This window comes from Chenopodium album, chromosome 3 (assembly GCF_948465745.1).
Source record: "Chenopodium album chromosome 3, dcCheAlbu1.1, whole genome shotgun sequence".
NCBI classification, from domain to species: Eukaryota; Viridiplantae; Streptophyta; class Magnoliopsida; order Caryophyllales; family Amaranthaceae; genus Chenopodium; species Chenopodium album.
In genome coordinates, this window is record NC_137836.1 from 77,733,749 (window position 1) to 77,979,469 (window position 245,721).

Sequence of the window (245,721 nt, forward strand, 5' to 3'; positions counted from 1 at the left end):
TTGTCGTTTATGAAAACGTGAAAACCATTTTTTTCAAAAACATCAGTCTTGTTAAAGTGGGCCCAACATGGTGTTCGAATAACCGGTGACCCCAACATTAGGCCCACAACTCTAACCATGTAGGCCGGTGCAATGTTACTAATTTAAATACGGTTGATATGTAAAAGTTTATGATTAACTGATATTATTAGTATATATTTTTTTAGATTATTAATTAGTCTAGAAAGAGTCCAACAAAAGCCCTTCAAACCCTCACTAATAGCCGACTATAACAAAACTTTACTTCAGCTGGATGGTCACCTTCAAGTAAAAGTTAAGGACAGAAGTGGGGGTCGCATACCTTCCAACTCCACATACACCGTTTCACCTTGTTGGACCCCCTCACCCCGCATCATCTCGGGCACTCCTTTCTTAATGTTGCAGGACACTATTGATTTTTTTTTTGTCGAACCTCATGCGCATTGTTGCATTCCACTTGTGTTTCACCCAAAGTACTATGGGGGTTTCTTTCCCGAGTCCTTTGAAATGTGCTTTAGCAAACGGTAAAGGAACATTCTACAAAAACAATCACCAACAATACCATGGTGTGAATATGGAAACTATGCAATGGCTTAACGAACAATGGTGCAGGTGTACGAACAATGTCTTAAACAATCACCAACTATGCAATGGCTTAACGAACAATGTTGAAAATTGTATACAATAATGATGCTATGTTCCAAATTGACATAAAAAAGTATGCTTTACTAACATGTCCATTGGTTGTTTCACAAATATATAAATGTAGTATAAATCAATAAAACAATCTGTGAGGTAGGCAACTTACAATTCCAGGTTTCCCCATGTACCCTTTGCTGAATGTAAACCTGAAGGAGGGTATTCCAAGTACTTCTGTTGGGACGAACTCCGATGTGTCAGCATCACTGACTGAGCCGTCATGCTCTATGAATATGTGAGGGTCAAAAACCGTGATCTCTTCACCGTCACGCCAAATCCTAACCTCATACATCATTTCGTCGCTAAACTCTAACATAAACTTAATACGGTCTTGAAGTTGCAATTTGTTTGAAGTAACAAACTCACTCCATCCTTCACCTAAGAAAGGCTCAACCACACCCCTATTATCAACACCCTCTCCTACTTTTACTTCGTACACCTTTGTTTCAGTGCCTCTGTGTAGGCGAATCACACCCTCTTCACTCTTGTTAGCTTCCCATATTTCTTTCAACTCCTTACCCATACGCTTTGGAAGAGCCTATGAACATTCAAACCCATTTGTTATAAAAGCTAGCCATCAGTGATGCTTAAAAATCGAGTGAATCATAATTTAGTAGCAAAATGTAAAAGATTAATATACTTGTGTAGTTTTGATGGCTTTAATAATTTTAATGCGCTATGACTAAGCCATAGTCCCTTAATTCTAACAACATTCTTGCATTAAGCTTTTTATTTTTTTAGTATTTTTGATAATTATCATATATTTGACTTTCCTTCCATGGACTAATTATGACTATTTATAATGGATTAATGAAGAGACAAACAACAGATTTAACTCGACGATATTCTAATATACTCAGATATGTGTCAACTGATAATTGCTTATAAACAATTACGTATAGACCAAAAGATTTAAATGAAAAAAACTGGAGATGTGGTGGCCCAAATGGCTTCCTACAATGGCTTCCTACTATGGGCCTTAGTAAAAATTAACACGATAACAAATGTGGCCCACTGAAACACCAGAAGTCCACTACCAAGATACACCACTCATTCATTGTTCCTATGATTCAATGTAGAGATAGCTACCTAGCAACCCTGACTTACATAATTCTTTTTAAGATGTTTGTTAGTATTCCCATGTACATACCATTATAAACTTAGTGATGTTAGTAATGCATCATATCAAACATGATAAAGTTGAATCAAATTAAGTTTAATGTAGGCAATTATTTACATAACCGAGTAGTCGACAATATACAATGAACACAATTACACTAATTGAGTCTATCAATTGCTTATTGTAATAATATTTGAAATTAGTTATGTAAAAAAGCGCAAACCCACTCATCTACTTATAACTTCCGTACTTTCACATAAATAGAAATAATCATAGGATATGTACACAGAGATGAACTCACCACTTTTTTTAACCATTGATTTGATCGTAGTGTGAAGTCGTATCTAGAAGCAGACATTTTGTCCCTACATCACATAGCAATCTATTTAGATTTAGCCAAATAATTCTACCAAATAAACCAACACCAAGGTGTATTCCCTGATTAATATGGTGTTGTGCACAAATAGCACAATTTCAATACATAACAAATTGCCTCTTCCTCAACAGAAAACATGAACAAGCTCCACATTACCACATATAGAAAACCAACATTCATATTGCTTTCAATATGATGCATTCAACTTAAAATTATTCAAATCCCATGACAATTAACGCAATTAGATAGTCATTATTTCTTTAACTGTACAACCATTTCAAATCTTCAACAAATAAGGGCCTATAATTGTTTTCGAAGAGGGTTCATTTCAAGAACTTTACAAGATTTTAAACAACATTTGTTTGGGCTAATTACCCCTCACATTCCAAACTTAAACTTTAGATAGTTATTAACAATTGATTTTATTAAATCGGTTAAATATGCACAAAACTACACAATAAAGGGTGATAATATCATCTTCTTTACTTTCATAAAAACGAAAATTCAACAACACAATGATAATATACATGTAAAACTAATTAATTAACATTCTTGTCATTTGAGTATTTTGTACATAGATATAGCTAAATCAATGCATTCAACAACATAGCTAGAAGTATGTATTGTACCTTTTACATGTGAGATGAAGGTCGTGGCTGCCGTGCGCTGGTGGGTGTGGGTGGTGGCTTGGTGAAGGTCGTTAATAACAATGAAGGTCGAGAATGGAGTTAATTTTGGGGAATTCGAGGTGTGAGTTGTAGAGAGGTAAAGTGGGATGTTACTAGTTAGAACTAATGTTAAAAGAGTACTATAGAGAAGTAGTTACTAGTTAGTCCGTATTTATGACAATTAAAAAAAAAAAAGTAGAAATATAAACATACACAAAAGTCAAAAGAAACTGAATCACATTACATACACAAGGTAGGAGACACACGTAAAATTGCGTGTGCAATATAAGAATTTTATATGGCTCGATTCTTTTTTTTTCCGAAATATTATCTACCTAATTCTAATTAAAAAAATATATATTAGTGACTTTGTAAATTGATGAAATTATGGAATGACTTCCCTAAAAAAATAAAAAGAATAGTTAGCTTTTAACTTTTTAATAAAGAATAATGGTAGTTTTTTTTTTTTTTAATTGATGGTAGTTATTTTCAAAAAAAATAAAGGTAGTTTTTTTTTGTAAAGAAAATAAAAGATGAGAGTGGTATTTTGGGAAAGAAAAATTTATCACCCAAAACCCCCTTTCACTTTATATATTACTATAGATGTATAAGTAACTAGGGCCCACATAACACATTTGTAAATTCTTGTACACAACCGATTTTATTCTAAGAATAGGTTAAGTCTCGTGCCATGCACAATTATAATTAACATGACAAAAAATATTATACCTAATGATTTTTTTAATATTTTTTTTTTTGGGCATTACATTTGGTTGTTACTTTAACAATAACTTATTAAAATAACATAAAAAAAAAAATGTGTATACATAATAACTTGACTTTTAATTTATACCTAATGCGTAAAGATTATTAATTTGAAATAAGTTATAATAAAAAAAAATTATAATATAAATTTACAAGCGGTAAGGTTGATTATAAGAAAATGAAATTAAAAGCTGAAGTTAGTACCCGTATATGTCTTAAAATGAAGGTGAATACCATAAAATCCCTATATATGATACGAAACACATAGTATTCTCAAATCATTGACTTTTTTTATAATTTTATTCCATAACTAGCTACATTATTGATACGAAGAACATAGTATTCGCAAATCATTGGCTATTTTTATAATTTTATTCCATAACTAGCTACATTATTGATTCCTAAATATAATACATTAACCAAAACAAAAGAAATATACACTTGTATTTTACTTAATACTAACAAAATTCAATTACTCTTCATTTTTATTATCCTTATATTATATTATTGTATCTCTTAAAAAAAATATTCCTAATATTAATAAATAAGATAGCCAATATCAGATTTTTATTATTCCAAATCATCCATAAATCTTTAGGTTTATATAGTCTGAAGCTTTGACCCCTTTTATAGAGTTCTTATTTTGGTAATGGATGTTATTACGACAGATTTGTATGATAGACAATATCAATTGGTGATAATAATGTCTAATTTCCTTTTATATGATCGGGTTTAGTATATCGAACGGTTGATCACCTCGGACCTCTTAAACTTCCTTATCAAAATAGTTCAAAATAAAAGTTGCGGTGTTTATGGATCTGTTCATCTATTTTAATTGCTGTTTGGAGTTAAATTTATAGTTGAAAACTATTGGAATGAATGACAAACAATTGTATAAATGAAAAACCTCTTGCATTGATACTTGTTCTAATGTAAAGATCGACACAATAGCTTCATTAGTAAAAAGTATCGTCAATCTATATATATTATACTAAAAGACAAGCGCCTCAATGTGAGGATGACAAATGTCACTCTCTCATTGGCTTATCTTAAGTATTAAATATATCTATATAATTATTGTTTACATATTCAATCATAGTTATTTTTGTTAAACTTCAAACAATAAAAGCAAGTTTCTATACATGCATAAGATTTTCATGATTTCCTAACATAAATATTGATTTAATTTTTTTATAATAAATATATGCTTTCCAATACTACAAATAATCCATAAAGTCTTTCCCATCTTTATTTATAGTCAAGTTAAAGAATAATAACTAATTTGAAGCAATATGATTAAAGTGGCATAATTAAGGAAACAAATATTTCGTATTTTGAAAGGCTAATATTATTTTTTTTTTATGAAAATTAAATAAAATCGATAGAATTTAGTTTGACGTCAATTATGAAATCAATACAAACATTTTTAAAAAAAATCAGATGTTCAATAAAATATTGTGCACCTTTTATAAAAGCTACCCTCTAATTAATGAATGAAAGTTATTTATGCTTTATTGATAAAAGTTACCCAAAATAGTCTATAAGTTATCCTAAATTCAATTCAAGTAATCGGATGAATACAAAAGTTTATGATAAAGATACAAAATAGTGTAAAAATTACTTTTATCGTTTGTTGTACTCCTTGACAAATATTGAATGCTAAGCCGAAATGTTGTCTTGGAAAAAAATACATAATCTTGAACATAAATTTAATTTTAATCAGCCTTTCATTTTCTATACAATGTCTTTTACAATAACCTTTTGTTTTTCTTGCATATTAAAAAAAAAAAAAAAAAAAAAAAAAAAAAAACCCCTGAACCAATAACCAATCAAAACAAGAATAATAAAAGTTAAATTGAATTAGACATTTGACTGAAAAGGGATAGATATACAACAATCATGTGCAATAATTTATGTTGTTTTATACATAATAATACTTTTAACTATAATAGTATGTGTATATAATATAATATTTTTTTAAAATATAAAAAATTATATGTATATAATATAATATTTTATAACATGTGTCCTCCATACCAAGTGTTTGGTTGTTGGTGTAGTGGTAATTGAAACTACACTTGGTAGGGAGGACCTGTGTTCGCTCCTCTGCTACAACAATCGGAAGGGGAGTGGAACCTAATAGCCTAGAACAGATCCTCAAATTTGGATTAACCCAAAGGGTGAACCGGATAGAACTCCCAAAACTCAATACATATATGACGGGAATTAACTTATCCTTTATCTATCTTATACAAAACTCCAAAGTCTAAATTTTTTTTCAAAATATAATTAATAATAACATTTATAAATTTTTGTTAATATGAAAGATATAAACCTATCAATATGTATATATAGTTAAATTGTTTAATAACTTATATCGAATGCGTAGTTTTATTAAAATTATTTGCATGTAATCATTAAATGTGTTGGATGTTGTGTAGCTATGCAATGTCCAAAACTTTAGTTGAGCGACTTTGATTTAGTGATTGTACGGTAAAAAGATATCTTTTTTAAATTTTTTAGTAGTTATTTTTTATGATAAACAAATATATACAAGGTATAAGGTAATATACGAAATTTATTAACTATTACTAAAATAGAAGATGCTGACGTCACCACGGCCCACGCGTTGCTTTTTTAATAAACAATTTTTTTTTTTTTTAATTTTTAAAATTTTTTTTGTAGAGCCATCATATTTAACATATAAGAAATTTAAATATTAGAAGTTTCCACCTTACAACTAAAACCTATCAATGTATCGTAGGAAATTAAAACAATTTTAAATAGCACACTAATAAATGACCTCCTATATTGAAAACTAGGACTTAAGCGGCGTTGAACAGATGCTATATCTAAACTTTGAGCAAAAAAAAAAAATTTTGATTACAAAATGTACATAATTCTTTATATTCATCATGTATGTATATTGTATGATAGCGATTTAATTTTAAAGAGGGCAAATTAAAAATAGGTTTTATATAAACCGTGCATCGCACGGGTTCTAACCTAGTGAATTAATATAACATCTAGGCTTATGGAAAATTAAACTACGTACCTAGCCAATGAGTATGATGTTACTATAAATCATTTCTTCAAAGCAACATATCAATTAACCTATACTTAAAGCGACCCAAAAGTGACACGTTTCATTTAGTCATTTAAAAATTTCCCACGATGTTTTTTTTATCCTTAATTTTTTTATTTTAAATTTCCCACAAGTGACTAGCAATTTTTAGCCTTAATTTTTTTATTTTAAATTATTGTCTAATTATTTGTTACAATAATTTTTTTAATACTTTATTTTAAAATTAACATCGTTCTTTATAAATGTTGTTTTATAATTTAATTATTTCCGTTCATGGCAAGGGACTGAAACTAGTAACAAACTAAGAAATAATTTTTTATACATGTAGTTGGTCTCTAACTACTTAATTTTATATTGTATTTTTTTGCATGGTCTTTTCCTACTTAATTTAGACATGATAGATGAACAAAATTGGTCCATTTTTACCAACAGACACGATTTCTTGAGCCTTGTCCTCAGGCAAATCAATAAACACAAGTACTCTTCTACCATACAATACATTCATGCTTGGTGTTGAAAAATTGGAATCATCCTTTGCAATTGGCGATTCTCTGAACAAAAAATGTTGTATGTGGGTCAGCTTTGGTACAACATAAATTAAATTCAATATTGTTGGTCTAAGTAAAATACTTTATCAAGCATGGAATTGATCAAATTCAGTTTAACAATAAAAAATGCATGCACAAAAACATCAAACAATCCTTCAGTAATATAAAATCCATTGTGAAATTTACTACTTTGTTTGCTTGTTCTTTGCATTTTACTTATTCATATAAGGCATAGGTTTATTCTTAAATACTCATAATATATATAATAATGGGTTACATTTAGCCCCCTAGTTTAAACATATCCACTTCTAATACAAATAAACACCTCGACCGTTACATATTTTTTTACTAAAAATTCGGATGAGGGCATAACAAATACTATCCGTCACTAAAAATACATAGACTTAGATCCCTTAAGTTCCATAGTAGCGGGAATAATACATATACTACTCATTCATAATTTAACGGACATAAGTTCATAATTATATATATCGGTTACATATCAAGCTTTGATCATGAAACGATTAGCACCACACTTCTCATGGGTTCCTCCAATTGTTTGGCAACACATACAGGATCCAATTGTTCTTGATTCCAATCTCTCGGATTGTGTCGAGTTCGGTGACAACAACATTCTCATACACCCCGAACAAGTTACGAGGATGAACGTTGTTACGCTGTCCCCAATTCTTGTACACGGTGTACAAAGTGTCCTCCGGCATAGCAGTGACTCTAAGCATACGAGGAAAAGACACCAAATCCTGCATCCGAAAAACCTTGACACGGGTGTCCACATTGTGATCCGGATCCTGAAATATTTGTATACATATAAACAATTATTTATCACTTACATTGTTAAAAAAGGACATTAATTTTTTTTAAAATAACATATTCTAGCGTGTATTCAACATAATTTATACTATGCTATACCTATCTTGACACATAAAAATCATTACACCTTCTCGCATAAAAGAGTAAAACTATAATAGCATGGAATAAAGTAGGTAAAATAGAATTTTCCGTTGAATCGCATGCATGCAACTATACTTGGAAAAAATTTATCTTACACAATTTACCAATGAATAACATATATATAGGGGGCCACTTCATGCCTTATCTTAGGAAGTCCACATAGGCACATACTGACATCATGTTGAAAGTAATTGTTTAATATTACATAACTTACATAATGTAATTCTAATTCCTTTGCTCCTGTCAGACAATTATATTCCATATTATCTTTTTGTTTAATTTTTTTTTTCCTTCCTTTTTCTAATATTGAAATTTACACTTGTCTAGGATTTAAAACATATTAATTTGGAATGTACAGCTCGACTATGGTATTATAAGGAATACATTTATTATATATGCATAACTTAACATCAAATAATTAATTATGGAAATAAATACACATTTCCTCCTCCTTAAACATATTTATCCTCATTTGTTCTTGATTGCAATATTAAAACCATATGGAGCAAATCAAACTATAACATTTGCTTAAAATTAACTACTATCACTTCTAATGTCATACGAATAAAAGATTTATGTATAATTTTTTTTATATTTATTACCATTTTACTATATGTATTTATTAGCATTCATTATTATCGGTTATTTTCTTGTGTACTAGAAACGTAAAAATAGACATTTCTTTCTAATTAGGAAATAATAATCGAATTACTTAGAACTTAATATAACGAAAATTAAAATTTGAAATTAATTTTGCAAATAATAAAGTAATTAGAAATAGTTACCAAGCCTCAACAGTAAGTACATCTCCTTGCTGAATCCCCGCATCAAAAGCGGTTTGAGATTTCGAGAGCACACCTCTGTTCCTCCGAATCACGATTTCATCAACATCACGATCAACCCTATTAGCATAATTCAGGTACAAACGGTGGAGTGTCTCAATGCCAGCTACGGTGTAAGGTACGCCTAAATCAGTGGGGTTGGTGCTACGGATCCTAACATTGTAAAGAGGTACCCCCCCACCATAGTTATAAGGCAAGCAATAACCTGGATGTTCAACATGGTGAAACATAAGAGGCACGCCATGAGGGGGTGTAGGCGTGTTTTGGACATGAAAGGGAGCTCGAGTTGAAGGAGATCCTAACGATAATGGTGGAGGTTTGTCCACCACTTCTTCTGGGAGCCGGTTCAGGTCTGGATGGAGTGGTTGGACACGACCACCGTTGGTGGTATCATTAGGGCTAGGGTGAGAGGGAAGGCCATCAATATTTATGGAGGCTGCTTGGGCAAGCATAGCAAGAGCCCGCATATTCTGACGGGGATTAGGGCCGCCCTGACCCCTAAGACTCCGACGCCTCCTCCCACAAGGCCGTGGGAAAACAATAGGTTGAAGAAGGGTGTTTATCTGATTTTTTCTAGGCATTTTCCTATTTAGAGTTTTCAAGCTGGTTAAGGGGAGGAGTGGGGAAAAGGTGTAGGAGGCATCTTTATTTATAGCACTTTCCTTCCTAATAATGTTGTTGACTTAACATATCTTGTGTGTGCATAAGTTTTTTTTTTTTAAAAACAAACACATAACTTAATAAAAAACAATGAGAGGTTAAGATAGTACATACATTTATGAGCTTTTTATTACTCTTCTCCTACTTAGTTTGGTGGTTATAATTAAAGGCAATTGATTTTTATATAAATTCATGGTTAGATATTTTCGAAAACTTTAATTTTTTTATTTTATCTTTAAAAATATTATTATTTATTTAGTTGAAGTATAATTATTCCATCTTTCATAAATTATAATTAGATTTGAACCTTAATTCCATGTAATTATTGAACCATTTCAATGTTTATGTGAATTGGTCGTGCAAATTTATCTTGATTCATATTCGACCGTGCTACTTATCCCAATTATTTAACTAGCCAAAAAATAATAAGGACATAATTAAAAGCCCCAAAGCCCCCAATCAACCTTTCTTATCATGAACTTCAATACAGGGGTAATTGGTGTGGATTATTCCATAAGTGGAAGATTTCGTATGTTACCAAATGATTAGGAGTTCCCACAATTTACCATTGGATATTATACTCTTCACATAATTACGTAAAGTTAGGTGTAATGTAAATTGTTTGCTTGTTGAGGAACCATATTTAAAATGTGTCTATTATATGGGGTGTAATGTAAATCATATTATCCATTATGAATAAATAAAATAAAGAGACTACCATTTTATTAAATAATTGTACGCAAATAATGCATGCGTTAAGAAAGCTATGTATTATTTCCGTTTACGTGGCCATTTGAACAGATTGGTAAATATTCAATATCCGTACTGACTTTTAAGATAAAACACTACCTATGCGACAATTAGGAAATATTAACAAAGTATATGCGACAATTTGGTAAAAATTATTAACTTCGGGAACAAATAGACCGCCCTTTCAAATATTAACTTGCATTTCATGTTTAGAATTATTATTTCCCTTTTAAGATTTAGAATTAGTAAGACTTCGCCCTTTCAATTACATAAATCCCGCTTACCAATGTGGTTTTACCCCCTTTGTAAAAGAATTTCGTTTAGAAGGATACTTCCACAATTCCATAGGTATAGCGATATGTGTTTTTTTAATTTTCTTTAAGCATTGATATGATAAAATAATGGATTTCAATCCATAGTAGTAAATGTTTAGTCACGATTAAAATTGGATAGTCGACTATATTCGTAATCATAATCAATTAACCTATACTAAAAGCGAATCTAAGATGACATTGTCACGATGTCATTAATAATTTTCCCTCCTTTTTGCACTTTCCTTTTTTTTTTTTTACCAAATTTAAATGACTTCTATTTTATAAGCTACAATAAGAGTTTTCAAGCTGGTTAAGGGGAGGAGTGAGGAAAAGGTGTAGGAGGCATCTTTATTTATAGCACTTTCCTTCCTAATAATGTTGTTGACTTAACATATCTTGTGTGTGCATAAGTTTTTTTTTTAAAAAAAACAAACACATAACTTAATAAAAAACAATGAGAGGTTAAGATAGTACATACATTTATGAGCTTTTTATTACTCTTCTCCTACTTAGTTTGGTGGACTCAATTAAAGGCAATTGATTTTTATATAAATTCATGGTTAGATATTTCCGAAAACTTTAATTTTTTTATTTTATCTTTAAAAATATTATTATTTATTTAGTTGTAGTATAATTATTCCATCTTTCATAAATTATCTGAACGACCCTTAAGTAATTCCTAGTTATTATGTTAAGAACGAAAATTTATCAACTACAAATATTTGTCAAATGTTTTTATCCTAAGTAATTCCTTTGTATTAGATTAGGAGAATATTTTAATACCTATAAATTTTTGTGGTAAACATATGTCTATTCAAATACATTTAAATTTAAAAATTTGGATGATATTTATTTCCTAATTACACAGTTATACAGAAAAAATTAATTAAATTTATAGGTATTAAAACACAATTGACACCTCATGAGATGACATTTATCATTGGTTGTCTTTTATTATGTAGTTAATTACGCTAAGTACCGAACATCTTTATTTACTAGTCTTTCATACCTTTTATGATTATATATAGATGGAGCCAACTTTTTTAGCCGTTGATTTGTAATACCTCCAAATGGAAAACTACATCATAAATTGTATCCTTTTGTGGGTACAAAATTCGGGTCAGTAGGACCACATTTAAGGATCCAAATTATCCAAGTAATTTGTCGTAAATTATACGGAGTAGTGTTTTTATAGATCTTATTACTGACATTGAAAGCTGTTGACCTTTCCATTTCGGGTTTGGGGGAACCATTTTCCAAGCCGGGTTTTCCATATTCGTGGCCTACACAAATGATGTACAAGGAATTTTGAACCACTTAACAATCAATTGAGTAAGATATGAAAAGATTTTGGCTCACTTCATTTAAGGGGCAAATATGGATAGTTAGACACAATTTATATATAGGATAGTACTCTGACAATAGAGTAGAACATTAAATAAACTACTTGATGGAAGTCACTTGTCATTCGCCGCCTCTATTTGAAGTGTGACATGAATAGGGGTACTACTCCTTTTAATAATGCAACTACAGTTATCAAAGTTGTTGAAGCTAAAATGTCCTTGCTAATATGAATGTATAACAATTTCAGTAAGAATAGCTTGTAAAAGTTAATTTCAACCACTTCACATTTTTTTTTTTACTGAAGGTAAATGCTTATTTATATAATCGTAATTAGTGGACCACATTTCAGTTACTTATCAATATTTATATCGAGGATGGGCAAGAGGGACACATGTGTAATGAAAGATTTATATTAGCATGACGCATGATTAATCTTATCAAAAATAATATTTACGGTTTTAATGTGGTGAAATCAAGAAAATAAAATATATCCCACTTGTCACACATGTTGTCGGAAATGTGGTTAATAATCGATAGTTTATAACTTGAGCCGGTTAGACTTATTTCGACTTGCACTTAAGATGTTTACTAACTCGACTTGGTAACCGCGTAAGTAGTTCCTAGAATTTATGTTTCGCATTGCTTATCCAAACAAAGACACTTTCTTGGAACAAAAATTATATATTTGAAATCAGTATGTAAACGGAGTTTTTTTAAATTACGGTCATTTTGCTAAATATGAAAATTTAAATTTGAAACCAATATATAAACGAATATTATTTAAATTAAGGTTAATTTAAACATGTAGTTATTTAAATTAAGGTTAATTTAACCATAATAAATTTTAACAAATCTTTTAATTAAAAAATATCCTTGAAATTGTAGTTGTCACCTAACTTCTACAAGGTTCATTGCAAAACATTTAATTGTGTCTGAACTAAATAGAACAATATATTTGAAAAGATTTTGTAATTGTAAATGTAATTCGTTTTCTTTTAAAAAAATAATAACAATTAACCAAAAAACAATTTAGTGCATTTACTCAATATTGTACTCTTTGTATAAAACAACTATGCATGGATTAAATATGATATGATGTATAACAAGTGCATTGATGATGAACTCAACCAACTTGAAAATACCATCACTTGCTATGCTCTTCTTAGTGCATACGTTCTATTACTTCTATAGAAGTTATGAGATCACATTACATTTAAGTTAAAAGATGATTCCTCAAACTTATTGTTACTCATTTTAACCAAGTTTAACATAAAGTAGTAGTTACTCCTTAATTTTGCTCGAAAGGTTGTCAACTATAACTTAAGCTAATTGTAAGTTGTTTATTTTTTAACAAAGAACTTAAATGTTTTTTGTCAAAAACTCTTTAATTAATTTAAGTTTATATTTAAATAAAACTAATTGCTATGATTATTCGAAAAGATAATTTTTAATTCTTTGAAATGTGATGCGTTGGGTTTAACATTTACGAGTGTGAACTATATAAACGAGGGAATAATTATCATTTATATCCTAAATTTTTAACCCTAAACATGTAATAAAAAGAATAAACTTTGTTATTAAATTAGATATTTACACATGTAGTTATAATGACATTTCTATATCCTTAACAAATTAACAATGGTGTTCTAGAACAGATGATAAATTGTTTTTTTAGAGCTGCATACTTCGTTTTTGGTCTTGTCTTGAAAACATTGTCCTTATAAGTTTATGATTGTTATTAAATGTAAGTATTATTTTTTATATATTGTGTTTTTTTTATTTGTACAACTAATTCAATGCATCCAAAACTTGTGATGAAAGAATGGATGTAATGGGTTTTTTGTAGAAGAGTTGTTTTTAATTTTTTAAGGATAATTAAACCTTTTAATATAGAGGTATAGGGTGAGTACAATTTTGGTCAACTAAAGCTGAAATTGGTTGAGGGTATTCATTGCACATTATAATACTTTTACAGCTCATAGTGTTACGTGTGGTATATGTAATGCTCTTAGTTATTGGAACCTAAAAATTAATTTGTATTAGATAATTTTAAAAATAAATAAAGTAGAATTAGTTACCATGAATTTGATGGATGGGTAAGATAAATTTATTTTTCGTGACATATAATATCATTATGAATTTAAAGTATGCAATTATGTCGAATAAATCCCCAATTTTAACAATATAATCTTTTTAATACTATTTCCAAATATAATATAAATTTCGTTTATATATGTGAAGCTGTAAGATCTTTTATAAAGTCATAGAAAATTTTAAACATTAACCGATAATTTACACATCAATTAACCTATACTAAAAGCGAACCTAAAGTGACACTTGTCACGATGTTATAAAAAATTTTCCCGCCTTTTTATCTTTTCTTTTTTTTTTTTTTTTTTTTTTTTGCCAAATTTTAATGACTTCCATTTTATAACCTACCATAATACTTATGTCCATTTTGACAACACATTTAATCCAATCATACTCAATTTTTTTTTTTTTATTATTTTTCAACATATATTTTATATAATATAAATCTTTTAATTACAAATATACTAACATAGTTTAAAATTAAGGTATTGACATATATCATCATCCAAGATTATCATTATATTATTATAATCTCTTTCAAAAAAATATAAAAAAAAATATTATTATAATTTTTTTTCCTCCGACTTAAAATTTATTTTAATTAAAAATAGGAATAATAATTTTGGTAGGGTACTTTGTATAAATCTTACAAATATACATAACGTTTCTACGAACAACTGAACAAAATCATTTTATTATATTATGCTCCTCCGTTTTTTATAAGTTATGGTTGAATTTGCACATTTGTTGAGGCACAACTTTGACCATCAATATCTTTAATTAGAGACTATTATTTTGTTACAAATATTTTTTTTGGATAAATTTGTTGAATTAATATCATTCTTTATAAATTTTGTTGTACGAGTAAAGTTTAATTATGACCGTGCATGACACGGGATTTAACCTAGTTCTTGTTATATGCCATCAAGACGACTTGAAAATTTTACTTCATCTATATTCATATGGATATGATAGATGGATAGTAGGGTGTGTTTATTGGGAGTTTTGTGGAGAGTCTTGCGGAGAGTCTAGAGTGGAGCCTTGAGTAAGTCTTACCAATAATATTGCTTCAAATTTGGAGGATTTTTTATTTGAGTCTTTAGTGAGTATTGGGATAATGTGTGAAAATGGAGACAGTATTGTGTAAGTTTGAATAATTAAAAAGTTATTGAAAACTAGTAAAGCTAATGTGACAGAGTTTGGAGTTTTAATCAGAGTCTGGGGATAAAATTACCCTTAATAAGATGGGATTAGTTTATTATATCAATTCGTAGTTATTGGGAGATAACTGAATTATAGCATTGTGGATTGAATATGATATATTTTACACTTTGCTTCTTCTCCAAGTTTTGTAGTCTAAAGTGTATTTTCTTTTATGACTTGTGACAAAAATATTGTTTCCAAAATTTCTACTATTTTCTTAGACTTTAAGGTCAATGCTAAGATAATCTTTACTCACATTCATTCTATTGTTTTATCAAGTTTGTGATTCTAATGTTGTTGAAAAAATGTACACCCATATGGAAATTATATGCCTGTAGTAAATCCTTTATTGATAAAAACTTTATATAAAAATTTGCATCCCCTTATACAATTTTTAAAATAAACCTTAACATTATCCACCAATTCCCCCTTAATTTATAAAAATAACAATAGACTACATGTTATATATTTACTGTTAATCGTAAAACCATCAACATTGGATTTTAAAATGACCGCGTGCTAGTTCTTATTTTCTAAATTCCTCGATAGGACTCTTCTACATTGTTGATCACTTCATCCTTATACAAACAAATATATTTCATGTAGTATCTTGTTAGAATCGTGTACATACGTACTCTAAGAGTTTATATTTTAGATACTTTTTAGGTAAGTACTATAATAGTTAGTGTTAGGAAATGAAATAGATTTTTTACAAATAAAAAGGTAAACCGTCCCATAAATATTACTATGTGTAACGTTGATTGGTTGGTTGCAATATTTTAGAAAAAAAAATTTATTTATTTTAATATTTTGTTTTAAATTGCGTATACCTTTCATAGTTGTTATGTAGTGTAAATGAACTAGGTATAACTCTCACATTACTGTTGGGTGGGTACCAGATGTACTTTGCATAAAGGTAAAGATCATTGAAAACTATAAATAATTAAAAACATTATTTTTGAACTAAATAGCTACTCGTATTGTAAGTGGGAGAACATGTTCTTGATACATATACATCAATAAGCATTTTTATTTAAATAAAACCCAATTTATCATGCTTAATCATAAGGCCTACTTATAAACATAAATAAACATTATATTTATAAAAGCACATTACCATATAATTCAAACTCATAAATCGTTTCTAAACAAAGATCTGTCACATAATACATTAACCGTTACTTGAGTAAACCTGGGAAAATAAGACGTACATAGCCTTAATTATAACTAGTAACACACACATCATTGCAACATATCACATGAACTAAACGAGATACATTTCGAATTATTTTATTTCTAATTGAGCACCATTTGCCACCACCTTCAGAAAAGAATTCGCCTTGCCTTTGGATGTCCCTAAAAACAATCGCAAAACAATACAAGAATGGAAATGATGTTAGAAAGTTTCATATAAAGTGCAACAACTAAAAAGTAGCCCTTACCTTAACAAAGATATCTATTTTCGTTTTGCTTGTATACACTCCCATGGCCTTAATCCCAACAACGTCGCCCTTCCACAAATAAGCTACTCCACCACACAGTCCTTCATTGGGGGATGATAGTCCGAAGCCATAATCTCCTGGTAGTTGCTTAACTAATTTTTTGATAGTTTGATGTCCATGCCTAGTCTCAAGGAGTATAACAACTAGAGGCATATGTATCTTGTACATGGTTGTGAAGTTTTCGATAAATGAAGGCCTCCCAATCCCCCTTACATTCCAAATGCACACAAGTGATTTTAAAGGAAGTGCACCAAAATGGCCACTTATAGCGTCCTCGGCCTTTCTACTATCATATGGTGTTAAATCCACCATATGATATCCCGGAACATTGTTAGGAAGTTTGGAATAAAGTACCCTAATATGTAGCACATGGGGAAAATGAGGAACCCTACAAATTTGGAAGGTGTCAGTGAAAGCCCCAATACACATTGTTATACATGTATCATCTAATTCATAAATTGGACATGAAAAGTTGATATTAGGTTTAGGATCTAGCAAGTGCATTGCGGGTTTCATTAGCTCGGGGTTGAACGTGGATGGAGGTAAGGAGCCTAGGCACCATAGCAAAAAAACTTCAAATTCTTTTTTAATAGGATGGGTGTCATAAAGATTAGGAAAATGGGCTGGTTTTGGGGATGCATCAGACCCAATCGGACGCATGAACAATGAGTTGAATAGGTCGTTATCAGTGTAAGTAGGGTGGAGTATAAGAGCTGCTATTGTTTCAAGATTGAGCTCGGCCAAAATGTCGCCATCTTCATCTACAAACAAATAGTCGTATTGGGTGAAGTCTAACTCAGGAATAGAATTTTTTGGTGGTTCAAAGAACAAGAGTGAAGGAGTTTGGCATTTGGTAATTGCACGACGAGGCATCGTGTTGTAACAAAAGTTTTTAAAAAAAGAACTAAGCGTATGGAATTTAGTAAAGATGTTGGATATCATTATCTAGCAGCTGGACTTATATAGTAACACAAGCTTGAAAAAACTCTGAGTGCCATTTAATAGGTTGTTGAAATGAAATGCAGGTGGCCGATTGGTAACATGTTTGGTAGTTATCACAATAATCGAGGTTGTTACAATATGAAGGCCAAAATTAGGGTGAAAATGCCTCCACTATGAGACAAACAAAGTAAAATAATTTCCGTTTAGTCGATATGGATAATAAATATCTTGTTAAACATTTACAATATGTATACTTAGAATTTTACCATACTATTAAAATTTATCAAGTTGGATTAAATATAATCTTATTGACATAATAAAAAAAATAATATTTCTTTGGTTTTAATCCTCAAAAATTAATAGTACTTTTACATTGTCAGAACACAATCCTTAGCTAATGGAGATTGTAAAACTATTTTTTAGAATGACAAATACACATACCTTCCACACGGGAGAGTCTACAATACATGACATACACTGTTATGTATTATAAATGATACGTATTGTTATGTACTACTAAATTAGATATATAGATTTAAAATTAAAACTTTAATTTTTTTTTTTTTAAAGAAAAAAAAAAGTTAATTCCTCCTGCCAAAAAAATTTAAAAGTCGATTCTTTCTCCTCCCAATTTTGCTTTCCACTTTAATTATTTCATGTAGCTTGAAGCAAATTACAATGGGAAGGAATAAAATCACTCAATATCATTGATTCAATGAAGATTCAATTGAGGTAACTAATTTGATTGTTTGTCAATTTGAATCAATCGATTATTGACATTTACCTTCATTTAATTATTTTTGTATCAACGAATATTAAAGAATAAATAATAGCATTGATATAAACATAAAAATATTAATTGAAATCTGATGTGGGCTTCATTTCGTTGTAGGGGCTGCACTTAGGAACATCAGATAGATCAGTGTGGAAGTGCCCACACTAATCTCATGTTAAAGAATAAATCTCATGTTCAAAGAGCTTGTACCACATTAGCTCACCTAATGGCACTGTGGGATACAAGTGTGAATTCCGAGTATATATGTTTGGGATTGATTATGTACTTGTCTTATACGGATTAGAAACTCTTTAGGTCAAAATCTGAAAAAATTGTTGTCATCTATAATAATAGATCACTTCATCATCAAGTGTTATATGAATATCATAGCTAGGTAATTAATAATTATTCAAAAGCTCTAGGGTTTGAACGTAATTGTTGTGTTGCCAAATCAAGTGTTTGCTCAATTGCTGTTATGTACGAGTAAGTGACGTGGTTTGTAATAGCTTAATAATTTCATATCGTGTGGACATTTAGTTTTGTACTCTTAAAATTGCGTTGTATTTTCTATTGAATAGCTTAATTATTTTGAATTTGAAAGCTTATATATTGACTCAAATGATAGAGCAATGTACCTTTGTACATAGATGTAGGTTCAAATCCTACATAAGCTATAATTATAACACTACATATAAATTAGATGCGGCAAAAGAAATATTATGGTGCTTTACGCATCCTTTCTAGTACTTAATGGCTCAAACTAATAGATCTCATGTTTTGCTTATCATGTCGTCATAAAAAGAATAAATAAATTGTATATATATTCTCTCCGTCCCATTATTAAATGCTCATTTATCATATTTTGTGAAAATTTAATCCCTCTTTGTAACGTATATGGAAAAATTAAGTCAATAATTAAGGCAATTAAAACGAAAATAATGTTTAATCATATTTTGGACAGTAAGAGATGGCAAAAAAGAATCTCAAAAAAAAAAGGCTAAGTGTTTAATCATATGTAAAAAAAAAATATTTTGTAATAAAGAATAAGCACTATAATTGATCATAGAAAATTTAAAATTACTTTGGAAAAAGAATCAATCCTGGTACTTTCAAGTGAAACTAGGAAACACTTGACCATCTTAGCTATATTTAAAATTTGTTTAATAATACATTACTTTAGTGGTACATTGTGGTACATGTCATTTACTATAGAATTTTCGCCTTCGAAATTATGTAGAATGCCAATAGATCATTACTCATTTTATGCATGTGAATTTAGGGCAAAATATAATAATTTATATACTATCTTTAATGGTAGAATGAATTAACTAAGAAGGATATGTGGTTGATTTGATGACATAATAGAGGGGCATTTTTTAATCATTAGATATAGGTGATTAATGTTACCCAAAAATTCTACTAATGAGCAGTATAACTTATACTAATAATAGTATTGTTCAATAAAGATTTTACTCAAGAGTCGACTCAAGGGTTTGTGCAATTAAAAGATCTCCTATAACAAGTTTGTGACCACATGCCACATGACTCACAAAGACACATCTGATCCACCCTCTAGTAATAATAAACTTCGTTTTGTTAAGCTATTTCCAATAAAAAATAACCAATAGAATAATTAATCCAAAAATACCTCCTTTGTTTTTATTTATTTTTCACAAGTAATAATTTTTGACAATTTCTATTTTCTTATCTTTGTTAAAGTCTTATTTTTGAAGGGTACTTTAGTTATGTCTAAGAATGGTTTTTTTGAAGGGTACATTTGTTGAATCAAAGATTCTTTAAATTTTTTTAAGAGAAGATTGCATATTTATACATATCATCGTAATATATATGTTTGGAGTCATTAGGACAAGCATGGTATAATTATGTAGTTAGGTGCTTGGTGATTAATGTTGTTTCCTTAATCTTAGGAGATAATTAATTGATGGTTGGAATATTTATATGTACGTATCTTTCACATTATTTTGGGTTTGTCCATAGACCGTAAGATTGAATTTTTTTTATTGTAAAACATATAAAATATTTGGAATATTTGTATCTTTAAATATATATTTATTTGTGTTAAAAAAAAAATTACTTAAGTGAGACATGGAGTTGACACGTGTCATGCTTAATTTCAAAATATTCCCTTTTAAAATTGATAAACTATAAATGTTATACTTAAACCTGTCAATCATACACATTATTCATTGGAAACTAAACACTACAATCGGATATGATCAAAGCCACACATATAGTCCTAATACATCACAAGAAACCATAAAGATCACACATCAAAGTTGATCATTAATTTTACACATCATAGTCAAATCTACTACTAAAATTCTAAAATACTTCTACTGCAATACTACTACTACAAGAAGTCAGAAACTCTAATACTAATAACACATACTAAGTTCAGGATGATACACCAAAACACTACTACTTAATAGCCGAAATATTGTTTGATAACCCACAAAATGTGGTAACATACACCAAGGAGATGCATAAGGATGGTCAGTCAAGTAAATCGTAAACTTAAAACAGGTGGATCCATTTGAACCAACTCAACCAAAACCTTCTCACCGAGTTTAACACCTTCGGCTACCATGAATTCCTTGACTCCTCTCTTGATGCTGCAAGCTACAATTCTGCCGTTGCGATCATAATAAATATGCATTGTTGCATCATAGGTCGAAGACAAGACCAACTTCACTTCACATGGGTCTTCGAGGTCTCCAAAATGTGCTCGAGCAAAGGGAGTCGGAACGTTCTAAGTCATACAATTTACAATGTTATTAAAATAATATACACCATAAGTAAAACATTAAACTGAATTGCAGCAACAAGTACATGAAACTAGAATGACTTACAGTTGTCGGTTTGTCAATGTAGCCTTTAGTGAAATGGAACATGAAGGAGGGGGTTTGGTTCACTTCAACCCCAGCTTGAATGTTCGGTTCTTCAGCAGTTAGCTCAAATTCATCACGCCAGATCCTCACTTTATACACCAATTCCTCCAAATCCTCTACAGAGAGCAGAATAGTGTCTCCCAATTTCAAGTTTTTGGAGCTTACAAAGTCCCCCCATCCGTCACTTAAATAAGTTTCCACCATACCATCACCCTAGGTAATATCTTTCAAATGCACAGTGTATGTGTTTGGCTCACTTCCAACTCCAAGGTGGAATTTTGCTTCGCGTTGATCATTCGAACTGGAACAAATTCCTTTAACCCGACGACTCATACGCATTGGAAGAGGCTGGATAGGAAAAAAAAATACCTTTAATATCAATGTTGAGCATGGTTGTTTATTATAAACTACACGTATTCAAGATTATTTCATTATAGACTCACCACATTTCGTAAGCGTCGACGAGTGTCAAGTGTGAACTCAAATCTCCTAATTGACATACTTCTTCAACCTACTCAACGTAGATCCCAAAAACTACAAATTAGTTTATTATCAAATGTAGGGCATACTTAGTAGACTGACAAAGAATCTAATTGAATAGATTATATAACAAATAAAGACAAATGTGTATGTCCAATTAAAGATCTGCATTTGGTAGATATGATAAAACAACTCATCCACATTTCAAGGACCACCTAGAAATACTCAAATAAAGTTTCACAACACAATATGAGTGTTTGACTTCACAATAATAGAATACCAACCATATATCCTCTCAGTGGACTTAACTTTTAATCATAATCTACGAGAATGCTATAAATCAACCAAAAATTGAATTATCCAACACATTTTTTTCATAATGTTAAAGCACAAAAGGGAAAATTGGGAACAATAACTCGACTAGAACAAAAAAATGTAATCATTTTGCATACGCTTTATAAACGAATACTAATAAACACAAAATCCAACAAAACTCACTAAAATTACCCCAAATTGTACAAAAGTCGAACAATCTTTGGAGTATAGTATCATGTTATCAAATTCAAGCCCAATTTCAAACATCTCCAAACCGTATTCCATATTTTGCGCAGTATACATGTCAAATTCGTCAAAAATAAATTTATACTTACATAATTTAACCAATTTACCTCATTCATACATGGTTTTATGTACTTACTTGAGCAAATTCACTACAACTCAGATCGTATAATTCGAATTTTGCATGTACTATAAAAAGCAAATACAAGATAGCTATGGAAATGAGGAAATCAATGACATGAAACAAAGAATCAAGAGGGAGATAGTGTACCTGAACAACGGATGAAGGAGGGAGCAGGTTTTAGCTTGGGGATTCTTACCTCTTGCCGCCGAATAAGGAAGGAGAGAGAGTGAGAATGAGATAAAGAATGGAAATGGGTTGGGGTTTCAAGGGATATGGAGCTTATGGGGAAAACAAAAAAATAAAAAAAAAAATTTATTATAATAAAAATTGTTACAAATTTGTAGTGAATGTAAGGGCTAGGATTCGAACCCTACACCTTGCTACAAATGTTGAATAGGGAAGTGGCGAATGTTGACATTTGATGAATTAAAGTAGTTACCAAATTATTAGCTTACATCATGGGGATTATCTTTCACTAGTAAAATTTATATTTATATTTGTAAAAAATTAAAGAACATAAACTATAATCAAAATCGTGTCAACAATAATTGTTATAGATCCACTTTATAGGTTGACTAGATACAACAAATGATACCCTTAAGGTAAATAAACGTTACCTTAATGTGCATTAAACTAATTCAATGAAAATATATATTATTATTAATGAGTGACAATGAAATTGACTAATAATCAAGTATTAAAATGTCATTAAAATACTTTTCTTACTGTCTAATTATATAAAAAATATATAACTTTAAGGTGGTAAAAGGTTTTGAGTACTTCTTTCAACTCCAACGATTGTAAGTTTGTAACTAGGTTGTTGACTTGAGGGAAATGTGGGAAAACAAGGTCAATTACGAGGTTTTAAGTGATTATTACATATCTTTATATTAAACAACTCGACAAGTTTTGTACTGTGTTTGTAGATACTTAATTAATCAATATTCTGATTCCATAACTATAAATTAACAGACACAAAATCAATGATACTACTCATATGCTAGTGTGTTCCGAACAATATACTCTAATATTGTTATTAGTGATTTATTTATCACTTTTTTTATACTCTATATATATATATATGAAAACAACAACAAAAATAAAATTAAACATAAAATGTAGAATTTAGATGTTATAATAAGAAATGATTATTATTCTTTTTCATTGATAACCAATACTTAATAAACAATGTGTTTTGGACACATTTCCAAACAATAAATACAGATGCAATGACATTTGATTATTAGTTGTTTATATTAAAAAGATATAATAACAAATAAGATGTTATTGGACTTTTTATTACAGTAGTACTATTTGTGGTTGATTAGTTTTGAACGAAATAATAGGGTCAGTTCATCTTCAAATCAATAGTACAAAGGTTTAACATATTCACTTTTAACGGACTAATGGGTCTATTCTTCTGAGGTTATGTGAATTGACTTTTATGATTATTATTATTATTATTAATGTTATTCCCTGCATGTTTGGGCAGAGTTGAGCAAGGCATAGCAAATAGAATCGGACCAGAACATTTAGAAACTCACGATAGCAGATCACCTTTAAATAACCGGTCTAATCGATGTTTTTAAAAATTAATAAAATTTTTAAAACTGATTTTTAAGTACAACCCTTTTTTTAAAAAAATAATTATTATTTTAACACTTATGGCAAGGAACCAAATCTAATTTTATAAAGAGTAGTCTAAAAGTGTACTTTTCCGATCTTTGGATAAATCTATGTGAACTGACAAATACTAATGACATAAAGATGAATGTCTTGGAGCATTTATGATAATAAGACAAGTGTCCCCTTTGTCCTTTAGCGAGGCTACCAAACTTTTGTCTTTTTATTTTTCTTTTTTTTTTTTATTAAAAAACCATTTTTTTTCCCTTTAAAACAAACGACTTGTATTGTTATTGTCTTTTTAATAAAGATGAATATTAATCTAATTATTATTATTATTTTTAATATTATTATTATAAATTTTATTATAATTATTATTATTATTATTATTAATTTTTTTATTGCATATTTAAATTCTTATTACAACAAGTATTTTTTTTTCCTCAATACCATACAAAGTTATACAACTTATATATAGAAAAATAGTGGGGATCCGGAAGATACAAACTAGGCCCCCACTCCTCTAGTCAAGATATGGGCTGCATCACGCGCTTTCGTATTATTAGTTTTAGAGAAATTCTGGATTCGCTTAAACAATGCAACGACCCCCTTTGCTAACTCCCCAACAAAAGACAAAGAAAAAGGAAGGAACCCTCATGCGATTTCTAAACAACTGGATACGTACTTGATCCTATTCCATTATCATGAGTCTTCGAGAACTTCTGGATTCGCTTAAATAATGCAACAACCTCTTTTTTTAACTCCACAACAGAAGAGAAACAGAAATAAAGGAAGGAAGTAACTCCCTGTCTAGGAACAAAGCCAGAAAGCCGCATATTGTGTCGCGTTCCCAAAGAGTTACTCGTTTTTCCCATAAATGTTCAATGTTTTACAGAATTCAAATTAAGGATATTTATTACCGGAGTACGTTGTGTTATGGATAATAACGCACTATGTATTTCATATTTTGTGTCCTTCCATGTTTGGTCATTATGGGAATCAAAGTGTGGAAAAGTATTGAATATCTTTAAAACAAGCCTTGCTAAATTCTAATCTATCTCCCTTAACTATTAAATTTTCATTCTTTTTAATTTGATTTCTTGAAAACCATTTCTTTTATTCCTTCCTCTTGTACCACCCACCATTCTATTCTTATATTTTTTCCTTATCCCACCCCCTTACATACCACTATACTAACAACTAAAGAATTTTTAGTAATTGACATACCCTAATTTTTCAGTTAATGATTCTACTCTAAAAGATCTTGAATCCGAATCTCATCAAACACATTATTTATTATTTAAAAATCATATATTGTTATGACATCTCCGGAAAAGGATTGAATAATTCAAAGTTACATTTCCAAGACATATATGTACTCGCTCCATGCCCTTTTGATAGTTCCTTATGTATAAATTTTATTCCCAAATTGTACAACCCATTTTGTTTGCGTCCAAAATTTTTTTATTTGAATATCTAATTTTCAACACATGAACTCCATAAATATGTCGAATGACCCTTCAATCATACAAGGTGATTTGGGAATCAAGTGTAAATAGACACGTTTATTTTATACATTTATTTACCAAATCCTATACCTCTAGTAGTGTCAACATCCTTGCAAAACTTGCACCCATAAGGTATGGATCATCCCTACTATATGTGGATCCAAAAATGGCTGGGCCAACTACACCAAGTAAACTATTAGGCCCATTCTCATCTTGTTTGGTTTAATGGTACATTTCTTGGGAGGTATAAACATCCAACTTATTGTTTATTTATGACCCATTTATGATATTGGGTCCACCCAATTTCACATTTTGACCTAAGTCAAAATTAAAGTTAGTTTACCACAACCTACTATCCAAAACAACTTTGTAAAGTATATTCCTATCAATAATAATCATTGGAGATTTATCAACACGTGAATTACAACTTTTTATTAATTATACATATACATTACAGCAAATATACTAAAGTATTATCACCTTAACATTTATTACTTAATAAACAAATACCATAAAAAAAAATGACAATCACCGATAAATAGCTATTTCAATTAGAAATTATACTGTGACACTACTTTCATCGCTCACAACTTCATAGGGTGGATAGATAATAGTATTATTTGTTATGAGACTTATGAGTAATAAATTAAAATTAAATTATTGGTTCATTATCTAAGACTAAAAGTCTAGCACAACAAAATAATTGAAGAGTTCTAACAATTCAATGCATTGGAATTTTGGACAAATATAATGCTTAAATAGAATAACAAAACGAGATTAATAAAAAGGGAAATATTGTATTTTTGTGTAATGCAAAAGGCTACAGCAGGAGTAATGTTTGATTATTTTGCTGTTGAATTTGTGCTTTTAATGGACATTGAATATAGAAACAAATTTGGGCCAAATATTGAGGGGGGACCAAGACCTTGCCCGCCCCTTCAAAGGTCCGCCCCTGAAATGCTTATTAGAACTATGTACAGTTTACCAAGTCCAGAACTTAGTTGATTACTTGGGCCCAAGATACATGTTGTATTTGAATACATGCTCTTGTATAAATACCTGTTTAGTTATTTGGTTAGGAACAATTGTGATGGATATTTCCATTATCTGATTACAAAATCTATCGGAAAACAACATTTTTCAATAACTCAAAATCATTGTCGAGCGTTTGTATGGCGTACAAATACCGTCACCTTTTGTAAAATACAATTAATTATTATTACAGTTACACCACTCACAGGTTCACTCAAGCATAGCGATACCCAATATGTTTCTTTGTTACATTATTAGCATGTTCAACCTTGGCTCCTCCTTGACGACCAGACCGCCTTTGCCTTTCAGTTTTAGACCCCATCACCTCGGAGACATCCTACCACACAACGATACAACCCAATGATGTATTAATGAAACATATGTGGCCAAATACAATTTCGCTTTCAGTACAAAGTGTAAATAAATAACTCCTCTTAGCACAACATTCTCAACTGGTGCTTCAAAGTCCCTAGCAATCCTGTAATGACTCTCTCCATAGGCAACATCAACAACCTGCACAAAAATCAAGTAACTCTAAGCAATACTATTAACATTTCCGTTTCCCTTGCAAATATTCAACTACCCTCAAACATGTTTAGATGAATAATACGAAGTACAGTTGTTGATTAGAAACTAACCCCTAACCTCCCGTAGTCCCCATATCTTGTCCGGTCCGCCTCCGATGCCATTGAGATTGCATTCTTGGTCCACACCTTTATCCTAGGGAACACATCCCATTGTAAAGGAGGCCTATTTAGCCTGTCGAGGTAAAAAATCTGTAATAAAAACATCATCAATTCATAATCACATAATCCTTCACTAATGTCAATCAACAAAAATTGATATTTGTTTGCATCGTACTCACAACAGCAAATATCGCACATCCTCCACATCCACCAGCATATCCAGTTGCATAGAAACGCCGAGCAAAACTGGACACACTATCCATCAATTTCTTCAACACCAAATCACTCCAATCATACTCCTTACAGTCCTTGACACAGCTAACAGCAGGTATTAAATCTGTGGCTAGCCGAGGTGATTGAGTTGGACACAATACCATATGCAGCAAAAGGATAAGAAATAGTGTCTTGAATTCCTCTTCCTCATCTTCCCCAAAGTTTCCCTCCAATCTATCCATCATTTTACTAGTGACCGGAATACTGACAGATGTATAAACACTTCCACATCCTCTATTAGATTTTGTTTTCCATGAACTCCCATATTGGAGTATCACCTTATGAACCTTCTCACGAACTTCATTGTTCATCATTTTAGAACTTGGCACGGACTTGTTACCACTTGGTGTACCTAATATCCATCTAACTTGATTCTTTGACAGCGGAAACTCATGTCCATCTGGAGCAATCAAGATCCTATTTAGTGGATCAATTCTAGTCATAATCCAATACGATAATTGTCTTGGTAGATGCATGTCTGACACAAGATGAAGAATGCCTCCAAACCCCATCTCATTCACCCACCTAGTCCTTCTTTCATCAAATTTCTTACAAATACGCCCAAATGACTGAATACGGCAATTGATACTCGGTGGCTGAAAACATAAATCAAAACCCCCAACTCATCATTATGACCAACACACACAAACTATTGTTTAAGAAATTAAAACAGCAGTTTGTTCCTAAATAGAACAAGTCAACAACTCCTTATTAAAAACTTGGGACTTGCATATAGTGTTGGACAAAGTGGATCAGAATAGTTGAACAAGAAACCTGGATTTCAACTACAATACATAGTTTTAGATATTGATGTTACTGAAATTTATGTACCATCATATACCACAATTTAAAGTAAAATCAAATGCAAATTCAATACTAGCGCACTTACTCTACAAATTGATCTGGAATGCTCCCTCAATACTTGTCCCTTTTCCTTAACGACACCTCCCTTGCTCATGCTATTGTCCTACTTAATGCATTGCAAGAGATTAAATTAGCATTTTGAAATTGCCTAGGTTAATATTATTCAATACGGGTGAAACCAACCTTAAAGAGTGCAGGGTGTAGTTCTATTGTCTTTCCACAGCAACGCTCATTCCTAATCTGCACAAAAAGGAAATTCTTTGTGGATAAAATACTAAACTCTTACAACATTTGAGGGCATATAATAGATTCAGAGTCATTATACCATACATCATTGTTTTCCATTTCAACGACTTCCCTCAATCGCTTCCCCATAAATTCAGTCTTGGAACTGCATATAGTGCACATAGAGTTATAGAAGCCACAAAATGTTATCTTGAAGATCGGATTTGTGAAGGTTCATGTCTTAGTCAAATCAAATTACTATATGTTATTAGCTTTAATTTCACAAATTCATACAACTAGCGAATCAACCATTTCTAAGGAAACCCTAATCAACCCACATCATATCCCAGATAGCCCCCCCCACCCACCACCACACACACACACACGATTCTATTACCAATTCATTACAACCATTGAATAAGAGACCACTACACCTTCTCTTTTATTTCAACCCATAATCACAACCTTTTAATTAAAATTTTAAACTCTAATTTTACCAAACTACACTAACGCTTGTTTTGTATAATTAAACAACACAATTCAAAGTTTTTTCCATATTTCCGATTGAACCCAGTAAGCAAGCAACAACCTTTAATCAATTTTCCAGCTTTTGAATTCCATTTCAACACCAACACAATTAATTTTTTGTTTCCGCAACAATTTAACAAGGTAACACCAAAAATAATTAAACCCAAACATTGCGACTTACATCGGATATTTGATACTTTCAGGCCGGTGCTTCGAACTCCGGTGTCGGTCGGTGAGCCCTATATCGGTGTAGCAGATCCAACTATATCTCCCTCGCACAAATCGCCCCTTGATGCATTTATTCTATTTTCGATTTTGTATAGTGAGGATACGGCGTTATGTTAACACTGGTGACTGTGCGCGATGACGTGTTCATTGGCTACACGTGAGCTCACACATAGCTGCACCCGTGTATTCCACGTGTTATGTAAATTACCTGTATACCCTTTTGATGAACAAGATTCGTTCATCATAAAGATGAATATGAATTTTGCGATAAAGAATTAACCCCATTTTAAAACAGGTTTACCTATAATTGGATGATTGTATAAGAATCAGCCCCATTTTTTATTTCTTGAATAACTGTGACGGGTGATAGGGATCCATAGAATTGCTCTCTCTCAAATTATCCATTGAAGCGCACTCAACGTTCTCCATTGAAGCGCAGTTAGCGCTCTCCGTTGAGTCTAGTTCTTGTATCCCCCATTGAAGCAACTTCTGAGGTAAGTTGTTTGTATTTGTTATCATCATATAAAATATCCCTATAATTATGAATCAAATTTGGTTGCTAATGTATTGCAGAACACTTTAATGTTGATTGTTGAACTGTATGTATGTTATGTATAATTCCTAAGGTTATAAACCGTTCACAACGACGAATATAGGTGCCATTTCAAACGCCCGTAGTAGCCAATAGAGGTGTCTTGAAGTTTTACTTAACTACGAAACTATATAATCAAAGAATTTGTAGTCTTGATCCTCAAACACTAAAATGGCGATGGAGGTGAAGTCAAATAGCAGTGTACCGGAAACCCAACTCCTAGAAAAGATATCCGCCGCTATCTCCGCCATTACCACCGCCAAATACGTCGACGACGTCATTTTAACACTTCATTCCGTCGCAATCCTCATTTTTCCCGTCGATACTTCGTCCCTTTCAGGTGGGTGCTAAAACAACTCCGTATTTCTTGTTAATTTCTTCAATTTTTTGCATTTTTCTATTGGATTTTCATTTTTTTAAGCACCAATTACTCATAAATGTTACAAGAAATAGTAATTTGAAGCATATGAACTTGAAAAACTCGAGAATTTATCTATTTGTTGTGTATAAATAATGAATTTTGAGGTGTTTGTTTAATTTTGAGAATTAAATTAAGCATTGATTGAAAGGGGAAAACATGGAATTTGCTAAAAGCCTTTTATTTGTGTGCTCATTGAATTGGCAGGGGTGATTTCAGAGAGACATAAGGATCAGGTAAATTTTATCATTATTCTCTGACTTTTTAATAAGTTTTCCCACTCTTTTTTCGCCGTGAAAACCCTTATTCGAACTTATTAGCCGTTATTAGAAGGTATTGTACCGAAATAGCTGATATCTTGTTCATGCATACATGAAACAATGTATTTTAATGTTTTAAGGCTTGCTAGAAGTTTAATATTTCTCGTTGTGAATCTTGCACAAATGCCAAATGAGTGCCTCTTTTTTGCCGCATCTTGAGTTTTGACTACTCACCCACCCTTACCTTTAAGAAAGTTGCATTTGTAGATTACAATTCCAACTCTCGGTACTTTGGTGGGGGGTGACTGTCTTTATGGGATTACAGTTGTAGAATTTTTGCTATTGTTGGTGTGGGTTGTTGATGTATGATGATGCTATTGACATTAATATTCCAGCTCAATCAATTAGAAGTACCCTATGCAAGTGAGGGGAGGAACCACGTGTGGGAAGTCTTCTATAAAGGAGTTTCATTTCCTACATTAGCTCGATTTTTGATTCATGGTATGTTTTCTGATTTTCGTGTTTAACACTTTTCAATGATATGGTATGTTAGATACATTGATGTTACATCAGTATGACGAAAAGAAGTTCAGTAGCAATATCATGACAACCTGGGTCATTTTGTTTAGCGAATGGATGCAAGAGGAGAAGTCTTTCAATTAGGAAAATTGTACTTGTGAATCTTGTCAGTTGTCACTTTGTAATAGTTTCTTGCTTCCACTGTTTGAAAAGATAGAACTTACCTACATCCACTATTCCATGCTAATAATCAAGATGCTTAGCATCCTCTTTTCAAATTTTATACCCATTTTGATTTACTAAACCTCTCAATCTATTACCTTAGAATGTTAGAAGAGGAGGAAAATGGTTTGAACATGAGTTCTACAGTTGTTAATTGATAGTTCTGGAGGGTGAAGTCTAATATACCCTTGAGAGAAAAGTTTCTGTGGAAGCTAGTGGAGTAGTGGTCATGATGGCCAAAGAAATAATATGTCATATATGAATTTGCCTGTGGCTTTGCTCAAACTTGAGTTGGATTTGTAGTCTGTTTGGGGTGGTTTTCGAATTCTGTGAATTACGGCCTAGACGCTTTCTAATTGTGAATGTGCAAAAAATCAATAATTGGGGGAATGACATATTAGTCTTAGTCTATTAGTAGGGACTTGGGGAATAAGTTATAGGTTTGTTATGAGAGTTTTCTATAAATAGGCCTCATTAGGAGGAATAAGGAATGTTAAAAAATTGTGAGGTTTAGTTATTGGGAGAGAGTGAGCCTCTCGAAAGCTCATAATAGGAGAGCATCCACCTCTCGAAAGTGGAATTATCATCCAAGTTAGTGTAATTCTCATCTAATCAATATAATCAGCCTTTTTCTTCTGTTTTTCTGCCATTACTAGTGCTGGAAACCATGCTAATTTCTAGCAGAATGCTAGTTGTATATTTTTTTTTTCCTTTCAAAGTTAAGCTACTTGAGTGACTTGGAGAGGCTTGACTTGGTTGAGGTTATTATCTGCTAGCTCAATATATTCACTTCATGGTTACAATGCTTTCTTCTTTTGATGATTTTGCAGATGTTGCTTCCAATTGGTTATCTTGCTTCCCTTTGACTGCAAGGAAGCTGGTTTATGATGTATTTTTCGTTAAAGGTCTCATTTTTGAGGTTGTTCAAGCATTGATTCCTTCTCTAAATCATAGTACCAGTGTTGTAAGATCAAATACTGAAAGGTGATTGTGATGCTGATAATGCACTTGTCGAGTTTCAGATTTGTCCTTGCTAGACACGATTTCTTGTCGAATTTTCTCATGTTCTTACTGGAAGTTTGGTTGCAATTTGTCTACCAGATGCAATTGTAAATTTGTATAATGTCGCTCACGATTTCACTCTCCAAATATTCACAGATTAGTTGCACTCTGCTTGTTAGAAAATGAAGGAGCTCTTCAGCTGGCTAAGGAACTGGATGTTTACCATGAATCTAATGATAACTCTGCTTCTTTAGTCAAGCTGACAGTATCTAGAGTGGCACAGCTTGTTGCATCTGTCCCAGACAAAACACGGCCTGGAGCTCTTAAATCTCTTTCATCTCAGTATCCTTTCTTATTCTACTGAATATGTATGCTTAATTCAGCTTCTTAAAGTGAACTCCGAAATGGACATTTTGCACATTTCCTGATATTTATGAAGGATTGTTGAATCTTTGTGTTACTGGAAAGATATCTACTGAGTATATGTATTAAGCTGGGCAGCTCTGGTTGTTTATTCTTGACAAAGGCTCTTAGTTTATTTTTTAAGAGCATCACTATCCAGCTTCTGGATGGAGCAGAAGAAAAAAGCAGGAAGTTATATGGCAAAGAAGTTTACACTGATGTGGATGGTTCCTTCCTATTTGTTGCAGAAATGTTTGCTCGCATTTGTCGACGTGGATCAGCTGGTAAAACATTAATGCTGCAATTTCCATTGGCTACTGTTGAGCTTGCAATTTTTGGCTTTTAGCACTGAATTTTCCTGGTTAATTGTGGTAACAATTACTGAAATTTCTGAGCATTAAAATTGGGTATTAGATTTCTACTATTTGCTCCATTATCATTATCAAATGTTAGGTATATATATTATATATATAATGTATTTATACATTTAGCAATCTAACTTTCTTAGAGTAAAATTTTTGGCCCATATAATATGTAAACATGTTACATGTCTCAGAAAATGGTAAAAGATGTTGAGACAAGATTATTGATTTTTTCGGGGCAATGGCAATGAAAGTATGAAACAAATAGTATATCTGTAGCTTCTACTTTATGCACTGCTTGTTTCCAACCTTTATTTGTTTTAATTTTTTTGAAACTTATCAAGTTATCTCGGTCCATTTATGACTGTCCAGATATGATAGGACGAACTCATTTCCTGTAGGTGCAGGGCAGGCTGTAGGGGGCTCAGATGCTTCATGTGGGGTTTGAACTATCCAACTGTCTGGGGCGCTAGGGTGGGTGGGGTGCATTGTAAGAGTGCTTGCGAACACATAATCCCTGGCAGGGAATGCCTTATACGTTAATACGTTTCCAATCAAGGATTTAATTTTGGAAAGAGTTAGATTTTGTGAGGAGTAGACTATTTAGTTGAAACCAGCTTGGCCAGTTCTTCAATAGTACACAGCAAGTGCTACCTGTAAATCGAGTGATATATCTGTTTGTCATATTCCGTATGTTTATATATGAATCATAAGTTTGGTAATTTATGTGCTGTAAAATTTATGGAATGCTTATGATTCCACCAACCATAGTGAATCATGAAGTGTCTTTTGCATGTATCATAATAACACTCTGGTCTTTGAGAAGATGGTAGTTGAATGGTAAATTTGGGGATACATGAGATCTGTTCGATAGTAGGGAATAGGAATTTTTTGTTTGGGAAAAAGAGGAATTAAATGTGATTAAGGAGGTTTCCATGCTTTTGTTTGCTATGAGGGGAGGATGGTTGGGTAAGTAGAACCTAATTAGCTATATCACTGGCGATGTTGATGGTATTTCCATTTAAGCCTCTTTTTTTACTGTACAACATCTGGAACTTTTCTAATCCAGTGCTTCTTCCCTGTATGATAGTACAACAACAACAACAAAGCCTTAGTCCCAAAATGATTTGGGGTCCTCTATGATAATAAATTACGTACTCCCGTTCCTTTTTGTTTTCTACCCTTTCTTCATATGTTTGTTCCTTTTCGTTCTTTACACTTCTACTTTATTCCATTTTTGGCAATGTGTTTTTTTTGCACACTTTTATACGTTACCCCACACAGAAGGGCATACTTTTCCCCACATGATTAATTTTGCCACTTAAACCCCACTATTTCAATCTCTTTATCCCTTTTTTAAATCTTATGCAAATAGTAAGCATCAAGAACATTAAGGAGGAGCAAAGGTAGTACATCTGATGAGAACTGAAAAAAGAAAATAATTACACACAACTTTCTTTGTTACTCCTTCACTTGAGGTACTCTTTCCTCCCTAAATTAGATTTGACACTTATCATAACACATACTTTTAGGTGATAAGTTGTTTGCTAGCTTTAGTAGTTATTTTTATTGAAATGGTAAATGTAGTTTAATACAGTGATTTTTTTAAAACGAAAAAGTAGGTGTGAAAGGAGATAATGAGGTATTGTTTTATTTAGTGCAATAGAGCGTGGGACACTATCTTTTTAGTAGTGGAGATGAGATTTCGAAAGATGGAACGTAAAGATTTATGTGAGAGAGTGAGACAGATGATATAGGAATGTGTAAAACGAATCTGCTACAAAGTGAGTAATGTATTAAACTTTTTAGATGTCATTGACCATTTGTTTGGATTTTGAAAGTTTCAAACTTACATTAGCGACCATGTGGAAATTGTCCCCCATCCCCCCTACACTTATATATGTGAAGCAAAATAGACAATTAGATAATTGTCTATTAAAGGGAGCAGTCTTTAATGCTGACTTGAAATGCTGACTGCAGATTTGCTGGTAAGTGAGGTGATCCCCCGAATTCATAGACGTGTACGAAACCTTTTATCGTCCCATGGCAAGGATATTATCACTGAGAAAAGTTTCAAATCAGACCCCAGTTTCCAGTTCTGGTTATTGATGATAGGAACCATTAAAGATGCATATGTTTTGGAAAAAATGACTGAGCAAATCTTGCATCAGCTGGTATATGAAAGTGCAAACGACACCGAAGCATATTGGATACTATGGATATTATTTCATCAGTCATTTCAACATCAGACAACAGTCAGGTGAGAGCAATTTTTTTACAGTTATCAAGTATAGGTTTAGTTTGATGATGTAAAAGTTGGTTAATTAATTGCCGTTTTATTTTTCTTATTTCTTTGTTTGATTTGTTCTTTAATTGGACAATGATTGATACTTATCTTGGTGGTGGTTTGCACTGCACTAAATAACTATATAGAATTTGGACTAACTTAATGTCAGATTTTATGTTTCTAGGACTCTACATTTCCCTTGAAGAACACATGCCAGATTCTTGACATCCCTATTACTCAATAGTCCTACACAAGTATGGGCAGTTGATACATCATTTTGCACCAAAAATATTACTAACCATAAAATTGCCAGTGACTCTTTAACACACACCTGTGTCTAATACCTCATTTTATTAACATTGGTCAAATATGGAAGTTTGGAAACATCCATTTCCAAAAATGGATTGTTATATAATTATGTATTCTGTCTTGAATAGGGGTTTTATTTTTTATTTATGAATGAAAAACGCATAAGCAGACTTACATTGTTATCTACTTTCTACCTAGGGTCATATTTGTTGATAAATTTCTCCTCTTGAAAGTACTTCCATTCTGCTGCTTGAGATGGATACTCCAGTTTGCTGTTTTTGGTTGCCCTTTTGATGATGGCAAGTTGAAGAAAAGTGAAAACAATCATGTTCTGTTGGAAGCTGTCAGCCGTGTTGTACAAGTATGGTCTACTCGGGAATTTGTACAATCGGCTCCTTTAGAGCAGCAATTCTGTATCCTTTTCGGAAGATATATCTGTGTGATTATTTGCTATTTCTTCTTATATCTCCGTGTAATTCCACTATATATTTGGTAATATCTAAACACCGAATGCCACTAATATTTATAGTTACTTGTGTTTTGGAATGCATTTCACCTTAACCTGATCTGCAGATGTAACAGCAGTGGCAGGTCTTTTGTTGGAGAATATGTCTAGGGAAGAGCTAGACTCGACCAAGGATGTTATGCGCTTAATTCTCGAAGGAGTTAGCTGTACAATCTTGAACCCTCTCAAATTTGTGTGTGTGTGTGTGTGTTTTTTTTTTTTTTTTGCAAGTTATTTCAAAGCTTACCAGTGTGCTCTCTTTTCTTGATAGGTAGACTGGAGAACCCTGATGAATTAATCAGAAAAATGGCAAGCAATGTGGCACTTGTATTTTCTAAGGTAGTTGATCCAAAAAATCCTCTTTACCTTGATGATAGCTGTAGAGAAGAAAATGTAGATTGGGAATTTGGATTACCCTCCTCAAAGGGTGCTTTGTCTAGTAAAAATAGAACCTCCAACAACGTGGTGAATGCAGAATCAAATGATAAAGGTGTGCATATGGAAAGCCAAAACCATGGAGATACACATGAAAGAGAAAGCAAGTTGAATCCTGACAAAAAGAAACCTTTTGAGCTTATGTTGGTTGATCCGGATGAGATTGTTGATCCAGCATCATTGAACGATGAGTTTCTCACTGGTGAAGAGGTGGATGATAACGCAAGTGAAGATTCTGAATTCTCAAGTGACTCATCATTGCAGCCTTATGACTTGACAGATGATGACAGTGATCTTAAGAAGAGGATCTCTCAGTTGGTGGATGTTGTTGGGGCCCTTCGAAAATCTGATGACCCTGATGGAGTAAGCCTTGTTATTTTCTAGTTATATTTCTTTCAAATAATAAATTATTGTAGATCCAAAATTTGACACTTTCAAATAATATAATCACATTCTGGATGATATAATCACTTTTTTAGATGATATAGTTATCTTTTTGTGAGTCATATTTTGATCTCATATTAAACCATTTAATGAGATTATATAATTATCTTTAGGATGATAAAATTTAAAAATCATCTTTTGAATGATGTAATTTACTATTTGATACTTTTTATAATGATAAATTCACTTTTTGAGTGATACATTTACATAATAGTTTCAAGATGACATAATCACTTTTGTAATAATATAATCACATCTCGTATGATATAATCACATTTGTATGGTACACTAGAAGGTTGGGTCTACAATAAGTTATTGTAGACCGGGTCTATTCTAGTCTTAATATATTTCTTTTCTTAAATGTTTGGGGATAAGGTGCTGTGCATCTAGATTGTAAATTGCAGGAGCTGTGCTATGGCTATGGTGGTGTTGGTGATATTTAAATTGATATTGCAAAATACCGGTCTTAAATTGCACATACATTATAAAATAATTCAGAAAAGGGCCAAGGTGAGGGGGATATTGCAGGTGACTTGGGGTCTAGAAAACTAGGAAAATTTTATTACCCTGGACTTTAAGTACAATTGTCCTGGATACCCTAATCTTTAAATCTAAGTTAGCAGCAAAGCAAGCATGCACACTTGTGCTGGGGGATACTAATGGCTGCCAAATGTAGTTGTAGTGTTCAACTCAAACCTAAAGGTGCATATATAAGACAAGATGACCTGTGATAGTATGTTCCTCATATGGTATTCATCCCAACCCTGTCTTCGTTTCTCCTGTTTTCGTTCCCCCTGACCTTTCGCTCATTAAGCTCAGAGTCTTTAATTGATTTTAGCTCTACAAGAACACATTTCTGCTTGTGCTGTAACCAAGCATATTTTGACATAGTCCTTGAAATGTCTGTCTTGTAGTAAATCTTGTTGTGAATGAAGGGATTATTATGCTCAAGTTAAAAAAGGGACTGTTTTATTTACCTTTCTCCTAGTTATCACTTATTTGAACCTATCTGAACTTTTAGGCATTATCTTAGCTGAAATAAGGTGAAACAAGATGAACAGAACAGGGCCTAGTTCTTGTCATGTTGAGGGCTCTGCTCTATTACTCTATCGAGTTAGATAAGTTTTCAGCAAATAAGAAGTCAAGGGGTTGGTTTTGTTTTGTTTCGTTTCTTAATTTTTGCAGATGCATTGTTGGGGGGATCTTTGTGAAGTTACAATTCATAAAAAAATTATAACTGAATTTAATTAGCGTTAATTTTCAAATCAAATATCGAGTACTCTATAATAACACGAATTTTAAAATGTTGCCGCCTAATCTCTGACAACACTCTAAATTTAAAGAAAAGCCAGCTGAGGGGGCCCTCTTTTCTTTTCCTTTGTGTAATTTGATGTACCTGTAGCTCGATCAAATAATTTCAATTTATACTGCTCCTGTTTGTGGATGTTCTTGCTTTTTGGAATTTCCATTTTTGCATTCTTTTTTACATTATTCATTATAGTGGAAAGGAGGATGATTTGACACCATATAGAAATATGTTTAGATAATTATGCTCACTTTTTATGCAGGTTGAAAGAGCTCTTGATGTTGCAGAAAAGCTTGTGCGAGCATCACCTGATGAACTTCGGCATGTAGCCAGTGATCTAGTAAGAACCCTTGTACAAGTCCGTTGCACTGATTCAGTGGTAGAAGAAGAGGAAGATTCGGCTGAAGAAAAAAGGCAGAAGGCACTGGTTGCATTGCTTGTGACGTGCCCTTTTGAATCTGTAAATACTGTGAATAAACTTTTATATTCTCCCCATTTGGATGTGAGCCAGCGCATCCTGATACTTGATGTCATGACAGATGCTGCTGAGGAACTTGCTAATGCTAAAACCATTGTTAGGAAAACCCACCCAAAATCTCTGATATCATCCGCATCTGAACCTCAACCCTGGTTCTTGCCTAGTAGCAAAGGGCCATCTGGAGCTGGATCCTGGAAAGAAATCCCAGATACACTTCCTTTCTCTTCATTGAATTTGACCAACCGGTTTGAGAGAGAGCTTCCTTCAAAGTCTGTTGAAATCAAAGGAAAAACTCGCCGATGGGGTCATAAACCAGCAAACTTGCAGGGTAGTGTGAATGACTGGTCTCAGAACAAGTTTCCTCTTTATGCGGCAGCATTTATGCTTCCTGCTATGCAAGGGTTTGATAAGAAAAGCCATGGAGTTGACTTGCTCGGAAGGGATTTCCTTGTTTTAGGGAAACTTATTTATATGCTTGGAGTTTGTGTCAGATGCATAGCTCTGCATCCAGAAGCATCCACTTTGGCTCCTGCTCTTCTGGACATGCTAAGGTCAAGGTATTGAATAATGATTATTGAATAATTAGCCTAATACTTTCCTCATCACATAATTTCTCCCCTTTTCTCAATAATGCTTAATATGAAGTGAACAAAAGGGAAGATAACTCATCTAAGCACACTTCCAAGCATAATTACGGAAATTTATGTGGGATCTAGTAGGGATTTGTTTTGATTTTGAAAGGAATTTCTGCCATTATAATGACCCACTGAATTAAAGGCTTTTCTGTATGCTTAATAATTTTTTCCTGCGTTTATTAATGCTGAACAAATGGATTTACTTGGATGCAGGGAGGTATGCCAACACAAGGAAGCATTTGTTCGGAGATCAGTCCTCTTTGCTATATCATGCTGTTTGAATGCACTTCACCCCTCATTTATAGCATCTTCCTTGATGGAAGGGAATGAAGAAATTTCTAAAGGACTTGAGTGGGTTCGGACATGGGCACTTCAGATAGCCGAATCAGACACTGATAGAGAATGTTGTACGGTGAGTTAGATTTGGTTAAAGATATTTCACTTCAAATTTTATAAACATGCTCTAATGGTTTTAATGGTTTTTGGTGCATATAGATGGCCATGGCATGCCTTCAGCTTCATGCACAGATGTCTCTCCAAGCTTCTCGAGCTTTCAACTCCGCTGAAAGTAATCAGCAAAAGCAAAGCATCGGGCTTCCGTCTAATCTGGCAAAGGGGGTTATCAGAATTCCTGGATCCAACAGTTTTCTTGGCTGATTGGGTTTTGATATTAGTAGGCTGTACTGTACAGTTAGGCATTGTTGCAATCCACTGTAAATATTACTTGTATCTTATAGGTAGCTACTAAAGTTTTGATGTTTTGCTATTTTAGTAGTATCTGTTATTTATTTATTCATTGTTTTTGACATTCACACTGTATTGGGTTTTCAAGTGTTTATTACAGCCTACTTTATTAACCTTCTTAAGTTTTGATGATACTAATAAGATAACAATAAGATGAAAATGGACCCAATTATACATCATCTTAATGTTAGAATTTCTAATAATGGTCACAAATTCTTCACTTTCATTGCACCGAAAAAAACATATTCTTCACTTTCAGTTTTCACCCTTCTTACCATAATTGTAACAATGAACTAAAGCTTATTTCTCCTACGCATCAATATGACTAGATCATCATTTGCCTTAATCGATATCAAAAGAACATCCCATACCTGCAAATTATTAATTTATTATATAACATTAATAATTTCCGTCTCACAAAATGTATTTTGTGTTTGATTTCTTAACAACATCCAATGCACAACTTTAACCATTAATATCTTTACTTACATATCTGTATGAATTTATTTTGTTGTAATTTAAAGAACAATTTTATTCTTCAGGTGAGACGTCGGGATGACTCTGCATTACATTTCACAATTGCTTATTGACACCACGCCTTAAAGAAAGAAGAAAAAAAGAAAAAAAAAAAAAGAAGTTCTTGGAACATTCTTGGTTCTTTTGTACCATTTGAAGTAGACCTCTCTAGTACCTTAAACCCCAGCAAAACCCCACAAAATCACGAAAAAAGTACCAACAAACTCTGCAAAAACAGAATTTGAAGAAATCCGCCATGGCAGCAACTTCAAGTTTCTCAAAACTCATCTCATTCTTCCCCCAAACTCTGAACACCAAAACCCAAATCCCTTTTTCCCAAAAAAACCCACCTTTCATATCCTCTAAATTGCCCTTCAATCTCTCTCCAAAACCCAGAAAACCCTAGAAATCGAAATGGGTTGTTCATAACATCAATGGGTACTTATAATGTGCAGGTTGTGGTTGATGAAAACGAGCATGAAGAAAAGCTGTTGAGCAGGTTTAGGAGAGAAGTATTTAGAGCTGGTGTTATTCAAGAGTGTAAGAGACGAAGATGGTTTGAGAATCCTCATGATAAGAAGAAACGCAAGTCTCGTGAAGCTGCTAAGAAGAATAGCAAAAGGTTTGGTTTTTATTTGTAGATTTTTTTTAATTTGTTTTGGTCATTGTTCATTTTTTTTCTTATTTTTTATTATTTGTGTGTGTATATGGAAAATCAAGAAATTGATAATTATGCAGACGAGATTTGATTTCAGGTCCTCGGTTTTGCTGCCAAAAGCTTAATTCTTTGGTTTGAGTTGATGGGTTTTACTTTGTATATGTAGTTCTTGGTTTTTGTTGGTTGTTTTGGAGTTTTATTGTGTTTGGTTTGGTTAAGGTAGAAAATTGAATGATGCTCAATACTCACCTTTTGGTAAAAATGTGAAAACTTCATCATCAAAGCATCAAAGTCATCAAACAAACCTTAAGAGAAGAATTTACTTGGGGTGGTGTTTGGTTGTGATGAGGTATTTTTGGTGATAATATAAGATGTTTCATGATGAAAAACAGTAATGCTGAAAATTGAAGCAAAATTAGAAGTGGTTTGTGAGTTACAATGATTGGAGTTTCATGTTTGAATTAATAATGGGATTTAGGTGGGGGAATGTGTTGGGCCTTGTGATGAGCATTGAGGTATTGCCAATTGGGTTTTGTTGTTGATCGATTGAGCTCGGTTGAGCTTTACATGGTGTTTCAATTGCTGAGCAGCTACAGATATCTGTCCCAAACTTGTTACCATGATTCTTATGTGAGCCAGGGATATTTGATGAAGATATCTTGAAGGTTTAGCTGCAGACTTTCCTTATCTTTATGTCTTCTTGTCATTTTTAAGGAATTTTTGTGGCTTTGTAAAGTGCGGATTTATAGACTATTGGACTGAGCTTTAGCTAATATGAGTAACTACGAAAATTGTATATGTTTGGGATTTTAACTCCAAATTTTGGTTTTGTTTATAGAACTTTGTTTTGCTTGAGGAAGAAAAGCAGGTGGAAGAAATGAAGTTGGAATTGTGATTGCTTACTATAAAATTTGAACTTGTGGAATGAGTATGTGAAAATGATAGTGAAGGATTTGAGTTTGAGGCTATTAGTGAATGAAGGTTTTGGTTTGATGGTTTCTATAAATAATATAATTGACTTATAGGTTATAGAAATTTAGAAGAAGTCATATGAGGCGCCATGAAAACAAAAGTTATTACTTGGGTTAGACATGATGCTTATACATCTGCATTCCTTTGGAGGTTCTGGTATATGAGTCTAGACTCACAAGAAGAATCTTGACCGAGTTTTAGCATGTTTGGTATATGAGGACCTAATGTTTTCCGGAGCTGAACAATTTTATTGTTAATATTGCTGCAGCTGTGGTCATATTATAAGACCTATAAGGAATCCTGTAGTGGCTTTCTTGTATGGTGCAAACATCATTTTGTAAACTAGGCGCTGCAAAGTCTGATGGGCAAAGCTAACGCTGTTTAGATAGTACCCTACTGAACAAATCTGAGGTTCATTTATAACATTGTTGTTTCCCTCGTTCTGTTATACAAAATTCATGTCCTGAGATTCCAGTTCTGATATGCTTTTCTGCAGGAGGAGTATTAGAGCTATTCACCCTGCTTGATGTAATACTAGATTTCAAAAGATTAATGGAGTATCGGAAGTCTTGTCTCTTATGTTATGCAAATTCACAACCAATAAGACAGATCTTTTACAAAATGTGAGATTGTTTACATTGAAATCTTTGGAACAAATTAGCATCCAATATCCTTGTAAGAGTTGAGAAGCTGCAACCTAATTTTATGCTTGCTATTTCTTACTTATGCAACCGAGCTATACTATTTACTCCTTTTGCCTCTAAATAAGCCACATTTCTCCTGTGCATGCGGTTTAAGGAGAGGAATGTAGCGGGGTTTTGTTGATTAAAGTTGAATAGAAAAAGAAGGTAGAGGTAAACTGGTAATAATTTATTTGTTTTAGGGGAAGTGAGAGAATATATAGTGTGGGTTAAGGAGATTTTGTTGGTTAGTAGTGATAGAGAAACAAAGTAAATGGATTATTGACCCTACCCAAATGAGAAACGGGGCTTTTATTTATGGGCAGAAGGATTATCATTTTGCCTATGATGTGATGTGAATTTTGTAGTTTGTGCTGTATGTTATTACAGTTTCCTCTACTGGCATTCCGTGTTAATCTCTCTGTACTTAAAATCTGGTTGACATATTATGCGACCATTGCGACGTTGACAGATGAGGAAATTCCTCAGTATACTACTTATAGAATCTTAAATACTCCATATTATCTTGCAGCTGCTACTTCGTGCTTTTCTGATATGCTTTGTACCTTTTGCTTGTGTTTGAGACTTGAAAGAGCTTGATCTTCTGCTGCTTTCTTATTGGAATTGTCATTTTAATATTATTTCTGGCCTGTTGTAGAATTCATTTTAATACATGTTAACTACTTGTTAATACAGGCGTTTTCAGCCAAAAGTTACAAAACAGAATAATACTGATACTCCAAAGAAGGAAGATGATGATTTTGATAATGATAATTGGGAGCTTCCTGAAGGCGACCTTCCCTATTGACCAAGCTGATGCAGTTGCTAGCAGGTGACATGCTGACAATGACAGATACTAAGATACAAAGCTAAATTTTCAATGCATATTGACCTGAGTTTTGGATTATGAGTTTATGACACTGTAAAGAGCAGTCTAGTATGAATATTAGAAGTAAATGTTATCTCTGTATGTTTGAATTAGTTAGTATTATTGGTGTTGCTAATATCGCGTTTCAAATTCAAAGAGGCGACTCTTATGTATCTTGATCATCAGAACAAGCTGAAAAATTGTATGAAGAGGGATTGTGGTTGATCATGGCCACTTGATTAATGTGCTTTGATTAGACTACAATATGCTTTCCATTCAGGATCACAAATCACAAAATAGCTAATGAAATGTGTACCAATTTTGTATGTCTGGTTTAGTTTAAAAAGCTCCAATATTTTAGCAAACTTGTTCAAATACCGCTAATTGGGCTAATTGGCTAATGCATATAACTCTAAACCCAGCTAGGGCAACAGTTCAGTGCAAATGGTACAATAATTTTTTCGCTCCATCATTAAAGTTATTAGTATTAATTTGCCAAATTCAACACTTCAAGAATATACAAGTTATCTTTTTGGTTTCGTCTATAATTAAGTTACAAGATCTCTCTAATTCAAGTCAAGAAAACACTTTCAACTTCTACAATGTACATTATTGAAAAATGTCGGGGTTCTTTCAAACAAAAACCGATTAGTATGCTACTATACTCAATTTGCCGTATATGCTTCACATACTAGGACTTGTATCAATGTATGAGCAAGTAGATGTATCAATTTGGTTACTTGGGTTGAGTTCGGTGAGGTCAGATTGAGTTAAGTCAATTTTAAAGGTAAGTTGTGTAAAATTATTGTGTTCTTAAATCGAGATTTTTATCGAATCGAGTCAGTTTTTGACACCTCTATTAAAACAAGCCCGTTTTAACAGACGACTGTCCGGCCCAAAACTCATTCTTAGAGAAAAAAGAGAAATACTCAGGAAATACAAACATACTCTCATTTCTATAGTCTCTACAATTACAGTTTCTCCTTCTCCAAGCAAACAACACAAAAACACAAACCTCTTTACTCAGAGAGGAGAGAGAAACTCGAAGAAAGAAGCCATGGAAGCTAAAGAAGATTCACAAAATGAGCACCTTAAACTCGCTAACAAGATCTTCCACCTCACTCATCCCGATGTTGAGGACATCGAGAAAGTTCGTCTCAAAGATGAGGTCTTATCTTCCATCAAATCTGACTGTAAGTTGTTTTTTTTCGATTCAAACCCTAATTCTTCATTTCAATCGTTTTTTTTACAATCAAATTGTGTTTAATTTTGTGTTTAATTGATTTTGCAGTTATGGTGTCGCTTTATGAAACCCTAGCTGCAAATGGAGTGTTGGAGTTGGATCAATCGCTGCTTGATTCGATGCGGCAGAGTATTGATGATGAGCTTAAGAAGCTCGATGAGAAGTGAGTTTTCTGTGAATTTTGATTTAGGGTTTGTTGGATTGTTAAATTGTAGCTTTAATAACTTCGTATTTATTTTTGTAAAATGCAAGTTAATTTGATTTTTTAGGGTTTTTTCTATGCTTTATTCTTAAGAATTTTTCTATCAAAGTTAATTTGATTCACTATCTTTTAGCTGAAACACTATAAGTTGAAGGAGGTGGGGGTGCATTGAGTTGGGAATGCTACAAATCTGTGAAATGAAACCATTAGCCTTGACGTAAATATGATTCTTTGTGTTGCCATTACTGATGTACGGGCTATCAATTTGGGTAGTTCTATGTTACTTTGACCTGGGCAATCAAGTAGGCCGTATTAAAATTTCTAAAAATTGAAGCAAAATGGAATATCGAAGTGTCTATACCTATGTTAGAGTGTCTAGGATCCGACAAGGGTACTTGAGGTGAAATGAGAGTAGCGTTGTGTGGTGCTATACATTAGAGGGGCTTATCACTGTCTAAATAGATCTTCCTGCTCCATCATGCTTGTCTATTATTGTACTAATTAGTAGATCAGTACTTTCCTTCAATATTGGTTGTTAACTCTGTATATGGAAATGCTGTTTTGTAATCTCCCATTGCTCTCTCTCATAGAGGTGCTAAGCGCATCTAATAGCATTGAGAACTTATATTTTCTACATTTTTGCTGTGATGTATAACTGGAATTATACGACAACTAAGTCATAATTTCTTTTATTTCAATCCCCAATTGTGAATTTGTTATAGAAATTAGCTTTAAAGGTGAAACATTTCCACATATTTTGGATGAATTGTAATGATCCAGTGATGTATGATGCCGTTGATATCGTTCCAATTCCCGAAAATGGGGCTTTATCATATTTGGTAAAGCTCTAGAGGTGGAAATGAAGAGACATCTGAGGATCTATGACTTCTAGATTTTTCTAGTTACACCGTCGTTTAAATACTTGGATAGTTGGATGTAACAGATTCTTCGTATTCCTTTGAGTTCAATAGAAGCACATACATCCTAGTGCAGAATATTTGTTCTTTGTTCACTTACAAAGGTTGTGTCAGTGAGGCAAAGTGTTGTCCTCTGTAACTAGCTTGTAATCGTTATCAGTCATGAGTAAAAGTGTAAACATTTCAGGAGTTTTACCTAAAGGTTTTCTGAAATTTACCTAAAATTAGTTTATGTATTGGATTGTATTGGAAAGACTCCTTAATTTCTGATCAATATTGTTTTACCTCTTGTAACTTTTTTGGTTAGTTTGATAAAGAAATAAGGTAATTTTGATATTGTGACTGTTACTGATGCTGGCCATGGATCATATTATGTTCATTTTACATGCTAGACTAGTCAATGTTTGATTTGCTGTTTTCTTTTTATTTAGAGGGTAGGTAGTGGTTTTAGTTTGTTTAATCTCTTTGCCTGTTGCATGGTTATGCTTCTTGTAAACTATGAAGCTCATTGAAAAAATAGCTTTACATCTTTATGACCTTTGTTTTTATCTGTTCTTTTTTGGTGTAGGATAGCTGATGCTGAAGAAAACTTGGGCGAAAGTGAAGTTCGAGAAGCTCATTTGGCAAAGTCTTTATTCTACATAAGAACTGGTGATAAAGTAAGGACCTCTTCAGCAGATCATTTCTATTGAATTTTTCAGGGGTTTAGGACTGTCCTAAGTTGTAACATTACTTCTAACCATTCCTTAATCTGATTTATATTTAGGAGAAAGCATTGGAGCAGCTCAAGGTAACTGAGACCAAAACTGTTGCAGTTGGTCAGAAAATGGATCTGGTGTTCTTTACTCTTCAAGTTGGATTGTTTGACATGGACTTTGATCTGATTTCCAAAAGCATAGATAAAGCCAAAAAGTAAGTAGCAAGGAATCATCATAACTCTGCAATATATTGGACTTTAGATTCTTGAATGTCTTGATCAATTTGTTCTTTTTTTATTTATTTATGGTGTCTATTTCTTAATTTCAGCCTGTTTGAGGAAGGAGGTGATTGGGAAAGAAAAAATCGATTGAAGGTGTATGAGGGGCTCTATTGCATGTCTACTCGAAATTTCAAGAAAGCAGCTAGCTTATTTTTGGACTCCATCTCAACTTTCACAACATATGAGCTTTTCCCTTATGATACCTTTATATTCTACACTGTCCTTACCAGTATCATATCCCTTGATAGAGTTTCCTTGAAACAAAAGGTAATCTAATAGTAATTTTATTTCTGTATCCTCCTGAATTTGTTATTCCATTGACATAGTGGTATGTATTAATGTTCATGGACATGTGACAGGTTGTGGATGCACCTGAGATTTTAACTGTGATCGGAAAGATTCCTCATTTGTCCGAGTTCCTGAACTCACTCTATGATTGTCAATACAAGTCATTTTTCTCTGCATTTGGTGAGTAAGATTAGTTTCTTTTTTTTGCCTACTGTGATCACTTCGTGTGTTGTTTATTGCATATTTCACTTGTGTTTTAGTACCTGCCATCTTTTTGGCTAGTTTCTCTGTTCCGACTCTTATCAGTCTACTTTGGTAATCAGGCTTTGGTGTGGGGATGCAAAGTGGGGGCCGGGGTGGGGGGGTTGGAAAATAACTCAATATAATAGTGGGCATGCTCATCTTCCCTCTGTCCTCTTCCTGGAAATTTAATTTTTCAGTTTAGATGCTGTGGCAAATTAATGGGTAATAACGATCATCACTGTTATCTTTGTGATGTGCAGCTGGTCTGACAGAACAAATAAAGTTTGACCGCTATTTGCATCGACACTTCCGCTATTACATGAGGGAGGTCAGGACTGTCGTTTACTCTCAGTTTCTGGAATCATACAAGAGTGTAACCATTGAAGCAATGGCAAAGGCTTTTGGCGTGACAGTGGAGTTTATTGACCTGTGAGTATTCTTAATTTTACTTTGTGGTGGAAAAGTATCTAATTTCAAGCTGCTGCTGGAAAAATAAAGTGTTTTCTTACGGCATTTGAAATTCTAAACCAGTCCCTTAAAAGCCTAAAAGTATTCAGTTTTTGAAAAAAATTTAGGAAATTTTCACTTTTGCTACCACTCATACACCCCTATTTCACTTTTGCTACCATCTATTTATTTTATTTTGCTACCACCTAAAATCACATAATTTAAATTTCACTACCACTTAACGGAATCCGTTATGTTTCCGCGAAGTTTATTAAAAAAAAAATAAAAAAATTAAAAAAAAAAAACCCAGCCACCCTCAACTGCCCAGCCCCTCCCGTCAGCTACTTTCCCCCCTCCCCCCTGCCGGTAGCCGGCGCCCAAAGCTTCGGAATGCCCTGCCCCTCCCGTCAGCTGTATAAATGTCATCTTAGATGGGTAGCAAAAGTGAAATAGGGGTGTTTGAGTGGTAGCAAAAGTGAAAATTATAATGGAGAAGCAAGATCAAAATTATAGTGGATTGAGGCCTTTTGTTTATTTACCCTTCACCCCTTTTTAAATTGCTGAAGCAAAGGAAAGTTGAAATTAGTCAAATTACTCCCTTCATCTGTTTAGGTTCTCAAGATGAGCCATATTTGTTAATTTTTGCAATTCTGAGAACTAAAATTTGGCTTTCCAGGGAGTTGTCTCGCTTTATAGCAGCTGGAAAGCTGCACTGCAAAATTGACAAGGTAGCTGGTGTTCTTGAGACCAATCGGCCTGATGCGAAAAATGCTCTCTATCAAGCAACTATCAAGCAAGGAGATTTCTTACTAAACAGAATCCAGAAGCTGTCTCGTGTGATTGATCTGTAAATTTAGTAAGAAATTTGAAGCTTGCAGTTTGATCTTTTAGCTAGAGAATTCTCCTTTCATGAGTCAGGAAATTAAGTTTTCAATTTAATGTTTCTGCGTAATTGTGGAGAAGATTAGCCATTGCAAATTATAATCAATTTTATTGTATACGCTTACTTTTGTAAACATTTTTACCTGAGTTGAAGATCAAGCGTCAATATGTGTTCTGGCTATCCTAACTAGCTATGTATGACTAGTATGAGCATAACCTTACTGGCCTTGCTTCTTGTGTTTGATCAATCTAAGTTGTTGTTTACAGTTGACATGTTCATCTTTTGAACCTTTTGCCCTTTTTGGCTAAATATGCTGGTAATTATTTTTAAAAAATGATCGAGGTCATATAAAGTACATTAATGAAGCAATTGAAAAGACAAATGCTCCATGCTGTATTGACATACTTCAAATTTGCGACAAGTTTCCACCTGTAGGAAATTTTTGATCTATAGTTTCTAAGATTATTGTTTTAACTTTTGGGTTGATTTTTAAATAAAATTTTAAAATGTGACATTTATTCTGATAATTGTAATTTTTCAATATTTAAATGACTATATAGAATATAGTCATCAGTCCAATTAATCAGTGAAGGGCATGTTGTGATGGATGGGAGAAGCATTAACAAGAAACATGTACAAAGATGTTTGTGGTTCACTATGTGTTAGCTACGTTCATAGGTAGATGAAACCCCTATGCTGAGACATTCTCATTCGGGGGGCAAACTAATTCAATACATGTAACACGGTCCAATCGATTTCTTCTTCGTAATAAAGTATATCACTGATTAATAAAAATCAATAGAAAGTATAAATTTGTTTCCATTAGCCCATAATCTTTGGCATCATTTCATTAAGATAGAGAATACATGTAAAAAGTACATTTATGCATGCTTTCAAATATTCAATCAGTCTAATGCACAATCAGTTTATATTTTGGAATATTAAGCTTTGCAGACTGCACAGTGCTATTGATTTACATACAGATCAGAGTATGTACAAACATCAAAATATTTTGATTTACGAATGAATGATACATTAGCTACCACCCTTAATCTTAGTTCTTTCAGAGAAACTCTGATACCAGTTGGCACTGCAGAAGGCCATCATCTGTAACTTCATGATGATCATGTAATGCAGCATAACTCTGAAGCTTGATTGTTAGAGAAGAATTTCCATTTGATTGAGGATCATCTCTAGTTCTAACTCGGGAAAAAAAAAATCAAATTTGGCTGCTATGTGATAAAGACACATCCGTATTGTATGTAAATCGATTACATCCCAAGAGGCCCGACACCTAAATGAAAAAATGTAGTATGAGTAAGTTTCATCAAATCAGCTGTAATTTAGTGTCTGCTAAACTGCTGCAGGAGAATTGATCACTTAATTGCACAAGTTAAAATTACCTGACATGGGCATTGGTGGCATTGGAGGTCTCCTCGGAAATGGTGGTAAATTACCTGACATGGGCATTGGTGGCATTGGAGGTCTCCTCGGAAATGGTTGTTTTTCCTTAATGTCAACAGCTACAGCATCTGACGTAAGAAATGTTTTTGCAACAGATGCTGCATTCTCCAAACAGCACCTGACTACCTGCTCCCATTTGTGAGGGAAATGCCAAAAATTATCGTCACTGAGCACGTATAAACTTATTAACAAGATGAAGAATCTAACAGAAACGAGAGTAAAAAGAGTGCATTTTTTCTACAAAAGATTTGACACTTTAAGAGCATGACTTGGTTCTTTGCCCATTCTGCAAGCAAGCAGGATAAATTGTTTTTTGGGGGTTAGATGCACTTCAAATCTTCTAATGCTTCAATTTGGTAATTTAATCTTTACCATGAATCCATGATATTTGGCATGAAGACCTCTATAGTTTTTTTTTTTTACATTGCTGTTAATAAAGTAGTAAAAATCATCATGGAGCTAGAATGCTATACTTTGAACATACTACATGATCCAAGCAACCCGAAAAAACACATTACTATAATTACTTTCTCTAAGTAACAGGAAAAATTACATTTGAATCTAGTATACCTTTGTAGGATCTATAATCCCAGCTTCCATTAGATCCTGATAACAATCACGTGCAGCATTGTACCCATATCTCAAGTTATCATTAGCAAGAACCTGCAACAATAGTTTCATAGAGTTAATTATGAGCAAAATGCTTACATTGAGCAGAACAGAATTCAGTAAAACAATGCAGGACCTTTTGTACAACCACACTGCCATTAACGCCTGCATTTTCTGCTATCTTTTTTATTGGGTAGGCCAAAGCCTGTCTGAAGATCTCTGCTCCAACCTGTAGATATTTACTTAAATTCAGTCACATTTGTCAAGGAATGCTCATAAAAATCTGACATGAATATCTCTGAACATACATTTTTTGTTATGACAAATGTTCTGAAGTTTAAACACAAGTTAGGAATTCATTTTATATAACGGTATATTTATTGAGCTGTATCATATCACATCCAAAACTTTTAAGCAGCTCAGAAATATCATAAGTTAGGCAACTCAAAGAAGGGAAGATCATAGCCATTGGCTATAGACATCATGAGTTCGTTTACATAGAACTAAGCAGTTTTCTAAGTTTTATAACCAAAAAAAAAAAAAAAAAAAAAAAAAAAAAAAAAACAAAAAAAACTGAAAGGAAGTGCTGCATTACCTTTTGCTCCTCATTATCTAGCTGCTCTTTGATTTCATCAACCTTCAATGAAAGCCGTAAAAGACAACATCCTCCACCAACCACAACACCTTCTTCAATAGCTGCCTACAAAATGTCATTTTGGAGATTAGAAACAAGAGTTCATGTTACGAAGGTTGTTAGCAAGTGCATTAAAGATTCAAGAACAGAAATAAGTAGATAACAGATCTTTAGGATTCAGTTCTTGTTATTAAGCCACGTAAACTTGTTAGCTATTGAGTAGAATTAGAAGAGCAATAAGAAACCAAAAATAAAGAGAGGGAGTGCAAAATTTCAATTTTTCTAATGGTCAAACAAAATCTTTCCTTGATATTGCTCCTAAAAAAGATCATAGGAACCTTTCTTTGATTTCTTCATGACTTGTCATATGCTTAGACACAATTTTGTAGGCTCATAAGCTTCCTCCATCCTAAAATAATAGGTCATATTTCGATTTAGTTTGTCCCAAAATTATACTCCGTAGGTCACTTGCTGGAATTTTCCCATAATATCCTCAATGATGTTCTAAATCAATATTTTTACAGAAAAGCTACATTGGTATGATGAAGTAAACTTTGGAAGTAAAAGATAGTTTGGTATTTTGGCTGATATCCTTATAAAGACCATGAATCAAATGTGGCCTATTATTTAGGGACAAGGGGAGTAACTGTTATTACGATCTCATCAAAGTTAAAATATATAAACCGAATAAATCAAGAACAGTACCTTAGTTGCATTCAAAGCATCTTCAATCCTTAGATGTTTATCCTTCAGCTCAATCTGTGTTTGAGCTCCCACCTGCAAAAGGCTGCAATATAGTCATTTCATTTTAACAAAATGTCCACAACACAGGGTACCTGTTCCTGTAAATAAATTATGAAATTACCTCTATGATAGCAATACCCCCAGATAACCTTGCTATTCTCTCATGCAGAATTTTCCGTTGAAAATTTTCTTCGACATTCTGGAGATTGACCAATAGCATTTAACAACTAAGTATCATGCAAGGAAACCATACAAAAACTGTCATCAAATATCCTCTGCACATATCTGGCCAGATATTATCTTACTAGCTCAAACCTTCAAAATCTAACAGAACATTACACTGCTTACAAAAAAATGTATTTCCTAAAATCATACACTTGTTCATATAAATTCGATATATTATACTCCACAGGACTGATGCCATTGATATTTTAATCAGTATGTAGATCAATACTGACCTATCAAAGTTCTATAGTTTAAATGATAGGCCAAATCTGTGAAGAACTTGATGCCTTACCTCAGCATATGCTTTGATTTCAGAAACTCTCTTCTCAACAGCTTGCCTTGTACTTCCATCAGTAACAATTAATGTAGATTTGTTGGTTATGATCACTTTAGTAGCAGTTCCTAATACATCTATTCCCGCCTTTTCTAGGTTGAGGCCTATATCATCTCTGATCACAGTTCCTACACAGTGCATGAGAACATAAAGAGCACACTTTTAAAAAGATACAAAGTGTACACCCATTTTGGTATTTGAGGACCTGACAAAGGTACGTGAGGAGATATGAAGAGTCTGAGCAACATAAGCTATAACAATGTGGTCAAGCTTAAATTGGATCATGGCTGCTTTAGGGAAGCATAAATGCAACTGTTATGACCAGTAAAGGAACTACCTCTTGTCAATATAGCAATGTCATCCAAGCAATGACTTTTACGTTCTCCAAAGGCAGGAGCCTTGATAGCAACAGCTTTCAGAGCACCTTTTAGTTTGTTCCTGATTATTGGAGCCATAGCTTCCTGCTCTATGCCCTCTGCAATAATCAAAATTGGAAAATCTCCCTGAACCGCATTTTCTAACATTTTGAACACCTCCTTCGGATGAGTGATCTTTTTGTCCACCAAAAGAATCTGCTAGTTGAGCAATTAATCCTTTGATCACTCCTCAGAAGAAGATAATAGAAAACAGATTATTGATGTATGAAACCTACCTTGCAATTGTCATACTCTACTGTCATTTTTCGTCGATCTGTGACAAAATAAGGAGACAAGTACCCGCGATCAAACTGCATTCCTTCTACAATCTGCAGTTTGTTTTCTGTGTATGTTCCTTTCTCAACTCTCACAACTCCTTTCCTTCCTACTTTTGCAACAGCTTCAGCAATCATATTGCCTACTTCATAATCATTTCCTGCACTAACAGCAGCCACATCTGCAATTTCATGATCTTCAATCTGCATTATTTTTGCAAACTTAATTTAAGTACTATGAATATAAACTCTTAAATTTCTTCCTTTCTCCGAGGTTTTCATGAGGCTAAAGCATTAAGAAACAATAGAAGAACAGTAACATTCACCTCCCTAGACATTAGTTTAAGCTGAGAAACAAGGGCCTTTGCTGTTTTCTCGATCCCACGTGAAATCTGGATAGGATTCCTGCCTGCTGCAATGACCTTAAGAGTTGCACCATTAGTACAAGGAATTAAGAAGCTAGACAACAACACCAAAAACAAGGCATTTAGTTTAATGGTGTCCCTATTCCTTAACTAAGGAATATGTTAAATGCAATTGTGAAAATAAAGCAAATTGTCCTAGCAGTGACCCTTTCGGATAGGGATATGATTACCTTCACACCCTCATCAATGAGACCACGAGCAAGAACAATCGACGTTGTTGAACCATCACCAGCAAGATCATTAGTTTTAGCACCGGCTTGTCTCACCAACTTTACTCCAACATTCTCTAGAGGATCCTCCAACTCAATCTAAAGTATGATCAGTTAATTACATAAGAAAAGTTCACACAAAGTTATATGGTAGCTCCTTTACATTATATAAATATATAATGCTAATCTAGTCTGTTAGAAATTGCACTGTTTCACAAAATGCATACATTTCTGAAATCTGCTAAATATGAACTTATGTATGAAATTCCAATATTAATCGAAATAAGCTACATTGATTCACAATCATTTTTAAGGAAGTTGAGTTAAGAAATCATAGTTTAAGTACCCACCTTACAAATATTGTGTACATGATCACACAATTAATAGCTTAATTCTTTAGTCTTTTTATTAAGGGTATTATGAAAAGTTCACATTTCAACATACCAAGTACTACGAAATGACCGATTGATACAGGGACAGCCCGAAACATAAATGTGGCCGATTATTTAGGGTCAGAGACGTATAATTTATATATCATACCCACATACTGATTAAATAACAGAATTGATGAAATAAATGCTACAAAGTATAAGCAAAGTAGATAACCTCTTTAAGAACAGTCTCACCATCATTGACAATCTTGGGAGGTCCATATTTATTTGGCAAAATCACATTTCTTCCTTTTGGACCCAATGTCACTCCTAACAAATCTCCCACCAAATTCACCCCTGCCTACAATTCCCACAAAAAAATTAAAAATTTGATAAATGCATAACTTAAAAAACAAAAAATCAACAATTATAAATTCAAAAATAAAGGTGTAATGGTCCAAAAAATAGTAAACCTGAAGTTTTTTAGTGACAGAACCATCATGGTTAAAGTGGAGCTCTTTAGCCATGGCTTTAATGGTGGTGTTAATTGAAGTGGGTTTAGTATAACAAGTTCTATGTAATGTTTTTTGATAAATTAAAGAAACTGGGTTTGGTATGGAAGCCATTAATTTGAAGCTCAGTGATTAAATTTTGTAGGAAAATTGGGTTAGTTTTGAGTTGTAGAGCTGTTTTAGTGTTTTCGTGGGAGATTGTTTTATTTGGATGAATGGAGATAGATGTGGATAATGAAGAGAGATGGTTAGATGGAGGCCCAACGGTCGATATATTTTTGTGTTTATTTTCTGTGGAAAATTTCCCTCTATTTTAAAATCTTTATTTATACTCTATTTAGTTGTAACATCCCCTAGTCAATATGAGTCAACTATTTGATATTGCATTACTCGGTAGTAGGGGTGTTCAAAAAAACCCGATCCGAAATATCCGATCCGATAATCCGGTGATCCGATCCGAAATTTCGGATATTCGATCCGGTTTTAAACTTTCGGATATTTCGGATCGGATATCTGAAAAAAATTTCGAATTTTCAGATCGGATACGAATCGGACCTTTTCCGAAAATTTTAACTCTCCGATCCGAAAATTCGATCCGAAACCCGGATATCCGAAAATTTCGGATCGGATTCGGATCGCGGATTCTCCGATCCGAAATTTTCGGATATCTGGATTTTCGGATCGGATCGGATCCGATATCCGGATTTGAACACCCCTACTCGATAGGCATCAGTGGCGAAGCCAAAATTTGAAATTCGAGGGAATAAATTTCAAATGTTTAATAAATCGACAAAAAATTTAAGAAAAAATAATGATTAGATCACATAAATTGTTTAATATATATTTTAAATCAATGAAATATAATAATTTTTTGTTGGTGAATCTCAATTTTAAGTTATGTAATCCCAATAATCGATAAATGATTTATTCTTCAAAAAAAAAAAATGTAAATTTTGCATAGACTAACCAATAACCATACCATAATTCCTCTTATCTTGTACGGAGTAATAAATTTCTATCATTGTCATTAAAAAAAAAAAAGTAATTTATTTCTATCACCCAATGTAAAAATGAACATAAAACCAATGCATTATTTACACGATCAGCTTTCAAAAAAAAAAAAAAAAAAAAAATTACATGGTCAACAAAATTAGTTGAATCCTATAAATTGCCCAATTTGTCATAAAGCCTTAAACGTACACTACTATTTCCCCCTCGCGGCCTCTAACACACCTCACCCCAAAAAAATAAAAATGTCTAACTCTAGTCTTGAAAACATAGAAACTATGAAAAATTCAGAGGAAGTAGAAATGGAGAAGAAGCTCTATGTTGCCGCTGCAAAAGGTAATGTAGAGTATCTTCTAGAAATTCAGCACAACGACAAATTTTTACTGAACAAAACTTATTTAAAAAACAATGTCATTCACATCACGGTTCAACACGAATTCGTAGAAACATGTCTTAGGCAACTTCCAAATGATTGTAATGAGTTAATATGTGAGAAGAATTCCAAAGAAGACACCCCTCTTCATGTCGCGGCCGAGGTCGGAAACTTTAGTATAGTCAAGTTACTCAATGATCATTTTGGTGATAAGAAGCAAATGGTATGGAGGGTGGAAAACTCAAAGGGTAACACTCCACTTCATGTTGCACTTGTTCATGATAATGTTAAGATTGCTAAGTTTTTGTTGGAGAAAGATCCTTCCTTGGCTTGTATTGTGAATAAGTCAAAAGAAGCACCACTTCATCTTGCAATCAAACACCATGTTAATTATTGTAAGTTTGTCAATTCTCAACCTCATCTTATTTGTTTGTAAGCCTAAGACTGTGGTTTGGTAACTGTTAGCTTATTTGAGCAAAATTAGCTTATTAACTTATTCATTATTAAATAAGGTAATTGAGGTGTTTGGTGGAAAATTTACTTCAAGTTTTTTGTTATTAAAGTTTTTTGTTTTGTTTTGTTGTTTTTAATTAAAAGCCTATTTAAAGAGCTTATATATTTTTTTCAAAAAAAAAAAAAAAAAAAAAAAAAGAGCTTATATATTCCACTAAAAGAGCTATTTTTCAAAAAGTAATTAGCTTGCTTGTTTGGTTCATAGATACAATGTCTGTTTTGAGTCTATTATATCTATGTATAGATCGAGCATGACTTGTGGGTTAGTCTAGCACAATTTAGGCTTGAAGCTCATTCTTGGCACGACATAACCTGAGTGGCCAATGATCTACCAACAAGTTGTGCATTTTGCAAAAATAGGAGACACCCTTAATTTTTTTTTTTAGTTTTAATTTAACTCATTTGCTTAGGTTTTTTTTTATTTATAAATTTATAACCCGTATTCAATTTATATCTTTAATTATTAAGTAATTGGCATGTACGAAGGAAAAATCTAATTAAGTGGATTCGGCTTTAGTATTGTATTATATAACTAACTTAGGCTCCGTGCCATGTACGGTAAATCTTATCATTGTAAAATTAATTATATCTTTCAAATAAATTTGATAAAACATACACATCAAATATATAGAAAATTAAAAATTAAAAATTATATTGTCATATAATCTATGTTAAAAGACAAAGTAATATATAATCTCAAGTTTTAAACACATAGTAGTAATATATTATCTCAAGTTTTAAATACATAATAGTAAAACCCCATAAACAAAATTGTAATTAATTTGTATAATTAATATTTAAATGGAAACAAAATATAGGAGGTATTTGAAAATATTTGAGTGATATTTTTAAGTTATTTGTATAATATGGAGTATCAATTATATGAATCAATTTTATTATTACTTTTTTTTGGCAATAAAAATTTTATAATACTCCGTAAAAAAGACGATTAAAAATAAGGACACCAGTTAAACAGGAACACATTTATTATAAAAATAATATAAAAGATATAGAATTATATTATTACAGTGGTATTAATATACAAATATTAAAAAAAAAATGACTAAAAGGGAGAGGGAGTTTTGGAGGCAATAAATAGCACCAGGATGTGACACACGTCACTTTCGGTGTCTGCTTTAGTATTAAGTTATTGATTGATTGATTATTGATGATTAATCTGTTGAACGTCTTAAAACGATAGATGTGAAAAGTTCGGTTTGGGGTGTGGTTTATATCCCAAATTAAAACCAAACTATATTAAATCGGTTTGGAACATATTATTATTTGGTCCAAACCAAATCACACCGTTTTAAAATTTGTTTTCAAAACAAAAATCAAAACCAAACCGAATCGCACTTTTTTGGGTCAGTGTCCTGAGCTTTGATCTGTGACTTTTTTTTGGACCGATTCAACATAACTTGTTTTTTTTCTTATACAATAGAGCTAAAATCAGATTTAGCTATAATTTAGATACGGGTTTATATTTTGGTTTGATGTTTGATTTTTCAGTTTTTCAAATCCTAAAACTGAAACCACACCGCAAATCACATTTTTTTTTTATTTCTCATATTGCTCCGAATTATATTAGAAAAAAAACTAAATTTAATTTCGGTTTAGTTTACGGCTCGGTTCGGTTCGGTTTTGTTTTTAAACCATATTAATTTTACCCCTACGTAAAAGTCTAGTGTGGGTCTTTCTTAAAAAAAAAAAAAAAAAAAAAAAAAAAAAAAAAAGTCTAGTGTGGGTTATGAGCATTTATCTCAATTCTCAAGCTCTCAACCACACACCAAAAACATAATGCTTCACCATGACATCACGCGGTGGGACACCATGTGTGTACGATATTAGCCTAGCCAACCAAGTGACCAACATATGCACTAATGCACTTGCATATTTTCAGCTGTTTGTTGATTTATTTATTTAATTTGTCTCTTTCATTAAATATAAATGCGCTGAATTTTCAACGCTTTATTTACTCCTCTACAAACAATTAAAATGATGTTTTGCTTTATTAGTTTCTGCCTTTCTGGCCACATTTTTCATCTTTTACCATCTGATGACTACATATCATGTAAACTCTTTTTTTCATTTGATATACTAAGTGATAGTAACCATTCTTTATTGAAAAAAAAAAAGAAGTGATAGTAACCTACTAACCTTAGCTTGAAAGGTCTATACGTAGTACGAGTATAATTTTATGTATACCCAAAAAAAAAAAAAAAAAAAAAAAAACTTTTAAAAAAAACGTTAGCTTGAAAGCGTGATACTCATATTATATTATTTATTCTTTCAGTCTTATAATACAAAGCCAATATATATTAATTTATTTGAACTAATTATATTAAATCATTAGTTTTAAGGAATCCTATTTGAGCATGCTTGGAGTAGAATTAGACTTTAAATCATTAGGTCTAGCTGGTTTCATGCAATAGAATTAGACTTGTTAAATATAGTTGTAACGTTACCATTTATTTAAAAGTATTAAAACAGAGTAAAATCACCATTTATTTGAAGAACATTTAACTTCTGTTTATGTATTTGTGCTATACATATGTAACGTTACCATTTAAAAGTATTAATAACATTGTGCAAATCAGGCCTTTTGTTACTATTACTAGAATTATGCAATCAGAGTATCCTTAGATCTCAAGAACAGACACCTTGGTTGGTACAGAATGCAGAGGGCAATACACCGCTTCACGAAGCACTCGTAGCAAATAACACAACTTTGGTAAAAAGATTGTTAATGCACGATCCAAGATCGGCTGGTGTAGCTAACAAGTGTAAAGAGTTGCCTCTTCATTTGCTCGCCGAATGCCCCATGAGTAAATATTTTAACTTCAACAAGTATTATTTTTTTTCCTTCTTTTTTTTATTCATCATTTTAAATTGTTTGGTTGTGTTTTGCATAAGACATGGATGGTCTCACCCCCTTAATGAGAGCTATTAAAGCTGATAACCTCGTAATGGCTAGAGAACTATGCAATCTATCACCAAAAGCATCACAAACTTGTGACGATGACGGGTTGACATTTTGGCACCACCTAATAGATCATCCATCAGGCTATTTTTTGCACCACCTTCTACAAATTAAATCTGTAAGAGATCTGCTGAAATTCAAGGACAATCATGGAAACACACCGTTGCACCTTGCAATTGAAGGTAATCGTTACGATCTTGTAGATGTTTTCCTTCATGTTTGGGGGGAAGAACGTAAATCATCAAAGGACAATGAACAATGGCTACTAGATCTTTTAACAATACAGAACAAAGCCTGTAAAACCCCTGCCGATCTGTACGTTACAACTTTCTCTGTGGAACCCTGGATTGCTATTGTCACTTTGGTTATATGCTCTTTGTTGACGTTGCTAGTCCACAAATTTTTTGTCATAAATTTGCTAATCCCATTCGTAAAAGCTACGCTCATCTTTGTTACGTGTTTTTGGCGGTCTGTTGCTGACTTATGCACAAATATCACCAAATGTTGCAAGACAAACCTAATAAACAAGCTTACAGCAACAACAGCTAGTCAAGGTCACATTCAGCGTCATCAACATCAGCTTCATAATGTTTAGACAATATTTTTGTAATTATTGTATGCACTTTAAAAATTGGAAGATTTATGTCAACAAGGACCCTTTTTTTTTAATTTTTTTTTTTTTTTTTTTTTTTTTTTGTGAGAAATGATCTTTTATAAACAAAATTTGGCAAAAAAAAGCCTTTTAAGCAGTTTTGAGAAGGGACAATATAGTCAGAATCCACCAGTTGACCACCAAAGTTTGGCGTTGACCAGTAAAATTCTTGCTTCATTTTTTTAATTTGGCCGTTTTTAAATACTTAATCTATTTTCTTATTTGAAATATTTTACAATATTTAATTTATTTCTCTCACTAAGTAGTCCCAACATAAACCATATTTTATAAAATTCATATTCTATCTCCACCAATTCTTTCAACTACCTTTTTTTTTTATTATTTTTTTTATTTTGACGGGAAGCAAAACATTTTATTCAATCAAGTAATAAGGCTCTGGTCAGCCACAATAAAATCAGATACATCACTAGTATAGTCTTCCATCCACACTCTAAGCTCATTAAAAGAAATACACAACTTAGCAAGGTTGTGAGCAACACAATTGCCACTTCTCCTCACAAAAGAGAAAGAGAACGAATGGCAGGAAAGAGTGAGCTGGAAGATATCATTCACAATCGTCCCAAAGGCAGTACAAGGAGCGATTCTCTTCACTAAGTGGTTATGCAGCTTCAAACAATCAGTCTCGAGACAAACATTGCGAAAATCGGACTCCAGAAACACAACGTAATAAGCGAAACACTTTATGTTTCATAATAATTGTAACATTTTTGTTATTTTAAAAATCACAATATTATAATTTCTCTCCAACTCATCCCACTTTCACAAATATTTTATTTTTTTTCAATTTAATAAAAAAACTCCCTAAATGTGGATAAACCCTAAATACATATTAACACATTATAATGGATACATGGCAATGACTTGATTATGAATTACGTTGAAACTACTAGCAATTCTTTTACCTAACCCATTCTGATGTATGTTAAAAGAAAATTAAAAAATCAATTTAACATGAGAATAAAAGGAAAATAGGCACAATGACATCATGTAGGAGAACTTGAACAATGCAATAATATGTGGTTATCCTAAAATAAATTATAAATACTTAGTAAATCAGTTCTCCCAAAAACATCCTGAAGAGGCCCTTAATTGGTTTTCCAAAGAAAATCTCCCTTGCAACATGCATGGTCAAAATAATTACATGATAAGCACTATTTATTTACAAATAATTTTGTCATTGTACTGTCCAAGATTAGTAAATAATCACATCAGCATTCCAATAAAAGGCATCTAGCATAATCAGCAAAAGAGCAGCATCAAAATTAATCTGTCTTTCCCTTGAAAACATCTAAGATAAATACTGAAGAGTGAAGAGGCCCTTGATTAGTTTTCCAAAAAAAAAAAAAAAAAATTAAAAAATTAAAAAAAAAAAAAATCTCCCTTGTAAATAGGATGCCTACTCTTAATAATGTCTTTGCCTTGAAACCATATAAGATAATATTAATCAGATCACACTGCCCCCACCAAAAAGTACCATCACGGTTACATCTATCCCTTTTCCTTGGCACCTGTGATAGGCATTAGAAACAATAGAGATGTTAAACCAAGCACCTCAATGAATACAAATATAAGATATTATGCGTGGATCGATTGTTACATACACCCGAGTACAAAGAGTTTTGACGGATTATTATTGCTCATTTAATCATCTAATAATGATGAGCAAAAACTAACCTTGCATTGAATTGGTTGGGTATAGCTTGTACTCGGGTGTACATAAAAATTTTCATATTAGGTTCGCCAAACAAGAAAACAAGTAGCAAACTAGCCATTGATAAAAATATATACACCCATGAGGATATCCTCAATCCAGAATGCATGTGTAATAGGTAGTAGTAACAAAACCATAAGAACCTCTTGATGGGTACGCCAAAATTTGTCATAAGTATGATAGATTTGATAGTGCTCATACCATATTATTAAAAAGTTAATAAATTCATCTTTACATCCTCTTTTCACCCTCTCCATTCTCATGCCAACTATAATCTATGTTAAAGTAATGAATGAAAAATGAATTAAAAATTGTTTTGCAAGGAAACTAACATACTGATGTTCCTAAGAAATCCTCTAAAGGCCAAACATGTATTGCTTTACAACTTCAAGTGGTAAACTATGAATTTGGAGATAAAAGGGAGTAATTTAAATTACTAACCAGAATTAAACTGGGATAGCATTAGCAAAAAAGAGACAGGAATCGTCATCATTTTCATTAGCAATAGCATGAGCATAAGCATACTGGATACAACCCACAACATAGGCTGTCAAAGAACCAGGTTCGGGATCATCCAAAATGACCCTCAAAAAAGTAACGTGGTACCCTGATACGAGATTCCAAGGAAAGCAGAATAGGTCACCGGATACATGAAAAAACGCAAACTTTGCAGCGCAGTCACTGACCATAGTACGCAGAAATTGGAGGTCTAACCCAACAATATTTCCTTGATAAACCCATAGTTTCCCAATTAAAAGCGAAAAACCTGACTTAACCGATTGAACTAATACATGATAGGGGTGTCAGTATCCTCCTTAATGGCGGCTTTAATTTCTTCCCAACAAGGAAAAGATCCGAAGGACAAGCATAATCATCGAACTTAGGAGTACTGAAACGACTTCTCCATTCACCAGTGTCGACATTATAAATGTAAATCCGAGTGGAATCATCATCACAGCCGTAGAGCAGGATTTCACCCCTGGCCTCCCCAAGTGACTCTCTAAAGATTATAGAGACTTTGGTGGAATCGACGACTCCACGAGGCTCAATAAGGGCAGTCCATGAGTTGGTGAAGGGATCGTAAACCTCACCAAATGGCTTAGATCCGGACCCAAAATAGTAAAGACGGCCTCGAAGAGAAATTAGCTTAGAACTCATCTGCTTTTCAATACCAAAGTGGTCGGAGGGACGAGGGCGAGAAGACGGTATCGCGATTTCCTTAAATTCTTGAGAATAATAATCAAGGTCGAGGGTGAGAAGCTTACCAAAATACAAAGTGTAGACAGTGGAGCCAACGATGGCGGAGTTGCTAAGGGGAACACTATCGGGAGCTTCCCTTATACATGAAAGGAATTGAGGCTCTAATTTCCGAGTACGGAATCTTCTATCGCCGACATTGTGACTGTGGGAAAGACAGTAGGATTTGCCGCACTCGGCCATACTGAACCATTCGATGTCATCTATTGGTATATTCAGCAAATACGATTTGTTACCACCGGATTCCAACGACATGAAATATAGTCTGATTGATTTAAGACTACTGCTACTCTTCATTTTTTTGTGATAACAATTTTTTTTTTTCAAAAGATTACACCTTATGTCCTTATCAGTCTATTATCACGGGCTGAAGAAAGGAGAAGAGAGAAAAAAATTAGGGTTTTGTTATTTTGATTTGGGCTTTTTTATTTTTAGAAAAAAAAAAAACAATTATTAACACATTATGGAGTAAAAAAAATTGCGTCATGATGAATAGGTCATCGCCACTCATCGGTTTAAATGTCAACAGTTCTTGGTAAAAATATTAAGGGCCAAGTATAATAGCTTCATGTTAGAATTCATAATTTATTTAAGTTTAAAAAATCTCATATGAAGGGATTTATCCTACCTTATAAAAAGTAGAAAGTTGCTCTTATGAATAGTGCACGGACTTTTATACCCTTTAAAATGTTATTTTACCTTTGTACCCATATTTACCCTTCAAAATGTGTTTTACCTTTGTAACCCTATTTGTAATTTTGTACTCCAACAATCCAACTTCAAATTGTTCTTACCCGTTTATATTTCCTTACACATTTGAGATTTCTCTCCTCCTCTCCATAACTCCATCTGTTAAAAGCTTTTAACTTTCTCTCTCCACACTATATATATATATATATATATATATATATATATATATATATATATATATATATATATATATATATATATATATATATATATATATATATATGGATGGCTGCTTTAATAAATGGTTGTTTCGGTTTCATCTAGAAGGATTGTACTTTTAAATTAAAAATGAACTCATTGATTAATATCGTTAGCCTATGTGATGGATGAAATGAACTCATTGATTAATATTGTTAGCCTCTGTGGTGGATTAGGAACTGGTCGTTTTAGTTTTATCATTGAAGATTCTTTCTCTATTTCGTATTGTACCACCACAATTAAGTAATGCTAATATCAACACTGCAAAAATAAACAAATTAAACAACAATTCTAACATTTGTTCCTTTTCTGCATTATAAGTGAAAAACCTAAGCATTATATTCTACTGTAACTCTACGTAGTATTCCAATTAAAAGAATCACCATATACAAATAAAAAAATTAAAGATTTTTTTTTTCAATATACGAGATATTTCACACGTAACATTCAACTTAGGACAACTACAAAAAAACAATGCCTAAGCAATAGAAATATATTCTTTTTACCGGTCTTTTATTCCTCCATGTGAAGTGCAAATACAAGACAAGTAAAATTAAGTTGCAAAGGCTAGCCATTCCGCGCGCAACGCGCGCGTTGGCTGCCCTAGTATAGAGAAATATTTTAGTTTGATTGACATATTTCTCTATATAATGCCCTTCGTATGAACTACACTAACCTTTAGGTTGGTCAAGTGAAAAGGATTACACCTTCTAACCTCGAGGTGGAAAATATGAGGATCCCTTGCCCATTTCCCCTCACTCTTAAAGTGTCTAATATGCAAATAACGGACCAAAAAAACCATGAAGGCCGGCTAAGGTTCGTTCGGGATCCTTCACTCCTTATTGTAAAAATAAATAAATTAATAAACTACACTAACCCTTAGTCCATACTTCATAGAGTTCATACTTATTACAGATGGAGTAGTATAATAACCTCATACTGTATATAATATTTCATATTAAATTACTCATGTTTTTTTTAGTAGTTTGGTCAATGCAGACCATGTGTTAATTTATGGAGAAACTGAATATGTATCGGGGGAGGTGATGGTTTAATTACTTATTCATCATGGGGGAGGGTGTGAACCATCAAGTTGTGTATGTATCACATGGATTTACATCATGCTTACCCTTTTGGCTTTCATCATGTTGTTGCTATAATAATGTCAACCTAATACTTGTATTAATGCAAATTACAATTGACTTGATTTTGAAATGAAAGATCTATCCTATATATTTTTTTGTAAGATAAGATGAAAGACTCTACGGAATCATCAACTCCTTTTATAGGTTAAGCAAATCTCGCTTGGAGAGGTAAGGGAATCCCCCTAATCTTAAGTAATTGTTATTGGTGGAGCTCAAACTTCTAACTTCAAAGTCACATACAACCATACAAGGTGAGTTATTCACCAACTATGCCAAGCCAATTTGGTTACAATAATGACTCGCAATTGATTTGAATTGAATTTTTTTCAGTTTCAAATATATGTGTGTATTAAAAAGTAAAAATATTAAAATGATATTTAGATAAATATATTCTACAATATTAAGATGATATTTAGATATATATATTCTACATTCTATATATTAATATAAATCTTACAATATAAGATTTACATGACTATGTTTTTCATGTAATGTATAAATTGAGGAATGCAAATAGCCAAAACTAAAAGTGAATATACAAAAGTCAAACCTTCTCGTTAGAAAACAAATACATATATATTTTATCAGATCTATCTATCGATTTTATTTACTCCGTATTTAACCTAAAATTAACACTTCTAGAGAGTGTACTTAAGGTCTGTTCACATTTACTGAGCTGAATTGAACTGGACTAAACTGAACTAATTGGAGCTGAAGTGAACTGAACTGAGCTAAACTGAATATTTTACGAGAGAGAGAAATTAGGAGCTGAACTGAATTGACCTGAACTGAAATTAAGTAAATGTGAGAAGACCCTCAATATATATTACCTTGCTAGACACAACTCACACAAGTAAAAGACAAGTAACAACTTTGAAGATGACAAGTTACACTCCATTAACACTTCCCTAAGCAACAACTTTTTGGAAGGTAGTAAATTAATTGGACTCTCTATCTCACACCTCATTACATGGAATATTCTTTCTATCTTTCCCTATTTCTCTCCTCTCTTAAAATACCATACATATTTCGGGAGATAAGCTAAAAAACGGTCCCTAAATTTTTCAAATGAGGCAAATTGGTCCCTCTACCACCCTTGCCACACCATTTATGGTGGAGGAACTTATGAGTCAACAAAGTTTGGGGATGTGTGGTGCCAACTAAGCAAAAGTTAAGGGACTTATCCTAGTTAGCATTTGTTTAGGGATTATAAATCATTATTGTTATTATTTTTTCGTCAGCTACTAATATTTATTATTTACTATGTACAAACTTTGATTAAAATGAAAGAAAACATACCCAATTTTTTTTTTTTTAAATATTAATGACTTTTTTTTTAAAAAAAAAAATATGACTTAAGAATTAAAGAAGAAAATTAAATATGACTTAAAAAAAAATTAAATACTTCGAATTAAAGAAATAGAAAAAGGAAAAATAAAGAAAGAAGGGAATATATATATATATATAAGGGTCAGCCCTCTCATACTCTCTTTCGATTTGGCTATTCTAATAGGGGAAACAATTCCCTACTTTGCACCTCATTAACGATTATCAGCAATCACCATCTTTTAATTCTAGCCTTTGATTTATTTTGTGATTTAATCTTGGCCTCCTGATTTTATTAATTATATACAAGCTCATGTGCAATATAGTTCGGCCGAACCGGAAGTTTGGGTTGCGTGGTTGATTAATTACGGTGGTGAGGCTGCAGACTGGTGGAGATGGGGTTGTGTGTGTGAGGCAGGTTGTTGGTGATGTGAAGGTGAGAAAAGGTGGAAAACTTGTAGGGTTTTTTTTCTTTTCGGAAATTCAATAGTTTTATTAATGCAACTCATAACCAAAATATTAATGTTGATGAAAAAAATTAATGTCAGTTAAAAGATTCCTTTTAAATAAAAATTGACAAAAAAATAATAAAAAAAAATTAATGAATAATGGTCCCTAAACTTTTGCTTACTAGGATAGGTCCCTAAACTTTTTTTAAAATATTATTTTATTTTTTGCCACATGGACACTTTGGTCCTTAAACTTTGGTGACTCGTCTTTTTTCCACCGGAAAAGTAAGTTATGGGTGGTTGAGGGACCAATTTGCTTCGTTTGAAATATGAGGGACCAAAATGGTACAAATACTAAAGTTAAGGGACCGTATTTTAGCTTAACTCCATATTTCGGTATTTCCCCTACACGTTCCAATTAAACGAAAAAAATGTGATGTAAAAAAACAAATGGCAAATTATACAGTAAAGTAAAAACAAACAAACAAACAAACAAAGCATTTGCCATTTGCTGCTACTAATTAGATACCTAAGGTGGTAAGAGGCTAAGAGCTTCCCTCTCGGTTTAGGGGACTAATTCTCATCACCTGTCCTAGCTAGTTGCTCTCTAAACAAAAAATAAAAATAAAAAATCATTTAACGCTACTCTCTATGTCCGGAACTTTGCGGCCTCTGATAGATGATACATTAGATTTAACACGTTCAACGAATGCTTTTGTAGCTGGGTATAAAACCATCCTATCAAATATAAGTATTGCTTTGCTAATTGGAATGAACAGCTTGAGGACGATGCATCTTTGTACGAGCACCAAGAGCAAAGAGCATATTATCAAAGTCGCGATAGCAATCCAACGTTTGACGTTGTATGTTGTCGCATAAACTCCCGTCATGAAAGCCAAAAGTGTTGCAAAGAATGCTACGATGAGTAACGATACACTGAAGTCTTGTATCATAACTGAATTGCGCTTATTGTTAGTAGCCATGATCCAAAGGAGACAGAATAAGACCATCATTGATAGGCACATTGCTAGTACATCCGCGATCATAAACACTTGAAATGCTATGTCTCCTATCATCTGTGGAGTCCCTTTATCTTGGATTAGTCCACCCGGAACTTGGAATGCTGCTGTGAATGTTATTGTTGTCAAAAGAGCAGCTATGACGTTCATCGAGTTCATGTAGCTATTCAACTGCTTCTTTGGAATGCCCCACGCGCTACGTATACCCATCATTCTAGTATCATCCATAATGAATTTTTCGATCTGAAGAATAAAGGTAAGAAAAATAAAACATTAGTTAGAGTTGATGACTTCTGAATATGACATACTTCCTCACTCTCGTTCCTTTTTAGCTGTATTGTTGTAACGGTTTGATTAAAACTATGAGCTTTTTTATCAAACTATTACAACTAAAAATAAACGGAGGAAGTATATATAATTCAATTAATTCAATTATAAGGTAATGACTTCTGAATATGACACACTTGATCCATTCACTTTTAGTTCGTTGCAACAGTTTACATTAAGAATTTTTTTAATTAAAATATTGTAACTAAAAGTGAACGGAGGAAATGTGTTATATTAGTCAATTACTCCCTTTGTTTTTAAATACTTGCTCTATTTCTCCATGCATGGAGTTTTAGGAAAAAATAGATAAAATAATAAAATATGAAGGCATTGGGGTAAGTGGAACAATAAAAATATGTAAAAAAAAAAAAAAAAAAAAAAAAAGTAGTGGAGAGAATTGGATGAGAAAGAATATGAAATTAATAAAATATGATTTATGTTGGATCCACTAAGTGAGAAATGAATTAAATATTATAAAAATATTCCATATAAAAAAAATGGAGCAAGTATTTAAAAAGACAAAAAAAGAAAATGAAAAGTATTTAGAAACGGAGGGAGTATAAAGTAAAAGTAGTACTTACATCGTTGGGAAGATTTGGTAGTTCTCCAATTAGGTCGCCGGGGGTTACACCAGCTACGTTTGATATTTCTAACAGATTCAATAGCCATTGATTTTCATCCTTTGATGACTTACGTTCATCTTTCCAAAAGTTAAGGAAAACTCTTACAAGGTCAAAACGCTCTTCTATGATTACCAGATGCAACGGTGTGTTTCCGTTTTTGTCCTTCAATTCTAACAGACCTCTTAAGTCCTTATCTTGAAATAAGCGGGAGAAGTATCTTTCTGGTTGATCTTTTACAAGCAAGTGCCCGTAAGTCTGGTCATTATTCGAGTCGCCGATTTCTGCTGCTTTTGGAGATGCATAGCATAGCATTGCGGCTACTTTGTAGTTACCAGCTTTAAATGCTCTTAGTAAGGGGGTGAGACCATCTTCATCTTTTGATTTGGCTGCTTCATAATTTGTACCCACCATTTCATCTAAGTCTTCTTGTGTAATTTGCTCTATGATTTAAAAATAACAAACATATTAATTGTTGAAATTATAATTTAGGTCAATTGGAGAGGGGAACTAACATTGGAAAAATTATCAAATAGGACCTTTTATGTGGTCTCCTTTGTGAAAAAATTCCTAATTGGGGTTAGAGAGAATGAAAGGGAAGGGTTTTGATTGGGGTTCAATTGGACTTAATGGAGGAAATCGTGCGAAAAAATTTAAGGGGAGGTCATTTTAAGTGAGTCACCATCACGGATTTCGGCGTTGACTTGCTTGACAATTGAACCTGGTCCCACCTCACAACCTCAAATCACTTAAAAGGTCTCTATTATTATGTCACCTTTTTCTCAAAAGAGAGTATATAGAATGTCTTATTTGACAAATTTTCTAAGAGTATTATGAACTTGATTGTATTCAATCCATTTATTACTAAGTACAATAAAATCTTATATAGGCAAAACAAAAATAGCTAAAATTAAAATCTTTATAACTCATCCTTCATCTTTTATTTTTTATTTAAAACAATTTCTGTAAAAATTTTACAAGTAGAAATTAAATTCTAATATAGAATACTTTAATTATTAAGACGGATCAAGATGAGATCATATATTACTACAGTGTATATGTTATGTATGTAATAAAAAAAGGATTAAAAAAAAAAAAAAACAAATGTGCTCAAGAGAACTTACCAATGGGATCGCTAGCAAACAGATGAAGAGGTGTCTCTTTGTTATAGTTGATTGCACTAAGTGAATTACTATTGTACTTCAACAATAGTTTCACCAATTCAATGCTATTTTTTGATTTGATTGCTTCATGAAGAGCAGTATTACCTTCCATATTCCGCAACAACCATGGCGACTCAATACTTCCCTTGACACTAGCCTCGTATTCAAATTTAAGGATACGCCGATGGCATTTCTCTAGCAACGACGGCATAAGGCCTGATTTCCAAAGTGAGGAGACTTCATAATTTTTAGTGTTACTGGGGTTACCATCACTACTATTATTATATTGCGCGTTATCTTCTACTCTTGGAGGAACTTTAATCGCGGTATCAGAATGATTTTGCACAAGGACATGAATCGGAGTGTCACCTTTACCGTCTGTTTGAGTAATTATTGATGGAAATTTTCCAAGAGCTTCTTCTATGAAATTCACAAATAAATCTGGCTTTATAGGACTATTCTTCTTGAACACCATCATTCTATGAATGATATTTCTTCCCTTTGGACCTTGTGAAAGTAAGAAATCTATTCCTAAGTTTTCCATTTTTTCCCTTAGAAAGGGTATGTTAGCTTTGTCTGCTGCATTCATTTCATCCACTGTCAATTTTCTTCTCCATAGAAGCTGCATCAATTATAACGTAGATGTAAATTTTATTGCCGTAGATTAATATACAAATACAAGGAATATTCAACATGGTTCCTCTGTTTTTTTGTTTTAAAAGTGCAACAATTAGACTTTTGTGATTTTTAATTAAGGGAAAGTATATTCTTAGTTAAGTATTAGACTGTTAGTTACAATTTTGAAATATTTTATATCTCACAAAAAATACCCCTAAATATTACTTTTACTAATAGTGCGTTTTCTATGTGGCTGATCAATCACATCATGTAACCATGGGCCATGGTTACTTAATTCAAGGGTTATCCGGTCGGTCATGGTTTACCTATTTAGGGATTACTCAATCAGGGGATTTTTTTTATTAAGGGGTTATTAATTGGTTGGGTCACTTGGCAAGGGTTACTTATTCCGGGGTAATCAGCCAGGCCGTAAGGGTTACTTGGCTAGGTTACTCGGTTGATCAAGGACTACTCGGTCGGTTAGATTACTCGGTCAGTTAGGGATTATTAAGTCGATTAAGGGTTACAAGATCAGGGTCGAGGTTACTCAGTCGGTTAGGGGTTACGGTCATGGGTTAGCCCTGAATAAGTAACCTTGGCCAGATTGTATGGTCTGCCACATATGGAATTTTATTTTGTGTTTTACTTGTGTGCATAGGCAAGCATAGAAGTCCATAAGTGTTGTGTACTTGAGTCTAGTAAAAGAAAAATTAAAAAAAAAAAAAAACAGAGGAGATACATATGATTAGCTACATACCTGAAGCATATCTTCTTGTTGAATGAGGGAAGCTGCAGAGACACCTTCAGTATTATAGATGTACAACTTCGTCGAGGATTCAAGCAACACTCGCATTACATTTTTATCCATATTCTTTGCAGCAATATGTAATGGAGTATTTCCTTGGTTATCCTGGTAATTCCTCAAGGCATATATTTCTTCATGACTAAACAAGTTCTTAGCTTCTTGGTAGTTTGGAATTTTATTTATCAAAAGATGTAAGATGGACTTGCCAGTATTATCACAGATCTCCGCCGAATGCGGACAATGTTCAAGTATGAATTTTGTTAACTGTATGTTATGAGGCGCAGCAAGTGATGCTACTCTATGAAGAGGAGTTAAGCCTTCTGCATCAAGCCAACATGTAACATAGCTTGCTTCCTCAACAAGACTTTTTATCATTTCGGACATATCTTTTTCCGGTGCAGATTTAATTGTTAAAGCTCCTCCTCCCCCTTCATTGATTGACTGTCTTATGCTAGCCATTATTGATTTACTCTCAGCTAGTATGACAGCAATTACACAACTGAAGTTAGAAAGGCTTCACTAAAAAAATGGTGTACTTAATTAATTATGAACTACTCATAGTTAGGGGTGAGCAAAAATTCAGGGTACCCTGACTTGAAACCGAAACCAGCTCAGAACCGCAGGTTCCAAAACCGGAACCTGTAGATCAGGTTCTGGTTCTGGGTAATAAAAATGGGAACCTGTTGCAACAGGTTCCGAATCCAATTCAAAGTAGTTACTGTAGTTGATCTTATAATTATTATTATTTTTACTGCTGGTTACAATTAATCTTATAATAGGAAGTATTAAAGTAATTGGACTGGATCAGACTTTAACAAGTTCTAACTAAACTAGATCTAGAACACATTATTTTAAGCAAAGGGAATGAACATAATTCTCACTCATTTCTATTAATAATTTCGGGATGACTTTTTAAGTAATATGTATGTTTTTAGTTTTGTGAGTAATGGTTAGCTCCGAAGATAGAAAATTAAGTATATATTAGTTTCAAAAAATATATAATTAATTTCTAAAAAAATGAATTTTCAAAGAAGGAAAATTAGTTTTAATATGTTTGACCAACAAAAAAAAACCAAAGCGTTCTAAACAACTTATACATGTCACATGATGCTCCTCTCTACATAATTTCCATTGCATGTTAAATATCATAAATATATATTACGCATAAGATTCGAACATGCAACCTCTAATTGTAAAACAAAGTGTTTTACCATCAACCTATGTCATACCTTATGATACATTTAAAATGCAAAAAATTAATATGTAGCGAATGACAAGATAAATAGCAAAATTAACTAAAAAAAATAGTCACAATTAAATTATGTTTTTTTTAATGTCTCTTTATATAATGACCCAAGACATTGTCCGAATCCAAATACTGGAGTAGTCATTAATTAAAAGAGTACGTACAAACATAAAATAAAGTCAACACAACTAGGCCATGCTTATCCAATTCAAAGAGACAAAAAAAAAAAAGATAGAGAGAGAATAAGCAACGTAACTTACAATAATAAACTTGTTGCTTGATTGCAAGATGAAGGGGTGCTTCCTTAGAATTATTAACAATTCGAGCCAAATAAGGATCCTTCTCCAACAAAAACATTGCAATATTAACATTATCATGGAGAAGGGCAACATGAAGAGGAGTGTTGCCTCTTAAGTTTTTGACTCTCCATGATTTCTCACCTCCATACCCTTGGCCTTTAATCCTCTCCTCTAAGTAATTATATATCAAGTCTACTACTCCAAAATTTCCGACCTCGGCGGCGACATGAAGAGGGGTGTTTCCTTTGTTGTTTTTCTCACAAATTAACTCAATTTCATTGGAAAATTTCCTAAGACATGCTTCTACAAATTCAATTTTTTCGTGTCGAATCGCTACATGAAAGATGTTATTTTTATCATGTGTTTTTCTCCTTAGATACTCGTCGTCGCACTTTACTTGTTGAAGAAACTCTACATTACCCTTCTTCGCGGCAATATAGAGCTCCTTCTCCATTTCTACTACTACAATTTCTGTATTTTCCATAGCTTGATTGATCTAATTTCTCTAAAATTTGACTTTTTGTTTATGGGATTTTTTAGTACTATAGTTATTACGTTGCAATAGATTATTTATACGCAAGATCCATTCTTGTAGGAGTGAATTGAACCGTCGAGTCTAAATGTTACACTAATTAAAATTAATTATAAAAGACTTTTTTAAGTCCGAATTGTTTATTACTTGGATCATTAGTTATATAACGAGTAATAAGATACGAAGTAATAGTTAAGAAATTCTTGTAATAGTTAATTATGTAGTCTAGTTGAAGAGCTAATGAGTCATTCATCCCCCCAACCACAAAGGTTTTATCTATTTGTGCCAAGCCAGCTGTACTGTTTAATTTGCTGATTAAGTTTGTCATTTTATATACTCCCTATGAATTTTATTACTTTCTTCATTAATTCGAGCACACATGCTAATGCAAATATTCGATTTAAATATATTTCATTTTCAATTAGTATAAATTATAATTATTATAAATTAATTATCTATATATTGAGATGATTCTAATAAGTAGCCACAAAACTATATATTTTTTTTATGTATAAATTACAAATATATATTAGTCTGTCAATTAAATAATACAAAAGGTGTAAATAGAGCAAATAAAAAATACAAAAGAGTACTTGTTTGAAAAAAAAAATACGGAGTACAAATACTTTCTTTATTTTTATAACAACTTTAACTTTTTAATTTTCAAACTTCCACTACATAACTGTTCATACACATAAATACACATTGCCTCTTGATGTTCCTAATGTTTATTTTTCTTACCCAATAAAAAGTTGGGATATTTTGAGAGAAATATAATTTAGGTGAGGAGAACACTAAATTTAGTGAAATGCATGTACTTGTTTATTTATTGTGCATCATAAGTAGAGCTGTCAATTCGGGTAAACCGGTCAGATTTGGGTCGGGTAAGAGTGGGTCGGGTCAACTCAGGTCGGGTCAATTGGATTAATTCCATAACCTATGCGGGTTGGGTTTGGGTTGGGTCATGCTTGAGTCGGGTCACGTCGGGTCATACTTCTTATCGGGTTTGGGTCGGTTTAGGTCAGGTTAATAACAGGTCGCATTACATTCGGGTCGGGTGAAAAATAGGTCAGGTTTAATTCGGGTTTTCACGGGTTAAAACGGGTTAGGGTAATTCTTGGGTTTGAGTCGGGTTCGGTTCAAATCAATAATTTGCGGGTTAGAATCAGGTCGGGTCATTCTCGGGTTTGAGTCGGGTTCGGTTCAAGTCAATAATTTGCGGATTATAATCAAGTCGGGTCATTCTCAGGTTCAAGTCGGGTTCGGTTCAAGTCAATAATTTGCGGGTTATAATCAGGTTGAGTCATTTTCTAGTCGGGTCATTCTCGGATTCAAGTCAATAATAGCAGGTTACAATCAGGTCAGGTCATTTCCAAGTCTGGTCATATTCGGGTTCAACTAACTATAAATAGATAATTATAATTTTAATCAAGCTAATTATTTCCATGGACTATAATATATATGACAATATACTAGGGAATTATAGTCTATAATTTAGGAAGATAATTATCTCATTTGACCATACAACAAATATATACTATATACGTAGTAACTCTTAAATTTAAGGATAATGCTCCTTTATTTTGCTGGCCTGGACCGACTTGGTCTCCCTAGACAAAATGCTTTGATCAACAATAATAAGGTGGTCTAAATTGCATTTAAGGTGATTTGAAATCGGGTCAGGAACAATTTGTTAAACTTAGGTCGGGTCAATAACAAGTCGTACCGTGTTAATTTCGAGTCAGGTTTGTAACAAATCGGGTTGATTTTTTGGGTCGGGTAAGTAATAGGTCTGGTAAAATTCGATTCGGGTCAATAACAAGTCGGGTTGAATCTGGATCAGGTCAATAACAAGTTAGGTTGATTTCGGGTCGGGTTTGTAACAGGTTGGGTTAAATTCGGGTCGGGTTAGGAACGGATAGGGCTGAATTCAGGTCAGGTTAGTAACAAGTAGGGTTAAATTCGGGTTTTGACTGGTTAAAACGGATTAGAGTCAATTTGGGTTCAAGTCGGGTTTGGTAAAAGTTAATTAAATTGGCTATTGTAAACCGGTAAATTGGCCATTTAACAGCAAATTGGATGGTTCCACACACCCAATTGAACTCCCGTAAAGTTTTAAGGACCATAGTAAACATTTCGGCAATTTTTATTTCCGGGCAAAAAAAGTCAAAAAAATTCCAAAATTGAAGGCAAATATCCACGCATATTGAGAAATTTTGGAGGTTTCGTGGCCCGATGTCGAAAAGTCTTGAAATTCTATGAGATACATCTTGGGGTCATATAATGCTGTTTGGAACTATATATGATCATTAGTTGTTGTCATAAATGTTCGTGGTAGGCTTGAATTAATGAAATCGATGCAAGTTGTAAACCGGTAAATTGGCCGTTTAACAGCAAATTAGATGGTTCCACACACCCAATTGGATTCCCGATATCTATTAGGGACCATGGTAAATATTTCAGCAATTTTTATTTCCGGGCTAAAAAAAGTCAAAAAATTCCAAAATTGAAGGCTAATATCCACGTTTTTTTAAAACTTTTGGAGGTTTTGGTGCCCAGTGTAAAAAAGTTTTGATATTTTAAGGTATACATCTTGGGGTCATATAATGCCGTTTTGAACCATATATAATCATTATATGTTGTCATAAATGTTCGAAGTACACTTGAGTTAATTAAAGTCGTGCAAGTTGTAAACCGGTAAATTGGCCGTTTAAAGGAAAATTAGATGGTTCCACCAACCTAATTGGACTCCCGATGGATATTAGGGACCATGGTAAATGTTTCGGCAAGTTTTATTTCCGGACGAAAAAAAAGTCAAAAAATTCCAAAATTTAAGACTAATATCCACGCTTTTTGAGAAAATTTGAAAGTTTCGGAGCTCGGTGTCGAAAAGTCTTGAAATTTTAGAAGATACATCTTGGGGTCGTCATATAATGTCGTTTGAAATCATATATGATCACTATTTGTTGTCATAAATGTTTGTGGTAGGCTTGAGTTAATGAAATCGATGCAAGTTGTAAACCGGTAAATTAGTCGTTTAAAGGAAAATAGGATGGTTCTACCCACCCAACCACCCAATGGGACTCCCGGACGGTATTAGAGATCAAGGTAAACATTTCAGCAATTTTTATTTTCGGGCGAAAAAAAAGTCAAAAATTACAAAATTGAAGGCTAATATCCACACTTTTTGAGAAATTTTGAAGGATTCAGGGCCCGGTGTCGAAAAGTCTTGAAATCATAGGGGATACATCTCGGGTTCATATAATGTCGTTTGGAGCCATTTATGATCATTATATGTTGTCATAAATGTTCTTGGTAGGCTTGGGTTAATGAAATCCGTGCAAGTTGTAAACAGTAAATTGGTCGTTTAAAGGAAAATTGGATGGTTCCACCCACCCAATTGGACTCCCGGTGGGTATTAGGGACCTTAGTAATTATTTCTGCAATTTTTATTTTATAAAAGTCAAAAAAAATTTAAAATTGAAGGCTACTACTATCCACGATTTTTGGCAAATTTTTTAAGTTTCGAGGCCCGGTGTTGAAATGCCTTGAGATTTTAAGGAATACATTTCGAGGTCATATAATGCCGTTTGAAACCATATATGATCATTATATGTTGTCATAAATGTTCGTGGTGGACTGTAATTAATGAAATCGGTACAAGTTGTAATTCGGTAAATTGGTCGTTTAAAGGCAAATTGGATAGTTCCAGCCACCCTATTGGATTCACAGAGGGTATAAGGGACCATGGTAAACATTTCGACAATTTTTTATTTCCGGACCGAAAAAAGTCAAAAAATCCAAAATTAAAGGCTAATATCCACACTATTTTAGAAATTTAGAGGTTTCGGGGCCCTGTGTCGAAAGGTATTGAAATTCTAGGGGATATATCTCGAGGTCATATAATTTCGTTTGGAACCATATATGGTCAATATTTGTTGTCATAAATGTTCGTGGTAGGCTTGAGTTAATGAAATTGATTCAAGTTTTAAACCGGTAAATTAGTCGTTTAAAGGCAAATTGGATGGTTCCACCCACCCAATTGGACTCCCATAAGGTATAAGGGACCATGGTAAACATTTCGGCAACTTTTATTTTCGGGCGAAAAAAAAGTCAAAAAATTCCAAAATTAAAGGCTAATATCCACACTATTTTAGAAATTTGGAGGTTTCGGGGCCCTGTGTCGAAAAGTATTGAAATTCTAGGCTATACATCTCGGGGTCATATAATGCCGTTTGGAATCATATAGGGTCAATATTTGTTGTCATAAAGTTCGTGGTAGGCTTGAGTTAATGAAATCGATGCAAGTGTTAAACCGGTAAATTGGTCGTTTAAAGGCAAATTAGATGGTTCCACCCACCCAATTGGACTCCCATAGGGTATAAGGGACCATGGTAAACATTTCGGAAAAATTTATTTTCGGGCGAAAAAAAAATCAAAAAAATTCCAAAATTGAAGTCTAATATCCACGTTTTTTGAGAAGTTTTGGAGGTTTCGGGACCGGTTGACGAAAAGACTCGAGATTTTAGGGGATACATCTCGGGGTCATATAATGCCGTTTGGAACCATATATAATCATTATATGTTGTCATAAATGTTTGTGGTAGGCTTGAATTAATGAATCGGTGCAAGTTGTAATTCGGTAAATTGGTCGTTTAAAGGCAAATTTGATGGTTCCACCCACCCAATTGGACTCCCAGAGAGTATAAGAGACCATGGTAAACATTTCGGCAATTTTTTATTTTCAGGCGGAAAAAAGTCAAAAAATCCCAAAATTAAAGGTTTATATCCACACTATTTTAGAAATTTGGAGGTTTCGTGGCTCTGTGTCGAAAAGTATTGAAACTCTAAGGGATATATCTCGCGGTCATATAATGTCGTTTGGAACCATATATGGTCAATATTTGTTGTCATAAATGTTCGTGGTAGGCTTGAATTAATGAAATTGATGCAAGTTTTAAACCGGTAAATTGGTCATTTAAAGGCAAATTGGATGGTTCTACCCACCCAATTGGACTCTCATAGGGTATAAGGGACCATGGTAAACATTTCGGCAACTTTGATTTCCAGGGGAAAAAAAGTCAAAAAATTCCAAAATTGAAGGCTAATATCCATAGTTTTTTTAAAAAAATTTCGAAGGTTTCGAGTCTCGATGTCGAAAAGAAATAAGATTTTAGAGATACATCTCGGTGTCATATAATTCCCTTTGGAACCATTAATGATCATTATATGTTGTCATAAATGTTCGTGGTATGCTTAAGTGTATGAAATCGGTGCAAGTTGTAAACCGTTAAATTGGCTGTTTAAAGGAAAATTGGATGATTCCACCACCCAATTGGATTTCCGGAGGGTACTGGGGACCGTGGTAAACATTTCGGTAATTTTTATTTTCGAGCGAAAAAAAAGTCAAAAATTCCAAAATTGAAGGCTAATATCCACGCTTTTTGACAAATTTTTTAAGTTTCGAGGCCCGGTGTTGAAAAGCCTTGTTATATTAGGAAATACATCTCGGGTTCATATAATGTCGTTTGGAATCATATATAATCATTATATGTTGTCATAAATGTTCGTAGTAGGCTTGAATTAATGAAATCGGTACAAGTTGTAATTTGGTAAATTGGTCGTTTAAAGACAAATTAGATGGTTTCACCCACCCAATTGGACTCCCAGAGGGTATAAGGGACCATGATAAACATTTCTGCAATTTTTATTTACGGGTTACATTTGGGTCAGGTTATCTCCAGGTTAATTCATGTTCCGGTTCGGGTCAACTAGGGTCGAGGGTTGGTTTCAGGTCGGGTTTTAGTCACCATTTTTTCGGGTTCAGATGGGTCGGTTAATAATCAGGTTTGAGCCGGTATTTCGGGTCGGGTCAACTTTTGATACCTCTAATCATAAGTCGTATTTAAACTGTATTATAATAATTTAATAAAAGTTTGCCTTAATTTAGAATTTTTACTCCCTCTATCCCATAATATAGTTCCTGTTTTTCTATTTTAGAGATCCAAAATGTTGTCATGTTTCTATTTTTGGATAGTATTTAAAGACAATTTTATTCTCATTTTTTTAATTTTATTCATTAAACTTTCTAATTTACCCTTAAATTTTCTACTTGCATTTTTTTTTTACTTTCTCTCTCACACTTTTGTCTATTGTACTTTTCACTTCCCCCCCCCCCCCCCCCTTAAATTATCCACTTGTTTTTTTTAAAAAAACTTTTGTCCAGTTTTTTTTTTTTTTCTCTTTTTAATGAATTTTTTCCACATCTCCTCCCATTTCTTAAATATTGTGAAAAAACACAATAAAAACTATATTATGAGATGAATGGAGTATTACTTTAATACTTAGAAATATATTATTATGATGTTGTATACTATAGTCAATTTCCTTAACCTTATCACGCGGCTCCATTTATATTACTACTTCCGCATGTCCATGGCATGATCTAATATCTCTGACTTTTACCATAATAAAAAGGACTTACCTAGACTTTATCTAGGGCTCACGAAGTCTGATCCGCATTGGCTCAAATCTCTATGATTAAATATCAATACTCCCGCAATAATTTTTGTTAAGAAGATGAAGTTGACTAAGTGATTACTAAATTACCAATTTTTATGAAGTGAGATTAATTTGGATCATGTATGAATAATGTATGCAACTATTGAGGGAGGTGTTGGTTTAATCTACTTTACTTGTATGTGAAGGTGTGTATCACATCATGCTGACCCTTTTGCCTTTCGTCATGTCATTTTGATTTAATGAATTCTTTTTAAATACTAGTGGGGTTTGAATGTCATGATTGTCAATATATGTACTCAACCTATAACTTTTTCTATAGTAAATAATTACATTTATCCTTAACCATTATAAAAGTGCAAAATTTGCTACTATTCCTTATGAATAGTATTTTTTGGTGTTATGACATAGCTGCCCTTAATTTTAAGGAATTGCCGACTTTGCCCTTGCTTAAGCACTTGGATTTTGCCATCTGAATTGGAAAGGCCAGCTGTTCTTAGTGGCTTTTGTTGCAGTGACAGCTGGGGTATTACTGTTCTTGCAAGAATTGCTTTTGACTTTTGGGGATTCGGGTGCTTCTCGTGAATTTGGTTTGGCCTTGGCTTTGTGTTGCTGTGGTTTTGGCACGCTCTGGGTTGGATGATGAGGTGTGGAAGAAAGATGCTTTCGTTTGGGTGCTTGCCTAAGAATGGGTGGTATGTTTATTTGACTTTTTAAGCTTTTTCTGGTTTCCAGTTTGAAGTTTGGTTTGTTATATTACATTGCGTGTTAGCTTCGATGCATCCATTTCTGAATTAGGATGTTTAGGATTGCGATTAGCTTTGGATGTGTTTGGATTGGAGTAGCTTACTTGGGCGCTACTGCAGTGCTCTTTTTTAGGAATATAACAAAGACTTGGGGATGACTTAGGTGTACTTTGTTTGTCGCATATTTGTAGGGTTATTATGAATGGGTGCCCTTTTTTACCATACCCTATATATAGAGTAATGGGGGTTCGTTCTGGGGTATAGCAGCTTCAGTGGTGAATTCTCTCTGGTTGTGAGTGATCTGAGTTAGCTCTGCAGAGGTATTCGTTTGAGAGCTGGTGCTTTCCTTTAAATGGCATTAGATTGTCTATTGTACAATCTTGCATGTGTATTTTGGACTACATATTTCGGATTGCCTGACAAATTGAACTTAAAATTAATAACTTGCTATTAAATCAAGCTTGTTTAAGAGTAATTTAAATTCATCTGTTCTATGGGAAAATATTTTGTTTTATGTTTGGATCTACATTGAATTTGGTAAATTTAAGGGTGTTTTTGGGTGAATGGGTTCTGCTCTTATTGGTTGCTACATAAATGTATTTATTTATCTAGCTATGTCTAAGGTTCAGATAATTGAGTAATTTATTTGCATGATTCGTTAGTTCGTTCTTGTGTTTGTATATATGCTTTATATCCATTTGGACCTGTTCTTTTGTACAGCATTCGAAAGTATATTTTACCTGCACAGTTTTGACAGCTATTCTAAAAATAGCCTTTGAAATTTTAATCAGTTCAAATCCATTCTGTGTGGTAATTGTAGTGTAAATAATGAATGCTATTGTCGATTTGATTTAATTAGTTTGTCAACTGCCTTTGCACATAATTTTCCTTGGTCAATTGGCTCTGAAAAATGTCTGCTTATTTCTTACAATGGTGAGTACAGCAGGTAGATAGATGGATTTATGTATGTGAACTTATTTCTTCTTGGGGTTACAGTTTTGCTGGTAGCATTGTTCGTGCCGGTGCTGTTGGAGTTTTCCCTGTTGTGGTGTTGTTAGAAAATCTGTTAAGGTAATTTCTATGATTCCTTTTGTGTAGTAGGTGTTGTGTAGTAATTAGCATGCTTTTCACATGTTCATTCCTTGGTTTTAAAAGTTTATAATACCTTGTTATATGGAAGTGTCTTGCTTTAGTGTGCATCTGAAATTGTTAGTAGTAGTGTGTATGAGTTCAGTGTTCTTTCAATGTGTATCTACCTTTCATGTGCTTTATGGATTGCTACTAAGTTGTGCTTTGTAGTAATTAGCATGCTTCTCACATGTTCATTCCATTCTTTTCAAAGTTTATGATGCCTTATATGGAAATGTCTTGCTTTAGCGTGCATCTGAAATTGTTAGTAGTAGTGTGTATGGGTTTGATCTTTGGTTGATATGTATTTACTTTCCATGTGCTATATGAGCTGCTGCTATGCTTTGCTTTGTGATTACGTGCTTTGTTTAGATTTCGAATTACTGTGGATTTTGTTACTTGGTACAGCTAGACTTTAGTGGTGTTCCTTGGGAGGTGAAACCCTATGTTCTGAATACTCTGTCCTGAACATCGATTTTGCCATTACAGGTTATGGCTAGACGTTCAAACAAAGTCTTTGTCCCTTTTCAGCCTCTTTTGGAAAAGGTTGTTGCTTGGCTGCATTTTCCATCTCCGGTGTATGGATTCATAGATGCCGATAAGAACAATGTCATTGTACGGGTTAATAGGCCAAACTCCCGTGCACGGTTCATCTTCTATGGTGGAGATGCCATTTCAGTTGAAGAATCTCGTGAGAGAGCGGCTCATAAGGCTGTGAAGAGATTGATATGTCGGTTTAGTGTTCGGGTGTCTGATTTCACATATGAGCGCATTAAGATGTATCGTTTGTGTGTCAAGTTGTATAAGAATCGATGCGCTGAATTAGTGCAGGACAGAGAAGACTTGACTCGCATTCGGTCAGAGTGCAGCACAAGAGAGGGTGTGGCATTTAATGATGTTCATGTCTCGGTTGATTTTGCAGCGTTTTTGGGGGTTTTAGTGAGAAAGACCGGTGTTACTGTGACTGCCATTGAGACTACTAAGTTAGAAGGTCATGGTTATATGTCTTGGCTAATGGTTACCTGCCCTCATAATAGTATTGCCATGGAGTGCATTTTTAGTGACCCTTGCCCTGAAACAACCATTGCTGAGCAAAGAGTTGCAAAGAAAGCATGCTTCTTCATAGCTTCTGTGTTTAACCTAGAGATAGTAGATGCTAACTATGGTGCAGCTGTGAAGATCAGTGAAGAGTGTTCCTTAGTAAGGGAGACGTATTTGCTTTTGAAAGGTCATATTGAGTGCTTGGAAAGAAGTCCTAGCCAACCTGAACCTGCTAATTGTTTGGTGAACGCTGAATGTGTCACACCAACTGCTGAAGCAAACCAGATTCCAGCTCTAGCTCTTCCACCGACTCTTTCAAATAAGCACAAGACTGCTTTGAATGAGTTGTCTAAGAGTGGTGTGGAGGTGCAGACTTCTGAACGCCTTGTTACTGATGTGGAAGCTTTAGAGACCATCTACAAATGTGCTAGGATTGATTAGGTGGTTGATTAGTTATGTTTTGTTAGGCTAGCTGCCTTTTGGATTTAGGTGTTTAAGGGCATTTATATAGCTTTTATGGTTGTGTTTATGTTGTACTAGCTCCATTAGCGAGCTTTTGTTTATTAGTTATTAGGGTATCATGGACATGGTGTCCTTTTTGTTGTAATGAAACCGTTGTTATGAATGTATTGCCTAATATGGCTTCTTTTGATGAATGGAATTATTAATGGTTTGATGTTTAGTGTTTCATACACCTTTTAATGTTTTGTTTTTCCTTTTTCTCACTAAAGAGGATGCTTTGTTTATTGGTTTCCCTTTTTTTTTGGGGGGGGGGGGGTTTCTGGTTTTACAGCTTTGGCAGATTGCATCGACAGTTGCTATTTGAAGAGTTTACTACAGTCCAACTTTTAGAGATTGATCTAAGACTGTGAGAATGGGTATTCCCTTAATTTAAAACATTTACATTTACATATGTTCTATGCAGCTGGTTTTTGCAGATTTTGCGATGTCGAATGATTGTTATTTGTTGTATAATAGATTCTCGAAATGGCATAGCTCGCTTATCTCGGAAATCCTGTAGCAGAATAAATAAGGTCACACAGAGGGTGTCACAATCATCATGTGCTAGGTATATATATTTAGCAGAGTTGCATTGCTTAGGATAAGCATCATTGTGTTTAGGGGGTGGAGGAAAAAAAATTGACTATGGCTTTGCACGCAGCCCGTCTTTACTGGACAATCAGTGTGTTGCTATGCAGCCTCGACAAAGTCGAACATCAAAACGGCAGAAATGTATGCAACAGCTGCCTACATCGCAGCCAATTAGGTATACGATATTGCTTGTTTAAGTGCATTTATATTGCCTTGCTAGAATGCACGTGTATGTGCTTTATTTTGGCCAGTGGTCTGGTTGGTCACATGTTGTGTTGGACGTGCCTGTAAAAAACGAGCTTAGAATTTGGCAGTGTTTGCTTACTTTAGTTAAAAGATATGAAGGCTGTGGGAAGTAAAACACACAGTACACTTTTCCTTAAACCACTTTTACTGGTTTTCTCTTATAAATCAACTTTAACTTTATAAAGTTTGCCTTTGAATTAATTTTTCAACGGAAATAGTTTCGTATTTAAATTTAGGGAAATTATGGAACACAGCAACCCTACTACTTGACTGAAACTACTTGACTGAAACCCCCTAAGGTTTTAACTTTGTATACATAACTTTGTATGTTCTTGATATATGGATAGCTAATTCAATGGCTCTTACTTAGAAACTTGCTACTAAGGTATCTTTTCAGTCCTATGGTTTTCTATTCCTTTTGTGCATACTGTGATTGCTTAAGATAACCATCATTGTGTTTAGGGGAAGGGGAAAAAATAACGATTGCTCTGCATGCAGCCCGTATTTATTGGACAATCAGTGTGTTGCTATGCAGTCTTTATTGGACTGCATTTATATTTCCTTTTGCTAGAATGCACGTGCATTTGTTTTGTTGTGGGCAGTGGCATGATTGGTTTTACAGTTGTGATTCCTGATGTGTACACTGTGCTGCACATAGAGTATCTTTTGCTTACGAATAGCTACAATGTTTGGCACTATTGTTCGGCTGGTTTGTTTAGATGGCAAAATAACATAGCCTATGTTTTGCGCAGTGAAGTGCGCAAAACAGCACGTGCTCTTTCCAAAAATGCTTCTAAGCACTATCCTACAGAAGGTAAAAAGATAGAGTAATAATAAATATTGTATGCTTGCCTATCATTGTTATTAGTAATATTCTTATATGTTTGTTTGGTTATATCTGTGTTCGATTTAGATGTTCTTGTTGCTGCTATAGGCCGACAATTACCGACAGAGCCTTTCATACTTTCAGAGCCTTTCTACTGTGATAAATGTGGTGCGAAAAAGTTTATGTTTGAATCCTTGCATTTTTGTTGTGGAAATGGGGACATAGAAATAGCTGCACCTGAGTATCCTTCTGACTTGTTTACTTGTTCACTTCAAAGGAGGAAGTCGTTGTGCATTTCAGGAAATATGCTAGACTGTACAATAATTTATTCGCATACAGTTCTCTTGGGGGTCACTATTATGCAAGTACTTACAAAGGGATTTATGTGTTCAAATTGCATGGCCAAATGTATCATTTTGTGCCACACTTATTGGCTAATGATAATAGTCAGAAATATCTACAGTTGTACTTCTACGATGGGCAGCGTGAAGCGCAAAATAGGTTGGATTGTTTCCCTGTAATAAGAGAGGATGTGGTTAGTATCCTTATGCATGTATCCCAGCAAAATCCTTATGCTATGTTCTTCCGATCTTTAAGGGACAGAGTTATTCATGCGGATACAACAATTGTTCTTAGTAAAAACCCAGTACTTGATCAGCGTGTTTATAATGCTCCATCTGTTGATGATGTCGTTGTAATTTGGCCAGAAAATGCTTCATCTAGCCAAACCTTGGGCCCTAATATATTAGTAACTGGACAATCTGATGAGTCTCATAGAATCTATCATAATTATGGTTGCTATGATCCTCTTCAATATCCTTTGTTGTTTCCTCGAGGAGAATGTGGCTGGACTCAGGGTCTTAAAAAGAATTCTCATCCGAATAGGAGAGCGGCAGACTCGCTTCCTGATCCTATAATGTCTTGCGCCGTTCATACTGCTGCAGAATTAATAGCTGAGGAAGAAACACGTAACTATCTTTGCCTTTATATGTTTGCTTATGCTTTTAAATTCTAAGCTTCGATATTGCTTTCGTTAATTACTTATTGTGTGGTCTTTTTTATACAGGTGCAAAGAGGCATAACACTAGAGCAGACAAGTTTATTTCTGCCAGAGAATACTATGCGTATAAGTTACAGATTAGGCCAAATAACATGCTTTTACGAGCAGGGCGATGCTTTCAGCAATATATAGTCGATATGTATGTCAAGATTGAAAATACAAGGCTTGATTACTTTCGCAACAACCAGGAATCAATAAGGGTTGATCTGTATAAAGGTATTTTGGATTCACTTGATTCCGGTGAAACTCTTGGTTATAATGTTGGTCGTAGAGTTATCTTACCTCCGACTTATATTGGTGGGCCTCGGGATATGAAGAAACGGTACCTAAATGCTATGGCTTTAGTGCACCGCTTTGGTAAACCCGATCTTTTTGTTACTATTACCTGTAACGCTAATTGGCCTGAAATAAAAAATGAGCTTGCTACTGGTGAGACAGCACAAGACAGACCGGATTTAGTTGCTAGAATTTTCAGAGCCAAAGTGCTTGCACTGAAGAAAGAAATCATGGAGAAAAAAGTATTTGGAGAAGTTGCTGCAATGGTTTATGTAATCGAGTTTCAAAAAAGAGGTTTGCCTCACGCTCACTTCTTAATTATTCTCAAGCCTAAATACAAGTTGAAGTCTCCAGATGACTATGATCGTTTTGTTTGTGCTGAAATACCTCATTCGACTAATCTTACCTTGAGAAGAATTGTGCTTGCACATATGATGCATGGTCCTTGCGGTATATTGAATCCAGAGTGTCCATGTATGCGCAAGGATGGCCTTAAGCTAAGCTGTAAGAATAAGTACCCTAAACAGTTTTGCAGTGAAACAACTAATAATAAAGATGGTTATCCTGTCTATCGGAGAAGAGAAACTGGAGAAAGGGTAACCATAAGAAGTGCACAGCTAGACAACCAATGGGTTATTCCTTACAATCCCTATCTTTCTTTGTTGTTTGATTGCCATTTGAACGTTGAAGTATGTTCGACAATCAAGGCAGTTAAGTACTTATACAAGTATATATATAAAGGGCATGATAGAATTTCATACAATGTTGTGCCTTCTACTGCTGAGTCTGTAGATGAAATTGACCAATATCAATCAGGGAGATGGGTATCTCCTTGTGAAGCTGCATGGAGAATATTCAGTTTTGATCTGTTCGAAATGTATCCTGCGGTTCTACCCTTGCAATTTCATTTACCTAATATGCAAACTGTTCACATTCACCCTCATGAAAGGCTGCGTTCTGTTGTTTCAGACTCTAAGCGGTCAAGAACTCAGCTAACTGAATTCTTTGCAATGAATGCTGCTTCTGAACATGGACTAGGATATTTGTATGGTGAATTTTGTGAGCATTACACATGGAATAAAGGTGAAAAAAAATGGAAACAAAGGGTCCAAAACAGAATTTCAGTGGGGAGATTAGCATTTGTGTTCCCTGCAGAAGGAGAACGATTCTTTCTTAGATTGCTGTTGTTAAATGTGAAAAGTCCTAAGTCCTTTGAAGCTTTGCGTACTGTCAATGGTTGTCTTTACCCGACTTTTCAGGAAGCTGCTCTAAAGCTTGGCCTTGTAGAAGATGATGACGCAGCTAATTCAACAATGGCAGAGGCCTGTGAGACTCATATGCCTGCTGCCTTACGCCGTCTCTTTGCAACGGTGTTGTTGTTTTGTTAGCCAAGTGATCCTGTGGCTTTATGGAATACGTATTATTCTTTTCTTGCGGAAGACTTTTCTCACAAGTTTCCAAATCAGCCATTGAAAATACAACAACTTACTGTCAGAGCAGTAGAACAACACCTTGAGGCCATGGGAAAATCTCTTGCGTCCTTTGGTTTGGAGGAATTAAATTCCCAGTTTAGTGATGAGTTCAGACATACAAAAGACATTTTAGATGCTCTTGATGCGCCAATACCAGAAGAATGCTTAAGCTACCGTTCAAAATTGAACCTTGCGCAGAATGCTGCTTTTGAAAGCATAATGGAACATGTTATGCAGCAAAAGAGTGGAGCTTTCTTTATTGATGGTCCTGGAGGTACAGGGAAAACTTTTCTGTACAATGCGTTGTATGCACAGATACGACAAATGAACAAGATTGTTTTACCTACAGCTACATTGGGAATTGCCGCAGCAAATATTCCTTCGGGCAGAACTGCTCACTCACGATTCAAGATCCCAATTAATGATGAAGGTTCTTTAGCATGCGATGTTCCAAAACAAGGTAGTTTAGCAGCATTGTTAAAGGAGACTACCCTGATAATATGGGATGAGGCTTCAATGGCTAAAAAGCAAAATCTAGAGTCTTTAGACCTTCTACTGCAAGATATCTGTGGGAATAAGCTGTTGTTTGGAGGAAAAGTTGTTGTTTTTGGAGGTGATTTTAGACAAGTTTTGCCAGTAGTTCCTCGGAAAACTATGAACGAAGCAGTTGAAGCAAGCATTGTGACTTCGTATCTGTGGCCTAAGTTCATCAAATTTAGATTGACGGAAAACATTAGGGCAAGAGAAGATCCATTATATTCTGCTTTTCTACTTGCTTTAGGTAATGGTGAACTGCAACAATCAGAAAATGCCTTTATCGAGCTACCAGAACAGACTGTACAGTGCGATAACAATTCCACAGAAATAGTAGGAGCTGTTACAGAAGCAACATTTCCAGAAGTTGTTAATGGGAAGTTTGATCGTGAAGTTTTTGCTCATAAGGCAATTTTAACGCCTATGAATGACGATGTGGATTCAATAAACACCTTCATGATTGAGCAATTCCCTGGACAGGCTGTAACGTATAAAAGCTTTGATGCAATTCTAAATGATACATGTAGTATATATCCTACTGAATTCATTAACAAGCTATGCCCCGGTGGAATGAGTCCTCACGAGCTTGTTTTAAAGGAAAACTGCCCTGTTATACTGTTAAGAAATTTGCTGCCATCTTCAGGTTTATGCAATGGTACCAGGCTAATCTGCAAGAAGTTTTTCCCAAATGTAATTCACTGTGTTATAGCTGTTGGCCACTACAAAGGGGAAGAGGTGTTCATACACAGAATCAACTTAAGGCCTTCTAGCTCTGTTAATTACCCGTTTATGTTTGAAAGGAAACAGTTCCCTATTAAACTAAGCTTCGCTATGACAATTAACAAGTCTCAAGGGCAAACTCTAAACCAAGTATCCATTTATCTTCCACAGCCGTGCTTTTCCCATGGGCAACTTTATGTCGCATTATCGCGGGCCAAGAAATCCAAAGATGTTCGTGTTTTCACAAAAAATGCTGGAAACCAGTGTTCTGCAAATGTTGTTAAGAATGTCGTTTCTTATGCCCTTTTACGTCTAGCAGGTATTATAGAAGATGATGCAGGGCAGTATGCATAATATGTTGCCTTACTCAAGGCAAATGCAAATGGATTAGAGCTTCTGTGAAACTTCTATGAGTGGACCTTTATAGGTACGCTACAGTTATATTGTTTTGATTTTGAAAAGTATGACCCACATTGGATTTATTACATTCTTTTTGACAATTAGCTTTCTAAATTTCCGCATCAAAGACTTATTAATAGCTTTAACCTTCTGAGTTATGCATTCTAAGTACTTTGAATTATATCTATCCTTCAATGTTGAATGTAAGACTAACTGATTTTCACTATGTGTACAGCACCATGAGTCTCAAATTGATAATACCTATAGGTGCAAAGCAACCTCTGAATTCATGAGAAATGCCATTTCCTGAAATAATCAAGGATAGTAAGTGGATTCTTGACTCGTAATTTAAGTCTAATACATGCACATTTAATTTATTTTTTTCTATTACAATACTTTATTGCAGGTACTCAGCTTTCATATGTAGACGACGGCATGGTAGTTCCTCGGGTTGATATAACCCAAAAAGATTTAATCTAGGGATCATGAGAATTTAGGTGATCTAAGCATGGGCTTTGCAGAATATATGCCTGAATTATCTGATGAATCAAGAAAAAGATAAAGGGAAAAAAAAAAGCACACACACAAAAGAATTGTATTATTTTGTTTGCTGGTTCTGTTAGTTGCTTAGTAGCGTATTCACTGCTCGTCTTTTACACTATTGATGCTGTTTGGTTATGATTTATGCCTTAGCTTACTGTAGGCACGAAATATTTATATAAGTGCCACATCGGATATTATATGGGTCAAAAGTCAATTTGTTGACTTGATGGTTTGACTATTTATTTAAAATTAATTATTTTGGGTGAAATATATTAAAATAGCCCATTTTATTTAATTAAATTATAAAACCCAATATATAAGCTAGACCATCATAAATGGGTTATTGTCAAGCCCAATTTTTAATATATGTCAAACCCTAATCCTGAGAGTCCCTTACTCTATAAATAGAACTCTCTTTAGTTCATTTGGGGAAAAAAAAAACCAAACAAGGGGAGGAGGAAAAATTCAGAGGAAACCTAGAGAGGAAAATAAGTAGATACAAAATATAGAGAAAGCCTCTCTCAAATATTCAAAACCTCCATTTTAGAGAAAACATCTCAAAGCCTAGAAGAAGAACAACAAGCATTCGACGTGCCGTTCTACTCTAGAAGATCACCCGTGGAAGAGATCAAGCCTCGACGGCCCTCAACACGAAGGAAAGAACGAATTCAAATCATCAAGGACACCAGTTCAACCTCTACATCAAATATTCATTGATCGAGATCAAGCCTCGTCGGCCCTCAATCAAGAACTCAAGTCAAAAGTCTACATCAACAACAAGTCAAAGGTCTACATCAACATAAGTCAAAGTTTTGCATCAAATCTTTGATCGAGAACAAGCCTTGACGGTCCTCGTTCAAGAATCAAGTCAATCTTTGTATTACGTCAAAGTCAAAGTGGAGATCGAATCAGAGGAGCAAATTAGAGATTGTACCCAATATTATCATATTAATAAAATTAACACTTTGTTTCATTTATTTTGAATCTATATTTCGCAGTTTTAAAATTTGTGTTTACACTTACTGTTTTGTGTACGACCAGAATGCTATTTACTGCACCTTAGAATGTGCTTTCTGAATCAAATATGTAATTGGTTGTGTTATTGCTCTTATTGATTCATCACACTAACCATATTGTGGATTCTTTGCATTATAATTAATTTGGTTTTAAGCCTATTTGGATTATCTTTCTACCTTTGCATTTGCCTGCTCATGTGCTCAATGACAGGAATAGTTACTCAAAGTTATACAGAACAGTGTGCCTAATATGTTGCCTTGTTGAAGACAGATGATAAATGGATGCACTCTGCTGTTAGTAGAGCTTTACAGGTACAGTAAAGTAAAATTTTTATATCTCAATGGATAAATACAGACATTGACTCTATCTTAAGTGCTTATCCTTTCAACCACCTCATTAATCTGTGCATCATATTGCAATGAATGTTTTCCAGAACCTGCATTATTGCCTGAAATAATCTTCAGCTTTGGGTGAGTGTACACTGCATAGCCCAATGAAGTTCGTTGGATTTTTCTTTTCCCTTATCATTCACCTTATTACTTTCTATTTTATGTTGAAGCCGCACATTCTTTGATTGGTACTTTTGGGATGTGTAATCTGCAACTAATATGAAATGGAGGAGCTGATTTGGTTTTAGTGTTTTCGGATGCTTAATTATAGGCTATATGATCTGAGTAATTTGTTTTTGCTTTAATAATTGATTGATTGGTACTTTTGTTAAGCAGAAATGGGTGAGGAGGCTACTAAAGTTGCTGTACCGAAGTTGGTTTTCAAAAAGCAGAAGAGGGAGGAAGAATGGGCTTGGCCAGGAAATGTTCAGAAGAAGAAGAGAGTTGAAATCAGGAAGCTGATCACTAACTACAGCAGTAAATTTGATCACATTAAATAATTACACAGAATTCAGCAAGTAAGTGCATCAGGAATAATAATTTAATTAAGATGATTTATTTGCCGAAAGTATGTTGAATTGTTGATCCCACTAGCAACAAGCATACATTCTTTCATGATTCAAACCTTATATTCATAACTTCTTTGTATTAAAAGGAGCAATTAAATCATAAAAATGTCTTAAAAGAATAATATTTTGTCTTAAAAAATTACTGTATTAATAAACTTGATAAAAGTCAGCTCTCTGATTTGATTCTTCTTTTCCCCTAATACAATCATAATTAATTATGCTATGTCAAATTGTCTAGAAATTACATGTCTTTTAAATGTTTAACAATACTTATCTTTCTAATAAATTAATCATATACTACCTCCGTTAACTATTAATCATATACTACCTCCGTTAATCATATGGTGATTTCGTTCTTGTATTGATTGTATGTTCTGTCTACACTTCTTAGTTCTTATAGAAGCAGGAAATTGACAATTTATTAATCATGTCATCATGATTACTAAATTATAGGGATATTAGATGGTCATACAATTAAATAAGTTATAAGCAATACTTTTACTGCATCTGATCAAGCTTTAATTTTCTCAATCGCTCTTCCTCCAAGTAAGCAGAAAGATGGTATGTACTGGTGGCCTGATAAGAGTGGTGTCTAAAGTTTCAAGTCAAGCTATTGGTTGGGTTAAAATAGCCCTATGCCTCTGCTTTCCCAGGGTGATTCGGAGGTTTGGAAGAAGATTTGAAAGCTGTCGGGACCTCCCAAACTCAGGCACTTTATTTGGCGTGCGTGTAAGAATTTCCTTGCTGTTAAAGAAAGGCTTATGTTCCGTCATATCCTCCCTGATAGCTCCTGCTCAATTTGTAATCAGGGGTGTGAAACTACCATTCATGCCATTTTTGAATGTGGTATTGCTAGGGAGATTTGGGTAGCTAGCAATTTTGTGAGTTTGTTATCTCAAGCCCCTGCCACTTCTTTTGCTAATAGATGGATGTGGGTAGCATCACAGGTTTCTAAGACTGAACTAATGGAGTTCTCTTTTTTGGCGTGGGCTGCGTAGCGTGGGAGAAATCTGAAAAACTTTGAAAATTCACATGTGAGCTCGGTTTTCCTTGCCTTTGGGTTTATGAAGATGGTGCGTGATTATGAGGAGTATGCTGTGAGGATCGCAAAACCAATCCAATGTCAATCTTTTGCTTCAATAAAATCTTGGAGTTGCCCGCAAGAAGATGTGATTAAAATTAATTGCGATGCCCACATTGGTAATGTAACGGGATTTGGTGTGGTTTCCAGGGACCATTTGGGTAATATTTTGGTGGCAGCGGTATGTGCTGAAGCTGCGGGGTGGACTGCTGTTGTGGCGGAAACGACTGCTTGCTGGTTTGGTGTACAAATCGCACTGAGGATGGGCTACTCAAAGGTTCATATGGAATGCGATGCTACCAATGTGGTTCAAGGTGTGAAGACAAATGTCGTGGGACTATCCCCTTTTCACCAGTTTATTGATGCAATTAGCATAGCCTCAAAAGGTAATTTACTTTCTTGCACGACAATGGTTTTAAATCCGTTTTCTTGAATACTTATTTGTGCTTATAAAATTGCACAATATAGTAGTATCTCAAGATCAAAATTAATGTTTTTCATATTATGGTCATCAGTGTTGATCTTCTCCTTTTATTTATTCCTGTAGTAACAAGTGCATTTTGTTTCACTTGGGTGATAGAGGCTTCGGATGTAGCGTGTTCTGTGCAGCAGGTCAATGTAAGACTTTCTTACTTGTGTATGTCATACCACTTCAGTAGCTCGATAAGTAAAGAATATAGACTAGAATAGAGTATGATCGACTTTCCAGAACTAATACATAAAGTTTTGCATATCAGTCGATCATATATTATTAGGTATATAATTATGCTTCCATATACATTATACGTTAGGTGCACTTGTAGTGTATTTTGCGCCCGCCTAACATGTAATGCGTGCAGTTACAAATAATATGCAACAGATACTATAGTATATTTTAGCACCTAACAATAATAGCTGTATTCTTTGGCGCTTAATTTGGGCTGTGTTTGTCATTAAAATAAAATATGAATGGCTTTGTTGAGCCCAGCCCAAACTAACAACAGCAATGTTAAAACTCTTGCATGAAAATATACAGCTACTAAGGTTTAAATTGGAGTACAACTCACTTCATAGAAAAGAGAAACAAAGTACAAGTCAATGCTACTATTCATGGTAAACTTATTAATTAAATATGTGAATTGTACTTTGCTTCTATTTAAGCCACAAAAAAAACTGATATTTTGCATTAACCAAGAATTGAGTTTTATATTAACCATAAAAACTTACTTTTTGCTTATTACATAAGGAAAGAATTGCTCAGTTACAATTTAGTGCTTTCTAGCTGTAACCAAATAGGGAAAGCAACAGTAATTTACTTTTTGAACAGTGAATATCTGAAAACAGGAAGGTAACCTTGCTCCCAAACGTTGGCTATAAATACCAAATTAGCTTCTACTTTTTAGAGCAACAAAAAATTTCCTGCGTTTTCATTCCTTAGCATGGTATATTCTCCTTCTTTTTCTGAAATTCTTTTTGTTATCTTAGCATCAAGAGTGGTTACTATCCATGGAATTCTTACCTGATTTTCTATGAAAAAAAAAAAATCTTCTTAACAAACCTTTGACTTATATAATTCTTGTTTCTTTGTTATGATATAACTTATATTTGCAATTACATTATTTTATATATTCTGACTCATATTTAGGTTTTTGGCTTCTCATTCTAAGCTCACATTCTCACACTAGATTCTGGAATATCTCATCTTAGTGCATTTATTTTACTGCTTTTTTCCCTTTTAGTATATTCTGCATGCATTAGGTTAATGATCAAATGTTTCCCACGCAAAAAAAAAAATGTAAGGCAAAAGGAATTTCTAGAATATCCATGTAAAATACATCACTGTCTGCTTTTGCTCTGCACTTTCTTTTTACAAGAGTTTATATACAATTTTGCAGCTACTTTTTCTACTCTAACACAATTTTACATGCTAGATCTACACTTACACTGTATACTATGTCTTGCTTCAATACAGTAGCTTACTATTTTGCATGGTGTGTATTACAGACTATGAATACACCTCCGAAGATGAAGCTGGAACCTGTTTACTTAGACGAACTTACTACTCAGAGTAAGGACTACAAAGTGAAGGTTACTGTGACTGAAAAAGGAAGAGCTCAACCTTCGCCTAAGAAGCCTGGTGTGATATTTCAGACGATAATCTTAGAGGATGAAAAGGTAAATGTATTTATTGTACCTTTCTCTAAAAAAAACAAATAAAATATGCTGCTACATTATAGTAAATGGATTCTGCTGTTAGATAAACATCCTGTTATGGCTATCTTTTGTTGTTGTTAAATATAGATAATCTTTTTTAAAAAAATTAGGTATAATAGATTATTCCTATGCTGTTAAAATTTTTAGAAAAAAAAAGCTATAATAGATTATTGTCAAGCTATTAAAATATATTGACTTACCTATATTGATAACTTAAATCCTGTTATGTTGTGTTTTGTTATTGTTAAGATTTCAATATAGATATTTAAGCACATAGATAATCTTAAAAAAAAAAAAAAAAAAGAAGAAGAAGAAGAAGAAGAAGGTATGATATACTACTATCAAGTCTGTAATATAGATTGAGCTAAACGTATGCTCTCCTTCTCCATGAAAAAACAATACTGACCACTGTGTTTACAACATAACAAAAAAAAAGTGAATTAACCTCATTGTAACATGGATGAGTAAGAATTTATGTTTTTTTATAATCAGCAAAAAATAAACCTTAGGAATAATGATGATTTACTTAGAGTCAATGGCACAAATATATCCTACTAATCATACAAATCATTCTAATCTTACTGCCTACCATTAAGCTTGTCACATAAACTTGATTTGACATTCTTATACAGAATCAGTTTATTTAATAGTTCTATAAACTTTGTCACAAATTAATAGCTAAATATATACAAAGCTGCATATTCATACACTTTTATCCTGCTATTACTTAGTACCCTTAATCTGTACCCAGAAAAACAAGATGCGATGTGCTCTTTTTGGAGATCAGATTGAAGCATATGAAGAAGTTCTTAAGCCATCTGGTCAGTATGAAATATCAAAGGCTCCTATAACTGCTGTCGATGATTAGTACAAAGCCAACTTCAACTTGGAAGAACTTCCTTACCAAATGACCGTTGGACAGCAGACTATTATCCAACGTCTGAATCCCGAAAGTGGTCCAATCGAGCCCAAATATCAACCTTTGTCAACTATTCCAAGATCGCCTGATCCAAATGGCAGATTTGGTAATGATTATTTTACATCTCTAAAATGAAATCTAGAGTTTTTACACTAACCAGAAAGATTATACTATTTCCCACGTTATCTAAATTCGACTCTATAAATGAAACAGATATAGTTGGTGTGGTCCTGTTTGTTGAAGAAACACCAAGGATGATACCTAACATTCGTGGACGCGATAGTCCAGTACGAGAGATATCTGTTACTGACACAAGGTAACAAAATACTTTGACATACCAATTTGATATTATACTTTTTACTCGGCCAAATGCATGCCTTAGATAGCTTACACTATAAAATGTATGATGAATCAGCCAAGACCATGCTATGACAATCTCTGCTTGGAACGATCTTATTGGAGCACCTTGTAATGCATTGAGTAACTGGCCTGAGAAATTCAATGTCATTGGATTCACTGCACTGAAAACCCGTCATACAAGAGGTCAACTTAATGCTTTTGGTTTAGATATTACAATTATCATCAGTTACTAAATATCTAACCTATCTCCTTTTTGTTTATAGGATTTACTTTGAACACTACTATGTCTACTAGGATTATTATGAATCCTAAAGGCGAAAGAGCAGACATGCTTCGAGAATGGTAATTAGTATATTAGATTTATTATGATTGTACAGTTAAATGTTGTTAGATTAAACACCTTATTAAGGCTTACTTCCTGTTTCAGGGTTAAGCTTTATCAGCATGTGCTCCTAGACAGATAGGAAAGGATTCTTAATGTGAGATACCCAGACACTGAAAAAAAAATTGTGACAATAGCTGAACTGAGAAGCAAAAAGGTTTTCTCTTTTTACACTTACCCTAAATCAACAAAAATTCTGCACAGCAAATAACATTTTCAGAATATATAGTTGTCACAGAACATCTGATATACAGTCACCGACATTTATGCAGGAATCTAATGCAACTCTAGATGAAACAACTTGGATCAAAGTGACTATACCAGAGGCTGATTTGCAGAGAGTAAATGCATACATTGGATGTCTTGGCTGCGGGAAACGAACATATCTTGCTTTGGGAACTCGTTTTCCTTGCATTTCATGCAAAAAAGGAGATACTGTGGCAACTCACAAGTATAATTCTAAAACAATACATATGTTATGCTTGATATTATAAATGTATTATAAAACTCCATTTCATTATAATGTGTGTTCTTGCAGAGTTACTTTCAAGTTTGAGGCTGTCGATGACAGTGGAATGATGTCATTTACAACCTTTAGTGATGATACAGAAAAGCTTTTCCGTATGACAGCATCTGAAATCTGGAACATGAAAACCACTGTAAGTATCAATACCACTGATATCCTCTTCCACTCTTTGCAAGTTTATTTGAACTCTGTCTATTCTTATCTGAACTACTATAATGCAGTCGAGTCTAAATGGTTTGCCAAACACTATAACTGTTGTAATAATAAAACTTTGCTAATAGTAGTGATGCAAGTCAGTTTTTTTTTTTTTACCTTATTCCTATCCTTGAACTGTGCTGCTCTCAATAACTATTGATCCACTTTCAAGAAATTATTTATGATATATCTGCCCAAAATTAACTGATACAACAGTCTTAAATAAGTTGTGATTAGTCATGATGTTTACTGCATGGTCCTTGGTAAACGCTACAGCTCAAATTGTATACAACTTAGCTGATTTACCTATCTCCTTTTACATTCAACCAACACAAAAACCACTTTAAAAAGTAGCATTTACTTTTACACAATCTATATGGCAGTATACATATTCATTATGCTGTGCTTGCTTCTTATGTGACAACTTCACAATTGTAGGGGAATTTGGAAACATTCAAGGTTGTACAAGAAACACTATCGACAAAGCCTTTCTTCATTCAGGTAACTCCGACTCTGGAGTTAGCGAGGAATAGTGTTCTGTTATGGACTTTGAAAGCCATTGAGGTAGAAGATACACAGCCAGAGACTCAAGTCCTAGGTTCATCATCTGCTAATCTTAACAAGGATCAGACTCCCTTTACACCTGATAAGGCACACAGGACAGACGAGGCATTCATGAGTGAGGCTGCGGCTTATAGCAAGAAAGACTTCAACATCTCACCAAGCACAACTAAGGCTCATGGAAAAGCAATTGCTGCTTCTAGCCCAGATAGCAATGCTAATTATAGTCAGGACAATACAGAAACAAGCGATGAGGTTCTTGCTGAAATAGCCCAGCTTCATGAATTCAGGCTAGCTTCTGAAGCATTTGACACAGATTGCTTTGATATTCCAATTCAGCAACCAAATAAAGGACTTACAATTTCAGAGCCACCAACTTCAGTCACTGAACTTCCTACATGGAACAAGCTTACTTGCACACGAAGCAGTGTCAAGAATAAGGAGCCAATGTCTGCTGATGAGATGCAGGATTCAGATGATGAAGATCCTGTTCCTAGGAAGAAGCTCCGAACAGCACTGTTTAAGGAAGCTGCTGAGAAAGAAATTTCTGAAAACAAAGAGTAATCTGAAAGCATCCTCAAAAATTTATGAATGAAACCAGCTAAAAATATATAGATACTAAGCAGCGTTTGCTAAAAGAATATTAGTACTAATGAATCTCTATTATAAGGTAGTTTGCTAAGTTTGAAAAGCTTTTGGATGTTTTGAAGGAACATTTTGGGCATCGTATGTTCCCTAAAAACATCAGATATGTATATAGAGTACTGAAACTATGTAATAAGGACTGGCCTGTAGTAACGATAGTGTCTTAGACACCCTATTAAGTAGAACTTGGATCTTCTAATATGTACAAAGTAATGCTGGCAATTAAAAGCCTAGAATATTGTAAGCTAATTATGTTGTACCTCCTTGTATCCTTAAATTAGGATGCTTGTCTATAATATAAACCAAGTTATGGTAAACAATTGACCTTCTTCTCATATCAATCTCCTCTTTATTCCAGAACCTAACTGAACCCTCAAAAATGGTGCTTTTTTGATAATGGTACATAGTTTATTAAGTACAACTTAGATAAACTTAACCTACCATATCATAATTCTCTATATATGACCCTTGATACAGCACAAATAAAATAATGAATGCAATTTTACATAATATCTAAACAACAAACAGTCTTTGGAATTCTATGTAACTCTGTATATAATTAGATATTGTTTTGGAATTATCCCATAAAAAGTATAAAACCATGTCTAAGCACCAAACAACCATACCAAAATAGATATTCTACCACAAAATGTTTCAAAAACAGAGGCGGTTCCAAACATACAGCATATAATTTTATGTAACTCTGTATATAATTAGGCCACATATCTACTTGACAATCAATGTTTTAGCTAATAGACATTTGCCAAGTCAATTAGCAGTCTTTGGAAACTAAAGTACAAAGCACATGATTATATAATCACTATTTTTCCTCTTTTAAGCATCTTACTTCTGCCATTTGAATTCTAAACAATGCCAACATATATTATTGCATTCCCTCTATAACTACGCCACCTAAACAAAATCACGAATATCACAAAAAAAAAGTCATTTCACACGTCATACTTATCTTGCCGTCGTGAGAGCACGCGCATCGCGCGTGCTCCAACGACTAGTCAAATGAAAAAAAGAGTTTACATGATATGTAGTCATCAGATGGTAAAAGATGAAAAATGTGGCCAGAAAGGCAGAAACTAATAAAGCAAAACATCATTTTAATTGTTTGTAGAGGAGTAAATAAAGCGTTGAAAATTCAGCGCATTAATATTTAATGAAAGAGACAAATTAAATAAATAAATCAACAAACAGCTGAAAATATGCAAGTGCATTAGTGCATATGTTGGTCACTTGGTTGGCTAGGCTAATATCGTACACACATGGTGTCCCACCGCGTGATGTCATGGTGAAGCATTATGTTTTTGGTGTGTGGTTGAGAGCTTGAGAATTGAGATAAATGCTCATAACCCACACTAGACTTTTTTCTTTCTTTTTTTTTTTTTTTTTTTTTTTTTTTTAAGAAAGACCCACACTAGACTTTTACGTAGGGGTAAAATTAATACTCCCTCCGTGTTTTTTGGCAAAACAATACATTAAAATATTATATCTCTCTCCTCTCATGGCCCCCACCCAAACCCACTACTACTTTTTTATTATATCTTTCCTCTCACATTCATTACTTTTCAATAAACTATTAACCTCACTATCTTTCTTTAACAATTTTTTAATACTCCACTACCCCACTTACCTCTTATTTTATTTAAGTCAATTAAATTGCCTAAAACTATGTGCCGGTCAATATGTATCACTTAAAAAACACGGAGGGAGTATGGTTTAAAAACAAAACCGAACCGAGCCGTAAACTAAACCGAAATTAGATTTAGTTTTTTTTGCTAATATAATTTGGAGCAATATGAGAAATAAAAAAAAAAAAAAAAAAAAAAAAAATTGTGATTTGCGGTGTGGTTTCAGTTTTAGGATTTGAAAAAACTGAAAAATCAAACATCAAACCAAAATATAAACCCGTATCTAAATTATAGCCAAATCTGATTTTAGCTCTATTGTATAAGAAAAAAACAAGTTATGTTGAATCGGTCCAAAAAAAAGTCACAGATCAAAGCTCAGGACACTGACCCAAAAAAGTGCGATTCAGTTTGGTTTTGATTTTTGTTTTGAAAACAAATTTTAAAACGGTGTGATTTGGTTTGGACCAAATAATAATATGTTCCAAACCGATTTAATATAGTTTGGTTTTAATTTGGGATATAAACCACACCCCAAACCGAACTTTTCACCTCTATTGTTTTAAGACGTTCAACAGATTAATCATCAATAATCAATCATTCAATAACTTAATACTAAAGCAGACACCAAAAGTGACGTGTGTCACATCCTGGTGCTATTTTTTGCCTCCAAAACTCCCTCTCCCTTTTAGTCATTTTTTTTTTAATATTTGTATATTAATACCACTATAATAATATAATTCTATATCTTTTATATTATTTTTATAATAAATGTGTTCCTGTTTAACTGGTGTCCTTATTTTTAATCGTCTTTTTTACGGAGTATTATAAAATTTTTATTGCCGGGTTTAAGTCACCATTTTTTCCGGTTCAGATGGGTCAGTTAATAATCGGGTTTGAGTCGGTGTTTCGGGTCGGGTCAACTTTTGATACCTCTAATCATAAGTCGTATTTAAACTGTACGTATTATAATAATTTAATAAAAGTTTGCCTTAATTTAGAATTTTTACTCCCTCTATCCCATAATATAGTTCCTATTTTTCTATTTTAGAGATCCAAAATGTTGTCATGTTTCTATTTTTGGATAGTATTTAAAGACAATTTTATTCTCATTTTTTAATTTTATTCATTAAACTTTCTAATTTACCCTAAATTTCCTACTTACATTTTTTATTTTATTTCTTTACTTTCTCTATCACACTTGTGTCTATTGTACTTTTCACTTCCCCCCCCCCCCCCCTAAATTATCCACTTGTTTTTTTTTTAACTTTTGTCCAGTTTTTTTTTTCTCTTTTTAATGAATTTTTTCCACATCTCCTCCCATATCTTAAATATTGTAGAAAAACACAATAAGAATTATATTATGAGACGGAGGGAATACTTTAATACTTAGAAATATATTATTATGATGTTGTATACTATAGTCAATTTCCTTAACCTTATCACGCGGCTCCATTTATATTACTACTTCCGCATGTCCATGGCATGATCTAATATCTCTGACTTTTACCATAATAAAAAGGACTTACCTAGACTTTATCTAGGGCTCACGAAGTCTGATCCGCATTGGCTCAAATCTCTATGATTAAATATCAATACTCCCGCAATAATTTTTGTTAAGAAGATGAAGTTGACTAAGTGATTACTAAATTACCAATTTTTATGAAGTGAGATTAATTTGGATCATGTATGAATAATGTATGCAACTATTGAGGGAGGTGTTGGTTTAATCTACTTTACTTGTATGTGAAGGTGTGTATCACATCATGCTGACCCTTTTGCCTTTCGTCATGTCATTTTGATTTAATGAATTCTTTTTAAATACTAGTGAGGTTTGAATGTCATGATTGTCAATATATGTACTCAACCTATAACTTTTTCTATAGTAAATACAGTAATTATATTTATTAGAAAAAAGTTTTTTTAAAATATATAAATTTAATCTAAGCTAACAAGTTTTCGCATGATTGTAGTATTTTTCTGAGTAATATATAGAAGTTAAAGAGTCTCGTACGTACAAATAGGAATTACTACTTTTCTCGTTTCTTAAACTTATATTCATATGGTTTGACTGCTTTTGAGAAATTTATTGTGTTGAATCTTGAATGAGATGAAACTTTTAGAGTTGAAGAGAGTATTCTGCAGATGATCGAGTATTTACATTTTTTAATTATTATTATATATTGACAAAGGCAAAAGGTAACGAACGTCCCGCGCCGACGTGATTTTGTTATGCTTATCCAAATTAATACCATTTTACGTAATATTTTTAAATGCTTATCCAACGCCCCGGGGGCGTTCGTTAGCAAAATCCATTGACAAAAGTTGTTAAGTTAAATATTATAGAGTATATAATAGCTTTCTAGACACAACTCACACATGTAAAATACAACTTACAAGTAGTAACTTTGGGGGCTGACAAGTTACACTCCATTATTTTAGCAATAACCACTGCTTTTAATTTTGAATAATCAACAAACTACTTGGTATTAAAATACTCTATTTAATTTTAACTTGTCAATTAATCATTTAATTAACAATACTATACTACTATTGCTAGACTGCAACTATTAGTAACATGATTTAGCTTGGCTTGCTTGTAGTCTAATTAATCGGTTGTTGTAAATCAATAACATGTAAGTAAATTTTGAGTCTTTAATTAATTTTATTTATTACACTAATTCACTTACTCCTACAAGATTGGAGTCTATAAATTGCCATCATCAGTAAACCAATAGAGCAACCTAAAAGAACACCCCAAATTACTACTAGTTTGAAAAATAATAAGAAACCATGACAACTTCAGAGGCCGTAGAAATGGGGAAGGAGCTCTACTTGGCAGCCGCGAATGGTGATGTAGAGTTCCTTGGAGAAGGAAAGAGTAAAGAGTATTTACTTAGGAAAACCTACGAAAAAAATAACATCATTCACATAGCAATTAGACATGAACAACATGATTTCATAGAAGCATGTCTAGAAAAATTTACAATTAGTGAGATAATTAGTGGGAATTCCAAAGAAAACAACCCTCTTCATATTGCTGCTGAGGTAGGTAATTTATTGATAATGAGCTTAATTTATGATTATATTGAAGAGAGGATTGAAGGGTATGTAGGTGAGACACCTTGGAAAGTCCAAAACTTTAGAGGTAATACTCCTCTTCATGTTGCTATTATCCATGAAAATGTCAATATTGGTAAATTTTTGTTGGAGAAAGATCCTTCTTTAGCTTCTATTGTCAACAAGTCAAAGGAAGCACCACTTCATCTTGCAATCAAACAACATGTTAATTATAGTAAGTTACTTGTATATTCTCCCTTTGTTTATTTGTGATTGATTGAATAGGCGTTTTGTGTAATAAGCATGACAAGTTTCATTGATTTATGATAAAGTATAAAACATTTAAGCCCAACAGGCTCCTGAGTGAAGGGGCGTGATAAAGTATAAAATATATTCCTATGACTCAACAATCAGTTTAAGCTTTTGGTTGAGATAATCCACTAACAATTTAAACACAGAGGAAGTAAACAAAATATCTAAAAATTATCAAGAAGCTCTTATACTTTGGCACTTTTTTGAAGCTAATTTGTGTTGTGTATATTTGCGTTTATCTAGCTGTGAGTGAATCAATAATGGCTAGAGTGCAACAACCACTACACGAAGGAGGAGCAGCTCTAACAATCCGATCAGCACCGCAAGAAGATATGTCAGTCATGATAAAACTTCTAGTTGAGAAAGCGAGTAACGTTACATGTTTTCCTGATGCAAAAGGATTGACTCCTCTTCATAGAGTAGCAACACTCATCACACCTTATAATCTAAAGTTCACGAAGTTAATACTTGATAATTGTCCGCAATCTGCGGAGGTGTGTGATAATACTGGCAAGTCCATCTTACACCTTTTGATCAATAAAATCCCAAACTACCATGAAACATTGAATTTGCTTAATCGTAAAGAGATGTATGCCTTGAGAAATCATCAGGATCACCATGGAAATACACCGTTACATGTTGCTGCGAAGAATATGGACATAAATATGGTGCGATTTTTACTTGAATCCTCGGCCAAACTCAACATCAATAATATGGAGGGTATCTCAGCGGCTTCTGCTATACAACAACAAGATGTACTTCAGGTATGAAACATTCATTATTGTTACTCTCTCTGTCCCAAAATAAAGGTGTCTGTTTAATTGGCACGTTATTTGTTTATGCTATATTTTATACATTATTTAAGTAAAAAATTAGTGTTAGGCCCGGGCGATGCCCCGAGTTACTGCATTATTTCCATGACAAAAATCTTTATTAATATTTTATTTTTATTGAATGACATGTAATATGGTAATAATTTAGTGGCTAATTAAAACGGGAATCCCTGTTTCTCATGGTGAGAAACGAAATTTGTTTCTCATGGGGCATTTTTGTGAATAAATCAACAACTTTTTCATTATTGTGGGTTCTACAGTTGAATAAAGTTGAATAAATTTGTTGATTTATTTACGAAAATATTAAAACGTTGAAATTTAAACCTGAAGATGTGAGTTCAAATCTTCTAAGAACCATATTTTTAGACATTGAGTGAAAATCGGATTAAATGAGAAGAGCGTCACGTGGCACCTAAAATTCATTAGGAACGCCTTGAGGAGAGCGCCACGTGGCATCTTAACTTCTTTAGGAACGCCTTTAAATATATACTATAGATTATGGTCAAAGTATATATGTGAATAATATAAAAAAGTCAACTGATTTATTTATTTTGGAACAAATGGAGTAAATATTGTTGCAGTGTCGGTGGAATGGTGGATAGTAGCTACTAGCACTCTCTAATAATAGAGTATTATACTCAGAATAATATTTGAACATATTTGTTCTAATTATGACATTTATATTTCAAACGAGCACTATGAAATATTCCGTATATAATATATATGTAGAAGAATATAATAAGGCCTTGTTCACTTAACCTTATTTTTGTTGTTCTGAACTGAAATTATTTTTACTTAATATTATTTCTTTAAGGTGAAGTGAACAAGACATTACTCCTTAATGATTAATGATGCAGATGCTGAGAAAACGAATATTGACGAGGGAGGAAATTGAAGCAACAGACAAAGCAAACATAATCATTCTAAGGGAAAGAATGAGCAAATTAGGAATGGATTTCTTACTCTCACAAGATTCAAAGGGAAAGAACATACTTCATAGAATAATGTTGATTAAGAAGGAAAGCCGTGTAATGCTAGACGACTTTGTGAATTTCGTTGAAGAAGCACTCCAAAGCTTTCCATCCCTTATTCGTCAAACAGACAGTAAAGGAGACACTCCGATTCATATCCTTGTGCGAAATCATCCTGATACCACAGTCTATGTTGCTTCAGGAGATCAAGATAATGCGCGACACAATGATAATGATGGTAACACCGATTATGTTTTCTCAACATTGTGGCGATCAAATCTTTTGCCATTGTTGCTAGAGAAGTGCAATCAGTGTATCGTTAAACTTGAAAACAAGGCTAGCGTTAAGGGAGCTCGTTTCGACTCACCGTGGTTGGTGCAAAATGAGGATGGTAATACAGCTCTCCATGAGGCCCTCAAATCAAATAATAACATTAATTTGGTGAAACGATTGTTAACATATGATCAGAAATCGGTTAGTGTGGTTAATAAAAATAAAGAGACGCCTCTTCATCTATTCGCTTGCCGTCCAATAGGTAAGTGCATACAATACTTGGTTCATTTCATAATGTTCGTTTCATTATTCATTAGCTTGGTTCTAATATTTTCACGATATAATAGTTACTTAATTTCAATGTTAGAAAAAAAAAAATTGATATCTTACACCGACATATTTACACATTTTTATGATGTCTTTTAAGTAAATTAAATGAGTCAAACAAGAAAGCTAGGAGTAGTATGTTATTCTTTTACATTCAAATTTGCCTAGCTTCTTACTGTAAGCTTAGTTATTTCAAACTTTTGTAAGTATCTCTAATTATCAATATGTAAAAATTATTAAAAGTTAATATTTTGAAAATATACATTAAGATGAATCGATCTAACAAGATCTATCTAGCATGACATGACAACATATTTTCTTATCCATAAAGTCAAAATATGTCATCTAATTTGAAACTGAATAAGTTTGATATCAAAAAAAAAAAAAAAAAAAAAAAAAAAAAAAAAAAAAATTGTTTTTGAAACCTCGTAATGGGTTGATATCAAAATATCTTAACTTAATGAATAAATATGATTATCGATAGAGTATGAAACATATTTCTAGGCCTCAACCATCAGCTTAAACTTTTGATTGAGTAGACTTTTGGTTAAGTTGGTTCTCTAACAATTATTTTACTCAAGGCATAGAGCAATTCAAGCGAGAAGACATTAAGGCAATGGTGGATGCAAATGTCCAAGCGGCCTATTCGCTCGACAAGAATGGTCTCACACCCTTACTAAGAGCAATAAAAGCCGGTAACTATTCCGCGGCTGCAGTGTTATGCAAAGCTTCTCCGGAAGCAGCAAAATCCGGTGACGAGAATTGCCAAACATACGGGCACCTCATTGTAAAACATCCATCAGAATACTATTTTGCTCGCCTTTTTCAAGATAAGGAATTAAGAGATCTGTTAGAATCAAAGGACTCGAATGGAAACACACCATTGCATCTGGCTATCATAGATAACCGGTTCGATCTCGTACTGTTTTTCCTTGAGTTTTGGAAAGAAGAACGTAAGTCGTCTAAGGTGAAGAAGGTTGAATGGGTGTCGAAACTTCTAGAAATACATAATAAAGCTGGTAAAACTCCCAACGATCTGATTGCAGAATTACCCAGTCTTCCTTCCAAAGTAAGTGCTTCCCTTTTTTTTCAAGTTATGTTGCCTTACATATATATGTATTCCTTGTATTTCTTGATACTTTCTCTGTTTTTAGTAAAATTGCAACAGTTTGATTTTTAAATTATTTGTATATGAGCTTTGTCTACAAATCTTATTGATATATTAAAAAAATAATAAAAAAAAATATAAAAGAATAAGGAAGTTTAAAGGGTAGGCATGATACAAAAAGGGGGACAGAGGAAGTAGTTTATATGTGTATTGTCTTAGTAAGGGCATGTTCTCATTGACTGAACTCAGCTGAACTGAGTTCAACTGAACTGAACTGAACTGGATTGAACTGAATTTCAACGTAAAAGAACAGGCCCTAAATATGCTAGTCACAGGGGCGGATACAGCTAACACTAAGGGTATGCAAGCATGTTCACTAAAATAAGATGCGAAGTATATAGCAAGGTGTTTCTTAAGCTTTCCTGAATTGTCACTCTAATCTAGAGTTTGAATCCATTGTTAAACCTTTTTTTCCCAACCATTATTTTTGCTAACTACAATATTTTTAAAATTTGATTTTTTATGCAAACATGTTCGGATCATTGACTATTAAGTACAGAATTGTGCACACCCTACATGTGAATCCTAGATACGCCACGTACTAACTAGTCAAACAGTTGCAATTTATAAAAAGATAAGGATGTTTATACGATCAATGAGCCAGTCTTGATTGAGTATAGTTCCTATCCATTATTTTTTACTATGTAATTAATTGAATTTCATGTCTTTATCGTTCAGATCAAGAAGAGCATTCTGGATGAAAAAGAAATGATAGGTGTTCTTAGCACATGGGGCATTCCTTCAAGAGAGATGAAAACATATGTGAACACAATAGGTATTATAGCAGCTCTTTTGACGACAATAACATTCACAACAGCATTCACCGTTCCTGGTGGGCTACTCGAAAATATTGGGACACCCGTTCTAATAGAAAGCTTAGAGTTTCAGTTTTTTATGGTATTAGACATATTAGCAATGTGCTTATCAATGATGGTTTTATGTTGTCTCCTTTGGATCATGGCTACAAACAACCGGAAGAATTCAGTGATGATACTCGATTTCAGTGTAACATTGGTCCTAGCATCATTTTGCACAACACTTTTTACATTCATGGCGGGTTTGTGTGCAACTACCTTGCCTTTTAAAGCATGGATGGCTTACGTTACTTTGGGTCTATGCACTTTGCTTATATTGCTAGTTTACAAAGATATCATCATCAATGTGCTTATTCCTTCTAAAAATGCTATTGTGATTTTTGTATACAAGTTTTTCTGCTCTTCTTGTGTATTGCGTTCAAAAACGAACTCAAGCAATCGAGCTATAGTAGGTGGTGATCTACAATTGCCTCGCCAAGGTTCCGTTTTTAATGTTTAAGTAACAAGTTTGTGTATGTATTGTATTGCTCTTCAACTGTAACAAAGTTTGCCTTTTTCAATCAATTCAATAAGACGAGTGTTTTATTTAAATTAGAGAGTGAAATTGTTTTATTTAATGAAGTTATTTTAATAGAACATATCTATGTTTATTGAGTAATCCCTCCGTTTTTTTTTTTTTATATGCATCACTTGGGAATGCACATAGTTTTAGGAGACAAATATTATATTGTGTGTGGGTGAATAAATTATTATAATAAAAGTATGATAGGGACCATGAAAAAGAAAGTATGTGAGAGAGAATAGATATTTTATGATTTAAGTGGGGATATAGAAGAGAGAGAAATGATAAAATAATTTGAGTGGGGTTTAAAGTAAGAGAGAGAAATAATAAAATATAGTATAACTTTACCAAATATAGAAATAATGCATATAAAAAAAACACCCATAAAAGGAAAGTGGTGCATATAAAAAAAAACGGAGGGAGTACAAACTTATTTTCTTTAGAGTATTTTAATGAACGATAAAGTTTACAACAAGCTTTACAGCTAGATAAACACAAGTACACAAGTTATTATTTTTATAAAGGATGGGAAGCTCAGCTCCTCAACCCAACTGCTTTCAATAAATTTGAAGTGATCAAATCAGTATAAGATCAGTATAATACCTACTCAATATAATATAATTTCGTCAACTTCGTGTAATTATTAGATAAAAGCTTTTTAGTCATAACGTGCTATGATTTGATTTATCTTAATACTCATCAAAGAAAAAAATAAAATATGGACTTTAAGATTTTAAGTGCAACACTTACATAGTTCAACACCTAATATAAGCTAGAATATTACTAGATCATATATTTGATATTATGAATATAAGACAAAATCTATTAAACAATACGAAGTATATAGATTAATTAAGCTAGCTAGCCAACATACATGCATAAATTAATGGAGAATATAGCTAGAGTTAGTACGAAAATGAAGGAGCTCTATAATAATAATAATAATAATAATAATAATAATAATAACATGCTTGCTTCACATAACGATTTAACACGAGCAACCTAAATTTTAGAGGCATGTACATCTTATCAGTTCGATCTAATGAGAATAACACAAGCATACTAACAAAACCTTGTAAAAGACAATCTGACAAATTCGTTTCAAAACAAAATAGACAAAAAAAAGTTACAATTTTTTAGAACTACTTAGGTTTAGAAAAGGTAGTTATTACGAAGTTGAGTAGAAAAGGTCATAATGACATATGATTAGGCGGCCAAATGTAATCTCAAGTCTTGAATATCACCTTTTAAAACTTTAATCAACTAAGTTGTTGAGGAATAAGTGATAAATGTATTAGAGAATGTTAAACATGTATAGATAAAATAATTAAATGTATATATTACATTGTTGATTTCTTTTGTAATTTTGTTATTAGTTTGTTGTACTTGTACCTCGTCATATATGATATCACATTCATTTATATAAATGATATAATGCGCACGTCGACATGCATGTAATTTGACTTTAGTTTAATGTTTTTTATCGCCTCTAATAAAATTGATGGATAAGAAAAAAATCCTTAAAACTTAACACGTTATTTCCTCATATTGGTTAATACTACTTATAACAATAATTAATTTGATTGTCACAAGTTATGTTGACGTTGATTCTAGTAATTATTTGATGAAGGATTCCATTAATAAGTCACAAATAATAATAATTTTCCTCGTATATAAAAGGTAGACTGAGATAGCAACTTTTAGTGTATTACGTGCACCCAAACAATAATCAAACTATTGATATCATTTACGGGTAATTAATATACAAACTAAGGATAAGCAATGAAGTTGATTGTTAATATTTTTTTATACTATATGTAATTTTTCCTAGAACAATTTACCGGCCATGTCTACAAGATTATTTTCCGCATTTATGGTATAATGTTAGTTATTGTGGTAAGATCATCTCCAATGGTAAGATTTAAGTTTGAGTATTGAAATACAAAATAAGTTGTTTTTTGCCTTCAATGGTGATACCATACCCACTTCTCAATTTAGCAACTCATATGAAGTCTAAATTCTCAATGGTGAGACTCTCTAAAAATATACAAATGTCACTTTCAATTTATGACCCGTCAATTGTTATAAGATAAAAAAATTAAAAAAAAATTGTAAAACTTCAATAAATTACAAAATATATTAGAATATTGATAAGGCCCACACTTTTTGTCAAATGAGACTCAAAGTTGAGTATCTAAACTTAGCAACTTTCTTTTGGAGTTGCTAAGTTTAGATACCAACTTATTGGTATACATTGCAAAAAATACTCTCTCTCCTAAAAATACTCATTTGAGTCTCACCATTGGAGATGGTCTAAGAAGCAAGACTATAGTAGTTCTTCTTATCAGAATAACTAACACTTCACATGTTGGGTGTGGCCCAAATTTTAGGCCCACTGTTTGATAGAGTATTTGTTCATGTTTTAGAAGCTTTTGGATACATGTAACATGGTTGGTACATGCAAGTCACTAAAATGATCCAAAGAATTCTTGACATTGGAAGTAACTAGAAACATAGTTCATGAATTTTCTAGAATATCATGGATACAAAAATGATGAAGGTGCTTCTAGAATCTTTCAAACATTTCTTCCATGCTCCATCTTCAACTATAAATATAGGTCATGGGCATTCAATTAGGATACATACACACACAAGTAGCCATACCTATACACAAGCCTTTCTACTTATCTAACCTCCTTATAATTTTCTACTTGTTTACCTTCTCTATAAATCCACTATTCCCCATTATTTGTAATATAATAATCCTTTGTGAGTTTCTATGTTGGGAGAAACTTGTACTAATCACCCTTTCAAAAAGAGTTCTTGTACACTCTTATTTTCATATAGTGGATTAATTTGGTGCTCGCTGCCGTGGATTTTTTTTATTTTCCACGTTAAATATTATGTCCATTTCTTTACTCTTTAATTATTTTTCCTTTATCTTTCTTCATATTATTTTATCAGTCTCTACATCTTTAATTTGCTTCCGATGTGCACTACTTACCAACCCTAACATCGTAGCAGGTTTAATTAAAACTAGTGTACCAATTCCGATGTGCACTGCTTCAATTAAAACAGATCACGTTACTTTCTTCTAACCCAAAAAATCATCACTCTACCTTCTTCTCTCTCCTCTCATACCATAATTCTCCAAAAATTCCCCAAATTTGATCAAGCAAATCTCCATTTTTCGCTCAATTTGATCAATTTTCCTAATTCAAATTTTCTCAAATCAACAATCTTAACACACAGGTTTGTTATGTATCAATTTTTTTGTTTAGGAAACCTAGATTTTGAATTAGTGTTGAAATTAAAGTTGAATTTGTATAATTTTGATTTAGATCTTGTAATACATGGATTGCTATTTAATTTGCCTATTTTCGATTTCATAATTACCTATCATTTCTCTTGTTCAATTTCTAGGGTTCATATTCTTAATACGATATCAATTTCGTCGCTTTATGGTTTGAATTCTCTACTTGCATGTTCGATTGAAATTTTCTTTTCTCTTTCTTAGGGTTTATATTTCTCAAATTTCGTTGATTTTATGCTGAATTTATTGGTATATATTGCTATTATATCCTGTAATTGTTCTGGTAAATTGGTTTAGGTTTTAACCAATGGGTGCCCTGTTAACAGTCATAATGCTTCTTCTGGTACTAAGCGAGTTGTTCCTATTGCTAACCGATGATTGTTGCTGCACTTTTTTTTTTTTTTTTTTGACAGATTGATGCTCTTCTTCATGATACTGACGTTGGCCCTAATTTGATAATTATTGCTAACTGTCATATAATTTCTATTGTTGCGTTTATGTACTGGTTATATTGTGTTGTTCTCCTAACTTTTTCCCATGATTTTGGTTTACTTTTGGTGGATTATTATATAGTTGGGGATTTTTATGGATTTTAAGTGCATTAGGAAGTTGCTTATTTAGAATTTTTGTAATACCCCAAATTTTCTAGCTAGTATAAACTTTTAAACTTTAATTATATATGTTATTTTAATAGATTTTATAATTATTATTTTCGGATTTGAAAAAAAAAAAACTGAAAACTGATAATTTCCAGAAACTGATTTTAGATAATTTTCAGAAACTGATTTTGTAAAAAAAAAAATGAGAAACCGATTTTCTAGAATTGGTGTTATCGGATAAAAAAGAAAAACAACAAACAAATTCTATTTGAAATCAGTTCTTATCTTGTAGAAGACCTTTTGGATGAATCTACCTTCACAATATTAAGTTTATTAATGCCCAATCTCACGCATCCAAATTGCTATGAGAAAATATTAGCTCCAAGAAGCTTTCTTTTCCCCTCAAATCGATTATTATCCCTTAGTTTGTGTCATTTGCTAAAACAACAAATATAATTGATTGAGTATAGTGGTAAGCCATGATTCTTCTTCACCTATCATTCTTGATAATAATAATTGTTAGCTAACCCACCACGAACTACGCCTTCGTCCCTTGACCTTGAGTTATATTTCTATGGCTTCTTCCGATTCACATTTTAAGGAGTATGGTTTTTATTATTTATTTTTGTTTGTTAAAAAAAAGGGGGGGTTTGTTTGGTCTTCTGTAAATTGTAAGATGATTCTTTCAATCACAGACAACGGTTAGGCGAGCAACAATGGTGGGGTTAGATGAGTAATTGATCTACAAAGTTAGAAAAGTTGGCAGACATCTCTTTTATAAAAAAAAAAAAAAAATCTACTTCCTTTCTTTTTACGTAGTGGTGTATTAGTAATAGGCATCAAGCATTAATGAGGTTGCCTAACCAATTCGATTAGTATACTAAACTAACTTGAACTCGTTTTTTTGTAGACGGAGGCTACTAGGTGAACGTTTCGGAGGTTAATTACCTTGAGTTTTTACGCGCGATCAAGGTAATTTTCAATGTCCATCATCTTTAGAATCCCGTTAGGAAATTGTTTTGAAATATTATGTGTCAAATACGTGCTTATGTAATTATATGTGATGAGTGTGCTATCGTATGATATTATGGAATCATATATTATATATGAGTTTTCAATTTTGTGTACTAGTATATGTAATTTCGAAAAATATGATTATTTGTTATTGTATGAGTTTTTTTTAAATATAATCTTGGGTATTGGATGATTGATTATACGTGATTGATGGTCTATATGTCATGTGGGATGACTATGGTCTAATGATACTGAAATTGAAGTATTGTTACTTGAAATTAAATTGATTTGTGCAATACTTGTGTACAGTGTAATTGCTTGGATGATTTAATCTAATAAAATGTACAGTGAAATTTAATTTAAGAAGGGAAATGAAACCCGAAAGGGTGAAGAACGGGTTGCCCACTAGTAGTTATGGTTGCTACTAGTTGGTTTAAATTATTGTATATTGATGTAGTCTTCCTCCTAATCACTGGGTATTAGTGAGGGGTGTGCACACTAGGGACATTCTGTTTATTTCGTGGCCATTTGGGGTAATGTGCGACCCTCTGTAAAGTAGGTGGTGACAGGGACTAGTACCGGCTTACTGGCGTTCTCTTTCCCTTTCTTAAATAAAGAAATAGTATGTTATGTGACTATTTGAACTTGGTTGAGTATTAAAATATTTATGAGACTATTATTATGTATAAAATGTTTTGAACTAAAATTATTTATTTTACGGGGTGGAGTTGGAATTACTCAGTTTATCTGATTTTTGAGAGTTTTCTCTCTTTTCTTGTTTCTGATTTATTTTGCAGGTTGGTAAAAGGGTACTCGGTTACGTGTGAGGAGACGTTAGAATAATCACGTAGCTAAGACAATTTAGTTTATTCCCAAATTTAATTATTTCCTCCCCATTATTGGTTTCAAAATAATTGCAGTTTTGATGTAATGACTATTTTATTTTGCCACAACTTAGACCACTTAGTTTATTTAAATATTATGTAATTTTTGCTTTGCTTTTATTTTCTACGGAAAATAAGTGTAGCAGTAACACTCCCAGAGTTCGATGGTTGGGTTTTTGAAAGTTAAAGGTTACTCTTATTGTTTTTTTAAAGACTCGAATTTTAGGGGTGTTACAATTTTGATTTAGGTTGTTTATTTTGCTTGTTAATTTGCAGCCTTGGCCCTTCTGCTTGCTTTTGATGTTGTGTCTTCAACTGGTGCCCCTTCCCTTATGCTGCTCATCTACTGCTGCCCCCCCCCCCCTTTTGCTGCTACCTTGCTGCTTCCCCTTTCCCTTCTGCTTTTCCCCTGCTGTTGCCCCTCTCCTTTATGTTGCTTTTTAAATATGGGTACATAGTAGGGGTGTTCAAATTCGGGTACCCGGGTTTCGGGTACCCGAATTATTCGGGTCGGGACATAGGGTACCCGGATTTCCTTTTTTTTTATAAAAAAAAAAAAAAAAAAAAAAAAAAAAAAAAAAAACCATTATACTTGTATTAATTTTAGGTATTTATAATTGCAGTAATTTAATTTTTTTTTTGTTAGATAAACACAAATTATAACCATTAATTTCCCAAAAATAAAATCCAAAAAATTACATCTGATTCCCAATTGAATTGCCAAAAAAAAACAAAAAAAAAAAAAAAACAAAACAAAACAAAGAAAAAAACAGTAATGCTGTTATGGAAGACGAATGGTGCGATAATGGGAGACAAATTCTTGCTTAGAGGAAGAGGCCATGGCAATGATGGAATCAGTCGCCGGATTTGTCACCTGAGCTAAGATTTTCCGGCAACTCACGATTAATCGGAGGAGATGTTGTGGGGTTCTTGAGGTAGACATTGGAGATTTTTGGTGGGGTTTAATGGGGGTGGGAGATTTAGGATACAAAGGAAAGGAGGGAATGGAAATATTAGGTGAAAGTGGAGAGTTGAAGATGGGATTGAGGAGCTCAATTCAAGGAAGAAGAGAGAGAGAGGAGATGCAAGAAGAGAGAGAGAGGAGGCAGATGCGGGGTAAGAGGCGTGTGAAAGAGCCCTAATTTGGTGGGCTGGGCTTAGTTTGAGGAGGTTTTTTTTTTGTTTTTTTTTTTTTTGTTTTTAAGATTTCGGGAAATCGGGTACCCGAATATTACAAAATTCGACCCATGTCCCGACCCGGATTACATGCATTTTTCCCGGGTCGGGTACCCATCCCGAAAAAACAGCTTTTTTCCCCAAATTTCCCATCGGGTATTTACCGGGTCATCGGGAAATCGGGTCGGGACATTCGGGTCGGGTTTTTTTGAACACCCCTAGTACGTAGTATGGAGAAATCTGGTGCTTTTGTGTTGTTTTTTTTATGTGCATGTGTGGTTCAGTTTGTAAGCTAGGTTGTCGACTTGTTAATATGGTTTTTTTTTAATTGCTTTGCTGTAGTGGGAGATCGATGCAAGTGAGTCATTCGTTGATGTTATGGAAGATATCGACCGAGAGATTGCTCTAATTTTTTGCTGTTTGACTCCAGATTATTGGGTGTTTGGTATGATTATTGTGTGCTGCTACTATTTTGAGGCAGATTATTAATGTTGTTCATGTTTGTCATTTCATGGGTGTGATGTATAGGATATAGTGATTAATATTTTCATTAAAGGAGACTGAATTTGTGAGTTATGATGATCCTGCTTTAATAGATTTGAAACTGAATGAAAATACTAGTATGTCATCATCAGATCATTCAAAGGTGCCTGATCTTGCTGCTATGAAATGCAGAAAGAATAACAAGTTTTGGAAATGGTTTTTCAGGCCTCAAAATAGTTCTGCTAAATTTGATGATCATGATTTGAAGTCTTGAATAATTAGTAATCTTCATGTAAATCATTTATTTATTTCCTAGTTTCTATATTTTATATCCATCAACAATCAAATGGTTTTGTTTTATATCATTAATTCCCCTGTTTCATCTTGTGAATGCATGCTTGTTCTGTGCAAGAATTTCATGAACTTATTTTTTTTCATATTTCACTTATTACATAGTTAGATTGCATTGCTAAATTGTCTACAACTTACAGTTTAGGTAGGTGAGCAACTCTGAGCAAGGATAGTTTACTTTTATGTTATTATTGAATACTTGAATATATAGTTTGAATCATACAGCAGAGAGACTATTCTGAATCTGAACTCTTAACTCTGAACAAAGAGTTTAGTTCAGAAACTAGTATATGCATAAAATATATTAATCTAGTTGTATTATCTCTTACATGGCAGACTCATAAGAAAGCTAAGGGGTTGTTTGGAGTTCCATTCATTCACTATGAAACTCTTGCGGTGATATACGCAAAAGACAAAACTACCGGAGATGCAAGTGAATCGTTTGTTGATGCTATAAAAGATATGGATCAAGAGATTGATAAGCAACCATTGAATGTCGAAAGTGATGAAGAAGATGATGTGAATTCTACTCAATCTACAAGTCAATCCAGATAACGTCCCATGAAAAAGTAGAAAGTTTTGTCCTAAGTTGTTATTGGAGAAAATGTTTCAATGGTTTTTGAATGCTTTTTTTTTTTATTTATTTATTTGAGATACTAGAATTTCAATGCTTTTGTAATCAATAATTTATGTGACTTTGCCTATATAAATATATATATATATATATATATATATATATATATATATATATATATATATATATATATATATATATATATATATATATATATATATATATATATATATATATATATATATAGGGGGGGGGGGGGGGGAGGCTCTTGTGAGAATTTTTCTTATGTGAGAATTTTTCTTATGTGAGAACACTCTTTATGTTCTAAATTTTTACTTGTATGTTCTAAATTTTAAATCTAATGTTCTAAACTTTTCCTTAGGTGTTCTAAATTAAATCAAATGTTCTAATTTAGTACTCACATGTTCTAAACCATAAACTAGTTAAGTTTAATATCATAAATTTTAAATAACTTGTTCCAAAATTTTAACTTATATGTTCTAAATTTTAAAATGTGTCTTCTAAGATTTTTAATTATATGTTCCAGATTTTAAAGCGTATGTTCTATTTTTTTACTCATATGTTCTAAATTTTTTACTCACACTTTCTATATTCTATATCATGAGTTTGTTCTAAATTTTTATTCACATGTTCATAATCTTAAATCAGATGTTCTAAATTTTACTCATATGTTTAAAATTTCATAAAGCATATTTTATAAATTTTTAATCACTTGTTCTAATTCTTAAATCAAATGTTCTAAATATATTACTCACATAGATGTTCTAAATTATTACTCAGATGTTCTAAATTTTTATTCGTATGCTCTAAACTTTTACTCACATGTTCTAAATTTAAAATCAATTCTCATATATATATATATATATATATATATATATATATATATATATATATATATATATATATATATATATATATATATATATGGGAGGGATCCGGTGAGAATAGGTTCATATGTGAGAATTCATACTTATATGAGAACTGATCTATAATTTAGAACACGTGAGTAAAAATTTAGAACATATGACTAATAATTTAGAATATATGACTAATAATTTTGAACATCTGATTTAAGAATTAGAACATGAGAGTAAAAATTTAAAAAATTTGCTTTATGAAATTTAGAACGTATGATTAAAATTTAGAACATCTGATTTAAAATTTAGAACGTGTGAATAAAAAATTTAGGAAACTTGGTATAAGTTATAGAAAATGGGAGTAAAAATATTGAACATATAAGTAAAAATATAGAACATGTGAGTAAAAATTGAAACATATGCTTTCGAATTTAGAACATATTACTAAAAGTCTTAGAACACACGCACGTTTTAAAATTTAGAACATATAAGTTAAAATTTCGGAATAAGTCATTCGAAATTTATAACATCTAACTTAACTAATGAATGGTTTAGAACATGTGAGTACTAATTTAGAACATATGAATTAATTTAGAACACTTGGGGAAAAGTTTAGAACATCAGATTTAAAATAATTTAGAACATACGAGTAAAAATTTAGAACATAAATATATAATGGTAATTAGTGTACGTTACTCTACATTGTATAATGTATAGTGCATAGCAAAAGTTAGCCAAGACAACAAAAAATAAAAGGAAAGCTATATGTTTCCAAATTATCTATACCAAACAAGAGGAAAGAGATTGGTTATAATTGTTTACGTTTCCTTAGTAATATCAAACAACTAGTAAGGGTAACATTATATATTACCCTTTCCCCTCCTAATTTGTTTCCATTCCCTTACATTTACAATTTGTTACCAAACGCCTCCTGTGAAGCAACACTGCTACAAAACATTCAATGTATATGAAACATACATGTTAGGGATAATATTAGCTTGTAATAATAAATTAATCATGCTGCATGCATTCAACTATTTTCCTAACTATTGTAAGAAATTAGATTATACCAAAAATAAAAGAAAAATATTTTTCTTGAAATTGATCCAATACTGTAGATAGTGTCAAAAATTGACTCGACTTTAAACAACCCAACCTAACCCAAAATCCTAAATTGACCTTATCCTTAAACATGGAAAATTTTAAAATGCACCATGGTGCATCTAGAATTAGGTGCACCACGCCTATACTTTTGAACATTTAGTAAAAAAATCTGAACAATTGCAAATTTTGAACATGTAGTAAAAACATCTGAACATCACAATTTTTGAACATTTAGTTAAAAAATCTGAACAATCGCAATACATCACGCCTATACTTTTGAACATTTATTAAAAAAAAATCAAAACAATCGCAAATTTTGAACATTTAGTAAAAAAATCCGAACATTGCAAATTTTAAACATTTAGTAAAAAAAATATGAACAATCGCAATGCACTATGCCTATACTTTTGAACATTTAGTTAAAAAAATATGAACACTAACAAATTTTGAACATTTAGTATAAAAATGTAAACAATTGCAAATTTTGAATTATTACGAGTAAAACAATTTAATTTGAAATAAGTTTGTCTGACTCATAATAATTCAATAGTTTTGTAATATAAACTGAACATTTACTGTTTACAAAATGAATATTTCCTTATAATATATGAACATAAAAATTGCATGTTTATGTTCAGTTTTTGTGACATGTTCATATTTTTTTCTTACTAAATGTTCATTTTTTGTAAAATGTTCAAAAGTATAAACGTGGTACACCGTACAACTATTCCTAGGTGCACCATAGTGCACATAATACTAATGTCTCAAATTCGAAATAACCAAATCCAACCCAAACCAACTAATGGGCCAATTTGACACTTTACCATCAACACTAGGCCTTAAGCCCGTAATTCTACTAAAAAAATATTTCCTCATCAGATGAAATTGTAGGTCTTTACATTTTTTTTTTTTTTTTTTTTTTTTTGGTTGGTAAAGAAAAGAGCCCAAGTGGACTTGACACTTTGAAAGTAAGAGAAACGGTAAAGGAAGTCTCAGTAAATGTATATCTAACTTCTTGGTTGTGAAATGCAAATTTTCTCTCTAAACCAAGCTTTACATGGTCTACGACTCTACGGCCCATGCGTGAGCACAGTTGCTGAAGCCAGAAGCAACATCCGCAATGCAATTTACATGACCTTGTTTTGAGCCACAATTTTGTAAGGCTAAGCATCATTTTTCTGGCATTAGTTGATCACTTAATCCTCTTCATTCCTCCATTTATTTCAGTATCAGAATATTTTTAGAACCAACAAGAATAGAGCAACGCAATTACACAACACTGAAACTAAATTACTCTTTTTTTTTTTTTTTTTTTTTTTTTGAAGACAAACTAAATTACTTAAACGTGCGGCAACTGTTCATCCAAAAAAAATTAAAAAAAAATTGAATATACTATTGTTTCAGATTCACTTTGAACACTCAGGAAAGAGCAAAAAAAAATGCCTCTTTTTCCTGCTCCACAATTTGATGAATTTCGAGATAAACTATCGGCTCAATTAAGACCATGGCATCGTTCTCTTCAATTCTGGGCTCGTACTGCTGAAATCTATACTGGTTATAAGGTTTAATTTCTGGGGTTCTTCTATATTTTTGTTGGGTTGTTTCGATTTTTGTGGGTTTGGGTTTTTTTCTAATTTTTAATTGGTTTTAATTTAAGATTATTTGCATAATTATGGTTCTGGGTTGTAGTCTAAAATGGGTTTAATTCCAATTTTGTTGTTTTTTATTGAATTTTGGTGTGAAATTTTAGGTGTTTCAAGTTCAAGTGAGTTTTGTGAAAGATGCAAAGAAGCAAGAGGAAATGTGGGAAAGGCAACATGAGATTGCAGCTGATAAGATTTACAATATGTGCTATGATCTTGGTGGGTTCTTTCTTAAGGTATTTAAAGTTTCTCATTTTTTTAATGCAGTTTTTTTCTTGATTTTTGGTGGGTTTAATTGAATGTCAATCATAAACATTGAAATTTGCATTAATACTTAGAAAAAGTTTTTGATTATTTATGTTGAATATTTGTTGCCTTTTTGTTTTCTAATAAAGTGGTGTGCCCTTCATTAATCTATATTTTTCAATGGCCATTTATACCTTTGGAGTAAAATTATAATCTTGCATGCAAATTATTGTAATTTAAAGCGGTTAGTTGGATGGCTTTTAAGAATGGTTTGTATTTATTGGATTGTGTCCCACCATTTCTATAGTTGAGCTATGAGCTGATAATTGTGTTCAATATTGTAAAGTCTTCTATGGGTTGAAACTTTATGTTGAAAATTTGCTATCTTTTACATTATCAGTTATTTCTCTATTGAAAGGGCATCTTGGCATTCTTATTAATCTATAATTCCAACATTGGTAACTAAAGTAAAATCTTAATCTTGCATCTAAATTTGTATAATTTAAAATGGTTTACTTTAAAGAATGGATTCTGTACTGGATTGTGTCCCATTATTGCTATAGTTGATACGTTTTGTTCAATATCATATCGAGGTTATTATGATGTGTGGGGAATATATTGGCCTGTGAATTTGATAAATGACTAAAGTTTATATTCTGAATGCTTTTGGTGATGAGGGTTTGATTAGATTGCTCAAATTGTTGGGAAACCGGATTTGGCCCCTGCTGCATGGGTGCGACGGCTGGTGACTCTTTGTGATCAAGCTCCCCCCACACCTTATGAGACTGTTCAGCATGTGTTAGAGAAGGAGTTAGGAAAAAGCATTGGAGAAATGTTTGATGTATTTGATGAAAATCCTCTTGGTTCTGCTTCCATTGCACAGGTATGTCTTCTACATTGCAGATTCTGAAGTCTTTCCTTTGACTTATCTCGTTGTTATGTTGATACTTTTAAGTCGGACATGTTCTTGACAAGATGTATTTTGTTATTCTATGTTTCTCTGATAGATTTGCTATAAGGTCCTTCTGTGTTTGCATATTACAAAGAATTTTAAAGGTTCAGTTTCCCCCCCATTAAGATTTAGACTTGTCTACAAGGTCATTAATCTGAAAACCCTATGGAACTAAGGGATATTTTATCACACTCAGGATCATTTGTAATGTTTTATCCAGAAATTAAGAATGAATGTCATTCTGCGTGAATGCCACTTCAGTCTACTCTTCAATCTGAGTATAGTATTTATTGTCTCCTAGAGTCCTAGTGATCTTACCTTTATTAATGTGAGTACTAGTATGTGAAAAAAATTCAGGCAATACTGCTTGCAAATATCTAAGGATCGTGTTGGGAATAAGTGTGTTTTTTTGCTTACTGTGGACTACTTTGGCTGTTATGATTGTTGAGAGCACTGTATCAATAGACATAACTTGTCAACACAGTATATAGGTCTGGTTTCTGCACCATGACTTGCTCTCAAATAGATATATCTATGATTCAGCTAAGCTGTTTTTATTGATATATTCTTTTACTTGAACATGCATGCTGAATCTTATGCATTTCTTGTATTCTCTTTTAATTTAGGTCCACCGTGCAAAGTTGAAGGGTAACACCAGCGATGTGGTTGTTAAGGTAGATTACTTGGATACTTTCTAGGAGCTTTAATAGTGTGACTAGCATCTGATGCTTGAAAATCTTCTAGGTCCAACATCCTGGAGTTCAAGAGTTGATGATGACTGATATTCGTAATCTGCAAGCTTTTGCTTTATACATGCAGAAGACAGATATTAAATTTGATCTCTATTCTGTGACAAAGGAAATGGAGAAACAGGTGAAATTTTATTTTTGTTATTTTCTCTCCTATCTTCATTGTCATCCTTTAAACCTAAAGCTGGGAATAAGTAAACTGTAATGAAGGGAGTTAATCATTAATTGGAATTAGTGCTTTTGTGGTAACTCATGCCCCTGCTAGACTGCTACAACATGACTCGTGATTAGATTTATTTTGCAAAAACATGTGTTTACATGGCTATGAAATTTATGGCTGTTTTAATACCATCAAATTGGTCTTTTATCAAAAAAAAAAAAAAAAAAAAACTTAGTTTATTTTGTGCACAAGTCTCTATCTCATGTTTTCCATGTGTAATATGCGATATCGTAAAATGATTCATAAGTATAAATTGCATGTTTGAGGGTTGAACTTAATTGGGTCAGAATGAACGGATCTCCTGCATTACTGTTTGAGAAAGTATGCTTCATGGTTTATCCATATCTGAAGAGTTTTATCAGTTTATGCTGCGCACAGTCAAGTAACCTGTATGTCAGACTGTTGTCAGTGGACAAATTATCCCTCTTTAGCTCCATATTTGCAACATGGTGAGTAAATGCAAGATTTTAGGAGCCCATATGATGAGAGAGAGAGAGAGAAGCCCATGGAATGTGGGGAGACAGAGGCTCCTTATCCATATAAAGTATGTAGCAATTAAGGTGAAACTTCCTAAAAAAACAAGGGTTGCTAATTGCTATTATTGTGGAACATAGGAAGTACTTGAAATTTATTTTTTAACTTGACAGAAATGTGTTCAGTTGGTTAAAAATTTGGTTTTCTGTGTGCATGTCTTTCCATGTAGTTAGGTAAAGAGAAATAAGTTGAGAGATGCTACAGGACTAGTTTAACAATTTTATTCATATGTATGTATCTTTAGCTGTTTTTTTAGGATATGCTAAATCCTTTCCAAAGTTCTCCTCTAGATTCAATTTCTGATGATTTTAGGATATGATAAATCCTTTCCTAAGTTCTCTTCTAGATTCAATTTCCCATGATTATTGTCAAATACTCCGGGGTTTTATAGGTAATTTATTGTGATAATTTATATACTTCCCAATTGACTTCATTATCAATCATGTTTAGTGGTTTCTGGGTTGATCATGTGCTACCTTCAAGAACTTTCCTGTTTGCTCCTGATCCTGACTGGAAAGTTTAATTTATATATTTTTTTTCCTCCATAAGATTGCAAATGAATTTGACTTTACAAGAGAGGCTGCTGCGATGGATAAGATCAGGCAATTCCTGTATGAGAATAACAAGAAGAGTCCTGTTCTGGTACCACGAGTCATGAAGGACTTGGTCAGTAGGTAAGCTTCTCATTGTGATTTTGATGGGCGGGTAAAATCTCATCCACTATTGAACCATTCACAGCCATATATATGCTCTCTTTCACAGCTGTAGATTGTACAACCTTATTTGTCTATATCCTATCAGTCCTGGAAAAAGAAAAACGTATGCAAAGAACTACAGTTTGTTTTTCCTATTCTTGAGTGCCTCTTATTAGGCTCTAGCATGTGGCAGGGTTAGGGGTAGAACATATGTGTGAAGTGCCTCGATTTGGATTGACAGAGCAACTGTATCCATACCCCTTCAAAAGGCATTGGCTGACCTACACTCCCTCCGTCCCTTATTTTGCCCCATGGAGAAATGTTACTTTATTTTTTGGTTGGATAAAATGACGAGAGAGAAAAGTAGTGGAGTTAATGGAGTGGTTGTGGGAGTAAACATATGGTCCCATATGTTCAAAAATAGAACGGGGCAAAATTAAAGGAACGGCCTAAAAAGGAAATTGGCCATATGGGGCAAAAAATAAGGGACGAAGGGAATACTTCACAAGAAAATGGCATTCTTTTTTTTTTTTTCTTTTTTTTTTTTGACAAGGGAGGCATTCTTACTGATTTTATAATAACAAACAAGTGCAAAATGCTTAAATGCTGCACATTTTAATATGATGCCTATAATAAGTATGTGGATAAATTCTACTTTTAAATGAAATATGATGTCTACGTTAATGGTTAATTGTGTGGTTGATGAATATAAATTATATGCAGTAGAGCTAAAGCATTTCTATTAAGATTTTTTTTATAAGTTTTTTTTATTATTATTATTTTTTTTAATCAGGAGGGTATTGGTGATGGACTACATTGATGGGATCCCAATTTTGAGACTTGGAGATGAAATGGCCAAAAGAGGCCTCAACCCTAATGGTAGGGTTGCGGTTGCAGCAAAGCAGTAAGCCCACTTTTCACTTAGAAGTATGCAATCTCATTTTACCTTGTTTCCTAGTGACTTTGTGACTGCTAATGGATTGTGTATTTGTGTTTATACATCCATATAGCTTTACATTCATTTACTCTCTATTCTTTCATGCTCTTTGAAAACGCAACAAAATTTTTACTTCTAGCTTTGTTAGCACGATAATGCTTAGCATGGTTTAATCTATATTGGGTGTGCAAACATCTTTACATGCAGGAATATCCTCAAAAGCTTGGCTGTGGCATATGGGCAGATGATAATAAAGAGTGGATTTTTCCATGCAGATCCTCATCCTGGAAATATTCTGATATGTAAAGGTTCTGAGGTGAGTGAGAGGTTAATTGCCTATAAAGCTACAAGCATTGAACTCTTTATGTTGACTACTTTTGAATTGCGTATGTTAATCGAACTTGGCTACTATTTAGGTTGCATTGCTAGACTATGGGCAAGTAAAAGACCTCCCAGAGAATCTGAGGCTTGGATATGCAAATCTAGTGCTTGCTATGGCTGATAATGATCCTATAAGAGCAATCGAAAGCTATAGGTGGTTACAAACTGACAATTCTTTTGGAATTGATTTCTCTGAGCTTCGTGGGTTTAGTTTTTCTCAAAAATAGGAAGTACAAATCTATCTCATTGAAATTAATCTAAAAACCATATATACGGACATTAGGTTAGAAAAACTTCCATATCAATCTGATGCTCTGATTCTCATCCTTGACTTATTTCTTGACTGTTTATAGGGAGCTTGGTATAAACACTTTGAGTAAATGCGAAAATGAACAAGAGGAGATGTTGAAGTTAGCACAGACAATGTTTGACACAAAGCTACCTCCTGGAGTAACAATGCTGCAACCTTTCTCTGAGGGATCCTCTATTAAAAAGATTTCTGTTGAGGTGCTAAATTTTGGTGCTTAAATTGTTTGTCCAAAATGTTTTTCAATCCTTTTTTTTTCTTATCATAAACGTTGCATCTCTCTTTTCTTTCTTATTTTTTACACAAATTAAATCCCCTAAAAGTTCTGCTCTCTTGTTTGATTGTATCTGAAGGCTTTTCCTGAAGAACTGTTTTCTGTTCTTCGAACTGTTCATCTATTAAGAGGGCTAAGTGTTGGCATGGGCATGAACTTTTCGTGTGCTGAAGAATGGCGACCCATAGCAGAAGAAGCTTTATATCGTGCTGGTAGACTTCAAGGTAACCCTTGAGTCTATTACTGTACCAGAATATCAGCTATTTTATGCCTTTAGATTTGATATCTACTTGTATGATTAATCATGACTATGATATCCGGTGGTTGTACAGCCAAGGATATGAAGGAAAAAACACAAAGACACGGCTGGTTCAGAAGAACATTCCGTAGGCGATAGCTATTAACGATTGTCAGGCTAGAGACAGATGCAAATTTGGAGAACATACAAATAGCTACTGTCTCATCCTCCTTTGTTCACTCATTTCTTCTTGTTAATGCCTTTCTGTTGTTGTGTTATCATTCTTTATTGAGTTATTACAGAAAAAAGGAAGAGAAGAACCGATAAGCGGCTCATTTTGATATCTCTTGTATTATTCTAGCCACTCTGATGCCTATTGGCATAATGTAAGATGTTTTCTGTAAACCTTAGCAGGTGATACTGCTGATACATGTTCCAATACAATCTGAAAGTGAATATATGTTCAACATTTTTAACAGCAATGGGCATCTTTATTGGGCTATAAAATTTTGGGTTAACATATATTGAATTTTTCATACAATCAGGTTGAGCATAATTCAGGACGATCCATTGATGCTAGATAAAAATCATAAAATCATTAAAATAGAAGAGAAACCGAAGTATAAATTTTATTCCGTACAATGTGAATATGTTCTTTCAAGAGATACAATAATTGAGAAAAATGGAAAGGTTCGTAGATTCTCTGTATTGTGCTCACTCTGTCCCTTTATGTTTGCCTCATTTATCTTTTTAGTATATCCTTTTAAGTTTGTTCCATATTACTTTTAGTTATAGAAATAAGAACTACACTCTTTCTCTCACAACCACTTCACTAACACCCCCATTTTTCTTTCTCATAGTCTTTTTCAACCAAAAATTAAAAAGGTAATTCTCCCCAATGGAGCAAACAAAGGAGGATGACAAAGGTAGTATCCAATTAGGTCGAGACTCGAGGGTAAGGCATCTATAGCCTGATATACTACTACTCCGTAGTTTACTTCTTTCAACTCATACTTTGTATTATTTTATGTATCTACTATCTTTTTAAATTTTTGATTAGGTGGAGATGAAAAAGAAAATTACTGTGATCAAATTCATCATATTTCACAATTCATTACACCTATTACGTAGTTTATAATTTAAACACTAGTTTTCCAACCCCCTCCGTTTTCTCGATGTTTTGTGAGTGAATTTGTGAATTCAAAAGAGCAAACAAAATCTGGGAAATAATTTTGGCACACCCTAATTTGATTTTGGCACACCCTTATGTGAGAGCACAGTTTTCTATGCTCTTCTCACATAGGGGTGTGTCTAAATCAATTTAGGGTGTGCCAAAATTAATTCCCACAAAACCCATATCCTAAACTCCTAACACAACCCAACCATTTCACACAAAACCCAACAAAATTCACATCATCTTCACCATTGTTAGTTTTTGGTTGAAGGAAGAGCGAGAAAATGGAAGCAATAAGTGGATTAAGCAGTCCTTGCTATTGCATTTCATCACTACCAAACTCATCCCTTTCAACCCACCACCAAAACCTCCTCTTTCGCCGCAACAACCACCAAAAGTTAGCTGCATTTCACTCACAATCCCATCTTTTTTCCACAAAATGCCCTCTTTCAACTCTCTCTCCTCTCCGAAAGAATTCCTTTAAACCTCGCATCTTTCTTCCTCACTTAGTTGCTTCAATGGTCTGTTTTTCTTCATTAAATTCCACTTTTTAACTGTTTTTTTGGATAAATTATTTTGAATTTCATCTCTTTTTTTTTTGTTTGGTGTTTTTGCAGAATCAAGTTGAGGAGACCTACATTATGATTAAACCAGATGGGGTTCAGCGTGGCCTTGTATGTTTTAATTTTGATTGATTTTATTATGGGTTTGTTTTAATTAATAGAAAAAAATTATGGGTTTTATTGGGTTGAAGATTTGCTGAAATGGGTAATTGATGAAATTCAATTTTGTTTAGGTTGGAGAGATAATTTCAAGATTTGAGAAGAAGGGTTTTAAGTTGATTGGGTTGAAGATGTATCAATGCCCCCAAGAATTAGCTGAGGTATAATTATATAGTATTGTCAATTCTATTTTAAGAATTTTCTTGCTTCTTTTGATAAATTGAGTATATTGTTTGCTAGATTAGGACTTTAGGTGTTCTGTGCCTGGTTAATTCGATGTTTTTGTTATGAATATGTCTAATTTATGAGAATTGGTTGCTTATTGTGAGCTTGAGAATAATTAATGTTTCTTCTAGTAAAATAACCCACTTTTTGTTTTTATTGATTATTATATAATTAAATTATGTTGGGTTGTATGAAGCTCATGCTCAATTGTTAGAATGTGACGAAATATAGGGGTAAGTTTAATTTTACTGATTGGAAAATATATATTCAATTACTGTGAGAAAACAAGATATCATCCTAATAAGGCTTATATCCTACTGTATAAGAGTAATTAAATTGGGGATACAAGCCTCTTGATTAGATGGACTCTTAGGGTGGCAAAGAAGTAGACTAGAGATCACTGAAAGAATGGGTTTTAAAATTGTTTTTGTTGAGTTTCGGTGGGTTCTTATCTGCCTTAATATCCACAGGAGCACTACAAGGATTTAAGTTCAAAGTCGTTTTATCAGAAGCTGATCGAATACATCACTTCTGGTCCCGTTGTGTGTATGGTAAGATTTATTAACCTTTATGGTCTTCTTACATGCAATATTGGAGTTGGGATATAAGTAGAAATTTGAGGCTATGTTTGATGAATTCTAGGCTTGGGAGGGTGTTGGAGTTGTTGCATCATCACGCAAGCTAATAGGGGCCACAGATCCTCTTCAAGCTGAACCTGGAACTATTAGAGGAGATCTTGCTGTTCAAACTGGAAGGTTGGTCTTTTAACCTACACTGTTATAATGACAGATTCGTGATGCTATTTTAGAACTTATTAGCTATGCTCTGCTCTTCTTTGCTCTTAACGCTACCTAATACTTGCAGGAATGTGGTTCATGGAAGTGATAGCCCTGACAATGGAAAGCGTGAAATAGGTTAGAACTTCTACGCTTCAATCTTACTCATCTTGAGGCTTTCTCTCTGAATTACTTCATGGTTGTCATGTTTGGTTAATGGGTCTAATTGTAAATGTGCATATTATGTGACATTTTATATGGCATATTGTTTCTGATGGCATTTGTGGCCTTCTGAATGATTTATGGTTTATTACCATTGTGTTACATGGCAATTGCAAGTTGGTTCAGAGAAGTTTGTGACTGGCAATTTTAAGACATTACATTTTTGTCTAATGATTAGAAACTCAAGTACTAGGAGTTCAAAATCTTGTTAATATGGTATGATTCGTGTATTAGAGATCAGGAATGTGGGAAACTACTAGTAATTCTGCTTAGACAGTTGCTTGCTGAGAAAGGCTTTATCATGAATTGCCACTCTTGAAATTGCCATTCTTTATCATAGATTGATTACATAGTTCATATATTCTATCCTCCAAAAACTTTAAGTGATGAGATCAATATAGCTTATATGAGGGTGTGTTTCCTACTCTGTATAACATTAGAAGCCTAAGAAACTCTCACTTGATGGGGAAGCTATAAAAGCAACAAAACTCTGCTGCAACTACAGATGATTTCTGCTGCACGACGAGATTTTTCTGAAAATTGATAGTGCTATTAAGGATAGCAATGTCTATCAACCTACTTTTTGGGCTGGTTGTTTGCACAATTGTACTCATACATTCATCAACATTGATATACATGTAATGTTAATATACTTGAAAATTGTAAGAACTGAACATTTGTATCTGACTTTATACTCGCATTGCAGGTCTGTGGTTTAAAGAAGGTGAAATATGCCAATGGACCCCTGCTCAAGCACCATGGCTGAGGGAGTAGTCATCTTTTGACCCGTTTTTGTAATTCTATTGATAGAGCGTTGCACAGTTTTGAGGCCTTGTTTGCACTGGCTAAACATTAATTTTGCCGTGTGCTTCAAATGTATTCTCTATATGATTTGTGTATTTTACATATAGACAAGTACAAGTTTTGTAATCAAATACAAGTTGCTGTTATAATAAAATGCTGATGATTCATTACTGATCATGCATTACAATTGTAACAATTTGTGAAGTTTATCCCTTTTGATTGCTGAAAATCGAAAGTTCAATCAGACAATACATTTGGCGATATTTATCAGAGTTATCAACACCATTTAACATTACAATAACATAAATATTGTTACAATGATTGTACACCCTTTACTGTAAATTAATCAGCAAAGAAAACGCTGCCACCTTCCCAAACACGCACTGTCGTCGAGTATAGCTTAGAGTCTTGAGCAACCTGTCAATTCAGAATCACTCGAACAAGTGGAGAAACTCCTCGAAGAACCACCATTACAACCAGCTGCGCCTTCTTTTTGTCGAGAAGTAGCATACTTGGAAAACAGACAATGTATCGAGATTTCTCTGCCTATCTTCTGTTCCTGATTAGGACTCGAAGAAACACCAATACAAGAACTATCAGTATTACAGGCAGTTAGTCGTCCATGCTCGCCGCACAACCCTAAAACCTTGGAAGAATCCTCGAAAACAATCGAATTTGATTCAATTTCCATAGAATCTTGAACTGTCGGGCCAAGATTACGCTGAGAGCCTTGCTTGAGCTTCACAAGCGTCGATTCTGCATCAAAAAGTTCAATGAAAAACCACTTAATCAATCAAATTACAAATTTTCAGCAGTTGAATTGGTCAATCAATCAAATTGAGTGTAAAGTTGAAGCATCAAATTAAAAACCCTAAATCAATTTTGTAAGGAAAAAAGGGTTGATACCATAGATGGAGAGAGAATCGTGTTTGAGAAGCTTGGAAGGAAGACGCTCTAATTCCAACAATTCCACCGGTGACGGCGACGATCTAATCCTCCCAAACATCTCTCTTCAAAATCTACCTCACTTTCTCTCTCTTCAATCTGTGTATTCTGAAAAATGAAAATGGAAGGAAAACAAGGGAAAAGGGGGGAAATGAGGGAGTTGAAGAACATAGAGCGGGAAACTTGTTCACCAAACTTGTTGAAATATTATACGACACCCAATTACAATCCCGCCTTCAATTTTTCTTGCTAAAGCTCAAAATTTTTTAAATTACTCTTATAAATATTAGAGATTCTATTATGTATACTCGGGTGTAGTGGTGTACCATACATTCAGGGTCATTTGCTTATTTAATCAATAAATATTTGCTCATTTGTTGATTAAATGAGCAAATGATCCCAGGTGTACGGTATACCCGAGTGTATATCAAAGAAAATTAGTGTATACAACACATCTTAAATATGATTGATTATGTAAGTTTCTATCAAAGAAAATTAGTGTACAATATTAGTAGTTGCAAATTTTGGTAGAGATGTTTCCAACTTTGTGCTCTTCAACTCCCTCATTTTCAAACTTTGGCAAAAGTATAATCAGAGCACGACGAGCCAACTTGTGCATGACTCCTATTATAAAAGTTTACAATAAACTATGCACAATGCAACTTCCTTTAGACCATCTAGGCATGATTTTGCGTAAGTAAAAAGTTCACTAACATGACACATAGACTAGCATGACCCTAGCCTGTGCCCAACTCGAGGATCCATAAAGGATTTAACTTCTTTTTTTCACAAGTGCAAAAATAATTAAAGTATTTAGGCTAACAAGAATCGTGGAAAAACAATAATGCATCAATTGCGGAACAAGTTTTAAGGGACTTACAAGTGTTATCATCTCATTTCCTAATAATCTATTCTGCTAACAAAAGAGTCGATTAAACACAATATGAAAATGACTTGACAAATTGCTACAAACCTAGCACAACATGTCCAATACACTACTATGTTATGGATCTTGTATGAACATCATTTTCAAATTTTTGGCAAAATGCAATAGGAATACAATGAGTCGACTTATGAATGACTTATGTTAAAAACAAGCTCTATAACACAACTTTGGTCATGTTTGGCAATTGGTTGTCGGCTGCTGACTGTTTTTCTTGGCTGAGCTGACTAGTTGTTTGTATTGGCTTTTTATGTTGGTTGTTTGACTATTAGCTGTTAATAAATATGTTTAGTACAGTTCGTTGTTGGTTGTGGGTTTTATATAAAAATGACTTATAAAGACATTGAAATATTTTATTATCTTTGTAATATACATTGCAAATAATAATAATAATAATAATAATAACGAGTCCGTTTACCAAATACGTTTTTGCTTGTTTGACCAAATGAAAAACCAAAAACTAAAAGCCAACAAAAAAAAGTCAAGCAAAAGTCATTTATCAAACAAGGCCTTTATCTAGACACGACTAGCTTAGTTACAAAGTCTACTGACATGACATGTGGACTTGCATGACCTAGCTTATGCCAAATTGGCAAATAAAGCGGATCTATATAAAAAATTCTAGCTTTTTCACAAGTTTAAAAAGACAAATTATTATAAATATGTAGATCAACAAGAAATATAGAAAAAACAACTACGCACCAATTGAGAAACAGATTAAAGGGCTCGTAAGCGTTATTCTATCATTTCCTAATTAATTAATTTGTAGAGATATAAATTGTTACAAATTAGGTAACATTTTAGACAAAGATTTACCTAATTTATCCTCCCCAATTATTGTAGATAAGTGGAAAATATACTATCCAAAAACAAGATCACTTTTGAGAGCAAATGCCGTTTCATTTAGCAGATGTTTGAACATAATTTGGTTATTGGTAGTCAACCACTAACTTTTAAGCCATACTACTAATCAAAATTAGAGGCAATTACCAAATGAAAAGTTAAAAATCTTAAACGTGAACAAGTAGCCGTCATATTTGGTGGGATTCATCTATCATTTCAAGCTTGTGACAAAAAGTTACTACAAAATTTCAACCAAGTACTATAATCCAGTTGATAGGTATAGTAATTTACACAGGCAATACCCTAATTTGAAGGGTAACTTCAACAAAGATTGCTGACCCAAAAAAGGGCCGTGTATTTTGCCCTAATCATGATTAAAAGTTAAGGACATTTCTACAGATTGAGATCCAACAACACTTACCTGAGACAAGTTAACCTTTTCTCATTTCTCGCTCTCTCTCATTAGTCATCTGTCTCATCAGTCATCAATGGCATCCCTCCTAGTTTCGCTACTTGTTGCGTTTGTGTTTCTCACCTTTCCGTCGGTGACCATGGCTACTAATGATAACTACTATCCACCGCCACTCCCACTCCCACCCCCGCCACCTCCTCCACAAATGATGTATCCACCACCTGAAGGTGTGCCCATGTCACCACCACCATACCACCACCTAATTCTATCCCCACCGCCATCACATGAACTCTTTCTACTGCCACATTTTATGCCACATCACAAGACTATCTTACCACCTTATCATTTGCCACCGAGGATAATTCTTCCACCGTGCCATCCATGTCATAAGATGCCACATAAGTTCAGGCCACACCCGCACAAACCTAAGCTGCCTCACAAGTTTAGACCACACAAGCATAGACCACCGCACAAGTTCTTCTTGCGACCACATCACCATCGCCACCACCATATGAGAGAACATCATTGGCCGCCTATCCATAGGCACCACTCACCAAGACATCATCACTGGGAGCCAATCCATAGGCACCACTCTCCCAGACACCATCATTGGGAGCCAGTCCATCATAGGCACCACTCGCCCGAACATCATCATTGGGAGCCAGTCCATCATAGGCACCACTCGCCCGAGCATCATCATTTGGAGCCAAATCATCATAGGCACCACTCTTCCGAACATCACCATTCTGCAGAACATCCCCAACGACAATTTCATCACCAATGGGGTCCCTGGCATCCACACCCCTTTTTCCCACCTATCTATCCCCCGCCAATATTCCATCACCACCACAGACACCATCATCATAGAAGACATCATGGCCACGGCCATCCAGCCCTGCATCATCACAGGAGGCCATTCTTAAGGAACCATCATACACTACCTCATCACTTGAGAAGAAGAAACCGCAGCCATGAACAACCAACCCACCATCGAGGCATGACCTACCATCGCCATGGAATAATATATCATAGGCACCACCTACCACCTGCCCGCCATCAAACGATATACCATGGACGTCACCCTCCAGCAACTCACCGTCACACAACACCATATCACAGGCCAACAGTCCATAGACCCCACACCACAGCACCTCATCATGTTAGCCAAAATCATGGCCATCCTGCTCATCAATATCATGGAACGCATCACAATACTCCTTTATCGCATCATCACCACACACAAACACATCATCAGGCCAAGCCACCCCATAGCCACCATTCTGCTGCTCATCATGCAAAGTCAACCCTTAAGAAACATAATCCATCAGCAAGGCATCATCACAGTACAGAACACAGCAGCCATCACCACCACCAATCCTCTCATGAAATAAGTGCCGCACAGCAAGCTATGCCCCCTTCATTACAAGCTATGCCCCCTACATTACAATGACTGATTGGCAGCCGATAGAAAAAACAAATCTTTCGAGCACATCTACTAGACTTTAAACCTTTGTGAATGTAGCCTCAGTCTTGGTCTCTAGTCTAACATTGATGAACACTTGGCAGATACGAGCACAACTTAAACAACTTGAAGAAAAATGGATTGAGTAGCTACTAGATTAGTCCACTAAATGTGTCATTTTATAAAAATGCAAAAAAAATCAAAGTTTTCTAATTATTTGTAATTTTACAATATATAATGATATGAAAGTTCATTTCTGATTTAATTGGCAATTAATTTGTGTGCCTCAGACCCTCAGTGTATTTTGTGTATCGGCTTTGAAATCCCTAGTCAGTACTCAGTAGAATATATCAAAGGCTTACCATCAAATCCTCACTCAATACAACAATACTCCATAACCTTCGAAAATCGCTATTTGCATTATCATCTCATTCACGAATCAGTGAAAGTGATGAGACACCAAGCAGAATCAAACATTCTATGATCCAGCAATGGCGGTACAGATACACAGACAAGGCATCATTTTCAGTCTTACGAGACTCAATGACCTAAATAATGACCTTGCCTAAGTATATTTCCCTGTTTATCAAATGGTATCATACACTCAATAAGCAATACTATTCGGCATAATGCAATACCGAGGATCAAACACCGTGAATACTCCAATTCTAGCAGCACAATAAGCATTTAAAGTGATTGTGCCCTGACATTCAAAACACTCTTTCTCTTCAATCACTGAACCATCTAAAATAACCCATCTTTTTCATTTTAAGCAGCTCTAAACGAATATTTCCACACAAATTATATCAACAAATTCACAAAACAACCTCAAATATCGAGATTTTTCATCTAACATAAAACAATAATAGCAACATAAACAATCAAAGAGGCAATAATCAATAATTATAAAAGGTTCAAACTGATTGATTTCATGAAATAGATCCATACAAAACCAAAATCTCCAACAAAAATTGCAAATAAAAAACGAAAATTACCAAAAAAAACTAAAACCCATTAAAATTAAACCTCCAAGTTTCGCAGGACAAAAGCGAGGAGAGAGAAAACGATAGATCTAAAACAGGGTAGTACCCTTGCCCTTCTTATCACCACCAATCTCAAAGTGCTTGCAACGCTTAATGGAGTGTTGAGAGATGTGCTTACAAGTCTGACATTGAAGCCTGAGAACAATCTTCTTGGTAGTCTTAGCCTTCTTATGGAAAACGGGCTTAGTCTGACCTCCATAACCAGATTGCTTGCGATCGTAACGACGCTTACCTTGCGCCGCTAAGCTGTCCTTACCCTTCTTGTACTGGGTGACTTTGTGGGTTGTGTGTTTCTTGCATTCCTTGTTCTTGCAGTAGGTTTTCTTCACTTTTGGGATGTTCACCATTTTTGCAGGTTGATGGAGGAGAAGGCAGAAACCCTAGAAATTGAAATGGGGGTGGAGATGAGATAGAATGGATGAGAGAGAAAATTAGGGGTTATTTGTTTTGACGGTGATTAGGGTTTTGAAGTTGTGGGCTTTTTTTATGAGATGAGATGATGCTAGTAGTGTTGTGGATAAGCCCATGGAAGCTAATGACTTTTTGTAGGACTTGTATTAGAGAAATTGGGGATTTGGGGGAATCGATTGTTTTGGTCGGGTCAAGTTATATCAGGTCGAGTCGGGTTCATGTCGTAGCGGGTAAAGTCTATTCTTGTTTGGGTTAATTGGGTATGAGTTGAGTCCATCTTGAATCATATTATGGTGTAGCTTTTGGTAGTTTTAGGCAAATTAAGTGTTCAGATTGAATTTGAGTCACTCCGTACTTAGATTGATGTTGGACTATTTAGGGCCTAATTTGTTCAGCTTAATATCAATTCAGCTTAGGTATGTTCTCATTGATTGAATGAGTTGAACTGAAATGAACTTATTAGAGCTGAACTGAACTGAACTGAAATGAATATTTTATAAGAGAAGTAAATTAGAAACTGAACTGAACTGAACTGAACTTAGCTTAGCTGAACTGAACTGAAAATAATCGTATTAGAACAGACCCTTAATTTCAGTGCAGTTTAGTTCCTGATTTTTTTCTCTCACAAACAATTTAGTTCAGTTCAATCCGGTTCAAATAAGCTAAGCCCTAATCAATTCACTTCACTTGTTTTCAGTAAATCGGAACAAGCCATTAGATGTTTTGTAATATTAGGTCAATTTTGAGTCATCTTGAATTTTTAGGTTTTGAGGATGAAACCACCTATAAACCACTACTACTTTTACGTACTTAAAATTAAGTAATTAGGGTACAATTATTATTGTATTCCCTCCGTCCCAAATTACTTGCAACGCTTTGACTTTTTGCACTATTCACGCATCTCATTTTGGCCATATTTATTAGCTATTATATGAAAATAATTGTAATCATATAAGATATTATTGGATCTATTTTAATGTATATTTTTTTAATATAAACTTTTTATAGTTTATACTTCCTCCGTTCTGTTAATATTGCAACAAGGAGGAAATTGCGCATCCCGAGACACATTTTATATGCTAAATATCTATAGTTATGTAAGAGTAAAAATTATAAAAAGTTGATACTATGAAAGTATTATATGAGACGAATCCAATAAGATCCCACTTGACTGTATTTTGCTTAACGTATAACTCATATTATATGGTCAAACAAGAGTGATAAATAGTGCAAAAAGTCCATTGTTGCAATATTAATAGAACGGAGGAAGTATAAGTATAAATATAATAAAAGATATTGACGATCAATCTTGTATATCGGTAAGCGTGTTCAGTCAAAATGTTGCAAGTAAATTGGGACAGAGTGAGTAATAATTAAGAATGTTATTATGTGAAATTTTATTATAATTGATCTTCAATCGTGGCAATGATTTCCAAACACCCTCGTTTTATAAGAATCGAAAAAAAACCTTTAAACTTAAGGAAAAAGAATTACTCCATCTTACTCAAAATAATTGACACACTCAACTTTGCACGTTTATCAGTGCATTAGTTTGACTTTATTTTTATATAATTAAATATTAATAAAAATTATTTTAAAATTTATATTATGAAACGTTATATTAGATCTAACAATGTATTTTATGATTTTCCTTAAAAACAACATATTTTATGATAAAATATGTATTTTTATGTAGTAAAAAATTACAGTCAAACCTAATACACTAATAATGGAAAAATTCTAATGTCCTAGAGAGGGTACCAAATACGGTGCAACTCAATAACATACCGTTGACTTATATTTGTTCAGTTAATAAATACACTATGAAAATAGGCTATAAGGGGTTACTAAACAGAGTTTCAAGGCTAAGGGCCTGTTCACATTTACTTAATTTCATTTCAATTCAGCTCTAGTCAATTCAGTTCAGCTTTAATCAGTTCGGTTCAGTTCAGCTCTTAATTTTCCTCTCTCATAAAATATTCATTTCAGCTCAATTCAGTTCAGTTCAGTTCAATTCAGCTCCAATCAGTTCAGTTTAGTTCAGCTCTGTTCAGTAAATGTGAACAGGCCTTAAATTAAGAACGAACAAAGAGATTGAGGACTATCAAATTGAATTGTTGCGATAATTTAAAGAGAATATATTGCGTAAGTCTGGACCGACGAAATATTTCGTCAATCTAGTGATTTTTTTTATATCCTCTATTAGCTGAATGATATTTTCTACTAGCTAGATGATGGCACGCATGGCTAAATGATATCCTCTATTGACTATATGATATCATATAGCTAATAGAGGATATCATCCATCCATGATATCATATCATATAGTCAATAGAGATTATCATATGAAGTAATTTATATAACATGCCTCTGATTTATTGAATTTTTCATTTGGCATCACTCTAAAGTTCTATTCTCTTTGCCTGATTTTAACAATTTAAATTAATTTTGCTAAAAAAAATATTGTAAATATAAATCGCTATCAATCTATGAAATGACCAAAGTAAAATTATGTTTAAATCTCAAAAAAAAAAAAAAAAAAAAAAAAAAAAAAAAAAAGAGAGAGAGAGAGAGAGAGAGAGAGAGAGATTAAAATTAGTTAAATATAGATCTTGATTGATTCAATATGGCCGTCACTTTCCAACAAGGACGTAGCCCAAAAAAAATTCAATATAGGTAGTTGGTGATTGGTTTAATCAGTAGACATTAGGTTAAAGAAATAAGATTAATTCGTCAAATTTAACAAGCTACAGAGCCTACAGTCGTTATCAAAACTAAAAAATCAATTAGACTACGTAGTAGCTAGATGAGATGAATCAACCAACTTGAAGCCGCGCATGCTATGTTTTATGCATGTGTCACATTTCTTTAACAACTTATTGTTGGAGGGGAAAAAAAAAAGGAGGAGAAAGTATAGAGGTAAAATGGCGAAATTAGTATAGTATGATCTTTACAAGATTCGAACATGCAACCTCAAACTCTTATATTAAATGTTTCACCAATAAGGTATGACATATTTTATGTATTCTTTGTCAAATAATATTTATATATTTAGTGTTGAAAAGGCTTTTCGTATCGATTTTTAGGATTTAGTGGCGACTGTAAATGTTACGATTTCTCAAAATTATATAAATGTGTAAAAATAGTGTTAATATATATTATTATGTTTTCCGTATCGATTTTATATGGGAAAACCATGGCGATTGTAAAATGATACAACATCCTTAATTATTTCACAAACATACTTGTATATTGTAGCAAATGTACAATCGCTACGAAAAGAGATTTTTCTTGTAGTGTCCATTTTCTTTTTAAAAAGGCGGAATGAATATTTAGTTGTTCATTAAAGAACATACGGTTATTTTATAAAGAAAATCTAGCTGTTTTATAAAGAACATCACATATAGTTGTATTGTAATGAACATATAGTTATTTTGTAAAGAACATATAGCTATTTTGTAAAAAAAAACATCAAACTTTATGTTCTTTATATATATTTAAAGAAAATCCATAATTTTAATAAAGAACATGAATATTAGAGGTGGTCAACTTCAGCCCGACCCGACCCGATCCGACCCAAAAATAAGGCGGGTTTGGTCAAGCCTAAAAATGCATTTTTAGTTAAAAAAATCCAAATTTGACCCAAAAAAAACCTGCTATATTTTCCGGGTTTGGACACGAAATATTATGTTAAGGCCCGACCCAACCTAACCCGAATTTTTTATCACCTATAATGATAATTTAATTTAATGAACATTATTTTTTATTCAACCACCATATATAATCTAAAGACAAAAAATTCAAAGAACATTTCAAAATAAACAATTGTCACAAATAAAAGTACATTATACTGACAATCAAAGAACATGGAAATAAAGAACATTATTTAACATACTATAACATGTTCTTTTTAGTTTAATTGAATATTCTTTACATTTCTATACAATGTTCTTTACAATTCTATACAATGTTCTTTTCACTTTAACTAAATGTTCTTTACATTTCTATACAATGTTCTTTCCGTTTTTTTTTTTAAAGGGATGCACCATGCGGATCGTGCATCCGCCTGCAGGAACCACACATTGTTAATATACGTAGTAATATCTCATGCACTAATATGGAGTATATTGAATGTTAAAAAAGAGTGATATATAAGTTTTTTTTTTTTTTTTTTGAAGAAATGATATAAAAGATGTTAGAGTGAGCCAAGTTAAAGGTAGTATATGTATGTAGTAATAATATTAGCCAAATGTAATATGTGTAGTAATAATATAATTCACCCACAAAAGCACAAAAAAAAAAAAATGTAGTGTATTAAAATGTCAAAAAAGAGTGACGAAAAAAATGTTGGAGAAAAGGTTCGAATTTGGGAAGCTTGAAAAGGAATTCAATCTTCATGTATGCAAAACCAAGGGCCTATTCTAATAGACTGAAATGAGCCAAACTAAATTGAATTGAACTAAACTGAAATGAGCTGAACTGAACTCAACTGAAATGAATTTTTTATAAGAGAAGGAAATTAGGAGCTGAACTGACCTGAACTGAACTGAACTAAAAATAAACGTATGAGAACAGGCCCCAACTCAGCTATAGTATAACTTATGTAATTATGTGATATATTTAATAAATAACTACAACCAAGGGAGAGGCCAAGACCCATCCTAGTCCCCATTGGTTCCGCTCCTGACCATAGCCACCCCGATTGCGCCTAATTATCGTTTTCAAGTCATTGATTTTAAATTACACAAACTATTAGGTTAGGCAAGCCTGACTCAATTGTTTGTACGGCGAGAAGAAGACCAACACTCCTACTGATCACTTTTACTACACTTTTTCTATCCTCCCTCACCTTTAACCCACCTCGCGCTCCCATTTTCTATCTCCTCAACTTCCTCTAAATTCCTCCATTTTCTCCCTCCTCTAATCTTCTACAATCCATAACAATTGGATGATATTCTCTATTATCTATATGATATCATGACTAGATGATATATATTCTCTATTGGCTATATGATATGTACGATATCATTTATGATTATTGTGTCTATGATATCCTTTATTGGTTGAATGATATCCTCTATTGGTTATATGATATCAGGATATCATCCAGTCATGATATCACCCAACCCATAGAGGTTACCATCCAGTCAATAGAGGACATAAAAAATTCCACTGAACTAATAAAACATTTCGTCAGTCCAAATTGACACAATACCTTCTCTGCCTAGAATCAAGTATGCCTCATATGGTTTCAATGGATGAGTAATATTTAAAATTTGCAAAAGAATTAGGACTACATCAATGTCATTTAATAAAAAAAAGTTGTCATAATTATATACACATGAATGTACCATGCACATACGGAATAAACTTACATTTAATAGTTACTTACTCCAAGTTCCCTTGAACATGTGTTTACATGAGATGTAAGTTTAATATGTACACATGTTAGCTAGGCCAAGCCAATAGCAAGTTATACTAGAAAATAAAATGATATGTTAAATATCCTCGAGGATGATTTGCGAGACCAAATTCAATGTCATCAATGATTAAATTAGTATAATTTTGGTAACGAGTGAAATAATAATATCTAAGTTTTTTATAATAAATATTTCGTTCCTTTATATTTTATAATGATAGTGATCAGAAATAGGACCTTTTCAGCGAGCGTTCAGTGTTGTGTGTAGATATGCTAGCAAGCTTATTGTCTATAGACTTGATTTTAAGTTATTGTTGATATGGATGGGCTATAAATATTGATGATTGATATGATAACCTATAGTCTATTAGTCTTATATAACTAGTCCATGGCAAATGAAGCCGCTTCAAGTAAACCGATTTTGAAACGAGTCCTTCTAGACAAAAATCCCTATTACTAGTAGAAGATTTTAAAGACACCAAAAGCCAAATTGATGTTTGATCACTATTCACTACCAATAATATGTGACGTTAATGTTTTTCTAGTAGATTGGTCATCACATGTAAGCCATTAAACGTGGTGATATTGACATTAATTTCTTCTCTTATTTAGTCACAATAACTCAATCTTACCACTTCTTAAACTAGTGTTACATGAATACATCAAGCCCTGATTCTCGGTGCTTTGCATGCCAAACAGTCATTAATACTGATTAATATAATATACGTTTGAATTATTGTTTTCTAGCTTTCGACCTACCTTTTCCATACCATAAACGTATATTATCAATGCTTTATTCATCATTGCTAGATTCATCTCGATACATAATTTTAAAAAACTTTTTTTTTACTTGATATTATTTGTATTAATCAAATATATGCCTGAAATACAAAAAACAAAAGAATAATCATATACACTAAAATATTCCAAAACTCACACACTAAGGTTCTTACTTGTCCTAGTAATCCAAAACCCACGAGGTTTCCTATCCCCTTTCGCAATTTACAAGGACTTTCCACTATTTCATTTATTTTCATTTTTCTTTTATTATTATTATTATAGTATTATTTTTTTAAATCATTATACAATATAAACTACGTATTTTACTTTATTTTTAAAATTTTTTTGGGTTTAATACTTTTATGATATCCACTATATAATTAAATAATAAGAAAAACATGTGATTATTCCTAACATAATACCAATCTCCAAAATCCAACAAAAACACAAACTATTTTCTTTCTCTCTCCTCTTTTTGATACCCTTCTTCACTTCTTCACTTTCCCACCATTTTGATCTCACCTTCTCCCAATTTCTTTGCCCCCTTCACTTAAATTAGATCTAAATGCACCATTATTATGCTAATTAATAAAGATTAACACCCATCTTCATCATCCCTTATTCCATTTATTTTGGAGTTTATATCATCAACCACCTCATTTGATGCTGCTTCAGCTTCACTTATGAGCTCCAAAACTCACAAAAAGGTAATAAATTAAAAACCCATTATTTATTTTGCTGGGGTATGTTTATTGATTCCGTGTGATTCGTATATTACACGTAATTGGTATAACCGTTGTATGAGAAATTTTTCGACTTTTTCGAATTTTTTTTGTATATTCAGTAATGGATCCGATAATGATTAGTTAAATGTTTATTTTATTGTTTAATTTGATTGATTGATTGATATGGGTTGAATTTGAATTGGTTCAGAGAAAAAGGAATCAGTTTTGGAAGATGGAAGATGGAATTCATCAATTGGCTAAATCAATAAGAAAAAGGTTTGCAGAATTACCCCCTCTTTCTTCCAAATGTTGCATTTATAGAGTCCCTAGAACACTAAGAAATGTCAATTTAAGTGCCTATAAACCTTGTCTTATTTCAATTGGGCCCCTCAATTTTGGTGCTAAAAGGTTACAAGGATTACAAGAACAAAAATTAAGGTATCTCCAAAATTTTCTTAGGAGAAATGAGAGAAAATCACTAAAGGATTATCTTAAAGCTATTAAGGAATGGGAGAATGATGTAAGGGAGTGTTACATGGATAAAATTAATTTGAGTAGTGACGAGTTTGTTGAAATGTTGTTACTCGATGGGTGTTTTATTATCGAGTTTTTTTTGAGTTGGTATTGGGAGACATTGGATGAGAATGATCGTATTTTTGGTAAGCCGTCCTTAGAACATGTAATTAGACGTGATTTATTGTTGATTGAGAATCAACTCCCTTTTTTCGTGCTTGAAAATTTATATGGGCTCGTCTTTGATGGTGAAGATGGGGATGATGATGAGTCTTTTGAGAGTTCAATCCCGTTTATTGATCTTACTTCCGAGGTTATAATTGGTAAAAGAGAGCTTCCGAAGAAGTTCAAGAAGCGCGAAATTTTGCATTTTGTTGATTTTTTGAGAACCCATCTCCTCCCTAAAGAGCTTAGGGACCCTAATCATGTCCCATCACGCGATGATGCGTGTTGGGAGTTTCCTCCCGGTGTAGGGGATCTCCATGATGCCGGGGTTAAATTTGCGGTGAATAAAAGTGATTCTATGCTTGACATAGAGTTCAAAGGTGGAGTTTTGTACATTCCGAAATTAGAGGTGGAAGATCACACAGAATCAATTCTTCTAAACTTATCGGCGTTTGAGCAATGCCACTACCATTCCGACTCTTATGTTGTGGATTATGTCCTTTTGATGGATGTACTAATTACCACTCTAAAGGATGTGAATCTACTTTTAAGTAGTGGGATCATAACGAATGCCTTGGGCAACAACGACGAAGTGGCACACCTGTTTAACACCATATGCAGAGAAACAAACTATGAAGCTCACAACTTTTATTACACTAGAATATGTAGGCAGTTGGTTGCTCACTCGAAAACGCGTTGGAATAGGTGGAAGGCTACATTGAGACATGATTACTTCAACAATCCTTGGACTATAATTTCGGTTATTGCTGCTATTGTATTGCTCATTCTTACTGTCGTACAAACTGCTTGTACCGTTATTGCTTTCAGACGTTTGTGATTGATCGTCTTACATACGAGTTTTTGCTGCATTGATGGCCTTGTTGCCCTTATATATGTCAACAAGCTTTTTGAGTACAATCATTTTTGGTCATTGTTCTTAGAGCTCCCTTATTTCTTTTACCCTTATTGCAAGAGGGCTAGATATAAGCTCGATAGCTTAGAATCAGCACACAACAATCGCGTGGCACACAAGGGAATCGAGCAGCATAAGTAGCAGCCGCGGTTGCAAGTGACACTAGTCACACAACAGTACAACACATCTTTGATTATGCAATTAGTAGCACATACTGAACAGCCACCCATAGGAATAGAGTCAAAATAAGTAGATCACCAACAATTTTTAATACCAAAGTTTATAAAAGATGAAGCTATTTTATTTTACAAACTATCAGTAATGAGCTGGAATCTAAGATATACAACAATGACTTGATTGTGATATGTTTATCAGTGAAAATATTGTTTTATTTCTGATGATTATTTGCTGATTTGACAAAAGATAAATTCCAATTTCTAACATTACTATAGACTTTATAGTCCCAAAACTCGTAAATTATTTATCACAAAATAATACTGATCATCTAAAATTGATACATAATTGATAGATAATGAAATTGTCTTGGAATTTCTTGAACCCATTAACCTAAAATTGATAGATAATGAAACTTCCAATTTAGTAGGTCTCATGTACTGATCATCTGGCATTTATATATTGTCCTGCAATTGTAGCTTCTTTGGACCAAAAAAAAAAAAGTACTCTGAAATTTGTAGTTTAGTAAATGGGTATTGGGTAGTAATGGGTTACATTGTTGATGACTTGTGTTGTGTTCAAGTTCGGCTAACATTGAGTCGGCCTTTTGCCAAACAAATGTAACTTGTTTTGGGTCAACAAGTCAATTGGTCTTGGGCTTAACAATTGGTCTTGGGCTTAACAAATGTAACAATCGGGCTAAAATTCCATCCTAAATCCAACATTTTTTTTTGAGACATAAATCCAACAATCTATGTGTACTAAGCTTGAAAATAACATAAAAATACATTTGGGAGTGATAGAATAGTAGAATCATACACATTCATACAAATTTAATACTTCTTCCGTTTTTATATACGTGCAACACACTTTTTTTCACGGCATTTAAGAAAAGTGGGGCTCATGTGATTTAATACAATTAAAATGAGAGTGAGAAATGGTTAAGAGTACTCCGTATAATTTAGTGGGTCATGTGATTAAATTAAGGGAAATAGTACTACTTTTATCAAAACAACTTTCTATTTTTAGTGTGTTGCAAGTATTCCGACATCTCCATTTTAGGGAAGTGTTGCAAGTATAAAGAAACAATACTAATTTAATAGTAGAACCTTATTTGATACAAAACATATCTTTTATCTATAGCTTATCGTACATATATGATCAAAATTTATTCAAATTAGACAATTTAATTGGATCAAACCAAGAAAAATATGTTCAAATTAGATTAGATAAGCAATTTTTTTTTTTTTTAAAAAATAAAATAAATCAACATAGCTCTTGGTATTTTGGTAAGATGCTCAATTTAGGACAAGATGAACACCTCTATTACTTACGAAGTATAAGTTAAAGGGCTATTCTACAATGCAACTATGATGCAGTTTTGCAAATTGAAAAAGAACATCATCAAACCTTTTTTTGTACACATTTTGCAATCTAATTCTAATTTCCTGTTATTAGGTCATGTTCTCTTCGATCACCTTATTTTTGTTAAATTGAAATTATTTTTGCTTAACTTAAATTATTTTACCGACATTAAACTATTTGTACCGAACTTAAGCTATACAATGTTAAAAAATAAAAACTTGAAAATAACAACATACTCAATTCCATATGTATTAAAACAAATCAACGATATACAAATGGAGCGAGCAACTAAGAGTTTGTTCTCATTGACTGATCTGAACTGAAATGAATATTATATAATAGAAGGAAATTAAGAACTAAATTGAACTGAACTGAAATAAATTGAACTGAACTGAAAATAAACGTATGAGAACAGACCCTAATTTGAAACAAAGGTAGCGAGATAATTATCCATACTACCACAAGATGACAATTAGGGAGTACTTAGTCAACTAATCTCCCACAAACCACAAGATGACAATTACGTAACTACGTACAAACTTCACAGAAGCTTCCTACTTTCTCTTAGCTTTTAACCTTGCATTTTGCAATAAAATCCCTCTAAACTCTTTTTGACTTTAATTTGCTTCTACAATTAGCCAATAATCCCATTAACAACAACCCAATTCCGATTCATATTGTTCTTTCTATATACTAGTTGAAGATTATATTCAGGGGTTCCTTGATACTTTCAATGCTTTTGATCTTCAATTTGAGCTTTGATTTTTTATTCCGATTTCTTTGTTAGAGGTAAACGTCTCTTCATTTTTCTCTTCCTTTTGAATTTTCATCAGCGTTTAATCATTGATTTTTATAATTAGTTTAAATTTGAAAGAAATAAAAATCAATAATATACTAGTGCATACATTAAAAATTATCAGCAAAAATAAGTTTTAATCAGTAAAAATTAGTTTGAAGTCGAGATTATGACTAATGGTATGGTGAAAAATGATGAAATGATCCATCGATTAGCGACTTCCATTAGGAAAAGATTTGAGAATTTACGTCCTATATCGCCCAAATGTTGCATATATAAAATCCCACGACCCCTTCGAATGGTGAATAAATCAGCCTATAAACCATGTTTAATTTCGATTGGGCCTTTTCACTACGGCAAGAAAAGGTTAGAACCCATGCAAGAGCACAAATTAAGGTATTTGCGAAACTTCCTAAAAAGAAATAAGAAGACAAACTTGTCCGACTATTTGAAAAAAATTAAGCTATGGGAGAAAGAAATACGGGAGTCATACGTAGAGAATGTCGAAATAGATAGCAAGGAATTTAATGAGATGGTTTTGTTGGATGGTTGTTTTTTGATCGAGTTTTTATTACTTTGGTTCCTCGATGAAGCAGAAGTGACTGATTCTATATTTAGGAAACCATCTTTGGAAGTCGTAATTATGCGTGACATAATGTTGTTAGAAAATCAACTTCCATTTTTTGTTTTAGAAGGCTTGTATAACATTGCTTTTGGTGATGAGAAATTGGTGTCACCCCATAGCGAAAATTCTGAATCCGCCACTACTGCTGATGATATAGATAATAGTGACACTATAAGGTCACTACCATCGTTCATGGAACTATGTTGCCAAGTACTTATGGTGGGGAAGTTAGAGATTTTGGAGAAATTTGATGATTGTAAGGTTTTACACCTTGTTGATTTCTTAAGGACATGTTATTTGCCTTCGGTTCTTAGGGATCCAATTGAGGGTGAAATTGATGATTTGGACTTTCCTCCTACCGTGGAGAGACTTAAAGATGCCGGGATCAAATTTGAGGTGGCAAAAAATGGATCCTTACTAGACATAGAGTTTAGTAATGGCGTCTTAAGAATTCCTAAATTAGAGGTGGAAGATCACACAGAATCATTACTTTTAAACTTATCGGCATTGGAGCTATGCCATTATCATTTTGATTCTTATATAATCGATTATATTGTGTTGATGGATGTCCTAATTACGACTCTTAAGGATGTTGATATCCTCGCGACTAAGGGGATCATAATGGACTCCTTAGGAACCACAGAAGATTTTGCAGAAATATTCAACACTATATGCAAGGGAACAACTTATCAAGTGAAAGGGTTCTACTATTCTCGTCTTTGTAAACAACTAAGTGCATACTACAACACACCTTGGCATCGATGGAGGGCAACGCTAAAGCATGATTATTTTAGCAATCCATGGGCAATTATTTCAGTCATTGCTGCAATTGTTTTAGTCATACTTACTGTTGTACAAACCATTTGTACTATCATTTCTATGTAATATCAGTAACAAAGTTATTATTATTGAACGGATCAGTTAAATACAAATCGTCTATATGAAACCTACTTATTATCGTAAGACCACCTCGTAGGTTGTTGGATCGAGAGAAAAGATATTTTTCTTTTTGTTTAAGTCACATGTTTATAGTGACTCACAAAAGTGGTTTTATGATGATAAGACGGTGTTACATACATATTTTTTTATACATTTTTCTTTAGAGTTTGTGTCAAATTTAAAAATAAAAAATAAAAAATGGTAAGTCTCTCAACTCTCACTTCAAAAACAAGTGCAATTCACGTCATTTTAATTCAAGTGATTTTATTTTTGAATCAAATTTAACACTTTTGTGAATGTCTTATTGTTTAATGAGGCGTACCTGCATTAGCTTTCTTGTGTTTGTCTCCACGTTCCTACAGTTTTATGGCAAGAGAAGAATATTCATGATTTTTGATGTCCTCATCATTTGCTTTATATGAGTACGGACCATAATTTTAATTTATATACTATGATCAATAATGGAGATTGTTGGAGATAGAATCTTATTACAAACAAATAATTAAACTAAACAAGACTTGGTCCAATGAAAAAAAGGTTAACTACTCGGATACTTAGGCCTTGTTAAGTTCACCTTATTTTATTTTTTATCCGTAGTTTTTTATCGCTCAATATCTTTAATTTCGTAATGAAAAAATTATGAAAATCACATATTAATAAATATACATTATCATGAACTAACAAGACCCTACTTGATATATTCTATCCGTATAGATTATCGTATATTTAAGGTCAAAGTTTGATCAAATCTGACATTTAGATCAGATCAGACCAAATTAGATAAACAAAAATAAGGTGAACCTAACAAGCCGTTAGAATGAAGAATAGCTAAAGTGGTTAGAGCTTCCTTTCGGTTTCTTAATCACAATTTTAAAGTGATTAACTGGTAAATGTTGTTAACTTCCTGTAAAAAAAAAAGTTGTTAACTTGATAATGGATGATGTACAAATATTAATTAATACAGTACAAGTATTTAATTACTTCTTATGACTTTCATTCACATGCGTGGAATTGGCTATAGAGCATCAATCAAATGAATCAATCAATCGAAGTTTCTTCCTTCAAAAAATAAAAAAAAAATGACGTGGTTTTTTCTCTGTATTCAGTAAATTACTTTGAGTAAAGTATGAGCTCACTATCTCCATTGATCACCCTAATTCAGTAATTCTTAAACAGCTGCCAATCAATTTTCTCTCAAAATCCCATCTTTTGAAAATTTTCTCTTCAGGTATTCTAACTTCTTAAATTTTTGCTGATTTAAATGTTTTTGTTTTTTTTTTTTTTTTTTTCATCAGAAATGGCATTATTTAATCTTTTTCCTTTTGCCATTTTTTTGTATTCATGAATCATGATCATGGAATTGTTGGCTAGCCACTTCTATATTCAACTTCAATATTATGATACTTGGATTGACTTCTATATTTTGATTTTTGAGGATTTAATTTCTTGAATTTAATTTGATTTTTTTTTTTGAATTAGCAACTTGATTGTCACTTGGAAATGTTGGAACACATATTTTGTCTTGTAAATTTAGAGATAGTAGTATAATTTTAAAAAATTTGAGGGTAATTTTGAATACCCATCAGTTTCTTAGGTCCTAGAAGAGATGTAAAATCTGTAAGATCAAGCTATGTGCATGTTTCAATCAGACAATCAGTAGAATTGTTCTAATTCTTTGTGATTTATTGGTATTAAATACAGGCTAATTTATTAGTTTACAAAAGGAATATTAATGGTTAATTAACTGATTTACTGAATTACTGTATTATTGAATAACCACCATTAGAGTATATAAGGTGATGAATTTGAGCTGGTAGGATCTATATTGAGCGTGTTCTTATAGATGAAACCGAGCTGGTAGGATCTATCTTGAGTGTGTTCTTATAGATGAAACCGAGCTGGTAGGATCTATCTTGAGTGTGTTCTTATAGATGAAACCGAGCTGGTAGGATCTATCTTGATTGTGTTCTTATAGATGAAACCGAGCTGGTAGGATCTATCTTGATTGTGTTCTTTTAAGTCAATGTAAAGGTTCCTAAGTTTTCTTGGTTGTGCTCTTTTAAGTTGATGTAAAGGTTCATATGTTTTCTTGATTGTGTTCTTTTAAGTTGATGTATAAGGTTCTCAAGTTTTCTTGATTGTGTTCTTTTAAGTTGATGTAAAGGTTCTAAATTAAAGTTTTCTTGATTGTGTTCTTTTTAAGTCTTGATGTAAAGATTCCAAAGTTTTCGTTCTGTTTGTGAGGTATGAATTCTGGTTTATAATTGAATGATTATATGCCAATGTTACTTCATCGTATTTATTCACATTCGAAGAATCTGAATAACATTTGGAATAGACTTAAGCTTGTGAGTATCCACAAGTTGATTGCATTCTGATAAAGGGCACAAATATAGGCCTTTTGCCTATTTTTTTTTTTCCTTCCATCATTGATGAAATTACTAATTCTGGTTTGAAGCTTACCTTCGAGTAGGATGTGCATTCTTCGTCTTGGTTACAATGGTTAATTTTTTATAGCAATAGATATTGGTCTGGTACATGTTTATGATCATATGATTCATATCATCATGTACTTCTTGTTGATATTGGATGTTTCTGGTTGAATGAAAACTCCACAAGCTGAGCAGCTTGTATATCTGACTAATGAAGTATATATGTTGTATGATGCAGTTCGATGGAGGATCCGATTGATGAGTTAGCGAATGCCATCAAGAGGAAGTGTGAAACACTACCCCCATTGTCCTCAAAATGCTGTATCTACAGAATTCCAAGAAACCTCCGAAACATAAATGAAAACTCCTACACTCCTTCCCTTATCTCTATTGGCCCCTTCCATCGTGGCAATCCAAAATTGCATGGGATGGAAGAGCAAAAATTGAGATATTTACGGAAATTCATTCAACGAAATGATAATAGGGATTTAGAGGATTATCTGATTGCATCAATGAAATGGGAGAAGGAAGCACGAGATAGTTATTTGGGAATCATCAGTCTCAGTAGTGTAGAGTTTATAGAAATGCTAGTGCTTGATGGCTGTTTCATTATTGAGTTTTTCTTGACATGGTTAGGATGTACGATTGATCCCAATGACCGTATCTTTCACAGGCCAGCTCTGAGCCAAGCAGTTTTACGCGATCTTAAACTGCTTGAGAATCAAGTTCCCTTTTTCATTCTTGAAATTTTATACAACATTGCTTTTGAAGATGACAAAAAAGCTCCTAGCTTCTTGAAGGTCACTTGTGAATGTATGATAGGCCTTGGCAAGGTCCCTCAATATTTCAAGAAGACGAAGATATTGCATTTGGTTGATTTCCTGAGAACTTACTACCTACCACCAGAAAGGAAAGAAATTTGCCACAAGGATGAAAATTGGGAATTTCCTGACGGAATTTCTGAGCTCTACGAATCTGGTGTGACATTACAGGTAGATAAAGATGACAAGTTCCTCAATATCAAATTCGAAAATGGAGTCCTTTATATACCTGAGCTAATGCTGGAAAATCACACGGAATCTCAACTCAGAAACTTAGTTGCCTTTGAACAATGTCATTACCCTCAGGAGTCGTTTTTGATCGATTATGTATTGTTTTTGGATAGTCTCATCTATGACAGGAAAGATGTGGAAGTCTTGGTCAATCATGGGATTATACTGAACTTTCCTGGTAGCAGTGAAGATGTTTATAGACTCTTCAGCAATATCTCCAAGGGAACGACTTATTCACGTAGAACCTTTTATTATGCTGATGTATGTAGGCGCCTCAACGAGTACAGTGGGACACCTTGGAACCGGTGGAAGGCAATACTCCGTCAAGATTACTTCAGTAATCCATGGTCCATGATTTCTACAATCGTAGCTGTAGTTTTGCTTATACTTACTGTCATACAGACTTACTGTGATATTATTCAACTCCAGTACTGAATATCCCAATTTTACTGAACATTCTTTTGTGGTTGCAGAGGAAATGATGGTTATTTTAGAAACCAATTGTGTTGTTGCTGCACAAAAGTTTCTAGAAATCGCATTTGTATGTAGCAATCTGTATCAGTTTTACTGTCATCTATTAATTCTGAAGTTCACCAGGCCAGTTGCTGTTGCCTCTTTCAAATTTGATTAAGCACCTTTATTTATAAGATCTTATGGTCTATATTCCTATATAGGTTAAGTACATTAATTTCCACTCGATGGGAACCTACACAATACTTCATACACCTTACCTCAAAGAGCCATTGGTGAGCTTGGCACTTGTGAGCTCGAGTTCGGGAGCTCACCACCTCTTTGAGTAGCTAATTTAGTCCAGAGTGATTAACTTTATTTCATTCCAATTTTCTGTTTGCTCACTTTTTATTATAGGTATTGTTTCGTGTAGCAATTAGGCAATAACAATTTTTGCAATCTCTGACTCGAGTGAACCGTGTTCAGTAACTGATTCATGTCCTAACTGTTGGAGTAATAACATAATGCAATGCAGGGTCTTCAGTTCCTAGCAATACAGCAAAAAGGGGAGTACTGTACAGAATCATATTAAAGAACTCATTCTGAGATATCCAAATTGGTCTCACCTTCTTCTGCTACACCATGCATCGCCGTCCTCCAATCAAACTCATGCAATAGATTTGCTTGTAGAAACTCACTGCTTGCCATGTCAGATCATATCCCGGGCACATCCTTCTTCATGATCCAACCGGAATGAGCTCGCAGTGTTACCGTACCCTCTGAAATCTGTCATCGAATGCAGGAACTTTTTTGGTTTAAAGCCATTGGGTTCATTCCACAGAAACAGATCTCTGTGGACAGCCTAAGTGCCATTGATAATAACCATCGTCTTTGTATGAATATCATAGCCATTTAATTACGTACGTTTGGCTCATTCACTTGCCTGGTATATAAGGATATAGGCGTCGAGTTTCCCTGATCACAGATTTCAAGCATTGCATATACATAGTACTAATCTTCTGCATACAGATTTTGTCTTAGAATTTCTCTTGCACACTTGCTGCATAATAATTATGCCATTGCCCATCCTAGGTGTAAGGCGTATCAATCCCACCAAAGAGTTGATGTTCATGCAACTAGCCATATAGAATTAAAGCTAGTATGCCAACAAGAATTATAAATTACAGTCAATCCATTTCTTAACTGTGACAGATTTGTAATTATATAAATATATACTTCGTATAAGGTTTATAAGCATTCGTCCTTATACTTCAAACTGGGACAATGATCTCAACTCACAAATAAGCAACTGTGGAGTGTGGTTATAGTGTTATACTACCTCCGTTACATATTAGTTGCAACTTTGGAATATTTTATGTCTCAAAAATAATACCCCAAAGTTACAACTAATATGTAACAGAGGTATTTCAAACTGGGAAAATAATCTCAACTCACATGTAAGCAACAGTGGGTTTTATAACAAATCGCGAGATAATGTACAAAATCTTACTACTCCGTAATCAAAGTTGCAATATCTATTACTCCGGAAACTTGACTTTTGGCCGGAGTTTGTCATTAAGGTGCTATTTTTAAAACAAAATTTAATTGAAGGTATTGGTTGACAAAAAAAAAATAAAGTTTGATCACCTTGATGAATCAAATAGCAAAACCATAAATAAATCAACAATTTTTTTTATTAAAAATGAACCCCACAAGGCCACAATAGTTGATTTACTATTTAAAATTATGCCATTATGATTAAAAATGAATTCACAATAGTTGATTTATTTACAAATATGCCATGACTTGATAAAATTGTTGATTGATTTACGATTTTGCTTTTTTATTTCCCCGTAAGGTATAAGATTACATTTTTTTTTTTTGTTTGGTAAAATTACAGATAATTTTATTTACGTACGTTTTTCCATTTTAAAACATTAGTTTGGTTAACCACTTAAGGTAGTTCCCTCCCAAATCCCAATCAATCAATTAACCAACAAATCTTGGTCTCTCTTTGCTTTGACTATGAGTTTGCTTGTTGACTATCAGTCGCCATTTTTCTGGGTTTTCTAAGCTGCTGCTCATCAATTTCTTTTCAACTTCCATCTCCTGTCTTTCCAAAACCAGGTAATCTCAATTTTCATTATTAATCACATTTCCCAATTTCTAATCTAGTTTTGTCATCATAAATTGCCATTTTTTAACTTTTATTTTGATTGTATTTAGTGATTTGTTTCTGATCTTGTACTTTGGTTGCCGTTGTCGTCATTTGATTGTTTTTGAGAAATTACTGGAATTTAATTTGATTCTGTTGAAAACCCTAATTACTTCACTCAGAAAATTAAAAGGGGTGATTCATTAATTTTAAAGTTGCTAGTAGATTGTGTTAATGCAAATCCTAGTTTTGTGCTATTATAAAAGGAATTATGCTGTTTTCTGTGATTCTGATGTTGGAAAATCAAATATTTGTGTCATATCTATGTTTTTACTATTTGGGGTTGTGATAAATCATGATTTTTTTTTTTTTTTTTTAAAGATAAATCATGATTATTGATTATCCTAATATCCTGCTTAGATTTCCTTGTTGATTGAACAAGCTGAACCACATCAGATTATGTTTTTTTACACTATGGTATCGTGTCGAAAATATAGCAGAAAGTTGCATTAGTAGCTCATGATTGCTGTAGAAATTGGAATGTAGGAGGGAGGAATAGGAGGAAAAACGAAGTGAGAAGTAAAGAAACTAAGGATTTCTTCCTAGGTTAAATAAGATAGAACAATAAGTAATCTACTACTTCATGTTATTCTTTTGGTTTGGTTTGATAACAAAGTAATCTCCTTTCGACTTCTTTCTGACCAAATGTTACCAATTGGGTGGAAAATCTAAGAAGTGTGGTCAATAATGAAGCCTTTCCTCTTGTTTTGATCCCTTTTTCATATTAAATCAAACCCTTAGCTTGTTCAATATGACCAACAAATCCGTTTACTGCTTCATATAATTAGACTTGAATTGGCCTTAGTGCTAGACTTGCCCTGCGGTTTGGTCTTGTGACATTTTGTCATTGAATTGTAGTCCTTTTAATTGCTTTTGAGATCTCTCCGAGTTTGTTGCTGCTTTGTATCAGGGCTTTTTAATAAGTGCCTGTTTCTGGATAGAGCCAGAAGCACAAGTTTGCAATAATTTGTCTTGCTAATCTGCCTCTAGTTTACTCAAGTAGTCCTGTTTATGTGAAAACATATTGTATGCTAAAGGACTATGCCTTAATTGACGATCAGGATCAGTCAAGACATGTTTAGATCGAGCAGAAGTAGAGAAACTCTCTTTTTTCAGTTAAATTAGAAATGCTGAGCTTTGTGCCTTTCCTTTCTAATCACTGAGCAAATTTCTGATTTATAATATGTTCCCATTCTTAAGGAATTTGAAGTCGAAATAGAGCTTGTGGACCCATCATGAAGTTGGTCTTTTACATTTTACCTTGAAGCTTTCGAGATTTTCTTCTGTTTGTGAGGTATGGTGATGCCTATTTCTAATTGAGCTAAGCCTATTTTAATTTATTGGAGTAAGTCAAATCTCAAAGGCTTCAAATTACAATAGGAAATAGCACTACCGCCATTGATAGCAATAAATACTGATGTAATTGATCTGAGACTTTTTTCTGATCACATCAGCTTATATATCTTGTTAGTTTTGGTTGAACTGATGTTTCACCTATTATATGATGCAGTTCAATGGAGGACCCTATTGATGAGTTGGCGACTAACATTAAAAAGAAGTGTGAAACACTTCCCCCTCTTTCTTCAAAATGCTGTATCTATAGAATCCCCACAAATCTTCGGAAAGTTAATGAAAACTCATACACTCCTTCCCTTATCTCTATTGGCCCTTTCCATCGTGGCAATCAGAAATATCAAGCCATGGAGGAGCACAAATTGAGATATCTACAGAGGTTTATTCAACGAAATAGTAACAGGGACTTGGAAGATTACCTAACTGCGGCAATGAAATGGGAGAAGGAAGCTCGAAATAGTTACTTGGCAACCATCAATCTCTCCAGCTTAGAGTTTACAGAAATGCTAGTGCTTGATGGCTGCTTCATTATTGAGTTCTTCTTAACTTGGCATGGAAGCACTATTGATCCCAACGACCGTATCTTTCACAGGCCAGCTCTGAGCCAAGCAGTTTTACGCGATCTTAAACTGCTTGAGAACCAAGTTCCCTTTTTCATTCTTGAAGTTTTATACAACATTGCTTTTGAAGATGACATAAAAGCTCCTAGCTTCTTGAAGGTCACTTGTGAATGTATGATAGGCCTTGGCAAGGTCCCTCAGCATTTCAAGAAGACGAAGATATTGCATTTGGTTGATTTCCTTCGAACTTACTACCTACCACCAGAGAGGAAAGAGATCTGCCATGCGGATGAATATTGGGAATTCCCTGATGGTATTTCTGAACTCTATGAATCAGGTGTGACATTAAAGGTTGATAAAGATGATAAGTTTCTCAATATCAAATTTGAAAATGGTGTCCTTTATATACCCGAGTTAATGCTGGAAAATCACACGGAATCTCAACTCAGAAACTTGGTTGCCTTTGAACAATGTCATTACCCCCGGGAGTCCTTTGTGGTTGATTATGTTCTTTTTTTAGACAGTCTCATCTATGACAGGAAAGATGTAGAAGTCTTGGTCAATCATGGGATTATACTGAATTCCCCTGGAAGCAGCGAGGATGTTTACAGAATGTTCAGCAATATCTCCAAAGGAACGACATACTCACGTGTAACCTTCTATTATGCTGATATATGTAGGTCTCTCAATGAGTATTGTGGGACTCCTTGGAACCGCTGGAAGGCAATACTTCGCCAAGATTACTTCAACAATCCATGGTCCATGATTTCTACTATCGCTGCTGTAGTTTTGCTTATTCTTACTGTCATACAGACTTACTGCGATATTGTTCAACTTCAGTACTGAATATCCCAACTTTCCTGAACATTCTCTTGGGCTTGCAGAGAAAATGTGGGTGAGTTTCAGAAACTTTTCGGGTCCCTATGATTCTACAGAGTATCACAATCTATCTTTACAAATATTTGTCCAGAAATTGCTGTTTGTAGCAATTTGTATCAATTTCAGTATTTCACTGTCATATACAGTATATACCATATTACTGATGTATTGCAGACAATTCAATCAAATTTGATTCAGCACCTGTATTATAGAAATTTTGGTATCATCATTCATCAATGTCCTCTCACTAGACACCATATAACCTGCCCCACCGTTCCATTACCACCAATGAACTTGGAAATCGAGAACTCAGGTTCAGGCAAAGGCAAAACTAACCACCCTGACCATTATGACCGAGTCCTCTTCTTTGATTTGATTAAGGGACTCAGTCCAGAGAGTTAGATGATTCCATTTCAACTTGGTAGAGTTATTGGTCCTTTTTTCTTGGTAGAATTATACAATTTGTTTGGTGCTTTTGGCTACTAATTACTCATTTGAGCAATAAACAAAATAGGATAATTAGTGTTAATGTTTGAGATCCTCTGTAAGATTGTAATAGAGTTTGAGACATTACTAGTTGTCTAGTTCCACAAAGAATTGCAAAGTCACCTATAAAATAGAAAATCAATAGACAGCTTCGTATTATACCTCATCAGAAGTTCATAAAGATGAAGCCTATAATCTATCAATTTCACAAAAAAAAAAAAAGGAAAATCCAACAATTTGAATTGTTTCAGAACTCATGATAAATGGGTTTGGGCCACACTAGGCGGCCACTATAGGTGGACACAACTTTCTTATTTTTTCAATATGAGATATGTTTTTCAATACTTTTACACTCTTCAATACGAGACAACACTTTCATTCACATGTGGGTTTGTTCATAGGCTCAACACAACATGTACGGAGTATATATTGTTCTCATATAAATATATTTGTCTTTAAACCGTGTCACATAAAATTTGTGTGTAAAATGGTTAGGAAAAATAAAAACATTAAGAAACCGTCCTCAAGGAGTCAAGGGAGGGCACGTCATTTGGTATATCCGTAATTCCGTATATGTAAAAGAACATGTCATTGTTTTTATAAAGGATAAAAGGAATTGTTAAGTCAAACTCCCTTCATTCGATTCCATTGGAATAATATCTTTTTTTACCTTCTTTTGTAGAGCTTTTTGAGTCAAGTGAGATCATTTCAATAGAATGGAAGGAATACGTGTTATAGAGTAAACTCTTACTTCTTGATGTTTTTTTTGTTTTTTTTTTCGAAAATTGGCAAGGAGATAAAAGATGGTACATAAAGTTGTAATATGACATATTTTAACTACCAAACAATAGTAATTTGATTCTGATTTTTAAAAAATGAGTTAATTATTTATTATAATAATGATTAGAGAAGAAAATTAATTAAGGGGTGATGTGTACTTTTTTAATTCTCCAAATTAATATATGTTGTTGTTAATTGAGTGCATGTGAACTTACAGAAAGAGACATAGATGGAAGGCATCTTGTTATTTATACTCCGTATAAAATTTACTTCATTTGACAAAAAATTATTTCTAGTAATTTTTTTCCTTAGCAGAACAAGCAAATATTTGGAGTTTAGGAATAAAAAGAGAGAGAAAAAACATAAAATAAATATCATATATTGTATTAATTTATCTAATTTAATTGAAAGCTCACAAAGAATGGATAAATGACACTAATGATCAAGAGGAACTAGTGCCAAATTACTTACCTATATGGTCTATAAATGCTTCCGACCTCCATCTATCCAAAATTCTTTGCCACATTAATAAGTGTCATTTCAACTATAAACGTGACAACTAATTTCAAATAGAGATGGTAGCCGAACATCTTCTACTACTAAAGTACTCCATATCATGATACAGTAACGTAAAAATTAAAGATAAGAATTAGAGGGAGCACAAGCAATACAAGCAAGAAAGAAGATGGCAGAAGAAGCACCATCTTCTTCAAGATTAGAACTACTTCTCTTAAACTTCTTAACTTTGCTTTTGTTGCATTGCATTATTTGCATTACTTGATCTCTTTGTTGTTGTTGTTGCCTTCCTTTGATGGCTTCTTCTACTCTTGACACCATATTTTAATTTGTTTTTGATTTGGGATCTTTAAGCTTAAAATATGTACGTACTATTTTTTGTATGATGAGAGTTGCTTACAAATTTGAATGAACTTAGCTTAGCTTCTTCTCACTTATATAGCCAACCAAGTTGAGTGGGGTGGCTTTTGTGTTATAAATAATTGTGTGTCTATATACCAACAATTGGTGGGGTTGTATTGAGAATTTATAATGGCAATGTGCCAATCCCTTCTTTTTTGTCTTATAATATAAAGGGTTTTCGATAATATTTTAATATAATCTATATTTTTTAATAGTTTGGGGTATAAGCAAGTTGAGAATTTATAACAGATCGATACACATATTATAATAATTAGGTACGTATGTAATTGTTGTTTTTTATTTTTTGATATTAGTTTGTGCGAGAGAGTTAACTATTAAACCAACAAGATTAAGAGCAACACTGTCATACATGATAGCCACTTCCATAAAAGAAAAAAAAAATTCCCTCTGTCTTTTAATACAAAGCATCTTTATAACATTTATTACCCACATAGTAAAGAAAAATAGACTTTTAATTTAGAAATCGGGAGTATTATAAGGTATTGAACAGTTCAAATTATAAGGAACAAGAGATACTTCATAATTAAATTAAAAATATCTCATAATTCGTATCTTCAAACTCAAAAATTATACTACGTATATCTTATTTTTTCGGCCTTTTATGCTTCGTATATGTTTTATATAAAGATATTATTTAAAATTGAGATTAAAATATGTATAATTTGTACTTTGCATATGCTTCATTGGAAAAATGAGGGAGGAAGATCCAACAGCCAATCCTATAATTGGTAGAATAAAATAAGGATATGTTGAGATTTTGCATGGAAGAAAGAGATACATGAATCTTTCAATGGTTTTTGACTAATAATAAATACAATAAAGCCGTTACTTTATGCACAATGCAACAAAACTACATGATCTATTGACTAGGTACTCTGGATTCTTAGATGTACATAAAGATATATACGAACCGACTGACCTACGTACAAAATTGTCCAACTATATCGTAATGTCAAATTTTATCTAAAAATAAAAAGGGTAATTTTTTCCATTTACAAATATTATTACAAAAAAGCCAAAATAAATAAATGTACTTCTTAATTCACATACATGAACTGATGAACAAACTATAAATAAACTGATGAACAAGATCCTTTATTTATTTATTTATTTATTGAGGCAAGAACAAGATCCTAATTACAATAGATAAGTTGTGTCTCTAAGGAGTGAATCTACCCTTCTAGTAGTCAAGAATTTAGATTTAGATTTACTTTGTACATGTTATTCTATTATTTCCATTTATTTGGGAGGGTTAAGGCATAAAAATCAAACTTACCATTAGAAGAGAATTTGGTGTTAAACAACATACCATATACTTATATAATGTATTATTATTGTACGCAACTTAACATTGAAATTATCGATATATAAGAAAAATTCAAATCTAATATGTAATATATACATACGAATTGAATGAAATATATACAACACCGGAATCAATAAAATGCATGCATGCGTTGTACGAGTAATTAGCTTAGCTAGTACAAGATCAAGTCCGAGCTTTCAGATCAATTGAATTCTAATTTTTGAGGCTTTTGAGCATGTCTTGTGAACAACTTGTTCATTAATCGAGTCTTGTTCATGAACACAATTTTTTTATAACCAAGCTTTATTCATAACTTAGCTCTTCAAATTCACGTTTGACTTTCAAAATTTACTTCAACTCTATATCATGAATTCATAATAAGATACATACCTTGATGAATTATCAATCTAATCAATGTATATAATTAATTATGATATTAGTTGACCGATTTGGAAACTAAAATAATTAAGCTCCAAAATTTGTCACATTCATGAAAAATAAATTTCTAGTTTTCGTATAATCTTAGAAAGATTTCCATAGCACATGGCAACGTACATGGAATATATACCATATCATTAAGTTTCTCTTAATCAACCTAGCTAGCTAGTTAGTTGCTAACATTGAAATATTCCGTTATTCAGCTGGATTTATTTTTCAATGTACAAACAATTAATATACCAAGTATAGTAGTTCCAATTTTAAGGGGCCAATAATTATTAAAAAAAATTAATGATCATTGGCCCAATCAGAGGAAGAAAAAACATGTAACATCATGATTCCTAATGGTTATAGAATTTTTGTTTTGCATAAAAGAGTATCGCATAATAGTTTATGTCTTTACGACACACTATTCATTTAACTGTCTCTAAATAAAAGTCTCATTTTGTGATGTTTTTAAATAAATTCTTATCTTGAAATAAAAGCTCACTATAATTAGGTCTTAACTAGAATTCATCCTTTACTCTTTATTTTATCAATCAATAATATTCTCTTAATTCACTTTTTGTTTATTACTTTTTTTTTCCTCTCAATTCTGTTAAAAATGGTAATATATTCTTTTTATTATCTTCCTTTTATCCAACTTTAATTAACAATACCTCACTATAAATTTATGATTCAACTTTTATTAAGTTAAGTAAATATATAAGAGAAATGAGACTTTTATTTAGAAATAGAAAGGAAATGATTTTTGTACGAGTAGTTGAAATTATGTAAAAATTATTGGTGAAATTGATACATCTATTATTCTATTCTCATGTGCTAAGATTGCTAACCCATGTGAGCATGTGTTTACGGTCATGTCTTCTAGTGGCAAGCGGCTAATCTTTCTTGGACCCAATATTTTACCCCTTTTTATTTTGTCATTTACTAACCACATTTTAATGATTTCTCCTAACTATTGTTATAGAACTAACAAAGGTTTATTATAGAACTAATTTAAGGTAATAATTTTTTAGGGAGTTTAAGTACGTATATACTAAGTACATAATACATAGTTAATGATTAAGGATTATGTTTGATTGAGTAAGATAATCTTGAACAACATGAACGAACTATTCTTCCAATTGTATCTTGTCTTGATTAATTAACCAATTGACTCAACCTCTTCTTTTATATTATACCACCTAACCTTTGCAATTGCATGAGATGAAACTTAAATTATTATAACCCATTATTAGTAAGTACCAACTCATCATAAGACTCTAATACTAAGTGAAATATCATAAAATAAGACTTACTCCCTCCGTGTTTTAATAAATGTTAGAATTTGACTTTTTTCACTATTCACATAATGGTTTTTTTTTTTGACAAACACATAATGATATTGACGTGCTTAATTTACTACGCAGTAATATATAAAAAAAACCAAATATTATTGTATGATACATTGTTGGAATCGTTGTAATGTATACTTTCATATTAAAAAATTTCCTATGATTTAACATATAATTAGATAAATTAGAGATCAAAGTCGTGTCTCGACATGCGTATTTGATCAAAGTGTAACACTTGTTAAAACACGGAGTATATCTATACTACACACCTATCCAAACATATTAAACTTCACCGGTGAGAGTTGTGATACATTGTTTTCTTGTTACTATGTAACTAAAATTTCTCAATAAATGGGATGAAACTACTTCCACCACATTATCACAATAAATTGAGAAAAAGAACTAACATCTACTTCGTATTAATTTTTGTACATATAATGTGACTTAACATATCCATTTTTGTACATATAATGTGACTATACACTTCACTTTCCTATAAAATTAACACCATTTATGATAAAATCACACCGAAAATGAGAAAAGGACTCATCTATATACTTATCCAAAGGAGTGATAGTCATGAAAGAGACGAGGTAGCTATGAGTTATAACTATCATATGCAAAATGACAAATAAGAGGTGCAAAGTATGATAACCCATAATTTTGAGGCATGAAAGTTAAGAAGATGCTGCCATTCTTTGTCCTTAGATAATGGGCTGTTGGCATCTCTTGTGACATCCCCATTATCCTTGTTTTTTGACCATTTACTATAGTCCTTTTTAATGTTGGGAGAATGCTTCTTCAATTATTATATAGAAGTAGAATCCACCACTACTTAGCTAGTAACACTGTTAGATTAATCTTCAATAGTCGTATATTTTCTGACAATATAAGATGATATTTTGGAAGGAGAGTATACATGAGAATAAACTCTTTAATCCACTCTAGACGATAGGGAGATCCTTCCTCGACTCACAAGATAGAATGTGGATCCGCGGAGGAGCACCACACATTTTGGCCACACACATGAATATGACTCATGCATTGGTTTGACCTAACTACTTCTAGCGGCCAACTTAAGGCCTATTCTGATTTATTAAACTGAACTGAAATTAAGCTAAAGAGAACAATCCCTTAGCCTTTCAATGTAGTAGTGTTTGTTTTTTTAAAAGATAAAGTGAAATTAAGTCAAACTAATTAAGATACTTGAACTTCAATAATAAATCACGAAGTATATTAAAATTGATGTTACTAGTTTATTAGAAAAAAAAATGATTAAATTAATTATATTGAATATTAATTGATACTACGGATTAATTTATAGAGATAATATACAGAGGAATTCAGGAAACACTGGAATTTCCTATTGGCTACTCTAGAGTGTTGAGCTTCTTATTCCACCTGTGAGTGTTGCATGAGGAAATGAGGTTACTGATTATTTATCATATATTTGAATAACTAATTAACCTTTATGAAAAATGTTAATAATCATAGAAACCAGAAAGATGATTAATTTTCCAATTTTAGCTATCAAATCAATTAATTGACCAATAGGTCCAATTTTTCAAAAGATCTGAACAGGAAGAAGTGATGGCTGACCCAAGAGCTTAAAATATCACCCTCAGCTTCTTGAAAGCTATACAAAGAAGCTGTGGCAGTATAAAAAAGCCCAATAAAATACGGACCTCTGGGCGAACTTTTCTAACAGTTGAAGCTCGTATCAGCACAATACTATAAGCGATCCATAAGTAGAGCCTTACAGCTTTACAGTGAACTTTGCTATACTCGATCAACAAGAACTCGAACAAGTAAAAGATGGGATCTTGTCTCCGCCTCAAAAGGCTCAAAAACACCAAGCTTCTACAATTAAGACATGTGAATATGAGTTTACAATAAACAAAGCCAAAGATCAATCAGCCATAGTTGCAATTAAAGAAATACTATAAAGCCTGTTTATAAAAGCATACAATTCGTATTATAAAGCCTTTTTTATAAACATACTATTCCTAACACGGTAACTTTAATAGCTGTTATTCACAGAATCAGACCAAACGAGGCCTTGATGAGATTCTATGCTATTCTATTTTTGTCATAGCATAATACCATCAGTCTGGCAATGAAACCACAGCATAGCCAATCAACGTACAGCAGATGAGCTCAATTTATAGTGACATTAAACCAAATCTCTTCAGTTAGGAAAATTAAAACTAACAGTTCCCAACTATACCCCGTCTTTAAACAGCCCCAATAATTGATTAACTAGCTATAATCCCAACTTTAGGGAGTGTATTCTGAAATCGGCCCTACGTGACTAGAGCCCGATAAAAAGGTAAAGTGTTATTCTTTTCCTATTTTTTCAGAACTTAGATCTTCTCTCTTTTTTTGGCAACACCATTTACCTCTTCCCCTGATGCCCCCACCCAAGCACCACCACCTCACAAATAACCCCATTGACCTTCTTTTCCCAAAACAGGTCCATCACTAAATTCTCTCAATCTCCTACTTGTTTTCCCCTGTTATCGTCTTCCTATATTTCAAGCATTATTTTTCTTTAAAAAAAAAAGTAAAAAAAAAAACAATTTCAAGCTGAAATTGTCATCAAAGCTCAAGAATACAATTTATAGTTAGTCCACTTGGATTGCTCAAGTTAATCAACCTACTGCCTCCATCCTCTTTTCCAATCAAAAATACCTAGTCAAGGGCACTATAATATATCAACAAATATTGGGCACAAAAATATTAGATTATCCGAGTACAATTTGCAAATAATTGATCTACCTGCACAAAATCACCTTTTCTACATGAGCGAATTTGTTGATATATCAACAAAATATTGGGCACAAAATACTAGGGTTTCCAGCTTTAACATAATAAAAACATGGAGGCCAAGATATTTACTTTACCTTCATGGTCATGATGAGATTGCCTGCAGGTTGGCGATGCAAAAAAGATGGACCAATCAAACAGGATAAAAAGATAAATCATATATCTGACTTGCAAACTGGACATGATCTTCTTCTACTCAGCCATGGATCAATACACTACCAAAGGACCAAGAAAACAATCGCGAATTCAATATGACAGTCCTAATAAACCAACTTTACAAAAATGAAATGCAAGTAGCCATCAATAGGGCAAATCTTACATCTTTGTGAAATTTGTGCAAGCAAGGCAGATGGCGCATGGCTTCGCCGATAACCGGGGTCTCGAGACAAATTGAACATACTTCGCAATCATCATTCTGTACATATACAAGAACATTTAGTGAAAAGAGTTGCAGGTAGAGGTCTAAAGTTTCTTCATCTTATTAAGTCCACCATCACATATACTCACATGTACTATGGACTCTGGAAGGTTCCCTATTTGAGCAACTGAAGCGCCAAGATGTGCATGATTGTTCTCATCAAGAGCCAATAACATTTCATAATCATCTCTGCACAGAATATGCAGGATCAAAACACTTGATGTATAACTACTTAGCCCCAATCCCCAGTACATGGAAAAAACAAGCCAGTTCTCTATTCTGTTTTTAGGTTATGAACATGTTTGACATGAAGGTACAAGGAACCCGTTCATCAAAATAATGCAGTGATTTGAAAGTAAAGAAAATAATCTATGCATTTAATTTTATAAGTGTACGATGGAAATTCTTCATATATTTTAGAAGTGTAAGATAATACTTACCTTTACCCACAAGAAAATGAATAACGCTTCGGGAAAAAAAAAAAAAAAAAAAAAAAAAAAAAAGAGCCTTAGCATGACAAACTCTTTCTAAAGAACTTCAAAGGAGGGAGATGTATTTAAGCAAGAAAACATTGGGAGCCAGGCTGAACTAGTATTATTGCCCAGAAACTATACGAAGAAAGGTGAACAGTAAGCCCTAAACATGTACTTTTATGTTCCATTTTAGTTGACACGATTTGACTTTCACCACTATTCATATAGGTTATATTGTCTTCATTTTGTGATTTAAATCAAACAAAGTCCAGCGAGGTCTTCTTTGATTCATCTTAATGTCTATTCTCCAAATACCAATTTTTTATAATTTTTTGTCGGACATAAATAAAGATACTATTGTTTTAAGTTAAGCATTGGCAAACATGCCTAAATAAAACGTGTTAACTAATATGAAACAGAGGAAGTATGAGAATATAAATGAAAAAGAAAAAAGAAAGAATATATGGTAGTATTAATATAATTGAAAAAAGCATTCTACAGATTGCAAAAGTTCAGTACACATGCCACGTGACCAACTTCAATACAAGTAAAGAAGTTTAAATTTATTTATTCAAAAAAAAAAAAAAAAAAACCGCAAGACATATGTCGCATATCTTCTTATAAATGGAAAAGTATGGGACACGGACTTACTCTCCAAATTCACGATCAGGATCAAGGAGTTGATTGACCATTCTGATATCATCATTGACCACAGCTTCCAATCTTTCTAGTAAATCAACTCTCTACATAGCATAGAAAGGCTTTTGTTAAATAATAATAATTTCTAAAGATGGAGAGTTTATCAATATTAGAAATACAAGCATGCTTGATGCCAACTCAGAATATGTACCAAGCTACTCAGGACTTTGTCGAATTCTGCAGTATGATGGAACACATTACCTCACAACAGGCGTACACAGAGCATTCAAGAAAAAAAAATATTGGAGGAGAGATCTCTATGGCAAGGATTGTAAGAAGCCACAGCCATTTTTTTGAATCTTTCAGGAAATCCCTTCCAAAGAAAGAACACAAGCAAAGACTTGTTCCCTATTTTAGTCTAAAAGATACCAAAATAAATAGCAGACAACAAAGACACATTTTAAAAGAAATCAGTACAATACCATGTCGACATCCATATCTGAAGGGAACATTCTTCCTCTAGGATGGCGATACACATGACTCCTTAGCCTCGGAGGCCTCCGTGCTTGAGCTCCTCGACGGAACAAACGATTGCGCAAAGACTGAGATTGAGAAGCTTGATGTCGAATTGATGGTGGAGCGGCTACCTACAAAAAATTACAGGTAAATCATTTAATCACAACGTAATGGACTAAGCATCCGGATATAAAACACCATTGCAGGTCTACACCCAGAAGAAGAGAGGAAAAGTGGCTCATGTCCAAGACGAGGGAAACAAGCAGCAACAGCAAGGCACTAGTGGACAAGAATGATTAATGATCCACTAAGGAATGGAGCAACATGAATTATGCAACCTTGTCGCCTTGAAACTCAGATGTAGTAGAGACAAACTTCATTAGTGTTAGGTTACCCTTTGTACCATGTGGAATGCTCGAGTAAAAAGTAGTTATGTAGTAGGAAGATATCTGATTTGTGAGTGACATTTTGTTATTGAGAGTAGTAGCCTCAAGCTACCTTTGAGATGTGATTTGTGAGTGACATTTTGTTATTGAGAGCAGTAGCCTCAAGCTACCTTTGAGAGTAATAGCCTAGGGTTTGTTCTGATTTTCACTAATATAAACTTATCTAGACTTGTCAAACCTTATTAAAACTTATTTTAGTTGTAATTTGAACTTGGGTAACCCTTATCAAAACTTATTTTCTAGAACTAACCTTATTTTAACTTATCTACACGATTATAAACTTATTAAACCTAAAATAAGTGAAAATAAGGTGAACAGAACAGGCCTGCTATCTTCCTTGTAACCGTTTTGTTAATCAAAGACTGAAGCTCATCTTTTACATTTCTTCTTGTTCGTTTATTTACATTAAGAATTTCTAGTACATTACACACAATTAAGTGCAAAGTAAAAGAAGAGGCACACACATAGAGGATTTCCCATAGCCTAACAACTAAGAGACATGACAATAATGCATCATTAGTAACAAAACCAACAAGCTTCAAAAATGATATGTTGTGGGCAACTTCCACTCACTAAGCTAATAGAATTCAGAGAGGTTTTACAGGGGGGAAAAAAGGAAAAAAGAAATTGTCGACTATTATAAGAAAACAAAGAACAGAATGGATCTCAAGATAGATGTATAAAAACACCGCTAAGGGCATAGTTTAGATACACGTTTGGGGGGTGGTGGTAGAAGTGAAGGGAGGATTTATCTTGAATTGATATCTCCAGAACAAAGGAAAATGGCCCTAATACAAGAAACATCAAATCATAAATGATGCGCAGTAAAACTTACAGAGGCATGTGCACGACGACTTCCTCTTAAATAAGCAGGATGCACACGATCTTCTTGCGGCAATACCCAGCCTACTGATGAAAATCTCTGTAGCAAATATGTCCATAGCATAAATTTAAATTCCTAGAAAGCAAACCCCACTCCCAGGCCAAAAACTTAATAAAATAAAAAGAATATTAACAGAGCTCAACCGGTACAGCAAAATGTAAAGAAAGAGTAAAAGACTTATGGAGAATATGAGACAAACCTCATCACTAGTAGGTTCAGCAATCTCATTATATAATTGTTCCTGCAGCTCACGAGCCATCATCTCATCTACTTGAAGTTGTACTGCCCTAGCTTCAGAGTCATCATCAGTTTGTGACACATTTTCTCTCACTTCTGGAGAAAATCCATCAACAGCTAACAGAGAACCTGATTCACTCTGAGGAAAACCACCATGATCCCTTACTGACTTTCTGGTTGATGATTCCCCACCTGAACTCAAGCAAATTACCTCATCATTTTTTTCTGGGCTTCCTAAACTCAAGTCATGCTTTCTTTGTCTTTTAACTACTGAGCTTGGCGTGTGCAGCTGACCCTCACTAAGCACAGGCTTTTGCTCAGACGATTTTGAAGGACAAGATGAAGTGCTTTTGCCCAAAACCAATTTGTTTGGGTTTCCACTTGTGCGTTGTACAATAATGCAGTCCTTCTCAGTCCTTTTGCTCCCTCCATCAACAAAATTCCCACCATCACTTCTCCTGTAAATTAGTGATCATAATCAGTCCATTATTACACGTATATAGCAGGAAAAAAAATGTTTTTACATACATTCTGTCTAGCTTTTTGTGGCCCATACATAATGATACAAACAATAAAGCGAATGCCCCTCACATAGTCAATCTAAAGAGAGGATTGTGTGTTCTATTTGGATTGCCCATAGCATAGCCAAATGCCTTCACATTTCATGCAACCTTAGGATAATGTCAATACTTCAGAAGATTTTAATGTGGAAGAAAGCAACTGGATACAGTGTACTAACTGTAAAATGACCAAGACTGTAGAAAAAACTTGCACAAACCCAATATTATTCTCTGGGGGGGAAAGCAAACAAACATATAGAGGGTAATCATTGAAAGAAATTCCTTTACAGGCGCTAACAGAATTCTCTGAATTTTTTTTTTCCCTTTCACCCAGGGTAATATAGCCTTACACATGAACTAGTAACGCGTGTAAAATAGTACCTGACAGCATGGCCTTTTGGAGAAGAATCGGGAATCAACAACCCTTTTCCTTTCGCTTGACTTGCAGCATTTTGTTTGGAAGGTACTTCACTAACATCAATTACAAGACGAGAACCACCAGGTTCTGCAGCACACTCAGCATTTTCAGATCCATTACCAGAAGTTTCTGCTAACCTTTTGGTTTTTTCTATATTATGTGGAGATATACACCCATTACGTACAAACCTTTTCTGCCTGGTTGTACTAGGTACTCTGGAAGAGTGAGGTGGCACAGAGAGACCCTCCCCAGTATCATGATCTGAAGTAACAAGGCAAATAGTATTGTCTCCTTTCACTGACCAAGCATTGGTATGGACAGGATTATCATGACCAACCTTCACCTTTCCCTTATCCTGACTTCTTTTGCAATGGTGAGATGATATTCCTGGAAGACTAGAATGTGATACTCTGTCATCCTCCATGCGCTGATGGTTACAATTATGTCTGTCGTTGTGCTTCAAAGTCTTGCTGGCTACTGTACTGGATAATGGAGCATTCCTGAGACTAGAAGAAGGTACAGAAGAGCTGTTTGCACCCTGACTTCGAGCAACGTCACCAAGATTACCCCCAGAACGAGAAAATTTTCTAGAAGCATGGTAAATATCACCCAAACGTCGATTCCTTCTATCAATATTCCCCCTAATTGTCAATGCAGAATTCCTTGAGCTGGCCTCCATAGGTTTAGGAATCTTAGAAACATTTTTAGTTTGTTTAGACACCCTATCAGGAGTGTCAGGAACAACCAAGACCTGATCAATATCCTTAAGATCTGAATCTGAATGAGCCCCTGTACATAAAGGCGATCACATAGATCAACACTAAGCATGTATAACAATCTAATATGCAAATAACTTATCTGCTTGAGCCCAAGGGCTTTCAAAATCAAAATGAATTAACTAAAAGGTAAAGGTAAACCATCCCACAAAAGGAAACAAAAAGGAAGCTCCAAATGGCCACACCTGCCTTAGCATCCCCAACCCCATCAAATTAAAAAGTAAAGAGAACATTCCAAATCATACAGAAAGCTGTTGAGAATATATATATTGTAGAGAGGACCAGTAAAATGGTGCAAGTGAATATGGAGATACTCAACCTTACAGAAAAATCACACTCAAGGTTAAAGATGAAACAGCATGAACTATACGAAAAAAAGAAAAATCCTTCTAGCATCGAAATACCTTCACTGGCCATCAGTAAGTAAGCCCGTCATCAGCTAGTACTTTTACTTACATCAGTTCTAGTTTCTAACCTATGTTCCAAAAGCCCTCTAATTGATTGCAAATTATTAACTGGGGCCTAAAACTGGTAATTAGAACAACTCAAAAACATTAAGACCCTCACCAACATGTCAAGCAATCAATTTGTATCCCCTTGAAGTTTTCTATGTATAGTAATTACATACCCAACTCAAGAGAGCAAAACGAAGACATGTAATAAAAAACCAACCTTCAATCCAGTTGTCACTTCAGGAAACCCCTTCAATCACAAAGTCGGACATTTGAGATGCATTGAGATATGATTCTTACGCATATCACAATTGCTCAACAGACAGAACAAAGAAAATAGAAATTCTCAGGCAATATCAGTAGTCATGGAAAAACTAATTTCAATCATCAGAAACTATCAAGAGCTTGGAAAAGACTCTTAAACTGTGTCACTCAAATCTCTAAGGTGAAAGTCATCCAACTAACTTGAGAATAAATAACAGTAGCATATGGAAGCAAAGAAATTCCTAAGTATATTCCTCATAGGCAAAAAAAAAAAAAAAAAAAAAAAAATTCCGGATGGACTAAGTTTTATACAGCAGAAGCAAGTCCCATCAAATATCAATAAAAAATTTAACAATCTTGAGAAAAGCCCGTAAGACATTCTACATATTATAATCATTACTGCTTGATTCTGCAACTGTTGCATCAAATGTGACCAGACTAGTTTCAATTTATGGACTAGATGCATACAACATAAGTTCGGTAAGCTTACAGAGCGATCAGAAAGATAAGGCAATGCTCCTGTGAAATCAAAGTAGTTATAATTGACAATATTTAATTCAAGAAAGACCTAAAGAAGCTATCTAAGGAACAACTATCCTGAGCAACAGGGATAGACATGCAATTTCAAAGACACTAGGAATTCAGTAAACTCATTTAGAATTGCATTAGTATTGCAAAGTAACATTCAACCTTGCTTCATAATGTATGCCATAGAAATGACTAATAATGTAATAATGTAATATTGATATCATAAAGCAACATCTAATGTAGCATTTAAAATGTATAATGACTTAAATTACAACTTTGAACCCAAATTCATGCATACACTCATTCATAATTCCATAATAAATCTAAATCAATCACATGACCCGTCGAGTTGAGATTAGCACCTAAGCAACTATTCTTCTTCCTGAACCCTAAAAAGGCCAAACAGTTCAAAACCCAATAAGATTCTCCGTCAATCATAAACAATGTTCAAACCTTCGAAAACCCATCATCCTATCAAATTAGAGCACAAACAAAATCATATTAACTTACCTTAGAACATTCAAAAACATAATCTTGGCAACATCTACATCAATAAAATGCAAGAAATAAAAAATTCAGAATCAACCCACTAAGCTTCAAAAGTTAAGCTACATGCCTACATCAAAATGGATAAAAATAATACTCAATAACGAAAAAAAAAAATCCCATGAATTTTCTGATAAAATCTTGAAAATTCCTAAATTCAAGATCAACCCAAAATCCCAGATCAAGAGAAAAAAATATGCAACACGAAAAAATGATTACATAATGAAAAACAACAATCAATCACCATTAAAATATCAAAAAAAAAAAAAAAAAAAAAAAAAAAAAAAAAAAAAAACCAAATTTGAGATAGAGAAAAATAAATTTAGGGAAGAACTAGGTTTACCAGAACTGGAGGGTTGGTGAGGGTGGTGATGATCCGCCATAACAATGGAAGGCAAGAAATGGAAGAGAAGAGCGGTGAAAAAACAAGAAGATGAAATTGGAGATGAAATTAGGACAGTGATACCGAATTTTGCTGTACGTGTTTTCAACTTGCGTTTGTGTTTTCTTTAAACTTCCACTGGTTTTTTGACTTTATTTGATGGATGTCAACTTCGCTATGGTCTTATGAGACTAATCTAGTTCCAGGTTAACCCGGTTTAGGTTAACCCAGATCGAATTGGTTCATTTTGAAGTCAAGATTTTAAACAACCACGATCTTGAATTTTAGACAACAAATATGTAAGTTATGGTAAGCTATTTTACTTTGATTATTTATTGTAATTGTAACATACGGATATGAAGTATTATGTAATTGATTATATGGAGTGTTGTAATAAAGCGAATCTTTGGAATGTTGTAATAAAGCGAATCTTTGATTTAGGGATAAGAGTAATAAAACTAAAAAAATTAAGTTAGGAAATAATAGCGAATCTATCTAATGCACTAAAATTTTCTAAAATCTGATTTGGATCCAGTTCTAGTATTATTAGTGTGATATACTGATCGTGCATTTTAGATTTTCTACCCTCGATCCAGTCCAACCTTGGAACAATGGATTGCCCCATTTTGTGTAGGACTCAATTCAATGAGCATAATGTCCGATTAAATCTATCATATCACTTATCACTAATATATAAAGTTGGACTCGCAGTCAGGCTACAAAACAGCGACACTTGGCATTCTAGTTTTTCACCAAGAGTCAAGCCTATTAGGTATTTTTATGACATGTAAACGAGTTTTAGATAGTTTTTTTTTTCTAAGATAAAAAAGTTATATATATATATATATATATATATATGACATGTAAACGAGTTTTTTAGAACAAATAGGCATATCTCGCACAATAGATATTGCACGCGAGGAACAATTTTAACAATGCCATTATTATTAAAGTCGTCGGCTTTTGACCTTTAATATTGACTAGATTAGACCCCGTATGTACGGTTTTTCACTTTTTGTTATAGAGTATCAATTAAAACTATATTTAAATATAAAAAATAATTTGGTCCAAAATATATTTCTTATTTTTTCCCAAATCAAGCTAGCAACCTAAAATATTATTATTATTTTTTTTATCTTTAATTTCATGAATACATACTACCTCCGTCCAAATTACTCGCAACTTTGAGGTATTATTTGTGAGATATAAAGTTGCGAGTAATTTGGACCGGAGGTAGTATTATATTTTTTATTCGAGCTTTCATCTATTTCGATCCCTGATGGTATTTTTTTTTTTTTTTTTTATTTCATATTTAATAATTTTTCATTCACCATTATGTTAGGTTGAAAGATATATATATATTCATTTTTTTTAACTTTAAATGATCACTATATATTTAAAAGTAATTACTTGTATAGGAATTTATATAAAGATATGATTAGATATCTAAGTTGGTAATACTTCCTCCATTCTTTTATTATTGCACCACTTTCCTTTTTAGGAAGTTTCACAATTATTGCACCATTTCCTCTTTAGGAAAAAAATTATTTGTATTCACACTACAAATACCCAACATACCCTTGTTTTTTCACACTTACTTTTTAGTTTATCAATGGCCATGTTTGGGAGAAAGCTGAAAGCTGAAACTGATTGAGTTAGCTGATTTTGACTAGCTGATTTTATTAACTGATTTGACTAACTTATTGTATTAACTGATTATATAAAAGTGTTTGGTAAATAGTTGATAGCTTAAAGGTGATTGAGTATGTGAAATGACCAATAAGCTAGTTGTGGGGTAGGTAGTTTAGATAGGATTTTAAATTAAATGAGGTTATAAATGTCATTTCACAATAATTAATGAATAAGCTAATTGAAAAAGCTCCTTTAGGAGCTTTTTCAAAAAGAGCTTATTTAGTGGAATAAGCTATTTCAATAAGCTTACTACCAAACACCTGTATTAGCTTGTTTGACTAGTCAATCAGCTAAAGTTAGTCAAATAAGCTCATATGCCCCCAATAAGCTTACTACCAAACAAGGCCAATATGTCACACAGACAATTTTGTATTTTTAGCTTTCTCTCTCTTACTTTTTTCCACTACCAAAATATTTGCACCAAACCCCTATGGTGCAATAATAATAAAAAACGGAGGAAGTATATTATTTTACAATTTTTTTCCCTAAATTTTAGAAGAAAATATTTTGCATATATTCTCTAGCAATTTTTGTTAACACAATATTTACAACTCTGTAAACGTATGCACGATACACATCGCTTGTAAGCTTGTGAATTCGTGAAGTAACTAAAATTGCTAGACGAAAATACATCATAAAGTTAAAATTATTCAAGAATCAACCGAAGTTAAGATTATTAAAACCAAATTTTCCAAATAATTATAGTTAATTGGTTTCAAACAAATATAAAAATAATTATAATTAATTTTAACTTAATATGTGATAACTATATATAAACGAAGGTAACATATGCCAGAAATTCAAAATAATTAGCACTCTGCCACTCTGTATACATTTACAATCAGTACGAGAGTATGAACAGAGGCGGTTAGAGATTTAACACTACAGCGCTTTTGATGGGCGAGCTGCTCGGACATAAACAACGGATTTCAAAGGCCCTTGCATATACGAGTAAATTTATTGCACATTTTTATTATTATGAAGATTATAAATACTTAAAAGATGAATACTGAAGTTTCTGCAATACATTCAATACCAGAACAGAAAGTGTTCAGAATTCGGATACTAGGCTTTATCTATTCTATGATATAGTAGTTGGTGACAAGAGTACACTTTGAAAATATTTGTTCTCGAAACCCTTTTCACCAGTTGCTTGCTGTTCCAAAAGATCATTTAGCATCTTTGGATAGGAAACCATGGGTTTCAACCTTACGAGCATTGCATAGCTCATCGACAGCATCTCCCCTCTCAAAAACAGCTGCAGCACCCATACCAGTTCCTGAAGTTGCCAAAAAAAAGGGGGGTTGGGGGGGTTAAATACTATACAAAGATCCACAAGTTTGTTTACCATCAGTATAATTTCAGCAAACATGGAAATAAGAAGACCTCATACCTATGCACATTGATATAACTCCAAATCGGCAGTCTTTACCACGACGCTTCATCTCATGCAGCAAGGTGGCAACACAACGAGCACCTATTACAGACCAGAAGCGACAAGAAACCTGATTACAAAAGTACTAATACATCTAAAAACATATACATAACTCTCCAAATAGGCAGTACTCCCTCTGCCCCTAATACTAGACACTCGTGAAATATTTACATCACTACTGACAATCTTATGTCATCTTTCTTTGGATTTTAAGTTTAGTATTCAAGGCAATATCATGGGGAAGTTAAACTTTTAACTTCATAAATCCAGAATGTTGGGCCTACTATATGGAGACAGACTATATTATAATTTTGGCCAAGTAGTTAACAACATATGGAGTGCTATATATTGGCAATCTGCAGTATTGATCATCCAACAAGAACACTCTTCTCAACCATCTACTATTCAAATTCTGAACCCACCATAAAATTTTGTCATGAAAATTTAACTAGGTTGTGAGATATAGACAAGATAGAACAAGGAACTCCCAAGATACATGTCAAGCTTAGAACAAATAGACTTGTATCTCGTTTAATTTAACATCATCAACTAGGGAAAATTATTAAAGTAGAGTAGGCACCCAGAAAAAATAAAAAATCTAAGTACCTGTTGCACCCAAAGGATGCCCTATTGCCATAGCCCCTCCATTTACATTGATTTTCTCTGGATCAAGTTCCAACTTCTTACGGCAGTACACAAACTGAGAAGCGAATGCCTGTAAAATCAAGATGGCATTCAAACAAGTATTATTTACATGTCAAGTAAAAGCAAAATATCAATGATATGATCCAAAGTCCAACATGTATTTGCTTCAGAAATTCCCAATCCAATTATCACCTCATTTATTTCGAAGAGATCAATATCATCAAGTTCCAAGCCAGCAGCCTTCACAGCAGCTGGGATTGCGACAGCTGGGCCAATTCCCATGATAGCAGGGTCCACTCCAACAGCAGCAAAAGTCCTGCACAACAAGTTTCACATTATATAACCCAAAGTTCCAGGCATCAACAAAAACCATCATCATATATAAGCATAAAAAACACTGGGATCTCAGAACAAAGAGAAGATCATCAAGTTCTCAAAGAATGATAAAAAGTTAAACATTAGGCAACCGGCAGATTAGCAGCAACGTATTCGAAAATGAGAACAATAAATGACTTAAGCAAATTCAAGTTTTAAAAATGCCCATCTTATTATTGTGGATGTGGGTTTAATGATAGTGGCCAAAGGTTCCAACTCTTAACTGCCACCACTCGTATTAAATAAATAAATACCAGAAGAGACTCATCAATCATATCTAACATGTTTCTATCAGTCACAGAGAATAAAAGACAAAATAAGCAGTAATCTGCAACCAGTGCAACAAGTAATCTACAGACCCCACCAAACCAAAGGAGAAAGAAGACAAATGGATGGGGATGGGGAGGATAAAAGAAGATACTATATACCTAAAGACACCAAGAATAGGTAGCCCTTTATGCATGGCAATACTTCTCTTCATCAGCAGAACAGCTCCGGCACCATCAGTCACCTGGCTAGAATTTCCTACAAGAGAGGAAAAAGGGGGGAAAAAAGTAAGATAGGAAACTGCTACACAAGTACGAGAACTTAAAATCACTACTGAAATGCCTTATACCAGCAGTAGTTGTCCCACTCTTCTTGAATACAGGCTTTAACTTGGCCAAATCTGCGACACTTGCATTCGGCCGGATACCATCATCCACATTGACAGTAATAGGCTTCTCATCTCCAGTTTTTGGATCAACAATCTAAAAAGGTGGAAGGGAAAAGCATGAGAACTCACTAAGAGCATGAATTGACAAATGAGACACAAACAATCACAATAGCTTAATATGAGGATTACCTTTGTGTGTACAGGTATTATCTCATCTTTAAATCTACCAGCAGCAGTTGCAGCAGCAGCCTTCCTGTGAGACTCTACCTAACAGGTCCAAGCTCAAAGAAATCATTATTTAACTCTGTGTAAGCACCTAAGAAAACCACATCTGAAAGGTCATGTAACTCACCGCTGCTTGGTCTTGCTCTTCCCTTGTCACACCGAAGCGGCGTGCCACATTTTCTGAAGTAATACCCATAGGAAGAAGACAATCTTGGGCTTGAACAAAATCATTTACCTACAACATAAGGAAAAACATATCAAGAGCTACACAGTCTCATAAGATATAACAGAAAAATTCTCTATACTACATGCATACATAGGCACGTCCATGTAACCTAGATTGTGAGATACTCAGACAAGGGATCATCAAGAACTTACTTTGGGATTCACAGATCCATCAAAAGCCATTGCGTTTGTGGTCATAGACTCTAATCCCGCACCAATTCCTGCAATGTGAAAATTTGGAATGTGACTCTTTACATACTACTTCCTCCGTCTCTTTTTAGTTGACATGTTTCTTTAGTCACGTTTACCAATACATAAATTCAATAATTAATTACCAATAAGCAAAAAATTATAAAAAGTTGATATTTTGAAAATATATATTGTCACGAATCTAACAAAATCCCACTTGACAATATTTTTCTTCACATAAAACCACAAAACATGGTCAAAGGGAGGTGTGTGAATAGTGCTAAAGTCAAAACGTGTCAACTAATAAAAAACAAAATTAGTATATAGTAAGAAGAAACAAACTTAATAGGGCCCCTTCTCATTTCTTGTCCGAGGTTACACCAACTCTTCATTTCACCTCAACCACCCATGTTGGAGATCCAAACTTAAAGGCAGGGTATGTATGACGCTTGGACAGTTCATAGTGGACCAAAATCATGCATTGTTTTCATGAATGAACATACATTGACACTTGGACACACATCTATGGGACTGTGTCTTGACTCTTCAAGCCAAGTCTATGTAAAATAATTACTTTTTCCGGAGGGAATCAAACTTTGCTCATTATTTTCAGCAACGCACTAAGCAAAGGTCCTTACCAATATCATAAAATCCAGCCTTGATGGCCGCTGCTACATCAGCAACTGCCTGAAGCCCAGAAGAACATTGCCTATTCACAGTCCTTACAGGAACAGTTTCTGTTCACAAACAACAAGCCAAGTTAGTAAAGATCTATTACTTGCATAGTTCACATTCATGTGTCACCTAACATCCAGTTGGCTCAGCAAAAGCCTGAACTAGGGAGATTTTGAAAATTACATCAAGTTTCCAAATGATAAAGTACCAAACTTTAATATTAAATAAACCTATCTAATTACAAAGTAGCACTTCCTAGTCATCTAGATTTAAATGAAGAAAATACAAATGCTAGCTATTTCACATTGGTTGCTAAGAAGATAATAGGATACTTTGAACTAATGATCAAAATTATCACTGGTAAAAAGGTACTCCGTAAGAAATATACCTGGGAAACCAGCATAAAATGCTGCCATTCTACACTCACTGGCTCTCTGAGAACCTGGGGCCAAAACAGTTCCCACAACAATGTCCCCGACTTCAGCAGGGTTCACATTTGTTTTCTCTATTACTGCCTAAATAAACAAGAAGAGATCACAGTAAACATAGATATCTTGAGAAACAGGGTAGAATGGAAGATATGATTGCAGTTTTGAGCATGATTAACATAAGAGGAAGGAGAGGAATTTCAATGAAAATTGATAGGGTAAGAGAAAAACATGCATTCATATTAACAGCATAATATTAAAATTCAGTCTATCTGTCACGGTAGCAAGTTATGGGAAAACAAAAAACTCATAAATTACTTCAAGTTTAGCAAGGTCAACAACTCGGCATAAATTTTAAATACTTGTATACATAGGTAACAACTTCTCAAATTCTTTTGTGTCAATGATTTATACAAGCCCTTTTTTGAAAGGGATATCATTAACAGCATAATCCATGTGTACCTTCAAAACTGGAGCAAGAAGATCATCAGGAAATGTGTCCTTGAATTGACCTTGTTTTGCCTTGCAAAGTGGAGTACGATACGCTCTAAAAAAAAAATAAGATGCAGTATGTCTAAGCTGTTATTATATTCTAGAAACTAAAAGTGGGTATAGTATAATCACACAGTGACAACTTACGCTACAATGACAACATCATCACCAAAAGCACTCGTCCTGTGATAAGCAGCAGAATCCCCCGCCATGCAATTGGTTGCCTACAATAACCACCACAACCAACATAAATGAGATACAATGAGTTGAGAAGATATCCTTATAGTACAAGTATCAAATGATACATATTGAATATCTTAGTTAAATCAGGAAAATTCGTAATGGGCCGAAAGGATCAAGTATATTCTAAATGTTTTGACAACTAAAAGTCCTTATGTTGTTTGAACTCTTGAGAAATAATGAAATCTTGTTAGAACTTACAAGTATCTGACAGGGATTTGAGTTTTCCTTCAGTTCTATTCTTTCCTGCTACCAAGTTTTCATGGGCTATTCTTAAACTATATGCAATTAATCAACTAGTCTGTTATGTATCAGATACTAGTGCATCGGTTACTTAGAAAGCTACATTAATGGAGTCTCAGCCCCAAAATGTCCCATTCTTTCTTTATTCTCAAATTATGAGATTGCACATGTATCCAAGGACTAAAAGAAGTCAAACGTCACAATTAGAAGACTGTAAACAAGATCTCCAACCCCAAGTCAATTAATCGCACTTGGAAATATTTAAATGCACTTAAATTCAGGAAAGGCCCCAACTGTAGTTGTCTAATAACTCCTGGATGAATTATATCAAGCCTTACAACCAAAATCCACCAATCCACGTGAAAACGACATATTTCCCTCCTCCCACAACTTTGACGAGATAAGGAAGGCCTAAGAGTCGGTTAAATGTTTATTACAGCCATCAAGCCCTAAAACCTTACAGGCTTACATAATCCCCATGCCATAACCACACCTAACACCAACAATTAGTTATCACAGGCCAATAGTTGGCCTGAAACATAGTATTGAGCTCGAATCTAAAACCCGCGAAATTCTGATTAGCTCATAAGCTCCATATACAATCAACATAATTCAGCTAAAAGTTTGGCATCACAATCTAAGTTTCTCGACATAGATTTCAATTTTACCACAAACATGCAAATACTAACTACAAAGATCCGCAAAACATTCATAACCGACCCATTAACCGAGAATCGGATCCATCCAATTCAATCATACAAAAGCTAACAATCCAATTCAATCATACAAAATCCAACAATCCAATTTCAACTTCAAATTCATTTTTTAGATCATAATCTAATATTTAGTACAATAAAATAATAACAATTAGCTAGTATTAACAACATGCAGCCCACATCATATATTCAGAATTCTCATAAGTCATAACTATAGCCTATGATTCTTGAATATAAATCTTATAATATCAAACAGATCGCACAATCAAAATCATACAATTTGAATAAAAAAATCATACGAAAACATAGATGAATTGTACATACCGAGAGAACAGCTTCATAATTGTGATCGGAAGAAGAGGGAGGACGAAGATGATCAAGAAGAATTTTCTGCCTGTTAATTGCTCTATCCATTTTTGCAGAAATCAGAGAAAATCGATTGAAAAAATTAGGGTTCTAAATCTGGAAAAATGAAATGAATTTATTATCCCCAAAGTCGGTAGTAGTCAAGATAAACAAGGCAAAGGCTTAAATGATGATGATGATAGAAATGACGACTTTGTTATATTTTTAGCTTTTTTTGATAAAATTATATTTTTAGCATATTTTTTTAATAAAATATATTTTTAGCATTTCAAGACAAGATAACTCTATTAAAAAGCCTTCTTTTTTTTTTTTTTTTTTTTTTTTTTGTCTTTTTATTAATTTCACTTTATTTTTGTTTTTGTTGTTTTTACTCCATATTAAGCATATCTAAATATCTTGTCCAAGTTGGATATGATTGGCGTCTATGCCACCTTTAATGTCATAAACTCATAATTATCATTTTATTTTTTTTTAGACTTTTAGCATTGATTTTCCTAAATAATGTTAAAATACTCCGTACAAATTAAATTCTTATATAAATCGGTTTAAAAATTATTTCCCACAATATTGTCCACGTATGAGTGGTTTTCATATTTGGAATTTGGTACTATAAAACCACTAACAATGTTGGCAGTTCTAAGTTGAAACTATCTCTTACCGTTTAGCTTTCACTTTTGCTAGATTATATAATACCACTGATGGGAAAACCAAATTATATAGAACCGCTAATGGTTATAGAGGTTATAAAAAGAACCGCTTACAGAACCTCAAATACCATTAGAGATTCTATATATTAGTTAGGTTTTACACTTGCAAATATCGAACCTTGAAACCAAGCTCGCATAGGCGGTATTGTGAAAAATAGTTTTTAACCAATGTATCTAAGGAATTAGTTGATGTTATTGCATTATTAAGGGAAATCATTCCCAATTTTAGTCATGAAACAAGACATACAATTTAGATTTAAGATCAATAATTGGTAATAATATTATTATTATTATTTTTTAATAAAGGTAATAAAATTATAATGATTCTATAAGTTTACCAAAAAGAAATGTAGAGAAAATGCAATCTAATAAATTAAATAAGTAAAATTCAAGATGTACTTCATCATAACTAATTTTAAGATTTTAATGGACGACTTAAGCTTAGGATCACATTATCACGTAATAAAAGTTATTCTAGTAAAATATGGAGTAGCAAAGATGGATTGTGACAATTTAGCAACTATTTCCAAACAAAGGCATACGATTGTGTAAAATGTGAGGTTGATAGGTGATGATATGAAATGATTTCTAGTAAGCTTATTGAACCAAGAACAACAAAGCATACTCATTTCCAAAGCCGATATTGGATTCAGCAGAAATTTGCAAACAACAGTGCTCCTTTTCTCCAATACAAAAGCAGCGTGATTATTTGATTGATAATATACCAATCGAAAAGAATGCAATGAGAAATCAACTTAGTTCCTTTCGTTATAAATCAACCCGCATGCAAACTTTGCGTAAAGAACTACAACTGCAGCAAAGTTGCAACTCTAGTAGTATATAGTTAAACACCCACATTTGCAGTATACTTTGAATCCTTTCAACAGAGCAGAAAAGTTCTCTCCCAACTTTGTCAGCACTCCTACTATCTACATGGTAAATGAATATGCTGTTCTGCCCTTCGAGAATTCCTGTTTTGTCAGTTGTTTCACAAGCTATTATGTATACCGTACCACTCCAATTAATGAGCCAGATTTGGTTGCTCTTTGTTTTTCCCTTTCTTAGCTCGGTTCTTCTCTTCCATCTTTTTTTTCTTTGCTTCAGCAGTAATCCAAACATAATCCGAAGGGATAGCAAATGGGTCTTGACTACTCTCTGTCTTGTTGCCGGAAGTACTATCACTAGATGAGGTTGATCGTTGGTAAGGAGCTTTTGCCCATCGGAACCAGGAGGAACTTGAAGCACTGGTTACTGCTGGACTCTCATCAGAAGCAGCTGTGGGACTGGAAGGAGGTGTCGAGAATTCCTCAGTTGGTTGTATTTCCTCGAACTTTGTGAAAGTAACTAATACTCTAATTGTAGGAACCACTGGTATAGCAACCTGTATAAATAATAATGATGAAATTAGCAAAACATGGCTAAATGAATTTAAAGGGAAATGAAAAGGGACTGTAGTTTAAAATGCCCTCCTTTCCTATATCAAACAAAATGCAAGGAATAAAGGATTTTCAAAGTAGACACTCAGAGAGCGCAGGGTAGATATCAGTATTTAAAATTAAAAAAAAATTAAATTTTTTTTTTAAAAAAAAAGCTTAAAGGAAGCACTAATCTCCAGATCATGTCATTCAGGCCCAACTCAATTTGCATCGTACTAATCTCCAGATCATGTCCAATACAGTTAAAATTACCATGATTCTTGCAAATTTTAACTATAAAAGTCTGTGAGGACTTGAGAAACTTCCAAGTTCCATTTAGATTCAATTTCTGCAAGACTACAATGACACAACACATATATACAATTACAGAACAGCACAAAGACAAATAGAAGTAGAAGTATGCAAGGAATCAGACATACAATAGGAGTCTGGAAGGGAAAAATGGGCATTCCAGAAAGCAGTTTATGAAGAAAAAAGATTTTCCTCAAGGGTGGTCAATAGTATTAGGTAGAGAGAGATAGTAGAAGGATAATACTAAGTATCAAACAAGTTGATCATAACATTAGTAGTTGAAGCAACAGACCTATTTGTAATAATAATGGTAAATATCAACCAAATTCATCCATAAAGATACCCACCAAGGCCAAAGTTTAAACATGAATAGAAGCCGATCTAATGCAGGTTATGAAAACTAACAGCAGGACCATTTTTTTTAATCTAAAATAACCTAAAGGATTCTCCAAGTTTGATACCCCATAATATCAGCAAGGTTCTCCTTTGTCATAGCAGAGAAAAAATAATCACTTTTCATAATGAAACCACTTTGCAGCACACGTCCAGTCTCAAGGCTGAACGCTGTCTTGTTCCTATCGATCTTCTCTTGCTACTCTCTTTGGTTTTTCCTCTTAAACACAAATCATTTACTTTTTGTATATTCAAAATTTCCAAAATATGATCCATGTTCAGCTAACATATAACGATGGCTAGTCGTTCTAAGATTCTAAATTTCAAATATACAATCTCGACTACAGCAGCAACACTTCAATCATGTATTCAAAAATGCATAAAACACAAACTGATTTCACGGAAACTCAAAATCTTGGAAACATTTCAAAACTGGCGTCTTGTCAGGTTGTCCTGGCTTTACCATAATACCATGGAGCAGTATACAGTATGACTGGTTTAAAAGTAATTCAAATTTAGAGGAACAGATTGATTTAGGTCTTTGTATCCTATGCTCAGTTATATAACCTAGGGGCAATTTTTACATCATCTAGCAATAATCATTCTTTTAAAGCAAAATGAAGATCAACACCTCCCTATTCCCTGTATCCAACTTATGCTCAGATTCATTCTAACAGCAACCGATGAGGGATTTAAGGAAGTAGAAGATTAAATACACAAAGAGTCAGCAAAAGAAGACCTGTTGAACGAAATTAAACAAGTACAGTACAACTAATTCATCATTTTGGACACTAATTTCATTAAGCACGGAGATAGTGAAGTATGGGTAAGACTAGAGGTTTTGGCAGACATTTAAAATCAGATCCTACCCGTCAAAAAAAAAAAAAAAAAAAATCAGATCCTAGAAGAGCTTGTATTAAATACAGCAATAACACATTCTTCCTCAAAAGTCACAATTCACTACTTTCACGCCAAGGCACCAAGTACGAATAAAAATTTGCGTAACTTTTCGTAAATAATGCAGGCATCAAAATATAATCTCATGTCTGGCAGACTGCCAGCTTAGCAAAAACGTTTTGTGACGCTATTTTAGCAAACATTGCAGGCTAGGCAAAGGGTGTCTAAAGAAGGTTCCACCTCCATCAACAGCCAACTTTTAACCACTACTAATAAGCATGACTGCCAGAACGATAATAGTAGGAGTGAGCTTTCATTGTGTTATCTGTAAAGAACCCATATGAAATCATAGCAATAGAAACAAACAATACATAGCAGTTCTAGTAATAACTTTGATGAGTCCGACCTCACGCTAAAGTATAAGGCTAAAGTGTATCTGCGCACTATTTACATAATGAATCTAGGGAAAAAAAAAAAAAAAATTGAAATAAGACTACCAAGAATCATGCAGCAAATTCATGGTACCTCCTACTGACGAGTTAGATCTCTTGGATACAAAGGCAAACATAGTAGAAAAGCAAGGTGCACAGTTGCATCCTAGAACAATAAGAATGCACCACTCATCACTAAATTAAATGCCCAAATTGTCCTACCATTACCATTGGGCCAGCCCATATAAAAAACATACATATAAATTGGGACAATTTGAGCACCCAAAGCTTCAGTTACAGTGATTACACCAAAAACTTTAACCAATCAACCAATATGCTAATTATTATTTCCATCACTTATTTTTCCTTGTACTCTATAGAAGTTATTAATCTATGTAATAGGAGAAATTGCCTAATCACAATGCTGGAAAATAAAAATTAAGATGAAATAGATCTCATCTGGATTCACTAGTAGCGGAAAGGATTCAATTTCATTTTTCGTCTGTGCATCATACGTAGTATGAATATACTACCTCCGTCACATGTTATTTGCAACGATTTGACATAAAGTAGAGAGGAAAAATGTCTAATCGTTGCAAATAAAATGTAACGGAGGTAGTAAGATGAAATGTAATGTAATGATCCTACTCTACGTAGATAGAGACAGCTGGTAAAAATGCCAATGTGTCGAACCATAAACAAACACAACTCACAAAAAAGGAAATTTCCAAAGGGGTAGCTATTCATTGTTTTGAAGCAGAAATCAACAATATGAAAATCACAACCAATTATTCTAAAGCAGCTTTAAAGATAGATATAGGAGGTAGGAACACATACCTTGACAGGGAATGTTCCCATGGGAAGTTTTGTAGTTAACAGTTCTCTTAGACGCCGAATTGCCTTCACTTTGTTGGCTAGGATATCAAGCAAAGGTAAAAGTTCTTCTGTACGTAGTGGGAAGGTAGAGGATAGCCAAAGAATAGGCCTAAGTCCTTTTTTGTATTCATTCTCCTGACTTCCGTCCTTGTGACGATTGCCACTCTCAACCATCCCTGATGAAGATGATTTTTTGTCCCTCCCTCTTTGTGACTCATCCCCCCTTACAACATCTACGGAATGCCTTCCCGGTTTAATTGCATTTCTAGAAGGAGAATTGTTGCCGACATCACTCCTTTTATCATCAACAGAAAGAGAGCTTCTGGGAGGAACAAGTTTCCTTTGTCCTTCATACTTCTGATCCCGCTTCCTCCAACTGCCAAACCATCCTTTTTTCTCATGTTTGCTGTCCACATGGTTATATCCATTTACGTCCTCAATAGGAATCTCCCTGGATTCATAACAACTATGGCGAGGCCCAACAATCCCGTCATCAACGCCCTCATTGGCTCCTTCATATGAATCTGACTTAAGTGCAAGTTCAAGTTGCTTTCTTTCGTCCTCCGACAAAATCTCGTTGAGTTCTTCAGTGTCTGTCTCATTATCATTGCACGAAGAGAAAAACTCATCATCAGTCATAGCCCCAGGGACTTTCCTTGATTTAATGCTGACAACCACATTGTGCATATCGTAGACCTTGGCTTTCCATTGACCAACTGATTCTGTTTTCTCTTGGCGTCTCCAAGTGAGCTGGGGCAAAAGAACAGCCTCAGTCACATCAATTCCAGGTCTGAATATGTTGGTCTGCGACATGGAAGCCACTTCTTGCTGTACCTCTGCTTCAGAAGCTTGAGCACCAGCACCATCAAGTGCATTCATTATCTCCTTATCCTTGTGATTGAGTATACATAACGATCCAGGAGGGAACCTTCCATCCTCAGACCCCTCTCCAAGGAAAAGAACACTCTGATCAGAACGTTGAATCCGAAAACCATCAAAACCTGCCAAAGTCATGTCCGCCCTCAAATTGGCACCCGTCTTCCAAATCTTATAGGTGTCAGAAGGGGCAATCCTAGAAATGAAAGGAATCACTGAGCTCTCAAAATGAAATGTAATCTCCATATAAAAGTCCCTCATCCTCCTCATAGTTGCAACTAACCTAGGCAACCTTCTACACCATTTTGCCCAAGCCAACGGCTGGTAATGCCGAACTATAATCTTGGCAACCGCTTCCTGCCTATTGCAGATAGCTTCCTGCAGCGCGCTCCACCCCTGCTCATTCTGCAAACTCCAATCTGCACCAGCCATCATAAGCATCTCCGTAGCAGTCTCATCACTGAGTTTCACTGCAAGGTGCAGGGGCGTGTCTCGATTAGGCACATTATCACGCCTATCAATCACAGCCGAAATAGCATCAGCCTTCTCTTCCTCGGCCAAGGAGGCTGCCTCAGACCGAATATCTGCAGGATCAGAAAGACGCGGTAGGCCGGACAGTATTTTCCGGAGGGCGGCATGGTCTCTTGTTACAATCGCCTTATGAACAGGACAATGAGCATACTTGGATACATCTACACCCCCCGCCATTTATACACACCAATTACCAGGTAGTCAAATCAAGTGCCAAAACAACCCCACCAAATTATATAATCAAAACAACCAATCAAAATATAATTCTCCAATCTTCTTTGTTACACCAATCAAATGATATAGACAACCAAACCAAATCCCATTAAAAAAAAACTACAATTTCACATACCCATTACAGCAATCCATCAAATAATATAACCAATTCAGTTAACCCTTGAAAATAAACGCAACTTCTCCCTCTTTTAAAAGAAAATTGACATTGATTTTACTCCAAATTATGCCATGATTCCTTAAAAGGGGACAAAACCCAATCCAAGCAAATTAAGCAATCATATAAGGTAAAGAAAAGAATTCTGAAAATGGGCCCAGAAAATTAAAGAAGATTCGAAAAATTAAAAAGGGGTTTTCCAGCAAAAGATCTCACCTTTTTCTTGATTGTGAACCCACCCTTCAAGATTCAAAAAATTCCACAAAACCCCACCTTTCTTTTCCTCAAGAAAGTGCAGAATTACTGAAGCAGGAGAAATTTGTGCTAGGAAATGTTGTTAGATCAGACAAAACCCAGGAAAAAAAAGGGGAAGAATCAAAGCAAGGTATACAGGAGAAAGCTCAAAGGTAATGGAAACCCCACCACATTGAAGTAAATGCGACAAGGTGTGTGTTTTTTGGGTGTATAATATTGGGAATCTGAAAGGGAATATTGCAAATTTGGGGGACATGGAGAAAGCAACTGGAATAGTTCATATGCGATTTTGCGTGTGGTAAGACTATGGACAGTAAATTACTGAAGTATGGTAAGAGAAAATTTTGGTAATAATAAGAGTAAAAATTTAGGAAAGGAAAAGTTTTAGATTGGAAAGTGTATATCGAACTTAAAGATCTGGTAGTCAGATATAGAATATGGTTGAAATAGTTAGCTAAAAGATGATAATTTTTTAAATTTTATATGTCGAGATTGATGATAAATTTAACGTTAATCAAATACGGAGTAATAATTAGATGTATCTTTGACTTTTGGTATAGAGTATTGGATACAAATAAATTTATATGTAGTAGTTGATTACGAAATGAAATAAATGTTGTTTTTTAAGGAGGGAGCCCCAATTGATTTTTTACATAAACATGCTATGAATGACATTGCACTTTGAAGTTTTCAGCCCCGTTGAAGCTTCCTCCTTCGTGGAAACGGAACCATTGAAGCTTCCTCCTCCATGGAAGCGTCCTCCCCATGAACCACCATTTCTACCACCATGTTTTTATAGGTTTTGCCCACCACCAAATAAAACGAAAACCCTGAGAGAAATAAAGGGCATAGAGAACCTAAAATGGTACGACTTTTGTCCTCCTCCATTGATGTTGTTCGTGAGCTCGATTTTTTGTGTGGTATATCCATTGAAGTTCGTCCATCGCCCAACCTCCATTAACGTCGTTAAGTTGTTATTGGTAACCTTTTTTTGCTTGAAATTACAAAGGTGCTCATAATTAAATGCAAATATTGAGGATATTACCCTTAGGGCCTTAGATAAACATATTTTGTTTATGACCAACATTAACTTGTATTTTGTCTTGTTGTAACAACCTTACATGTCAAGATTGATGAAAATTGGTACTCGTATGATATTATTACACACCATTAGTCTTCTTAAGCCTACACAATTATTCAATTAATGTTACATTTTACTTAGGTGGTGTTGAATTGTGAGGCATTACACAATACAATAATGTTAAGGCAATAAAGTACTCGTACAAGTTTTTGGGAAATAATCCTATGCGTTAATGATAATTACGGGCTTCAAAATCCCCATTGGTATTATTAATCTCCCCATTTTTTTTTTTCTTTTGCTCATCTAGTAGCCAGGAATCTTTATTTGTTTGTTTGGTTTCCCATTGGTACTGATAATCTTCTCATGCTCCATTTTTAAAGTGAATTTCCACAATTAATCGTCAAATTACTCAAAATAACTTCTTTTTTCTATACTTAACCCAAACATGCCTATCCATTAACCCTTTCTTCTCACTCTCACCTCTCTAACCATTCTACTATTAAATTCCTTAATATGGGTGTCAAACTACCAACACCTTGTTGGAAATAATGCAAAGGAAGTTTTTTTTTATTTTTGGAGGAAAACTCTTTCTCCCACCCCAAGGAAAATTTTACTTGGTTTAAATATGTGTGTTTATACTTTGATGTTTGAAGTGATTTCCCTATTGTTGTGGGGTAGAAGGGGGCATCCCCACGCGCGTGCCGTCACCGTCTGGTCGGTTTGTGCGCGGTGTGGTGTGGCTTTTTGGGCCAAGTCGTAACTGACGTTCCATTTTAATTTTTATGAGATTGTTCAATTACGAAGCCCGCAACAAACTCGGTTTTTTAAACGTTTGTAACTATCACTGATTTTTCTCCCACGATATATTTTGTGGCTTAATTTTCTCCACCAGTTACGATTTTCATCATCTATAAAAACTGATATTATCGTGGCTTTTAAAAACACACAGAAACAAATTCCTTCCTCTTCCTCTATTCTTCCACTTTTCCTCTAAATTAGTTATATGCATATTGTGAGTTCCTAATCTCTCTTTTTGAGTGCACATTAAGAGAGATCGCCGTGTTCAATCTTGGGGGGTAATGCTATCTCTGATTGCACCATAGTCTGGGCGAATTTTGCTTCTAAGACAGTGTTCTAAACACATCACAACTTTACACATACATTAAAAAAAATCCGCCCCACATTTCAATATATATATTTTCTGAATTTACAGTCTCTTTACCTACACTCTTAACAGGAAAATTTTTCATAAAAAAGGGAGTTTATAAAAATGTAAAAACTCTAGGCAATGATATATTGAGATTGGGGAGAAGAATGTATTTAGATAAAGATTATTTCATGACATTTTTATTCCTTTTTTTTAGGTTCAATTGATCTAAACTCGATTACTTTACTCAAAATACCCAATTTGTAGCTCAAAGTGTAATGCACTAATGCATTACGGAGTACTTTAAACGATCCAATCTAACTTGACCTTAACTAATCTAATCGGACAAATAACATATCTATTTTTTTTTTTTTTTTTATGTTTTACGAAATAACATATCTAATTTACTAAGAACATCTTTGTGCCATGTTGAACCACGTCACGTTACCTACTCTATCTCTCATTATGCCATATCATCACTACTTAATCCGACATAAACATTGACTATCATTATAAAAAGAATGGTTATTTAATCATCTAACCCAATTATCAAATATGTTATAAACATGAAAATAAATCTATATAATTGATAATTACAAGGTGTAATTAAAAAAAAAAGACATTATAAATATCAAATACAATAAAGTAGCAAACCGGTGTAACGCCGAGCTACACAATAATTTATCATTACAAAGCATAAAATATGATTCGACATAAATGATCACCATCCAAACACGACGTGATTTGAATTGCCCCATACTTAAACGAGTTAAATCCAATTTAAAAATTATCACACATTCAACAATTTCATACTTATATTACTCCGTAAACCACCTTTTTCTAGGACAAGGAAAGGATTCTAGGCTCAACTTTTCCGACGAACTAGATCGGAAAATCGTCTGAACTCCCGTCAGTTGAATTTAATATCACTCACTCTTAGGTATCTTTCTCTCTCCTCCATTGAAGCTTACTCTGAGTTCTTCATTGAAGCTTACTCTGAGGTAAGACGATTTTTGTAATCATCAATTACCAATGTCACAATCTAGGGTTTATCGTTAATTTAGATGTCATTCTAATCGAATTAGGGTTCTTCTAAGCTGAACTATTGAAATATTAATAAGAATTTAATGTGTTTTCTGAACTTATTTTGATAATTGAGTCAAACTTGGTTGTTAATTTGTTGTTTAAAACCCTTTAATGTTAGGATGGAACTATGAAAATGGACCGTTACCCCTGAGGCCAGGTCGGCTGCCCCCAATGCCGTGGCTCGGGGACGGTCCTGGTTGGAAGTTGGGTTGTGGTTTGATATGTTTTGTGTGCTTCTAACAGGGTTTTTCTTGCTCAAATTGGAAAATGTATAGAGTGATTGGTGGGAAGATCAATTTCGAGGTTTCTCGACTGCAAGGTTTAAGGAGGTTCTATTGCAATGTAGGCGGTCCGGAAGTTTCTGCCTCAAACAGCTATATACATAGCAATGTGAGTAGGGAAATGTAATGCAATTCATTGATATTTGAATGGTGTCAGCATGCATAGTTGAAGTTGTGGGATTCGTGCGGTTGTGTGTTTTTTGCTGAGGTGTTAAAAATTTGGCTATAGTGTAGTTGTGATTTGGTTGTTACTTGTTAGTCCATGCTTGACACTAGTGGTTGTTGGTCTCGATGTTTTAATGGCACAAGATTGTAGTATAACAGTTGTTAGACACAATGATGGAAATGATGGAATACGCCTTGAATTAATTTGATTTCTATTTTGTGGATGATGGAATACATAGCATTGTCTTGAATTAATTTGAATGCTATTTTGTGGATGACGGAAATGATGGAATACGCCTTCTTCTATGAAGAGTTGCTTTTCATTTTTAGTTTTTATCGTCCCCATTCCACCCCTTTCATTGCCTCCCTTCTTTATCCTCCGGGTGTAAGTTTAATTATTGTAACAGGGAAACAAGGGAGAAAATAAATCAGAAAGCGAAATTCAGCAATATGATGTTGCTATTGTTGGTGGCGGCATGGTTGGCATGGCTCTTGCATGTTCATTAGGTTAGTGGATTTACAATTTGTGAAGAGGGTTTAATACTTATAATGTCCTATTGCTTCTTGCCCCATTCCTACTTTCCATCTTTGATATCCAGTATCTTCTTAGCAGCTGTAAGTAATTACCCCTGGTCTTGTGGTACATTAGTAACTATTCTAAATTATAGCCACTTTCTTGCAGCAGGAAGGAGTAAATACGCCAGTTTAGGATTTTAACATACTTTGTATTCCATGCAGCAAGCTCTGCTTTAACTAGAAAGTTGAGCGTTGCCATCATTGATGACAACCCTGCATTGACATCTGGTGGTTGGATAAATAAAGAGGAACCTCCTGATCCAAGAGTCAGTACAATAACACCAGCTTCTATCTCCTTTCTTGAAAGTATGTTATCTTTGTTTGTATTACGCTGCAGTATATTTTGTGTATCGGTTTTCAGAATACAAGCCTTGATTCATAAATCACTACACATATTATAGCTTGCAAAGTAAAAACTTATTATTTTTTAAACATCTTGTACTTGGTTTGCTTTATCGATAGAGCCATTTTTTTCAGTTCGTGTCCTACAGAACTTCAAGAGGCTAGGGCAGGACAATTTTCTGACATATGATCCTTTTGTTTCCCAATTTGGTTTTCAGTAACAAAGAGGTATTTTTTGCAGGTATTGGAGCTTGGAAGTACGTTGAGCAGCAACGTCATGCGTATTTTGATAAGATGCAGGTTAAAATGTGATAATGCGTATATCTTCAGTTTCATGTTTGAAGTTCTAGTGCTGTATGATAATGTGATTTATGGCTTTATTTATGGTTTAAAAAGCAGCATCTGGAATAAAACACTTATTTTTTTAACATTCAGTAAATTAGTCTTAGCCTAGCTGTGCTGTATGCTTACATGATGTAACACAGTGCTTAAAGTCTTGTTTTGCTTAACTTCAAGTCTTGCAGCTGTTTCCACTGTACATGGGTTTTTGCACTAGGATTTCAAAAGAAATCAAGAGAGAATAAAGATGACTTGGTATGAGGCCATTAGGGAGTTAAAATGACATGAAAAAACTAGTTAGCATGTGCCCTAGCTAGAAGCGAATGGTGGATGAGGATCATTTTTGGATGATTGCATGAGATAGATTCTTGGTTCATGCAGCTGACGTCATCCTTTTGGGAATATGGCTTTGGTATATCTAGTTTAGTATATTCTCTTTTTCTGATGAAATTTTATGTTAGCAATGCTAGAACAAGAGAGAATGCAGTACATGCAGGGTCCTATAAATGGCTTATATTCTAATCTTATTGTATATAAAATCATTGTTGCCAATGTGCCATAATGTTTTTCTTTTTATATGCCTCTTTTTGTTAGTACTTGGTGCCTGTATATGATGTATAAGTTAATTTTCCTTGTAGGTATGGGATTATACTGGCCTAGGGTATACCAGGTACAATGCTCGAGATGTTAATAAGGAGGTGCTCGGGTGAGCTAACACTACAAAAGAAAACCATTCTAAACTTTGAAGTCAACTCTAATTACAGATGCATAATATTATTCAAGAGGGTTAACATACTATTTTTTCATATGTAGGTGTGTTGTCGAGAATAAGGTGCTTCAGAGCTCCCTATCACTGTGTATACAGGTACAGTTCAATTTCTCAGTACTAATTTATTCGTTTACAATTCAATGCCTTTTTTGCCAGAATTTTTGGGAAGGCCTTGATCTATCACATTCCCTCTGTTTTACGAGTGGGCTGTTTTGTATAGACTTACCAAAGATAAATGTTCTGATTCTCTAGCAGTCTAAAATTTAGTCCACCTTTCTTTAGAATAATTGTGTAGGCTTCTTATGTCTGCTCTAAGGATTGACAGGAAAAAAAAAAGAAGTTCTTGAAGTAAATATAAAAATCATGGAAAGACTGTATTGTGCTGCAAAACAATGAGCTTTATATAAAACGTAGCCAAGTTACTGATTTTATGGAGGTTTATAATTTTTCTTTACATGACTTTCAGTCCACCCACTTGTATGAACTATGAAGTTAGTAATTGCGACTTCTAGCAGTCTGTTTCTTCTCTTTATTGTTGGATTGGGTAACTTGACAGGAGAAGGATTTCCGTAAAACAGTACTTCCCTCTAGATTGGCTTCAATGGCTTTACAGTCAAGTATGTCATCCACCAAGATGGAGAGTCAATTAGCAAAGTTGGAGCTGGCTGATGGAAGCAATGTAGTAGCAAAATTGGTGGTAAGTATTTTGAATTGCATATCAAAGTAAATTTTGCAATGACAGAAATATAATTGAACTTTAATGGTATGCCATTCTTTTTCAGATTAAGCTCCCTTTAATTTGAAACCTAAACTAGTGAATTCTCCCTCTTTTTTTTTTTTTTTTTCCTGCTGTCACTCTATGGTGTGGTTTTAGACAGGGGATGTACTTGAAATCATTTGTGGGAGGATATTAACAGAGGAGATCAGCTTTATTGTTTTAAATTTCCGTGACTATTCCATTGGGTCATGCTCCTGTGCCTGCTCTCTATACCAACAACTCTCTAATACTGAGGCCACTCCGTAACAGGGAGATATAGGAGCTTACTTCTGTAGTCGAGAATTACTTGCTCTATGATTCACTGAAGGTGGAGGATTCTAGGTGGTGGATGGGCTGATGGGCATTTATTGAGGTCCTTTTCCTGTTAACTATCTCTATAACCTTCACTGTGCCCCTAGGTATCCAGCTTTTCCAGTGAGGGCTTTTGTGTGTACATTGGCATCGGCTTGGATTAATACAAATGATTTATTCCATAAGAGAAGACAGGGAATTTAGTTGATATTAAAATTTATGTATACTCTGCCAAAGTTTGTGACTCTTGTTCACATGCGTTTGTAACCATGAGGTGTCATGTTGTCTAACTTATCTTTGGAGAAGGTGACTAGCTGTGTATGAAGATAGTCTTGAGCTTGTCCATTAGATGTTTTGGATTGGCTGCTGAACCATTTTGTGGGGACGTGGGGTTTGGAGGGGTCCAGGAGAAGAAGCCTGCGTGCAGTCCGTACACAATGATTTATGGAAATTACGTGGTGTGTTTGGCTGGAATGGAACTCCCGTGTCTTTTCAAGAGCTACCTTATCATATCAGTTGTTGTGGGTTAAACCAACTCTTTTAGCATCATTGGCTGCTGCAGCTGTTTGAAAAATTATTCTATTGGGGAGCTTGAGAGCATATAGAAACCATTTTGAGCTTCTTTCAAAGAAATTGGGTAAAAATATAGTTATGAATATAATACTTTTCTTTTTAGGTCATCTTATTTTTTCAAGTATATAATCTTTTTCAGCTGTTATTATATAGTCTCTTGTTGCCTTCTTGGAAGAAATAAGAAGTCTCTTTTCTCTCTATTTCAATTACATTGGTCAGCCTAGATAGAAGTGGACTTGATGAGGTTTTGTTTTAGATCAGGGTGCTAGATCTCTCAAGATGCCCCTACTTGGATTGAACAGGAGTGGTCCAAACAGTCCCATTACTATAAATGGTCTTTTAGCAAAATCATGTCATATCCTTAATTACAAGGAGTTGGGTTTAATTTCACTATCATTTCTAGACCTTATGGAGTAATAATAATTCTATTCTTTCCAATATCTGCTGCTTTGTTGATGTTCTTTTGGTGATTTTGGTTACTTGCACTATTACTAGCTTCTGTTTGGATCCTTTGGTTTTTGTCTTTGATTTTAAAGGACCTCAGCTACTTGCGATTTTCAAACAAATTGCTAGGCTTTGGCTCCCAAATTTGGTAAAAGATCAACTCATCAGCCCCTTTAGACAAAAGATGAGTGTTTGATCTTTAGCCTTCACAATGTTTATTATCATATTTATCATGTGCACAAATTATAGTAGATATCAGACACCTTTTTTCCTCTTAAATTCTTACAAACTAACAAACTGCAAAAAATTTGAAGGGTACAAACCAAATTTAATAATTGGAAGAACTTGTATTGTTCCGCGATGGCTCATTTATTGATGCCTTCTGGATGGTTTGGACACTAAGTGTAAGCCAGAAGAAAATTCTAGAAAAAATGTGAGTATGAGCTTGATGGCATTAAGGACTTTCTCAACCATACTGTCAAACACTCCCTGTCCTACAATAGTCTGTCTATTTTTCCTTTTTGGGGTGTCCTAAAACTATTATGAAGTTTTTAACAATAACAAGCTAAAAACATCTAATGTGTCACTAAATTAACCATGGACTATTGGTTAATAGTTAAGGACGTTCTCCCTAATTTATTTATATTTAAATTTCATCATCCATTTTCAAGTATGACAACCTTTGCAATATGGAGGATATCTCTTGCTTTTTTGGGGACATTCTAAGTGGATACTGGAAAGACTTTAGCTATTAGTAAGATTTCCCCCTGACCCCTTCCCCTCACCTACCACAAAAAGAACACTAACGTTGAAACATTTTTTTGTCTTCACCATCCTTGGCTCTGCATAAATCTTATGAGTTCATGGACCTCATGGCACTTTGTGTTAATAAGCTGAAAAAAATTGGTAGGGAAAGGTTGTTCTTTAACAGCTCCTTCCCTAAAATCATAACCAATTTTTTGTGTCTTGGCAGTTCAAATAATTTGGTGCACTGAACTTCAAATCATAAGGTTATGACAGTGACCCCTGTTTTTTGACTTTTATCATTGATGATGTTACTCTCAATTCACCTTAAGCGATAACTTGTTAGCATTTAGTAGTACTTCGCCGTTTAATGCCCAAGAGTTCTTATCGCAGGTTGGAGCTGATGGAGGCAGATCACGTGTTAGGGAGTTGGCAGGGTTCAGATCCTCTGGCCGGAAGTATCCTCAAAATGCAGTTATCTGCACAGTTGAGCATTCATTGCCCAACTATTGTGCTTGGCAGAGGTTTCTTCCTGCAGGACCAATAGCACTTTTGCCGATAGGGGAAAATTTTAGCAATATTGTCTGGACAATGAGCCCTAAAGAGGCTTCAGACTGCAAAGTCATGACTGAAGATGATTTTGTGAAGGCTGTGAATCATGCATTGGATTATGGATTTGGTCCTCATCCACAGTCAACTTCAAGTATTGACAAAATTTTCTCAAGCTTTAAGTCGGATTCAGTCTCATCTAATGAATCTTTTGAAGTTCCACCAAAGGCTATCAAGTTGGCAACAGAAAGAATGGTGTTTCCCTTGTCTCTAGTACACACTGATACCTATGCTAAAACCCGCGTTGCTCTCATTGGTGATGCTGCCCACACCGTTCATCCTCTGGCTGGTCAAGGAGTTAACCTTGGTTTTGGAGATGCTTCTGTTCTTTCAAAAGTTATCTCTGAGGGTACTGCTGTTGGCATTGACATAGGACAGGTACCATCTCCTGGATTTTTTTATTTCTTATGTGGCATTGTATGGAAGTACATTTTTTATTGCTTAACATTATCTGATTATAAGATGTCAAATTATGAAAAAGAATCATGGAAAACTAAAGTCTAACTGATCAAAACAGAATGCCAAGCATTTATGTCAGGGCGGGGGTTAATAATGTTGTAACATGAGGAAAGGTTAAAGGATTCTTTTGTCTGTATGTTCAAAATCATATTGAACATAGCTTATGCAATTAATGTCATGTCACAGCTATCCCTGTTGCGAAAGTATGAAGCAGAACGGAAGCCAGCAAATTTTATGATGGCTACTATCCTTGATGGTGTCCAGAAAGCATATTCATTTGATTTGGGACCGTTTAATGCATTTAGAGCTGCTGCGTTCCATGGAGCACAGTACATATCACCTTTAAAGAAGAATATAATCTTATATGCTTCTGGTGAACAAAAGCTTCCGTTTTTCTCTTGGAGTTAGGTCTGATGGTAGCGGAAGCTTCAGCTGTCTGCAAGTTTTTCTCAAGATCTTGTTTACTGCTGGGATTTCATTTCTAAAGAATGCTGTGTATTTCACTTCAAAGGAAATTCTTGATTAGCCTCTTGAGCAGCAAGAGAATAAAAGACGCTAGTTTATTAGTTTGTAGTTGTACGCTGTTATGATACTTAGGATAATAATGTGTATTTCAAGGACCAACTTTAGGTCTTGGCAATTAATCAAACTTTGTTACTTGAATAATTGCATGTAAGATGTAAATATTGAAAAAAAATATGTAATCACTGATAGGTTTCGTAGTTTGTTGGACATATTGCATATGAATCTTAGAATCTTGAAGGATTACCGCTAATGTTAGTATGTAACTGTGTGACTGCTGACATCAGTATATTGAATTTAGAAGGGATAATCTACGACTAGGGCGAGATACGGGATGGAACCGTATATTTTTGTCTAACAAACTGAATGACAAATTAAGCCCTTTTATTCAGGCTTAACATGTAGTCCATGCAGGCTTGATATGCTGGTTGCCTAGCACATGAACACCTCTACTTAAATCCATTCGAGGAATTCCAAGGTACTCTTGTGATAAACATTTCATGTTTATTTTAGGGTATTTTTTACTTTTTCTCATAAACAGTAGGGATAATTTTAGCATTTCCATATTTTGGCTTCTCTCCTCCATCCACTTTACCACCATCACCATGGTAAACAACCACTAGCACCACCAAACAAAAATTCCTCCGCGCTGCATGACCACTAGCACCACCAAACAAAAACTCCTCAGCACCTCATGACCACTAGCACTACTTCGCCGCTCTAACTAGGTCACCCACCGCTCAACCACCACCATCGATTTAAAGCTTGGTGGTTAGCAAATACCTTTCCCTAAAGGGTGTATAGGCCCACTTTACATACTTCATTAGTAGGGTGTCTTTTGTTTAGCAACGATATTGGTGATTGATCGAAGACTCAATGTGCCATGGGAGGAGAAGAGAGAGAAGGGGGTGGTTTGGACAGTTGATGGTGGGGTAGTTAGAGGAGAGAGAAAGTGGATAGCCGACATGATTTGTCAAATTATTTGCCGAAATGCCATCAAGATAAACGTTCAAATTTCTCACAAACTTGGGCTCCCTCATTCCATTCTATAATCCTATGAAGTTCTTGTGGAGTTGTGGTTAGCATATTGGTGCAAAGAGGCTAAAAGACTACAAACTAATTTCAACTCCTTAAATCCCTAAATACTAAAAGTTACAAATTTGTATGGATAATTATCTCTACAAACATAGAAAAAGGGCTTGGTAGGTGGATAATCACTAATGTAAAGCATTTATAGTGGTTCCGACATTGAATAATATGGCTGACAACAATTCTCGTAGTTATAAAAATCGGTTGGAGTTGAAAGAACTAGAACATCTTTTAGGATAATAATACACTTAAAATAGAAACAACATTATACAACTTTGATGTTGGGAAAAATCATTCGTTATGACGTTAAAATCATTCATTATAACTAATATGAACAATGGCAGCATAGAAACCGAAAGTCAAGGTTGACTTTGATGTCTAAAATCCGATATTTTGATGTAGCAAAAGCATGCAAAAGACTCAAGGTATAAGACGATTATTTCTCAGTGTCAGTGTTTAAGGAATAACACCGAGAAAGAGCGTAATCATTTCGTTTGTCCTTTTCCTTAGCTTTAGATGAGTTTAAACTCCACATCAAAAGAACAAGTTGCATCTTATAATAACACAAAAAGCTCATCAAATAACTGAAAATAACGAATTTATAAAGTCATCTCTTTTTAGTTGATCAGATTAACACGCTTTCGGGTCAATATCTCATTACCAAACTAAGCCCAAAAAACACCATGTGTTATGTTTGGATTTTGGAACATGACTTCTAAACTCATTTAAGATCTACACAAGTTGATCCTTTAATCTTCAAGTGTTTATTAGAGTTAAAAATAAAAGAAAATAGACAATAACAAAACATATAAGGGAGTAAATTACGGTCAATGATCATATGAATAAAAAAAAATAAAATAAAATAAACAAAAAAAACCCAAAAAAGGAAAAATAATATCGAGGCTTAAAACTGGAGTCCGAAACTCAGCAAAGAAACGTCGAACAAAGAAATTAGGAGAGAGAAACAACGAAAGTTAGAGAGAGACTCAAAGATTAAGTTTTTACAATCAAATTTGGGAAACAAAAATTCAATCAACTTGCAATCGAATTCAATCCCAGAAACCCCAATCTTATTATCTTACGTTTTCAACCCTCAATTTTGACCCCCTTTTTTTTTTGTTGAAAGTTAGGGTTTTGTCGTGAGAACCCTAATCGGTGCAACTCAATTTGAAATTGAACAAATTGGGTCGGTATAAATTGGGGCTTTTGCTACAATCGGAATTTCGACAACGTATATAGGAGGATCTGGTTCAATAAGTTCACGATCATCGTTAATTAGTCTGTCAATTGTTGCACCGAGCAACCGAAGCACCGTCATTGTGGTTAATTTAACTCAAGTTATTGGGGTTCCTCTCTGTTTTCGATTGAATTTAAGGTATGGAGTTGTGTACTTGATTGTTGTTTAATCGTGCAATGTGAATTGAGTTGTGATTGATTGTTCTTGAATGGTGCAGTAATCTCAGTGTGAAAAGAAATAGTTTTTATCAATTTGGCTTAAGTATTGGATTTAATAATACTTTAGAAGCTGATAAATTAATATTAGGGTGTAATTGTTTGAAGGGAATTTACCCGCCAACTTTAATGTTGCTGTGTATCATATGTTAGAGTTCGTAAAGATGATATTTTTACTGAAGTTGATGTATTTGCCCAATCTGTAATTTTTATTTTTTTTTAGCATTGGTGAGTATAGACTGATAGCTGCGTTTCTCGGGTCCTTTTCCGTTTTTGTGTGATCGGCGCTACACGATACTATATTCAGTGCTTGCATTTGAAATCCGAGGTCTTTTAGAGTAGTAGGCAATGGGATGCAATTTATGTGTATTGGATGTTAGTGAGAAGTGAGAACTAAAGTTGTAATTGGACATTGTGTTGCTGTAAATTGCAACTGTATGGATATGCTGGGGCTTGTCTTTAGTCCAGCGTTATCTACATTTGGATGTATGAATTAGTTTCCTTTTTCTGCATAGTGTCTCTGTTTAAAAATATTGTATTTTTTTATTAAAACTAAAAATTGCTTCTCTGGTTCACCTTCTATTTATAAGTATGACATTAGTATATTAGATAAATGCCTCAGTCAAAGAGACAAGGTACTATTCAGCTTTACTTATAGTTTGTTTTCCTTTTTATAATAATCTGTACAAACATAGGTTTCACTCTGTGGCTTTATCCTAGTAAATATGCTTGTTACCTCGTTATTGCTCCCTTCATCATTGTAGGAGTGAATTTGTATATTCGTTCTATTCAATGTTCAACATAGGAAGTGTCAAGTTTGAGCTTTATAAATATGGAAGTTTCTTTCTTTTTCTGTGTCCTTGCAGGTGAAGTGTTGTCCTTGCAGTGTAATCAATAATGTACTGGACATGAATTTTGAATTGACCTTCTTATGGTGAAGCTGATGCACTTTCAGGCTTTTGGCATTTTAAGAGTTGAAAATGAATGTCCAGGCACACATGTCAGGTCAGATCTCTGGGCAGGTACCTAACCAGGCTAGTAATCAGTTGCCTGGACTGCCTCAGCAGAATGGAAATACATTCCACACGCAGGCACAAAATCTTGGTGGTCAAAGTAATCAAGCAATGGTGGATGCTGAACTTACTAAAATTCGACTGTTTATGAGAGAGAAGATGTAAGATCTTGTTTTAAATTTTTTGATCCATCATTTTTATAATTGGCTGTATTTGTTGCTTCTGGCTCCTCTTTTCTTGGAAGGTGTAAAAAGAAATTATATATCACGAATTAAGTATACTTCTGTAGTCTGGTTAATCATCTCCAAAAGACGAAAAGTGACAACCTTCATGAGATTCTAAATATAAATCAATTAAGGGGCTTTATAATTTCTTCTGATGGATTTGATTGACCCAGTGCTTAGATTTTGTGTTTCTTAAAATAGTATACCTTTATGCTTATATGTATCTTATTCTTAAAAGCCTTTGGTTCTACTGCTTGCTACTCTACGACGATTTTAGTTCTTTGGTGCAATATGGGTTGTTTTTTATTATGCATGTGCGTTGATACATTTTCGGCAGTAGTGGATCTTTAGGTCAGTAGGTGAGGTTTGATGTTAGTTTTCTGGCATGCACATCTGTTTTTGTTTTTAAATCTTTGTTTTTAGCTATTGAATGGAGCTGTTATGATTGGGTTATTTTGTCTATAACATGTGGGTGCCTTGTTTACAAATGGTACGATTATGTCTGCGTAATGTCGAACTTTAAATTACTTGATGCATTCAGTTACAACCTACAAGGCTGCAACGCACAAAATTATGGATATCATTTAAAAAAAAAAAAAAAATCTTTATTGTCATGATTTGTCCTATAATTTTAACATGCGGTTTATTTATCGCATCAAATCATTATCCCTGTGGGCATGCGTGCAGTCTTGTATCTGTTAAAGAGGCCTCAAATTGAAATCTGGCTGATCTTTTTGTTATGTTTTGAAGAGATTAGATGAAAATGACAAATAGTTATCCTAGTTATGTAATTAGTCTTATTGCAATCTAATGCTGAAAATTTATCCAAGCATGATTATTTGAACTTTTAAATATGATATTATAGGACAAAGGGGGTAATACCAGTAGATGGTTAGTCATGAAGCGGATTTATAATTGTATGAGTAGGCTAGTGTTGAATTTTGATTTTCCCTCCTGTCTTCATTAGAAATCTAGGGCTTTTCATATTTTGTTGATGTTGAACTAGATTTTAGCAAAACTCTCATTTGTCCTAGCTGGCTTTTAATTTTTTTTAATTGACGTATTTTACTCCCCCCGTCTCTTAATACAAAGCCTCTTTTGGTTTTTGTGCGGGAATTAAGATAGTTGTAGATTTTATAAAACTAATGATTAAAAGTGCGTATGTGCATGTGGGGTTAGAGAGAGCTAGAGAGAAAGAAAAAGTAGTTGGGAATAATTGAAGAGATAGATAGAGAAAGTATTGGGAATTGGTGTTTAAAGTAAAAAAAAGTAAAGGAAAAGAGATGACAACTCATAAAAAGAGGGTAATAATGTCAAAAAATACAACTTTTAAATAGAAAGAGGCATTGTATTTTGGTTTACCCAAAAAGGAAATGAGGCTTTGTATTAAGGGACGGAGGGAGTATTACTTTGAGTGGTGTTTTCATCTTAAGTATGTGGGCCATAACTATCTGCAATTGCCTGAGTATTTGGTAGTTGTTTCTATTTCCCTCTTGTCCTTGGGTAATATGTCTTATTATAATAGACTTGTAGTATTATGAATAGTTGTTAAGTACAGCACTAAAACTAGGTGAAGGTCCTCCTCGTTGATTCTGTCATTGGATTAGTACTGTTTCTTCTATCTATGTGCTTTAGTCTGTCCTGTTTCTATGTCACTTGGACATGCTATAATTGCTGCTGTACTTGATATGACTGGACACGTATTGTGCAGTTTGAATATCGATACGATCCAACACAGATACAACCTGATACAATGTACTTGCCACAGTACTGGTGTTGTTACAAACACTATAGTGCATTTAAAACTTAATTAAAAATATAAAAAGTATGTTTTAAAAAAAAATGCAAATTGTCAAATGCCATATCTTGTCCATGTATCTAAAATTAGGACAGCCCCTGCATCCAACCTTTTTTTGTTTACTGTAACAAACACTCTCATATTCAACACCTTAAATCTAGTCCAGGTTAACATAGTGTATTATGCAGTTTACATTTTAAAATATGCACAATTGTAGGCATTTTGTTCCACTCTCAGCACATGTGTATGTTTTTATTTATTTTTATTATTAATTTATTTTTTTACAGCTTTGAAGTGAATTAGTAATGTTTGCAGATCATTTGTTGTTTAATTTTTTAAATATATTTCATGGGATTTTACTCAAGTTGTTATTAATGATCTCATTGAGGCATCTTTAGGCATCTTTGCAGTGTGCTCTCCCTCTCCTGATATTTGAGCTACTATCTATTACAGTCAAGCTAGGATTTATGTGCTGCATATGGGATTGCTTGCTGTTAGGGGTTTTGTTGAACGTAAATTGCATAATTTGCTGCTCTTTTTTCTTTTCAAATTATATCTTTAGACGAGTCCGTAGTTTATATCCTATCTGTTTTTAATCTCTTGGCGTACCTGATATTATTTGGTCAAGTTCCATGATCTGGTAAGTGGTAAATGGTTATTCTGGCATTTTTTGGCTGTTGATAGTTTTTCGTACATGTTATTAGTATCTCTATATGTGTAGAAAATTCTATTGAATAGTTACTTTCTTAGATTATCCTGCACTGCTGGTTTAGTGATTAACATATAATTTACTTTGTTTCCAGCTATGAGACTCTAATGCTGAGGCAACCAAACCGGAATGATGTTGTTTCAAAAAAATTGCATGAACTTTCAAGGCGCTTGGAAGAGGGGCTGTTTAAAACAGCTTCGTCAAAGGTAGTCCTTGGCCCTCTCTCTTTTTGCTCCTTGGGTATTTAATGTTTGTTTTCCTGGTTACATTCCATGTAGTTGATTTTATCTTTTTCCTTTCCTTTTTCTTTTTCTTCTCTGTTTTGGTGTATGGTTTGGTTGAGTGTGGATCAAAGAATTTCTTTGTGTAATTTAGTTACATATTTCCTTGTTATCAACTGCTTTTCTGGGTCTTCAATAAACTTTCTTGTTGCCTTTTTGTTCTTGATTGAATTCTGTGACAGGAGGAATACATGAATATGGAAAGTCTCGAGTTCCGTTTGCAGGGATTTATTAGGCGAGCACCACAGACCAATCATGTTCCTCAACCGACACAATTTATTAATACTCCTACTCCTGTTGGTACAATGATACCAACACCTGGTATGCAACAGCAAAGCAATGTAAATTCAAATGTGATGGTATCATCTGCAATGGATCATTCTAATATGACCACCACAAGTGCTTGTGGTGGCATCTCATCCTCAACTCAAGGCATGGGAGGCTTGATGCCCAATTCCAATGGGTCATTTTCCAGTATTCGTGGTGGTTCTTTCCACGGAGCTGATGGTGAGTAAATTCATTACTCAACTAAGTGATGTTATATGGTTTTGTACTTTTGCCTTTTATCTGATAGAATATGCTGTGCAGGGTCTCTGTCAAATGGTTACCAGCAGACCCCCTCTAGTTTTTCCATGAATTCTGGCAGTAACAATGGAATGGCTGGGCAGAGAGTTGTGAGCCAAATGATTCCCACTCCTGGATTCAGTAGCAATAATAATCAGGCATATATGAATGCGGATAACACTAGCAGTGGTGGTGTGTTATCTGGTGTTGATTCTTCAGGTGTGTCACAACAAGTGCCACAAAAACATGTTGGTCAAAATAGCCGCATGTTACAGAACCTTGGTAGTGCGATGAACAGTGGAATGAGGTCTATAATGCAGCAGAGAGTCCAGAGTGGGCCTGTGAACAGTGGATTTGGTAACAATCTTCAAATGGTAAATGGTTCAGGCTCATCAGATAGCTATATGACCACATCATCTTACGGCGCCTCTCCTAGACCTCTGCAACAGCCCCATGATCAACATCAGCGCTCTTCTGTGCAAGGTTCTGCCTTTTCATTTTCCCTTTTAATCTACTTGTGAGTTTTGATTTATGCTTGATCAATTTAGCTGATGTATCAAGTTTGTTTGGTAGGTGATGGATACAGGATGAGTGCTGCTGATAACTCTGGAAGTGGAAATTACTACAACAATGGAGCTCAGGTTGGATCCTTGATGAATAATCAGAATGTAAATCAAATGAGACCTCAGGCAATAAGCAGACCTAACTCGCTAATGATCCAAAATAGTACGCAAAGTGTGCAATCAGCTTCATACGCAAGGCCTCAATTAGCGGAACAAGTGGAAAAGTTAAATTTTCAATCATCACCTAGAGAGAATCATTCGCAGTCTTATGCTAAACAGTACCAACAGCAGCCTCATTTGATGCCGCCGCAGCAGCAGTTTGCTTCAAGCCGTCAACAGAAGCAGTCTAGTGAGCACCAACAATCTTTTGGGAGAAATGATCAATTTGTTCACTCCCAGATAACATCTGACCTCGGCAGTCGTGTGAAATCTGAAACAGGAGTGGAGCATCATAGTGAGGTTCTTCAGACACAGGTTTCTTCTGGGCAGCTTCAGCTTCCAGAATCACACAATCAACTTCACCATGATTCGAATGGAAATCTTATTAGAAGTTCTCATTCATCTTTTGCTCCATCAAGGTCTCAAGATATGCACTCTACGCTCTTGCAAAATCCTCAGCATATGATGACTGATGAGGCTACAAATGAATACAATAATATGTCTTTTGGAGTACAGCCAGAAGCACAACTAAATGGTCAATGGCATACTGAATCTAATAGATCGTCACTGGCTGGAAATATGTCTCATGAACAGCATCTACAAGAGGAGTTACGCCAGAGAATGGTGGGGCATGATGAAGCTCAGTGCAATAATTTGGCTTCTGAAGTGTCTACCATTGGCCAGAATGTTGCTCCTAGAAGTGCTATGGATCAATCCAGAGTAGTTACTACACCCTGTAACTCCGGGAATACCATCCGTGAGCGTCAATTTAAGAATCAACAGAGGTGGCTTTTGTTCTTGCGTCATGCACGTGGATGCAGAGCGCCAACAGGTAAATGTCCAGAGCGCTATTGCCTTGAGGTGCAAAAGCTATTGAAGCATATAGATAGCTGCGATTCTTCTTCTTGCAACAAATCTCGCTGTCATGCAACCAGAACACTTATCAATCATCATAAACATTGTGCGGCTGCCAACTGCCCTGTTTGTGTACCTGTCAGAAATTTTATACGTTCACATGGAAAGGGATATGTTCGTAAGGATTCTGATTCTGGATTGCAAAATTCAATTGCTGGAAATTGCAGACCATCTGAGTCCGGAGAAGCTAAAGTTAAAGACAATCTAAAGCCTTCTGATATAGTTGTTCAACCTCCAGAAAGTCAACCTGCTGTCAAACGCCTAAAGCCAGAGCCTCCTCAATCTGCAGCTCCTGAGAGTGGAAGCATGTTTGTGCCAGTTAACGCCAACAATGCATCTCATGTTTCTCACAGTGTACAACCAAAAGCATATGAGAAAAATGAAAACACTTTACAGGTTAAGTCTGAATTCTCTGATGTGAAGATGGAGACTTTGGCTGTTTCAACTTCTAATGTTTCTGAGGTGAAGAACATCATAGTTGACACTTCTAATCAGTCGGATGGTGCCTCGTCCTTGGCTAAGGAAGAAAGTGTCAAAAATGAAGAAGATAATGGTCAAGTGAAGCCAGAAGAAGTGGAGTCTCCTGAACCTTTGACAAAGTCCGGAAAGCCTAAGATTAAAGGAGTGTCCTTAACTGAACTGTTTACACCGGAGCAGATTAAGGAGCACATTTCTGGTCTTAGGCAGTGGGTTGGGCAGGTTTGTCTCAGTTTCCACCTTCTTGTTTTTACTGATAATAGTTCTAATCTTTTGCTAAACTAAATTTTATAGCCCTTTAGTTATTGGAGATTAGGAATTTAATTTTCTTTGCTTAAGTATGCCAGTTTGTCCTCATGTTTTCTCTTACATCCTTTGATTACTGATTTTTTCCTTTAATTTTCTCGTAATATGGAAATGGATGATAAGCTGTATGTTATGCTGTTTATTTAAGTTTGTGCTGCAAATATGCTTCTTGCGAGATGTGTTTTAGTTTACTGCCTGTTATTTATTACCAAGGTAAAAGAAGGGGATCCAGATACACTATCCTTGTGATTCTACTGAAACTAATTTTCATTGTTGGCCTAAACTTTGGTTTTTTATAGCCAAAGAAAATGATTTTTTTTTTTTATTGGGTCCATCACGGCAAGGATATTTGGTGATTGGAGTCATTGGACATTGAAAGGCTGAAGATTTCTGTTTTTATTCTACTAATTTCTGCAATGTCACTAGATTATCATCAAATTTTTGGCTGTTGTGTTGAGGTGTTTCTTTTACTGATCACCTCTTTTGAGTATTTGAGTTTCTTATTGTTGTGGATCCATGAGGCAGGTCAGCTACATGTTTGAATATAATGTCTTTGTAATCTGCTTACAATTTTGTGCTGTGATATGCCTTTGTAACTGCTTGACTCCGGTCAATGTTCAATATGAAGTACTTTAGTTTTGGGTGCTTTACAGTAAAATTTACTTGTTATGTCTAATCTCTCTTTTATTGATTGCAGAGCAAAGCAAAGGCAGAGAAAAATCAAGCGATGGAACACTCAATGAGTGAAAACTCCTGTCAGCTTTGTGCTGTTGAGAAGCTCACATTTGAACCACCACCTATTTATTGTACTCCTTGTGGTGCTCGAATAAAGAGAAATGCAATGTATTACACTGTGGGAGCTGGTGATACACGGCACTATTTCTGTATTCCATGCTATAATGAAGCTCGTGGTGACACAGTTTCTATAGATGGAACTGCTATTCCCAAGTCGAGGCTGGAGAGAAAGAAAAATGATGAGGAAACTGAAGAATGGGTGTGTTTTTCAGTAGCTTGTTTTATGTCTTTGCAGCCAAAGGTTCTGCATAGGTTAATTGTAAATCTGCAAATGCTTTTTTTTTTTAATCATAATTTTTGCTTCTTTGCAGTGGGTTCAATGTGATAAATGTGAAGCTTGGCAGCATCAGATCTGTGCCTTGTTTAATGGAAGACGGAATGATGGCGGTCAAGCTGAATACACATGTCCTTTTTGCTATATGCAAGAGATTGAAGGGGGGGAGCGCAAGCCATTGCCACAGAGTGCTGTTCTTGGGGCAAAAGATCTGCCTAAAACGATTCTAAGTGACCACATTGAGAACCGGCTATTTAAACGATTGAAACAAGAAAGACTAGAAAGGGCAAGAGTCCAGGGAAAAAGTTATGATGAGGTAATCTTCTATTTGAATTTTGGTGATGTGTAGGCAATTTGTTGAATTTGTCAAGCTTTCATAATATGAATTTCATTCAAGGTGAGTAACACCCTAGATCTGTCGATTGAAGGCAAGATAATTCACAACAGAAATTGGTTAAGCCAATTATTCGTGGGGTTCAAGTGATCCAGCTGGATGTCTCTGGAGATAGCAACTATTTTCATTGTTGAAAATCCCGCTCCCTTGTGGTTGCTGTTCTTTTTCTTTTTTATTTTCTCTATGTGGCTGGCTGTCCCACCCCGCCCTCCTCTTTTTTTCCCTCCTCTTTTGTGCTTCTGCTGTTTTTAAAAGTATGTGACGTGTTTTGTTATATGTGTTGTGTTTCCATGTTCATGTCCAATTTTGAGGACAGTTACCCGTTAGCTTACAATTTTAGAATTACTGTACCAGATTCTCAGATCTGTACTCTTATCTGATTGTTAACTAGAGTCTAGGTGCCGTAAAAATAATTTAGAGAAAGTAGGCTATTAGATTTTCTGCAAAAAAATATTATAAATCTCCTTCAAACACTTCTAAGGACCTTCAGATGTATGCAGCTGTATTTCAATGCAGTCCGATGCGGGGAATAAATAGATCTTGTCAAATGGAGGCAATAATATATAGATGGTCATATATTGCGCAGTTTGTGAAATTGTGGCCGTTTTTATCATATAGCACTTCATAGTAGATGTTGGAGAAAGTGTAGATTGGACTGCATATAGTGAACCATTTATTTATGGTATTTGGTAAATAGTAGATCAGTTTCAATCTCGCATTGGATAGTATATATTACAAATTATATCTTTCCTCTTGTCTTTTAAATTCACATTTACTTTTCCATTACATTGCCCTCCTCCCACCCCCTTTTTTAGGCAATGACAATTTATCTCCTAAAATATTGTGCACTTAAAGTTTAGTGGCTCTGGGACGGAGGGAGTATTCTCTCTGACTTGTGTTATGTTTCGTTTGGTTGCTTGTGCTTTAGATTTATTCTCATACTATAAATATTGAACATCACTTACATCAGGCATCACTGTAGGGTGTCATATAGTCATAGTGAAATGGATGTATTTTGTTATATGGTAAACTAATGCTACTATGCTAGGGTATTAATCCTCAGAAATTTGTGCTTCAACTCATTTTTTTATAACCTTTTGGTTCTGAATTTGATTTTTTAAATATATATAATACTAATCTAAAATTTGTAATATATTGTGATGAAAACTATTTTAAAATTTGTATTTGATTAATAAGTTTTGAAAACCTTTTTCTAAAATTTGTATAACGCATTTAATTATCTGAAAATGCATAGTGTCATTGAGATTAATATATATGTGTCTGTATCAGCTCCATAACAACTGGACGGTAATCTTTGGTATTTGTCAGGTTCCTGGAGCAGATGGAATTGTTGTTAGAGTTGTGTCATCTGTTGACAAGAAGTTGGAAGTGAGGCCAAGGTTTCTTGAGATTTTCCGTGATGAGAACTATCCTACTGAATTCGCTTATAAATCTAAGGTGTGATGTTGTTTTGATTTTGGCACTTTATATAACTTATTAATTTGACTATCTAGGCTAGAGGAATGTCGGAAATTTGCTTATTAGAATCTAATTTTCTTTACAGGAAAATTCAATTTGCTTTATTCAATTTTTCTTACTTATCAATTTTGCATGTGCCTCTTTCTACAGGTAGTTTTGCTTTTTCAGAAGATTGAAGGAGTAGAAGTGTGTTTATTTGGAATGTATGTTCAAGAGTTTGGCTCAGAATGCCTGCCTCCAAATCAGCGCCGTGTTTATCTTTCATACCTTGATTCAGTGAAGTATTTTAGGCCTGATGTAAAAGCAGTGTCTGGCGAAGCTCTCCGTACATTTGTTTATCATGAAATCTTGGTATGTTTTGGGTTTTTTTTTTTTTTTTTTTTTTTTTTTTTTTTTTTTTTTTTGTTGTTGTTGTTGTTGTTGTGGGTGTTAATAATGATTGATTAGTATTTTTCATCTGAAAAAATCATGTGCCTCTTTGCAGATTGGTTACCTTGAATACTGTAAGAAGCGGGGTTTTGCAAGTTGTTATATATGGGCATGTCCACCTTTGAAGGGTGAAGATTATATTTTGTATTGCCATCCTGAAATACAGAAGACACCAAAATCTGACAAATTGAGGGAGTGGTAAGATAAATTGAATTTTCCTGTAATGATTATATTTTAGTCCCTCTTTGTTTTTGATTAATGACAAGACGTTGATTTTTATGCTTCAGGTATTTGGCAATGCTAAGAAAAGCTACGAAGGAAAATATTGTGGTTGACCTAACGAACTTGTTTGATCATTTCTTTGTACAAACTGGCGAATGCAAGGCCAAGGTCACCGCAGCTAGGCTCCCGTATTTTGATGGTGACTATTGGCCCGGTGCTGCAGAGGATATGATATATCAAATTAATCAGGAAGAGGAAGGTAGGAAACTCAACAAGAAGGGAACAACAAAAAAGATGATCTCAAAGAGGGCTCTTAAAGCATCTGGGCAATCAGATCTTTCTAGCAATGCGTCAAAGGATCTTCTTTTAATGCATAAGGTAATCTTCGTATCTGTCACTAACACCTCTCTTTTTCAGTTGCTGCTGCTGCTACTTGTATTTGCTTTTTGGTTATTCTTTTGTCTTTTGGGTCTTGTGTCTGTGTGCAATCAAACATAATAACATTCTTTTCTAAAGCGTTAATGAATAATTATAAATACAAAAAATAAATATTTGGAGAGGTCAAGCACTACCATGGGGACTATCTTACAATTTATTTGCAGTGATGATGATTTCACAGAGGTCAATATATAGTGCACTTATCATCTCGTAGCTTATGCTGTAATTACCTTTAATATCGTGGCTTTCTAATTAAATTTTGATTTGTTCTGCAGCTTGGTGAAACGATTTCCCCAATGAAGGAAGATTTTATTATGGTTCATTTGCAGCATTCATGTACCCACTGCTGTTTGTTAATGGTTTCCGGGAACCGCTGGGTTTGCAATCAGTGTAAAAATTTTCAGCTCTGTGACAAGTAAGATCCTAGCTGTACAATTATGATCATGGTGCTTCATATAAGTTTTTTTTATTTTATTATTGGCGGTCTATTCGGTTTTCGGTTTGGATTTTGGTCAAATCCAATCCGATCCAAAATAAAATTCTGTTTTTAATTTTCAAATCCGATCCGATCTGAATTTTTCATTAATCCGATCCGATCCAATCCGAATTACAATTCGGTATTTGGATCCGATCTGAAAATCCGAATTATTATACATTGCAAATTTTTAGAGTCTAAAGTGATTACTCTGTATAAAAATAAAAAAAGCAATTATAAATTTGTACATTATTAATACTACATCTGATTTTTTTTTTTTTTAGTTGCAACTTTGGGGTATTATTTGAGAGATAAAATATTCCGAAGTTGCAACTAAAAAAAAAAAATCAAAGGTAGTACAAGTAAAACATAGTTTTACATAATTTATATTAATTTAATTATCAACATAATTTTATATGATTGATATAAACAATCAATACTTGTAAAAGTATGGTTTTATATTTCGGTTAATTCGGATTTTTGGATCCAAACAAGGTCAATCCGATCCGATCCGAAAATCCAATTTTTTAAAAAAGTTTCAATAAGATCCGGTCCGAATTAAAGTTTGGATCCAATCTGAATTAATTATTCGGTTTGGATTAGATTGGATTTCGGTTTTTATCGGAATAATGGATTTCCCATTATTCGGTTTGGATTAGATTGGATTTCGGTTTTTATCCGAATAATGGACACCCCTGACTTACAGCTACAATCTTGTTATGAATTAGCTTTAAATAGTGCTATTTCAGATTTTTGGATTTCCGAGCAAGTTTTATTCTGGTCTTTTGCAAATAAACGTATCTTTTGTTTTCTTTGACTATATATATATATATATATATATATATATATATATATTGCTGGATGAAGTTGTTACATGTACATTGTAAAGGGAATTAGGGAATTATAGCAATGAACTCCCTGACTTGAAAAATAGGGATTTGGATTTATTTATGTATAATTGTATAGTTAAGCTTGAGTTATTTTTATTGTAGGTGCTATGAAACAGAACAAAAGCGTGACGATAGAGAAAGACATCCTATCAACCAGAAGGACAAGCATGCACTTTATCTGGTAAGCTGTTGTGCCTGTTGGATTTGAATGAGTAATATAATGATTATACTCTCCCTCTGTTTATATTTGGCTGTCTCATTTGGAATCTTGCTCAGTTTCCTATGCAATATTGTAATAAATTAATGATAATGTCTTTAGGTACGTTTTACGTGGAAACTTAAAATTGAGACGAACCTAACAAGTTCACACGACTGCGTTTTGATATATATATATATATATATATATATATATATATATATATATATATATATATATATATATATATATATATATATATATATGCTTAAAGAATTAGGTTCCATTTGCATTGGAATCCAAGTAGGTCATTAGTAAAGAAACGGAGGGAGTATGATTATCTTGCATTTTTTGGTGATTTGAATTCTTATGCTAATGATCTAGGTTGAGATTGCTGATGTGCCAGAAGATACCAAGGATAAAGATGAGATTCTTGAGAGTGAATTTTTTGATACCCGACAGGCATTTTTGAGTCTTTGCCAGGGGAATCACTATCAGTATGATACTCTGCGTCGTGCTAAACATTCTTCCATGATGGTGCTTTACCATCTTCATAATCCAACTGCCCCAGCATTTGTGATAACATGCAACATATGTCATCTTGATATTGAGACTGGTCAAGGTTGGCGTTGTGAAACTTGTCCAGATTATGATATTTGCAATTCTTGTTACCAAAAGGATGGAGGTAGGGATCATCCTCATAAGCTGACGAATCATCCTTCCGCGGCTGATCGTGATGCTCAAAACAAGGAAGCAAGACAACAACGTGTTGTACAGGTACCACTATTTGCATTCGCCTTAACACCTCCCCCCCCCCCCCCCCCCCCCCCCCCCCCCCCCCCTCCTTACTTGGAAGATTATCTATTATACACCTGCCAAATATCCACAAATCTTTTGTGGGTTTTTTAACCTGTATATTTTGTCTCGTGCAATGTGCAGGATTTATATATAATTGTTGTCCATAACTGCTATCCATTTTTATTTACTACATATTTATCCAGAGAAAACAGGAGACCTAAGCTTATTATTGCTATGTAAATATGTTGTCATGGTTTATGGAGGATAATGGTTAGGCTAGAAGTAGATGGTGGCAAGTTGGATATTCAATAGTGGTGGTTTGATAGCATCATAAGTTACCATGGTGGTTATGGATATGAGGGAGATATGAGAAAACATTGCAGTACTAGAATAGCACTACAATATGACACTATTCTTTTTCCTTGTGGTGATTTTGCGCACTTATTAACAGCTTATCACTTGATTTATGATTATTGTCATGTTCAGAGTCCTCTGGAAGAGTGTCATATATATGCAAGTATATATGATGTGGGGCCCTTCACTAACTGTTTCTCTTCTTTTTTTTTCTTTTTACTTCTCCTGTCTATTAAATAACCCTACACACTACCCTAGTACTTACTGCTTACTCTAATTATGCGTATCCAAACTTCAGAGGACACATAAATGAGAACTGAGGGAGCATATATTATCTTTACAAACATAATTTTCCTCCCAACTCTGCTGTTTCTGAAGATAAGTGGTGATTTAGCTACTGCTAACACCTAAATTCATTAGATATATACTTAGTTAAGTATTATCGTGTCACACTTCTTTTCCCACTCATGAAGAGGTGAACATACCTCTCTCCTATCTCCTTCCCCAGAAAATTTCTCGTATTTTTATCCTTCTAGAATCAATGAATGCCTATGCACTTTTACCTGATGAAAAAGGTGATTGGCTATTTATCATGGATCCTAACGAGAAAAAAAAACAAAATAGAATTAAGTGTAAGTACTATTAAGAGGAAGTTGTGTTAGAATAAGAAAGTTACTCTAGTGAATATCCTGACTCAGATTTGAAGAAAGTTTTAAATATGTTTTTCTTTTTGTTATTTGGTTAAATACCATTAGGGAGAGGCTGTGTTATAGTTGTATTATTTATGTAAGAATTATGCATCTGTCCAACTTGACTTTATGATCTCCTTAAGTTCCAAAGTGCAGCTCTCTCTCTGCATCTTGTACTAATATGATATGCTACATGGTCCAGCTCCGAAAGATGCTTGATCTGCTGGTGCATGCATCACAGTGCCGTTCACCACATTGCCAGTATCTCAATTGTCGGAAGGTTAAAGGTCTATTTCGTCATGGGATACAGTGTAGAATTCGTGCATCTGGGGGTTGTGTTCTTTGCAAGAAGATGTGGTATCTTCTTCAACTTCATGCTAGAGCTTGTAAAGAATCTGAATGTCACGTACCTCGATGCAGGTTTGTAGCTCAAGCTCTTAGTTACTGGAAGAAAATTTGTTTCCTCATTACCCTATTATTCATCAGATAAGTGGAGTGTATTTCTCAAGCTTTTTATGTTTTATTTTTTACCTATCTGCAGAGATTTGAAAGAACATCTAAGACGGTTGCAACAGCAATCTGATTCTCGTAGACGAGCAGCTGTGATGGAGATGATGAGACAGCGAGCTGCAGAAGTGGCTGGCCATGCTTAATTTGTGTACATATTTCTGGACATTTGGAAAGAGTTTTCCAAAGACTTGATAGATGGTTAGTGTTCTGAAGAATACTCATGCCGTAGCAGTAAGAGAAGGAAGTCTTCTACGGGAGAAGAAATGTGGATTAAACCTCTGTACAGATTCAATATGCAGAAGTGATTAATATGGTAACATATATATCCTGCTCCTGAAAATTTCCTTCCGAAGACGCTGGGTGGAATTCTTTTGCAATTTGGAGGGAAGAAAGTATTTTATTTCCAGGGCACTCATCCTCAATGCTTACTGGCATCTCATAAATGGAGCACCGGCGCTAGTGTTCATCTTTGTGGTGGTGGTGGAAGAGTTGGTGATTCTTTAATTCTATCCTTTGTGTATTTTCTACAATGCCTCATCAATGGTGGCAAGTGTACTATAGTATGTCTTTATATGTACGAGAAACGTTCCTTTTTGTGCAATGGAGCGTAGGGGATGTTTGCAATTCTTTGCTTTCTACCTCCTATATGTTGTTCCCTTTTTTGTAGAATATTTATTTCATTTTGGAAAGGAAAAAGAAGTTACATCTCAAAGTTCTCTTGTGCTAAATGCATTATGATTATCGTCCAATAGTTCCAAACTTCCAATAGTAACGCTAACAAAGTAGTGCTTCTTAGATCTTGTGTATATTCTAACTTCATACTTCTATGATTGAAGAAATAAAGATTTATCTTCTACAAATTCCCAAAAAAGCAGCTAAACAAATACGTTCTCTGTTGTATTTTTTTGATTGTGATATGTACCTCTTTGAAGTTCGAAACAATAATGACATCTCTAATTTTAGACACTTTTAACATCCAAAATGATTATCACCCTGGACTTGTATAGTTGTATGGATCAAAATCAGAGGTAAACATGGAAGCTCAAAAGTTTATATGGAAGTATAATGGCTGAAAAAACGAAGTATGACTCTCATGATAATTACTCAAAAATCCCGTTTTGTTTGTCCCCCCAGTAAAAGTCACATTTTTAATTTTTGGTTCGGAGAAATTGATGAGAGAGAGAATTAGAGAAGTGGTGCGACAAAGTGTAATGAGAATAAAATTGTAATGTTTCACAAAGTAATATGGGACAAACTTAAAGGGACAAAGCTAAAAAGAAAATTAGAGCAAACATTAAGGGACAAAAGGAGTAAGAAACGATGTGTTTGGCAAAATTCCACTAACCTACTTTATTCACAAATTTTAAGCATATAAACTATAAGAAAAAAAAGTCAAAGTTAAGTGTTTGAACTTTGAATAGTGTGAATGTCAAAATCTTGTAATGTTACAGAAAATAGAAGTAATTTCCCTTCCAAAAAGAAAAAGGAAGATTAGAGAAAAACAATCCAAATTATTGACTATACGTTGAAAATGATCAAAATCATCTCTAGTTATTTTGTTTAACTACATTCAATTTACGTCTAATTTGCTATAGTAATCATCCAATTTCAGTCACTCGCGTAGCCTCTTAGGGAGAATGATTAGTTCAACAACCACCACGGCCTTCCTTGTTTAGCTTTCAGACTCATTTTATGAAGCTGCCCTTCCATACCCTTTCATCTCTATCTCTATAACATGAAGTGGTATCTGGGTTTCAGCTTCGTAAAAGTACTGGATGTGCTAGTGCATGTAATACATTGGCCATAACCACGTTGACAGTATCTGAAGTGCTGGAGAATTATTGATGTTTTTTTGTCATGATTGAAAGAGATTAAGAATTCTCACTATTTTTTAGATTCATGGACCAAATTTCAGATGGGGGTAGTGTTCTTTGCAATAAGATGTGGTGTCTTCTTCAATTTCATACTCGAGATGGTAAGGAATTTGATTGTCAGACCTTGATGTAGTTTTATGATCTTAAACTCTTAAACAACCTTTTTTGTTTTTTCTTTTTATATCTTTGATTCAATATCAGGATTCAGGAGCATGTTTCTCAGATTAGTTTGTTTTCTGCATCTACAGAGATTACACAGAACCTGATACATCATTTCAGCTGTCTGATTCTCGTAGGTGAGCAGCTGTGCAGGAGAGATTATGAAACTAGGAACTTCAGAAGTTGCTGACAATGCTAGTTTGTTGTGAGAACTAATTGAATCTGGGTTCATAAACAGCAAGGATAATGTCAGGGTGCACAAGCAAAGGTCGAGTTGAGTTGAGGTGAGATTGATACTCCCCGTTTTCTCATCAGTGTGGATGAAAGTACAAGGCTGTATCTTCATTGTTTTTCGGGTTTAATAGAAATTCCCTTTTATGGACTGCATAATCCTTATGAAAACAATCATTAATCACCCATTGTACTTATATGAAGAGCAGATTGAGCAAAATGAATCTGTAGTTAAGGAAGATATGTAAGTGGAAAAAAAACATTTGATGGATACAATGAAATCAGAAAACTGAGCTTTATAAATAGGGTAAACTAGCCAATTAGGCATGCACAAAGCATATACAACCTGCAATATGGCTGAAGGGTTACATCTTACATACATGATTCATCCATATCACCTTAAATAGCAAAAAAGGAAATAAATAAAAAAAAATCTTATTTACCTTTTCTAATATAGTCAGATTCAAAAGCCTTGAAGTATCAAATTGCTGATAACAGCTTGGCACGTATAGATTCCGAACATGAAGCTTTGTTGAGGCTGCAATTGTCATAAAACACGAACATCAGACCATCACTAGTAACACGTATAAAATATTGAGGTGCTCTTGTTGAGACTTGAGAGTCAATTGATTGAAAAAGGAATTCAAGAGAACCTACCGAAGAAGAGTATCTCCGCTGAGAGACTGTTGTTCAGAAATGCATTCTGGGGCAACTTCTCTTAGCAACTGAAACTGCGCTTCAACCTCATCTGCAAACAAAGATCACGATTATTCTAGTCAGAACAACAACAAAATGTTCCAAGTTAGTTTCAAAACTCAAGAGGATGAAGCAATTACATTTATCAACTATGTCTAAATGGCCAGTAATTAGTTTGTAAATAAGTTCCTCTTTCGTGACAATGGGACGCCTGATAGACTGGAACAAAAGAAGAATCATGTCAAAGAGTTTAGGTACTCCAGCCATCAGTTGTTGCCGCCTTTTTTCTTGTGAGACTGCCAAGCCCTGGTCTTCTAAGATCTTCTGTTCTTTTTCTATCAACTGCAGTAGGATTATTGATTTAGATTCTTCTCATACAATGTTTACCAAACATAAATTATGCAGCACAATCAGAACAAGAAAGCATAAACTAACTTACCGATTGTAAAAGGTCATCTGGAAGCACGTTCAGGACATCCTTGGAAACATTAGAGCCTTGAGCTGGGCAGCAGATTTCTTCCTCCCCAACTTGACTGAGTTGATCCTCAATATCATTGCTGCTCTGGTCAAAGTTCAGGGCCCTACGCTTAGCTGACTTGTTGGGTACATCACTACAACAATCATGATCTGGGGTCATCAGAGGGCGTTTTGGTGGTAGCAATACAGGTGTGGCTGCCATCAGCCTTGCTGGTGTTGAGTCGAGTTTTACAGGCGTTGTAGCGAATTTGACAGGTGTTGAAGTGAGTTTGGCAGGCGTTAAAACAAGTTTGGCCGGTGTTGAAACAAGCTTGGAAGGCTCCGCATTAAATTCGACTAAGCTAATGGAAGGTTCATCTTTAGCCTCAATGACAGTGTCCTCCTTTATGAGAGTATCCGACAAGCAAGATGGCTTTGCTGGAGAGGACTCAGAGACTGAAGCACCCAGAGACCTTGATGAGAAACGCCTCTTAAAAGACGGAGCAATGTGCAACTCTGCTGGTGCAGCAGGGGTTCTGCACAAGCTTGGTTCAGGTTCCTGCTTAGGCTGATAGAACAAATGTGGTAATTCTCCCCCGGGAACAATATCATCCTGATTAGAAACAAAAAATCACTCAATAAATTCATAGAATCATAATCCAACAGTAAACTATAATGTTAAAAAAAATGTATCATAAGTTAATTTAGGAAAAACATTAATACCTCATCATGGGTTCTGAAATAATGAGTGAGTCGTGACTGGAAGATCTCTTTCAACTGCGAAAATCCACCACCGCCTTTCACGTTCTCATCAGTTGCCACTACATTTACGTCAAGAGACACAAGAAGATCCTCCTTCATACAATTTGTTTCTCTATCTTGCACACGGATTTTCTTTACCATAATCACCTCTGGCATGATGTGCTTCAATTGAGCCAAGTGATGTAATGTGAACCTCCTATAATATTATTAAGAGAAATACAATATTATTTAGAGAAATTCCACAAGAATTTAGCTAGATGAACTGAAAAATAACAATTACTATGCAGAAAAAAAGAATATTGTTATTGTAAAGTAATACTGAATTACTGATTGCTGAACAGCTGAGTTGTGTATTTACCTATTCGTCAATGACTCAATACTACGAGAAAGCCGAGTAAGTGTTGATGGCAATTTTTTTAGTCGGAGTAGCCGAATTGAACTAATCATTGCATTGAAGAACTTGAATAGCATCTCATACCTGTTGATTAAGACATTATAGGATAAGTATATTGTTCAACTGTTAACAAGCATCATAAAACCATATCACCTCAATTAGCAATACCTCATTTTTCAAAGAACAATAAAACAAATTACTCCAATATCATTTGAAATGCACAATTGTCAATTTGTCATTAGATTCATAAGGTGCGATGATCCGACCCGGAATCGGAACTAAAATTCTATTCCTAAATAATCAAGCTAAAACAATTGCTCCGCAATTGGTATCAGATTCATACAAGTTTTGCATACAAAATAACAACAAAGTAAATAAAAACACCGGAACCCTAAACCTAAAGATTATTTTCAATTGCTCCAATCATTCAATTGTAGCTTGATAACACATTTATTAGGGGATAAAAAAACCCTAACTTCATTGGATTCAAGAAGTTGATCAAATAAGTTCTTAAAAAGCACCAAATTAGTTCTTCAAAATCACCAAATAAAACAAATTTAATGCAGATTAAACTCAAATAACATTTAATTTTCGAAAAGAGGGAACATCAACCTAGTACCAAATATTAAAACCCTAATTTCCGACAAATGTTGAACACCCAAAATCCCAAATTCACAATTCTCCTCACAAATTTAAATAATTTCTAAAATTAACCTCGAAAAATTAATCACATTAACATCCATTAACACCCATCACAATGTAAAGCCCAAAAAAAATAAAATTTAAAACTCCTGAAAAATAGCTCATTCATAAAATGTTGAACTAATTAAATAAAAATCACACAAATAAAAAAAGAAAAAGTAAAAGAAAGTAGAATCAAACATACTTTTGGGGCAATAATCCATTGCTGATCCCAGAAACTCCATTACTGAGCTTGGGACGATCCGACCCAGAATCAAAAGCGGCGCGATTGGATTTAGCAATGCGGATCTGACGGGGTTCAGGAGTAGCAACCATGGGAGTAGTAAGTGTTGGAGTAATTGCGATTCTAGTAATGCAAATCGGAGATTTACCAAGTGAGTGTACGAGGAGTTAACGAGGGAGTGATATGTGCAAGCTAAAGATCTAGCGAAGGAGCTATAGCTCTAGCAAGGATAGATAGCTTTGGCAAGGCCGAGCTATAGCTCGGGTAATAGAGAGCTATAGCTCGCTGCTGCTCGTGGTCGCTGCAAGGCCGAGCTATAGCTCGGATACGAGAGAGCTATAGCTCGCTGGCCATGTGCTTGCGACAGGGGCGAGCGAGAGCTCGAGCGATAGCTCGCACACTAGCTCGCTGCCGTAGTTGCTCTCTGTTAGGCCGAGCGATAGCTCACTCGACTGCGAGCGAGAGCTCGGTCGATCAGTTTGCTTTTGGGCGGTGGGCTTGCGTGGGCTAAAAGACCTAATTTCTTGGCTTGTTCTTTACTCCATTATATTCATATAAATACCCTCATACCCCAAAATCAATATACGTTAATTTCATTATTGAAAATACCCTAAACACAAAAACACAAACCTACCCTTTGAGATCTGAACAGTTCTTGAGCAATTCCAACCTTTGGTTCGGGTACACGAATTGCAAAGGTCGTTGTGTAAAACTTGGGGGGCGTGCGTCATCGGAAAACCTGTACCGGTGGTGGCGTATTTCGCTTCTAAGTCAGTGGGTTCCAAACCACGGCACAACAGAAGGAGGACAGGTCTATGTTTCGAGTATGGCGATCGAATTTGCTCCAAGGGAAGTTCTTGATTTGTCTATTATTATTCATGGAATCAACAGGTATTTTTCCAACAATTTAGAAGCGAAATAGTATTTAATTATACTGTTGATTTCTTGAATTTGAAGATTGCCTATATTTGACGATATTCAAGAACCCTAATTCATGAAGACTATAAAATTTGGTCAACGGAATATTATTTGTGTATCTCCGGTATCGTGATGGAATTTATAATGGAAGTCCGATTCTATTTGTATAAAATTAGTTTTAATTAGAGACTCTTGCGATTAAGATCAAGACGGGTCATGCGTTTCTCAAAGATTTGATCTTGTGTTTGTTCGACGTAAATTTAAGGAAGTTTAATTCTTTATCATCTGAGACTACCAATCTAGTGGACTTTATGTCAGCATGAATTAAAAGGGAAAAACCGGAAATTTCCATTGAAGGGTCGGTGGAAGCGGTGCAATTCAAGGAGCTTATTATTTATTTGGTATTACCTAAAGTACGGTTGGAGTATCAAATCAAATGGCATTACATATGGCTTCGCTATTTAATTATAGCAAGGAATAAAATGGACTAGTGTCAGACATGTTATGATTGAAGAAATTTGTGAGTTCATGTGCTAATCAACAGATGCAATGGGTAATCTTGAGGAAGTCTGCGGGTAGCTTGTGCCAAGTTTGGTAGAGTGTGTAACAAGAAGTTTAAGATGTGTGGCCATGCGAGTAGCGAACACCAGTCAAGAGTGATCAATGTCACATAGATGTCGTAGGCCGTAAGGGTTGAACAAGCTAAGTTCCTTCTCAACTTATTTGATTACCTCATGTTAAGTTTCTAACTTTATATAATATGTTTATTATATGTGCCCCAAGTATGCATAATTTAATTATTATGATGTATTGTGTAGCAATGTGGGGGTGATTTGAGTTAGATTTTGTGACTAACTAGTAAGTTGGTTATACTCATGTGTGTGAGTATTTTTTAGGAGGAAGATTTCCATGAGTGATTCTTTTATCAATGGCTATTTGTTAGTTTTATGAGTTGCAAGTACCTTTCCTCAACTGTTTGTTTTATGCCTTGTTTTAATCATGTATGGTTATGGGCATTGTTATTTTCCTAGTTGATCAGGGATGTTATTTGTTCAATCTCTTGATAGTATCATGTTGAATTGTTTCCCTAATCTTGAAAAAAAAAAAAATTATTTATTGAGCATGGAGTATGTTGTGATAAGCTTGTGAGGTTCCTTGTTGGGATTTAGAATTATCCTTGTTAATTCTTGTGGTTATAGTTTAGCTTATCTTTTGATCTTGAAATGTCTATAACTCCTAGAGAACTAGCATTTGACTTTTCTTGTTGAAGGTCTAGAAGTGACCGGGTTTTCTCCATGCTTGATAGCAGAAGTGAAAGGTATGATTTGACAAGGACTAGTAAAGTTATACTAGTCTAAATGTTATGAACTCCACATGAGGTAAGAATAGAAAGTAAGTTTCTTTGTCTTAATTATAGCTTATATATTCTGTGATTTTGCTATGTGGGGTTAGCCTTATAGTTGTGTTGTTCACCCAAGTTGTAGTTGTCTTCCCTGAAACGTTGACAGGGTCAAGTTTTATTTTCACAAGGTGTATGATGTGAGGGTTTTCTAGCTATGAAGTTTATTCAGTAAAGTACATTTCATATGGCATGTGTGACCAGTATGTATATGTGTGGGTGACGTATAAGTTGAACTATGAGCTATGTATGTAAGTCTCTATGACTTTAATTTGACGGTTGATGTATGTGAAGTTTCTCAAGTACAATGTATATCATGTATTCACTTATTAACCTTGGTTGATCATGTCGATGCTTTTGTCTCTAAGCTTTAGTCTGGCCAAGTAGTTGAAGAGTGGATCAACTAAGGTAAGCATAATGATTAAGGCTTGAACTAGTTGAGTTCCGTCTTATGTTTACTTTCTTCTTGAAAGGTTTAGATGGATTGATTTCTTGGTATTCTAGTAATGGTGGATAGGAATCCGGAATCATATAAATAGACCATGTTAAATGTTACTTGAACTAGTTTTGAAGAGAAGAAGCATGTTAGTTTGAAAGTAAGCTCTTGTTGAGTTTTATGTGCTTGAGGTTTAGGTCTTGCCTTGCCATGATATGTCTTTCAGTTGTAAGTTTCTTTCAAAGAAATTGAAGGGTGTTTGTTTACATTGAAAGGAGGTTGAAGGTAAGATATTGTATTTTTCACAATATACATGTAAGTTTGGTATTGACCCAATTTTGTTACTCACCTGTGTTATGAGTTTGTCTGTTTTGCAGTAAGGTTGTGTAAGCTTCCTAGCATGATTGACTAATGATCATAGGGTTTGTTATTGATACAATCATATGAGACAACTCAAGCTTTGCAGAAAGGAATTTGTTTGTTCACTTAATTTGTCTAGATAGCATTGTCCAATCGTTATTGGAGTTGGAGTGATGCAGTGGAAAAAGGTTAAGTAAACAAAAAAAAAAAGATTATGATTACCCTGCCAGTGTATGTTTTACAGGTTGATGGGTTGTAATTTATTTGAGTTAATTGCAAAGCAAGTGTGACACACTATCCGGTAGGAAGCAAAGATCATTGCTATTTAGGGATGATAAGTGTCAAGAATATAAGTTATTGCAAAGTGAACTCTGGAAGTTTGTCCATTGTGGGGGCAAGTTGATCCTCATGTTCTCTACATTATTTTCTCAAGTGTCTTTGTGTGTGTTGTCAGGAACTACGAAGGTAGTGACCAAGTAAGACAGAGCTTGTGGAAATGGTACGGTATTCTGGTGAGAGTATGTAAAAGCAGGAAGAGTCAAGCAGTTCCTTAAAAAAAAAAATGGAGCACAAGTAAGTGCTTGATCGTATAAGGAAATGGTGTTTTAAAACTCCCATGTGGTTTTTCATTCCAGTGACGAAGTGTCAGATAATGAGTCTACGCAATTGAGGTGATTCAGAGACAGGCTGAATGTGGCTCTTAATGTCATTTGTCCAGATATTCTTTGAATAGGACTGATAATGATGCCGACGTAGAGGTTGAGCATACTCTTAATACCTTTATCCCGGTAATCAAGAGTGAGGAGTGATGGTGGTCTTAAGTGACCTGGACTGTCAGCTCTAAAACTGCTTGAGTAGGGAATGTGCAATGAAAGGTACCGAAGAGATAGGTTGAGCGTAGCTCTTAATGGCTCTAGCCCAGTCGCTCAAGAGTAGGGAGTTATAGTGATCTTAAGTGATCAGGAACTATTAGCCCAGATACTACTTGAGCAGGGACCGATAGAGACACCGAAGTGTTGAGTGCATCTTGCCCGAAAGCTCGTTGAGCTGCGGCTAGATGGTGCACTGTTGAGTGCATCTTGCCTGAAAGCTCGTTGAGCTGCGGCTAGATGGTGCACTATTGACTGATGGAGGTTGAACTTAAATGTTCTTAATGTTTAGTTCCATTGCATAAATAGTCCTTGGATTTGCAAGGTGCATGTGAAGGTTCACATGTCTGCATGAATAGTCCTTGGATTTGCTGGGAATGCTGAGAACACCTACGTGGGTACGAAGAGTGGCGCACTTCAAGGGAGGATTGGGCGTGATCCTTCTGAAGTACTCATGAGATCCCAAGTGTAGCCAAGATTTGCGGAATTGCTTAAGCTCTAAAGTCAAGGTATGTGTTTACAAGGTCCCTTCCTCGCTCCTAGGAATTCAAATCTTAGGATATTCACTAGGGAAGTGTTTAAAACCTTGTGCACTAATGTGTTAGTTCAAATCTTCGGATACTAGCATTTAAGTACTAAGACTTTCATTTACTGTTCAGATTTCATGATCTCATGTCCGTTTTGCATTAGTGGGGGATTGTTGGAGTAATTGCGATTCTAGTAATGCAAATCGGAGATTTACCAAGTGAGTGTACGAGGAGTTAACGAGGGAGTGATATGTGCAAGCTAAAGATCTAGCGAAGGAGCTATAGCTCTAGCAAGGATAGATAGCTTTGGCAAGGCCGAGCTATAGCTCGGGTAATAGAGAGCTATAGCTCGCTGCTGCTCGTGGTCGCTGCAAGGCCGAGCTATAGCTCGGATACGAGAGAGCTATAGCTCGCTGGCCATGTGCTTGCGACAGGGGCGAGCGAGAGCTCGAGCGATAGCTCGCACACTAGCTCGCTGCCGTAGTTGCTCTCTGTTAGGACGAGCGATAGCTCACTCGACTGCGAGCGAGAGCTCGGTCAATCAGTTTGCTTTTGGGCGGTGGGCTTGCGTGGGCTAAAAGACCTAATTTCTTGGCTTGTTCTTTACTCCATTATATTCATATAAATACCCTCATACCCCAAAATCAATATACGTTAATTTCATTATTGAAAATACCCTAAACACAAAAACACAAACCTACCCTTTGAGATCTGAACAGTTCTTGAGCAATTCCAACCTTTGGTTCGGGTACACGAATTGCAAAGGTCGTTGTGTAAAACTTGGGGGGCGTGCGTCATCGGAAAACCTGTACCGGTGGTGGCGTATTTCGCTTCTAAGTCAGTGGGTTCCAAACCACGGCACAACAGAAGGAGGACAGGTCTATGTTTCGAGTATGGCGATCGAATTTGCTCCAAGGGAAGTTCTTGATTTGTCTATTATTATTCATGGAATCAACAGGTATTTTTCGAACAGTAAGTGAAGAAGAGGAGAGAGATTGAGGGTGGTTGTTCTTGTAGGGAGTTGTTTTTACTATTGGTAGTGATGATTCCCAAGACTCCATTTTTGGATGAATTTGTTGGTTTTAGAGGAGGGAGAAAGTTGAAGTTTTCTGGGTTATTGCTGGAAAATGGATTACAGTAGAGAGAGAAAGAAGAGAGAGAAACTGGAGGTTGAAGAAATGAAGGAAGGAAAAATGGGGTATATAAATTATAAATAGAGAAGAAAGAGTGAGTGAATTAGGGTTTTTTGGCGGGAAAAGATTTTGCGCCAACATTTTCCCGGTAGATTTTGTGGGCTTTACAATTATGGGCTCTCTCGCCCACTTATTAAATATCCAGCCCAAATGTGTAATTTTCCTGTACAGATTTAATTTGTTCACCCCATTTCAAATAATTGAGTAAATTAATAAAAGGTAAGTTTTTAATGGTGACCCTCAATCAATTAGTACTAGAGTTGTTCGAGGATGGGTCAACCCGCTAAACCCGTCTAACCCGGCCCGCAAAATAAGCGGGTTTGGACAACTATTTTGAAAAAATTGAAAATTTGGGCGGGCTAGGCCCGGCCCATTAATAGAAATGGGCGGACACGGACAAGACAATATGTACCGTGGGCTAGCCCGCCTGACCCGTTTATTTAAAAAAGTAATAGTTTAATGATTTTTTAGTTAGTTGATTATGTAGTATATTTTAGAAAATAAATACAAATAGACTATATTGGACTCTAACCTATTATTAGCTACAATTATTTATTTCAATTTTATATTTAATCATTATACTTGTATTAAATAAGTTCATTCTTTCCTTTTTATTCACTAACATATGTCACAAGTTAAATATGTTTTTTTCTAGTATCATTAGTGATCAAGAAATTTTTAAGATAACTAAATCGAAATAATATTAACATATGTAAATGATAAAAAAAAAAAAAAAAAAAAAAAAAAATTAGTGTTAGATATATGTAAAACAAATATTTTAGGCCCGCGGGCAAGCCCGACCCGTTATTAGAGCGGTCTTGGACAATTTATCAAGCCCGCATAAGAGGGCTCGAGTTAGCTACAATTAGCCCGTTGGACAAAAAATGAAGTATAGGCCCGGTCCGTTTCCCGTCCAAGCTCAAAGTTAAGTGTTGGGTATATCACTACAACAATCAACGTGACACCCTCGTCATCATGTCATCTTTCAACTATAAGCATATTCTTATAAAAATGTCTATCACGATCGAACTCATAACCACAAAAATATACATTAAGTGTCTTACCATCTCATCCATATATTAATCTTGTTTTTATACTCCACTCATAAATATATAATTATATGGATTGGATGGAGATTTGAACATTTAATAACTGATTTTTTTTGTTAAAAAAAAAAAAAAAAAATCGATCCTATTATTTGCTAATTACGCTAATCGAGGTAATACATGCAAGCAAGAAAAATTAACTATTGGTATAAATTAATTTTCGGTTTTTTCATCACATGCCCCTGAGTTTTTTGTTTATTCACCATATACCCCTAAGTTGTTACAAAAATTCACTATATACCCCTAATGAAAATAAGATGAGTGGAATTTGGTTAATTATACCTTTAAATCACCTTAGATGTCTCCCCCTCATCCTCAAAACCACTTATCTCCTTTTTCCAGCCCCTGAAACCACTCCAAATCTCTATAACCATATCCGTATGATTGATTTTGAGGATGAGAAAAGGAAATTTAGGATGATTTTGGGGGTGAGTAAAAGGAATGTGGGAAAAATTGCAAAAAAACCACCTTTTATAACAACTTTTTTTTGTAAAAATACAGGTTATAAATTTTTTTTGTAAAAGAACACCTAAAACCGTTTTTTTTTTTTTTTTTTGCGATATCACACCTTATTCTGGTTTCCGTCCTTTGACTTGGTTTTCAGGTATTGAGTTGCACGTGAGAAGCACGTGTTCCGGTGAGTTTCCCCTTTTCTTTTTTTTTTTCCCAATTTACCCTCCTTTTCTCCAATTTAACTTTCTCTCTCCTCCCTTCTTCTCTAACAAAATCCCAATTATTCACCTTTGATGAAGAAATATGCATTTTAAAGCATGAATTGTTGCAATTAATCTAATTTCGAGTAGGGTAAGTTGATGTAATTACTGAAATTTCTTGTAAATTATGTTAGGTTTTCAAATTTTCATAAATTAGGGTTTGTAATTGAAAATTAGGGTTCTTTGTTTTTTCCCACAAATGATGAAATAAGGAGTAATTTTGAGAGGCCAATGTACACCTATGTGGTCTTTAATTCATTTTTTTTTTTTTTTTTTTTTTGTATGTGCTTGCTCTATTGGGTTTCAATGGAGGAAGGGGATAAAGAGATGAAGTGGGGTTTTTGGGTGGATGGGGTTGAATGAACAGGGTGGAATTTTCATGGGAGCATATTGGGTGAGGTGGTGTTTGTGAGAGTGGTAGTGAATTAGTGGTGGTGGTAAGGTGGTGTTGGTGGGGGTGGCAATGAGGTGATGGTGGCGTTGAGGTGGTGGCAGTGAGGGAAAAGAGAAAAAAAAAGAAAGGAAGAAGATCACGTGACCCACACGTGCAAAGTCAACGTCGGAAAACCAAGTCAAACACCAGAAACCGGGTTAAAGTGTTACTTCACAAAAAAAAAAAAAAAAAAAAAAAAAAAAAAAAAAAAAAGGTTTTAGGTGTGTTTTTACAAGAAAATTTTTATAAGGTGTTTTTTCGCAAAAAAAGGTGTTATAAAAGGTGGTTTTTTGCAATTTTTCCAGGGTTGTGGGTGATTTTGGGGGTAGGGGAATGTATTTAGGATAATTTCGGTTCATAATTAACACTAATGATTGATAAAATTAACAATCATTAGTCGGGTATACGGTGTATTTTTGTGAAAACTCTAGGGTATATGATGAATGTAAAAAAGTTTAGGGTATATAGTGAACAAACAAAAAACTCAGAAGCATATGGTGAAATACCCGATTAATTTAGTTATTTAATTATTTTGATAATAATTACCACCTCCGTTTCTTTTTAGTTAACACGTATTTCTTTTTAGCAAGTTTTGTTAGTTGACACGTTTCCTTTTGGGATAATTTTTTACCTTGCATTTACAAGATACCCTAATTGCTTTTTCATTTTCTCTCTCTCCTCTCATTAATATATGTGCCTAAATCAAACGCGTCAAGTAAATAGAAACGGAGGAAGTATGTCTTTATTTTCATTATATTATACTTCCTCCGTTTTCTTTTAGATGCAATACACACTTTTTCACGGTAATTAAGAAATGTGGGGTTCACATGATATAATACACTTTAAAATGGGATGAGTGGTTGTTAGGAGTGTAATTTAGTGGGCCATGTGCTTTAAATAAAGAAATTAGTATAGTTTTTCCCTAAAGTAACTTTCCTTTTATAGTTTGTTGCAAGTATTGTGACATTTCCTTTTTAGGAAAGTGTTGCAAGTAAAAGAAAACGGAGGAAGTAAATAATAAACAAAGGACATGTTTATATAATTTTTTTAACAGGAAAACGTTTGTATATTGATAACTTGTTATTTTATACGATTTTAGAGTGATTTCAAACCTTGTTTACTTGGTATATTGGCATTTTGGTTCACTTTTACTCTATTTTTTATCAACTTTTGTGTATCCCTTGCTTTCACAGGTTGTTAGTGTTTTTGTTGAGTTTTTAGGTTCAAAGACGACCATTTGAGGCATTTGGATGATAAACCGAGGTTAGAAGCCGAAACAATGGAGCAAAACCGAAGAAAAGTGAAGATAAAGGCCTTAGAGAGTCTGCACGGACGTGCAAAGTATGGCACGTCCGTGCAGAAGTGTCCCAGCATGACCAGAAGCTACTGCCTACTGCTTTCAAGGCCTGCACGTCCGTGCAGGATGCCCTGGCCAAAACAGTATATTCTGTCTCCCTGCTTTCAAAGGTGCACGTCCGTGCCTACCTTGGCACGTCCGTGCAGGTATAGCTGCACGTCCGTGCCAACCTCAGCACGTCCGTGCTGACCTGTAGCCGTGCCCGACTCTTGTTTTCTCCGTCCTTTTTATTTGGGGGTCTTTATAAATAACTCCTTGAGCTCATTGGTATGGATCCAAGTTTTTAGTGCTTCCTCTTAGTTTGCAATTGTAGAAACACAAATATTCTCAGATCATTAGTTAGATTATAATTATTAACTTGGAAATTTCATTCTCAATCATTGTAGAAGACAAGTTCCACCATTGATTTTCAAGTTCAAGTTTCTAGTAATATTTTTCTCACTCTTCTCTTCCATTTTGATTGCTTTGATTGTTAATTATCTTGCTTAATTCTTGTATGCTTAGATTGTTTTTTAGCTTAATCTTTAGTTGATTCTTGTTTATGAGCTACTTGAAATCCTTAATTGCTTTAATCTCCATGGATTGTGAGTAGTCTAATTGCTTTAATCATCCTATCAAATAAATATATTATCATTATAATATTTAGTTATTATAACAAAATAAAATTAGATAATATTTAAGAGAATAAAAAAAATTAAAATGTCAAGCTAGCATCACATTCGTATCATAATGAGCCAAAACATTATTTCAAATGAAATTATGCAAACACTTTCAAATGTAATAGAAACAAATAATATTAAAAGTATTCGTGTATTAACAAATAACGTGAAACTATTATATATAACAAATTATGTGTAACTATGTAAATATTATATGTGTGGATCAATGTTTGAGATTTGAAATAAGTTCCTAATACACTTGTTGTTTTGATGCCGCTTAATCATCATTTTTAACATTCATCAACAAATTAATTTCATTTAATAATTTATCTCATTTAAATTTTAGTTGTAAAAATATTGACTTGTTTTCACAACTAGCAAAACACTCTTGTTTGATTTTTGAAATCTAACTAATGGATTGAATACATTTGATTTCCTCTCCTCAAATATAATATATACGCTGAACATCATAATAATTAATACACATTAGAGCGTTATAATTAATGACTATTTAAGAATAGTTTTTTTCACCATATATCCCTGAGTTTTAACTTAATTTACAATATGTCACCAAAAACTTTCTAAATCATTATAAACCACTGACTTATGGTGCAATAACACAAAATACTTTTTTTTTTATAATTGCCGTTAGCTTGCAATTTGGGTAATATAATAATTCTTTTTTTATTAAAAAAAAACGTATTATATTAATTCATTATAAACCCATGTTTATAAAGTTATTTTACCATATATTATTTAATTAAAAGATATTTCTCTATAAACCAAGAAATTAATATGATACAAATTTAGAACTGACATTACACCAGCGTTGTTATAATTGTAGAAAAATTAGTATGAAATGTTAATCATACCTAATAAAAATTAAGGAAAAAGAAACAATATCATGATACTTTGCATAATTCTTGCATGGTTTAACCATTATTTTTTCAAAACATCATTACATTCATCAAGGTTGAGAATAATTTCACAATATAATTTTAGATAAGTATTAGAAAAGAGATTTTGTGTCTCACTATCAATATTCTCAAAAGTTTTGGTGTTTAATGTCATATAAATATATTATTATTATAATAATTAGTTATAATAATAAAATAAAATTAGCTAATTTTTAAGAGATTAAAAAATAAAATGAAAATGTCAAACTAGCATTACTTTTGCATAATAATGAGCCAAAAAATTATTTCAAATAAATATTATAATAGTGTAATTTTAAGATATTTTTATAATACACCGATTCAAGGGGACCTTTTTTATATGAAGACAATTTTCCGTTTTAATTTTGATATTCAAGTTTCAATATTGGGTTTAATGAATAATGTTTCTTTCGATACTTATCCACCTGATATATGAAATTTGTATCGTTTTTGATTTTTTTATAACAAAATAGAATAATATATGAAAAATAATGCAATTTGTTCTTGTAAAGGTAATTAATTAGTAATTATATAAAAAAATTACAGACGACAAATTACGGTGTTTAATTGGTAGTAACTATAACAAAATTGATTTAATATGTACTAAATTTATTTGTACATCAGGTATAAATTGATGTGGGAAAAAATATATAAACGATTGACGATAAATATTATTTGTAGTGTTAATAAAGATAAGTATGAAGGTTTTATTTTTGGGAAATATGTAAATGTAACAAATGACGAATATAACTTGAATGCATTTTTTAAATGACTTATAAAACAAATATTATTTTTACAAAATATTAATATAATTCAGTGAGAAATAACAACGCATTTTGTTATAAAAATAATTATGAATAATTATGAGCATAATTTTATTTTATTAATAATCAAAATAAATAAAATTAAAATTATTATGCATTAACAAATTATGTGAAATTATTATAAATTAACAAATTATGTGTAACTATGTAAATATTATATTACAATTATTTAACTCATATAATTATGTGTAAATAGGTAAATATTATATTACTCATATTAAACTCATATAATTATGTATATTAATACATTATTTAAAATTTATATATTATTATTCTCATATTTAGTAAACTTAATTTATAAATATTTTTAAAAATAATTTTTAGCTAAATATAAGTGGGATCAATTGAATATGTTTTATCTTTGAAATAAGTTTTCAATGCACTTGTATTTTTTATTTATTTATTTTTATTATGTTTAGTTATCACTCTTTAAATTTATCGACAAATCAAATTCATTTCAAAATTTACTACAACATCTATCATTTTTTTTTTTTTTTGTATTTTCAATGTATTATCTAAATATCATGAGATTTTATTTGATATTTGAAATCCAACTAATAGGTTGAATATGAAATGATGCTACACATACAATATTTGTTTGTAATATCCTACACATACTATGAGTTAGACATAATTATAGTGCGTGTTCAGAAATTTAACTTCCACTTTTCATCAAAAATTAAATTTTGATTTGAATTTCAATCTAAAATTTGTAAATCTAATATTTGAATTGAAATAGTTTTTGTCATTATCAATATAGTATTATTTTATTAGGTTTTTTTTTTTTTTTTAGGTTCATCATTTTTGTCTGATATTTTACACCCTTATAGAAATCCAAAAGTACCCTCGCCTTGTCCACTTTTCAGCCTTAAAGTCTAAAACCCTAAAATACTTGGAAATTCAAAAAGACATTGGAATTGGATTCATTATTAAAATGAAATGAAGTGGTTAGTAGTTTTAGATTCTCTCTTGTTTATGTTGCTCCATGTTTTTCAATTAATTTACTGGTTCGATTTTTAAAGTTTTGCACTCTCATTTGATTGATTTTTTGTTACAAATTCTAGGATTAGTTTTATTGTGGATTAGTTAAAATTAATTTATTTATTTTTCATCTTTCCTTTCATCAAATCCTCATCCAATTGTTTGTAGTATCCATTAAACTTTAAGTTTAATACAGAAATTCGAATGCCCCATTTACCAGGTATAATATAATGTTGTCATAATTGTTCGTGGTAGGCCTGATTTAATGAAATCGGTGCAAGTTTTAAACCGATCAATTGGTCGTTTAAAAGCAAATTGGATAGTTCAACCCAACCAATTGGACTCCCGGATGGTATTAGGGACCATGGTAAAAATTTTGGCAATTTCTAGGCGAAAAAAAGTAAAAAAATTCCAAAATTGAAGGCTTATATATCCACGTTTTTTGAGAAACTTTGGAGGTTTCGGGGCCCGGTGTCGAAAAGCCTTGAGATTTTAGGGAATACATCTCGGGGTCATATAATGACGTTTGGAACCATATATGATCATTATATATGTTGTCATAAATGTTTGTGGTAGGCTTGATTTAATGAAATCGGTGCAAGTTATAAACTGGTAAATAGGTCGTTTAAAGGCAAATTGAATGGTTCCACCCACCCAATTGGACTCCCGAAGGGTATTAGGGACCATGGTAATTATTTCGGCAATTATTATTTCCGGGAGAAAAAAGCCTGAAAATTCCAAAAATAAAGGCTATAATATCCACGCTTTTTGAGAAATTTTGGAGTTTCGGGCTCGATATCGAAAAGCCTTGAAGTTCTAGGTAATACATCTCTGTGTCATATAATGTCGTTAGGAACCATATATGATCATTATTTGTTGTCACAAATGTTCGTGATAGGCTTGAGTTAATGAAATCAGTGCAAGTTGTAAACCGGTACATTGGTCGTGTAAAGGCAAATTGGATAGTTCCACCCACCCAATTGGACTACTAGAGGGTATTAAGGACTCTGGTAATTCTTTCAGCTATTTTTATTTTCGGGTGAAAAAAAGTAAAAAATTTCCAAAATTGAAGACTAATGTCTACGCTTTTTGAGAAATTTTGGACGTTTTGGGACCCGGTGTCGAAAAGTCTTGAGATTTTTGGGAATAAATATGGGGGTCATATAATGCCGTTTGGAACCATATATGATCACTATATGTTGTCATAGATGTTCGTGGTAGGCTTGAGTTAATGAAATCGATGCAAGTTGTAAACCGGTAAATTGGTAGTTTAAAGGCAAATTGGATGGTTCCACCCACACAATTGGACTCTCAGAGGGTATTAGGGACCATAGTAAAAATTTCGGAAAATTTCATTTTCGGGTGAAAAAAGTAAAAAAATTCCAAAAATAAAGGCTAATATCTACGTTTTACAGAAATTTTGCAAGTTTCAAGGCCTGGTGTAGAAAATCCTTTAAATTTTAGGGGATACATCTCGGGGTCATATAATGCCGTTCGGAACCATTTATGATCATTAAATGTTGTCATAAATGTTTGTGGTAGGCTTGATTTAATGAAATCAGTGCAAGTTGTAAATCGGTAAATTGGTCGTTTAAAGGCAAATTGGATAGTTTCACCCACCCAATTGGACACCCAGAGGGTATTAGGAACCATGGTAAGAATTTTGACAATTTTTATTTGAGGGCGAAAAAAAAATTCAAAAATTAAAGGCTTATATCCACGCTTTTAAAAAATTTTGGTAGAGCTGTTGTAATCCCCCGTATTTTTAAATATTTTATAAAAGAAAATTTATTTTATTTATAATATTTAATTGTACTTTTCCGGAATTTAATTTCAAAATTTTCAAATTATTAATATATATAGGTCGGAAATTATTTTAGCACAAACTATTTTATGAATATATATCTACAATTCATGATCATACAAACAAAGCCAACCATTTCATTTACCTAATTGACCCATTAATTTTATGAGGCCCAATCTTCTTACTTACCCTATAACATTCTCTCCTATAAATACCCCATTAATCCCCAAAATTTTGCCACACAAAAAGTTAGTTCTATTCTTCCTTCTCCTTTATTTTATTTTATTTTATTTCATTTTCCTTTATTCTTCCTATCTTTTTTTATTTTATTTTTCTTTTTTCTTTTTTCCACACCTACTGCCGCCGGCGACCACCCAGCCGGCAGCCACCGCAACCACCTTTTCCCCCTTCTTCTTCTCCTTCTTTTCCCCTTATTTCTATTTCTATTTACATAATTATATAAGTATTGTTTTGGGTTTTTGATTTAATTGTTTGAAATTGATATAATTAGTATCAAATCTATATTTTGATGGTAAAAGGTTATAATTTCAGATTATATACATGTTTTAATTTTTAGATTTCCGTTTGTTAATATTAATACCGTTTTAATCCCGGTCAGGTTTTGAACTCATCCGATTTTGATAAAAAAAAAAAAAAAAAAAAAAAAAGTAGTGTTTTCGATGTGGAAACAACGTTTTTAATAAAATCACTACCTTTGGTAGTGTGTACCACCCTCTCGTGGCCAAATTCAGCCTTTAAATATGATTTTCGAGTAGTTTTTAATTATTTAACTAGTTACTTTGTGTTTAAATATTTTTCAATCTTTAGTTTTGATTATTAAAAGTAATTTTCAGATTATAAAAGTATGAATATTTGGGTTAAAACTATTCTAAACCATACTTTTAGAATTCTATTTATACTCCCGAGCTATTCCAATTAAACTATGTTCATGCGTTGCTAATAAAGTTTCAAATTTAAAGTTTTTAATTAAATTTCAGACTTTGTAATATGAATTGTATTGTTTTAGTATCAAAATAAGAAGTTTTAATGTTTCTACATATTTTATTAAGCTACTACTTTGATATTTCAAGCGTATATTGTTGATTTTCCAAAAGATAATAACAAACTAAAATTTCAGATTTTCGTAGTAACTTAAGTGTGCTGAAATTTTATGTATAAAGGTGTATTTTAAGGTTTTTATGAAGGAAATATAAAGAGTTATGGATAAGCTTTTGATTTTAATTAAAGGGAAGGTATTAAAGTGTTGATTAATTAGATTTTGAAGGTTTTTAAGTGAGTTAGTATTGCTGTAAATTTGGTTGTTTGGGTATTGATTGAGGTTTTGTTGTTTGGTTTAGGAGAGGACCTCATAGAAGGTGTTTTTAGTTGGAAAAGCGTTTTACCAACTTGTTTATTCAAGTTACGTATGAGTTACGAAACCTTGCCTTTAGAAGCATGTTTAGGAACGTAATGAGAACCTAGTATCATGTATAGAGAAGACTGTGAATGATTGTTTGGTTATACATTGTGATTTCCGTATGATGTGCACTATTCTACTTTGTAAATATTATTTATGCATTTACTTTGCAAGACGCGCTTAGAGGCAAAGGTATGTGAATATGTGGAATGATTAATTTATTACTCATTCATGATTATGGAAACAGAATGAGTAAAGGAAGAATTCAAGTCTTATAAGACGAGGTTAAGGTTTTGGGGTGCCTTATGCACTCAAGGTGTTTATACACCGAGGTAGTTAAAGGAATAAATAATAAATGTTGCTTGTCACTAATAAATCAAGGATTGAAATTGGAAACTTGTTTTACTTGATTGAATTGATATTGGATAGATTGTATTGTTTGCATATGAGTCATCACCAAATCTAAACCTGTAAATCACGTAAAGTGCAAGATGGATGAGCAATAAAACTCTGGATTGGTGCACTTCTGGAGTAATGACAATCAGGGGTTGGGGTATTAGCCGTGTACTTTTCTCGAGGCCGTCTGATCTACGAGTCTCTTATTTCAAATATATTTTTTAAAAAACTAGGAGTTAGGTGAGATCTCATATTAACTACGGTCACGGAGTCGCGCCTGTGGTCGTTGGATGTTTATTGATGTTTCCGAAAGGAGGCATGGGGTTTTTCATTTATTGATGTTCCAAATGGGACATGGGTTGGACAACCTTGTCTATTGCTAAATCCAATGAAATAAATAAATGAGTTAGTCAATATTAACTAGTGAAGTCTTAATAAATTTGATGGTTGAGTCATGTGTTGAGTCTATAATTTAATGATGCTTATGCTTGATTATTAGGTGCATGTTAGGTATTTCTTAATTTATTTCGCAGCTTGTATGTACTCAGCTTTGCTGATTGCGTGCTTTTGTGTGTGTCTTTATTTGGTCATGGCCTTTGCCTTTCAATGACCTTGTGACGATCCAATTTTTACACTTGTAATATTGGGGAGCAGATTAACCACAGGTTCTTACACATGCAGCATTATTTGCATCAAGGTTGTGGGATTTTGAGTGGAGAATTGGTTATTATTCGCAGTTTATTTCTTTTCATAAGTTTGAATTTTATTAAACTCTGGTTTATTTATTTACTACTTTTGTGGGGTTTTGAATAAGGGTCTTAATGGTTCCAAGTTGTATGATTTAATTTGGTTTTGTTTATTGGTTTTGAAACTTATTTATAGTTGAATTAGTTTTTCCGCTGCTATTTTCTGATAAAGCCTTAACGTTTGAACACGTGGCGGTAGCACGCCAATAATTCTCTTGAATATTGTTCAGGGTCCTCACAGATTTAAAGAGAGAATTATTGGGGTGCTACAGCTGTCAATTCGGGTAAACGGTCGGGTTTGGGTCGGTCAGAGTGGGTCGGGTCAACTCGGGTCGGTTTAATTCGGATTAATTCCATAACCTATGCGGTTTGGGTTTGGTCATGCTTTAGTCGGGTCATACTACTTATCGGGTTTGGGTAGGGTTAAAAACAGGTCGGGTGAACAATAGGTCGGGTTTAATTCGGGTTTTCACGGGTAAAACGGGTTAGGGTGATTCTCGGTTTCGGTTTAAGTCAATAATGTAATCCCCGTATTTTTAAAATATATTATAAATGAAATGATATATTATTTATAATATTTATTTGTATTTTTCCGGAATTTAATTTCAAAAGTTTCAATTTTTAATTTTGGGTCGAAAATTATTTTGGTACAAATTTTTTATTCATACCTTCATTCTATATTTATGTCCAAACAATAAAAGTCAATCTCACTTTACATACTTGATTGGCCCATTAATTTTATGAGGCTCAATCTTACAACTTGCCCTACACCACTCTCTCTCCTATAAATACCCCATACATCCCCAAAATTTTCCCCACACAAAAAGGTTAGTCTTATTTTCTCTCCTCTTTATTTTATTTTCTTATTTTCCTTTTATTTTTCTTTTTCCTTTTCTTTTTTTTTCCTTTTATTTTCTTTTATTTTCTTTTCTTTCTTCTTTCTCTTTTCCTACGTGAGTCCTCACTCACCACCACTGCCGCCCAGCATCCACCTCCGGCGCACCCCCTGCCGCCGCCGCTGGCGACCCTGCCGGCCCACCAGCCCAGCCACCACCATGGCTGCCGCCCCTCTTTCTCTCCTTTGTTTTATTTATTCTTTTTTTTAGTTTTGCTTAGAATTGATTAAATTGTTTTGGGTTTTGATTTTATAGTATAAAGTTTATATTTTTAGTATCAAATTCATGTTTTTGATAGCTTAAACTTATAATTTTCATATTATAATGTTGATTTAATTTTCAGATTTTATAATTTATAAACCTAGGGTTTTAATTTAATCAAATTGAGATTTTAGGGTTCTTATGACTAATTAAATTGGGGCTTTTGTTCCTATTGGATTTCTATTGATTAATTAAGCATAAAAACGTGTTTTTAATGGAGTTTTAAGGACTTTTAATCTAAATTATATTGCTGGAAATTTGGTTAAGTATTAATTTATTGTTGTTGCTTGTTTTCTAGGAAGTGATAATTTCTTAGGAGACTTTTAAGTGATTAAAAGTGGCACAAATGATTGTTTATACGAGGTACGTACATGTCTACTTCGTTATAAGTAGTATCATGTTTAGGTACCAAAAGGAAAGAACTTAGTTTCATGATTAGGGAACACTTTGATGGAAATTGTTTGGTTACACATTGATTTAATTCATGTGCTTATGTTTATGAGATATGTTTTGGTGAATTGATTATGTTTGTATGGAATTATGGATGCAAACATGTTGAGTTATATTGGATTAATTGTTTGTATGGAATGTTGATACAAACATATTTTATTGGATTGGTTTGTTAACCACATTTGGATTATTAAAGGATTGGAATTGAATGGTTTAAGTGGAATGAATTTATTAATTATTCCACAAGGTTATTATTTATTTATTTATTACTCAATCATGACTTGTTAGTATGTTGAGTAAAGGTGGATTAAGCCGAAATGGCTAGGTGGGTTGACTATGTTCAACAATTTTGAATAATTTGGAAGTTTAATGGAATTAAAGGACAACTTGTGATGTGATCACCATTGTCCTAAATAAGATTAAAAGTGAATTGATGTATGATTGTTATGTATGGTCTTCTTGATTGAGTCGGCTATTAATTAAAATTGTAATCACGTAAAGTGAAACATGGATGAGCAATAAAACTCTGGAAAGCGTGCACTTCTGGAGTATTGACAATTATGGGTTGGGGTACACGGTGGTAGCCCGTGGCTTTTCGAGGCTTGTTTGATCAACATGTCTTCTTCTCTTTTGGTATTTACATTTTTATTTTATAATGAAAGTTAGATGGGATCCTAGACTAACTTTGTGAGAATGGAGTCGCGCCCATTCTTGCATCGCGCTAAACTTTTATTTTAAATGGTCATTTGGGACCAAAATGATTTGGTGGATTGGACAACCTCGTCTATTGCTTACTCCAAACTAAATTAATTAAATTAAATATAAAGAGTCGAGTGTTTAGAATTGATTAGCAAGTATGTTGAGTCAATTGAATTATTTAAGTGTGGAGTCTTGATTAATGAATTCGTGTTGTATGTTTATTTACTTTAATTAGTTGAGCATGCTAGGTTTGGTACGTTGTAGCTTGTATGTACTCAGCGTTGCTGATTGTGTGCTTTTGTGTGTTTTCTTTTGGTCATGGCCTTCGCCTTTCAATGACCCTGTGATGATCCAATTATTACACTTGTATTATTGGGGAGAAGTATTGCACAGGTTAGCTTGATGATGTGAAGTTCGAGATTTGACAATCGCATTGTCAAGGGATGGTGTGATTGAGTGTATTCGTTCTTTGTGTCGAACTTATTTATGCTTGGCTATTTTAATTATGTTTTGGGATTTTGAATATTGGTTTGGTTTTAAATAAGGGTCTTTATGGTTCCAATTTGTAAGCTTTGACTTATTGGTTTTCTAAATTATATTATTTTAAGGTTTAAGTTGGATTTCCGCTGCAATACTTTGATAAAGCCTTAACGTTTTAACACGTGGCGGTAACATGCCAATGGTTCTCCTCTATTTTTATTTAAAGTAAGTGGTTTAAAAAGGGAGAATTATTGGGGTGTTACAAATAATTTGCGGGTTATAATCAGGTCGGGTCATTCTCGGGTTTGAGTCGGGTTTGGTTCAAGTCAATAATTTGCGGGTTATAATCAAGTCGGGTCATTTTCAAGTCGGGTCATTCTCGGGTTCAAGTCGGGTTCGGTTCAAGTCAATAATTTACGGGTTATAATCAGGTTGGGTCATTTTCAAGTCGGGTCATTCTCGGATTCAAGTCGGGTTATGTTCAAGTCACTAATTTGCAAGTTACAATTCGGTCGGGTCATTTCCAAGTGAGGTCATATTTGGGTTCAACTAACTATAAATAGATAATTATCATTTTTATCAAGCTAATTATTTCCTTTGACTATAATATATATGACAATATACTAGGGAACTATTGTCTATAATTTAGGAAGATATATAATTATCTCTTTTGACCATACAACAAATATATATACTATATTTAACTCTTAAATTTGAGGATGATGCTCCTTTCTTTTGCTGGCCTGGAGCGACTTGGTCTCCCTAGACAAAATGCTTTGATCAACAATAATAAGGTGGTCTAAATTGCATTTAAGGTGATTTGAAATCGGGTCAGGAACAATTTGGGTTGAATTTAGGTCGGGTCAATAACAAGTCGTGTTGATTTGGTGTCGGGTAAGTAACAGATCGGGTTAAATTTTTGGGTCGGGTTAGTAATAGGTCTGGTAAAATTCAGGTCGGGTCAATAACAAGTCAGGTTGAATTTGGGTCAGGTCAATAACAAGCCGGGTTGATTTCGGGTCGGGTTTGTAACAGGTTGGGTTAAATTCGGGTCGGGTTGAATTCAGGTCTGGTTAGTAACAAGTCGGGTTAAATTCGGGTTTTGACGGGTTAAAACGGGTTTGGGTCAATTTCGGTTAAAGTTGGGTTCGGTTCAGGTCAATAATTTACGGGTTACATTCGGGTCGGGTCATCTCCAGGTCAGTTCATGTTCGGGTTCGGGTCTCACATACTCGGGTCTAGGGTTGGTTTCAGGTCGGGTTTCGGTCACCCTTTTTTCGGGTTTAAATGGGTCGGTTAATAATCGGATTTGAGTCGATATTTCGGGTCGGGTCAACTTTTGACAACTCTATCTTAAACTATACCTCATATTTGTTTCGAATTTAATTTCAAAACATTTCACATTTCCTAGTAAACAATCATCAAAAATAGAAAATAGATTCAAATACACAAGACTATACTGATGATTTTAATTTTTCACTACACATAAGTGATATCAATAGTTGAGTGTACCTCACATCTCTTTGATTTAAAACCTTAGTAACCTATATATATATATATATATATATATATATATATATATATATATATATATATATATATATATATATATATATATATATATATATTTGTAAACTATTATTTATATATTTTGGCAAAAGAATGACATGGTAAAAATCCCTTAATCTAGCTTGTTACAAATGGTGTACTTAAGAACTTCATGTTATCTTAGGTCTGGACTCTCGATTTCAAAATATAATTCCTCTAGTGAAGTTGGCATACTTTTCCCAAAAAAAAAAAAAAAAAAATTCTCTTTCCTTAATATAAATTTTCTTTTTTTCCACAAATAACCGACAATTTTCAAGTAACATTCTTTATTATTTTACTTGTCATGTGTTTTAAATCCTTTATTTTGACAACATTGAACTAAACTTCAGAAACTAAAATTTTAAAACCACATCAATAATTTTTTTAGAAAATGATGATGAATTTATGTCATTTAATTATTGTATTATAACCCTCTAATATTGACTGTAGCCCTTCATTTTTTTAACCCTCTAATATTTCTTTTTAACTATGGGATGAAGATAAAAAAAAAAACCCACAAAACTATATTAAGATTAAAATCGTCCAATTGTATAACATTTTTGAAAGTATGTCGATATGAATGTCTATAGAAAGAGAATTAAAAGAGAATTTTATTGGTTTGATTATAACAAGTTTTTGATTAGTAGTTCATGAAATATCGTCGAATGAAATATTAATCAATTTTTATAAAAATCAGCTATCT

At 33.7% G+C, this 245,721-nt stretch overlaps 20 protein-coding genes, 1 long non-coding RNA gene and 2 pseudogenes across 31 annotated transcripts; 16 read left to right on the forward strand and 7 right to left on the reverse strand.

Moving 5' to 3' along the window:
* Positions 1-30,008: 30,008 nt before the first annotated feature.
* On the forward strand, positions 30,009-40,745 carry LOC145617725 (uncharacterized). Of its 2 annotated transcripts, none has more exons than XM_081672473.1 (14): positions 30,009-30,206; positions 30,339-30,644; positions 30,930-30,958; positions 31,378-31,483; positions 32,554-32,707; positions 32,882-33,067; positions 33,260-33,411; positions 35,470-35,749; positions 36,284-36,498; positions 36,659-36,757; positions 36,862-37,388; positions 39,038-39,810; positions 40,102-40,300; positions 40,384-40,745. In XM_081672473.1, the coding sequence occupies exons 2-14, from the start codon at positions 30,476-30,478 to the stop codon at positions 40,543-40,545; spliced, it is 3,051 nt and encodes a 1,016-aa protein (XP_081528599.1). In that variant the 5' UTR covers positions 30,009-30,206; positions 30,339-30,475; the 3' UTR covers positions 40,546-40,745. The 2 variants fall into 2 exon arrangements, with proteins under 2 accessions (XP_081528599.1, XP_081528608.1); XM_081672482.1 differs by having other exon boundaries at positions 30,369-30,644.
* A 681-nt stretch (positions 40,746-41,426) lies between these two features.
* On the forward strand, positions 41,427-44,433 carry LOC145617738 (small ribosomal subunit protein bS21c-like). Its single transcript, XM_081672493.1, has 2 exons — positions 41,427-41,770; positions 44,155-44,433. Exons 1-2 carry the CDS (start codon positions 41,583-41,585, stop codon positions 44,264-44,266), a joined length of 300 nt encoding a protein of 99 aa, XP_081528619.1. The 5' UTR covers positions 41,427-41,582; the 3' UTR covers positions 44,267-44,433.
* Positions 44,434-45,269: 836 nt separating this feature from the next.
* Positions 45,270-49,714, forward strand: LOC145624300 (26S proteasome non-ATPase regulatory subunit 6 homolog). The gene is made up of 8 exons (XM_081677298.1): positions 45,270-45,519; positions 45,618-45,732; positions 47,257-47,347; positions 47,455-47,600; positions 47,715-47,934; positions 48,027-48,135; positions 48,459-48,627; positions 49,322-49,714. The coding sequence occupies exons 1-8, from the start codon at positions 45,384-45,386 to the stop codon at positions 49,494-49,496; spliced, it is 1,161 nt and encodes a 386-aa protein (XP_081533424.1). The 5' UTR covers positions 45,270-45,383; the 3' UTR covers positions 49,497-49,714.
* Positions 49,715-50,399: 685 nt separating this feature from the next.
* LOC145624301 (ruBisCO large subunit-binding protein subunit beta, chloroplastic-like) lies at positions 50,400-56,021 on the reverse strand. Of its 3 annotated transcripts, none has more exons than XM_081677300.1 (14): positions 55,708-56,021; positions 55,470-55,595; positions 54,825-54,962; positions 54,556-54,651; positions 54,191-54,433; positions 53,876-54,110; positions 53,497-53,666; positions 53,101-53,178; positions 52,941-53,012; positions 52,197-52,301; positions 51,738-51,830; positions 51,563-51,655; positions 50,986-51,118; positions 50,400-50,822 (listed from the first exon to the last, which is right to left on the reverse strand). In XM_081677300.1, exons 1-14 carry the CDS (start codon positions 55,858-55,860, stop codon positions 50,800-50,802), a joined length of 1,758 nt encoding a protein of 585 aa, XP_081533426.1. In that variant the 5' UTR covers positions 55,861-56,021; the 3' UTR covers positions 50,400-50,799. The 3 variants fall into 3 exon arrangements, with proteins under 3 accessions (XP_081533426.1, XP_081533425.1, XP_081533427.1); XM_081677299.1 differs by having other exon boundaries at positions 50,932-51,118; XM_081677301.1 differs by having other exon boundaries at positions 50,932-51,118; positions 55,490-55,595; positions 55,708-55,847.
* Positions 56,022-81,409: 25,388 nt separating this feature from the next.
* Positions 81,410-84,874, forward strand: LOC145625435 (uncharacterized). Its single transcript, XM_081678477.1, has 5 exons — positions 81,410-81,455; positions 81,793-81,867; positions 82,883-82,956; positions 83,032-83,094; positions 83,683-84,874. The coding sequence occupies exons 1-5, from the start codon at positions 81,410-81,412 to the stop codon at positions 84,631-84,633; spliced, it is 1,209 nt and encodes a 402-aa protein (XP_081534603.1). The 3' UTR covers positions 84,634-84,874.
* A 13,082-nt stretch (positions 84,875-97,956) lies between these two features.
* LOC145625436 (replication protein A 70 kDa DNA-binding subunit D-like) lies at positions 97,957-100,503 on the forward strand. The gene is made up of 6 exons (XM_081678478.1): positions 97,957-98,071; positions 98,152-98,230; positions 98,316-98,334; positions 98,525-98,721; positions 98,809-98,929; positions 99,430-100,503. Exons 1-6 carry the CDS (start codon positions 97,957-97,959, stop codon positions 100,114-100,116), a joined length of 1,218 nt encoding a protein of 405 aa, XP_081534604.1. The 3' UTR covers positions 100,117-100,503.
* A 4,124-nt stretch (positions 100,504-104,627) lies between these two features.
* Positions 104,628-105,167, forward strand: LOC145625438 (uncharacterized). The gene has a single exon (XM_081678479.1). The coding sequence runs from the start codon at positions 104,628-104,630 to the stop codon at positions 105,165-105,167; it is 540 nt and encodes a 179-aa protein (XP_081534605.1).
* Positions 105,168-105,538: 371 nt separating this feature from the next.
* Positions 105,539-109,956, forward strand: LOC145617748 (uncharacterized; annotated as a pseudogene).
* A 3,316-nt stretch (positions 109,957-113,272) lies between these two features.
* LOC145617759 (uncharacterized) lies at positions 113,273-116,034 on the forward strand. Its single transcript, XR_014107779.1, has 3 exons — positions 113,273-113,407; positions 114,978-115,039; positions 115,879-116,034. It is a non-coding gene; the product is annotated as an uncharacterized LOC145617759 (long non-coding RNA).
* A 5,682-nt stretch (positions 116,035-121,716) lies between these two features.
* LOC145624302 (uncharacterized) lies at positions 121,717-128,205 on the forward strand. The gene is made up of 12 exons (XM_081677303.1): positions 121,717-122,093; positions 122,282-122,410; positions 123,109-123,303; positions 123,999-124,046; positions 124,117-124,245; positions 125,425-125,549; positions 126,364-126,474; positions 126,715-126,823; positions 126,924-127,042; positions 127,242-127,395; positions 127,549-127,693; positions 127,802-128,205. Exons 1-12 carry the CDS (start codon positions 121,971-121,973, stop codon positions 127,864-127,866), a joined length of 1,452 nt encoding a protein of 483 aa, XP_081533429.1. The 5' UTR covers positions 121,717-121,970; the 3' UTR covers positions 127,867-128,205.
* An 889-nt stretch (positions 128,206-129,094) lies between these two features.
* Positions 129,095-131,807, forward strand: LOC145624303 (nucleoside diphosphate kinase 2, chloroplastic-like). Its single transcript, XM_081677304.1, has 7 exons — positions 129,095-129,402; positions 129,499-129,555; positions 129,678-129,764; positions 130,299-130,379; positions 130,471-130,583; positions 130,693-130,742; positions 131,533-131,807. Exons 1-7 carry the CDS (start codon positions 129,166-129,168, stop codon positions 131,598-131,600), a joined length of 693 nt encoding a protein of 230 aa, XP_081533430.1. The 5' UTR covers positions 129,095-129,165; the 3' UTR covers positions 131,601-131,807.
* Positions 131,774-132,806, reverse strand: LOC145624304 (uncharacterized). Its single transcript, XM_081677305.1, has 2 exons — positions 132,537-132,806; positions 131,774-132,386 (listed from the first exon to the last, which is right to left on the reverse strand). Exons 1-2 carry the CDS (start codon positions 132,634-132,636, stop codon positions 132,031-132,033), a joined length of 456 nt encoding a protein of 151 aa, XP_081533431.1. The 5' UTR covers positions 132,637-132,806; the 3' UTR covers positions 131,774-132,030.
* Positions 132,807-137,138: 4,332 nt separating this feature from the next.
* On the reverse strand, positions 137,139-137,704 carry LOC145617764 (large ribosomal subunit protein eL42 pseudogene; annotated as a pseudogene).
* Positions 137,705-144,295: 6,591 nt separating this feature from the next.
* LOC145617773 (UPF0481 protein At3g47200-like) lies at positions 144,296-146,160 on the forward strand. 2 transcript variants are annotated; one of them, XM_081672532.1, is made up of 3 exons: positions 144,296-144,595; positions 144,822-144,889; positions 145,022-146,160. In XM_081672532.1, the coding sequence occupies exons 1-3, from the start codon at positions 144,572-144,574 to the stop codon at positions 146,127-146,129; spliced, it is 1,200 nt and encodes a 399-aa protein (XP_081528658.1). In that variant the 5' UTR covers positions 144,296-144,571; the 3' UTR covers positions 146,130-146,160. The 2 variants fall into 2 exon arrangements, with proteins under 2 accessions (XP_081528658.1, XP_081528654.1); XM_081672528.1 differs by having other exon boundaries at positions 144,822-146,160.
* A 2,302-nt stretch (positions 146,161-148,462) lies between these two features.
* On the forward strand, positions 148,463-150,069 carry LOC145617788 (UPF0481 protein At3g47200-like). Its single transcript, XM_081672542.1, has one exon. The coding sequence runs from the start codon at positions 148,709-148,711 to the stop codon at positions 150,047-150,049; it is 1,341 nt and encodes a 446-aa protein (XP_081528668.1). The 5' UTR covers positions 148,463-148,708; the 3' UTR covers positions 150,050-150,069.
* Positions 150,070-151,140: 1,071 nt separating this feature from the next.
* LOC145617797 (UPF0481 protein At3g47200-like) lies at positions 151,141-154,043 on the forward strand. The gene is made up of 2 exons (XM_081672552.1): positions 151,141-151,331; positions 152,774-154,043. The coding sequence occupies exon 2, from the start codon at positions 152,778-152,780 to the stop codon at positions 154,020-154,022; it is 1,245 nt and encodes a 414-aa protein (XP_081528678.1). The 5' UTR covers positions 151,141-151,331; positions 152,774-152,777; the 3' UTR covers positions 154,023-154,043.
* Positions 154,044-155,935: 1,892 nt separating this feature from the next.
* Positions 155,936-159,277, forward strand: LOC145617807 (UPF0481 protein At3g47200-like). Of its 2 annotated transcripts, XM_081672561.1 has the most exons (3): positions 155,936-156,164; positions 157,453-157,546; positions 157,763-159,277. In XM_081672561.1, the coding sequence occupies exon 3, from the start codon at positions 157,767-157,769 to the stop codon at positions 159,009-159,011; it is 1,245 nt and encodes a 414-aa protein (XP_081528687.1). In that variant the 5' UTR covers positions 155,936-156,164; positions 157,453-157,546; positions 157,763-157,766; the 3' UTR covers positions 159,012-159,277. The 2 variants fall into 2 exon arrangements, with proteins under 2 accessions (XP_081528687.1, XP_081528695.1); XM_081672569.1 differs by lacking the exon at positions 157,453-157,546.
* A 6,538-nt stretch (positions 159,278-165,815) lies between these two features.
* LOC145624305 (uncharacterized) lies at positions 165,816-174,926 on the reverse strand. Of its 2 annotated transcripts, none has more exons than XM_081677307.1 (10): positions 174,656-174,926; positions 171,710-172,535; positions 170,731-171,226; positions 170,484-170,570; positions 169,169-169,333; positions 168,699-168,790; positions 167,664-167,763; positions 167,476-167,571; positions 167,234-167,371; positions 165,816-166,187 (listed from the first exon to the last, which is right to left on the reverse strand). In XM_081677307.1, the coding sequence occupies exons 1-9, from the start codon at positions 174,693-174,695 to the stop codon at positions 167,312-167,314; spliced, it is 1,962 nt and encodes a 653-aa protein (XP_081533433.1). In that variant the 5' UTR covers positions 174,696-174,926; the 3' UTR covers positions 165,816-166,187; positions 167,234-167,311. The 2 variants fall into 2 exon arrangements, with proteins under 2 accessions (XP_081533433.1, XP_081533432.1); XM_081677306.1 differs by having other exon boundaries at positions 165,816-166,190; positions 174,656-174,925.
* Positions 174,927-177,332: 2,406 nt separating this feature from the next.
* Positions 177,333-183,459, reverse strand: LOC145624306 (3-ketoacyl-CoA thiolase 2, peroxisomal-like). Its single transcript, XM_081677308.1, has 14 exons — positions 183,254-183,459; positions 181,878-181,954; positions 181,701-181,785; positions 181,199-181,325; positions 180,774-180,872; positions 180,100-180,167; positions 179,849-179,956; positions 179,686-179,763; positions 179,458-179,590; positions 179,270-179,366; positions 178,659-178,782; positions 178,428-178,536; positions 177,780-177,863; positions 177,333-177,665 (listed from the first exon to the last, which is right to left on the reverse strand). The coding sequence occupies exons 1-14, from the start codon at positions 183,341-183,343 to the stop codon at positions 177,556-177,558; spliced, it is 1,389 nt and encodes a 462-aa protein (XP_081533434.1). The 5' UTR covers positions 183,344-183,459; the 3' UTR covers positions 177,333-177,555.
* A 1,288-nt stretch (positions 183,460-184,747) lies between these two features.
* LOC145624307 (uncharacterized) lies at positions 184,748-190,550 on the reverse strand. The gene is made up of 2 exons (XM_081677309.1): positions 188,288-190,550; positions 184,748-185,383 (listed from the first exon to the last, which is right to left on the reverse strand). Exons 1-2 carry the CDS (start codon positions 189,908-189,910, stop codon positions 185,024-185,026), a joined length of 1,983 nt encoding a protein of 660 aa, XP_081533435.1. The 5' UTR covers positions 189,911-190,550; the 3' UTR covers positions 184,748-185,023.
* A 2,816-nt stretch (positions 190,551-193,366) lies between these two features.
* On the forward strand, positions 193,367-200,835 carry LOC145617824 (uncharacterized). Of its 2 annotated transcripts, none has more exons than XM_081672586.1 (10): positions 193,367-193,605; positions 193,934-194,080; positions 194,544-194,643; positions 194,875-195,018; positions 195,296-195,354; positions 196,032-196,099; positions 196,207-196,258; positions 196,719-196,859; positions 199,386-199,979; positions 200,247-200,835. In XM_081672586.1, exons 2-10 carry the CDS (start codon positions 193,958-193,960, stop codon positions 200,466-200,468), a joined length of 1,503 nt encoding a protein of 500 aa, XP_081528712.1. In that variant the 5' UTR covers positions 193,367-193,605; positions 193,934-193,957; the 3' UTR covers positions 200,469-200,835. The 2 variants fall into 2 exon arrangements, with proteins under 2 accessions (XP_081528712.1, XP_081528705.1); XM_081672579.1 differs by having other exon boundaries at positions 193,368-193,544.
* A 1,688-nt stretch (positions 200,836-202,523) lies between these two features.
* On the forward strand, positions 202,524-218,787 carry LOC145624308 (histone acetyltransferase HAC1-like). Of its 2 annotated transcripts, none has more exons than XM_081677310.1 (17): positions 202,524-203,046; positions 203,990-204,297; positions 206,962-207,073; positions 207,331-207,655; positions 207,737-208,195; positions 208,286-210,048; positions 210,830-211,126; positions 211,239-211,517; positions 212,925-213,053; positions 213,225-213,425; positions 213,559-213,701; positions 213,791-214,103; positions 214,439-214,578; positions 215,631-215,709; positions 216,109-216,501; positions 217,768-217,985; positions 218,107-218,787. In XM_081677310.1, the coding sequence occupies exons 2-17, from the start codon at positions 204,104-204,106 to the stop codon at positions 218,216-218,218; spliced, it is 5,157 nt and encodes a 1,718-aa protein (XP_081533436.1). In that variant the 5' UTR covers positions 202,524-203,046; positions 203,990-204,103; the 3' UTR covers positions 218,219-218,787. The 2 variants fall into 2 exon arrangements, with proteins under 2 accessions (XP_081533436.1, XP_081533437.1); XM_081677311.1 differs by having other exon boundaries at positions 204,079-204,297.
* A 1,138-nt stretch (positions 218,788-219,925) lies between these two features.
* Positions 219,926-224,102, reverse strand: LOC145617841 (CDT1-like protein a, chloroplastic). 3 transcript variants are annotated; one of them, XM_081672605.1, is made up of 8 exons: positions 223,534-224,102; positions 222,612-222,731; positions 222,215-222,449; positions 221,475-222,104; positions 221,176-221,377; positions 220,997-221,087; positions 220,783-220,877; positions 219,926-220,564 (listed from the first exon to the last, which is right to left on the reverse strand). In XM_081672605.1, exons 1-7 carry the CDS (start codon positions 223,662-223,664, stop codon positions 220,820-220,822), a joined length of 1,467 nt encoding a protein of 488 aa, XP_081528731.1. In that variant the 5' UTR covers positions 223,665-224,102; the 3' UTR covers positions 219,926-220,564; positions 220,783-220,819. The 3 variants fall into 3 exon arrangements, with proteins under 3 accessions (XP_081528731.1, XP_081528737.1, XP_081528723.1); XM_081672611.1 differs by having other exon boundaries at positions 219,927-220,490; XM_081672597.1 differs by lacking the exon at positions 219,926-220,564 and having other exon boundaries at positions 220,621-220,877.
* Positions 224,103-245,721: the final 21,619 nt, after the last annotated feature.

Bases quoted from the DNA above. Each gene is read 5' to 3' on its own strand.
- LOC145625436 (XM_081678478.1), top strand. From the start codon at position 97,957: ATGACAATCTCTGCTTGGAACGATCTTATTGGAGCACCTTGTAATGCA. The intron at 98,072-98,151 runs GTCAACTTAATG...TTTTGTTTATAG, and splicing joins GAAAACCCGTCATACAAGAG to GATTTACTTTGAACACTACT. The intron at 98,930-99,429 runs GTAAGTATCAAT...TCACAATTGTAG, and splicing joins TCTGGAACATGAAAACCACT to GGGAATTTGGAAACATTCAA.
- LOC145624301 (XM_081677299.1), bottom strand. From the start codon at position 55,860: ATGGCTTCCATACCAAACCCAGTTTCTTTAATTTATCAAAAAACATTA. The intron at 54,652-54,824 runs GTAATCATATCC...GCAACTCTTAAG, and splicing joins TCATTGATGAGGGTGTGAAG to GTCATTGCAGCAGGCAGGAA. The intron at 54,111-54,190 runs GTAGGTTTCATA...CTCAACTAGCAG, and splicing joins TAGAGTATGACAATTGCAAG to ATTCTTTTGGTGGACAAAAA.
- LOC145617841 (XM_081672605.1), bottom strand. From the start codon at position 223,664: ATGGTTGCTACTCCTGAACCCCGTCAGATCCGCATTGCTAAATCCAAT. The intron at 222,450-222,611 runs GTAAATACACAA...ATAATATTATAG, and splicing joins ATTGAGTCATTGACGAATAG to GAGGTTCACATTACATCACT. The intron at 221,088-221,175 runs GTAATTGCTTCA...CTTTGTTTGCAG, and splicing joins TTTAGACATAGTTGATAAAT to ATGAGGTTGAAGCGCAGTTT.
- LOC145617738 (XM_081672493.1), top strand. From the start codon at position 41,583: ATGGGTACTTATAATGTGCAGGTTGTGGTTGATGAAAACGAGCATGAA. The intron at 41,771-44,154 runs GTTTGGTTTTTA...TTGTTAATACAG, and splicing joins GCTAAGAAGAATAGCAAAAG to GCGTTTTCAGCCAAAAGTTA.
- LOC145617824 (XM_081672586.1), top strand. From the start codon at position 193,958: ATGTATAGAGTGATTGGTGGGAAGATCAATTTCGAGGTTTCTCGACTG. The intron at 195,355-196,031 runs GTTAAAATGTGA...TTTTCCTTGTAG, and splicing joins CGTATTTTGATAAGATGCAG to GTATGGGATTATACTGGCCT. The intron at 199,980-200,246 runs GTACCATCTCCT...GTCATGTCACAG, and splicing joins TTGGCATTGACATAGGACAG to CTATCCCTGTTGCGAAAGTA.
- LOC145624303 (XM_081677304.1), top strand. From the start codon at position 129,166: ATGGAAGCAATAAGTGGATTAAGCAGTCCTTGCTATTGCATTTCATCA. The intron at 129,556-129,677 runs GTATGTTTTAAT...AATTTTGTTTAG, and splicing joins ATGGGGTTCAGCGTGGCCTT to GTTGGAGAGATAATTTCAAG. The intron at 129,765-130,298 runs GTATAATTATAT...TAATATCCACAG, and splicing joins GCCCCCAAGAATTAGCTGAG to GAGCACTACAAGGATTTAAG.
- LOC145624304 (XM_081677305.1), bottom strand. From the start codon at position 132,636: ATGTTTGGGAGGATTAGATCGTCGCCGTCACCGGTGGAATTGTTGGAA. The intron at 132,387-132,536 runs GTATCAACCCTT...TTTTTGATGCAG, and splicing joins CGATTCTCTCTCCATCTATG to AATCGACGCTTGTGAAGCTC.
- LOC145617797 (XM_081672552.1), top strand. From the start codon at position 152,778: ATGGAGGATCCGATTGATGAGTTAGCGAATGCCATCAAGAGGAAGTGT.
- LOC145617725 (XM_081672473.1), top strand. From the start codon at position 30,476: ATGGCGATGGAGGTGAAGTCAAATAGCAGTGTACCGGAAACCCAACTC. The intron at 33,068-33,259 runs GTATCCTTTCTT...AAAGGCTCTTAG, and splicing joins CTTAAATCTCTTTCATCTCA to TTTATTTTTTAAGAGCATCA. The intron at 37,389-39,037 runs GTAAGCCTTGTT...CTTTTTATGCAG, and splicing joins AATCTGATGACCCTGATGGA to GTTGAAAGAGCTCTTGATGT.
- LOC145624306 (XM_081677308.1), bottom strand. From the start codon at position 183,343: ATGGATAGAGCAATTAACAGGCAGAAAATTCTTCTTGATCATCTTCGT. The intron at 179,367-179,457 runs GTATAAGGCATT...CCTCTCTTGTAG, and splicing joins GAGTGGGACAACTACTGCTG to GAAATTCTAGCCAGGTGACT. The intron at 178,783-179,269 runs GTATATAGTATC...CTTGTTGTGCAG, and splicing joins CCTATTCTTGGTGTCTTTAG to GACTTTTGCTGCTGTTGGAG.
- LOC145617788 (XM_081672542.1), top strand. From the start codon at position 148,709: ATGACTAATGGTATGGTGAAAAATGATGAAATGATCCATCGATTAGCG.
- LOC145617807 (XM_081672561.1), top strand. From the start codon at position 157,767: ATGGAGGACCCTATTGATGAGTTGGCGACTAACATTAAAAAGAAGTGT.
- LOC145624300 (XM_081677298.1), top strand. From the start codon at position 45,384: ATGGAAGCTAAAGAAGATTCACAAAATGAGCACCTTAAACTCGCTAAC. The intron at 45,520-45,617 runs GTAAGTTGTTTT...TTGATTTTGCAG, and splicing joins ATCTTCCATCAAATCTGACT to TTATGGTGTCGCTTTATGAA. The intron at 47,935-48,026 runs GTAATCTAATAG...GACATGTGACAG, and splicing joins GAGTTTCCTTGAAACAAAAG to GTTGTGGATGCACCTGAGAT.
- LOC145625438 (XM_081678479.1), top strand. From the start codon at position 104,628: ATGACAACTTCAGAGGCCGTAGAAATGGGGAAGGAGCTCTACTTGGCA.
- LOC145624308 (XM_081677310.1), top strand. From the start codon at position 204,104: ATGAATGTCCAGGCACACATGTCAGGTCAGATCTCTGGGCAGGTACCT. The intron at 211,518-212,924 runs GTAATCTTCTAT...GGTATTTGTCAG, and splicing joins AGGGAAAAAGTTATGATGAG to GTTCCTGGAGCAGATGGAAT. The intron at 213,702-213,790 runs GTAAGATAAATT...TTTATGCTTCAG, and splicing joins TCTGACAAATTGAGGGAGTG to GTATTTGGCAATGCTAAGAA.
- LOC145617773 (XM_081672528.1), top strand. From the start codon at position 144,572: ATGAGCTCCAAAACTCACAAAAAG. The intron at 144,596-144,821 runs GTAATAAATTAA...GAATTGGTTCAG, and splicing joins GCTCCAAAACTCACAAAAAG to AGAAAAAGGAATCAGTTTTG.
- LOC145624305 (XM_081677307.1), bottom strand. From the start codon at position 174,695: ATGGCGGATCATCACCACCCTCACCAACCCTCCAGTTCTG. The intron at 169,334-170,483 runs GTAAGTTTTACT...AATTTTTTGTAG, and splicing joins GTCGTCGTGCACATGCCTCT to GTAGCCGCTCCACCATCAAT. The intron at 167,372-167,475 runs GTAAGATTTGCC...GTCCTTTGGTAG, and splicing joins TGCACAAATTTCACAAAGAT to TGTATTGATCCATGGCTGAG.
- LOC145624307 (XM_081677309.1), bottom strand. From the start codon at position 189,910: ATGGCGGGGGGTGTAGATGTATCCAAGTATGCTCATTGTCCTGTTCAT. The intron at 185,384-188,287 runs GTATGTGTTCCT...TTATTTATACAG, and splicing joins TGGGAACATTCCCTGTCAAG to GTTGCTATACCAGTGGTTCC.
- LOC145624302 (XM_081677303.1), top strand. From the start codon at position 121,971: ATGCCTCTTTTTCCTGCTCCACAATTTGATGAATTTCGAGATAAACTA. The intron at 126,475-126,714 runs GTAAGCCCACTT...CTTTACATGCAG, and splicing joins GTTGCGGTTGCAGCAAAGCA to GAATATCCTCAAAAGCTTGG. The intron at 127,396-127,548 runs GTGCTAAATTTT...TTGTATCTGAAG, and splicing joins TTAAAAAGATTTCTGTTGAG to GCTTTTCCTGAAGAACTGTT.
- LOC145625435 (XM_081678477.1), top strand. From the start codon at position 81,410: ATGTATGCAACTATTGAGGGAGGTGTTGGTTTAATCTACTTTACTT. The intron at 81,456-81,792 runs GTATGTGAAGGT...CTTTTGTTGCAG, and splicing joins TGGTTTAATCTACTTTACTT to TGACAGCTGGGGTATTACTG. The intron at 83,095-83,682 runs GTAATTTCTATG...GTCCCTTTTCAG, and splicing joins TTGTTAGAAAATCTGTTAAG to CCTCTTTTGGAAAAGGTTGT.